Source organism: Hippocampus zosterae, chromosome 10 (genome assembly GCF_025434085.1).
Source record: "Hippocampus zosterae strain Florida chromosome 10, ASM2543408v3, whole genome shotgun sequence".
Classification (NCBI taxonomy): domain Eukaryota; kingdom Metazoa; phylum Chordata; class Actinopteri; order Syngnathiformes; family Syngnathidae; genus Hippocampus; species Hippocampus zosterae.
In genome coordinates, this window is record NC_067460.1 from 1270506 (window position 1) to 1558863 (window position 288358).

The following is a 288358-nucleotide window of genomic DNA, read 5'->3' on the forward strand; positions in this document are numbered from 1 at the left end:
TCTTGGACAGGTTGAGAGATAAAAAAATAATAATTCCCGTGCAGTCTCAATGGCGGGGTGCGGGCCGGGGAATAGGCCTCTTGGCCGGGGTGAATAGTGTTGGAACACGGCCCGCGGAAATAGTAGCGGCTGGAGGTACCGGGGGCGATGCCCGCCCCGGCCCGGCGGCCAAGTTAAAAAAATAAATAATCCCGTTCAGTCTCAATGGCAGGGTGCGGGCCGGCCCGGCGGCGATTGCGGCGGGCAGCAGGCCTCTTGGACAGGTTGAGAGATAAAAAAATAATAATTCCCATGCAGTCTCAATGGCGTGGTGCGGGCCGGGGAATAGGCCTCTTGGCCGGGGTGAATAGTGTTGGAACACGGCCCGCGGAAATAGTAGCGGCTGGAGGTACCGGGGGCGATGCCCGCCCCGGGCCGGCGGCCAAGTTAAAAAAATAAATAATCCCCGTTCAGTCTCAATGGCAGGGTGCGGGCCGGCCCGGCGGCGAGTGCGGCGGGCAGCAGGCCTCTTGGACAGGTTGAGAGATAAAAAAATAATAATTCCCGTTCAGTCTCAATGGCAGGGTGCGGGCCGGCCCGGCGGCGATTGCGGCGGGCAGCAGGCCTCTTGGACAGGTTGAGAGATAAAAAAATAATAATTCCCATGCAGTCTCAATGGCGGGGTGCGGGCCGGGGAATAGGCCTCTTGGCCGGGGTGAATATGTTGGAACGCGGCGCGCGTAAATAGAAGCGGCTGGAGGTACCGGGGGCGAAGCCCGCCCCGGCCCGGAGGCCCAGTTAAAAAAAATAATAATCCCCGTTCAGTCTCAATGGCGGGGTGCGGGCCGGCCCGGCGGCGAGTGCGGCGGGCAGCAGGCCTCTTGGACAGGTTGAGAGATAAAAAAATAATAATTCCCGTGCAGTCTCAATGGCGGGGTGCGGGCCGGGGAATAGGCCTCTTGGCCGGGGTGAATAGTGTTGGAACACGGCCCGCGGAAATAGTAGCGGCTGGAGGTACCGGGGGCGATGCCCGCCCCGGCCCGGCGGCCAAGTTAAAAAAATAAATAATCCCGTTCAGTCTCAATGGCAGGGTGCGGGCCGGCCCGGCGGCGATTGCGGCGGGCAGCAGGCCTCTTGGACAGGTTGAGAGATAAAAAAATAATAATTCCCATGCAGTCTCAATGGCGGGGTGCGGGCCGGGGAATAGGCCTCTTGGCCGGGGTGAATATGTTGGAACGCGGCGCGCGTAAATAGAAGCGGCTGGAGGTACCGGGGCCGAAGCCCGCCCCGGCCCGGAGGCCGAGTTAAAAAAAATAATAATCCCCGTTCAGTCTCAATGGCGGGGTGCGGGCCGGCCAGGCGGCGAGTGCGGCGGGCAGCAGGCCTCTTGGACAGGTTTAGAGATAAAAAAATAATAATTCCCATGCAGTCTCAATGGCGGGGTGCGGGCCGGCCCGGCGGCGATTGCGGCGGGCAGCAGGCCTCTTGGACAGGTTGAGAGATAAAAAAATAATAATTCCCATGCAGTCTCAATGGCGGGGTGCGGGCCGGGGAATAGGCCTCTTGGCCGGGGTGAATATGTTGGAACGCGGCACGCGTAAATAGAAGCGGCTGGAGGTACCGGGGGCGAAGCCCGCCCCGGCCCGGAGGCCGAGTTAAAAAAAATAATAATCCCCGTTCAGTCTCAATGGCGGGGTGCGGGCCGGCCCGGCGGCGAGTGCGGCGGGCAGCAGGCCTCTTGGACAGGTTGAGAGATAAAAAAATAATAATTCCCGTGCAGTCTCAATGGCGGGGTGCGGGCCGGGGAATAGGCCTCTTGGCCGGGGTGAATAGTGTTGGAACACGGCCCGCGGGAATAGTAGCGGCTGGAGGTACCGGGGGCGATGCCCGCCCCGGGCCGGCGGCCAAGTTAAAAAAATAAATAATCCCCGTTCAGTCTCAATGGCAGGGTGCGGGCCGGCCCGGCGGCGAGTGCGGCGGGCAGCAGGCCTCTTGGACAGGTTGAGAGATAAAAAAATAATATTTCCCGTTCAGTCTCAATGGCAGGGTGCGGGCCGGCCCGGCGGCGATTGCGGCGGGCAGCAGGCCTCTTGGACAGGTTGAGAGATAAAAAAATAATAATTCCCATGCAGTCTCAATGGCGGGGTGCGGGCCGGGGAATAGGCCTCTTGGCCGGGGTGAATATGTTGGAACGCGGCGCGCGTAAATAGAAGCGGCTGGAGGTACCGGGGGCGAAGCCCGCCCCGGCCCGGAGGCCCAGTTAAAAAAAATAATAATCCCCGTTCAGTCTCAATGGCGGGGTGCGGGCCGGCCCGGCGGCGAGTGCGGCGGGCAGCAGGCCTCTTGGACAGGTTGAGAGATAAAAAAATAATAATTCCCGTGCAGTCTCAATGGCGGGGTGCGGGCCGGCCCGGCGGCGATTGCGGCGGGCAGCAGGCCTCTTGGACAGGTTGAGAGATAAAAAAATAATAATTCCCGTGCAGTCTCAATGGCGGGGTGCGGGCCGGGGAATAGGCCTCTTGGCCGGGGTGAATATGTTGGAACGCGGCGCGCGTAAATAGAAGCGGCTGGAGGTACCGGGGGCGAAGCCCGCCCCGGCCCGGAGGCCGAGTTAAAAAAAATAATAATCCCCGTTCAGTCTCAATGGCGGGGTGCTGGCCGGCCAGGCGGCGAGTGCGGCGGGCAGCAGGCCTCTTGGACAGGTTGAGAGATAAAAAAATAATAATTCCCATGCAGTCTCAATGGCGGGGTGCGGGCCGGGGAATAGGCCTCTTGGCCGGGGTGAATAGTGTTGGAACACGGCCCGCGGAAATAGTAGCGGCTGGAGGTACCGGGGGCGATGCCCGCCCCGGGCCGGCGGCCAAGTTAAAAAAATAAATAATCCCCGTTCAGTCTCAATGGCAGGGTGCGGGCCGGCCCGGCGGCGAGTGCGGCGGGCAGCAGGCCTCTTGGACAGGTTGAGAGATAAAAAAATAATAATTCCCGTTCAGTCTCAATGGCAGGGTGCGGGCCGGCCCGGCGGCGATTGCGGCGGGCAGCAGGCCTCTTGGACAGGTTGAGAGATAAAAAAATAATAATTCCCATGCAGTCTCAATGGCGGGGTGCGGGCCGGGGAATAGGCCTCTTGGCCGGGGTGAATATGTTGGAACGCGGCGCGCGTAAATAGAAGCGGCTGGAGGTACCGGGGGCGAAGCCCGCCCCGGCCCGGAGGCCCAGTTAAAAAAAATAATAATCCCCGTTCAGTCTCAATGGCGGGGTGCGGGCCGGCCCGGCGGCGAGTGCGGCGGGCAGCAGGCCTCTTGGACAGGTTGAGAGATAAAAAAATAATAATTCCCGTGCAGTCTCAATGGCGGGGTGCGGGCCGGCCCGGCGGCGATTGCGGCGGGCAGCAGGCCTCTTGGACAGGTTGAGAGATAAAAAAATAATAATTCCCGTGCAGTCTCAATGGCGGGGTGCGGGCCGGGGAATAGGCCTCTTGGCCGGGGTGAATAGTGTTGGAACACGGCCCGCGGAAATAGTAGCGGCTGGAGGTACCGGGGGCGATGCCCGCCCCGGCCCGGCGGCCAAGTTAAAAAAATAAATAATCCCGTTCAGTCAGGTGCGGGCCGGCCCGGCGGCGATTGCGGCGGGCAGCAGGCCTCTTGGACAGGTTGAGAGATAAAAAAATAATAATTCCCATGCAGTCTCAATGGCGGGGTGCGGGCCGGGGAATAGGCCTCTTGGCCGGGGTGAATATGTTGGAACGCGGCGCGCGTAAATAGAAGCGGCTGGAGGTACCGGGGGCGAAGCCCGCCCCAGCCCGGAGGCCGAGTTAAAAAACATAATAATCCCCGTTCAGTCTCAATGGCGGGGTGCGGGCCGGCCCGGCGGCGAGTGCGGCGGGCAGCAGGCCTCTTGGACAGGTTGAGAGATAAAAAAATAATAATTCCCATGCAGTCTCAATGGCGGGGTGCGGGCCGGGGAATAGGCCTCTTGGCCGGGGTGAATATGTTGGAACGCGGCACGCGTAAATAGAAGCGGCTGGAGGTACCGGGGGCGAAGCCCGCCCCGGCCCGGAGGCCGAGTTAAAAAAAATAATAATCCCCGTTCAGTCTCAATGGCGGGGTGCGGGCCGGCCCGGCGGCGAGTGCGGCGGGCAGCAGGCCTCTTGGACAGGTTGAGAGATAAAAAAATAATAATTCCCGTGCAGTCTCAATGGCGGGGTGCGGGCCGGGGAATAGGCCTCTTGGCCGGGGTGAATAGTGTTGGAACACGGCCCGCGGGAATAGTAGCGGCTGGAGGTATAGGGGGCGATGCCCGCCCCGGCCCGGCGGCCAAGTTAAAAAAATAAATAATCCCCGTTCAGTCTCAATGGCAGGGTGCGGGCCGGCCCGGCGGCGATTGCGGCGGGCAGCAGGCCTCTTGGACAGGTTGAGAGATAAAAAAATAATAATTCCCGTGCAGTCTCAATGGCGGGGTGCGGGCCGGGGAATAGGCCTCTTGGCCGGGGTGAATAGTGTTGGAACACGGCCCGCGGAAATAGTAGCGGCTGGAGGTACCGGGGGCGATGCCCGCCCCGGGCCGGCGGCCAAGTTAAAAAAATAAATAATCCCCGTTCAGTCTCAATGGCAGGGTGCGGGCCGGCCCGGCGGCGAGTGCGGCGGGCAGCAGGCCTCTTGGACAGGTTGAGAGATAAAAAAATAATAATTCCCGTTCAGTCTCAATGGCAGGGTGCGGGCCGGCCCGGCGGCGATTGCGGCGGGCAGCAGGCCTCTTGGACAGGTTGAGAGATAAAAAAATAATAATTCCCATGCAGTCTCAATGGCGGGGTGCGGGCCGGGGAATAGGCCTCTTGGCCGGGGTGAATATGTTGGAACGCGGCGCGCGTAAATAGAAGCGGCTGGAGGTACCGGGGGCGAAGCCCGCCCCGGCCCGGAGGCCGAGTTAAAAAAAATAATAATCCCCGTTCAGTCTCAATGGCGGGGTGCGGGCCGGCCCGGCGGCGAGTGCGGCGGGCAGCAGGCCTCTTGGACAGGTTGAGAGATAAAAAAATAATAATTCCCGTGCAGTCTCAATGGCGGGGTGCGGGCCGGGGAATAGGCCTCTTGGCCGGGGTGAATAGTGTTGGAACACGGCCCGCGGAAATAGTAGCGGCTGGAGGTACCGGGGGCGATGCCCGCCCCGGGCCGGCGGCCAAGTTAAAAAAATAAATAATCCCCGTGCAGTCTCAATGGCAGGGTGCGGGCCGGCCCGGCGGCGATTGCGGCGGGCAGCAGGCCTCTTGGACAGGTTGAGAGATAAAAAAATAATAATTCCCGTGCAGTCTCAACGGCGGGGTGCGGGCCGGCCCGGCGGACGAGTGTGGCCGGGGAAGAGGCCTCTTGGCCGGGGTGAATATGTTGGAACGCGGCGCGCGTAAATAGAAGCGGCTGGAGGTACCGGGGGAGAAGCCCGCCCCGGCCCGGAGGCCGAGTTAAAAAAAATAATAATCCCCGTTCAGTCTCAATGGCGGGGTGCGGGCCGGCCCGGCGGCGAGTGCGGCGGGCAGCAGGCCTCTTGGACAGGTTGAGAGATAAAAAAATAATAATTCCCGTGCAGTCTCAATGGCGGGGTGCGGGCCGGCCCGGCGGACGAGTGTGGCCGGGGAAGAGGCCTCTTGGCCGGGGTGAATATGTTGGAACGCGGCGCGCGTATATAGAAGCGGCTGGAGGTACCGGGGGCGAAGCCCGCCCCGGCCCGGAGGCCGAGTTAAAAAAAATAATAATCCCCGTTCAGTCTCAATGGCGGGGTGCGGGCCGGCCCGGCGGCGAGTGCGGCGGGCAGCAGGCCTCTTGGACAGGTTGAGAGATAAAAAAATAATAATTCCCGTGCAGCCTCAATGGCGGGGTGCGGGCCGGGGAATAGGCCTCTTGGCCGGGGTGAATAGTGTTGGAACACGGCCCGCGGAAATAGTAGCGGCTGGAGGTACCGGGGGCGATGCCCGCCCCGGCCCAGCGGCCAAGTTAAAAAAATAAATAATCCCGTTCAGTCTCAATGGCAGGGTGCGGGCCGGCCCGGCGGCGATTGCGGCGGGCAGCAGGCCTCTTGGACAGGTTGAGAGATAAAAAAATAATAATTCCCATGCAGTCTCAATGGCGGGGTGCGGGCCGGGGAATAGGCCTCTTGGCCGGGGTGAATAGTGTTGGAACACGGCCCGCGGAAATAGTAGCGGCTGGAGGTACCGGGGGCGATGCCCGCCCCGGCCCGGCGGCCAAGTTAAAAAAATAAATAATCCCCGTTCAGTCTCAATGGCAGGGTGCGGGCCGGCCCGGCGGCGAGTGCGGCGGGCAGCAGGCCTCTTGGACAGGGCGTGCCAGTTGCATTCTGGGACTTCCGGGTAGAGTGAACGCTGGCGCGTTTTTGGCTGCCGCTGCTCTCCCACAAACTTTTGTGTTTTACGGTGTTTTTACGCTCGATTGTTTTACTGTTTCGCATGGAATCACGATCATCATCTCACAGTCATTCCACCCAGCCCCCATTCAGGCCTGTCTCGCACTCTCAACTATCTTCGACTGTTTCGTCCCGGCGTCTCAGCGTCCTACCTGTCAACCTGTCGCTCCTCCATCGACCTGTCAAGGGTCTGCTCCAGTACTCGTTGGCCGAGCTCCTTCGGCTCCGCTTCCAATGGCTGGGCCCTCCTCCTGCTCTACACCGGCTCCCGGACATCGTTCGCTTTCCTTCCCGGAAATATATTCATCGTGGGTCTCGTCGGGGCTTCTGCCTCAACCGATCCAACACCATCGTCTCCTTCTGGTCTTCCTCCCGTCGGCCATCCAGAAACGCCGGCCGATCCATCGACCATCGTGCGTTAGCCGGCTTGGCTAGGTCGGCTAACGGCCCCCGCAGCAGCGAGACTGCCGCCGTCAACTTCGGGCTACTTAACATCCGTTCGCTTACTGGGAAGGGTAATCTCATTCAAGATATCCTCACGGACCGTAAGCTTGACATTCTCTGCTTGAATGAAACCTGGCAAACTCCCGGGGACTTCTCACAGTTGAACGATTCCACTCCCCCGGGATTTGTTTACATTTCCAAGCCCCGCGATTCTGGTCGCGGAGGAGGTCTCGCGATAGTATACCGCGAGAAGTGGAAAGTACTTTCGGTTTCTCTCCCGCCACTTTCCTCCTTTGAATGCCTTGCCTGTCAAATATCCGGACCTATCCCCACGATTATTGCCACAGTGTACCGCTCCCCCAAACCCCACCGCGACTTTTTAAATGAAGTGTCTACTGTCCTCACCCATCTCTCCTCTCTGTCACCAAATGTAATAATCCTGGGAGATTTTAATATACATATGGACAACACTGCTCTTCCTCTCACCATTGACTTCACTTCTTCAATTAACAGTCTTGGTTTTGATCAATTTGTAGATTTTCCCACACACATCAAAGGTCACACCCTGGATCTGATCTGCTGCTCTGGTATTTCCCCCTCCAACTGTACTGCTGACGAACTTCCAATAACGGACCACTTCCTTATCTCATTCAACATTACACTCCAGCTCTCAACTGCCAAATCACCCCGGACCATTGTTTACCGTAATATTAAAGACATTAACATTGACTCTCTCACTGCATGGCTGACCACCCTGACTCCGGACATTGACTCCACTCCTGATGATTTGGTTTTCCTATACAACTCTGGTCTCACCAGCATCCTCAATACTCTCGCCCCTGTCAAGTCCCGCTCTGTCCTTTTTACTCGGTCTGCCCCTTGGTTCACCCCTCATCTACGTTCCTTGAAATCCCAAACCCGGCAGCTTGAGAGACTTTATAGGAAAACCGGCCTCACTGCTCACAAGGACATCTATGCAGCTCAGCTATCCCTCTACAAGGACTCCATCTCTCAAGCAAAATCACATTACTACTCCGGACTCATCTGCTCCAATGCTGGAAATACTAAGACTCTCTTTTCCCTTTGGAACAGAATCACTCAACCTCCTGACTCCCTACCACCTCACTTTTATTCTCGTGACACCTGCAATGCACTTCTCCTCTTTTTCAATGAAAAAATCAACAGAATCCACCAGCATCTGGGCTCCTCTGTACCTTTCCCCTCATCTGAACCTCTCACCCCTTGCAAACTGTTCTCTTCTTTTGAACTCCCCCATCTCTCATTAATTTCAGACCTCATCATTAAATCCAAGACTTCCTCCTGTCAGCTCGATCCCCTCCCTACAGTTCTGGTCAAATCCTGCCTACCCTCTCTGCTTCCCTTCATCTCAGCCATTATCCATTCCTCTCTGTCAACTGGAATTGTTCCTGTGCTCTTCAAAACTGCAGCTGTCACACCAATCCTGAAAAAAACTGGTTCAGATCCCAATGACTTCAATAACCTACGCCCCATTTCCCATCTTCCCTTCATCTCGAAAATTCTGGAGAAAACTGTCGCCTCTCAGATCCACTCCCACCTTACCGACAATAGTCTTTATGAACAATTCCAGTCCGGCTTCCGTCCCCGTCACAGTACTGAAACAGCCCTCATAAAAATCACAAACGATCTTCTCATGGCAGCAGACTCTGGCCTTATCTCCATCCTCATCCTCCTTGACCTGAGTGCAGCCTTCGACACAATCTCTCACCCCATCCTCCTCAATCGACTCTCTACCATAGGCATCACCAACACCCCTCTACATTGGTTCCACTCATATCTCACTGGCCGCTCTCAGTTCATTCAAGTTGATTCTTTTACTTCACAATCCCTCCCCGTTTCTTCTGGTGTTCCCCAGGGTTCTGTCCTCGGTCCGCTCCTCTTCATTGTCTACCTCCTTCCACTCGGAAACATTTTCCGCAAATTTGGCTTACACTTTCACTGCTTTGCGGATGACACCCAGCTCTATCTCTCCAGCAAACCCGACGCTTCTCTCCCACCCTCGTCCCTCTCTCACTGTCTCTCAGAAATCAAATCTTGGTTCACCCACAATTTCCTCAAGCTAAACAGCAATAAAACTGAACTCCTACTCGTCGGTACCAAATCCACTCTAAACAAAGCCGACAGTTTCTCCCTCACAATTGATAATGCCACTATATCTCCTTCCCCCCAGGTGAAGAGTCTGGGTGTCATCCTTGACAGTTCACTATCCTTTCACTCCCACATCAATAACATTACCCGGTCCGCTCATTTCCACCTTCGCAATATAAACCGCCTCCGTCCCTCACTCACTCCGCACACCACCGCTATCCTTGTTCACAGTCTCGTCACTTCCCGTATTGACTACTGCAACTCACTCCTCTTCGGTGTCCATCAAAAATTCCTCCATAAACTTCAACTTGTTCAGAATTCAGCAGCCCGGATCATCACGAGAACCCCCTCCTTCCATCATATCACCCCCATCCTCCGACAGCTCCACTGGCTTCCTGTCAAACTTAGAATCAACTTCAAAATACTTCTCTATACATTCAAAGCCATCCATAACCTTGCGCCCCCCTATCTGTCAGATCTTCTTCAAATCTCCATTCCCTCTCGCTCACTCAGGTCCTCATCCTCCCTCCACCTTTTTCTACCCTCTGCCCGTCTCAGTACAATGGGGTGCAGAGCCTTCAGTCGCTCTGCCCCCAAACTCTGGAACTCACTTCCTCCCAACATTCGTAATATTGACTCTCTTTCCTTATTCAAAACCCAGCTCAAAACCCACCTATTCAGACTTGCCTACGCGCCTTAAATCTTTCTTTCTTTATTTATTATTTTATCTGTGTTTTACTATTGGTCTTGGCTGTACAGTGTCCTTGAGTGTTGTGAAAGGCGCTTACAAATGTGATGTATTATTATTATTATTATTATGAGAGATAAAAAAATAATAATTCCCGTTCAGTCTCAATGGCAGGGTGCGGGCCGGCCCGGCGGCAATTGCGGCGGGCAGCAGGCCTCTTGGACAGGTTGAGAGATAAAAAAATAATAATTCCCATGCAGTCTCAATGGCGGGGTGCGGGCCGGGGAATAGGCCTCTTGGCCGGGGTGAATATGTTGGAACGCGGCGCGCGTAAATAGAAGCGGCTGGAGGTACCGGGGGCGCAGCCCGCCCCGGCCCGGAGGCCGAGTTAAAAAAAATAATAATCCCCGTTCAGTCTCAATGGCGGGGTGCGGGCGGGCCCGGCGGCGAGTGCGGCGGGCAGCAGGCCTCTTGGACAGGTTGAGAGATAAAAAAATAATAATTCCCGTGCAGTCTCAATGGCGGGGTGCGGGCCGGGGAATAGGCCTCTTGGCCGGGGTGAATATGTTGGAACGCGGCGCGCGTAAATAGAAGCGGCTGGAGGTACCGGGGGCGAAGCCCGCCCCGGCCCGGAGGCCGAGTTAAAAAAAATAATAATCCCCGTTCAGTCTCAATGGCGGGGTGCGGGCCGGCCCGGCGGCGAGTGCGGCGGGCAGCAGGCCTCTTGGACAGGTTGAGAGATAAAAAAATAATAATTCCCGTGCAGTCTCAATGGCGGGGTGCGGGCCGGGGAATAGGCCTCTTGGCCGGGGTGAATAGTGTTGGAACACGGCCCGCGGAAATAGTAGCGGCTGGAGGTACCGGGGGCGATGCCCGCCCCGGCCCGGCGGCCAAGTTAAAAAAATAAATAATCCCGTTCAGTCTCAATGGCAGGGTGCGGGCCGGCCCGGCGGCGATTGCGGCGGGCAGCAGGCCTCTTGGACAGGTTGAGAGATAAAAAAATAATAATTCCCATGCAGTCTCAATGGCGGGGTGCGGGCCGGGGAATAGGCCTCTTGGCCGGGGTGAATATGTTGGAACGCGGCGCGCATAAATAGAAGCGGCTGGAGGTACCGGGGGCGAAGCCCGCCCCGGCCCGGAGGCCGAGTTAAAAAAAATAATAATCCCCGTGCAGTCTCAACGGCGGGGTGCGGGCCGGCCCGGCGGACGAGTGTGGCCGGGGAAGAGGCCTCTTGGCCGGGGTGAATATGTTGGAACGCGGCGCGCGTAAATAGAAGCGGCTGGAGGTACCGGGGGAGAAGCCCGCCCCGGCCCGGAGGCCGAGTTAAAAAAAATAATAATCCCCGTTCAGTCTCAATGGCGGGGTGCGGGCCGGCCCGGCGGCGAGTGCGGCGGGCAGCAGGCCTCTTGGACAGGTTGAGAGATAAAAAAATAATAATTCCCGTGCAGTCTCAATGGCGGGGTGCGGGCCGGGGAATAGGCCTCTTGGCCGGGGTGAATAGTGTTGGAACACGGCCCGCGGAAATAGTAGCGGCTGGAGGTACCGGGGGCGATGCCCGCCCCGGCCCGGCGGCCAAGTTAAAAAAAAAAAAAAAATCCCCGTTCAGTCTCAATGGCAGGGTGCGGGCCGGCCCGGCGGCGATTGCGGCGGGCAGCAGGCCTCTTGGACAGGTTGAGAGATAAAAAAATAATAATTCCCATGCAGTTTCAATGGCGGGGTGCGGGCCGGGGAATAGGCCTCTTGGCCGGGGTGAATAGTGTTGGAACACGGCCCGCGGAAATAGTAGCGGCTGGAGGTACCGGGGGCGATGCCCGTCCCGGGCCGGCGGCCAAGTTAAAAAAATAAATAATCCCCGTTCAGTCTCAATGGCAGGGTGCGGGCCGGCCCGGCGGCGATTGCGGCGGGCAGCAGGCCTCTTGGACAGGTTGAGAGATAAAAAAATAATAATTCCCATGCAGTCTCAATGGCGGGGTGCGGGCCGGCCCGGCGGCGAGAGCGGCGGGCAGCAGGCCTCTTGGACAGGTTGAGAGATAAAAAAATAATAATTCCCGTGCAGTCTCAATGGCGGGGTGCGGGCCGGCCCGGCGGCGATTGCGGCGGGCAGCAGGCCTCTTGGACAGGTTGAGAGATAAAAAAATAATAATTCCCGTGCAGTCTCAATGGCGGGGTGCGGGCCGGGGAATAGGCCTCTTGGCCGGGGTGAATAGTGTTGGAACACGGCCCGCGGAAATAGTAGCGGCTGGAGGTACCGGGGGCGATGCCCGCCCCGGCCCGGCGGCCAAGTTAAAAAAATAAATAATCCCGTTCAGTCTCAATGGCAGGGTGCGGGCCGACCCGGCGGCGATTGCGGCGGGCAGCAGGCCTCTTGGACAGGTTGAGAGATAAAAAAATAATAATTCCCATGCAGTCTCAATGGCGGGGTGCGGGCCGGGGAATAGGCCTCTTGGCCGGGGTGAATATGTTGGAACGCGGCGCGCGTAAATAGAAGCGGCTGGAGGTACCGGGGGCGAAGCCCGCCCCGGCCCGGAGGCCGAGTTAAAAAAAATAATAATCCCCGTTCAGTCTCAATGGCGGGGTGCTGGCCGGCCAGGCGGCGAGTGCGGCGGGCAGCAGGCCTCTTGGACAGGTTGAGAGATAAAAAAATAATAATTCCCATGCAGTCTCAATGGCGGGGTGCGGGCCGGGGAATAGGCCTCTTGGCCGGGGTGAATAGTGTTAGAACACGGCCCGCGGAAATAGTAGCGGCTGGAGGTACCGGGGGCGATGCCCGCCCCGGGCCGGCGGCCAAGTTAAAAAAATAAATAATCCCCGTTCAGTCTCAATGGCAGGGTGCGGGCCGGCCCGGCGGCGAGTGCGGCGGGCAGCAGGCCTCTTGGACAGGTTGAGAGATAAAAAAATAATAATTCCCGTTCAGTCTCAATGGCAGGGTGCGGGCCGGCCCGGCGGCGATTGCGGCGGGCAGCAGGCCTCTTGGACAGGTTGAGAGATAAAAAAATAATAATTCCCATGCAGTCTCAATGGCGGGGTGCGGGCCGGGGAATAGGCCTCTTGGCCGGGGTGAATATGTTGGAACGCGGCGCGCGTAAATAGAAGCGGCTGGAGGTACCGGGGGCGAAGCCCGCCCCGGCCCGGAGGCCCAGTTAAAAAAAATAATAATCCCCGTTACAGTCTCAATGGCGGGGTGCGGGCCGGCCCGGCGGCGAGTGCGGCGGGCAGCAGGCCTCTTGGACAGGTTGAGAGATAAAAAAATAATAATTCCCGTGCAGTCTCAATGGCGGGGTGCGGGCCGGCCCGGCGGCGATTGCGGCGGGCAGCAGGCCTCTTGGACAGGTTGAGAGATAAAAAAATAATAATTCCCGTGCAGTCTCAATGGCGGGGTGCGGGCCGGGGAATAGGCCTCTTGGCCGGGGTGAATAGTGTTGGAACACGGCCCCGGAAATAGTAGCGGCTGGAGGTACCGGGGGCGATGCCCGCCCCGGCCCGGCGGCCAAGTTAAAAAAATAAATAATCCCGTTCAGTCTCAATGGCAGGGTGCGGGCCGGCCCGGCGGCGATTGCGGCGGGCAGCAGGCCTCTTGGACAGGTTGAGAGATAAAAAAATAATAATTCCCATGCAGTCTCAATGGCGGGGTGCGGGCCGGGGAATAGGCCTCTTGGCCGGGGTGAATATGTTGGAACGCGGCGCGCGTAAATAGAAGCGGCTGGAGGTACCGGGGGCGAAGCCCGCCCCAGCCCGGAGGCCGAGTTAAAAAAAATAATAATCCCCGTTCAGTCTCAATGGCGGGGTGCGGGCCGGCCAGGCGGCGAGTGCGGCGGGCAGCAGGCCTCTTGGACAGGTTGAGAGATAAAAAAATAATAATTCCCATGCAGTCTCAATGGCGGGGTGCGGGCCGGGGAATAGGCCTCTTGGCCGGGGTGAATATGTTGGAACGCGGCGCGCGTAAATAGAAGCGGCTGGAGGTACCGGGGGCGAAGCCCGCCCCGGCCCGGAGGCCGAGTTAAAAAAAATAATAATCCCCGTTCAGTCTCAATGGCGGGGTGCGGGCCGGCCCGGCGGCGAGTGCGGCGGGCAGCAGGCCTCTTGGACAGGTTGAGAGATAAAAAAATAATAATTCCCATGCAGTCTCAATGGCGGGGTGCGGGCCGGCCCGGCGGCGATTGCGGCGGGCAGCAGGCCTCTTGGACAGGTTGACAGATAAAAAAATAATAATTCCCGTGCAGTCTCAATGGCGGGGTGCGGGCCGGGGAATAGGCCTCTTGGCCGGGGTGAATAGTGTTGGAACACGGCCCGCGGAAATAGTAGCGGCTGGAGGTACCGGGGGCGATGCCCGCCCCGGCCCGGCGGCCAAGTTAAAAAAATAAATAATCCCGTTCAGTCTCAATGGCAGGGTGCGGGCCGGCCCGGCGGCGATTGCGGCGGGCAGCAGGCCTCTTGGACAGGTTGAGAGATAAAAAAATAATAATTCCCATGCAGTCTCAATGGCGGGGTGCGGGCCGGGGAATAGGCCTCTTGGCCGGGGTGAATATGTTGGAACGCGGCGCGCGTAAATAGAAGCGGCTGGAGGTACCGGGGGCGAAGCCCGCCCCGGCCCGGAGGCCGAGTTAAAAAAAATAATAATCCCCGTTCAGTCTCAATGGCGGGGTGCGGGCCGGCCCGGCGGCGAGTGCGGCGGGCAGCAGGCCTCTTGGACAGGTTGAGAGATAAAAAAATAATAATTCCCGTGCAGTCTCAATGGCGGGGTGCGGGCCGGGGAATAGGCCTCTTGGCCGGGGTGAATATGTTGGAACGCGGCGCGCGTAAATAGAAGCGGCTGGAGGTACCGGGGGCGAAGCCCGCCCCGGCCCGGAGGCCGAGTTAAAAAAAATAATAATCCCCGTTCAGTCTCAATGGCGGGGTGCGGGCCGGCCCGGCGGCGAGTGCGGCGGGCAGCAGGCCTCTTGGACAGGTTGAGAGATAAAAAAATAATAATTCCCGTGCAGTCTCAATGGCGGGGTGCGGGCCGGGGAATAGGCCTCTTGGCCGGGGTGAATAGTGTTGGAACACGGCCCGCGGAAATAGTAGCGGCTGGAGGTACCGGGGGCGATGCCCGCCCGGGCCCGGCGGCCAAGTTAAAAAAATAAATAATCCCCGTTCAGTCTCAATGGCAGGGTGCGGGCCGGCCCGGCGGCGATTGCGGCGGGCAGCAGGCCTCTTGGACAGGTTGAGAGATAAAAAAATAATAATTCCCATGCAGTCTCAATGGCGGGGTGCGGGCCGGGGAATAGGCCTCTTGGCCGGGGTGAATATGTTGGAACGCGGCGCGCGTAAATAGAAGCGGCTGGAGGTACCGGGGGCGAAGCCCGCCCCGGCCCGGAGGCCGAGTTAAAAAAAATAATAATCCCCGTTCAGTCTCAATGGTGGGGTACGGGCCGGCCCGGCGGCGAGTGCGGCGGGCAGCAGGCCTCTTGGACAGGTTGAGAGATAAAAAAATAATAATTCCCGTGCAGTCTCAATGGCGGGGTGCGGGCCGGGGAATAGGCCTCTTGGCCGGGGTGAATATGTTGGAACGCGGCGCGCGTAAATAGAAGCGGCTGGAGGTACCGGGGGCGAAGCCCGCCCCGGCCCGGAGGCCGAGTTAAAAAAAATAATAATCCCCGTTCAGTCTCAATGGCGGGGTGCGGGCCGGCCCGGCGGCGATTGCGGCGGGCAGCAGGCCTCTTGGACAGGTTGAGAGATAAAAAAATAATAATTCCCGTGCAGTCTCAATGGCGGGGTGCGGGCCGGGGAATAGGCCTCTTGGCCGGGGTGAATAGTGTTGGAACACGGCCCGCGGAAATAGTAGCGGCTGGAGGTACCGGGGGCGATGCCCGCCCCGGCCCGGCGGCCAAGTTAAAAAAATAAATAATCCCGTTCAGTCTCAATGGCAGGGTGCGGGCCGGCCCGGCGGCGATTGCGGCGGGCAGCAGGCCTCTTGGACAGGTTGAGAGATAAAAAAATAATAATTCCCATGCAGTCTCAATGGCGGGGTGCGGGCCGGGGAATAGGCCTCTTGGCCGGGGTGAATATGTTGGAACGCGGCAGCGTAAATAGAAGCGGCTGGAGGTACCGGGGGCGAAGCCCGCCCCGGCCCGGAGGCCGAGTTAAAAAAAAATAATAATCCCCGTTCAGTCTCAATGGCGGGGTGCGGGCCGGCCCGGCGGCGAGTGCGGCGGGCAGCAGGCCTCTTGGACAGGTTGAGAGATAAAAAAATAATAATTCCCGTGCAGTCTCAATGGCGGGGTGCGGGCCGGGGAATAGGCCTCTTGGCCGGGGTGAATATGTTGGAACGCGGCGCGCGTAAATAGAAGCGGCTGGAGGTACCGGGGGCGAAGCCCGCCCCGGCCCGGAGGCCGAGTTAAAAAAAATAATAATCCCCGTTCAGTCTCAATGGCGGGGTGCGGGCCGGCCCGGCGGCGAGTGCGGCGGGCAGCAGGCCTCTTGGACAGGTTGAGAGATAAAAAAATAATAATTCCCGTGCAGTCTCAATGGCGGGGTGCGGGCCGGGGAATAGGCCTCTTGGCCGGGGTGAATAGTGTTGGAACACGGCCCGCGGAAATAGTAGCGGCTGGAGGTACCGGGGGCGATGCCCGCCCCGGCCCGGCGGCCAAGTTAAAAAAATAAATAATCCCCGTTCAGTCTCAATGGCAGGGTGCGGGCCGGCCCGGCGGCGATTGCGGCGGGCAGCAGGCCTCTTGGACAGGTTGAGAGATAAAAAAATAATAATTCCCGTGCAGTCTCAATGGCGGGGTGCGGGCCGGCCCGGCGGCGATTGCGGCGGGCAGCAGGCCTCTTGGACAGGTTGAGAGATAAAAAAATAATAATTCCCATGCAGTCTCAATGGCGGGGTGCGGGCCGGGGAATAGGCCTCTTGGCCGGGGTGAATATGTTGGAACGCGGCAGCGTAAATAGAAGCGGCTGGAGGTACCGGGGGCGAAGCCCGCCCCGGCCCGGAGGCCGAGTTAAAAAAAAATAATAATCCCCGTTCAGTCTCAATGGCGGGGTGCGGGCCGGCCCGGCGGCGAGTGCGGCGGGCAGCAGGCCTCTTGGACAGGTTGAGAGATAAAAAAATAATAATTCCCGTGCAGTCTCAATGGCGGGGTGCGGGCCGGGGAATAGGCCTCTTGGCCGGGGTGAATATGTTGGAACGCGGCGCGCGTAAATAGAAGCGGCTGGAGGTACCGGGGGCGAAGCCCGCCCCGGCCCGGAGGCCGAGTTAAAAAAAATAATAATCCCCGTTCAGTCTCAATGGCGGGGTGCGGGCCGGCCCGGCGGCGAGTGCGGCGGGCAGCAGGCCTCTTGGACAGGTTGAGAGATAAAAAAATAATAATTCCCGTGCAGTCTCAATGGCGGGGTGCGGGCCGGGGAATAGGCCTCTTGGCCGGGGTGAATAGTGTTGGAACACGGCCCGCGGAAATAGTAGCGGCTGGAGGTACCGGGGGCGATGCCCGCCCCGGCCCGGCGGCCAAGTTAAAAAAATAAATAATCCCCGTTCAGTCTCAATGGCAGGGTGCGGGCCGGCCCGGCGGCGATTGCGGCGGGCAGCAGGCCTCTTGGACAGGTTGAGAGATAAAAAAATAATAATTCCCGTGCAGTCTCAATGGCGGGGTGCGGGCCGGCCCGGCGGCGATTGCGGCGGGCAGCAGGCCTCTTGGACAGGTTGAGAGATAAAAAAATAATAATTCCCATGCAGTCTCAATGGCGGGGTGCGGGCCGGGGAATAGGCCTCTTGGCCGGGGTGAATATGTTGGAACGCGGCGCGCGTAAATAGAAGCGGCTGGAGGTACCGGGGGCGAAGCCCGCCCCGGCCCGGAGGCCGAGTTAAAAAAAATAATAATCCCCGTTCAGTCTCAATGGCGGGGTGCGGGCCGGCCCGGCGGCGAGTGCGGCGGGCAGCAGGCCTCTTGGACAGGTTGAGAGATAAAAAAATAATAATTCCCGTGCAGTCTCAATGGCGGGGTGCGGGCCGGGGAATAGGCCTCTTGGCCGGGGTGAATAGTGTTGGAACACGGCCCGCGGGAATAGTAGCGGCTGGAGGTACCGGGGGCGATGCCCGCCCCGGCCCGGCGGCCAAGTTAAAAAAATAAATAATCCCCGTTCAGTCTCAATGGCAGGGTGCGGGCCAGCCCGGCGGCGATTGCGGCGGGCAGCAGGCCTCTTGGACAGGTTGAGAGATAAAAAAATAATAATTCCCGTGCAGTCTCAATGGCGGGGTGCGGGCCGGGGAATAGGCCTCTTGGCCGGGGTGAATAGTGTTGGAACACGGCCCGCGGAAATAGTAGCGGCTGGAGGTACCGGGGGCGATGCCCGCCCCGGGCCGGCGGCCAAGTTAAAAAAATAAATAATCCCCGTTCAGTCTCAATGGCAGGGTGCGGGCCGGCCCGGCGGCGAGTGCGGCGGGCAGCAGGCCTCTTGGACAGGTTGAGAGATAAAAAAATAATAATTCCCGTTCAGTCTCAATGGCAGGGTGCGGGCCGGCCAGGCGGCGATTGCGGCGGGCAGCAGGCCTCTTGGACAGGTTGAGAGATAAAAAAATAATAATTCCCATGCAGTCTCAATGGCGGGGTGCGGGCCGGGGAATAGGCCTCTTGGCCGGGGTGAATATGTTGGAACGCGGCGCGCGTAAATAGAAGCGGCTGGAGGTACCGGGGGCGAAGCCCGCCCCGGCCCGGAGGCCCAGTTAAAAAAAATAATAATCCCCGTTCAGTCTCAATGGCGGGGTGCGGGCCGGCCCGGCGGCGAGTGCGGCGGGCAGCAGGCCTCTTGGACAGGTTGAGAGATAAAAAAATAATAATTCCCGTGCAGTCTCAATGGCGGGGTGCGGGCCGGGGAATAGGCCTCTTGGCCGGGGTGAATAGTGTTGGAACACGGCCCGCGGAAATAGTAGCGGCTGGAGGTACCGGGGGCGATGCCCGCCCCGGCCCGGCGGCCAAGTTAAAAAAATAAATAATCCCGTTCAGTCTCAATGGCAGGGTGCGGGCCGGCCCGGCGGCGATTGCGGCGGGCAGCAGGCCTCTTGCACAGGTTGAGAGATAAAAAAATAATAATTCCCATGCAGTCTCAATGGCGGGGTGCGGGCCGGGGAATAGGCCTCTTGGCCGGGGTGAATATGTTGGAACGCGGCGCGCGTAAATAGAAGCGGCTGGAGGTACCGGGGGCGAAGCCCGCCCCGGCCCGGAGGCCGAGTTAAAAAAAATAATAATCCCCGTTCAGTCTCAATGGCGGGGTGCGGGCCGGCCAGGCGGCGAGTGCGGCGGGCAGCAGGCCTCTTGGACAGGTTGAGAGATAAAAAAATAATAATTCCCATGCAGTCTCAATGGCGGGGTGCGGGCCGGGGAATAGGCCTCTTGGCCGGGGTGAATATGTTGGAACGCTGCGCGCGTAAATAGAAGCGGCTGGAGGTACCGGGGGCGAAGCCCGCCCCGGCCCGGAGGCCGAGTTAAAAAAAATAATAATCCCCGTTTAGTCTTAATGGCGGGGTGCGGGCCGGCCCGGCGGCGAGTGCGGCGGGCAGCAGGCCTCTTGGACAGGTTGAGAGATAAAAAAATAATAATTCCCATGCAGTCTCAATGGCGGGGTGCGGGCCGGGGAATAGGCCTCTTGGCCGGGGTGAATAGTGTTGGAACACGGCCCGCGGAAATAGTAGCGGCTGGAGGTACCGGGGGCGATGCCCGCCCCGGCCCGGCGGCCAAGTTAAAAAAATAAATAATCCCCGTTCAGTCTCAATGGCAGGGTGCGGGCCGGCCCGGCGGCGAGTGCGGCGGGCAGCAGGCCTCTTGGACAGGTTGAGAGATAAAAAAATAATAATCCCCGTTCAGTCTCAATGGCGGGGTGCGGGCCGGCCCGGCGGCGATTGCGGCGGGCAGCAGGCCTCTTGGACAGGTTGAGAGATAAAAAAATAATAATTCCCATGCAGTCTCAATGGCGGGGTGCGGGCCGGGGAATAGGCCTCTTGGCCGGGGTGAATATGTTGGAACGCGGTGCGCGTAAATAGAAGCGGCTGGAGGTACCGGGGGCGAAGCCCGCCCCGGCCCGGAGGCCGAGTTAAAAAAAATAATAATCCCCGTTCAGTCTCAATGGCGGGGTGCGGGCCGGCCCGGCGGCGAGTGCGGCGGGCAGCAGGCCTCTTGGACAGGTTGAGAGATAAAAAAATAATAATTCCCGTGCAGTCTCAATGGCGGGGTGCGGGGGAATAGGCCTCTTGGCCGGGGTGAATAGTGTTGGAACACGGCCCGCGGGAATAGTAGCGGCTGGAGGTACCGGGGGCGATGCCCGCCCCGGCCCGGCGGCCAAGTTAAAAAAATAAATAATCCCCGTTCAGTCTCAATGGCAGGGTGCGGGCCGGCCCGGCAGCGATTGCGGCGGGCAGCAGGCCTCTTGGACAGGTTGAGAGATAAAAAAATAATAATTCCCGTGCAGTCTCAATGGCGGGGTGCGGGCCGGGGAATAGGCCTCTTGGCCGGGGTGAATAGTGTTGGAACACGGCCCGCGGAAATAGTAGCGGCTGGAGGTACCGGGGGCGATGCCCGCCCCGGGCCGGCGGCCAAGTTAAAAAAATAAATAATCCCCGTTCAGTCTCAATGGCAGGGTGCGGGCTGGCCCGGCGGCGAGTGCGGCGGGCAGCAGGCCTCTTGGACAGGTTGAGAGATAAAAAAATAATAATTCCCGTTCAGTCTCAATGGCAGGGTGCGGGCCGGCCCGGCGGCGATTGCGGCGGGCAGCAGGCCTCTTGGACAGGTTGAGAGATAAAAAAATAATAATTCCCATGCAGTCTCAATGGCGGGGTGCGGGCCGGGGAATAGGCCTCTTGGCCGGGGTGAATAGTGTTGGAACACGGCCCGCGGAAATAGTAGCGGCTGGAGGTACCGGGGGCGATGCCCGCCCCGGCCCGGCGGCCAAGTTAAAAAAATAAATAATCCCCGTTCAGTCTCAATGGCAGGGTGCGGGCCGGCCCGGCGGCGAGTGCGGCGGGCAGCAGGCCTCTTGGACAGGTTGAGAGATAAAAAAATAATAATCCCCGTTCAGTCTCAATGGCGGGGTGCGGGCCGGCCCGGCGGCGATTGCGGCGGGCAGCAGGCCTCTTGGACAGGTTGAGAGATAAAAAAATAATAATTCCCATGCAGTCTCAATGGCGGGGTGCGGGCCGGGGAATAGGCCTCTTGGCCGGGGTGAATATGTTGGAACGCGGTGCGCGTAAATAGAAGCGGCTGGAGGTACCGGGGGCGAAGCCCGCCCCGGCCCGGAGGCCGAGTTAAAAAAAATAATAATCCCCGTTCAGTCTCAATGGCGGGGTGCGGGCCGGCCCGGCGGCGAGTGCGGCGGGCAGCAGGCCTCTTGGACAGGTTGAGAGATAAAAAAATAATAATTCCCGTGCAGTCTCAATGGCGGGGTGCGGGGGAATAGGCCTCTTGGCCGGGGTGAATAGTGTTGGAACACGGCCCGCGGGAATAGTAGCGGCTGGAGGTACCGGGGGCGATGCCCGCCCCGGCCCGGCGGCCAAGTTAAAAAAATAAATAATCCCCGTTCAGTCTCAATGGCAGGGTGCGGGCCGGCCCGGCAGCGATTGCGGCGGGCAGCAGGCCTCTTGGACAGGTTGAGAGATAAAAAAATAATAATTCCCGTGCAGTCTCAATGGCGGGGTGCGGGCCGGGGAATAGGCCTCTTGGCCGGGGTGAATAGTGTTGGAACACGGCCCGCGGAAATAGTAGCGGCTGGAGGTACCGGGGGCGATGCCCGCCCCGGGCCGGCGGCCAAGTTAAAAAAATAAATAATCCCCGTTCAGTCTCAATGGCAGGGTGCGGGCTGGCCCGGCGGCGAGTGCGGCGGGCAGCAGGCCTCTTGGACAGGTTGAGAGATAAAAAAATAATAATTCCCGTTCAGTCTCAATGGCAGGGTGCGGGCCGGCCCGGCGGCGATTGCGGCGGGCAGCAGGCCTCTTGGACAGGTTGAGAGATAAAAAAATAATAATTCCCATGCAGTCTCAATGGCGGGGTGCGGGCCGGGGAATAGGCCTCTTGGCCGGGGTGAATATGTTGGAACGCGGCGCGCGTAAATAGAAGCGGCTGGAGGTACCGGGGGCGAAGCCCGCCCCGGCCCGGAGGCCGAGTTAAAAAAAAATAATAATCCCCGTTCAGTCTCAATGGCGGGGTGCGGGCCGGCCCGGCGGCGAGTGCGGCGGGCAGCAGGCCTCTTGGACAGGTTGAGAGATAAAAAAATAATAATTCCCGTGCAGTCTCAATGGCGGGGTGCGGGCCGGGGAATAGGCCTCTTGGCCGGGGTGAATATGTTGGAACGCGGCGCGCGTAAATAGAAGCGGCTGGAGGTACCGGGGGCGAAGCCCGCCCCGGCCCGGAGGCCGAGTTAAAAAAAATAATAATCCCCGTTCAGTCTCAATGGCGGGGTGCGGGCCGGCCCGGCGGCGAGTGCGGCGGGCAGCAGGCCTCTTGGACAGGTTGAGAGATAAAAAAATAATAATTCCCGTGCAGTCTCAATGGCGGGGTGCGGGCCGGGGAATAGGCCTCTTGGCCGGGGTGAATAGTGTTGGAACACGGCCCGCGGAAATAGTAGCGGCTGGAGGTACCGGGGGCGATGCCCGCCCCGGCCCGGCGGCCAAGTTAAAAAAATAAATAATCCCCGTTCAGTCTCAATGGCAGGGTGCGGGCCGGCCCGGCGGCGATTGCGGCGGGCAGCAGGCCTCTTGGACAGGTTGAGAGATAAAAAAATAATAATTCCCGTGCAGTCTCAATGGCGGGGTGCGGGCCGGGGAATAGGCCTCTTGGCCGGGGTGAATAGTGTTGGAACACGGCCCGCGGAAATAGTAGCGGCTGGAGGTACCGGGGAGGATGCCCGCCCCGGGCCGGCGGCCAAGTTAAAAAAATAAATAATCCCCGTTCAGTCTCAATGGCAGGGTGCGGGCCGGCCCGGCGGCGAGTGCGGCGGGCAGCAGGCCTCTTGGACAGGTTGAGAGATAAAAAAATAATAATTCCCGTTCAGTCTCAATGGCAGGGTGCGGGCCGGCCCGGCGGCGATTGCGGCGGGCAGCAGGCCTCTTGGACAGGTTGAGAGATAAAAAAATAATAATTCCCATGCAGTCTCAATGGCGGGGTGCGGGCCGGGGAATAGGCCTCTTGGCCGGGGTGAATATGTTGGAACGCGGCGCACGTAAATAGAAGCGGCTGGAGGTACCGGGGGCGAAGCCCGCCCCGGCCCGGAGGCCGAGTTAAAAAAAATAATAATCCCCGTTCAGTCTCAATGGCGGGGTGCGGGCCGGCCCGGCGGCGAGTGCGGCGGGCAGCAGGCCTCTTGGACAGGTTGAGAGATAAAAAAATAATAATTACCCGTGCAGTCTCAATGGCGGGGTGCGGGCCGGGGAATAGGCCTCTTGGCCGGGGTGAATAGTGTTGGAACACGGCCCGCGGGAATAGTAGCGGCTGGAGGTACCGGGGGCGATGCCCGCCCCGGGCCGGCGGCCAAGTTAAAAAAATAAATAATCCCCGTTCAGTCTCAATGGCAGGGTGCGGGCCGGCCCGGCGGCGAGTGCGGCGGGCAGCAGGCCTCTTGGACAGGTTGAGAGATAAAAAAATAATAATTCCCGTTCAGTCTCAATGGCAGGGTGCGGGCCGGCCCGGCGGCGATTGCGGCGGGCAGCAGGCCTCTTGGACAGGTTGAGAGATAAAAAAATAATAATTCCCATGCAGTCTCAATGGCGGGGTGCGGGCCGGGGAATAGGCCTCTTGGCCGGGGTGAATATGTTGGAACGCGGCGCGCGTAAATAGAAGCGGCTGGAGGTACCGGGGGCGAAGCCCGCCCCGGCCCGGAGGCCCAGTTAAAAAAAATAATAATCCCCGTTCAGTCTCAATGGCGGGGTGCGGGCCGGCCCGGCGGCGAGTGCGGCGGGCAGCAGGCCTCTTGGACAGGTTGAGAGATAAAAAAATAATAATTCCCGTGCAGTCTCAATGGCGGGGTGCGGGCCGGCCCGGCGGCGATTGCGGCGGGCAGCAGGCCTCTTGGACAGGTTGAGAGATAAAAAAATAATAATTCCCGTGCAGTCTCAATGGCGGGGTGCGGGCCGGGGAATAGGCCTCTTGGCCGGGGTGAATAGTGTTGGAACACGGCCCGCGGAAATAGTAGCGGCTGGAGGTACCGGGGGCGATGCCCGCCCCGGCCCGGCGGCCAAGTTAAAAAAATAAATAATCCCGTTCAGTCTCAATGGCAGGGTGCGGGCCGGCCCGGCGGCGATTGCGGCGGGCAGCAGGCCTCTTGGACAGGTTGAGAGATAAAAAAATAATAATTCCCATGCAGTCTCAATGGCGGGGTGCGGGCCGGGGAATAGGCCTCTTGGCCGGGGTGAATAGTGTTGGAACACGGCCCGCGGAAATAGTAGCGGCTGGAGGTACCGGGGGCGAGGCCCGCCCCGGGCCGGCGGCCAAGTTAAAAAAATAAATAATCCCCGTTCAGTCTCAATGGCAGGGTGCGGGCCGGCCCGGCGGCGAGTGCGGCGGGCAGCAGGCCTCTTGGACAGGTTGAGAGATAAAAAAATAATAATTCCCGTTCAGTCTCAATGGCAGGGTGCGGGCCGGCCCGGCGGCGATTGCGGCGGGCAGCAGGCCTCTTGGACAGGTTGAGAGATAAAAAAATAATAATTCCCGTGCAGTCTCAATAGCGGGGTGCGGGCCGGGGAATAGGCCTCTTGGCCGGGGTGAATAGTGTTGGAACACGGCCCGCGGAAATAGTAGCGGCTGGAGGTACCGGGGGCGATGCCCGCCCCGGCCCGGCGGCCAAGTTAAAAAAATAAATAATCCCGTTCAGTCTCAATGGCAGGGTGCGGGCCGGCCCGGCGGCGATTGCGGCGGGCAGCAGGCCTCTTGGACAGGTTGAGAGATAAAAAAATAATAATTCCCATGCAGTCTCAATGGCGGGGTGCGGGCCGGGGAATAGGCCTCTTGGCCGGGGTGAATATGTTGGAACGCGGCGCGCGTAAATAGAAGCGGCTGGAGGTACCGGGGGCGAAGCCCGCCCCGGCCCGGAGGCCGAGTTAAAAAAAATAATAATCCCCGTTCAGTCTCAATGGCGGGGTGCGGGCCGGCCAGGCGGCGAGTGCGGCGGGCAGCAGGCCTCTTGGACAGGTTGAGAGATAAAAAAATAATAATTCCCATGCAGTCTCAATGGCGGGGTGCGGGCCGGGGAATAGGCCTCTTGGCCGGGGTGAATATGTTGGAACGCGGCGCGCGTAAATAGAAGCGGCTGGAGGTACCGGGGGCGAAGCCCGCCCCGGCCCGGAGGCCGAGTTAAAAAAAATAATAATCCCCGTTCAGTCTCAATGGCGGGGTGCGGGCCGGCCCGGCGGCGAGTGCGGCGGGCAGCAGGCCTCTTGGACAGGTTGAGAGATAAAAAAATAATAATTCCCATGCAGTCTCAATGGCGGGGTGCGGGCCGGCCCGGCGGCGATTGCGGCGGGCAGCAGGCCTCTTGGACAGGTTGAGAGATAAAAAAATAATAATTCCCATGCAGTCTCAATGGCGGGGTGCGGGCCGGGGAATAGGCCTCTTGGCCGGGGTGAATATGTTGGAACGCGGCACGCGTAAATAGAAGCGGCTGGAGGTACCGGGGGCGAAGCCCGCCCCGGCCCGGAGGCCGAGTTAAAAAAAATAATAATCCCCGTTCAGTCTCAATGGCGGGGTGCGGGCCGGCCCGGCGGCGATTGCGGCGGGCAGCAGGCCTCTTGGACAGGTTGAGAGATAAAAAAATAATAATTCCCGTGCAGTCTCAATGGCGGGGTGCGGGCCGGGGAATAGGCCTCTTGGCCGGGGTGAATAGTGTTGGAACACGGCCCGCGGGAATAGTAGCGGCTGGAGGTACCGGGGGCGATGCCCGCCCCGGCCCGGCGGCCAAGTTAAAAAAATAAATAATCCCCGTTCAGTCTCAATGGCAGGGTGCGGGCCAGCCCGGCGGCGATTGCGGCGGGCAGCAGGCCTCTTGGACAGGTTGAGAGATAAAAAAATAATAATTCCCGTGCAGTCTCAATGGCGGGGTGCGGGCCGAGGAATAGGCCTCTTGGCCGGGGTGAATAGTGTTGGAACACGGCCCGCGGAAATAGTAGCGGCTGGAGGTACCGGGGGCGATGCCCGCCCCGGGCCGGCGGCCAAGTTAAAAAAATAAATAATCCCCGTTCAGTCTCAATGGCAGGGTGCGGGCCGGCCCGGCGGCGAGTGCGGCGGGCAGCAGGCCTCTTGGACAGGTTGAGAGATAAAAAAATAATAATTCCCGTTCAGTCTCAATGGCAGGGTGCGGGCCGGCCCGGCGGCGATTGCGGCGGGCAGCAGGCCTCTTGGACAGGTTGAGAGATAAAAAAATAATAATTCCCATGCAGTCTCAATGGCGGGGTGCGGGCCGGGGAATAGGCCTCTTGGCCGGGGTGAATATGTTGGAACGCGGCGCGCGTAAATAGAAGCGGCTGGAGGTACCGGGGGCGAAGCCCGCCCCGGCCCGGAGGCCCAGTTAAAAAAAATAATAATCCCCGTTCAGTCTCAATGGCGGGGTGCGGGCCGGCCCGGCGGCGAGTGCGGCGGGCAGCAGGCCTCTTGGACAGGTTGAGAGATAAAAAAATAATAATTCCCGTGCAGTCTCAATGGCGGGGTGCGGGCCGGGGAATAGGCCTCTTGGCCGGGGTGAATATGTTGGAACGCGGCGCGCGTAAATAGAAGCGGCTGGAGGTACCGGGGGCGAAGCCCGCCCCGGCCCGGAGGCCGAGTTAAAAAAAATAATAATCCCCGTTCAGTCTCAATGGCGGGGTGCGGGCCGGCCCGGCGGCGAGTGCGGCGGGCAGCAGGCCTCTTGGACAGGTTGAGAGATAAAAAAATAATAATTCCCATGCAGTCTCAATGGCGGGGTGCGGGCCGGGGAATAGGCCTCTTGGCCGGGGTGAATAGTGTTGGAACACGGCCCGCGGAAATAGTAGCGGCTGGAGGTACCGGGGGCGATGCCCGCCCCGGCCCGGCGGCCAAGTTAAAAAAATAAATAATCCCCGTTCAGTCTCAATGGCAGGGTGCGGGCCGGCCCGGCGGCGATTGCGGCGGGCAGCAGGCCTCTTGGACAGGTTGAGAGATAAAAAAATAATAATTCCCATGCAGTCTCAATGGCGGGGTGCGGGCCGGGGAATAGGCCTCTTGGCCGGGGTGAATATGTTGGAACGCGGCGCGCGTAAATAGAAGCGGCTGGAGGTACCGGGGGCGAAGCCCGCCCCGGCCCGGAGGCCGAGTTAAAAAAAAATAATAATCCCCGTTCAGTCTCAATGGCGGGGTGCGGGCCGGCCCGGCGGCGAGTGCGGCGGGCAGCAGGCCTCTTGGACAGGTTGAGAGATAAAAAAATAATAATTCCCGTGCAGTCTCAATGGCGGGGTGCGGGCCGGGGAATAGGCCTCTTGGCCGGGGTGAATATGTTGGAACGCGGCGCGCGTAAATAGAAGCGGCTGGAGGTACCGGGGGCGAAGCCCGCCCCGGCCCGGAGGCCGAGTTAAAAAAAATAATAATCCCCGTTCAGTCTCAATGGCGGGGTGCGGGCCGGCCCGGCGGCGAGTGCGGCGAGCAGCAGGCCTCTTGGACAGGTTGAGAGATAAAAAAATAATAATTCCCGTGCAGTCTCAATGGCGGGGTGCGGGCCGGGGAATAGGCCTCTTGGCCGGGGTGAATAGTGTTGGAACACGGCCCGCGGAAATAGTAGCGGCTGGAGGTACCGGGGGCGATGCCCGCCCCGGCCCGGCGGCCAAGTTAAAAAAATAAATAATCCCCGTTCAGTCTCAATGGCAGGGTGCGGGCCGGCCCGGCGGCGATTGCGGCGGGCAGCAGGCCTCTTGGACAGGTTGAGAGATAAAAAAATAATAATTCCCGTGCAGTCTCAATGGCGGGGTGCGGGCCGGGGAATAGGCCTCTTGGCCGGGGTGAATAGTGTTGGAACACGGCCCGCGGAAATAGTAGCGGCTGGAGGTACCGGGGAGGATGCCCGCCCCGGGCCGGCGGCCAAGTTAAAAAAATAAATAATCCCCGTTCAGTCTCAATGGCAGGGTGCGGGCCGGCCCGGCGGCGAGTGCGGCGGGCAGCAGGCCTCTTGGACAGGTTGAGAGATAAAAAAATAATAATTCCCGTTCAGTCTCAATGGCAGGGTGCGGGCCGGCCCGGCGGCGATTGCGGCGGGCAGCAGGCCTCTTGGACAGGTTGAGAGATAAAAAAATAATAATTCCCATGCAGTCTCAATGGCGGGGTGCGGGCCGGGGAATAGGCCTCTTGGCCGGGGTGAATATGTTGGAACGCGGCGCACGTAAATAGAAGCGGCTGGAGGTACCGGGGGCGAAGCCCGCCCCGGCCCGGAGGCCGAGTTAAAAAAAATAATAATCCCCGTTCAGTCTCAATGGCGGGGTGCGGGCCGGCCCGGCGGCGAGTGCGGCGGGCAGCAGGCCTCTTGGACAGGTTGAGAGATAAAAAAATAATAATTACCCGTGCAGTCTCAATGGCGGGGTGCGGGCCGGGGAATAGGCCTCTTGGCCGGGGTGAATAGTGTTGGAACACGGCCCGCGGGAATAGTAGCGGCTGGAGGTACCGGGGGCGATGCCCGCCCCGGCCCGGCGGCCAAGTTAAAAAAATAAATAATCCCCGTTCAGTCTCAATGGCAGGGTGCGGGCCGGCCCGGCGGCGATTGCGGCGGGCAGCAGGCCTCTTGGACAGGTTGAGAGATAAAAAAATAATAATTCCCGTGCAGTCTCAATGGCGGGGTGCGGGCCGGGGAATAGGCCTCTTGGCCGGGGTGAATAGTGTTGGAACACGGCCCGCGGAAATAGTAGCGGCTGGAGGTACCGGGGGCGATGCCCGCCCCGGGCCGGCGGCCAAGTTAAAAAAATAAATAATCCCCGTTCAGTCTCAATGGCAGGGTGCGGGCCGGCCCGGCGGCGAGTGCGGCGGACAGCAGGCCTCTTGGACAGGTTGAGAGATAAAAAAATAATAATTCCCGTTCAGTCTCAATGGCAGGGTGCGGGCCGGCCCGGCGGCGATTGCGGCGGGCAGCAGGCCTCTTGGACAGGTTGAGAGATAAAAAAATAATAATTCCCATGCAGTCTCAATGGCGGGGTGCGGGCCGGGGAATAGGCCTCTTGGCCGGGGTGAATATGTTGGAACGCGGCGCGCGTAAATAGAAGCGGCTGGAGGTACCGGGGGCGAAGCCCGCCCCGGCCCGGAGGCCCAGTTAAAAAAAATAATAATCCCCGTTCAGTCTCAATGGCGGGGTGCGGGCCGGCCCGGCGGCGAGTGCGGCGGGCAGCAGGCCTCTTGGACAGGTTGAGAGATAAAAAAATAATAATTCCCGTGCAGTCTCAATGGCGGGGTGCGGGCCGGCCCGGCGGCGATTGCGGCGGGCAGCAGGCCTCTTGGACAGGTTGAGAGATAAAAAAATAATAATTCCCGTGCAGTCTCAATGGCGGGGTGCGGGCCGGGGAATAGGCCTCTTGGCCGGGGTGAATAGTGTTGGAACACGGCCCGCGGAAATAGTAGCGGCTGGAGGTACCGGGGGCGATGCCCGCCCCGGCCCGGCGGCCAAGTTAAAGAAATAAATAATCCCGTTCAGTCTCAATGGCAGGGTGCGGGCCGGCCCGGCGGCGATTGCGGCGGGCAGCAGGCCTCTTGGACAGGTTGAGAGATAAAAAAATAATAATTCCCATGCAGTCTCAATGGCGGGGTGCGGGCCGGGGAATAGGCCTCTTGGCCGGGGTGAATAGTGTTGGAACACGGCCCGCGGAAATAGTAGCGGCTGGAGGTACCGGGGGCGATGCCCGCCCCGGGCCGGCGGCCAAGTTAAAAAAATAAATAATCCCCGTTCAGTCTCAATGGCAGGGTGCGGGCCGGCCCGGCGGCGAGTGCGGCGGGCAGCAGGCCTCTTGGACAGGTTGAGAGATAAAAAAATAATAATTCCCGTTCAGTCTCAATGGCAGGGTGCGGGCCGGCCCGGCGGCGATTGCGGCGGGCAGCAGGCCTCTTGGACAGGTTGAGAGATAAAAAAATAATAATTCCCATGCAGTCTCAATGGCGGGGTGCGGGCCGGGGAATAGGCCTCTTGGCCGGGGTGAATATGTTGGAACGCGGCGCGCGTAAATAGAAGCGGCTGGAGGTACCGGGGGCGAAGCCCGCCCCGGCCCGGAGGCCCAGTTAAAAAAAATAATAATCCCCGTTCAGTCTCAATGGCGGGGTGCGGGCCGGCCCGGCGGCGAGTGCGGCGGGCAGCAGGCCTCTTGGACAGGTTGAGAGATAAAAAAATAATAATTCCCGTGCAGTCTCAATGGCGGGGTGCGGGCCGGGGAATAGGCCTCTTGGCCGGGGTGAATAGTGTTGGAACACGGCCCGCGGAAATAGTAGCGGCTGGAGGTACCGGGGGCGATGCCCGCCCCGGCCCGGCGGCCAAGTTAAAAAAATAAATAATCCCGTTCAGTCTCAATGGCAGGGTGCGGGCCGGCCCGGCGGCGATTGCGGCGGGCAGCAGGCCTCTTGGACAGGTTGAGAGATAAAAAAATAATAATTCCCATGCAGTCTCAATGGCGGGGTGCGGGCCGGGGAATAGGCCTCTTGGCCGGGGTGAATATGTTGGAACGCGGCGCGCGTAAATAGAAGCGGCTGGAGGTACCGGGGGCGAAGCCCGCCCCAGCCCGGAGGCCGAGTTAAAAAAAATAATAATCCCCGTTCAGTCTCAATGGCGGGGTGCGGGCCGGCCAGGCGGCGAGTGCGGCGGGCAGCAGGCCTCTTGGACAGGTTGAGAGATAAAAAAATAATAATTCCCATGCAGTCTCAATGGCGGGGTGCGGGCCGGGGAATAGGCCTCTTGGCCGGGGTGAATATGTTGGAACGCGGCGCGCGTAAATAGAAGCGGCTGGAGGTACCGGGGGCGAAGCCCGCCCCGGCCCGGAGGCCGAGTTAAAAAAAATAATAATCCCCGTTCAGTCTCAATGGCGGGGTGCGGGCCGCCCCGGCGGCGAGTGCGGCGGGCAGCAGGCCTCTTGGACAGGTTGAGAGATAAAAAAATAATAATTCCCATGCAGTCTCAATGGCGGGGTGCGGGCCGGCCCGGCGGCGATTGCGGCGGGCAGCAGGCCTCTTGGACAGGTTGAGAGATAAAAAAATAATAATTCCCATGCAGTCTCAATGGCGGGGTGCGGGCCGGGGAATAGGCCTCTTGGCCGGGGTGAATATGTTGGAACGCGGCACGCGTAAATAGAAGCGGCTGGAGGTACCGGGGGCGAAGCCCGCCCCGGCCCGGAGGCCGAGTTAAAAAAAATAATAATCCCCGTTCAGTCTCAATGGCGGGGTGCGGGCCGGCCCGGCGGCGAGTGCGGCGGGCAGCAGGCCTCTTGGACAGGTTGAGAGATAAAAAAATAATAATTCCCGTGCAGTCTCAATGGCGGGGTGCGGGCCGGGGAATAGGCCTCTTGGCCGGGGTGAATAGTGTTGGAACACGGCCCGCGGGAATAGTAGCGGCTGGAGGTATAGGGGGCGATGCCCGCCCCGGCCCGGCGGCCAAGTTAAAAAAATAAATAATCCCCGTTCAGTCTCAATGGCAGGGTGCGGGCCGGCCCGGCGGCGATTGCGGCGGGCAGCAGGCCTCTTGGACAGGTTGAGAGATAAAAAAATAATAATTCCCGTGCAGTCTCAATGGCGGGGTGCGGGCCGGGGAATAGGCCTCTTGGCCGGGGTGAATAGTGTTGGAACACGGCCCACGGAAATAGTAGCGGCTGGAGGTACCGGGGGCGATGCCCGCCCCGGGCCGGCGGCCAAGTTAAAAAAATAAATAATCCCCGTTCAGTCTCAATGGCAGGGTGCGGGCCGGCCCGGCGGCGAGTGCGGCGGGCAGCAGGCCTCTTTGACAGGTTGAGAGATAAAAAAATAATAATTCCCGTTCAGTCTCAATGGCAGGGTGCGGGCCGGCCCGGCGGCGATTGCGGCGGGCAGCAGGCCTCTTGGACAGGTTGAGAGATAAAAAAATAATAATTCCCATGCAGTCTCAATGGCGGGGTGCGGGCCGGGGAATAGGCCTCTTGGCCGGGGTGAATATGTTGGAACGCGGCGCGCGTAAATAGAAGCGGCTGGAGGTACCGGGGGCGAAGCCCGCCCCGGCCCGGAGGCCGAGTTAAAAAAAATAATAATCCCCGTTCAGTCTCAATGGCGGGGTGCGGGCCGGCCCGGCGGCGAGTGCGGCGGGCAGCAGGCCTCTTGGACAGGTTGAGAGATAAAAAAATAATAATTCCCGTGCAGTCTCAATGGCGGGGTGCGGGCCGGGGAATAGGCCTCTTGGCCGGGGTGAATAGTGTTGGAACACGGCCCGCGGAAATAGTAGCGGCTGGAGGTACCGGGGGCGATGCCCGCCCCGGGCCGGCGGCCAAGTTAAAAAAATAAATAATCCCCGTTCAGTCTCAATGGCAGGGTGCGGGCCGGCCCGGCGGCGATTGCGGCGGGCAGCAGGCCTCTTGGACAGGTTGAGAGATAAAAAAATAATAATTCCCGTGCAGTCTCAACGGCGGGGTGCGGGCCGGCCCGGCGGACGAGTGTGGCCGGGGAAGAGGCCTCTTGGCCGGGGTGAATATGTTGGAACGCGGCGCGCGTAAATAGAAGCGGCTGGAGGTACCGGGGGAGAAGCCCGCCCCGGCCCGGAGGCCGAGTTAAAAAAAATAATAATCCCCGTTCAGTCTCAATGGCGGGGTGCGGGCCGGCCCGGCGGCGAGTGCGGCGGGCAGCAGGCCTCTTGGACAGGTTGAGAGATAAAAAAATAATAATTCCCGTGCAGTCTCAATGGCGGGGTGCGGGCCGGCCCGGCGGACGAGTGTGGCCGGGGAAGAGGCCTCTTGGCCGGGGTGAATATGTTGGAACGCGGCGCGCGTAAATAGAAGCGGCTGGAGGTACCGGGGGCGAAGCCCGCCCCGGCCCGGAGGCCGAGTTAAAAAAAATAATAATCCCCGTTCAGTCTCAATGGCGGGGTGCGGGCCGGCCCGGCGGCGAGTGCGGCGGGCAGCAGGCCTCTTGGACAGGTTGAGAGATAAAAAAATAATAATTCCCGTGCAGCCTCAATGGCGGGGTGCGGGCCGGGGAATAGGCCTCTTGGCCGGGGTGAATAGTGTTGGAACACGGCCCGCGGAAATAGTAGCGGCTGGAGGTACCGGGGGCGATGCCCGCCCCGGCCCAGCGGCCAAGTTAAAAAAATAAATAATCCCGTTCAGTCTCAATGGCAGGGTGCGGGCCGGCCCGGCGGCGATTGCGGCGGGCAGCAGGCCTCTTGGACAGGTTGAGAGATAAAAAAATAATAATTCCCATGCAGTCTCAATGGCGGGGTGCGGGCCGGGGAATAGGCCTCTTGGCCGGGGTGAATAGTGTTGGAACACGGCCCGCGGAAATAGTAGCGGCTGGAGGTACCGGGGGCGATGCCCGCCCCGGCCCGGCGGCCAAGTTAAAAAAATAAATAATCCCCGTTCAGTCTCAATGGCAGGGTGCGGGCCGGCCCGGCGGCGAGTGCGGCGGGCAGCAGGCCTCTTGGACAGGTTGAGAGATAAAAAAATAATAATTCCCGTTCAGTCTCAATGGCAGGGTGCGGGCCGGCCCGGCGGCAATTGCGGCGGGCAGCAGGCCTCTTGGACAGGTTGAGAGATAAAAAAATAATAATTCCCATGCAGTCTCAATGGCGGGGTGCGGGCCGGGGAATAGGCCTCTTGGCCGGGGTGAATATGTTGGAACGCGGCGCGCGTAAATAGAAGCGGCTGGAGGTACCGGGGGCGCAGCCCGCCCCGGCCCGGAGGCCGAGTTAAAAAAAATAATAATCCCCGTTCAGTCTCAATGGCGGGGTGCGGGCGGGCCCGGCGGCGAGTGCGGCGGGCAGCAGGCCTCTTGGACAGGTTGAGAGATAAAAAAATAATAATTCCCGTGCAGTCTCAATGGCGGGGTGCGGGCCGGGGAATAGGCCTCTTGGCCGGGGTGAATATGTTGGAACGCGGCGCGCGTAAATAGAAGCGGCTGGAGGTACCGGGGGCGAAGCCCGCCCCGGCCCGGAGGCCGAGTTAAAAAAAATAATAATCCCCGTTCAGTCTCAATGGCGGGGTGCGGGCCGGCCCGGCGGCGAGTGCGGCGGGCAGCAGGCCTCTTGGACAGGTTGAGAGATAAAAAAATAATAATTCCCGTGCAGTCTCAATGGCGGGGTGCGGGCCGGGGAATAGGCCTCTTGGCCGGGGTGAATAGTGTTGGAACACGGCCCGCGGAAATAGTAGCGGCTGGAGGTACCGGGGGCGATGCCCGCCCCGGCCCGGCGGCCAAGTTAAAAAAATAAATAATCCCGTTCAGTCTCAATGGCAGGGTGCGGGCCGGCCCGGCGGCGATTGCGGCGGGCAGCAGGCCTCTTGGACAGGTTGAGAGATAAAAAAATAATAATTCCCATGCAGTCTCAATGGCGGGGTGCGGGCCGGGGAATAGGCCTCTTGGCCGGGGTGAATATGTTGGAACGCGGCGCGCATAAATAGAAGCGGCTGGAGGTACCGGGGGCGAAGCCCGCCCCGGCCCGGAGGCCGAGTTAAAAAAAATAATAATCCCCGTGCAGTCTCAACGGCGGGGTGCGGGCCGGCCCGGCGGACGAGTGTGGCCGGGGAAGAGGCCTCTTGGCCGGGGTGAATATGTTGGAACGCGGCGCGCGTAAATAGAAGCGGCTGGAGGTACCGGGGGAGAAGCCCGCCCCGGCCCGGAGGCCGAGTTAAAAAAAATAATAATCCCCGTTCAGTCTCAATGGCGGGGTGCGGGCCGGCCCGGCGGCGAGTGCGGCGGGCAGCAGGCCTCTTGGACAGGTTGAGAGATAAAAAAATAATAATTCCCGTGCAGTCTCAATGGCGGGGTGCGGGCCGGGGAATAGGCCTCTTGGCCGGGGTGAATAGTGTTGGAACACGGCCCGCGGAAATAGTAGCGGCTGGAGGTACCGGGGGCGATGCCCGCCCCGGCCCGGCGGCCAAGTTAAAAAAAAAAAAAAAATCCCCGTTCAGTCTCAATGGCAGGGTGCGGGCCGGCCCGGCGGCGATTGCGGCGGGCAGCAGGCCTCTTGGACAGGTTGAGAGATAAAAAAATAATAATTCCCATGCAGTTTCAATGGCGGGGTGCGGGCCGGGGAATAGGCCTCTTGGCCGGGGTGAATAGTGTTGGAACACGGCCCGCGGAAATAGTAGCGGCTGGAGGTACCGGGGGCGATGCCCGTCCCGGGCCGGCGGCCAAGTTAAAAAAATAAATAATCCCCGTTCAGTCTCAATGGCAGGGTGCGGGCCGGCCCGGCGGCGATTGCGGCGGGCAGCAGGCCTCTTGGACAGGTTGAGAGATAAAAAAATAATAATTCCCATGCAGTCTCAATGGCGGGGTGCGGGCCGGCCCGGCGGCGAGAGCGGCGGGCAGCAGGCCTCTTGGACAGGTTGAGAGATAAAAAAATAATAATTCCCGTGCAGTCTCAATGGCGGGGTGCGGGCCGGCCCGGCGGCGATTGCGGCGGGCAGCAGGCCTCTTGGACAGGTTGAGAGATAAAAAAATAATAATTCCCGTGCAGTCTCAATGGCGGGGTGCGGGCCGGGGAATAGGCCTCTTGGCCGGGGTGAATAGTGTTGGAACACGGCCCGCGGAAATAGTAGCGGCTGGAGGTACCGGGGGCGATGCCCGCCCCGGCCCGGCGGCCAAGTTAAAAAAATAAATAATCCCGTTCAGTCTCAATGGCAGGGTGCGGGCCGACCCGGCGGCGATTGCGGCGGGCAGCAGGCCTCTTGGACAGGTTGAGAGATAAAAAAATAATAATTCCCATGCAGTCTCAATGGCGGGGTGCGGGCCGGGGAATAGGCCTCTTGGACGGGGTGAATATGTTGGAACGCGGCGCGCGTAAATAGAAGCGGCTGGAGGTACCGGGGGCGAAGCCCGCCCCGGGCCGGCGGCCAAGTTAAAAAAATAAATAATCCCCGTTCAGTCTCAATGGCAGGGTGCGGGCCGGCCCGGCGGCGAGTGCGGCGGGCAGCAGGCCTCTTGGACAGGTTGAGAGATAAAAAAATAATAATTCCCGTGCAGTCTCAATGGCGGGGTGCGGGCCGGGGAATAGGCCTCTTGGCCGGGGTGAATAGTGTTGGAACACGGCCCGCGGAAATAGTAGCGGCTGGAGGTACCGGGGGCGATGCCCGCCCCGGCCCGGCGGCCAAGTTAAAAAAATAAATAATCCCGTTCAGTCTCAATGGCAGGGTGCGGGCCGGCCCGGCGGCGATTGCGGCGGGCAGCAGGCCTCTTGGACAGGTTGAGAGATAAAAAAATAATAATTCCCATGCAGTCTCAATGGCGGGGTGCGGGCCGGGGAATAGGCCTCTTGGCCGGGGTGAATATGTTGGAACGCGGCGCGCGTAAATAGAAGCGGCTGGAGGTACCGGGGGCGAAGCCCGACCCAGCCCGGAGGCCGAGTTAAAAAAAATAATAATCCCCGTTCAGTCTCAATGGCGGGGTGCGGGCCGGCCAGGCGGCGAGTGCGGCGGGCAGCAGGCCTCTTGGACAGGTTGAGAGATAAAAAAATAATAATTCCCATGCAGTCTCAATGGCGGGGTGCGGGCCGGGGAATAGGCCTCTTGGCCGGGGTGAATATGTTGGAACGCGGCGCGCGTAAATAGAAGCGGCTGGAGGTACCGGGGGCGAAGCCCGCCCCGGCCCGGAGGCCGAGTTAAAAAAAATAATAATCCCCGTTCAGTCTCAATGGCGGGGTGCGGGCCGGCCCGGCGGCGAGTGCGGCGGGCAGCAGGCCTCTTGGACAGGTTGAGAGATAAAAAAATAATAATTCCCATGCAGTCTCAATGGCGGGGTGCGGGCCGGCCCGGCGGCGATTGCGGCGGGCAGCAGGCCTCTTGGACAGGTTGAGAGATAAAAAAATAATAATTCCCATGCAGTCTCAATGGCGGGGTGCGGGCCGGGGAATAGGCCTCTTGGCCGGGGTGAATATGTTGGAACGCGGCGCGCGTAAATAGAAGCGGCTGGAGGTACCGGGGGCGAAGCCCGCCCCGGCCCGGAGGCCCAGTTAAAAAAAATAATAATCCCCGTTCAGTCTCAATGGCGGGGTGCGGGCCGGCCCGGCGGCGAGTGCGGCGGGCAGCAGGCCTCTTGGACAGGTTGAGAGATAAAAAAATAATAATTCCCGTTCAGTCTCAATGGCGGGGTGCGGGCCGGCCCGGCGGCGAGTGCGGCGGGCAGCAGGCCTCTTGGACAGGTTGAGAGATAAAAAAATAATAATTCCCGTGCAGTCTCAATGGTGGGGTGCGGGCCGGGGAATAGGCCTCTTGGCCGGGGTGAATAGTGTTGGAACACGGCCCGCGGAAATAGTAGCGGCTGGAGGTACCGGGGGCGATGCCCGCCCCGGCCCGGCGGCCAAGTTAAAAAAATAAATAATCCCGTTCAGTCTCAATGGCAGGGTGCGGGCCGGCCCGGCGGCGATTGCGGCGGGCAGCAGGCCTCTTGGACAGGTTGAGAGATAAAAAAATAATAATTCCCATGCAGTCTCAATGGCGGGGTGCGGGCCGGGGAATAGGCCTCTTGGCCGGGGTGAATATGTTGGAACGCGGCGCGCATAAATAGAAGCGGCTGGAGGTACCGGGGGCGAAGCCCGCCCCGGCCCGGAGGCCGAGTTAAAAAAAATAATAATCCCCGTGCAGTCTCAACGGCGGGGTGCGGGCCGGCCCGGCGGACGAGTGTGGCCGGGGAAGAGGCCTCTTGGCCGGGGTGAATATGTTGGAACGCGGCGCGCGTAAATAGAAGCGGCTGGAGGTACCGGGGGAGAAGCCCGCCCCGGCCCGGAGGCCGAGTTAAAAAAAATAATAATCCCCGTTCAGTCTCAATGGCGGGGTGCGGGCCGGCCCGGCGGCGAGTGCGGCGGGCAGCAGGCCTCTTGGACAGGTTGAGAGATAAAAAAATAATAATTCCCGTGCAGTCTCAATGGCGGGGTGCGGGCCGGGGAATAGGCCTCTTGGCCGGGGTGAATAGTGTTGGAACACGGCCCGCGGAAATAGTAGCGGCTGGAGGTACCGGGGGCGATGCCCGCCCCGGCCCGGCGGCCAAGTTAAAAAAAAAAAAAAATCCCCGTTCAGTCTCAATGGCAGGGTGCGGGCCGGCCCGGCGGCGATTGCGGCGGGCAGCAGGCCTCTTGGACAGGTTGAGAGATAAAAAAAATAATAATTCCCATGCAGTTTCAATGGCGGGGTGCGGGCCGGGGAATAGGCCTCTTGGCCGGGGTGAATAGTGTTGGAACACGGCCCGCGGAAATAGTAGCGGCTGGAGGTACCGGGGGCGATGCCCGTCCCGGGTGGCGGCCAAGTTAAAAAAATAAATAATCCCCGTTCAGTCTCAATGGCAGGGTGCGGGCCGGCCCGGCGGCGATTGCGGCGGGCAGCAGGCCTCTTGGACAGGTTGAGAGATAAAAAAATAATAATTCCCATGCAGTCTCAATGGCGGGGTGCGGGCCGGCCCGGCGGCGATTGCGGCGGGCAGCAGGCCTCTTGGACAGGTTGAGAGATAAAAAAATAATAATTCCCATGCAGTCTCAATGGCGGGGTGCGGGCCGGGGAATAGGCCTCTTGGCCGGGGTGAATATGTTGGAACGCGGCGCGCGTAAATAGAAGCGGCTGGAGGTACCGGGGGCGAAGCCCGCCCCGGCCCGGAGGCCCAGTTAAAAAAAATAATAATCCCCGTTCAGTCTCAATGGCGGGGTGCGGGCCGGCCCGGCGGCGAGTGCGGCGGGCAGCAGGCCTCTTGGACAGGTTGAGAGATAAAAAAATAATAATTCCCGTTCAGTCTCAATGGCGGGGTGCGGGCCGGCCCGGCGGCGAGTGCGGCGGGCAGCAGGCCTCTTGGACAGGTTGAGAGATAAAAAAATAATAATTCCCGTGCAGTCTCAATGGTGGGGTGCGGGCCGGGGAATAGGCCTCTTGGCCGGGGTGAATAGTGTTGGAACACGGCCCGCGGAAATAGTAGCGGCTGGAGGTACCGGGGGCGATGCCCGCCCCGGCCCGGCGGCCAAGTTAAAAAAATAAATAATCCCGTTCAGTCTCAATGGCAGGGTGCGGGCCGGCCCGGCGGCGATTGCGGCGGGCAGCAGGCCTCTTGGACAGGTTGAGAGATAAAAAAATAATAATTCCCATGCAGTCTCAATGGCGGGGTGCGGGCCGGGGAATAGGCCTCTTGGCCGGGGTGAATATGTTGGAACGCGGCGCGCATAAATAGAAGCGGCTGGAGGTACCGGGGGCGAAGCCCGCCCCGGCCCGGAGGCCGAGTTAAAAAAAATAATAATCCCCGTGCAGTCTCAACGGCGGGGTGCGGGCCGGCCCGGCGGACGAGTGTGGCCGGGGAAGAGGCCTCTTGGCCGGGGTGAATATGTTGGAACGCGGCGCGCGTAAATAGAAGCGGCTGGAGGTACCGGGGGAGAAGCCCGCCCCGGCCCGGAGGCCGAGTTAAAAAAAATAATAATCCCCGTTCAGTCTCAATGGCGGGGTGCGGGCCGGCCCGGCGGCGAGTGCGGCGGGCAGCAGGCCTCTTGGACAGGTTGAGAGATAAAAAAATAATAATTCCCGTGCAGTCTCAATGGCGGGGTGCGGGCCGGGGAATAGGCCTCTTGGCCGGGGTGAATAGTGTTGGAACACGGCCCGCGGAAATAGTAGCGGCTGGAGGTACCGGGGGCGATGCCCGCCCCGGCCCGGCGGCCAAGTTAAAAAAAAAAAAAAATCCCCGTTCAGTCTCAATGGCAGGGTGCGGGCCGGCCCGGCGGCGATTGCGGCGGGCAGCAGGCCTCTTGGACAGGTTGAGAGATAAAAAAAATAATAATTCCCATGCAGTTTCAATGGCGGGGTGCGGGCCGGGGAATAGGCCTCTTGGCCGGGGTGAATAGTGTTGGAACACGGCCCGCGGAAATAGTAGCGGCTGGAGGTACCGGGGGCGATGCCCGTCCCGGGTGGCGGCCAAGTTAAAAAAATAAATAATCCCCGTTCAGTCTCAATGGCAGGGTGCGGGCCGGCCCGGCGGCGATTGCGGCGGGCAGCAGGCCTCTTGGACAGGTTGAGAGATAAAAAAATAATAATTCCGGTGCAGTCTCAATGGCGGGGTGCGGGCCGGCCCGGCGGACGAGTGTGGCCGGGGAAGAGGCCTCTTTGCCGGGGTGAATATGTTGGAACGCGGCGCGCGTAAATAGAAGCGGCTGGAGGTACCGGGGGCGAAGCCCGCCCCGGCCCGGCGGCCGAGTTAAAAAAAATAATAATCCCCGTTCAGTCTCAATGGCGGGGTGCGGGCCGGCCCGGCGGCGAGTGCGGCGGGCAGCAGGCCTCTTGGACAGGTTGAGAGATAAAAAAATAATAATTCCCGTGCAGTCTCAATGGCGGGGTGCGGGCCGGGGAATAGGCCTCTTGGCCGGGGTGAATAGTGTTGGAACACGGCCCGCAGAAATAGTAGCGGCTGGAGGTACCGGGGGCGATGCCCGCCCCGGCCCGGCGGCCAAGTTAAAAAAATAAATAATCCCCGTTCAGTCTCAATGGCAGGGTGCGGGCCGGCCCGGCGGCGATTGCGGCGGGCAGCAGGCCTCTTGGACAGGTTGAGAGATAAAAAAATAATAATTCCCATGCAGTCTCAATGGCGGGGTGCGGGCCGGGGAATAGGCCTCTTGGCCTGGGTGAATAGTGTTGGAACACGGCCCGCGGAAATAGTAGCGGCTGGAGGTACCGGGGGCGATGCCCGCCCCGGGCCGGCGGCCAAGTTAAAAAAATAAATAATCCCCGTTCAGTCTCAATGGCAGGGTGCGGGCCGGCCCGGCGGCGATTGCGGCGGGCAGCAGGCCTCTTGGACAGGTTGAGAGATATAAAAATAATAATTCCCGTGCAGTCTCAACGGCGGGGTGCGGGCCGGCCCGGCGGACGAGTGTGGCCGGGGAATAGGCCTCTTGGCCGGGGTGAATATGTTGGAACGCGGCGCGCGTAAATAGAAGCGGCTGGAGGTACCGGGGGCGAAGCCCGCCCCGGCCCGGCGGCCAAGTTAAAAAAATAAATAATCCCCGTTCAGTCTCAATGGCAGGGTGCGGGCCGGCCCGGCGGCGATTGCGGCGGGCAGCAGGCCTCTTGGACAGGTTGAGAGATAAAAAAATAATAATTCCCGTTCAGTCTCAATGGCAGGGTGCGGGCCGGCCCGGCGGCAATTGCGGCGGGCAGCAGGCCTCTTGGACAGGTTGAGAGATAAAAAAATAATAATTCCCTTGCAGTCTCAATGGCGGGGTGCGGGCCGGGGAATAGGCCTCTTGGCCGGGGTGAATATGTTGGAACGCGGCGCGCGTAAATAGAAGCGGCTGGAGGTACCGGTGGCGAAGCCCGCCCCGGCCCGGAGGCCGAGTTAAAAAAAATAATAATCCCCGTTCAGTCTCAATGGCGGGGTGCGGGCCGGCCCGGCGGCGAGTGCGGCGGGCAGCAGGCCTCTTGGACAGGTTGAGAGATAAAAAAATAATAATTCCCGTGCAGTCTCAATGGCGGGGTGCGGGCCGGGGAATAGGCCTCTTGGCCGGGGTGAATATGTTGGAACGCGGCGCGCGTAAATAGAAGCGGCTGGAGGTACCGGGGGCGAAGCCCGCCCCGGCCCGGAGGTCGAGTTAAAAAAAATAATAATCCCCGTTCAGTCTCAATGGCGGGGTGCGGGCCGGCCCGGCGGCGAGTGCGGCGGGCAGCAGGCCTCTTGGACAGGTTGAGAGATAAAAAAATAATAATTCCCGTGCAGTCTCAATGGCGGGGTGCGGGCCGGGGAATAGGCCTCTTGGCCGGGGTGAATAGTGTTGGAACACGGCCCGCGGAAATAGTAGCGGCTGGAGGTACCGGGGGCGATGCCCGCCCCGGCCCGGCGGCCAAGTTAAAAAAATAAATAATCCCGTTCAGTCTCAATGGCAGGGTGCGGGCCGGCCCGGCGGCGATTGCGGCGGGCAGCAGGCCTCTTGGACAGGTTGAGAGATAAAAAAATAATAATTCCCATGCAGTCTCAATGGCGGGGTGCGGGCCGGGGAATAGGCCTCTTGGCCGGGGTGAATATGTTGGAACGCGGCGCGCGTAAATAGAAGCGGCTGGAGGTACCGGGGGCGAAGCCCGCCCCGGCCCGGAGGCCGAGTTAAAAAAAATAATAATCCCCGTTCAGTCTCAATGGCGGGGTGCGGGCCGGCCCGGCGGCGAGTGCGGCGGGCAGCAGGCCTCTTGGACAGGTTGAGAGATAAAAAAATAATAATTCCCGTGCAGTCTCAATGGCGGGGTGCGGGCCGGGGAATAGGCCTCTTGGCCGGGGTGAATAGTGTTGGAACACGGCCCGCGGAAATAGTAGCGGCTGGAGGTACCGGGGGCGATGCCCGCCCCGGCCCGGCGGCCAAGTTAAAAAAATAAATAATCCCCGTTCAGTCTCAATGGCAGGGTGCGGGCCGGCCCGGCGGCGATTGCGGCGGGCAGCAGGCCTCTTGGACAGGTTGAGAGATAAAAAAATAATAATTCCCGTTCAATCTCAATGGCAGGGTGCGGGCCGGCCCGGCGGCAATTGCGGCGGGCAGCAGGCCTCTTGGACAGGTTGAGAGATAAAAAAATAATAATTCCCATGCAGTCTCAATGGCGGGGTGCGGGCCGGGGAATAGGCCTCTTGGCCGGGGTGAATATGTTGGAACGCGGCGCGCGTAAATAGAAGCGGCTGGAGGTACCGGGGGCGAAGCCCGCCCCGGCCCGGAGGCCGAGTTAAAAAAAATAATAATCCCCGTTCAGTCTCAATGGCGGGGTGCGGGCCGGCCCGGCGGCGAGTGCGGCGGGCAGCAGGCCTCTTGGACAGGTTGAGAGATAAAAAAATAATAATTCCCGTGCAGTCTCAATGGCGGGTTGCGGGCCGGGGAATAGGCCTCTTGGCCGGGGTGAATATGTTGGAACGCGGCGCGCGTAAATAGAAGCGGCTGGAGGTACCGCGGGCGAAGCCCGCCCCGGCCCGGAGGCCGAGTTAAAAAAAATAATAATCCCCGTTTAGTCTCAATGGCGGGGTGCGGGCCGGCCCGGCGGCGAGTGCGGCGGGCAGCAGGCCTCTTGGACAGGTTGAGAGATAAAAAAATAATAATTCCCGTGCAGTCTCAATGGCAGGGTGCGGGCCGGCCCGGCGGCGATTGCGGCGGGCAGCAGGCCTCTTGGACAGGTTGAGAGATAAAAAAATAATAATTCCCGTGCAGTCTCAATGGCGGGGTGCGGGCCGGGGAATAGGCCTCTTGGCCGGGGTGAATAGTGTTGGAACACGGCCCGCGGAAATAGTAGCGGCTGGAGGTACCGGGGGCGATGCCCGCCCCGGGCCGGCGGCCAAGTTAAAAAAATAAATAATCCCCGTTCAGTCTCAATGGCAGGGTGCGGGCCGGCCCGGCGGCGAGTGCGGCGGGCAGCAGGCCTCTTGGACAGGTTGAGAGATAAAAAAATAATAATTCCCGTTCAGTCTCAATGGCAGGGTGCGGGCCGGCCCGGCGGCGATTGCGGCGGGCAGCAGGCCTCTTGGACAGGTTGAGAGATAAAAAAATAATAATTCCCATGCAGTCTCAATGGCGGGGTGCGGGCCGGCCCGGCGGCGATTGCGGCGGGCAGCAGGCCTCTTGGACAGGTTGAGAGATTAAAAAAATAATAATTCCCGTGCAGTCTCAATGGCGGGGTGCGGGCCGGGGAATAGGCCTCTTGGCCGGGGTGAATAGTGTTGGAACACGGCCCGCGGAAATAGTAGCGGCTGGAGGTACCGGGGGCGATGCCCGCCCCGGGCCGGCGGCCAAGTTAAAAAAATAAATAATCCCCGTTCAGTCTCAATGGCAGGGTGCGGGCCGGCCCGGCGGCGATTGCGGCGGGCAGCAGGCCTCTTGGACAGGTTGAGAGATATAAAAATAATAATTCCCGTGCAGTCTCAATGGCGGGGTGCGGGCCGGCCCGGCGGACGAGTGTGGCCGGGGAAGAGGCCTCTTGGCCGGGGTGAATATGTTGGAACGCGGCGCGCGTAAATAGAAGCGGCTGGAGGTACCGGGGGCGAAGCCCGCCCCGGCCCGGAGGCCGAGTTAAAAAAATTATAATCCCCGTTCAGTCTCAATGGCGGGGTGCGGGCCGGCCCGGCGGCGAGTGCGGCGGGCAGCAGGCCTCTTGGACAGGTTGAGAGATAAAAAAATAATAATTCCGTGCAGTCTCAATGGCGGGGTGCGGGCCGGGGAATAGGCCTCTTGGCCGGGGTGAATAGTGTTGGAACACGGCCCGCGGAAATAGTAGCGGCTGGAGGTACCGGGGGCGATGCCCGCCCCGGCCCGGCGGCCAAGTTAAAAAAATAAATAATCCCCGTTCAGTCTCAATGGCAGGGTGCGGGCCGGCCCGGCGGCGATTGCGGCGGGCAGCAGGCCTCTTGGACAGGTTGAGAGATAAAAAAATAATAATTCCCATGCAGTCTCAATGGCGGGGTGCGGGCCGGGGAATAGGCCTCTTGGCCGGGGTGAATAGTGTTGGAACACGGCCCGCGGAAATAGTAGCGGCTGGAGGTACCGGGGGCGATGCCCGCCCCGGCCCGGCGGCCAAGTTAAAAAAATAAATAATCCCCTTCAGTCTCAATGGCAGGGTGCGGGCCGGCCCGGCGGCGAGTGCGGCGGGCAGCAGGCCTCTTGGACAGGTTGAGAGATAAAAAAATAATAATTCCCGTTCAGTCTCAATGGCAGGGTGCGGGCCGGCCCGGCGGCGAGTGCGGCGGGCAGCAGGCCTCTTGGACAGGTTGAGAGATAAAAAAATAATAATTCCCATGCAGTCTCAATGGCGGGGTGCGGGCCGGGGAATAGGCCTCTTGGCCGGGGTGAATATGTTGGAACGCGGCGCGCGTAAATAGAAGCGGCTGGAGGTACCGGGGGCGAAGCCCGCCCCGGCCCGGAGGCCGAGTTAAAAAAAAATAATAATCCCCGTTCAGTCTCAATGGCGGGGTGCGGGCCGGCGCGGCGGCGAGTGCGGCGGGCAGCAGGCCTCTTGGACAGGTTGAGAGATAAAAAAATAATAATTCCCATGCAGTCTCAATGGCGGGGTGCGGGCCGGGGAATAGGCCTCTTGGCCGGGGTGAATATGTTGGAACGCGGCGCGCGTAAATAGAAGCGGCTGGAGGTACCGGGGGCGAAGCCCGCCCCGGCCCGGAGGCCGAGTTAAAAAAAATAATAATCCCCGTTCAGTCTCAATGGCGGGGTGCGGGCCGGCCCGGCGGCGAGTGCGGCGGGCAGCAGGCCTCTTGGACAGGTTGAGAGATAAAAAAATAATAATTCCCGTGCAGTCTCAATGGCGGGGTGCGGGCCGGGGAATAGGCCTCTTGGCCGGGGTGAATATGTTGGAACGCGGCGCGCGTAAATAGAAGCGGCTGGAGGTACCGGGGGCGAAGCCCGCCCCGGCCCGGAGGCCGAGTTAAAAAAAATAATAATCCCCGTTCAGTCTCAATGGCGGGGTGCGGGCCGGCCCGGCGGCGAGTGCGGCGGGCAGCAGGCCTCTTGGACAGGTTGAGAGATAAAAAAATAATAATTCCCGTGCAGTCTCAATGGCGGGGTGCGAGCCGGGGAATAGGCCTCTTGGCCGGGGTGAATAGTGTTGGAACACGGCCCGCGGAAATAGTAGCGGCTGGAGGTACCGGGGGCGATGCCCGCCCCGGCCCGGCGGCCAAGTTAAAAAAATAAATAATCCCGTTCAGTCTCAATGGCAGGGTGCGGGCCGGCCCGGCGGCGATTGCGGCGGGCAGCAGGCCTCTTGGACAGGTTGAGAGATAAAAAAATAATAATTCCCATGCAGTCTCAATGGCGGGTTGCGGGCCGGGGAATAGGCCTCTTGGCCGGGGTGAATAGTGTTGGAACACGGCCCGCGGAAATAGTAACGGCTGGAGGTACCGGGGGCGATGCCCGCCCCGGCCCGGCGGCCAAGTTAAAAAAATAAATAATCCCCGTTCAGTCTCAATGGCAGGGTGCGGGCCGGCCCGGCGGCGATTGCGGCGGGCAGCAGGCCTCTTGGACAGGTTGAGAGATATAAAAATAATAATTCCCGTGCAGTCTCAATGGCGGGGTGCGGGCCGGCCCGGCGGACGAGTGTGGCCGGGGAAGAGGCCTCTTGGCCGGGGTGAATATGTTGGAACGCGGCGCGCGTAAATAGAAGCGGCTGGAGGTACCGGGGGCGAAGCCCGCCCCGGCCCGGAGGCCGAGTTAAAAAAATTATAATCCCCGTTCAGTCTCAATGGCGGGGTGCGGGCCGGCCCGGCGGCGAGTGCGGCGGGCAGCAGGCCTCTTGGACAGGTTGAGAGATAAAAAAATAATAATTCCCGTGCAGTCTCAATGGCGGGGTGCGGGCCGGGGAATAGGCCTCTTGGCCGGGGTGAATAGTGTTGGAACACGGCCCGCGGAAATAGTAGCGGCTGGAGGTACCGGGGGCGATGCCCGCCCCGGCCCGGCGGCCAAGTTAAAAAAATAAATAATCCCCGTTCAGTCTCAATGGCAGGGTGCGGGCCGGCCCGGCGGCGATTGCGGCGGGCAGCAGGCCTCTTGGACAGGTTGAGAGATAAAAAAATAATAATTCCCATGCAGTCTCAATGGCGGGGTGCGGGCCGGGGAATAGGCCTCTTGGCCGGGGTGAATAGTGTTGGAACACGGCCCGCGGAAATAGTAGCGGCTGGAGGTACCGGGGGCGATGCCCGCCCCGGCCCGGCGGCCAAGTTAAAAAAATAAATAATCCCCTTCAGTCTCAATGGCAGGGTGCGGGCCGGCCCGGCGGCGAGTGCGGCGGGCAGCAGGCCTCTTGGACAGGTTGAGAGATAAAAAAATAATAATTCCCGTTCAGTCTCAATGGCAGGGTGCGGGCCGGCCCGGCGGCGAGTGCGGCGGGCAGCAGGCCTCTTGGACAGGTTGAGAGATAAAAAAATAATAATTCCCATGCAGTCTCAATGGCGGGGTGCGGGCCGGGGAATAGGCCTCTTGGCCGGGGTGAATATGTTGGAACGCGGCGCGCGTAAATAGAAGCGGCTGGAGGTACCGGGGGCGAAGCCCGCCCCGGCCCGGAGGCCAAGTTAAAAAAATAAATAATCCCGTTCAGTCTCAATGGCAGGGTGCGGGCCGGCCCGGCGGCGATTGCGGCGGGCAGCAGGCCTCTTGGACAGGTTGAGAGATAAAAAAATAATAATTCCCATGCAGTCTCAATGGCGGGGTGCGGGCCGGGGAATAGGCCTCTTGGCCGGGGTGAATAGTGTTGGAACACGGCCCGCGGAAATAGTAACGGCTGGAGGTACCGGGGGCGATGCCCGCCCCGGCCCGGCGGCCAAGTTAAAAAAATAAATAATCCCTGTTCAGTCTCAAAGGCAGGGTGCGGGCCGGCCCGGCGGCGATTGCGGCGGGCAGCAGGCCTCTTGGACAGGTTGAGAGATATAAAAATAATAATTCCCGTGCAGTCTCAACGGCGGGGTGCGGGCCGGCCCGGCGGACGAGTGTGGCCGGGGAATAGGCCTCTTGGCCGGGGTGAATATGTTGGAACGCGGCGCGCGTAAATAGAAGCGGCTGGAGGTACCGGGGGCGAAGCCCGCCCCGGCCCGGAGGCCGAGTTAAAAAAAATAATAATCCCCGTTCAGTCTCAATGGCGGGGTGCGGGCCGGCCCGCCAGCGAGTGCGGCGGGCAGCAGGCCTCTTGGACAGGTTGAGAGATAAAAAAATAATAATTCCCGTGCAGTCTCAATGGCGGGGTGCGGGCCGGGGAATAGGCCTCTTGGCCGGGGTGAATAGTGTTGGAACACGGCCCGCGGAAATAGTAGCGGCTGGAGGTACCGGGGGCGATGCCCGCCCCGGCCCGGCGGCCAAGTTAAAAAAATAAATAATCCCCGTTCAGTCTCAATGGCAGGGTGCGGGCCGGCCCGGCGGCGATTGCGGCGGGCAGCAGGCCTCTTGGACAGGTTGAGAGATAAAAAAATAATAATTCCCGTTCAGTCTCAATGGCAGGGTGCGGGCCGGCCCGGCGGCAAAACCGGCGGGCAGCAGGCCTCTTGGACAGGTTGAGAGATAAAAAAATAATAATTCCCATGCAGTCTCAATGGCGGGGTGCGGGCCGGGGAATAGGCCTCTTGGCCGGGGTGAATATGTTGGAACGCGGCGCGCGTAAATAGAAGCGGCTGGAGGTACCGGGGGCGAAGCCCGCCCCGGCCCGGAGGCCGAGTTAAAAAAAAATAATAATCCCCGTTCAGTCTCAATGGCGGGGTGCGGGCCGGCGCGGCGGCGAGTGCGGCGGGCAGCAGGCCTCTTGGACAGGTTGAGAGATAAAAAAATAATAATTCCCATGCAGTCTCAATGGCGGGGTGCGGGCCGGGGAATAGGCCTCTTGGCCGGGGTGAATATGTTGGAACGCGGCGCGCGTAAATAGAAGCGGCTGGAGGTACCGGGGGCGAAGCCCGCCCCGGCCCGGAGGCCGAGTTAAAAAAAATAATAATCCCCGTTCAGTCTCAATGGCGGGGTGCGGGCCGGCCCGGCGGCGAGTGCGGCGGGCAGCAGGCCTCTTGGACAGGTTGAGAGATAAAAAAATAATAATTCCCGTGCAGTCTCAATGGCGGGGTGCGGGCCGGGGAATAGGCCTCTTGGCCGGGGTGAATATGTTGGAACGCGGCGCGCGTAAATAGAAGCGGCTGGAGGTACCGGGGGCGAAGCCCGCCCCGGCCCGGAGGCCGAGTTAAAAAAAATAATAATCCCCGTTCAGTCTCAATGGCGGGGTGCGGGCCGGCCCGGCGGCGAGTGCGGCGGGCAGCAGGCCTCTTGGACAGGTTGAGAGATAAAAAAATAATAATTCCCGTGCAGTCTCAATGGCGGGGTGCGAGCCGGGGAATAGGCCTCTTGGCCGGGGTGAATAGTGTTGGAACACGGCCCGCGGAAATAGTAGCGGCTGGAGGTACCGGGGGCGATGCCCGCCCCGGCCCGGCGGCCAAGTTAAAAAAATAAATAATCCCGTTCAGTCTCAATGGCAGGGTGCGGGCCGGCCCGGCGGCGATTGCGGCGGGCAGCAGGCCTCTTGGACAGGTTGAGAGATAAAAAAATAATAATTCCCATGCAGTCTCAATGGCGGGTTGCGGGCCGGGGAATAGGCCTCTTGGCCGGGGTGAATAGTGTTGGAACACGGCCCGCGGAAATAGTAACGGCTGGAGGTACCGGGGGCGATGCCCGCCCCGGCCCGGCGGCCAAGTTAAAAAAATAAATAATCCCCGTTCAGTCTCAATGGCAGGGTGCGGGCCGGCCCGGCGGCGATTGCGGCGGGCAGCAGGCCTCTTGGACAGGTTGAGAGATATAAAAATAATAATTCCCGTGCAGTCTCAATGGCGGGGTGCGGGCCGGCCCGGCGGACGAGTGTGGCCGGGGAAGAGGCCTCTTGGCCGGGGTGAATATGTTGGAACGCGGCGCGCGTAAATAGAAGCGGCTGGAGGTACCGGGGGCGAAGCCCGCCCCGGCCCGGAGGCCGAGTTAAAAAAATTATAATCCCCGTTCAGTCTCAATGGCGGGGTGCGGGCCGGCCCGGCGGCGAGTGCGGCGGGCAGCAGGCCTCTTGGACAGGTTGAGAGATAAAAAAATAATAATTCCCGTGCAGTCTCAATGGCGGGGTGCGGGCCGGGGAATAGGCCTCTTGGCCGGGGTGAATAGTGTTGGAACACGGCCCGCGGAAATAGTAGCGGCTGGAGGTACCGGGGGCGATGCCCGCCCCGGCCCGGCGGCCAAGTTAAAAAAATAAATAATCCCCGTTCAGTCTCAATGGCAGGGTGCGGGCCGGCCCGGCGGCGATTGCGGCGGGCAGCAGGCCTCTTGGACAGGTTGAGAGATAAAAAAATAATAATTCCCATGCAGTCTCAATGGCGGGGTGCGGGCCGGGGAATAGGCCTCTTGGCCGGGGTGAATAGTGTTGGAACACGGCCCGCGGAAATAGTAGCGGCTGGAGGTACCGGGGGCGATGCCCGCCCCGGCCCGGCGGCCAAGTTAAAAAAATAAATAATCCCCTTCAGTCTCAATGGCAGGGTGCGGGCCGGCCCGGCGGCGAGTGCGGCGGGCAGCAGGCCTCTTGGACAGGTTGAGAGATAAAAAAATAATAATTCCCGTTCAGTCTCAATGGCAGGGTGCGGGCCGGCCCGGCGGCGAGTGCGGCGGGCAGCAGGCCTCTTGGACAGGTTGAGAGATAAAAAAATAATAATTCCCATGCAGTCTCAATGGCGGGGTGCGGGCCGGGGAATAGGCCTCTTGGCCGGGGTGAATATGTTGGAACGCGGCGCGCGTAAATAGAAGCGGCTGGAGGTACCGGGGGCGAAGCCCGCCCCGGCCCGGAGGCCAAGTTAAAAAAATAAATAATCCCGTTCAGTCTCAATGGCAGGGTGCGGGCCGGCCCGGCGGCGATTGCGGCGGGCAGCAGGCCTCTTGGACAGGTTGAGAGATAAAAAAATAATAATTCCCATGCAGTCTCAATGGCGGGGTGCGGGCCGGGGAATAGGCCTCTTGGCCGGGGTGAATAGTGTTGGAACACGGCCCGCGGAAATAGTAACGGCTGGAGGTACCGGGGGCGATGCCCGCCCCGGCCCGGCGGCCAAGTTAAAAAAATAAATAATCCCTGTTCAGTCTCAAAGGCAGGGTGCGGGCCGGCCCGGCGGCGATTGCGGCGGGCAGCAGGCCTCTTGGACAGGTTGAGAGATATAAAAATAATAATTCCCGTGCAGTCTCAACGGCGGGGTGCGGGCCGGCCCGGCGGACGAGTGTGGCCGGGGAATAGGCCTCTTGGCCGGGGTGAATATGTTGGAACGCGGCGCGCGTAAATAGAAGCGGCTGGAGGTACCGGGGGCGAAGCCCGCCCCGGCCCGGAGGCCGAGTTAAAAAAAATAATAATCCCCGTTCAGTCTCAATGGCGGGGTGCGGGCCGGCCCGCCAGCGAGTGCGGCGGGCAGCAGGCCTCTTGGACAGGTTGAGAGATAAAAAAATAATAATTCCCGTGCAGTCTCAATGGCGGGGTGCGGGCCGGGGAATAGGCCTCTTGGCCGGGGTGAATAGTGTTGGAACACGGCCCGCGGAAATAGTAGCGGCTGGAGGTACCGGGGGCGATGCCCGCCCCGGCCCGGCGGCCAAGTTAAAAAAATAAATAATCCCCGTTCAGTCTCAATGGCAGGGTGCGGGCCGGCCCGGCGGCGATTGCGGCGGGCAGCAGGCCTCTTGGACAGGTTGAGAGATAAAAAAATAATAATTCCCGTTCAGTCTCAATGGCAGGGTGCGGGCCGGCCCGGCGGCAAAACCGGCGGGCAGCAGGCCTCTTGGACAGGTTGAGAGATAAAAAAATAATAATTCCCATGCAGTCTCAATGGCGGGGTGCGGGCCGGGGAATAGGCCTCTTGGCCGGGGTGAATATGTTGGAACGCGGCGCGCGTAAATAGAAGCGGCTGGAGGTACCGGGGGCGAAGCCCGCCCTGGCCCGGAGGCCGAGTTAAAAAAAATAATAATCCCCGTTCAGTCTCAATGGCGGGGTGCGGGCCGGCCCGCCGGCGAGTGCGGCAGGCAGCAGGCCTCTTGGACAGGTTGAGAGATAAAAAAATAATAATTCCCGTGCAGTCTCAATGGCGGGGTGCGGGCCGGGGAATAGGCCTCTTGGCCGGGGTGAATATGTTGGAACGCGGCGCGCGTAAATAGAAGCGGGTGGAGGTACCGGGGGCGAAGCCCGCCCCGGCCCGGAGGCCGAGTTAAAAAAAATAATAATCCCCGTTCAGTCTCAATGGCGGGGTGCGGGCCGGCCCGGCGGCGAGTGCGGCGGGCAGCAGGCCTCTTGGACAGGTTGAGAGATAAAAAAATAATAATTCCCGTGCAGTCTCAATGGCGGGGTGCGGGCCGGGGAATAGGCCTCTTGGCCGGGGTGAATAGTGTTGGAACACGGCCCGCGGAAATAGTAGCGGCTGGAGGTACCGGGGGCGATGCCCGCCCCGGCCCGGCGGCCAAGTTAAAAAAATAAATAATCCCGTTCAGTCTCAATGGCAGGGTGCGGGCCGGCCCGGCGGCGATTGCGGCGGGCAGCAGGCCTCTTGGACAGGTTGAGAGATAAAAAATAATAATTCCCATGCAGTCTCAATGGCGGGGTGCGGGCCGGGGAATAGGCCTCTTGGCCGGGGTGAATATGTTGGAACGCGGCGCGCGTAAATAGAAGCGGCTGGAGGTACCGGGGGCGAAGCCCGCCCCGGCCCGGAGGCCGAGTTAAAAAAAATAATAATCCCCGTTCAGTCTCAATGGCGGGGTGCGGGCCGGCCCGGCGGCGAGTGCGGCGGGCAGCAGGCCTCTTGGACAGGTTGAGAGATAAAAAAATAATAATTCCCGTGCAGTCTCAATGGCGGGGTGCGGGCCGGGGAATAGGCCTCTTGGCCGGGGTGAATAGTGTTGGAACACGGCCCGCGGAAATAGTAGCGGCTGGAGGTACCGGGGGCGATGCCCGCCCCGGCCCGGCGGCCAAGTTAAAAAAATAAATAATCCCCGTTCAGTCTCAATGGCAGGGTGCGGGCCGGCCCGGCAGCGATTGCGGCGGGCAGCAGGCCTCTTGGACAGGTTGAGAGATAAAAAAATAATAATTCCCGTTCAGTCTCAATGGCAGGGTGCGGGCCGGCCCGGCGGCAATTGCGGCGGGCAGCAGGCCTCTTGGACAGGTTGAGAGATAAAAAAAATAATAATTCCCATGCAGTCTCAATGGCGGGGTGCGGGCCGGGGAATAGGCCTCTTGGCCGGGGTGAATATGTTGGAACGCGGCGCGCGTAAATAGAAGCGGCTGGAGGTACCGGGGGCGAAGCCCGCCCCGGTCCGGAGGCCGAGTTAAAAAAAATAATAATCCCCGTTCAGTCTCAATGGCGGGGTGCGGGCCGGCCCGGCGGCGAGTGCGGCGGGCAGCAGGCCTCTTGGACAGGTTGAGAGATAAAAAAATAATAATTCCCGTGCAGTCTCAATGGCGGGGTGCGGGCCGGGGAATAGGCCTCTTGGCCGGGGTGAATATGTTGGAACGCGGCGCGCGTAAATAGAAGCGGCTGGAGGTACCGGGGGCGAAGCCCGCCCCGGCCCGGAGGCCGAGTTAAAAAAAATAATAATCCCCGTTCAGTCTCAATGGCGGGGTGCGGGCCGGCCCGGCGGCGATTGCGGCGGGCAGCAGGCCTCTTGGACAGGTTGAGAGATAAAAAAATAATAATTCCCGTGCAGTCTCAATGGCGGGGTGCGGGCCGGGGAATAGGCCTCTTGGCCGGGGTGAATAGTGTTGGAACACGGCCCGCGGAAATAGTAGCGGCTGGAGGTACCGGGGGCGATGCCCGCCCCGGCCCGGCGGCCGAGTTAAAAAAAATAATAATCCCCGTTCAGTCTCAATGGCGGGGTGCGGGCCGGCCCGGCGGCGAGTGCGGCGGGCAGCAGGCCCCTTGGACAGGTTGAGAGATAAAAAAATAATAATTCCCGTTCAGTCTCAATGGCAGGGTGCGGGCCGGCCCGGCGGCAATTGCGGCGGGCAGCAGGCCTCTTGGACAGGTTGAGAGATAAAAAAATAATAATTCCCATGCAGTCTCAATGGCGGGGTGCGGGCCGGGGAATAGGCCTCTTGGCCGGGGTGAATATGTTGGAACGCGGCGCGCGTAAATAGAAGCGGCTGGAGGTACCGGGGGCGAAGCCCGCCCCGGCCCGGAGGCCGAGTTAAAAAAAATAATAATCCCCATTCAGGCTCAATGGCGGGGTGCGGGCCGGCCCGGCGGCCAGTGCGGCGGGCAGCAGGCCTCTTGGACAGGTTGAGAGATAAAAAAAAAATAATTCCCGTGCAGTCTCAATGGCGGGGTGCGGGCCGGGGAATAGGCCTCTTGGCCGGGGTGAATAGTGTTGGAACACGGCCCGCGGAAATAGTAGCGGCTGGAGGTACCGGGGGCGATGCCCGCCCCGGCCCGGCGGCCAAGTTAAAAAAAATAAATAATCCCCGTTCAGTCTCAATGGCAGGGTGCGGGCCGGCCCAGCGGCGATTGCGGCGGGCAGCAGGCCTCTTGGACAGGTTGAGAGATAAAAAAATAATAAATCCCGTGCAGTCTCAATGGCGGGGTGCGGGCCGGGGAATAGGCCTCTTGGCCGGGGTGAATAGTGTTGGAACACGGCCCGCGGAAATAGTAGCGGTTGGAGGTACCGGGGGCGATGCCCGCCCCGGCCCGGCGGCCAAGTTAAAAAAATAAATAATCCCGTTCAGTCTCAATGGCAGGGTGCGGGCCGGCCCGGCGGCGATTGCGGCGGGCAGCAGGCCTCTTGGACAGGTTGAGAGATAAAAAAATAATAATTCCCATGCAGTCTCAATGGCGGGGTGCGGGCCGGCCCGGCGGCGAGTGCGGCGGGCAGCAGGCCTCTTGGACAGGTTGAGAGATAAAAAAATAATAATTCCCGTGCAGTCTCAATGGCGGGGTGCGGGCCGGGGAATAGGCCTCTTGGCCGGGGTGAATAGTGTTGGAACACGGCCCGCGGAAATAGTAGCGGCTGGAGGTACCGGGGGCGATGCCCGCCCCGGGCCGGCGGCCAAGTTAAAAAAATAAATAATCCCCGTTCAGTCTCAATGGCAGGGTGCGGGCCGGCCCGGCGGCGAGTGCGGCGGGCAGCAGGCCTCTTGGACAGGTTGAGAGATAAAAAAATAATAATTCCCGTGCAGTCTCAATGGCGGGGTGCGGGCCGGGGAATAGGCCTCTTGGCCGGGGTGAATATGTTGGAACGCGGCGCGCGTAAATAGAAGCGGCTGGAGGTACCGGGGACGAAGCCCGCCCCGGCCCGGAGGCCGAGTTAAAAAAAATAATAATCCCCGTTCAGTCTCAATGGCGGGGTGCGGGCCGGTCCGGCGGCGAGTGCGGCGGGCAGCAGGCCTCTTGGACAGGTTGAGAGATAAAAAAATAATAATTCCCGTGCAGTCTCAATGGCGGGGTGCGGGCCGGGGAATAGGCCTCTTGGCCGGGGTGAATAGTGTTGGAACACGGCCCGCGGAAATAGTAGCGGCTGGAGGTACCGGGGGCGATGCCCGCCCCGGGCCGGCGGCCAAGTTAAAAAAATAAATAATCCCCGTTCAGTCTCAATGGCAGGGTGCGGGCCGGCCCGGCGGCGATTGCGGCGGGCAGCAGGCCTCTTGGACAGGTTGAGAGATATAAAAATAATAATTCCCGTGCAGTCTCAATGGCGGGGTGCGGGCCGGCCCGGCGGACGAGTGTGGCCGGGGAAGAGGCCTCTTGGCCGGGGTGAATATGTTGGAACGCGGCGCGCGTAAATAGAAGCGGCTGGAGGTACCGGGGGCGAAGCCCGCCCCGGCCCGGAGGCCGAGTTAAAAAAAATAATAATCCCGTTCAGTCTCAATGGCGGGGTGCGGGCCGGCCCGGCGGCGAGTGCGGCGGGCAGCAGGCCTCTTGGACAGGTTGAGAGATAAAAAAATAATAATTCCCGTGCAGTCTCAACGGCGGGGTGCGGGCCGGCCCGGCGGACGAGTGTGGCCGGGGAAGAGGCCTCTTGGCCGGGGTGAATATGTTGGAACGCGGCGCGCGTAAACAGAAGCGGCTGGAGGTACCGGGGGAGAAGCCCGCCCCGGCCCGGAGGCCGAGTTAAAAAAAATAATAATCCCCGTTCAGTCTCAATGGCGGGGTGCGGGCCGGCCCGGCGGCGAGTGCGGCGGGCAGCAGGCCTCTTGGACAGGTTGAGAGATAAAAAAATAATAATTCCCGTGCAGTCTCAATGGCGGGGTGCGGGCCGGCCCGGCGGACGAGTGTGGCCGGGGAAGAGGCCTCTTGGCCGGGGTGAATATGTTGGAACGCGGCGCGCGTAAATAGAAGCGGCTGGAGGTACCGGGGGCGAAGCCCGCCCCGGCCCGGAGGCCGAGTTAAAAAAAATAATAATCCCCGTTCAGTCTCAATGGCGGGGTGCGGGCCGGCCCGGCGGCGAGTGCGGCGGGCAGCAGGCCTCTTGGACAGGTTGAGAGATAAAAAAATAATAATTCCCGTGCAGTCTCAATGGCGGGGTGCGGGCCGGGGAATAGGCCTCTTGGCCGGGGTGAATAGTGTTGGAACACGGCCCGCGGAAATAGTAGCGGCTGGAGGTACCGGGGGCGATGCCCGCCACGGCCCGGCGGCCAAGTTAAAAAAATAAATAATCCCGTTCAGTCTCAATGGCAGGGTGCGGGCCGGCCCGGCGGCGATTGCGGCGGGCAGCAGGCCTCTTGGACAGGTTGAGAGATAAAAAAATAATAATTCCCATGCAGTCTCAATGGCGGGGTGCGGGCCGGGGAATAGGCCTCTTGGCCGGGGTGAATATGTTGGAACGCGGCGCGCGTAAATAGAAGCGGCTGGAGGTACCGGGGGCGAAGCCTGCCCCGGCCCGGAGGCCGAGTTAAAAAAAAATAATAATCCCCGTTCAGTCTCAATGGCGGGGTGCGGGCCGGCCCGGCGGCGAGTGCGGCGGGCAGCAGGCCTCTTGGACAGGTTGAGAGATAAAAAAATAATAATTCCCGTGCAGTCTCAATGGCGGGGTGCGGGCCGGGGAATAGGCCTCTTGGCCGGGGTGAATAGTGTTGGAACACGGCCCGCGGAAATAGTAGCGGCTGGAGGTACCGGGGGCGATGCCCGCCCCGGCCCAGCGGCCAAGTTAAAAAAATAAATAATCCCGTTCAGTCTCAATGGCAGGGTGCGGGCCGGCCCGGCGGCGATTGCGGCGGGCAGCAGGCCTCTTGGACAGGTTGAGAGATAAAAAAATAATAATTCCCATGCAGTCTCAATGGCGGGGTGCGGGCCGGGGAATAGGCCTCTTGGCCGGGGTGAATAGTGTTGGAACACGGCCCGCGGAAATAGTAGCGGCTGGAGGTACCGGGGGCGATGCCCGCCCCGACCCGGCGGCCAAGTTAAAAAAATAAATAATCCCCGTTCAGTCTCAATGGCAGGGTGCGGGCCGGCCCGGCGGCGAGTGCGGCGGGCAGCAGGCCTCTTGGACAGGTTGAGAGATAAAAAAATAATAATTCCCGTACAGTCTCAATGGCAGGGTGCGGGCCGGCCCGGCGGCAATTGCGGCGGGCAGCAGGCCTCTTGGACAGGTTGAGAGATAAAAAAATAATAATTCCCATGCAGTCTCAATGGCGGGGTGCGGGCCGGGGAATAGGCCTCTTGGCCGGGGTGAATATGTTGGAACGCGGCGCGCGTAAATAGAAGCGGCTGGAGGTACCGGGGGCGCAGCCCGCCCCGGCCCGGAGGCCGAGTTAAAAAAAAAAATAATCCCCGTTCAGTCTCAATGGCGGGGTGCGGGCCGGCCCGGCGGCGAGTGCGGCGGGCAGCAGGCCTCTTGGACAGGTTGAGAGATAAAAAAATAATAATTCCCGTGCAGTCTCAATGGCGGGGTGCGGGCCGGGGAATAGGCCTCTTGGCCGGGGTGAATATGTTGGAACGCGGCGCGCGTAAATAGAAGCGGCTGGAGGTACCGGGGGCGAAGCCCGCCCCGGCCCGGAGGCCGAGTTAAAAAAAAAAAAATCCCCTTCAGTCTCAATGGCGGGGTGCGGGCCGGCCCGGCGGCGAGTGCGGCGGGCAGCAGGCCTCTTGGACAGGTTGAGAGATAAAAAAATAATAATTCCCGTGCAGTCTCAATGGCGGGGTGCGGGCCGGGGAATAGGCCTCTTGGCCGGGGTGAATAGTGTTGGAACACGGCCCGCGGAAATAGTAGAGGCTGGAGGTACCGGGGGCGATGCCCGCCCCGGCCCGGCGGCCAAGTTAAAAAAATAAATAATCCCGTTCAGTCTCAATGGCAGGGTGCGGGCCGGCCCGGCGGCGATTGCGGCGGGCAGCAGGCCTCTTGGACAGGTTGAGAGATAAAAAAATAATAATTCCCATGCAGTCTCAATGGCGGGGTGCGGGCCGGGGAATAGGCCTCTTGGCCGGGGTGAATATGTTGGAACGCGGCGCGCATAAATAGAAGCGGCTGGAGGTACCGGGGGCGAAGCCCGCCCCGGCCCGGAGGCCGAGTTAAAAAAAATAATAATCCCCGTTCAGTCTCAATGGCGGGGTGCGGGCCGGCCCGGCGGCGAGTGCGGCGGGCAGCAGGCCTCTTGGACAGGTTGAGAGATAAAAAAATAATAATTCCCGTGCAGTCTCAATGGCGGGGTGTGGGCCGGGGAATAGGCCTCTTGGCCGGGGTGAATAGTGTTGGAACACGGCCCGCGGAAATAGTAGCGGCTGGAGGTACCGGGGGCGATGCCCGCCCCGGCCCGGAGGCCGAGTTAAAAAAAATAATAATCCCCGTTCAGTCTCAATGGCGGGGTGCGGGCCGGCCCGGCGGCGAGTGCGGCGGGCAGCAGGCCTCTTGGACAGGTTGAGAGATAAAAAAATAATAATTCCCGTGCAGTCTCAATGGCGGGGTGCGGGCCGGCCCGGCGGACGAGTGTGGCCGGGGAAGAGGCCTCTTTGCCGGGGTGAATATGTTGGAACGCGGCGCGCGTAAATAGAAGCGGCTGGAGGTACCGGGGGCGAAGCCCGCCCCGGCCCGGAGGCCGAGTTAAAAAAAATAATAATCCCCGTTCAGTCTCAATGGCGGGGTGCGGGCCGGCCCGGCGGCGAGTGCGGCGGGCAGCAGGCCTCTTGGACAGGTTGAGAGATAAAAAAATAATAATTCCCGTGCAGTCTCAATGGCGGGGTGCGGGCCGGCCCGGCGGACGAGTGTGGCCGGGGAAGAGGCCTCTTGGCCGGGGTGAATATGTTGGAACGCGGCGCGCGTAAATAGAAGCGGCTGGAGGTACCGGGGGCGAAGCCCGCCCCGGCCCGGCGGCCGAGTTAAAAAAAATAATAATCCCCGTACAGTCTCAATGGCGGGGTGCGGGCCGGCCCGGCGGCGAGTGCGGCGGGCAGCAGGCCTCTTGGACAGGTTGAGAGATAAAAAAATAATAATTCCCGTGCAGTCTCAATGGCGGGGTGCGGGCCGGGGAATAGGCCTCTTGGCCGGGGTGAATAGTGTTGGAACACGGCCCGCGGAAATAGTAGCGGCTGGAGGTACCGGGGGCGATGCCCGCCCCGGCCCGGCGGCCAAGTTAAAAAAATAATTAATCCCCGTTCAGTCTCAATGGCAGGGTGCGGGCCGGCCCGGCGGCGATTGCGGCGGGCAGCAGGCCTCTTGGACAGGTTGAGAGATAAAAAAATAATAATTCCCATGCAGTCTCAATGGCGGGGTGCGGGCCGGGGAATAGGCCTCTTGGCCGGGGTGAATAGTGTTGGAACACGGCCCGCGGAAATAGTAGCGGCTGGAGGTACCGGGGGCGATGCCCGCCCCGGGCCGGCGGCCAAGTTAAAAAAATAAATAATCCCCGTTCAGTCTCAATGGCAGGGTGCGGGCCGGCCCGGCGGCGATTGCGGCGGGCAGCAGGCCTCTTGGACAGGTTGAGAGATATAAAAATAATAATTCCCGTGCAGTCTCAACGGCGGGGTGCGGGCCGGCCCGGCGGACGAGTGTGGACGGGGAATAGGCCTCTTGGCCGGGGTGAATATGTTGGAACGCGGCGCGCGTAAATAGAAGCGGCTGGAGGTACCGGGGGCGAAGCCCGCCCCGGCCCGGCGGCCAAGTTAAAAAAATAAATAATCCCCGTTCAGTCTCAATGGCAGGGTGCGGGCCGGCCCGGCGGCGATTGCGGCGGGCAGCAGGCCTCTTGGACAGGTTGAGAGATAAAAAAATAATAATTCCCTTGCAGTCTCAATGGCGGGGTGCGGGCCGGGGAATAGGCCTCTTGGCCGGGGTGAATATGTTGGAACGCGGCGCGCGTAAATAGAAGCGGCTGGAGGTACCGGTGGCGAAGCCCGCCCCGGCCCGGAGGCCGAGTTAAAAAAAATAATAATCCCTGTTCAGTCTCAATGGCGTGGTGCGGGCCGGCCCGGCGGTGAGTGCGGCGGGCAGCAGGCCTCTTGGACAGGTTGAGAGATAAAAAAATAATAATTCCCGTGCAGTCTCAATGGCGGGGTGCGGGCCGGGGAATAGGCCTCTTGGCCGGGGTGAATATGTTGGAACGCGGCGCGCGTAAATAGAAGCGGCTGGAGGTACCGGGGGCGAAGCCCGCCCCGGCCCGGAGGCCGAGTTAAAAAAAATAATAATCCCCGTTCAGTCTCAATGGCGGGGTGCGGGCCGGCCCGGCGGCGAGTGCGGCGGGCAGCAGGCCTCTTGGACAGGTTGAGAGATAAAAAAATAATAATTCCCGTGCAGTCTCAATGGCGGGGTGCGGGCCGGGGAATAGGCCTCTTGGCCGGGGTGAATAGTGTTGGAACACGGCCCGCGGAAATAGTAGCGGCTGGAGGTACCGGGGGCGATGCCCGCCCCGGCCCGGCGGCCAAGTTAAAAAAATAAATAATCCCCGTTCAGTCTCAATGGCAGGGTGCGGGCCGGCCCGGCGGCGATTGCGGCGGGCAGCAGGCCTCTTGGACAGGTTGAGAGATAAAAAAATAATAATTCCCGTGCAGTCTCAATGGCGGGGTGCGGGCCGGGGAATAGGCCTCTTGGCCGGGGTGAATAGTGTTGGAACACGGCCCGCGGAAATAGTAGCGGCTGGAGGTACCGGGGGCGATGCCCGCCCCGGCCCGGCGGCCGAGTTAAAAAAAATAATAATCCCCGTTCAGTCTCAATGGCGGGGTGCGGGCCGGCCCGGCGGCGAGTGCGGCGGGCAGCAGGCCCCTTGGACAGGTTGAGAGATAAAAAAATAATAATTCCCGTTCAGTCTCAATGGCAGGGTGCGGGCCGGCCCGGCGGCAATTGCGGCGGGCAGCAGGCCTCTTGGACAGGTTGAGAGATAAAAAAATAATAATTCCCATGCAGTCTCAATGGCGGGGTGCGGGCCGGGGAATAGGCCTCTTGGCCGGGGTGAATATGTTGGAACGCGGCGCGCGTAAATAGAAGCGGCTGGAGGTACCGGGGGCGAAGCCCGCCCCGGCCCGGAGGCCGAGTTAAAAAAAATAATAATTCCCGTTCAGTCTCAATGGCGGGGTGCGGGCCGGCCCGGCGGCGAGTGCGGCGGGCAGCAGGCCTCTTGGACAGGTTGAGAGATAAAAAAATAATAATTCCCGTGCAGTCTCAATGGCGGGGTGCGGGCCGGGGAATAGGCCTCTTGGCCGGGGTGAATATGTTGGAACGCGGCGCGCGTAAATAGAAGCGGCTGGAGGTACCGGGGGCGAAGCCCGCCCCGGCCCGGAGGCCGAGTTAAAAAAAATAATAATCCCCGTTCAGTCTCAATGGCGGGGTGCGGGCCGGCCCGGCGGCGATTGCGGCGGGCAGCAGGCCTCTTGGACAGGTTGAGAGATAAAAAAAATAATAATTCCCGTGCAGTCTCAATGGCGGGGTGCGGGCCGGGGAATAGGCCTCTTGGCCGGGGTGAATAGTGTTGGAACACGGCCCGCGGAAATAGTAGCGGCTGGAGGTACCGGGGGCGATGCCCGCCCCGGCCCGGCGGCCAAGTTAAAAAAATAAATAATCCCGTTCAGTCTCAATGGCAGGGTGCGGGCCGGCCCGGCGGCGATTGCGGCGGGCAGCAGGCCTCTTGGACAGGTTGAGAGATAAAAAAATAATAATTCCCATGCAGTCTCAATGGCGGGGTGCGGGCCGGCCCGGCGGCGAGTGCGGCGGGCAGCAGGCCTCTTGGACAGGTTGAGAGATAAAAAAATAATAATTCCCGTGCAGTCTCAATGGCGGGGTGCGGGCCGGGGAATAGGCCTCTTGGCCGGGGTGAATATGTTGGAACGCGGCGCGCGTAAATAGAAGCGGCTGGAGGTACCGGGGGCGAAGCCCGCCCCGGCCCGGAGGCCGAGTTAAAAAAAATAATAATCCCCGTTCAGTCTCAATGGCGGGGTGCGGGCCGGCCCGGCGGCGAGTGCGGCGGGCAGCAGGCCTCTTGGACAGGTTGAGAGATAAAAAAATAATAATTCCCGTGCAGTCTCAATGGCGGGGTGCGGGCCGGGGAATAGGCCTCTTGGCCGGGGTGAATAGTGTTGGAACACGGCCCGCGGAAATAGTAGCGGCTGGAGGTACCGGGGGCGATGCCCGCCCCGGCCCGGCGGCCAAGTTAAAAAAATAAATAATCCCGTTCAGTCTCAATGGCAGGGTGCGGGCCGGCCCGGCGGCGATTGCGGCGGGCAGCAGGCCTCTTGGACAGGTTGAGAGATAAAAAAATAATAATTCCCGTGCAGTCTCAATGGCGGGGTGCGGGCCGGGGAATAGGCCTCTTGGCCGGGGTGAATAGTGTTGGAACACGGCCCGCGGAAATAGTAGCGGCTGGAGGTACCGGGGAGGATGCCCGCCCCGGGCCGGCGGCCAAGTTAAAAAAATAAATAATCCCCGTTCAGTCTCAATGGCAGGGTGCGGGCCGGCCCGGCGGCGAGTGCGGCGGGCAGCAGGCCTCTTGGACAGGTTGAGAGATAAAAAAATAATAATTCCCGTTCAGTCTCAATGGCAGGGTGCGGGCCGGCCCGGCGGCGATTGCGGCGGGCAGCAGGCCTCTTGGACAGGTTGAGAGATAAAAAAATAATAATTCCCATGCAGTCTCAATGGCGGGGTGCGGGCCGGGGAATAGGCCTCTTGGCCGGGGTGAATATGTTGGAACGCGGCGCGCGTAAATAGAAGCGGCTGGAGGTACCGGGGGCGAAGCCCGCCCCGGCCCGGAGGCCGAGTTAAAAAAAATAATAATCCCCGTTCAGTCTCAATGGCGGGGTGCGGGCCGGCCCGGCGGCGAGTGCGGCGGGCAGCAGGCCTCTTGGACAGGTTGAGAGATAAAAAAATAATAATTCCCGTGCAGTCTCAATGGCGGGGTGCGGGCCGGGGAATAGGCCTCTTGGCCGGGGTGAATAGTGTTGGAACACGGCCCGCGGAAATAGTAGCGGCTGGAGGTACCGGGGGCGATGCCCGCCCCGGCCCGGCGGCCAAGTTAAAAAAATAAATAATCCCCGTTCAGTCTGAATGGCAGGGTGCGGGCCGGCCCGGCGGCGATTGCGGCGGGCAGCAGGCCTCTTGGACAGGTTGAGAGATAAAAAAATAATAATTCCCGTGCAGTCTCAATGGCGGGGTGCGGGCCGGGGAATAGGCCTCTTGGCCGGGGTGAATAGTGTTGGAACACGGCCCGCGGAAATAGTAGCGGCTGGAGGTACCGGGGGCGATGCCCGCCCCGGGCCGGCGGCCAAGTTAAAAAAATAAATAATCCCCGTTCAGTCTCAATGGCAGGGTGCGGGCCGGCCCGGCGGCGAGTGCGGCGGGCAGCAGGCCTCTTGGACAGGTTGAGAGATAAAAAAATAATAATTCCCGTTCAGTCTCAATGGCAGGGTGCGGGCCGGCCCGGCGGCGATTGCGGCGGGCAGCAGGCCTCTTGGACAGGTTGAGAGATAAAAAAATAATAATTCCCATGCAGTCTCAATGGCGGGGTGCGGGCCGGGGAATAGGCCTCTTGGCCGGGGTGAATATGTTGGAACGCGGCGCGCGTAAATAGAAGCGGCTGGAGGTACCGGGGGCGAAGCCCGCCCCGGCCCGGAGGCCCAGTTAAAAAAAATAATAATCCCCGTTCAGTCTCAATGGCGGGGTGCGGGCCGGCCCGGCGGCGAGTGCGGCGGGCAGCAGGCCTCTTGGACAGGTTGAGAGATAAAAAAATAATAATTCCCGTGCAGTCTCAATGGCGGGGTGCGGACCGGGGAATAGGCCTCTTGGCCGGGGTGAATATGTTGGAACGCGGCGCGCGTAAATAGAAGCGGCTGGAGGTACCGGGGGCGAAGCCCGCCCCGGCCCGGAGGCCGAGTTAAAAAAAATAATAATCCCCGTTCAGTCTCAATGGCGGGGTGCAGGCCGGCCCGGCGGCGAGTGCGGCGGGCAGCAGGCCTCTTGGACAGGTTGAGAGATAAAAAAATAATAATTCCCGTGCAGTCTCAATGGCGGGGTGCGGGCCGGGGAATAGGCCTCTTGGCCGGGGTGAATAGTGTTGGAACACGGCCCGCGGAAATAGTAGCGGCTGGAGGTACCGGGGGCGATGCCCGCCCCGGGCCGGCGGCCAAGTTAAAAAAATAAATAATCCCCGTTCAGTCTCAATGGCAGGGTGCGGGCCGGCCCGGCGGCGATTGCGGCGGGCAGCAGGCCTCTTGGACAGGTTGAGAGATATAAAAATAATAATTCCCGTGCAGTCTCAATGGCGGGGTGCGGGCCGGCCCGGCGGACGAGTGTGGCCGGGGAAGAGGCCTCTTGGCCGGGGTGAATATGTTGGAACGCGGCGCGCGTAAATAGAAGCGGCTGGAGGTACCGGGGGCGAAGCCCGCCCCGGCCCGGAGGCCGAGTTAAAAAAAATAATAATCCCGTTCAGTCTCAATGGCGGGGTGCGGGCCGGCCCGGCGGCGAGTGCGGCGGGCAGCAGGCCTCTTGGACAGGTTGAGAGATAAAAAAATAATAATTCCCGTGCAGTCTCAACGGCGGGGTGCGGGCCGGCCCGGCGGACGAGTGTGGACGGGGAAGAGGCCTCTTGGCCGGGGTGAATATGTTGGAACGCGGCGCGCGTAAATAGAAGCGGCTGGAGGTACCGGGGGCGAAGCCCGCCCCGTCCCGGAGGCCGAGTTAAAAAAAATAATAATCCCCGTTCAGTCTCAATGGCGGGGTGCGGGCCGGCCCGGCGGCGAGTGCGGCGGGCAGCAGGCCTCTTGGACAGGTTGAGAGATAAAAAAATAATAATTCCCGTGCAGTCTCAATGGCGGGGTGCGGGCCGGCCCGGCGGACGAGTGTGGCCGGGGAAGAGGCCTCTTGGCCGGGGTGAATATGTTGGAACGCGGCGCGCGTAAATAGAAGCGGCTGGAGGTACCGGGGGCGAAGCCCGCCCCGTCCCGGAGGCCGAGTTAAAAAAAATAATAATCCCCGTTCAGTCTCAATGGCGGGGTGCGGGCCGGCCCGGCGGCGAGTGCGGCGGGCAGCAGGCCTCTTGGACAGGTTGAGAGATAAAAAAATAATAATTCCCGTGCAGTCTCAATGGTGGGGTGCGGGCCGGGGAATAGGCCTCTTGGCCGGGGTGAATATGTTGGAACGCGGCGCGCGTAAATAGAAGCGGCTGGAGGTACCGGGGGCGAAGCCCGCCCCGGCCCGGAGGCCGAGTTAAAAAAAATAATAATCCCCGTTCAGTCTCAATGGCGGGGTGCGGGCCGGCCCGGCGGCGATTGCGGTGGGCAGCAGGCCTCTTGGACAGGTTGGGAGATAAAAAAATAATAATTCCCGTGCAATCTCAATGGCGGGGTGCGGGCCGGCCCGGCGGACGAGTGTGGCCGGGGAAGAGGCCTCTTGGCCGGGGTGAATATGTTGGAACGCGCGCGTAAATAGAAGCGGCTGGAGGTACCGGGGGCGAAGCCCGCCCCGGCCCGGCGGCCAAGTTAAAAAAATAAATAATCCCCGTTCAGTCTCAATGGCAGGGTGCGGGCCGGCCCGGCGGCGAGTGCGGCGGGCAGCAGGCCTCTTGGACAGGTTGAGAGATAAAAAAATAATAATTCCCGTTCAGTCTCAATGGCAGGGTGCGGGCGGCCCGGCGGCAATTGCGGCGGGCAGCAGGCCTCTTGGACAGGTTGAGAGATAAAAAAATAATAATTCCCATGCAGTCTCAATGGCGGGGTGCGGGCCGGGGAATAGGCCTCTTGGCCGGGGTGAATATGTTGGAACGCGGCGCGCGTAAATAGAAGCGGCTGGAGGTACCGGGGGCGAAGCCCGCCCCGGCCCGGAGGCCGAGTTAAAAAAAATAATAATCCCCGTTCAGTCTCAATGGCGGGGTGCGGGCCGGCCCGGCGGCGAGTGCGGCGGGCAGCAGGCCTCTTGGACAGGTTGAGAGATAAAAAAATAATAATTCCCGTGCAGTCTCAATGGCGGGGTGCGGGCCGGGGAATAGGCCTCTTGGCCGGGGTGAATAGTGTTGGAACACGGCCCGCGGAAATAGTAGCGGCTGGAGGTACCGGGGGCGATGCCCGCCCCGGCCCAGCGGCCAAGTTAAAAAAATAAATAATCCCGTTCAGTCTCAATGGCAGGGTGCGGGCCGGCCCGGCGGCGATTGCGGCGGGCAGCAGGCCTCTTGGACAGGTTGAGAGATAAAAAAATAATAATTCCCATGCAGTCTCAATGGCGGGGTGCGGGCCGGGGAATAGGCCTCTTGGCCGGGGTGAATATGTTGGAACGCGGCGCGCATAAATAGAAGCGGCTGGAGGTACCGGGGGCGAAGCCCGCCCCGGCCCGGAGGCCGAGTTAAAAAAAATAATAATCCCCGTTCAGTCTCAATGGCGGGGTGCGGGCCGGCCCGGCGGCGAGTGCGGCGGGCAGCAGGCCTCTTGGACAGGTTGAGAGATAAAAAAATAATAATTCCCGTGCAGTCTCAATGCCTGGGTGCGGGCCGGGGAATACGCCTCTTGGCCGGGGTGAATAGTGTTGGAACACGGCCCGCGGAAATTGTAGCGGCTGGAGGTACCGGGGGCGATGCCCGCCCCGGCCCGGCGGCCAAGTTAAAAAAATAAATAATCCCCGTTCAGTCTCAATGGCAGGGTGCGGGCCGGCCCGGCGGCGATTGCGGCGGGCAGCAGGCCTCTTGGACAGGTTGAGAGATAAAAAAATAATAATTCCCATGCAGTCTCAATGGCGGGGTGCGGGCCGGGGAATAGGCCTCTTGGCCGGGGTGAATAGTGTTGGAACACGGCCCGCGGAAATAGTAGCGGCTGGAGGTACCGGGGGCGATGCCCGCCCCGGGCCGGCGGCCAAGTTAAAAAAATAAATAATCCCCGTTCAGTCTCAATGGCAGGGTGCGGGCCGGCCCGGCGGCGATTGCGGCGGGCAGCAGGTCTCTTGGACAGGTTGAGAGATATAAAAATAATAATTCCCGTGCAGTCTCAATGGCGGGGTGCGGGCCGGCCCGGCGGACGAGTGTGGCCGGGGAAGAGGCCTCTTGGCCGGGGTGAATATGTTGGAACGCGGCGCGCGTAAATAGAAGCGGCTGGAGGTACCGGGGGCGAAGCCCGCCCCGGCCCGAAGGCCGAGTTAAGAAAAATAATAATCCCCGTTCAGTCTCAATGGCGGGGTGCGGGCCGGCGCGGCGGCGAGTGCGGCGGGCAGCAGGCCTCTTGGACAGGTTGAGAGATAAAAAAATAATAATTCCCGTGCAGTCTCAATGGCGGGGTGCGGGCCGGCCCGGCGGACGAGTGTGGCCGGGGAAGAGGCCTCTTGGCCGGGGTGAATATGTTGGAACGCGGCGCGCGTAAATAGAAGCGGCTGGAGGTACCGGGGGCGAAGCCCGCCCCGGCCCGGAGGCCGAGTTAAAAAAAATAATAATCCCCGTTCAGTCTCAATGGCGGGGTGCGGGCCGGCCCGGCGGCGAGTGCGGCGGGCAGCAGGCCTCTTGGACAGGTTGAGAGATAAAAAAATAATAATTCCCGTTCAGTCTCAATGGCAGGGTGCGGGCCGGCCCGGCGGCGATTGCGGCGGGCAGCAGGCCTCTTGGACAGGTTGAGAGATAAAAAAATAATAATTCCCATGCAGTCTCAATGGCGGGGTGCGGGCCGGGGAATAGGCCTCTTGGCCGGGGTGAATAGTGTTGGAACACGGCCCGCGGAAATAGTAACGGCTGGAGGTACCGGGGGCGATGCCCGCCCCGGGCCGGCGGCCAAGTTAAAAAAATAAATAATCCCCGTTCAGTCTCAATGGCAGGGTGCGGGCCGGCCCGGCGGCGATTGCGGCGGGCAGCAGGCCTCTTGGACAGGTTGAGAGATAAAAAAATAATAATTCCCATGCAGTCTCAATGGCGGGGTGCGGGCCGGGGAATAGGCCTCTTGGCCGGGGTGAATAGTGTTGGAACACGGCCCGCGGAAATAGTAGCGGCTGGAGGTACCGGGGGCGATGCCCGCCCCGGGCAGGCGGCCAAGTTAAAAAAATAAATAATCCCCGTTCAGTCTCAATGGCAGGGTGCGGGCCGGCCCGGCGGCGATTGCGGCGGGCAGCAGGTCTCTTGGACAGGTTGAGAGATATAAAAATAATAATTCCCGTGCAGTCTCAATGGCGGGGTGCGGGCCGGCCCGGCGGACGAGTGTGGCCGGGGAAGAGGCCTCTTGGCCGGGGTGAATATGTTGGAACGCGGCGCGCGTAAATAGAAGCGGCTGGAGGTACCGGGGGCGAAGCCCGCCCCGGCCCGAAGGCCGAGTTAAAAAAAATAATAATCCCCGTTCAGTCTCAATGGCAGGGTGCGGGCCGGCCCGGCGGCGAGTGCGGCGGGCAGCAGGCCTCTTGGACAGGTTGAGAGATAAAAAAATAATAATTCCCGTGCAGTCTCAATGGCGGGGTGCGGGCCGGCCCGGCGGACGAGTGTGGCCGGGGAAGAGGCCTCTTGGCCGGGGTGAATATGTTGGAACGCGGCGCGCGTAAATAGAAGCGGCTGGAGGTACCGGGGGCGAAGCCCGCCCCGGCCCGGAGGCCGAGTTAAAAAAAATAATAATCCCCGTTCAGTCTCAATGGCGGGGTGCGGGCCGGCCCGGCGGCGAGTGCGGCGGGCAGCAGGCCTCTTGGACAGGTTGAGAGATAAAAAAATAATAATTCCCGTTCAGTCTCAATGGCAGGGTGCGGGCCGGCCCGGCGGCGATTGCGGCGGGCAGCAGGCCTCTTGGACAGGTTGAGAGATAAAAAAATAATAATTCCCATGCAGTCTCAATGGCGGGGTGCGGGCCGGGGAATAGGCCTCTTGGCCGGGGTGAATAGTGTTGGAACACGGCCCGCGGAAATAGTAGCGGCTGGAGGTACCGGGGGCGATGCCCGCCCCGGGCCGGCGGCCAAGTTAAAAAAATAAATAATCCCCGTTCAGTCTCAATGGCAGGGTGCGGGCCGGCCCGGCGGCGAGTGCGGCGGGCAGCAGGCCTCTTGGACAGGTTGAGAGATAAAAAAATAATAATTCCCGTGCAGTCTCAATGGCGGGGTGCGGGCCGGGGAATAGGCCTCTTGGCCGGGGTGAATATGTTGGAACGCGGCGCGCGTAAATAGAAGCGGCTGGAGGTACCGGGGGCGAAGCCCCCCCCGGCCCGGAGGCCGAGTTAAAAAAATAAATAATCCCCGTTCAGTCTCAATGGCAGGGTGCGGGCCGGCCCGGCGGCGACTGCGGCGGGCAGCAGGCCTCTTGGACAGGTTGAGAGATAAAAAAATAATAATTCCCGTGCAGTCTCAATGGCGGGGTGCGGGCCGGGGAATAGGCCTCTTGGCCGGGGTGAATAGTGTTGGAACACGGCCCGCGGAAATAGTAGCGGCTGGAGGTACCGGGGACGATGCCCGCCCCGGCCCGGCGGCCAAGTTAAAAAAATAAATAATCCCGTTCAGTCTCAATGGCAGGGTGCGGGCCGGCCCGGCGGCGATTGCGGCGGGCAGCAGGCCTCTTGGACAGGTTGAGAGATAAAAAAATAATAATTCCCATGCAGTCTCAATGGCGGGGTGCGGGCCGGGGAAGAGGCCTCTTGGCCGGGGTGAATAGTGTTGGAACACGGCCCGCGGAAATAGTAGCGGCTGGAGGTACCGGGGGCGATGCCCGCCCCGGGCCGGCGGCCAAGTTAAAAAAATAAATAATCCCCGTTCAGTCTCAATGGCAGGGTGCGGGCCGGCCCGGCGGCGATTGCGGCGGGCAGCAGGCCTCTTGGACAGGTTGGGAGATAAAAAAATAATAATTCCCGTGCAATCTCAATGGCGGGGTGCGGGCCGGCCCGGCGGACGAGTGTGGCCGGGGAAGAGGCCTCTTGGCCGGGGTGAATATGTTGGAACGCGCGCGTAAATAGAATCGGCTGGAGGTACCGGGGGCGAAGCCCGCCCCGGCCCGGAGGCCGAGTTAAAAAAAATAATAATCCCCGTTCAGTCTCAATGGCGGGGTGCGGGCCGGCCCGGCGGCGAGTGCGGCGGGCAGCAGGCCTCTTGGACAGGTTGAGAGAGAAAAAAATAATAATTCCCGTGCAGTCTCAATGGCGGGGTGCGGGCCGGCCCGGCGGAGGAGTGTGGCCGGGGAATAGGCCTCTTGGCCGGGGTGAATATGTTGGAACGCGGCGCGCGTAAATAGAAGCGGCTGGAGGTACCGGGGGCGAAGCCCGCCCCGGCCCGGAGGCCGAGTTAAAAAAAATAATAATCCCCGTTCAGTCTCAATGGCGGGGTGCGGGCCGGCCCGGCGGCGAGTGCGGCGGGCAGCAGGCCTCTTGGACAGGTTGAGAGATAAAAAAAATAATAATTCCCGTGCAGTCTCAATGGCGGGGTGCGGGCCTGCCCGGCGGCGAGTGCGGCGGGCAGCAGGCCTCTTGGACAGGTTGAGAGATAAAAAAATAATAATTCCCGTGCAGTCTCAATGGCGGGGTGCGGGCCGGGGAATAGGCCTCTTGGCCGGGGTTAATAGTGTTGGAACGCGGCCCGCGGAAATAGTAGCGGCTGGAGGTACCGGGGGCGAAGCCCGCCCCGGCCCGGCGGCCGAGTTAAAAAAAATAATAATCCCCGTTCAGTCTCAATGGCGGGGTGCGGGCCGGCCCGGCGGCGATTGCGGCGGGCAGCAGGCCTCTTGGACAGGTTGAGAGATAAAAAAATAATAATCCCCGTTCAGTCGGGCCGGCCCGGCGGCGATTGCGGCGGGCAGCAGGCCTCTTGGACAGGTTGAGAGATAAAAAAATAATAATTCCCATGCAGTCTCAATGGCGGGGTGCGGGCCGGGGAATAGGCCTCTTGGCCGGGGTGAATATGTTGGAACGCGGCGCGCGTAAATAGAAGCGGCTGGAGGTACCGGGGGCGAAGCCCGCCCCGGCCCGGAGGCCGAGTTAAAAAAAAAAAAAAATCCCCGTTCAGTCTCAATGGCGGGGTGCGGGCCGGCCCGGCGGCGAGTGCGGCGGGCAGCAGGCCTCTTGGACAGGTTGAGAGATAAAAAAAATAATAATCCCCGTTCAGTCTCAATGGCGGGGTGCGGGCCGGCCCGGCGGCGATTGCGGCGGGCAGCAGGCCTCTTGGACAGGTTGAGAGAAAAAAAAATAATAATTCCCGTGCAGTCTCAATGGCGGGGTGCGGGCCTGCCCGGCGGCGAGTGCGGCGGGCAGCAGGCCTCTTGGACAGGTTGAGAGATAAAAAAATAATAATTCCCGTGCAGTCTCAATGGCGATGTGCGGGCCGGGGAATAGGCCTCTTGGCCGGGGTTAATAGTGTTGGAACGCGGCCCGCGGAAATAGTAGCGGCTGGAGGTACCGGGGGCGAAGCCCGCCCCGGCCCGGCGGCCGAGTTAAAAAAAATAATAATCCCCGTTCAGTCTCAATGGCGGGGTGCGGGCCGGCCCGGCGGCGATTGCGGCGGGCAGCAGGCCTCTTGGACAGGTTGAGAGATAAAAAAATAATAATCCCCGTTCAGTCGGGCCGGCCCGGCGGCGAGTGCGGTGGGCAGCAGGCCTCTTGGACAGGTTGAGAGATAAAAAAATAATAATTCCCGTGCAGTCTCAATGGCCTGGTGCGGGCCTGCCCGGCGGCGAGTGCGGCGGGCAGCAGGCCTCTTGGACAGGTTGAGAGATAAAAAAATAATAATTCCCGTGCAGTCTCAATGGCGGGGTGCGGGCCGGGGAATAGGCCTCTTGGCCGGGGTGAATAGTGTTGGAACGCGGCCCGCGGAAATAGTAGCGGCTGGAGGTACCGGGGGCGATGCCCGCCCCGGCCCGGCGGCCAAGTTAAAAAAATAAATAATCCCCGTTCAGTCTCAATGGCAGGGTGCGGGCCGGCCCCTGCGGCGAGTGCGGCGGGCAGCAGGCCTCTTGGACAGTTTGAGAGATAAAAAAAAAAATAATTCCCGTGTAGTCTCAATGGCGGGGTGCGGGCCGGCCCGGAGGACGAGTGTGGCCGGGGAAGAGGCCTCTTGGCCGGGGTTAATAGTGTTGGAACGCGGCCCGCGGAAATAGTAGCGGCTGGAGGTACCGGGGGCGAAGCCCGCCCCGGCCCGGCGGCCGAGTTAAAAAAAATAATAATCCCGTTCAGTCTCAATGGCGGGGTGCGGGCCGGCCCGGCGGACGAGTGTGGCCGGGGAAGAGGCCTCTTGGCCGGGGTGAATAGTGTTGGAACGCGGCCCGCGGAAATAGTAGCGGCTGGAGGTACCGGGGGCGATGCCCGCCCCGGCCCGGCGGCCAAGTTAAAAAAATAAATAATCCCTGTTCAGTCTCAATGGCAGGGTGCGGGCCGGCCCGGCGGCGATTGCGGCGGGTAGCAGGCCTCTTGGACAGGTTGAGAGATAAAAAAATAATAATTCCAATGCAGTCTCAATGGCGGGGTGCGGGCCGGCCCAGCGGCGAGTGCGGCGGGCAGCAGGCCTCTTGGACAGGTTGAGAGATAAAAAAATAATAATCCCCGTTCAGTCGGGCCGGCCCGGCGGCGATTGCGGCGGGCAGCAGGCCTCTTGGACAGTTTGAGAGATAAAAAAAATAATAATTCCCGTGCAGTCTCAATGGCGGGGTGCGGGCCGGCCCGGCGGCTAGTGCGGCGGGCAGCAGGCCTCGTGGACAGGTTGAGAGATAAAAAAAAAAATAATTCCCGTGCAGTCTCAATGGCGGGGTGCGGGCCGGCCCGGCGGACGAGTGTGGCCGGGGAAGAGGCCTCTTGGACAGGTTGAGAGATAAAAAAATAATAATTCCCGTGCAGTCTCAATGGCGGGGTGCGGGCCGGCCCGGCGGCTAGTGCGGCGGGCAGCAGGCCTCTTGGACAGGTTGAGAGATAAAAAAAAAAATAATTCCCGTGCAGTCTCAATGGCGGGGTGCGGGCCGGCCCGGCGGACGAGTGTGGCCGGGGAAGAGGCCTCTTGGACAGGTTGAGAGATAAAAAAATAATAATTCCCGTGCAGTCTCAATGGCGGGGTGCGGGCCGGCCCGGCGGACGAGTGTGGCCGGGGAAGAGGCCTCTTGGCCGGTGTGAATAGTGTTGGAACGCGGCCCGCGGAAATAGTAGCGGCTGGAGGTACCGGGGGCGAAGCCCGCCCCGGCCCGGCGGCCAAGTTAAAAAAATAAATAATCCCCGTTCAGTCTCAATGGCAGGGTGCGGGCCGGCCCGGCGGCGATTGCGGCGGGCAGCAGGCCTCTTGGACAGGTTGAGGGATAAAAAAATAATAATTCCCATGCAGTCTCAATGGCGGGGTGCGGGCCGGCCCGGCGGACGAGTGTGGCCGGGGAAGAGGCCTCTTGGCCGGGGTGAATAGTGTTGGAACGCGGCCCGCGGAAATAGTAGCGGCTGGAGGTACCGGGGGCGAAGCCCGCCTCGGCCCGGCGGCCAAGTTAAAAAAATAAATAATCCCTTCAGTCTCAATGGCAGGGTGCGGGCCGGCCCGGTGGCCGAGTGTGGCCGGGGAAGAGGCCTCTTGAACGGGGTTAATAGTGTTGGAACGCGGCCCGCGGAAATAGTAGCGTCTGGAGGTACCGGGGGCGAAGCCCGCCCCGGCCCGGCGGCCGAGTTAAAAAAAATAATAATTCCGTTCAGTCTCAATGGCGGGGTGCGGGCCGGCCCGGCGGCGATTGCGGCGGGCAGCAGTTCTCTTGGACAGGTTGAGAGATAAAAAAATAATAATTCCCATGCAGTCTCAATGGCGGGGTGCGGGCCGGCCCGGCGGCGAGTGCGGCGGGCAGCAGGCCTCTTGGACAGGTTGAGAGATAAAAAAATAATAATTCCCGTGCAGTCTCAATGGCGGGGTGCGGGCCGGCCCGGCGGACGAGTGTGGCCGGGGAAGAGGCCTCTTGGCCGGGGCTAATATGTTGGAACTCGGCGCGCGTAAATAGAAGCGGCTGGAGGTACCGGGGGCGAAGCCCGCCCCGGCCCGGCGGCCAAGTTAAAAAAATAATAATTCCCGTGCAGTCTCAATGGCAGGGTGCGGGCCGGCCCGGCGGCGATTGCGGCGGGCAGCAGGTCTCTTGGACAGGTTGAGAGATATAAAAATAATAATTCCCGTGCAGTCTCAATGGCGGGGTGCGGGCCGGCCCGGCGGACGAGTGTGGCCGGGGAAGAGGCCTCTTGGCCGGGGTGAATATGTTGGAACGCGGCGCGCGTAAATAGAAGCGGCTGGAGGTACCGGGGGCGAAGCCCGCCCCGGCCCGAAGGCCGAGTTAAAAAAAATAATAATCCCCGTTCAGTCTCAATGGCGGGGTGCGGGCCGGCCCGGCGGCGAGTGCGGCGGGCAGCAGGCCTCTTGGACAGGTTGAGAGATAAAAAAATAATAATTCCCGTGCAGTCTCAATGGCGGGGTGCGGGCCGGCCCGGCGGACGAGTGTGGCCGGGGAAGAGGCCTCTTGGCCGGGGTGAATATGTTGGAACGCGGCGCGCGTAAATAGAAGCGGCTGGAGGTACCGGGGGCGAAGCCCGCCCCGGCCCGGAGGCCGAGTTAAAAAAAATAATAATCCCCGTTCAGTCTCAATGGCGGGGTGCGGGCCGGCCCGGCGGCGAGTGCGGCGGGCAGCAGGCCTCTTGGACAGGTTGAGAGATAAAAAAATAATAATTCCCGTTCAGTCTCAATGGCAGGGTGCGGGCCGGCCCGGCGGCGATTGCGGCGGGCAGCAGGCCTCTTGGACAGGTTGAGAGATAAAAAAATAATAATTCCCATGCAGTCTCAATGGCGGGGTGCGGGCCGGGGAATAGGCCTCTTGGCCGGGGTGAATAGTGTTGGAACACGGCCCGCGGAAATAGTAGCGGCTGGAGGTACCGGGGGCGATGCCCGCCCCGGGCCGGCGGCCAAGTTAAAAAAATAAATAATCCCCGTTCAGTCTCAATGGCAGGGTGCGGGCCGGCCCGGCGGCGAGTGCGGCGGGCAGCAGGCCTCTTGGACAGGTTGAGAGATAAAAAAATAATAATTCCCGTGCAGTCTCAATGGCGGGGTGCGGGCCGGGGAATAGGCCTCTTGGCCGGGGTGAATATGTTGGAACGCGGCGCGCGTAAATAGAAGCGGCTGGAGGTACCGGGGGCGAAGCCCGCCCCGGCCCGGAGGCCGAGTTAAAAAAATAAATAATCCCCGTTCAGTCTCAATGGCAGGGTGCGGGCCGGCCCGGCGGCGACTGCGGCGGGCAGCAGGCCTCTTGGACAGGTTGAGAGATAAAAAAATAATAATTCCCGTGCAGTCTCAATGGCGGGGTGCGGGCCGGGGAATAGGCCTCTTGGCCGGGGTGAATAGTGTTGGAACACGGCCCGCGGAAATAGTAGCGGCTGGAGGTACCGGGGGCGATGCCCGCCCCGGCCCGGCGGCCAAGTTAAAAAAATAAATAATCCCGTTCAGTCTCAATGGCAGGGTGCGGGCCGGCCCGGCGGCGATTGCGGCGGGCAGCAGGCCTCTTGGACAGGTTGAGAGATAAAAAAATAATAATTCCCATGCAGTCTCAATGGCGGGGTGCGGGCCGGGGAAGAGGCCTCTTGGCCGGGGTGAATAGTGTTGGAACACGGCCCGCGGAAATAGTAGCGGCTGGAGGTACCGGCGGCGATGCCCGCCCCGGGCCGGCGGCCAAGTTAAAAAAATAAATAATCCCCGTTGAGTCTCAATGGCAGGGTGCGGGCCGGCCCGGCGGCGATTGCGGCGGGCAGCAGGCTTCTTGGACAGGTTGGGAGATAAAAAAATAATAATTCCCGTGCAATCTCAATGGCGGGGTGCGGGCCGGCCCGGCGGACGAGTGTGGCCGGGGAAGAGGCCTCTTGGCCGGGGTGAATATGTTGGAACGCGCGCGTAAATAGAAGCGGCTGGAGGTACCGGGGGCGAAGCCCGCCCCGGCCCGGAGGCCGAGTTAAAAAAAATAATAATCCCCGTTCAGTCTCAATGGCGGGGTGCGGGCCGGCCCGGCGGCGAGTGCGGCGGGCAGCAGGCCTCTTGGACAGGTTGAGAGATAAAAAAATAATAATTCCCGTGCAGTCTCAATGGCGGGGTGCGGGCCGGCCCGGCGGAGGAGTGTGGCCGGGGAATAGGCCTCTTGGCCGGGGTGAATATGTTGGAACGCGGCGCGCGTAAATAGAAGCGGCTGGAGGTACCGGGGGCGAAGCCCGCCCCGGCCCGAAGGCCGAGTTAAAAAAAATAATAATCCCCGTTCAGTCTCAATGGCGGGGTGCGGGCCGGCCCGGCGGCGAGTGCGGCGGGCAGCAGGCCTCTTGGACAGGTTGAGAGATAAAAAAATAATAATTCCCATGCAGTCTCAATGGCGGGGTGCGGGCCGGGGAATAGGCCTCTTGGCCGGGGTGAATATGTTGGAACGCGGCGCGCGTAAATAGAAGCGGCTGGAGGTACCGGGGGCGAAGCCCGCCCCGGCCCGGAGGCCGAGTTAAAAAAAATAATAATCCCCGTTCAGTCTCAATGGCGGGGTGCGGGCCGGCCCGGCGGCGAGTGCGGCGGGCAGCAGGCCTCTTGGACAGGTTGAGAGATAAAAAAAATAATAATCCCCGTTCAGTCTCAATGGCGGGGTGCGGGCCGGCCCGGCGGCGATTGCGGCGGGCAGCAGGCCTCTTGGACAGGTTGAGAGAAAAAAAAATAATAATTCCCGTGCAGTCTCAATGGCGGGGTGCGGGCCTGCCCGGCGGCGAGTGCGGCGGGCAGCAGGCCTCTTGGACAGGTTGAGAGATAAAAAAATAATAATTCCCGTGCAGTCTCAATGGCGATGTGCGGGCCGGGGAATAGGCCTCTTGGCCGGGGTTAATAGTGTTGGAACGCGGACCGCGGAAATAGTAGCGGCTGGAGGTACCGGGGGCGAAGCCCGCCCCGGCCCGGCGGCCGAGTTAAAAAAAATAATAATTCCGTTCAGTCTCAATGGCGGGGTGCGGGCCGGCCCGGCGGCGATTGCGGCGGGCAGCAGTTCTCTTGGACAGGTTGAGAGATAAAAAAATAATAATTCCCATGCAGTCTCAATGGCGGGGTGCGGGCCGGCCCGGCGGCGAGTGCGGCGGGCAGCAGGCCTCTTGGACAGGTTGAGAGATAAAAAAATAATAATTCCCGTGCAGTCTCAATGGCGGGGTGCGGGCCGGCCCGGCGGACGAGTGTGGCCGGGGAAGAGGCCTCTTGGCCGGGGCTAATATGTTGGAACTCGGCGCGCGTAAATAGAAGCGGCTGGAGGTACCGGGGGCGAAGCCCGCCCCGGCCCGGCGGCCAAGTTAAAAAAATAATAATTCCCGTGCAGTCTCAATGGCAGGGTGCGGGCCGGCCCGGCGGCGATTGCGGCGGGCAGCAGGTCTCTTGGACAGGTTGAGAGATATAAAAATAATAATTCCCGTGCAGTCTCAATGGCGGGGTGCGGGCCGGCCCGGCGGACGAGTGTGGCCGGGGAAGAGGCCTCTTGGCCGGGGTGAATATGTTGGAACGCGGCGCGCGTAAATAGAAGCGGCTGGAGGTACCGGGGGCGAAGCCCGCCCCGGCCCGAAGGCCGAGTTAAAAAAAATAATAATCCCCGTTCAGTCTCAATGGCGGGGTGCGGGCCGGCCCGGCGGCGAGTGCGGCGGGCAGCAGGCCTCTTGGACAGGTTGAGAGATAAAAAAATAATAATTCCCGTGCAGTCTCAATGGCGGGGTGCGGGCCGGCCCGGCGGACGAGTGTGGCCGGGGAAGAGGCCTCTTGGCCGGGGTGAATATGTTGGAACGCGGCGCGCGTAAATAGAAGCGGCTGGAGGTACCGGGGGCGAAGCCCGCCCCGGCCCGGAGGCCGAGTTAAAAAAAATAATAATCCCCGTTCAGTCTCAATGGCGGGGTGCGGGCCGGCCCGGCGGCGAGTGCGGCGGGCAGCAGGCCTCTTGGACAGGTTGAGAGATAAAAAAATAATAATTCCCGTTCAGTCTCAATGGCAGGGTGCGGGCCGGCCCGGCGGCGATTGCGGCGGGCAGCAGGCCTCTTGGACAGGTTGAGAGATAAAAAAATAATAATTCCCATGCAGTCTCAATGGCGGGGTGCGGGCCGGGGAATAGGCCTCTTGGCCGGGGTGAATAGTGTTGGAACACGGCCCGCGGAAATAGTAGCGGCTGGAGGTACCGGGGGCGATGCCCGCCCCGGGCCGGCGGCCAAGTTAAAAAAATAAATAATCCCCGTTCAGTCTCAATGGCAGGGTGCGGGCCGGCCCGGCGGCGAGTGCGGCGGGCAGCAGGCCTCTTGGACAGGTTGAGAGATAAAAAAATAATAATTCCCGTGCAGTCTCAATGGCGGGGTGCGGGCCGGGGAATAGGCCTCTTGGCCGGGGTGAATATGTTGGAACGCGGCGCGCGTAAATAGAAGCGGCTGGAGGTACCGGGGGCGAAGCCCGCCCCGGCCCGGAGGCCGAGTTAAAAAAATAAATAATCCCCGTTCAGTCTCAATGGCAGGGTGCGGGCCGGCCCGGCGGCGACTGCGGCGGGCAGCAGGCCTCTTGGACAGGTTGAGAGATAAAAAAATAATAATTCCCGTGCAGTCTCAATGGCGGGGTGCGGGCCGGGGAATAGGCCTCTTGGCCGGGGTGAATAGTGTTGGAACACGGCCCGCGGAAATAGTAGCGGCTGGAGGTACCGGGGGCGATGCCCGCCCCGGCCCGGCGGCCAAGTTAAAAAAATAAATAATCCCGTTCAGTCTCAATGGCAGGGTGCGGGCCGGCCCGGCGGCGATTGCGGCGGGCAGCAGGCCTCTTGGACAGGTTGAGAGATAAAAAAATAATAATTCCCATGCAGTCTCAATGGCGGGGTGCGGGCCGGGGAAGAGGCCTCTTGGCCGGGGTGAATAGTGTTGGAACACGGCCCGCGGAAATAGTAGCGGCTGGAGGTACCGGCGGCGATGCCCGCCCCGGGCCGGCGGCCAAGTTAAAAAAATAAATAATCCCCGTTGAGTCTCAATGGCAGGGTGCGGGCCGGCCCGGCGGCGATTGCGGCGGGCAGCAGGCTTCTTGGACAGGTTGGGAGATAAAAAAATAATAATTCCCGTGCAATCTCAATGGCGGGGTGCGGGCCGGCCCGGCGGACGAGTGTGGCCGGGGAAGAGGCCTCTTGGCCGGGGTGAATATGTTGGAACGCGCGCGCAAATAGAAGCGGCTGGAGGTACCGGGGGCGAAGCCCGCCCCGGCCCGGAGGCCGAGTTAAAAAAAATAATAATCCCCGTTCAGTCTCAATGGCGGGGTGCGGGCCGGCCCGGCGGCGAGTGCGGCGGGCAGCAGGCCTCTTGGACAGGTTGAGAGATAAAAAAATAATAATTCCCGTGCAGTCTCAATGGCGGGGTGCGGGCCGGCCCGGCGGAGGAGTGTGGCCGGGGAATAGGCCTCTTGGCCGGGGTGAATATGTTGGAACGCGGCGCGCGTAAATAGAAGCGGCTGGAGGTACCGGGGGCGAAGCCCGCCCCGGCCCGAAGGCCGAGTTAAAAAAAATAATAATCCCCGTTCAGTCTCAATGGCGGGGTGCGGGCCGGCCCGGCGGCGAGTGCGGCGGGCAGCAGGCCTCTTGGACAGGTTGAGAGATAAAAAAATAATAATTCCCATGCAGTCTCAATGGCGGGGTGCGGGCCGGGGAATAGGCCTCTTGGCCGGGGTGAATATGTTGGAACGCGGCGCGCGTAAATAGAAGCGGCTGGAGGTACCGGGGGCGAAGCCCGCCCCGGCCCGGAGGCCGAGTTAAAAAAAATAATAATCCCCGTTCAGTCTCAATGGCGGGGTGCGGGCCGGCCCGGCGGCGAGTGCGGCGGGCAGCAGGCCTCTTGGACAGGTTGAGAGATAAAAAAAATAATAATCCCCGTTCAGTCTCAATGGCGGGGTGCGGGCCGGCCCGGCGGCGATTGCGGCGGGCAGCAGGCCTCTTGGACAGGTTGAGAGAAAAAAAAATAATAATTCCCGTGCAGTCTCAATGGCGGGGTGCGGGCCTGCCCGGCGGCGAGTGCGGCGGGCAGCAGGCCTCTTGGACAGGTTGAGAGATAAAAAAATAATAATTCCCGTGCAGTCTCAATGGCGATGTGCGGGCCGGGGAATAGGCCTCTTGGCCGGGGTTAATAGTGTTGGAACGCGGCCCGCGGAAATAGTAGCGGCTGGAGGTACCGGGGGCGAAGCCCGCCCCGGCCCGGCGGCCGAGTTAAAAAAAATAATAATCCCCGTTCAGTCTCAATGGCGGGGTGCGGGCCGGCCCGGCGGCGATTGCGGCGGGCAGCAGGCCTCTTGGACAGGTTGAGAGATAAAAAAATAATAATCCCCGTTCAGTCGGGCCGGCCCGGCGGCGATTGCGGCGGGCAGCAGGCCTCTTGGACAGGTTGAGAGATAAAAAAATAATAATTCCCATGCAGTCTCAATGGCGGGGTGCGGGCCGGGGAATAGGCCTCTTGGCCGGGGTGAATATGTTGGAACGCGGCGCGCGTAAATAGAAGCGGCTGGAGGTACCGGGGGCGAAGCCCGCCCCGGCCCGGAGGCCGAGTTAAAAAAAATAATAATCCCCGTTCAGTCTCAATGGCGGGGTGCGGGCCGGCCCGGCGGCGAGTGCGGCGGGCAGCAGGCCTCTTGGACAGGTTGAGAGATAAAAAAAATAATAATCCCCGTTCAGTCTTAATGGCGGGGTGCGGGCCGGCCCGGCGGCGATTGCGGCGGGCAGCAGGCCTCTTGGACAGGTTGAGAGAAAAAAAAATAATAATTCCCGTGCAGTCTCAATGGCGGGGTGCGGGCCTGCCCGGCGGCGAGTGCGGCGGGCAGCAGGCCTCTTGGACAGGTTGAGAGATAAAAAAATAATAATTCCCGTGCAGTCTCAATGGCGATGTGCGGGCCGGGGAATAGGCCTCTTGGCCGGGGTTAATAGTGTTGGAACGCGGCCCGCGGAAATAGTAGCGGCTGGAGGTACCGGGGGCGAAGCCCGCCCCGGCCCGGCGGCCGAGTTAAAAAAAATAATAATCCCCGTTCAGTCTCAATGGCGGGGTGCGGGCCGGCCCGGCGGCGATTGCGGCGGGCAGCAGGCCTCTTGGACAGGTTGAGAGATAAAAAAATAATAATCCCCGTTCAGTCGGGCCGGCCCGGCGGCGATTGCGGCGGGCAGCAGGCCTCTTGGACAGGTTGAGAGATAAAAAAATAATAATCCCCGTTCAGTCTCAATGGCGGGGTGCGGGCCGGCCCGGCGGCGAGTGCGGTGGGCAGCAGGCCTCTTGGACAGGTTGAGAGATAAAAAAATAATAATTCCCGTGCAGTCTCAATGGCCTGGTGCGGGCCTGCCCGGCGGCGAGTGCGGCGGGCAGCAGGCCTCTTGGACAGGTTGAGAGATAAAAAAATAATAATTCCCGTGCAGTCTCAATGGCGGGGTGCGGGCCGGGGAATAGGCCTCTTGGCCGGGGTGAATAGTGTTGGAACGCGGCCCGCGGAAATAGTAGCGGCTGGAGGTACCGGGGGCGATGCCCGCCCCGGCCCGGCGGCCAAGTTAAAAAAATAAATAATCCCCGTTCAGTCTCAATGGCAGGGTGCGGGCCGGCCCCTGCGGCGAGTGCGGCGGGCAGCAGGCCTCTTGGACAGTTTGAGAGATAAAAAAAAAATAATTCCCGTGTAGTCTCAATGGCGGGGTGCGGGCCGGCCCGGAGGACGAGTGTGGCCGGGGAAGAGGCCTCTTGGCCGGGGTTAATAGTGTTGGAACGCGGCCCGCGGAAATAGTAGCGGCTGGAGGTACCGGGGGCGAAGCCCGCCCCGGCCCGGCGGCCGAGTTAAAAAAAATAATAATCCCGTTCAGTCTCAATGGCGGGGTGCGGGCCGGCCCGGCGGACGAGTGTGGCCGGGGAAGAGGCCTCTTGGCCGGGGTGAATAGTGTTGGAACGCGGCCCGCGGAAATAGTAGCGGCTGGAGGTACCGGGGGCGATGCCCGCCCCGGCCCGGCGGCCAAGTTAAAAAAATAAATAATCCCTGTTCAGTCTCAATGGCAGGGTGCGGGCCGGCCCGGCGGCGATTGCGGCGGGTAGCAGGCCTCTTGGACAGGTTGAGAGATAAAAAAATAATAATCCCCGTTCAGTCGGGCCGGCCCGGCGGCGATTGCGGCGGGCAGCAGGCCTCTTGGACAGTTTGAGAGATAAAAAAAATAATAATTCCCGTGCAGTCTCAATGGCGGGGTGCGGGCCGGCCCGGCGGCTAGTGCGGCGGGCAGCAGGCCTCTTGGACAGGTTGAGAGATAAAAAAAAAAATAATTCCCGTGCAGTCTCATTGGCGGGGTGCGGGCCGGCCCGGCGGACGAGTGTGGCCGGGGAAGAGGCCTCTTGGACAGGTTGAGAGATAAAAAAATAATAATTCCCGTGCAGTCTCAATGGCGGGGTGCGGGCCTGCCCGGCGGCGAGTGCGGCGGGCAGCCGGCCTCTTGGACAGGTTGAGAGATAAAAAAATAATAATTCCCGTGCAGTCTCAATGGCGGGGTGCGGGCCGGCCCGGCGGACGAGTGTGGCCGGGGAAGAGGCCTCTTGGCCGGTGTGAATAGTGTTGGAACGCGGCCCGCGGAAATAGTAGCGGCTGGAGGTACCGGGGGCGAAGCCCGCCCCGGCCCGGCGGCCAAGTTAAAAAAATAAATAATCCCCGTTCAGTCTCAATGGCAGGGTGCGGGCCGGCCCGGCGGCGATTGCGGCGGGCAGCAGGCCTCTTGGACAGGTTGAGGGATAAAAAAATAATAATTCCCATGCAGTCTCAATGGCGGGGTGCGGGCCGGCCCGGCGGACGAGTGTGGCCGGGGAAGAGGCCTCTTGGCCGGGGTGAATAGTGTTGGAACGCGGCCCGCGGAAATAGTAGCGGCTGGAGGTACCGGGGGCGAAGCCCGCCCCGGCCCGGCGGCCAAGTTAAAAAAATAAATAATCCCTTCAGTCTCAATGGCAGGGTGCGGGCCGGCCCGGTGGCCGAGTGTGGCCGGGGAAGAGGCCTCTTGAACGGGGTTAATAGTGTTGGAACGCGGCCCGCGGAAATAGTAGCGTCTGGAGGTACCGGGGGTGAAGCCCGCCCCGGCCCGGCGGCCGAGTTAAAAAAAATAATAATTCCGTTCAGTCTCAATAGCGGGGTGCGGGCCGGCCCGGCGGCGATTGCGGCGGGCAGCAGTTCTCTTGGACAGGTTGAGAGATAAAAAAATAATAATTCCCATGCAGTCTCAATGGCGGGGTGCGGGCCGGCCCGGCGGCGAGTGCGGCGGGCAGCAGGCCTCTTGGACAGGTTGAGAGATAAAAAAATAATAATTCCCGTGCAGTCTCAATGGCGGGGTGCGGGCCGGCCCGGTGGCCGAGTGTGGCCGGGGAAGAGGCCTCTTGGCCGGGGTGAATAGTGTTGGAACACGGCCCGCGGAAATAGTAGCGGCTGGAGGTACCGGGGGCGATGCCCGCCCCGGCCCGGCGGCCAAGTTAAAAAAATAAATAATACACGTTCAGTCTCAATGGCAGGGTGCGGGGCGGGCAGCAGGCCTCTTGGACAGGTTGAGAGATAAAAAAATAATAATTCCCATGCAGTCTCAATGGCGGGGTGCGGGCCGGGGAATAGGCCTCTTGGCCGGGGTGAATAGTGTTGGAACACGGCCCGCGGAAATAGTAGCGGCTGGAGGTACCGGGGGCGATGCCCGCCCCGGGCCGGCGGCCAAGTTAAAAAAATAAATAATCCCCGTTCAGTCTCAATGGCAGGGTGCGGGCCGGCCCGGCGGCGGTTGCGGCGGGCAGCAGGCCTCTTGGACAGGTTGAGAGATAAAAAAATAATAATTCCCGTGCAGTCTCAATGGCGGGGTGCGGGCCGGCCCGGCGGACGAGTGTGGCCGGGGAAGAGGCCTCTTGGCCGGGGTGAATATGTTGGAACGCGGCGCGCGTAAATAGAAGCGGCTGGAGGTACCGGGGGCGAAGCCCGCCCCGGCCCGGAGGCCGAGTTAAAAAAAATAATAATCCCCGTTGAGTCTCAATGGCGGGGTGCGGGCCGGCCCGGCGGCGAGTGCGGCGGGCAGCAGGCCTCTTGGACAGGTTGAGAGATAAAAAAATAATAATTCCCGTGCAGTCTCAATGGCGGGGTGCGGGCCGGGGAATAGGCCTCTTGGCCGGGGTGAATAGTGTTGGAACACGGCCCGCGGAAATAGTAGCGGCTGGAGGTACCAGGGGCGATGCCCGCCCCGGCCCGGCGGCCAAGTTAAAAAAAATAAATAATCCCCGTTCAGTCTCAATGGCAGGGTGCGGGCCGGCCCGGCGGCGATTGCGGCGGGCAGCAGTTCTCTTGGACAGGTTGAGAGATAAAAAAATAATAATTCCCATGCAGTCTCAATGGCGGGGTGCGGGCCGGGGAATAGGCCTCTTGGCCGGGGTGAATAGTGTTGGAACACGGTCCGCGGAAATAGTAGCGGCTGGAGGTACCGGGGGCGAAGCCCGCCCCGGGCCGGCGGCCAAGTTAAAAAAATAAATAATCCCCGTTCAGTCTCAATGGCAGGGTGCGGGCCGGCCCGGCGGCGATTGCGGCGGGCAGCAGGCCTCTTGGACAGGTTGAGAGATAAAAAAATAATAATTCCCGTGCAGTCTCAATGGCGGGGTGCGGGCCGGCCCGGCGGACGAGTGTGGCCGGGGAAGAGGCCTCTTGGCCGGGGTGAATATGTTGGAACGCGGCGCGCGTAAATAGAAGCGGCTGGAGGTACCGGGGGCGAAGCCCGCCCCGGCCCGGAGGCCGAGTTAAAAAAAATAATAATCCCCGTTCAGTCTCAATGGCGGGGTGCGGGCCGGCCCGGCGGCGATTGCGGCGGGCAGCAGGCCTCTTGGACAGGTTGAGAGATAAAAAATTAATAATTCCCATGCAGTCTCAATGGCGGGGTGCGGGCCGGGGAATAGGCCTCTTGGCCGGGGTGAATAGTGTTGGAACACGGCCCGCGGAAATAGTAGCGGCTGGAGGTACCGGGGGCGATGCCCGTCCCGGGCCGGCGGCCAAGTTAAAAAAATAAATAATCCCCGTTCAGTCTCAATGGCAGGGTGCGGGCCGGCCCGGCGGCGATTGCGGCGGGCAGCAGGCCTCTTGGACAGGTTGAGAGATAAAAAAATAATAATTCCCGTGCAGTCTCAATGGCGAGGTGCGGGCCGGCCCGGCGGACGAGTGTGGCCGGGGTGAATAGTGTTGGAACACGGCCCGCGGAAATAGTAGCGGCTGGAGGTACCGGGGGCGATGCCCGCCCCGGGCCGGCAGCCAAGTTAAAAAAATAAATAATCCCCGTTCAGTCTCAATGGCAGGGTGCGGGCCGGCCCGGCGGCGATTGCGGCGGGCAGCAGGCCTCTTGGACAGGTTGGGAGATAAAAAAATAATAATTCCCGTGCAATCTCAATGGCGGGGTGCGGGCCGGCCCGGCGGACGAGTGTGGCCGGGGAAGAGGCCTCTTGGCCGGGGTGAATATGTTGGAACGCGCGCGTAAATAGAAGCGGCTGGAGGTACCGGGGGCGAAGCCCGCCCCGGCCCGGAGGCCGAGTTAAAAAAAATAATAATCCCCGTTCAGTCTCAATGGCGGGGTGCGGGCCGGCCCGGCGGCGAGTGCGGCGGGCAGCAGACCTCTTGGACAGGTTGAGAGATAAAAAAATAATAATTCCCGTGCAGTCTCAATGGCGGGGTGCGGGCCGGCCCGGCGGAGGAGTGTGGCCGGGGAATAGGCCTCTTGGCCGGGGTGAATGGTGTTGGAACACGGCCCGCGGAAATAGTAGCGGCTGGAGGTACCGGGGGCGATGCCCGCCCCGGCCCGGCGGCCAAGTTAAGAAAATAAATAATCCCCGTTCAGTCTCAATGGCAGGGTGCGTGCCGGCCCGGCGGCGATTGCGGCGGGCAGCAGGCCTCTTGGACAGGTTGAGAGATAAAAAAATAATAATTCCCATGCAGTCTCAATGGCGGGGTGCGGGCCGGGGAATAGGCCTCTTGACCGGGGTGAATATGTTGGAACGCGGCGCGCGTAAATAGAAGCGGCTGGAGGTACCGGGGGCGAAGCCCGCCCCGGCCCGGAGGCCGAGTTAAAAAAAATAATAATCCCCGTTCAGTCTCAATGGCGGGGTGCGGGCCGGCCCGGCGGCGAGTGCGGCGGGCAGCAGGCCTCTTGGACAGGTTGAGAGATAAAAAAAAATAATAATCCCCGTTCAGTCTCAATGGCGGGGTGCGGGCCGGCCCGGCGGCGATTGCGGCGGGCAGCAGGCCTCTTGGACAGGTTGAGAGATAAAAAAATAATAATTCCCGTGCAGTCTCAATGGCGGGGTGCGGGCCTGCCCGGCGGCGAGTGCGGCGGGCAGCAGGCCTCTTGGACAGGTTGAGAGATAAAAAAATAATAATTCCCGTGCAATCTCAATGGCGGGGTGCGGGCCGGCCCGGCGGACGAGTGTGGCCGGGGAAGAGGCCTCTTGGCCGGGGTGAATATGTTGGAACGCGCGCGTAAATAGAAGCGGTTGGAGGTACCGGGGGCGAAGCCCGCCCCGGCCCGGAGGCCGAGTTAAAAAAAATAATAATCCCCGTTCAGTCTCAATGGCGGGGTGCGGGCCGGCCCGGCGGCGAGTGCGGCGGGCAGCAGACCTCTTGGACAGGTTGAGAGATAAAAAAATAATAATTCCCGTGCAGTCTCAATGGCGGGGTGCGGGCCGGCCCGGCGGAGGAGTGTGGCCGGGGAATAGGCCTCTTGGCCGGGGTGAATGGTGTTGGAACACGGCCCGCGGAAATAGTAGCGGCTGGAGGTACCGGGGGCGAAGCCCGCCCCGGCCCGGAGGCCGAGTTAAAAAAAATAATAATCCCCGTTCAGTCTCAATGGCGGGGTGCGGGCCGGCCCGGCGGCGAGTGCGGCGGGCAGCAGGCCTCTTGGACAGGTTGAGAGATAAAAAAAATAATAATCCCCGTTCAGTCTCAATGGCGGGGTGCGGGCCGGCCCGGCGGCGAGTGCGGCGGGCAGCAGGCCTCTTGGACAGGTTGAGAGATAAAAAAATAATAATTCCCGTGCAGTCTCAATGGCGGGGTGCGGGCCTGCCCGGCGGCGAGTGCGGCGGGCAGCAGGCCTCTTGGACAGGTTGAGAGATAAAAAAATAATAATTCCCATGCAGTCTCAATGGCGGGGTGCGGGCCGGGGAATAGGCCTCTTGACCGGGGTGAATATGTTGGAACGCGGCGCGCGTAAATAGAAGCGGCTGGAGGTACCGGGGGCGAAGCCCGCCCCGGCCCGGAGGCCGAGTTAAAAAAAATAATAATCCCCGTTCAGTCTCAATGGCGGGGTGCGGGCCGGCCCGGCGGCGAGTGCGGCGGGCAGCAGGCCTCTTGGACAGGTTGAGAGATAAAAAAAATAATAATCCCCGTTCAGTCTCAATGGCGGGGTGCGGGCCGGCCCGGCGGCGATTGCGGCGGGCAGCAGGCCTCTTGGACAGGTTGAGAGATAAAAAAATAATAATTCCCGTGCAGTCTCAATGGCGGGGTGCGGGCCTGCCCGGCGGCGAGTGCGGCGGGCAGCAGGCCTCTTGGACAGGTTGAGAGATAAAAAAATAATAATTCCCGTGCAGTCTCAATGGCGATGTGCGGGCCGGGGAATAGGCCTCTTGGCCGGGGTTAATAGTGTTGGAACGCGGCCCGCGGAAATAGTAGCGGCTGGAGGTACCGGGGGCGAAGCCCGCCCCGGCCCGGCGGCCGAGTTAAAAAAAATAATAATCCCCGTTCAGTCTCAATGGCGGGGTGCGGGCCGGCCCGGCGGCGATTGCGGCGGGCAGCAGGCCTCTTGGACAGGTTGAGAGATAAAAAAATAATAATCCCCGTTCAGTCGGGCCGGCCCGGCGGCGATTGCGGCGGGCAGCAGGCCTCTTGGACAGGTTGAGAGATAAAAAAATAATAATCCCCGTTCAGTCTCAATGGCGGGGTGCGGGCCGGCCCGGCGGCGAGTGCGGTGGGCAGCAGGCCTCTTGGACAGGTTGAGAGATAAAAAAATAATAATTCCCGTGCAGTCTCAATGGCCTGGTGCGGGCCTGCCCGGCGGCGAGTGCGGCGGGCAGCAGGCCTCTTGGACAGGTTGAGAGATAAAAAAATAATAATTCCCGTGCAGTCTCAATGGCGGGGTGCGGGCCGGGGAATAGGCCTCTTGGCCGGGGTGAATAGTGTTGGAACGCGGCCCGCGGAAATAGTAGCGGCTGGAGGTACCGGGGGCGATGCCCGCCCCGGCCCGGCGGCCAAGCTAAAAAAATAAATAATCCCCGTTCAGTCTCAATGGCAGGGTGCGGGCCGGCCCCTGCGGCGAGTGCGGCGGGCAGCAGGCCTCTTGGACAGTTTGAGAGATAAAAAAAAAAATAATTCCCGTGTAGTCTCAATGGCGGGGTGCGGGCCGGCCCGGAGGACGAGTGTGGCCGGGGAAGAGGCCTCTTGGCCGGGGTTAATAGTGTTGGAACGCGGCCCGCGGAAATAGTAGCGGCTGGAGGTACCGGGGGCGAAGCCCGCCCCGGCCCGGCGGCCGAGTTAAAAAAAATAATAATCCCGTTCAGTCTCAATGGCGGGGTGCGGGCCGGCCCGGCGGACGAGTGTGGCCGGGGAAGAGGCCTCTTGGGTGAATAGTGTTGGAACGCGGCCCGCGGAAATAGTAGCGGCTGGAGGTACCGGGGGCGATGCCCGCCCCGGCCCGGCGGCCAAGTTAAAAAAATAAATAATCCCTGTTCAGTCTCAATGGCAGGGTGCGGGCCGGCCCGGCGGCGATTGCGGCGGGTAGCAGGCCTCTTGGACAGGTTGAGAGATAAAAAAATAATAATTCCAATGCAGTCTCAATGGCGGGGTGCGGGCCGGCCCAGCGGCGAGTGCGGCGGGCAGCAGGCCTCTTGGACAGGTTGAGAGATAAAAAAATAATAATCCCCGTTCAGTCGGGCCGGCCCGGCGGCGATTGCGGCGGGCAGCAGGCCTCTTGGACAGTTTGAGAGATAAAAAAAATAATAATTCCCGTGCAGTCTCAATGGCGGGGTGCGGGCCGGCCCGGCGGCTAGTGCGGCGGGCAGCAGGCCTCTTGGACAGGTTGAGAGATAAAAAAAAAAATAATTCCCGTGCAGTCTCAATGGCGGGGTGCGGGCCGGCCCGGCGGACGAGTGTGGCCGGGGAAGAGGCCTCCTGGACAGGTTGAGAGATAAAAAAATAATAATTCCCGTGCAGTCTCAATGGCGGGGTGCGGGCCTGCCCGGCGGCGAGTGCGGCGGGCAGCCGGCCTCTTGGACAGGTTGAGAGATAAAAAAATAATAATTCCCGTGCAGTCTCAATGGCGGGGTGCGGGCCGGCCCGGCGGACGAGTGTGGCCGGGGAAGAGGCCTCTTGGCCGGTGTGAATAGTGTTGGAACGCGGCCCGCGGAAATAGTAGCGGCTGGAGGTACCGGGGGCGAAGCCCGCCCCGGCCCGGCGGCCAAGTTAAAAAAATAAATAATCCCTTCAGTCTCAATGGCAGGGTGCGGGCCGGCCCGGTGGCCGAGTGTGGCCGGGGAAGAGGCCTCTTGAACGGGGTTAATAGTGTTGGAACGCGGCCCGCGGAAATAGTAGCGTCTGGAGGTACCGGGGGCGAAGCCCGCCCCGGCCCGGCGGCCGAGTTAAAAAAAATAATAATTCCGTTCAGTCTCAATGGCGGGGTGCGGGCCGGCCCGGCGGCGATTGCGGCGGGCAGCAGTTCTCTTGGACAGGTTGAGAGATAAAAAAATAATAATTCCCATGCAGTCTCAATGGCGGGGTGCGGGCCGGCCCGGCGGCGAGTGCGGCGGGCAGCAGGCCTCTTGGACAGGTTGAGAGATAAAAAAATAATAATTCCCGTGCAGTCTCAATGGCGGGGTGCGGGCCGGCCCGGCGGACGAGTGTGGCCGGGGAAGAGGCCTCTTGGCCGGGGCTAATATGTTGGAACTCGGCGCGCGTAAATAGAAGCGGCTGGAGGTACCGGGGGCGAAGCCCGCCCCGGCACGAAGGCCGAGTTAAAAAAAATAATAATCCCCGTTCAGTCTCAATGGCGGGGTGCGGGCCGGCCCGGCGGCGAGTGCGGCGGGCAGCAGGCCTCTTGGACAGGTTGAGAGATAAAAAAATAATAATTCCCGTGCAGTCTCAATGGCGGGGTGCGGGCCGGCCCGGCGGACGAGTGTGGCCGGGGAAGAGGCCTCTTGGCCGGGGTGAATATGTTGGAACGCGGCGCGCGTAAATAGAAGCGGCTGGAGGTACCGGGGGCGAAGCCCGCCCCGGCCCGGAGGCCGAGTTAAAAAAAATAAATAATCCCCGTTCAGTCTCAATGGCGGGGTGCGGGCCGGCCCGGCGGCGACTGCGGCGGGCAGCAGGCCTCTTGGACAGGTTGAGAGATAAAAAAATAATAATTCCCGTGCAGTCTCAATGGCGGGGTGCGGGCCGGGGAATAGGCCTCTTGGCCGGGGTGAATAGTGTTGGAACACGGCCCGCGGAAATAGTAGCTGCTGGAGGTACCGGGGGCGATGCCCGCCCCGGGCCGGCGGCCAAGTTAAAAAAATAAATAATCCCCGTTCAGTCTCAATGGCAGGGTGCGGGCCGGCCCGGCGGCGGTTGCGGCGGTCAGCAGGCCTCTTGGACAGGTTGAGAGATAAAAAAATAATAATTCCCGTGCAGTCTCAATGGCGGGGTGCGGGCCGGCCCGGCGGACGAGTGTGGCCGGGGAAGAGGCCTCTTGGCCGGGGTGAATATGTTGGAACGCGGCGCGCGTAAATAGAAGCGGCTGGAGGTACCGGGGGCGAAGCCCGCCCCGGCCCGGAGGCCGAGTTAAAAAAAATAATAATCCCCGTTGAGTCTCAATGGCGGGGTGCGGGCCGGCCCGGCGGCGAGTGCGGCGGGCAGCAGGCCTCTTGGACAGGTTGAGAGATAAAAAAATAATAATTCCCGTGCAGTCTCAATGGCGGGGTGCGGGCCGGCCCGGCGGACGAGTGTGGCCGGGGAAGAGGCCTCTTGGCCGGGGTGAATATGTTGGAACGCGGCGCGCGTAAATAGAAGCGGCTGGAGGTACCGGGGGCGAAGCCCGCCCCGGCCCGGAGGCCGAGTTAAAAAAAATAATAATCCCCGTTCAGTCTCAATGGCGGGGTGCGGGCCGGCCCGGCGGCGATTGCGGCGGGCAGCAGGCCTCTTGGACAGGTTGAGAGATAAAAAATTAATAATTCCCATGCAGTCTCAATGGCGGGGTGCGGGCCGGGGAATAGGCCTCTTGGCCGGGGTGAATAGTGTTGGAACACGGCCCGCGGAAATAGTAGCGGCTGGAGGTACCGGGGGCGATGCCCGTCCCGGGCCGGCGGCCAAGTTAAAAAAATAAATAATCCCCGTTCAGTCTCAATGGCAGGGTGCGGGCCGGCCCGGCGGCGATTGCGGCGGGCAGCAGGCCTCTTGGACAGGTTGAGAGATAAAAAAATAATAATTCCCGTGCAGTCTCAATGGCGGGGTGCGGGCCGGCCCGGCGGACGAGTGTGGCCGGGGTGAATAGTGTTGGAACACGGCCCGCGGAAATAGTAGCGGCTGGAGGTACCGGGGGCGATGCCCGCCCCGGGCCGGCGGCCAAGTTAAAAAAATAAATAATCCCCGTTCAGTCTCAATGGCAGGGTGCGGGCCGGCCCGGCGGCGATTGCGGCGGGCAGCAGGTCTCTTGGACAGGTTGAGAGATAAAAAAATAATAATTCCCATGCAGTCTCAATGGCGGGGTGCGGGCCGGGGAAAAGGCCTCTTGGCCGGGGTGAATAGTGTTGGAACACGGCCCGCGGAAATAGTAGCGGCTGGAGGTACCGGGGGCGATGCCCGCCCCGGGCCGGCGGCCAAGTTAAAAAAATAAATAATCCCCGTTCAGTCTCAATGGCAGGGTGCGGGCCGGCCCGGCGGCGAGTGCGGCGGGCAGCAGGCCTCTTGGACAGGTTGAGAGATAAAAAAATAATAATTCCCGTGCAGTCTCAATGGCGGGGTGCGGGCCGGCCCGGCGGACGAGTGTGGCCGGGGAAGAGGCCTCTTGGCCGGGGTGAATATGTTGGAACGCGGCGCGCGTAAATAGAAGCGGCTGGAGGTACCGGGGGCGAAGCCCGCCCCGGCCCGAAGGCCGAGTTAAAAAAAATAATAATCCCCGTTCAGTCTCAATGGCGGGGTGCGGGCCGGCCCGGCGGCGAGTGCGGCGGGCAGCAGGCCTCTTGGACAGGTTGAGAGATAAAAAATTAATAATTCCCATGCAGTCTCAATGGCGGGGTGCGGGCCGGGGAATAGGCCTCTTGGCCGGGGTGAATAGTGTTGGAACACGGCCCGCGGAAATAGTAGCGGCTGGAGGTACCGGGGGCGATGCCCGTCCCGGGCCGGCGGCCAAGTTAAAAAAATAAATAATCCCCGTTCAGTCTCAATGGCAGGGTGCGGGCCGGCCCGGCGGCGATTGCGGCGGGCAGCAGGCCTCTTGGACAGGTTGAGAGATAAAAAAATAATAATTCCCGTGCAGTCTCAATGGCGGGGTGCGGGCCGGCCCGGCGGACGAGTGTGGCCGGGGTGAATAGTGTTGGAACACGGCCCGCGGAAATAGTAGCGGCTGGAGGTACCGGGGGCGATGCCCGCCCCGGGCCGGCGGCCAAGTTAAAAAAATAAATAATCCCCGTTCAGTCTCAATGGCAGGGTGCGGGCCGGCCCGGCGGCGAGTGCGGCGGGCAGCAGGCCTCTTGGACAGGTTGAGAGATAAAAAAATAATAATTCCCGTGCAGTCTCAATGGCGGGGTGCGGGCCGGCCCGGCGGACGAGTGTGGCCGGGGAAGAGGCCTCTTGGCCGGGGTGAATATGTTGGAACGCGGCGCGCGTAAATAGAAGCGGCTGGAGGTACCGGGGGCGAAGCCCGCCCCGGCCCGAAGGCCGAATTAAAAAAAATAATAATCCCCGTTCAGTCTCAATGGCGGGGTGCGGGCCGGCCCGGCGGCGAGTGCGGCGGGCAGCAGGCCTCTTGGACAGGTTGAGAGATAAAAAAATAATAATTCCCGTGCAGTCTCAATGGCGGGGTGCGGGCCGGCCCGGCGGACGAGTGTGGCCGGGGAAGAGGCCTCTTGGCCGGGGTGAATATGTTGGAACGCGGCGCGCGTAAATAGAAGCGGCTGGAGGTACCGGGGGCGAAGCCCGCCCCGGCCCGAAGGCCGAGTTAAAAAAAATAATAATCCCCGTTCAGTCTCAATGGCAGGGTGCGGGCCGGCCCGGCGGCGAGTGCGGCGGGCAGCAGGCCTCTTGGACAGGTTGAGAGATAAAAAAATAATAATTCCCGTGCAGTCTCAATGGCAGGGTGCGGGCCGGGGAATAGGCCTCTTGGCCGGGGTGAATAGTGTTGGAACACGGCCCGCGGAAATAGTAGCGGCTGGAGGTACCGCGGGCGATGCCCGCCCCGGGCCGGCAGCCAAGTTAAAAAAATAAATAATCCCCGTTCAGTCTCAATGGCAGGGTGCGGGCCGGCCCGGCGGCGATTGCGGCGGGCAGCAGGCCTCTTGGACAGGTTGGGAGATAAAAAAAATAATAATTCCCGTGCAATCTCAATGGCGGGGTGCGGGCCGGCCCGGCGGACGAGTGTGGCCGGGGAAGAGGCCTCTTGGCCGGGGTGAATATGTTGGAACGCGCGCGTAAATAGAAGCGGCTGGAGGTACCGGGGGCGAAGCCCGCCCCGGCCCGGAGGCCGAGTTAAAAAAAATAATAATCCCCGTTCAGTCTCAATGGCGGGGTGCGGGCCGGCCCGGCGGCGAGTGCGGCGGGCAGCAGACCTCTTGGACAGGTTGAGAGATAAAAAAATAATAATTCCCGTGCAGTCTCAATGGCGGGGTGCGGGCCGGCCCGGCGGAGGAGTGTGGCCGGGGAATAGGCCTCTTGGCCGGGGTGAATGGTGTTGGAACACGGCCCGCGGAAATAGTAGCGGCTGGAGGTACCGGGGGCGATGCCCGCCCCGGCCCGGCGGCCAAGTTAAGAAAATAAATAATCCCCGTTCAGTCTCAATGGCAGGGTGCGGGCCGGCCCGGCGGCGATTGCGGCGGGCAGCAGGCCTCTTGGACAGGTTGAGAGATAAAAAAATAATAATTCCCATGCAGTCTCAATGGCGGGGTGCGGGCCGGGGAATAGGCCTCTTGACCGGGGTGAATATGTTGGAACGCGGCGCGCGTAAATAGAAGCGGCTGGAGGTACCGGGGGCGAAGCCCGCCCCGGCCCGGAGGCCGAGTTAAAAAAAATAATAATCCCCGTTCAGTCTCAATGGCGGGGTGCGGGCCGGCCCGGCGGCGAGTGCGGCGGGCAGCAGGCCTCTTGGACAGGTTGAGAGATAAAAAAAAATAATAATCCCCGTTCAGTCTCAATGGCGGGGTGCGGGCCGGCCCGGCGGCGATTGCGGCGGGCAGCAGGCCTCTTGGACAGGTTGAGAGATAAAAAAATAATAATTCCCGTGCAGTCTCAATGGCGGGGTGCGGGCCTGCCCGGCGGCGAGTGCGGCGGGCAGCAGGCCTCTTGGACAGGTTGAGAGATAAAAAAATAATAATTCCCGTGCAATCTCAATGGCGGGGTGCGGGCCGGCCCGGCGGACGAGTGTGGCCGGGGAAGAGGCCTCTTGGCCGGGGTGAATATGTTGGAACGCGCGCGTAAATAGAAGCGGCTGGAGGTACCGGGGGCGAAGCCCGCCCCGGCCCGGAGGCCGAGTTAAAAAAAATAATAATCCCCGTTCAGTCTCAATGGCGGGGTGCGGGCCGGCCCGGCGGCGAGTGCGGCGGGCAGCAGACCTCTTGGACAGGTTGAGAGATAAAAAAATAATAATTCCCGTGCAGTCTCAATGGCGGGGTGCGGGCCGGCCCGGCGGAGGAGTGTGGCCGGGGAATAGGCCTCTTGGCCGGGGTGAATGGTGTTGGAACACGGCCCGCGGAAATAGTAGCGGCTGGAGGTACCGGGGGCGAAGCCCGCCCCGGCCCGGAGGCCGAGTTAAAAAAAATAATAATCCCCGTTCAGTCTCAATGGCGGGGTGCGGGCCGGCCCGGCGGCGAGTGCGGCGGGCAGCAGGCCTCTTGGACAGGTTGAGAGATAAAAAAAATAATAATCCCCGTTCAGTCTCAATGGCGGGGTGCGGGCCGGCCCGGCGGCGAGTGCGGCGGGCAGCAGGCCTCTTGGACAGGTTGAGAGATAAAAAAATAATAATTCCCGTGCAGTCTCAATGGCGGGGTGCGGGCCTGCCCGGCGGCGAGTGCGGCGGGCAGCAGGCCTCTTGGACAGGTTGAGAGATAAAAAAATAATAATTCCCATGCAGTCTCAATGGCGGGGTGCGGGCCGGGGAATAGGCCTCTTGGCCGGGGTTAATAGTGTTGGAACGCGGCCCGCGGAAATAGTAGCGGCTGGAGGTACCGGGGGCGAAGCCCGCCCCGGCCCGGCGGCCGAGTTAAAAAAAATAATAATCCCCGTTCAGTCTCAATGGCGGGGTGCGGGCCGGCCCGGCGGCGATTGCGGCGGGCAGCAGGCCTCTTGGACAGGTTGAGAGATAAAAAAATAATAATCCCCGTTCAGTCGGGCCGGCCCGGCGGCGATTGCGGCGGGCAGCAGGCCTCTTGGACAGGTTGAGAGATAAAAAAATAATAATCCCCGTTCAGTCTCAATGGCGGGGTGCGGGCCGGCCCGGCGGCGAGTGCGGTGGGCAGCAGGCCTCTTGGACAGGTTGAGAGATAAAAAAATAATAATTCCCGTGCAGTCTCAATGGCCTGGTGCGGGCCTGCCCGGCGGCGAGTGCGGCGGGCAGCAGGCCTCTTGGACAGGTTGAGAGATAAAAAAATAATAATTCCCGTGCAGTCTCAATGGCGGGGTGCGGGCCGGGGAATAGGCCTCTTGGCCGGGGTGAATAGTGTTGGAACGCGGCCCGCGGAAATAGTAGCGGCTGGAGGTACCGGGGGCGATGCCCGCCCCGGCCCGGCGGCCAAGCTAAAAAAATAAATAATCCCCGTTCAGTCTCAATGGCAGGGTGCGGGCCGGCCCCTGCGGCGAGTGCGGCGGGCAGCAGGCCTCTTGGACAGTTTGAGAGATAAAAAAAAAAATAATTCCCGTGTAGTCTCAATGGCGGGGTGCGGGCCGGCCCGGAGGACGAGTGTGGCCGGGGAAGAGGCCTCTTGGCCGGGGTTAATAGTGTTGGAACGCGGCCCGCGGAAATAGTAGCGGCTGGAGGTACCGGGGGCGAAGCCCGCCCCGGCCCGGCGGCCGAGTTAAAAAAAATAATAATCCCGTTCAGTCTCAATGGCGGGGTGCGGGCCGGCCCGGCGGACGAGTGTGGCCGGGGAAGAGGCCTCTTGGGTGAATAGTGTTGGAACGCGGCCCGCGGAAATAGTAGCGGCTGGAGGTACCGGGGGCGATGCCCGCCCCGGCCCGGCGGCAAAGTTAAAAAAATAAATAATCCCTGTTCAGTCTCAATGGCAGGGTGCGGGCCGGCCCGGCGGCGATTGCGGCGGGTAGCAGGCCTCTTGGACAGGTTGAGAGATAAAAAAATAATAATTCCAATGCAGTCTCAATGGCGGGGTGCGGGCCGGCCCAGCGGCGAGTGCGGCGGGCAGCAGGCCTCTTGGACAGGTTGAGAGATAAAAAAATAATAATCCCCGTTCAGTCGGGCCGGCCCGGCGGCGATTGCGGCGGGCAGCAGGCCTCTTGGACAGTTTGAGAGATAAAAAAAATAATAATTCCCGTGCAGTCTCAATGGCGGGGTGCGGGCCGGCCCGGCGGCGAGTGCGGCGGGCAGCAGGCCTCTTGGACAGGTTGAGAGATAAAAAAAAAAATAATTCCCGTGCAGTCTCAATGGCGGGGTGCGGGCCGGCCCGGCGGACGAGTGTGGCCGGGGAAGAGGCCTCTTGGACAGGTTGAGAGATAAAAAAATAATAATTCCCGTGCAGTCTCAATGGCGGGGTGCGGGCCTGCCCGGCGGCGAGTGCGGCGGGCAGCCGGCCTCTTGGACAGGTTGAGAGATAAAAAAATAATAATTCCCGTGCAGTCTCAATGGCGGGGTGCGGGCCGGCCCGGCGGACGAGTGTGGCCGGGGAAGAGGCCTCTTGGCCGGTGTGAATAGTGTTGGAACGCGGCCCGCGGAAATAGTAGCGGCTGGAGGTACCAGGGGCGAAGCCCGCCCCGGCCCGGCGGCCAAGTTAAAAAAATAAATAATCCCCGTTCAGTCTCAATGGCAGGGTGCGGGCCGGCCCGGCGGCGATTGCGGCGGGCAGCAGGCCTCTTGGACAGGTTGAGGGATAAAAAAATAATAATTCCCATGCAGTCTCAATGGCAGGGTGCGGGCCGGCCCGGCGGACGAGTGTGGCCGGGGAAGAGGCCTCTTGGCCGGGGTGAATAGTGTTGGAACGCGGCCCGCGGAAATAGTAGCGGCTGGAGGTACCGGGGGCGATGCCCGCCCCGGCCCGGCGGCCAAGTTAAAAAAATAAATAATCCCTGTTCAGTCTCAATGGCAGGGTGCGGGCCGGCCCGGTGGCCGAGTGTGGCCGGGGAAGAGGCCTCTTGAACGGGGTTAATAGTGTTGGAACGCGGCCCGCGGAAATAGTAGCGTCTGGAGGTACCGGGGGCGAAGCCCGCCCCGGCCCGGCGGCCGAGTTAAAAAAAATAATAATTCCGTTCAGTCTCAATGGCGGGGTGCGGGCCGGCCCGGCGGCGATTGCGGCGGGCAGCAGTTCTCTTGGACAGGTTGAGAGATAAAAAAATAATAATTCCCATGCAGTCTCAATGGCGGGGTGCGGGCCGGCCCGGCGGCGAGTGCGGCGGGCAGCAGGCCTCTTGGACAGGTTGAGAGATAAAAAAATAATAATTCCCGTGCAGTCTCAATGGCGGGGTGCGGGCCGGCCCGGCGGACGAGTGTGGCCGGGGAAGAGGCCTCTTGGCCGGGGCTAATATGTTGGAACTCGGCGCGCGTAAATAGAAGCGGCTGGAGGTACCGGGGGCGAAGCCCGCCCCGGCCCGGCGGCCAAGTTAAAAAAATAATAATTCCCGTGCAGTCTCAATGGCAGGGTGCGGGCCGGCCCGGCGGCGATTGCGGCGGGCAGCAGGTCTCTTGGACAGGTTGAGAGATATAAAAATAATAATTCCCGTGCAGTCTCAATGGCGGGGTGCGGGCCGGCCCGGCGGACGAGTGTGGCCGGGGAAGAGGCCTCTTGGCCGGGGTGAATATGTTGGAACGCGGCGCGCGTAAATAGAAGCGGCTGGAGGTACCGGGGGCGAAGCCCGCCCCGGCACGAAGGCCGAGTTAAAAAAAATAATAATCCCCGTTCAGTCTCAATGGCGGGGTGCGGGCCGGCCCGGCGGCGAGTGCGGCGGGCAGCAGGCCTCTTGGACAGGTTGAGAGATAAAAAAATAATAATTCCCGTGCAGTCTCAATGGCGGGGTGCGGGCCGGCCCGGCGGACGAGTGTGGCCGGGGAAGAGGCCTCTTGGCCGGGGTGAATATGTTGGAACGCGGCGCGCGTAAATAGAAGCGGCTGGAGGTACCGGGGGCGAAGCCCGCCCCGGCCCGGAGGCCGAGTTAAAAAAAATAATAATCCCCGTTCAGTCTCAATGGCGGGGTGCGGGCCGGCCCGGCGGCGAGTGCGGCGGGCAGCAGGCCTCTTGGACAGGTTGAGAGATAAAAAAATAATAATTCCCGTTCAGTCTCAATGGCAGGGTGCGGGCCGGCCCGGCGGCGATTGCGGCGGGCAGCAGGCCTCTTGGACAGGTTGAGAGATAAAAAAATAATAATTCCCATGCAGTCTCAATGGCGGGGTGCGGGCCGGGGAATAGGCCTCTTGGCCGGGGTGAATAGTGTTGGAACACGGCCCGCGGAAATAGTAGCGGCTGGAGGTACCGGGGGCGATGCCCGCCCCGGGCCGGCGGCCAAGTTAAAAAAATAAATAATCCCCGTTCAGTCTCAATGGCAGGGTGCGGGCCGGCCCGGCGGCGAGTGCGGCGGGCAGCAGGCCTCTTGGACAGGTTGAGAGATAAAAAAATAATAATTCCCGTGCAGTCTCAATGGCGGGGTGCGGGCCGGGGAATAGGCCTCTTGGCCGGGGTGAATATGTTGGAACGCGGCGCGCGTAAATAGAAGCGGCTGGAGGTACCGGGGGCGAAGCCCGCCCCGGCCCGGAGGCCGAGTTAAAAAAATAAATAATCCCCGTTCAGTCTCAATGGCAGGGTGCGGGCCGGCCCGGCGGCGATTGCGGCGGGCAGCAGGCCTCTTGGACAGGTTGAGAGATAAAAAAATAATAATTCCCATGCAGTCTCAATGGCGGGGTGCGGGCCGGGGAAGAGGCCTCTTGGCCGGGGTGAATAGTGTTGGAACACGGCCCGCGGAAATAGTAGCGGCTGGAGGTACCGGGGGCGATGCCCGCCCCGGGCCGGCGGCCAAGTTAAAAAAATAAATAATCCCCGTTCAGTCTCAATGGCAGGGTGCGGGCCGGCCCGGCGGCGATTGCGGCGGGCAGCAGGCCTCTTGGACAGGTTGGGAGATAAAAAAATAGTAATTCCCGTGCAATCTCAATGGCGGGGTGCGGGCCGGCCCGGCGGACGAGTGTGGCCGGGGAAGAGGCCTCTTGGCCGGGGTGAATATGTTGGAACGCGCGCGTAAATAGAAGCGGCTGGAGGTACCGGGGGCGAAGCCCGCCCCGGCCCGGAGGCCGAGTTAAAAAAAATAATAATCCCCGTTCAGTCTCAATGGCGGGGTGCGGGCCGGCCCGGCGGCGAGTGCGGCGGGCAGCAGGCCTCTTGGACAGGTTGAGAGATAAAAAAATAATAATTCCCGTGCAGTCTCAATGGCGGGGTGCGGGCCGGCCCGGCGGAGGAGTGTGGCCGGGGAATAGGCCTCTTGGCCGGGGTGAATATGTTGGAACGCGGCGCGCGTAAATAGAAGCGGCTGGAGGTACCGGGGGCGAAGCCCGCCCCGGCCCGAAGGCCGAGTTAAAAAAAATAATAATCCCCGTTCAGTCTCAATGGCGGGGTGCGGGCCGGCCCGGCGGCGAGTGCGGCGGGCAGCAGGCCTCTTGGACAGGTTGAGAGATAAAAAAATAATAATTCCCATGCAGTCTCAATGGCGGGGTGCGGGCCGGGGAATAGGCCTCTTGGCCGGGGTGAATATGTTGGAACGCGGCGCGCGTAAATAGAAGCGGCTGGAGGTACCGGGGGCGAAGCCCGCCCCGGCCCGGAGGCCGAGTTAAAAAAAATAATAATCCCCGTTCAGTCTCAATGGCGGGGTGCGGGCCGGCCCGGCGGCGAGTGCGGCGGGCAGCAGGCCTCTTGGACAGGTTGAGAGATAAAAAAAATAATAATCCCCGTTCAGTCTCAATGGCGGGGTGCGGGCCGGCCCGGCGGCGATTGCGGCGGGCAGCAGGCCTCTTGGACAGGTTGAGAGAAAAAAAAAAAAAAATTCCCGTGCAGTCTCAATGGCGGGGTGCGGGCCTGCCCGGCGGCGAGTGCGGCGGGCAGCAGGCCTCTTGGACAGGTTGAGAGATAAAAAAATAATAATTCCCGTGCAGTCTCAATGGCGATGTGCGGGCCGGGGAATAGGCCTCTTGGCCGGGGTTAATAGTGTTGGAACGCGGCCCGCGGAAATAGTAGCGGCTGGAGGTACCGGGGGCGAAGCCCGCCCCGGCCCGGCGGCCGAGTTAAAAAAAATAATAATCCCCGTTCAGTCTCAATGGCGGGGTGCGGGCCGGCCCGGCGGCGATTGCGGCGGGCAGCAGGCCTCTTGGACAGGTTGAGAGATAAAAAAATAATAATCCCCGTTCAGTCGGGCCGGCCCGGCGGCGATTGCGGCGGGCAGCAGGCCTCTTGGACAGGTTGAGAGATAAAAAAATAATAATTCCCATGCAGTCTCAATGGCGGGGTGCGGGCCGGGGAATAGGCCTCTTGGCCGGGGTGAATATGTTGGAACTGTCACGTCGCGTGTCCGCCAGCAGGTGGCGGGATTTCTCACCCGCCATCTGCGCACCTGTCCGTAATTTCGGGCTGATTACCCTCCTATATTAATGAGACTCCGGCAGTTCTCCCACTGCCGGAGAATTCCTCACCGTGCCATTGATCTCTCGTGCTAACTCCTCTATTTGTAGATTACTCGTTGCCTTCTTGCCTTGCGGCCTTTACTCTTGCCATTCGCGTTAGTCACTAAATTGAATACTTAGATATTGCCTAATCAGTAGCTCCTCGCACTTTGTTTTTCAGCGAGCGTTTTCAGTTGTTTCCTTATTTCTTCCCTGGTCCTTATTTGACCAGCGTTTTGTGTTTCCGTTTTTTCCCTGTCGGGCTCTTTCTGTTTTTGTCATTAAAGACACTCTTTGCTTTGAGAAAATTCTTTCGTTGTCTGTTTTCCGGGGATCCAATCCTCTATTTTTTCGTTCTGCACGGAGCGATCATTATCGCTTCGGGCAGATCGTGACAGAATTCTCCGGCCACCATGGATCCCGCAGACATCGAAAAAATTTTTTCCGCTCTTTCCCGACAAGAGCAACAGATGAGTCAGCAGGGCCAAGCCATTAGGGAACTCCGTGGCGCGGTCTCCATGCTGGCTCATCGGTCCGATGATTTAGAACCTCGGTTGGTCCGGGTGGAAGAGCGGAGACCATCTCCCCCCGGGGTTCATTCTATTATTCCCGAAGCGCCCTCCTCATATCCCGTTATGACGAGGGAGCCATCGCTTCCACACCCCCCTCGCTACGGGGGCGAGCACGGGCAGTGTGGACACTTCCTCCACCTGTGCTCTCTCATATTCGACCTACAGCCTTCTGCCTATGCTAATGACGCCGCCAAGGTGGCTTATGTCATGAGTCTGTTAACAGGTCCGGCGGCATCGTGGGCGATTGCGACCAGTGACGCCAAGCCGAATCTCCGTACCTCGTTCCCCGACTTCGTGGCTGCGTTCCGCCGGGTGTTCCATCATCCCGTGCGAGGCAGAGAGGCAGAGGGCCGGCTACTCGCCCTCCGCCAGGGAGAGCGATCGGTAGCGGATTACTCCATCGAGTTCCGGATCCTGGCCGCCCAGAGTGGATACGATGATCGGGCGCTGTGTGGCCTGTTTCGCCGCGGGCTAAACCCTCAACTCAAGGACGAGCTGGCGACCCGCGACCACAGCACCAACCTGGAGGAATTAATCGACCTCTCCCTCCTCATGGACAATCGCCTGAGGGAGCGAAGCCGGGAGCGTGGAGGTGATCGGTCCCAGTTCCGACGAACACCCACGGAGGAACAGGTGCAGCTGGGAGGCAGGGACGCTGGTGCGGAGGAAAGAAAGCGTCGTTTCAGCGACCGAGCGACGACTGACGGCGTTCCACCATCTCCTCACGCCGCAACCAGCCATCCGGGGTCGTCACCCCCTGCCCACCAGGAGTACTGTGAGTCACGACCGCACGCGCCCCCCTTCGAGTCTAGGCGAGTCGACTCGCGGCCTGGACACCCCAACAGACTCGAACTCGAGGGGGAGATATTAACGGGGTCCCGGTCGTGGCGGGTTCGGGCTCTGGTTGACTCGGGGGCTGATGACTGTATAATGGACACCGATCTCGCATCCGAGCTGGGTTGTTCCGTGGAGAGGTTGATAGATAGGAAGCGGGTTTGTGATCTTGATGGGCGCCTCCTGGCGGTAGTTACGCATAGGACGGAGCCGTTGAAACTTCTACTGTCCGGCAACCATGTCGAACATCGCCGTTTTTACCTAATGCCGTCTCGCAATGCCCCGATCGTTCTCGGGTTACCCTGGCTGAAGACACACAATCCCGTGATTTCCTGGGCGCGCCCAGCGATAGACAGCTGGAGCCCATATTGTTACCAGCACTGTCTTCAATCGGCCGTCGGGAAGCATGAACGTGTCACGCCCCCCGAGGAGATCTGCCTTGACGGAGTGCCGGATTGCTATCGGGATCTAAAGGAGGTGTTCAGCGAGGATCGTGCCCACTCTTTGCCCCCACACCGCCCCTACGATTGCGCTATAGACCTGCAGGCGGGCGCTCCGTTGCCGACCTCGCGGCTGTATCAGGTGTCCCAACCCGAGCGCGAGGCATTGACGGAGTACATCAACAGCTCGCTCGCCGCAGGTCTTATTAGACCATCGCGTTCACCGTTAGGGGCGGGTTTTTTCTTCGTAGGGAAGAAAGACAAGACCCTGCGACCCTGCGTAGACTATCGGGGATTAAACGAAATAACAATTAAGAATAGATACCCGCTACCCTTGCTGGACTCCGCCTTCGCCCCATTGCAGTCAGCCACCATTTTCTCCAAATTAGACTTGCGCAGCGCTTACCACTTGATTCGCATCCGGGAGGGTGACGAGTGGAAGACGGCTTTTAAGACCCCTCTGGGTCATTTTGAATACCTGGTTATGCCTTTTGGGCTCACCAACGCCCCTGCCGTTTTTCAAAATCTAATTAATGATGTGCTAAGGGACATGATAAACATCTTTTGTTTCGTTTACCTTGACGATATTTTAATTTTTTCCCAGTCACTACACGAGCACCAGCAACACGTTAGGCTGGTGCTACAACGTCTACTGGAGAACCGGCTCTTCGTCAAGGCAGAAAAGTGTGAATTCCATGTCCCCGTCATCTCCTTCCTAGGGTTCATTATTGAACAGGGCAGGTTAAGGGCGGACCCCATTAAGACGCGTGCAGTCACTAACTGGCCGGTTCCGTCCAATCGCAAGGAACTGCAGCGCTTTCTGGGGTTCGCCAACTTCTACCGACGCTTTATCCGCGGTTATAGTCAGAAGGCGCTCCCCTTAACCCGCCTTACGTCCATCAAAACCCCATTTAAGTGGGATTCGACCGCGGATGCGGCGTTCGCAAACCTGAAGGCGGCGTTCACCAGTCCCCCCGTACTACAGCACCCTGATCCTGATCTCCCCTTTATCGTGGAGGTGGACGCCTCGGATTCGGGGGTGGGGGCTGTGCTGTCCCAGCGCTCCCCGGTCGACCAGAAGTTGCACCCCTGCGCCTTCTTCTCCCGTCGACTCAGTGCCGCTGAGTCCAATTACGACGTGGGCAACCGTGAACTGTTGGCAGTTGTGACCGCCTTGCAGGAGTGGCGGCACTGGCTCGAGGGGGCAAAGGAACCCTTTACGGTCTACACGGATCATAAGAACCTCGCCTACCTCCGCTCCGCCAAAAGACTGAACGCCCGTCAGGCCCGGTGGGCCCTCTTCCTTACCAGGTTCGACTTCATCCTCACCTACTCTCCCGGGTCTAAGAACACCAAGCCCGACGCCCTCTCCCGTCTCCACGAGCCTGCGGGGAGGGATCGATCCCCGGAGACCATCCTCCCGGCCCGGTGCGTCGTGGGGGCCGTTCAGTGGGAGGTTGAGCAGCGGATCCAGGCAGCCCTGGAGGGGGTTCAGGTGCCGACGGAGTGCCCAGCAGGGAGGCTATTCGTACCTCCTCCCTTACGATCTGAAGTTCTGCAGTGGGGACATGGGTCCAAGGTGGCGTGTCATCCCGGGGTGAACCGGACTGTGCAACTCGTCGCCCAGCGTTTCTGGTGGCCGGAGCTCCGCAACGACGTGACGGAGTTCGTCAAGGCCTGCACCTCCTGCGCCTGCGGCAAGTCGTCCCATCAGCCGCCGGCGGGACTGCTCCAGCCGTTGCCCATTCCTCCTCGCCCGTGGTCCCACATCGCCCTGGACTTCGTCACGGGTCTCCCGCCTTCCCGGGGTCGAACTGTCGTACTCACGATCGTGGACCGCTTCTCCAAGGCGGCTCATTTTGTTCCTTTGTCCAGGTTGCCGTCGGCGCTGGAGACCGCCGACCTCCTTGTCGAACACGTCTTCCGTCTCCACGGCATTCCACTGGACATTGTCTCGGACCGGGGGCCCCAGTTCGTATCCCGCGTCTGGAAGCAGTTCTGCCGGTCCCTCGGGGCCACGGCCAGTCTGACCTCGGGGTACCACCCCCAGTCCAATGGACAAGCCGAGCGTGCCAACCAGGATCTGGGGGCGGCCCTCCGCTGTGTGTGCCTTCACCGTCCCTCATCCTGGGTCGACCACTTACCCTGGGTGGAGTACGCGCACAACACCCTCGTCTCTTCTGCCACTGGTAGGTCCCCCTTCATGGCCGCCTACGGGTACCAGCCGCCGCTGTTCCCGTCCCAGGAGGGGCAGGTGGAGGTCCCCTCTGTGCAGCACCACCTCAAGCGGGCCCATCGCGTGTGGAGGGAGGCCCGGGCTGCGTTGTCCCGCACGGCGGCCAGGAACCAGCGGATCGCGGATCGTCGCCGGCGCCCGGCTCCTTCATACGTGGTAGGACAGAAGGTGTGGCTGGCGACTAGGGATCTTCGGCTGGCCGGCACGTCTGCGAAACTGGGACCCCGATTTACTGGACCGTTCGAGGTCGAGGCCGTCATCAGTCCGTCTGCAGTCAGGCTCCGGCTGCCGCCCACCATGAAGGTTCACCCCGTCTTCCACGTCTCCCTACTCAAACCCGTGTCTTCCAGTGACTTGGCTCCTCCTCCCACGCCGCCGCCCCCTCCGCGGGTCGTCGACGGTGACCCGGTGTACACGGTTCGTGCCATCCTGGACTCTCGGCGCAGGGGAAAGGGGTTCCAGTATCTGGTCGACTGGGAGGGCTACGGGCCTGAGGAGCGGCAGTGGGTGCCTCGCTCCTGGATCCTTGATCCATCCCTTTTGCGCGACTTCCACGCTACACATCCATCCAAGCCGGGTAGTCCGCCGGGAGGCGTCCATTGAGGGGGGGGTACTGTCACGTCGCGTGTCCGCCAGCAGGTGGCGGGTTTTCTCACCCGCCATCTGCGCACCTGTCCGTAATTTCGGGCTGATTACCCTCCTATATTAATGAGACTCCGGCAGTTCTCCCACTGCCGGAGAATTCCTCACCGTGCCATTGATCTCTCGTGCTAACTCCTCTATTTGTAGATTACTCGTTGCCTTCTTGCCTTGCGGCCTTTACTCTTGCCATTCGCGTTAGTCACTAAATTGAATACTTAGATATTGCCTAATCAGTAGCTCCTCGCACTTTGTTTTTCAGCGAGCGTTTTCAGTTGTTTCCTTATTTCTTCCCTGGTCCTTATTTGACCAGCGTTTTGTGTTTCCGTTTTTTCCCTGTCGGGCTCTTTCTGTTTTTGTCATTAAAGACACTCTTTGCTTTGAGAAAATTCTTTCGTTGTCTGTTTTCCGGGGATCCAATCCTCTATTTTTTCGTTCTGCACGGAGCGATCATTATCGCTTCGGGCAGATCGTGACAGGAACGCGGCGCGCGTAAATAGAAGCGGCTGGAGGTACCGGGGGCGAAGCCCGCCCCGGCCCGGAGGCCGAGTTAAAAAAAATAATAATCCCCGTTCAGTCTCAATGGCGGGGTGCGGGCCGGCCCGGCGGCGAGTGCGGCGGGCAGCAGGCCTCTTGGACAGGTTGAGAGATAAAAAAATAATAATTCCCGTGCAGTCTCAATGGCGGGGTGCGGGCCGGCCCGGCGGAGGAGTGTGGCCGGGGAATAGGCCTCTTGGCCGGGGTGAATATGTTGGAACGCGGCGCGCGTAAATAGAAGCGGCTGGAGGTACCGGGGGCGAAGCCCGCCCCGGCCCGAAGGCCGAGTTAAAAAAAATAATAATCCCCGTTCAGTCTCAATGGCGGGGTGCGGGCCGGCCCGGCGGCGAGTGCGGCGGGCAGCAGGCCTCTTGGACAGGTTGAGAGATAAAAAAATAATAATTCCCATGCAGTCTCAATGGCGGGGTGCGGGCCGGGGAATAGGCCTCTTGGCCGGGGTGAATATGTTGGAACGCGGCGCGCGTAAATAGAAGCGGCTGGAGGTACCGGGGGCGAAGCCCGCCCCGGCCCGGAGGCCGAGTTAAAAAAAATAATAATCCCCGTTCAGTCTCAATGGCGGGGTGCGGGCCGGCCCGGCGGCGAGTGCGGCGGGCAGCAGGCCTCTTGGACAGGTTGAGAGATAAAAAAAATAATAATCCCCGTTCAGTCTCAATGGCGGGGTGCGGGCCGGCCCGGCGGCGATTGCGGCGGGCAGCAGGCCTCTTGGACAGGTTGAGAGAAAAAAAAAAAATAATTCCCGTGCAGTCTCAATGGCGGGGTGCGGGCCTGCCCGGCGGCGAGTGCGGCGGGCAGCAGGCCTCTTGGACAGGTTGAGAGATAAAAAAATAATAATTCCCGTGCAGTCTCAATGGCGATGTGCGGGCCGGGGAATAGGCCTCTTGGCCGGGGTTAATAGTGTTGGAACGCGGCCCGCGGAAATAGTAGCGGCTGGAGGTACCGGGGGCGAAGCCCGCCCCGGCCCGGCGGCCGAGTTAAAAAAAATAATAATCCCCGTTCAGTCTCAATGGCGGGGTGCGAGCCGGCCCGGCGGCGATTGCGGCGGGCAGCAGGCCTCTTGGACAGGTTGAGAGATAAAAAAATAATAATCCCCGTTCAGTCGGGCCGGCCCGGCGGCGATTGCGGCGGGCAGCAGGCCTCTTGGACAGGTTGAGAGATAAAAAAATAATAATTCCCATGCAGTCTCAATGGCGGGGTGCGGGCCGGGGAATAGGCCTCTTGGCCGGGGTGAATATGTTGGAACGCGGCGCGCGTAAATAGAAGCGGCTGGAGGTACCGGGGGCGAAGCCCGCCCCGGCCCGGAGGCCGAGTTAAAAAAAATAATAATCCCCGTTCAGTCTCAATGGCGGGGTGCGGGCCGGCCCGGCGGCGAGTGTGGCGGGCAGCAGGCCTCTTGGACAGGTTGAGAGATAAAAAAAATAATAATCCCCGTTCAGTCTCAATGGCGGGGTGCGGGCCGGCCCGGCGGCGATTGCGGCGGGCAGCAGGCCTCTTGGACAGGTTGAGAGAAAAAAAAATAATAATTCCCGTGCAGTCTCAATGGCGGGGTGCGGGCCTGCCCGGCGGCGAGTGCGGCGGGCAGCAGGCCTCTTGGACAGGTTGAGAGATAAAAAAATAATAATTCCCGTGCAGTCTCAATGGCGATGTGCGGGCCGGGGAATAGGCCTCTTGGCCGGGGTTAATAGTGTTGGAACGCGGCCCGCGGAAATAGTAGCGGCTGGAGGTACCGGGGGCGAAGCCCGCCCCGGCCCGGCGGCCGAGTTAAAAAAAATAATAATCCCCGTTCAGTCTCAATGGCGGGGTGCGGGCCTGCCCGGCGGCGAGTGCGGCGGGCAGCAGGCCTCTTGGACAGGTTGAGAGATAAAAAAATAATAATTCCCGTGCAGTCTCAATGGCGATGTGCGGGCCGGGGAATAGGCCTCTTGGCCGGGGTTAATAGTGTTGGAACGCGGCCCGCGGAAATAGTAGCGGCTGGAGGTACCGGGGGCGAAGCCCGCCCCGGCCCGGCGGCCGAGTTAAAAAAAATAATAATCCCCGTTCAGTCTAAATGGCGGGGTGCGGGCCGGCCCGGCGGCGATTGCGGCGGGCAGCAGGCCTCTTGGACAGGTTGAGAGATAAAAAAATAATAATCCCCGTTCAGTCGGGCCGGCCCGGCGGCGATTGCGGCGGGCAGCAGGCCTCTTGGACAGGTTGAGAGATAAAAAAATAATAATCCCCGTTCAGTCTCAATGGCGGGGTGCGGGCCGGCCCGGCGGCGAGTGCGGTGGGCAGCAGGCCTCTTGGACAGGTTGAGAGAAAAAAAAATAATAATTCCCGTGCAGTCTCAATGGCGGGGTGCGGGCCTGCCCGGCGGCGAGTGCGGCGGGCAGCAGGCCTCTTGGACAGGTTGAGAGATAAAAAAATAATAATTCCCGTGCAGTCTCAATGGCGATGTGCGGGCCGGGGAATAGGCCTCTTGGCCGGGGTTAATAGTGTTGGAACGCGGCCCGCGGAAATAGTAGCGGCTGGAGGTACCGGGGGCGATGCCCGCCCCGGCCCGGCGGCCAAGTTAAAAAAATAAATAATCCCCGTTCAGTCTCAATGGCAGGGTGCGGGCCGGCCCCTGCGGCGAGTGCGGCGGGCAGCAGGCCTCTTGGACAGTTTGAGAGATAAAAAAAAAAATAATTCCCGTGTAGTCTCAATGGCGGGGTGCGGGCCGGCCCGGAGGACGAGTGTGGCCGGGGAAGAGGCCTCTTGGCCGGGGTTAATAGTGTTGGAACGCGGCCCGCGGAAATAGTAGCGGCTGGAGGTACCGGGGGCGAAGCCCGCCCCGGCCCGGCGGCCGAGTTAAAAAAAATAATAATCCCGTTCAGTCTCAATGGCGGGGTGCGGGCCGGCCCGGCGGACGAGTGTGGCCGGGGAAGAGGCCTCTTGGCCGGGGTGAATAGTGTTGGAACGCGGCCCGCGGAAATAGTAGCGGCTGGAGGTACCGGGGGCGATGCCCGCCCCGGCCCGGCGGCCAAGTTAAAAAAATAAATAATCCCTGTTCAGTCTCAATGGCAGGGTGCGGGCCGGCCCGGCGGCGATTGCGGCGGGTAGCAGGCCTCTTGGACAGGTTGAGAGATAAAAAAATAATAATTCCAATGCAGTCTCAATGGCGGGGTGCGGGCCGGCCCAGCGGCGAGTGCGGCGGGCAGAGGGCCTCTTGGACAGGTTGAGAGATAAAAAAATAATAATCCCCGTTCAGTCGGGCCGGCCCGGCGGCGATTGCGGCGGGCAGCAGGCCTCTTGGACAGTTTGAGAGATAAAAAAAATAATAATTCCCGTGCAGTCTCCTTGGCGGGGTGCGGGCCGGCCCGGCGGCTAGTGCGGCGGGCAGCAGGCCTCTTGGACAGGTTGAGAGATAAAAAAAAAAATAATTCCCGTGCAGTCTCAATGGCGGGGTGCGGGCCGGCCCGGCGGACGAGTGTGGCCGGGTAAGAGGCCTCTTGGACAGGTTGAGAGATAAAAAAATAATAATTCCCGTGCAGTCTCAATGGCGGGGTGCGGGCCTGCCCGGCGGCGAGTGCGGCGGGCAGCCGGCCTCTTGGACAGGTTGAGAGATAAAAAAATAATAATTCCCGTGCAGTCTCAATGGCGGGGTGCGGGCCGGCCCGGCGGACGAGTGTGGCCGGGGAAGAGGCCTCTTGGCCGGTGTGAATAGTGTTGGAACGCGGCCCGCGGAAATAGTAGCGGCTGGAGGTACCGGGGGCGAAGCCCGCCCCGGCCCGGCGGCCAAGTTAAAAAAATAAATAATCCCCGTTCAGTCTCAATGGCAGGGTGCGGGCCGGCCCGGCGGCGATTGCGGCGGGCAGCAGGCCTCTTGGACAGGTTGAGGGATAAAAAAATAATAATTCCCATGCAGTCTCAATGGCGGGGTGCGGGCCGGCCCGGCGGACGAGTGTGGCCGGGGAAGAGGCCTCTTGGCCGGGGTGAATAGTGTTGGAACGCGGCCCGCGGAAATAGTAGCGGCTGGAGGTACCGGGGGCGAAGCCCGCCCCGGCCCGGCGGCCAAGTTAAAAAAATAAATAATCCCTTCAGTCTCAATGGCAGGGTGCGGGCCGGCCCGGTGGCCGAGTGTGGCCGGGGAAGAGGCCTCTTGAACGGGGTTAATAGTGTTGGAACGCGGCCCGCGGAAATAGTAGCGTCTGGAGGTACCGGGGTGCGAAGCCCGCCCCGGCCCGGCGGCCGAGTTAAAAAAAATAATAATTCCGTTCAGCCTCAATGGCGGGGTGCGGGCCGGCCCGGCGGCGATTGCGGCGGGCAGCAGTTCTCTTGGACAGGTTGAGAGATAAAAAAATAATAATTCCCATGCAGTCTCAATGGCGGGGTGCGGGCCGGCCCGGCGGCGAGTGCGGCGGGCAGCAGGCCTCTTGGACAGGTTGAGAGATAAAAAAATAATAATTCCCGTGCAGTCTCAATGGCGGGGTGCGGGCCGGCCCGGCGGACGAGTGTGGCCGGGGAAGAGGCCTCTTGGCCGGGGTTAATATGTTGGAACTCGGCGCGCGTAAATAGAAGCGGCTGGAGGTACCGGGGGCGAAGCCCGCCCCGGCCCGGCGGCCAAGTTAAAAAAATAATAATTCCCGTGCAGTCTCAATGGCGGGGTGCGGGCCGGGGAATAGGCCTCTTGGCCGGGGTGAATAGTGTTGGAACACGGCCCGCGGAAATAGTAGCGGCTGGAGGTACCGGGGGCGATGCCCGCCCCGGCCCGGCGGCCAAGTTAAAAAAATAAATAATACACGTTCAGTCTCAATGGCAGGGTGCGGGGCGGGCAGCAGGCCTCTTGGACAGGTTGAGAGATAAAAAAATAATAATTCCCATGCAGTCTCAATGGCGGGGTGCGGGCCGGGGAATAGGCCTCTTGGCCGGGGTGAATAGTGTTGGAACACGGCCCGTGGAAATAGTAGCGGCTGGAGGTACCGGGGGCGATGCCCGCCCCGGGCCGGCGGCCAAGTTAAAAAAATAAATAATCCCCGTTCAGTCTCAATGGCAGGGTGCGGGCCGGCCCGGCGGCGGTTGCGGCGGGCAGCAGGCCTCTTGGACAGGTTGAGAGATAAAAAAATAATAATTCCCGTGCAGTCTCAATGGCGGGGTGCGGGCCGGCCCGGCGGACGAGTGTGGCCGGGGAAGAGGCCTCTTGGCCGGGGTGAATATGTTGGAACGCGGCGCGCGTAAATAGAAGCGGCTGGAGGTACCGGGGGCGAAGCCCGCCCCGGCCCGGAGGCCGAGTTAAAAAAAATAATAATCCCCGTTGAGTCTCAATGGCGGGGTGCGGGCCGGCCCGGCGGCGAGTGCGGCGGGCAGCAGGCCTCTTGGACAGGTTGAGAGATAAAAAAATAATAATTCCCGTGCAGTCTCAATGGCGGGGTGCGGGCCGGGGAATAGGCCTCTTAGCCGGGGTGAATAGTGTTGGAACACGGCCCGCGGAAATAGTAGCGGCTGGAGGTACCAGGGGCGATGCCCGCCCCGGCCCGGCGGCCAAGTTAAAAAAAATAAATAATCCCCGTTCAGTCTCAATGGCAGGGTGCGGGCCGGCCCGGCGGCGATTGCGGCGGGCAGCAGTTCTCTTGGACAGGTTGAGAGATAAAAAAATAATAATTCCCATGCAGTCTCAATGGCGGGGTGCGGGCCGGGGAATAGGCCTCTTGGCCGGGGTGAATAGTGTTGGAACACGGTCCGCGGAAATAGTAGCGGCTGGAGGTACCGGGGGCGATGCCCGCCCCGGGCCGGCGGCCAAGTTAAAAAAATAAATAATCCCCGTTCAGTCTCAATGGCAGGGTGCGGGCCGGCCCGGCGGCGATTGCGGCGGGCAGCAGGCCTCTTGGACAGGTTGAGAGATAAAAAAATAATAATTCCCGTGCAGTCTCAATGGCGGGGTGCGGGCCGGCCCGGCGGACGAGTGTGGCCGGGGAAGAGGCCTCTTGGCCGGGGTGAATATGTTGGAACGCGGCGCGCGTAAATAGAAGCGGCTGGAGGTACCGGGGGCGAAGCCCGCCCCGGCCCGGAGGCCGAGTTAAAAAAAATAATAATCCCCGTTCAGTCTCAATGGCGGGGTGCGGGCCGGCCCGGCGGCGATTGCGGCGGGCAGCAGGCCTCTTGGACAGGTTGAGAGATAAAAAATTAATAATTCCCATGCAGTCTCAATGGCGGGGTGCGGGCCGGGGAATAGGCCTCTTGGCCGGGGTGAATAGTGTTGGAACACGGCCCGCGGAAATAGTAGCGGCTGGAGGTACCGGGGGCGATGCCCGTCCCGGGCCGGCGGCCAAGTTAAAAAAATAAATAATCCCCGTTCAGTCTCAATGGCAGGGTGCGGGCCGGCCCGGCGGCGATTGCGGCGGGCAGCAGGCCTCTTGGACAGGTTGAGAGATAAAAAAATAATAATTCCCGTGCAGTCTCAATGGCGGGGTGCGGGCCGGCCCGGCGGACGAGTGTGGCCGGGGTGAATAGTGTTGGAACACGGCCCGCGGAAATAGTAGCGGCTGGAGGTACCGGGGGCGATGCCCGCCCCGGGCCGGCGGCCAAGTTAAAAAAATAAATAATCCCCGTTCAGTCTCAATGGCAGGGTGCGGGCCGGCCCGGCGGCGATTGCGGCGGGCAGCAGGTCTCTTGGACAGGTTGAGAGATAAAAAAATAATAATTCCCATGCAGTCTCAATGGCGGGGTGCGGGCCGGGGAATAGGCCTCTTGGCCGGGGTGAATAGTGTTGGAACACGGCCCGCGGAAATAGTAGCGGCTGGAGGTACCGGGGGCGATGCCCGCCCCGGGCCGGCGGCCAAGTTAAAAAAATAAATAATCCCCGTTCAGTCTCAATGGCAGGGTGCGGGCCGGCCCGGCGGCGATTGCGGCGGGCAGCAGGCCTCTTGGACAGGTTGGGAGATAAAAAAATAATAATTCCCGTGCAATCTCAATGGCGGGGTGCGGGCCGGCCCGGCGGACGAGTGTGGCCGGGGAAGAGGCCTCTTGGCCGGGGTGAATATGTTGGAACGCGCGCGTAAATAGAAGCGGCTGGAGGTACCGGGGGCGAAGCCCGCCCCGGCCCGGAGGCCGAGTTAAAAAAAATAATAATCCCCGTTCAGTCTCAATGGCGGGGTGCGGGCCGGCCCGGCGGCGAGTGCGGCGGGCAGCAGGCCTCTTGGACAGGTTGAGAGATAAAAAAATAATAATTCCCGTGCAGTCTCAATGGCGGGGTGCGGGCCGGCCCGGCGGAGGAGTGTGGCCGGGGAATAGGCCTCTTGGCCGGGGTGAATATGTTGGAACGCGGCGCGCGTAAATAGAAGCGGCTGGAGGTACCGGGGGCGAAGCCCGCCCCGGCCCGAAGGCCGAGTTAAAAAAAAAAATAATCCCCGTTCAGTCTCAATGGCGGGGTGCGGGCCGGCCCGGCGGCGAGTGCGGCGGGCAGCAGGCCTCTTGGACAGGTTGAGAGATAAAAAAATAATAATTCCCATGCAGTCTCAATGGCGGGGTGCGGGCCGGGGAATAGGCCTCTTGGCCGGGGTGAATATGTTGGAACGCGGCGCGCGTAAATAGAAGCGGCTGGAGGTACCGGGGGCGAAGCCCGCCCCGGCCCGGAGGCCGAGTTAAAAAAAATACTAATCCCCGTTCAGTCTCAATGGCGGGGTGCGGGCCGGCCCGGCGGCGAGTGCGGCGGGCAGCAGGCCTCTTGGACAGGTTGAGAGATAAAAAAAATAATAATCCCCGTTCAGTCTCAATGGCGGGGTGCGGGCCGGCCCGGCGGCGATTGCGGCGGGCAGCAGGCCTCTTGGACAGGTTGAGAGAAAAAAAAAAAAATAATTCCCGTGCAGTCTCAATGGCGGGGTGCGGGCCTGCCCGGCGGCGAGTGCGGCGGGCAGCAGGCCTCTTGGACAGGTTGAGAGATAAAAAAATAATAATTCCCGTGCAGTCTCAATGGCGATGTGCGGGCCGGGGAATAGGCCTCTTGGCCGGGGTTAATAGTGTTGGAACGCGGCCCGCGGAAATAGTAGCGGCTGGAGGTACCGGGGGCGAAGCCCGCCCCGGCCCGGCGGCAGAGTTAAAAAAAATAATAATCCCCGTTCAGTCTCAATGGCGGGGTGCGGGCCGGCCCGGCGGCGATTGCGGCGGGCAGCAGGCCTCTTGGACAGGTTGAGAGATAAAAAAATAATAATCCCCGTTCAGTCGGGCCGGCCCGGCGGCGATTGCGGCGGGCAGCAGGCCTCTTGGACAGGTTGAGAGATAAAAAAATAATAATTCCCATGCAGTCTCAATGGCGGGGTGCGGGCCGGGGAATAGGCCTCTTGGCCGGGGTGAATATGTTGGAACGCGGCGCGCGTAAATAGAAGCGGCTGGAGGTACCGGGGGCGAAGCCCGCCCCGGCCCGGAGGCCGAGTTAAAAAAAATAATAATCCCCGTTCAGTCTCAATGGCGGGGTGCGGGCCGGCCCGGCGGCGAGTGCGGCGGGCAGCAGTCCTCTTGGACAGGTTGAGAGATAAAAAAAATAATAATCCCCGTTCAGTCTCAATGGCGGGGTGCGGGCCGGCCCGGCGGCGATTGCGGCGGGCAGCAGGCCTCTTGGACAGGTTGAGAGAAAAAAAAATAATAATTCCCGTGCAGTCTCAATGGCGGGGTGCGGGCCTGCCCGGCGGCGAGTGCGGCGGGCAGCAGGCCTCTTGGACAGGTTGAGAGATAAAAAAATAATAATTCCCGTGCAGTCTCAATGGCGATGTGCGGGCCGGGGAATAGGCCTCTTGGCCGGGGTTAATAGTGTTGGAACGCGGCCCGCGGAAATAGTAGCGGCTGGAGGTACCGGGGGCGAAGCCCGCCCCGGCCCGGCGGCCGAGTTAAAAAAAATAATAATCCCCGTTCAGTCTCAATGGCGGGGTGCGGGCCGGCCCGGCGGCGATTGCGGCGGGCAGCAGGCCTCTTGGACAGGTTGAGAGATAAAAAAATAATAATCCCCGTTCAGTCGGGCCGGCCCGGCGGCGATTGCGGCGGGCAGCAGGCCTCTTGGACAGGTTGAGAGATAAAAAAATAATAATCCCCGTTCAGTCTCAATGGCGGGGTGCGGGCCGGCCCGGCGGCGAGTGCGGTGGGCAGCAGGCCTCTTGGACAGGTTGAGAGAAAAAAAAAAAATAATTCCCGTGCAGTCTCAATGGCGGGGTGCGGGCCTGCCCGGCGGCGAGTGCGGCGGGCAGCAGGCCTCTTGGACAGGTTGAGAGATAAAAAAATAATAATTCCCGTGCAGTCTCAATGGCGATGTGCGGGCCGGGGAATAGGCCTCTTGGCCGGGGTTAATAGTGTTGGAACGCGGCCCGCGGAAATAGTAGCGGCTGGAGGTACCGGGGGCGATGCCCGCCCCGGCCCGGCGGCCAAGTTAAAAAAATAAATAATCCCCGTTCAGTCTCAATGGCAGGGTGCGCGCCGGCCCCTGCGGCGAGTGCGGCGGGCAGAAGGCCTCTTGGACAGTTTGAGAGATAAAAAAAAAAATAATTCCCGTGTAGTCTCAATGGCGGGGTGCGGGCCGGCCCGGAGGACGAGTGTGGCCGGGGAAGAGGCCTCTTGGCCGGGGTTAATAGTGTTGGAACGCGGCCCGCGGAAATAGTAGCGGCTGGAGGTACCGGGGGCGAAGCCCGCCCCGGCCCGGCGGCCGAGTTAAAAAAAATAATAATCCCGTTCAGTCTCAATGGCGGGGTGCGGGCCGGCCCGGCGGACGAGTGTGGCCGGGGAAGAGGCCTCTTGGCCGGGGTGAATAGTGTTGGAACGCGGCCCGCGGAAATAGTAGCGGCTGGAGGTACCGGGGGCGATGCCCGCCCCGGCCCGGCGGCCAAGTTAAAAAAATAAATAATCCCTGTTCAGTCTCAATGGCAGGGTGCGGGCCGGCCCGGCGGCGATTGCGGCGGGTAGCAGGCCTCTTGGACAGGTTGAGAGATAAAAAAATAATAATTCCAATGCAGTCTCAATGGCGGGGTGCGGGCCGGCCCAGCGGCGAGTGCGGCGGGCAGCAGGCCTCTTGGACAGGTTGAGAGATAAAAAAATAATAATCCCCGTTCAGTCGGGCCGGCCCGGCGGCGATTGCGGCGGGCAGCAGGCCTCTTGGACAGTTTGAGAGATAAAAAAAATAATAATTCCCGTGCAGTCTCCTTGGCGGGGTGCGGGCCGGCCCGGCGGCTAGTGCGGCGGGCAGCAGGCCTCTTGGACAGGTTGAGAGATAAAAAAAATAATAATTCCCGTGCAGTCTCAATGGCGGGGTGCGGGCCGGCCCGGCGGACGAGTGTGGCCGGGGAAGAGGCCTCTTGGACAGGTTGAGAGATAAAACAATAATAATTCCCGTGCAGTCTCAATGGCGGGGTGCGGGCCTGCCCGGCGGCGAGTGCGGCGGGCAGCCGGCCTCTTGGACAGGTTGAGAGATAAAAAAATAATAATTCCCGTGCAGTCTCAATGGCGGGGTGCGGGCCGGCCCGGCGGACGAGTGTGGCCGGGGAAGAGGCCTCTTGGCCGGTGTGAATAGTGTTGGAACGCGGCCCGCGGAAATAGTAGCGGCTGGAGGTACCGGGGGCGAAGCCCGCCCCGGCCCGGCGGCCAAGTTAAAAAAATAAATAATCCCCGTTCAGTCTCAATGGCAGGGTGCGGGCCGGCCCGGCGGCGATTGCGGCGGGCAGCAGGCCTCTTGGACAGGTTGAGGGATAAAAAAATAATAATTCCCATGCAGTCTCAATGGCGGGGTGCGGGCCGGCCCGGCGGACGAGTGTGGCCGGGGAAGAGGCCTCTTGGCCGGGGTGAATAGTGTTGGAACGCGGCCCGCGGAAATAGTAGCGGCTGGAGGTACCGGGGGCGAAGCCCGCCCCGGCCCGGCGGCCAAGTTAAAAAAATAAATAATCCCTTCAGTCTCAATGGCAGGGTGCGGGCCGGCCCGGTGGCCGAGTGTGGCCGGGGAAGAGGCCTCTTGAACGGGGTTAATAGTGTTGGAACACGGCCCGCGGAAATAGTAGCGTCTGGAGGTACCGGGGGCGAAGCCCGCCCTGGCCTGGCGGCCGAGTTAAAAAAAATAATAATTCCGTTCAGTCTCAATGGCGGGGTGCGGGCCGGCCCGGCGGCGATTGCGGCGGGCAGCAGTTCTCTTGGACAGGTTGAGAGATAAAAAAATAATAATTCCCATGCAGTCTCAATGGCGGGGTGCGGGCCGGCCCGGCGGCGAGTGCGGCGGGCAGCAGGCCTCTTGGACAGGTTGAGAGATAAAAAAATAATAATTCCCGTGCAGTCTCAATGGCGGGGTGCGGGCCGGCCCGGCGGACGAGTGTGGCCGGGGAAGAGGCCTCTTGGCCGGGGCTAATATGTTGGAACTCGGCGCGCGTAAATAGAAGCGGCTGGAGGTACCGGGGGCGAAGCCCGCCCCGGCCCGGCGGCCAAGTGAAAAAAATAATAATTCCCGTGCAGTCTCAATGGCGGGGTGCGGGCCGGGGAATAGGCCTCTTGGCCGGGGTGAATAGTGTTGGAACACGGCCCGCGGAAATAGTAGCGGCTGGAGGTACCGGGGGCGATGCCCGCCCCGGCCCGGCGGCCAAGTTAAAAAAATAAATAATACACGTTCAGTCTCAATGGCAGGGTGCGGGGCGGGCAGCAGGCCTCTTGGACAGGTTGAGAGATAAAAAAATAATAATTCCCATGCAGTCTCAATGGCGGGGTGCGGGCCGGGGAATAGGCCTCTTGGCCGGGGTGAATAGTGTTGGAACACGGCCCGCGGAAATAGTAGCGGCTGGAGGTACCGGGGGCGATGCCTGCCCCGGGCCGGCGGCCAAGTTAAAAAAATAAATAATCCCCGTTCAGTCTCAATGGCAGGGTGCGGGCCGGCCCGGCGGCGGTTGCGGCGGGCAGCAGGCCTCTTGGACAGGTTGAGAGATAAAAAAATAATAATTCCCGTGCAGTCTCAATGGCGGGGTGCGGGCCGGCCCGGCGGACGAGTGTGGCCGGGGAAGAGGCCTCTTGGCCGGGGTGAATATGTTGGAACGCGGCGCGCGTAAATAGAAGCGGCTGGAGGTACCGGGGGCGAAGCCCGCCCCGGCCCGGAGGCCGAGTTAAAAAAAATAATAATCCCCGTTGAGTCTCAATGGCGGGGTGCGGGCCGGCCCGGCGGCGAGTGCGGCGGGCAGCAGGCCTCTTGGACAGGTTGAGAGATAAAAAAATAATAATTCCCGTGCAGTCTCAATGGCGGGGTGCGGGCCGGGGAATAGGCCTCTTGGCCGGGGTGAATAGTGTTGGAACACGGCCCGCGGAAATAGTAGCGGCTGGAGGTACCAGGGGCGATGCCCGCCCCGGCCCGGCGGCCAAGTTAAAAAAAATAAATAATCCCCGTTCAGTCTCAATGGCAGGGTGCGGGCCGGCCCGGCGGCGATTGCGGCGGGCAGCAGTTCTCTTGGACAGGTTGAGAGATAAAAAAATAATAATTCCCATGCAGTCTCAATGGCGGGGTGCGGGCCGGGGAATAGGCCTCTTGGCCGGGGTGAATAGTGTTGGAACACGGTCCGCGGAAATAGTAGCGGCTGGAGGTACCGGGGGCGATGCCCGCCCCGGGCCGGCGGCCAAGTTAAAAAAATAAATAATCCCCGTTCAGTCTCAATGGCAGGGTGCGGGCCGGCCCGGCGGCGATTGCGGCGGGCAGCAGGCCTCTTGGACAGGTTGAGAGATAAAAAAATAATAATTCCCGTGCAGTCTCAATGGCGGGGTGCGGGCCGGCCCGGCGGACGAGTGTGGCCGGGGAAGAGGCCTCTTGGCCGGGGTGAATATGTTGGAACGCGGCGCGCGTAAATAGAAGCGGCTGGAGGTACCGGGGGCGAAGCCCGCCCCGGCCCGGAGGCCGAGTTAAAAAAAATAATAATCCCCGTTCAGTCTCAATGGCGGGGTGCGGGCCGGCCCGGCGGCGATTGCGGCGGGCAGCAGGCCTCTTGGACAGGTTGAGAGATAAAAAATTAATAATTCCCATGCAGTCTCAATGGCGGGGTGCGGGCCGGGGAATAGGCCTCTTGGCCGGGGTGAATAGTGTTGGAACACGGCCCGCGGAAATAGTAGCGGCTGGAGGTACCGGGGGCGATGCCCGTCCCGGGCCGGCGGCCAAGTTAAAAAAATAAATAATCCCCGTTCAGTCTCAATGGCAGGGTGCGGGCCGGCCCGGCGGCGATTGCGGCGGGCAGCAGGCCTCTTGGACAGGTTGAGAGATAAAAAAATAATAATTCCCGTGCAGTCTCAATGGCGGGGTGCGGGCCGGCCCGGCGGACGAGTGTGGCCGGGGTGAATAGTGTTGGAACACGGCCCGCGGAAATAGTAGCGGCTGGAGGTACCGGGGGCGATGCCCGCCCCGGGCCGGCGGCCAAGTTAAAAAAATAAATAATCCCCGTTCAGTCTCAATGGCAGGGTGCGGGCCGGCCCGGCGGCGATTGCGGCGGGCAGCAGGTCTCTTGGACAGGTTGAGAGATAAAAAAATAATAATTCCCATGCAGTCTCAATGGCGGGGTGCGGGCCGGGGAATAGGCCTCTTGGCCGGGGTGAATAGTGTTGGAACACGGCCCGCGGAAATAGTAGCGGCTGGATGTACCGGGGGCGATGCCCGCCCCGGGCCGGCGGCCAAGTTAAAAAAATAAATAATCCCCGTTCAGTCTCAATGGCAGGGTGCGGGCCGGCCCGGCGGCGAGTGCGGCGGGCAGCAGGCCTCTTGGACAGGTTGAGAGATAAAAAAATAATAATTCCCGTGCAGTCTCAATGGCGGGGTGCGGGCCGGCCCGGCGGACGAGTGTGGCCGGGGAAGAGGCCTCTTGGCCGGGGTGAATATGTTGGAACGCGGCGCGCGTAAATAGAAGCGGCTGGAGGTACCGGGGGCGAAGCCCGCCCCGGCCCGAAGGCCGAGTTAAAAAAAATAATAAGCCCCGTTCAGTCTCAATGGCGGGGTGCGGGCCGGCCCGGCGGCGAGTGCGGCGGGCAGCAGGCCTCTTGGACAGGTTGAGAGATAAAAAAATAATAATTCCCGTGCAGTCTCAATGGCGGGGTGCAGGCCGGCCCGGCGGACGAGTGTGGCCGGGGAAGAGGCCTCTTGGCCGGGGTGAATATGTTGGAACGCGGCGCGCGTAAATAGAAGCGGCTGGAGGTACCGGGGGCGAAGCCCGCCCCGGCCCGAAGGCCGAGTTAAAAAAAATAATAATCCCCGTTCAGTCTCAATGGCGGGGTGCGGGCCGGCCCGGCGGCGAGTGCGGCGGGCAGCAGGCCTCTTGGACAGGTTGAGAGATAAAAAAATAATAATTCCCATGCAGTCTCAATGGCGGGGTGCGGGCCGGGGAATAGGCCTCTTGGCCGGGGTGAATAGTGTTGGAACACGGCCCGCGGAAATAGTAGCGGCTGGAGGTACCGGGGGCGATGCCCGCCCCGGGCCGGCGGCCAAGTTAAAAAAATAAATAATCCCCGTTCAGTCTCAATGGCAGGGTGCGGGCCGGCCCGGCGGCGAGTGCGGCGGGCAGCAGGCCTCTTGGACAGGTTGAGAGATAAAAAAATAATAATTCCCGTGCAGTCTCAATGGCGGGGTGCGGGCCGGGGAATAGGCCTCTTGGCCGGGGTGAATATGTTGGAACGCGGCGCGCGTAAATAGAAGCGGCTGGAGGTACCGGGGGCGATGCCCGCCCCGGCCCGGCGGCCAAGTTAAAAAAATAAATAATCCCGTTCAGTCTCAATGGCAGGGTGCGGGCCGGCCCGGCGGCGATTGCGGCGGGCAGCAGGCCTCTTGGACAGGTTGAGAGATAAAAAAATAATAATTCCCATGCAGTCTCAATGGCGGGGTGCGGGCCGGGGAAGAGGCCTCTTGGCCGGGGTGAATAGTGTTGGAACACGGCCCGCGGAAATAGTAGCGGCTGGAGGTACCGGGATCGATGCCCGCCCCGGGCCGGCAGCCAAGTTAAAAAAATAAATAATCCCCGTTCAGTCTCAATGGCAGGGTGCGGGCCGGCCCGGCGGCGATTGCGGCGGGCAGCAGGCCTCTTGGACAGGTTGGGAGATAAAAAAATAATAATTCCCGTGCAATCTCAATGGCGGGGTGCGGGCCGGCCCGGCGGACGAGTGTGGCCGGGGAAGAGGCCTCTTGGCCGGGGTGAATATGTTGGAACGCGCGCGTAAATAGAAGCGGCTGGAGGTACCGGGGGCGAAGCCCGCCCCGGCCCGGAGGCCGAGTTAAAAAAAATAATAATCCCCGTTCAGTCTCAATGGCGGGGTGCGGGCCGGCCCGGCGGCGAGTGCGGCGGGCAGCAGACCTCTTGGACAGGTTGAGAGATAAAAAAATAATAATTCCCGTGCAGTCTCAATGGCGGGGTGCGGGCCGGCCCGGCGGAGGAGTGTGGCCGGGGAATAGGCCTCTTGGCCGGGGTGAATGGTGTTGGAACACGGCCCGCGGAAATAGTAGCGGCTGGAGGTACCGGGGGCGATGCCCGCCCCGGCCCGGCGGCCAAGTTAAGAAAATAAATAATCCCCGTTCAGTCTCAATGGCAGGGTGCGGGCCGGCCCGGCGGCGATTGCGGCGGGCAGCAGGCCTCTTGGACAGGTTGAGAGATAAAAAAATAATAATTCCCATGCAGTCTCAATGGCGGGGTGCGGGCCGGGGAATAGGCCTCTTGACCGGGGTGAATATGTTGGAACGCGGCGCGCGTAAATAGAAGCGGCTGGAGGTACCGGGGGCGAAGCCCGCCCCGGCCCGGAGGCCGAGTTAAAAAAAATAATAATCCCCGTTCAGTCTCAATGGCGGGGTGCGGGCCGGCCCTGAGGCGAGTGCGGCGGGCAGCAGGCCTCTTGGACAGGTTGAGAGATAAAAAAAATAATAATCCCCGTTCAGTCTCAATGGCGGGGTGCGGGCCGGCCCGGCGGCGATTGCGGCGGGCAGCAGGCCTCTTGGACAGGTTGAGAGATAAAAAAATAATAATTCCCGTGCAGTCTCAATGGCGGGGTGCGGGCCTGCCCGGCGGCGAGTGCGGCGGGCAGCAGGCCTCTTGGACAGGTTGAGAGATAAAAAAATAATAATTCCCGTGCAGTCTCAATGGCGATGTGCGGGCCGGGGAATAGGCCTCTTGGCCGGGGTTAATAGTGTTGGAACGCGGCCCGCGGAAATAGTAGCGGCTGGAGGTACCGGGGGCGAAGCCCGCCCCGGCCCGGCGGCCGAGTTAAAAAAAATAATAATCCCCGTTCAGTCTCAATGGCGGGGTGCGGGCCGGCCCGGCGGCGATTGCGGCGGGCAGCAGGCCTCTTGGACAGGTTGAGAGATAAAAAAATAATAATCCCCGTTCAGTCGGGCCGGCCCGGCGGCGATTGCGGCGGGCAGCAGGCCTCTTGGACAGGTTGAGAGATAAAAAAATAATAATCCCCGTTCAGTCTCAATGGCGGGGTGCGGGCCGGCCCGGCGGCGAGTGCGGTGGGCAGCAGGCCTCTTGGACAGGTTGAGAGATAAAAAAATAATAATTCCCGTGCAGTCTCAATGGCCTGGTGCGGGCCTGCCCGGCGGCGAGTGCGGCGGGCAGCAGGCCTCTTGGACAGGTTGAGAGATAAAAAAATAATAATTCCCGTGCAGTCTCAATGGCGGGGTGCGGGCCGGGGAATAGGCCTCTTGGCCGGGGTGAATAGTGTTGGAACGCGGCCCGCGGAAATAGTAGCGGCTGGAGGTACCGGGGGCGATGCCCGCCCCGGCCCGGCGGCCAAGCTAAAAAAATAAATAATCCCCGTTCAGTCTCAATGGCAGGGTGCGGGCCGGCCCCTGCGGCGAGTGCGGCGGGCAGCAGGCCTCTTGGACAGTTTGAGAGATAAAAAAAAAAATAATTCCCGTGTAGTCTCAATGGCGGGGTGCGGGCCGGCCCGGAGGACGAGTGTGGCCGGGGAAGAGGCCTCTTGGCCGGGGTTAATAGTGTTGGAACGCGGCCCGCGGAAATAGTAGCGGCTGGAGGTACCGGGGGCGAAGCCCGCCCCGGCCCGGCGGCCGAGTTAAAAAAAATAATAATCCCGTTCAGTCTCAATGGCGGGGTCCGGGCCGGCCCGGCGGACGAGTGTGGCCGGGGAAGAGGCCTCTTGGCCGGGGTGAATAGTGTTGGAACGCGGCCCGCGGAAATAGTAGCGGCTGGAGGTACCGGGGGCGATGCCCGCCCCGGCCTGGCGGCCAAGTTAAAAAAATAAATAATCCCTGTTCAGTCTCAATGGCAGGGTGCGGGCCGGCCCGGCGGCGATTGCGGCGGGTAGCAGGCCTCTTGGACAGGTTGAGAGATAAAAAAATAATAATTCCAATGCAGTCTCAATGGCGGGGTGCGGGCCGGCCCAGCGGCGAGTGCGGCGGGCAGCAGGCCTCTTGGACAGGTTGAGAGATAAAAAAATAATAATCCCCGTTCAGTCGGGCCGGCCCGGCGGCGATTGCGGCGGGCAGCAGGCCTCTTGGACAGTTTGAGAGATAAAAAAAATAATAATTCCCGTGCAGTCTCAATGGCGGGGTGCGGGCCGGCCCGGCGGCGAGTGCGGCGGGCAGCAGGCCTCTTGGACAGGTTGAGAGATAAAAAAAAAAATAATTCCCGTGCAGTCTCAATGGCGGGGTGCGGGCCGGCCCGGCGGACGAGTGTGGCCGGGGAAGAGGCCTCTTGGACAGGTTGAGAGATAAAAAAATAATAATTCCCGTGCAGTCTCAATGGCGGGGTGCGGGCCTGCCCGGCGGCGAGTGCGGCGGGCAGCCGGCCTCTTGGACAGGTTGAGAGATAAAAAAATAATAATTCCCGTGCAGTCTCAATGGCGGGGTGCGGGCCGGCCCGGCGGACGAGTGTGGCCGGGGAAGAGGCCTCTTGGCCGATGTGAATAGTGTTGGAACGCGGCCCGCGGAAATAGTAGCGGCTGGAGGTACCAGGGGCGAAGCCCGCCCCGGCCCGGCGGCCAAGTTAAAAAAATAAATAATACACGTTCAGTCTCAATGGCAGGGTGCGGGCCGGCCCGGCGGCGATTGCGGCGGGCAGCAGGCCTCTTGGACAGGTTGAGGGATAAAAAAAAAATAATTCCCATGCAGTCTCAATGGCAGGGTGCGGGCCGGCCCGGCGGACGAGTGTGGCCGGGGAAGAGGCCTCTTGGCCGGGGTGAATAGTGTTGGAACGCGGCCCGCGGAAATAGTAGCGGCTGGAGGTACCGGGGGCGAAGCCCGCCCCGGCCCGGCGGCCAAGTTAAAAAAATAAATAATCCCTTCAGTCTCAATGGCAGGGTGCGGGCCGGCCCGGTGGCCGAGTGTGGCCGGGGAAGAGGCCTCTTGAACGGGGTTAATAGTGTTGGAACGCGGCCCGCGGAAATAGTAGCGTCTGGAGGTACCGGGGGCGAAGCCCGCCCCGGCCCGGCGGCCGAGTTAAAAAAAATAATAATTCCGTTCAGTCTCAATGGCGGGGTGCAGGCCGGCCCGGCGGCGATTGCGGCGGGCAGCAGTTCTCTTGGACAGGTTGAGAGATAAAAAAATAATAATTCCCATGCAGTCTCAATGGCGGGGTGCGGGCCGGCCCGGCGGCGAGTGCGACGGGCAGCAGGCCTCTTGGACAGGTTGAGAGATAAAAAAATAATAATTCCCGTGCAGTCTCAATGGCGGGGTGTGGGCCGGCCCGGCGGACGAGTGTGGCCGGGGAAGAGGCCTCTTGGCCGGGGCTAATATGTTGGAACGCGGCCCGCGGAAATAGTAGCGGCTGGAGGTACCAGGGGCGAAGCCCGCCCCGGCCCGGCGGCCAAGTTAAAAAAATAAATAATCCCCGTTCAGTCTCAATGGCAGGGTGCGGGCCGGCCCGGCGGCGATTGCGGCGGGCAGCAGGCCTCTTGGACAGGTTGAGGGATAAAAAAATAATAATTCCCATGCAGTCTCAATGGCAGGGTGCGGGCCGGCCCGGCGGACGAGTGTGGCCGGGGAAGAGGCCTCTTGGCCGGGGTGAATAGTGTTGGAACGAGGCCCGCGGAAATAGTAGCGGCTGGAGGTACCGGGGGCGAAGCCCGCCCCGGCCCGGCGGCCAAGTTAAAAAAATAAATAATCCCTTCAGTCTCAATGGCAGGGTGCGGGCCGGCCCGGTGGCCGAGTGTGGCCGGGGAAGAGGCCTCTTGAACGGGGTTAATAGTGTTGGAACGCGGCCCGCGGAAATAGTAGCGTCTGGAGGTACCGGGGGCGAAGCCCGCCCAGGCCCGGCGGCCGAGTTAAAAAAAATAATAATTCCGTTCAGTCTCAATGGCGGGGTGCAGGCCGGCCCGGCGGCGATTGCGGCGGGCAGCAGTTCTCTTGGACAGGTTGAGAGATAAAAAAATAATAATTCCCATGCAGTCTCAATGGCGGGGTGCGGGCCGGCCCGGCGGCGAGTGCGACGGGCAGCAGGCCTCTTGGACAGGTTGAGAGATAAAAAAATAATAATTCCCGTGCAGTCTCAATGGCGGGGTGCGGGCCGGCCCGGCGGACGAGTGTGGCCGGGGAAGAGGCCTCTTGGCCGGGGCTAATATGTTGGAACTCGGCGCGCGTAAATAGAAGCGGCTGGAGGTACCGGGGGCGAAGCCCGCCCCGGCCCGGCGGCCAAGTTAAAAAAATAATAATTCCCGTGCAGTCTCAATGGCGGGGTGCGGGCCGGGGAATAGGCCTCTTGGCCGGGGTGAATAGTGTTGGAACACGGCCCGCGGAAATAGTAGCGGCTGGAGGTACCGGGGGCGATGCCCGCCCCGGCCCGGCGGCCAAGTTAAAAAAATAAATAATACACGTTCAGTCTCAATGGCAGGGTGCGGGCCGGCCCGGCGGCGATTGCGGCGGGCAGCAAGCCTCTTGGACAGGTTGAGAGATAAAAAAATAATAATTCCCATGCAGTCTCAATGGCGGGGTGCGGGCCGGGGAATAGGCCTCTTGGCCGGGGTGAATAGTGTTGGAACACGGCCGGCGGAAATAGTAGCGGCTGGAGGTACCGGGGGCGATGCCCGCCCCGGGCCGGCGGCCAAGTTAAAAAAATAAATAATCCCCGTTCAGTCTCAATGGCAGGGTGCGGGCCGGCCCGGCGGCGATTGCGGCGGGCAGCAGGCCTCTTGGACAGGTTGAGAGATAAAAAAATAAGAATTCCCATGCAGTCTCAATGGCAGGGTGCGGGCCGGCCCGGTGGCCGAGTGTGGCCGGGGAAGAGGCCTCTTGGCCGGGGTTAATAGTGTTGGAACGCGGCCCGCGGAAATAGTAGCGTCTGGAGGTACCTGGGGCGAAGCCCGCCCCGGCCCGGCGGCCGAGTTAAAAAAAATAATAATTCCGTTCAGTCTCAATGGCGGGGTGCGGGCCGGCCCGGCGGCGATTGCGGCGGGCAGCAGTTCTCTTGGATAGGTTGAGAGATAAAAAAATAATAATTCCCATGCAGTCTCAATGGCGGGGTGCGGGCCGGCCCGGCGGCGAGTGCGGCGGGCAGCAGGCCTCTTGGACAGGTTGAGAGATAAAAAAATAATAATTCCCATGCAGTCTCAATGGCGGGGTGCGGGCCGGCCCGGCGGACGAGTGTGGCCGTGGAAGAGGCCTCTTGGCCGGGGTGAATAGTGTTGGAACGCGGCCCGCGGAAATAGTAGCGGCTGGAGGTACCGGGGGCGAAGCCCGCCCCGGCGGCCAAGTTAAAAAAATTAATAATTCCGTTCAGTCTCAATGGCGGGGTGCGGCCGGCCCGGCGGCGATTGCGGCGGGCAGCAGTTCTCTTGGACAGGTTGAGAGATAAAAAAATAATAATTCCCATGCAGTCTCAATGGCGGGGTACGGGCCGGCCCGGCGGCGAGTGCGGCGGGCAGCAGGCCTCTTGGACAGGTTGAGAGATAAAAAAATAATAATTCCCGTGCAGTCTCAACGGCGGGGTGCGGGCCGGCCCGGCGGACGAGTGTGGCCGGGGAAGAGGCCTCTTGGCCGGGGTGAATATGTTGGAACGCGGCGCGCGTAAATAGTAGCGGCTGGAGGTACCGGGGGCGAAGCCCGCCCCGGCCCGGCGGCCAAGTTAAAAAAATAAATAATCCCGTTCAGTCTCAATGGCAGGGTGCGGGCCGGCCCGGTGGCCGAGTGTGGCCGGGGAAGAGGCCTCTTGGCCGGGGTTAATAGTGTTGGAACGCGGCCCGCGGAAATAGTAGCGTCTGGAGGTACCGGGGGCGAAGCCCGCCCCGGCCCGGCGGCCGAGTTAAAAAAAATAATAATTCCGTTCAGTCTCAATGGCGGGGTGCGGGCCGGCCCGGCGGCGACTGCGGCGGGCAGCAGTTCTCTTGGACAGGTTGAGAGATAAAAAAATAATAATTCCCATGCAGTCTCAATGGCGGGGTGCGGGCCGGCCCGGCGGCGAGTGCGGCGGGCAGCAGGCCTCTTGGACAGGTTGAGAGATAAAAAAATAATAATTCCCGTGCAGTCTCAATGGCGGGGTGCGGGCCGGGGAATAGGCCTCTTGGCCGGGGTGAATAGTGTTGGAACACGGCCCGCGGAAATAGTAGCGGCTGGAGGTACCGGGGGCGATGCCCGCCCCGGCCCGGCGGCCCAGTTAAAAAAAATAATAATCCCCGTTCAGTCTCAATGGCGGGGTGCGGGCCGGCCCGGCGGCGAGTGCGGCGGGCAGCAGGCCTCTTGGACAGGTTGAGAGATAAAAAAATAATAATTCCCATGCAGTCTAAATGGCGGGGTGTGGGCCGGGGAATAGGCCTCTTGGCCGGGGTGAATATGTTGGAACGCGGCGCGCGTAAATAGAAGCGGCTGGAGGTACCGGGGGCGAAGCCCGCCCCGGCCCGGAGGCCGAGTTAAAAAAATAAATAATCCCCGTTCAGTCTCAATGGCAGGGTGCGGGCCGGCCCGGCGGCGATTGCGGCGGGCAGCAGGTCTCTTGGACAGGTTGAGAGATAAAAAAATAATAATTCCCATGCAGTCTCAATGGCGGGGTACGGGCCGGGGAATAGGCCTCTTGGCCGGGGTGAATAGTGTTGGAACACGGCCCGCGGAAATAGTAGCGGCTGGAGGTACCGGGGGCGATGCCCGCCCCGGGCCGGCGGCCAAGTTAAAAAAATAAATAATCCCCGTTCAGTCTCAATGGCAGGGTGCGGGCCGGCCCGGCGGCGAGTGCGGCGGGCAGCAGGCCTCTTGGACAGGTTGAGAGATAAAAAAATAATAATTCCCGTGCAGTCTCAATGGCGGGGTGCGGGCCGGCCCGGCGGACGAGTGTGGCCGGGGAAGAGGCCTCTTGGCCGGGGTGAATATGTTGGAACGCGGCGCGCGTAAATAGAAGCGGCTGGAGGTACCGGGGGCGAAGCCCGCCCCGGCCCGAAGGCCGAGTTAAAAAAAATAATAATCCCCGTTCAGTCTCAATGGCGGGGTGCGGGCCGGCCCGGCGGCGAGTGCGGCGGGCAGCAGGCCTCTTGGACAGGTTGAGAGATAAAAAAATAATAATTCCCGTGCAGTCTCAATGGCGGGGTGCGGGCCGGCCCGGCGGACGAGTGTGGCCGGGGAAGAGGCCTCTTGGCCGGGGTGAATATGTTGGAACGCGGCGCGCGTAAATAGAAGCGGCTGGAGGTACCGGGGGCGAAGCCCGCCCCGGCCCGGAGGCCGAGTTAAAAAAAATAATAATCCCCGTTCAGTCTCAATGGCGGGGTGCGGGCCGGCCCGGCGGCGAGTGCGGCGGGCAGCAGGCCTCTTGGACAGGTTGAGAGATAAAAAAATAATAATTCCCGTTCAGTCTCAATGGCAGGGTGCGGGCCGGCCCGGCGGCGATTGCGGCGGGCAGCAGGCCTCTTGGACAGGTTGAGAGATAAAAAAATAATAATTCCCATGCAGTCTCAATGGCGGGGTGCGGGCCGGGGAATAGGCCTCTTGGCCGGGGTGAATAGTGTTGGAACACGGCCCGCGGAAATAGTAGCGGCTGGAGGTACCGGGGGCGATGCCCGCCCCGGCCGGCGGCCAAGTTAAAAAAATAAATAATCCCCGTTCAGTCTCAATGGCAGGGTGCGGGCCGGCCCGGCGGCGAGTGCGGCGGGCAGCAGGCCTCTTGGACAGGTTGAGAGATAAAAAAATAATAATTCCCGTGCAGTCTCAATGGCGGGGTGCGGGCCGGGGAATAGGCCTCTTGGCCGGGGTGAATATGTTGGAACGCGGCGCGCGTAAATAGAAGCGGCTGGAGGTACCGGGGGCGAAGCCCGCCCCGGCCCGGAGGCCGAGTTAAAAAAATAAATAATCCCCGTTCAGTCTCAATGGCAGGGTGCGGGCCGGCCCGGCGGCGAGTGCGGCGGGCAGCAGGCCTCTTGGACAGGTTGAGAGATAAAAAAATAATAATTCCCGTGCAGTCTCAATGGCGGGGTGCGGGCCGGGGAATAGGCCTCTTGGCCGGGGTGAATAGTGTTGGAACACGGCCCGCGGAAATAGTAGCGGCTGGAGGTACCGGGGGCCATGCCCGCCCCGGCCCGGCGGCCAAGTTAAAAAAATAAATAATCCCGTTCAGTCTCAATGGCAGGGTGCGGGCCGGCCCGGCGGCGATTGCGGCGGGCAGCAGGCCTCTTGGACAGGTTGAGAGATAAAAAAATAATAATTCCCATGCAGTCTCAATGGCGGGGTGCGGGCCGGGGAAGAGGCCTCTTGGCCGGGGTGAATAGTGTTGGAACACGGCCCGCGGAAATAGTAGCGGCTGGAGGTCCCGGGGCGATGCCCGCCCCGGGCCGGCGGCCAAGTTAAAAAAATAAATAATCCCCGTTCAGTCTCAATGGCAGGGTGCGGGCCGGCCCGGCGGCGATTGCGGCGGGTAGCAGGCCTCTTGGACAGGTTGAGAGATAAAAAAATAATAATTCCAATGCAGTCTCAATGGCGGGGTGCGGGCCGGGGAATAGGCCTCTTGGCCGGGGTGAATATGTTGGAACGCGGCGCGCGTAAATAGAAGCGGCTGGAGGTACCGGGGGCGAAGCCCGCCCCGGCCCGGAGGCCGAGTTAAAAAAAATAATAATCCCCGTTCAGTCTCAATGGCGGGGTGCGGGCCGGCCCGGCGGCGATTGCGGCGGGCAGCAGGCCTCTTGGACAGGTTGAGAGATAAAAAAATAATAATCCCCGTTCAGTCGGGCCGGCCCGGCGGCGATTGCGGCGGGCAGCAGGCCTCTTGGACAGGTTGAGAGATAAAAAAATAATAATCCCCGTTCAGTCTCAATGGCGGGGTGCGGGCCGGCCCGGCGGCGAGTGCGGTGGGCAGCAGGCCTCTTGGACAGGTTGAGAGATAAAAAAATAATAATTCCCGTGCAGTCTCAATGGCCTGGTGCGGGCCTGCCCGGCGGCGAGTGCGGCGGGCAGCAGGCCTCTTGGACAGGTTGAGAGATAAAAAAATAATAATTCCCGTGCAGTCTCAATGGCGGGGTGCGGGCCGGGGAATAGGCCTCTTGGCCGGGGTGAATAGTGTTGGAACGCGGCCCGCGGAAATAGTAGCGGCTGGAGGTACCGGGGGCGATGCCCGCCCCGGCCCGGCGGCCAAGCTAAAAAAATAAATAATCCCCGTTCAGTCTCAATGGCAGGGTGCGGGCCGGCCCCTGCGGCGAGTGCGGCGGGCAGCAGGCCTCTTGGACAGTTTGAGAGATAAAAAAAAAAATAATTCCCGTGTAGTCTCAATGGCGGGGTGCGGGCCGGCCCGGAGGACGAGTGTGGCCGGGGAAGAGGCCTCCTGGCCGGGGTTAATAGTGTTGGAACGCGGCCCGCGGAAATAGTAGCGGCTGGAGGTACCGGGGGCGAAGCCCGCCCCGGCCCGGCGGCCGAGTTAAAAAAAATAATAATCCCGTTCAGTCTCAATGGCGGGGTGCGGGCCGGCCCGGCGGACGAGTGTGGCCGGGGAAGAGGCCTCTTGGCCGGGGTGAATAGTGTTGGAACGCGGCCCGCGGAAATAGTAGCGGCTGGAGGTACCGGGGGCGATGCCCGCCCCGGCCCGGCGGCCAAGTTAAAAAAATAAATAATCCCTGTTCAGTCTCAATGGCAGGGTGCGGGCCGGCCCGGCGGCGATTGCGGCGGGTAGCAGGCCTCTTGGACAGGTTGAGAGATAAAAAAATAATAATTCCAATGCAGTCTCAATGGCGGGGTGCGGGCCGGCCCAGCGGCGAGTGCGGCGGGCAGCAGGCCTCTTGGACAGGTTGAGAGATAAAAAAATAATAATCCCCGTTCAGTCGGGCCGGCCCGGCGGCGATTGCGGCGGGCAGCAGGCCTCTTGGACAGTTTGAGAGATAAAAAAAATAATAATTCCCGTGCAGTCTCAATGGCGGGGTGCGGGCCGGCCCGGCGGCGAGTGCGGCGGGCAGCAGGCCTCTTGGACAGGTTGAGAGATAAAAAAAATAATAATTCCCGTGCAGTTCAATGGCGGGGTGCGGGCCGGCCCGGCGGACGAGTGTGGCCGGGGAAGAGGCCTCTTGGACAGGTTGAGAGATAAAAAAATAATAATTCCCGTGCAGTCTCAATGGCGGGGTGCGGGCCTGCCCGGCGGCGAGTGCGGCGGGCAGCCGGCCTCTTGGACAGGTTGAGAGATAAAAAAATAATAATTCCCGTGCAGTCTCAATGGCGGGGTGCGGGCCGGCCCGGCGGACGAGTGTGGCCGGGGAAGAGGCCTCTTGGCCGGTGTGAATAGTGTTGGAACGCGGCCCGCGGAAATAGTAGCGGCTGGAGGTACCAGGGGCGAAGCCCGCCCCGGCCCGGCGGCCAAGTTAAAAAAATAAATAATCCCCGTTCAGTCTCAATGGCAGGGTGCGGGCCGGCCCGGCGGCGATTGCGGCGGGCAGCAGGCCTCTTGGACAGGTTGAGGGATAAAAAAATAATAATTCCCATGCAGTCTCAATGGCAGGGTGCGGGCCGGCCCGGCGGACGAGTGTGGCCGGGGAAGAGGCCTCTTGGCCGGGGTGAATAGTGTTGGAACGCGGCCCGCGGAAATAGTAGCGGCTGGAGGTACCGGGGGCGAAGCCCGCCCCGGCCCGGCGGCCAAGTTAAAAAAATAAATAATCCCTTCAGTCTCAATGGCAGGGTGCGGGCCGGCCCGGTGGCCGAGTGTGGCCGGGGAAGAGGCCTCTTGAACGGGGTTAATAGTGTTGGAACGCGGCCCGCGGAAATAGTAGCGTCTGGAGGTACCGGGGGCGAAGCCCGCCCCGGCCCGGCGGCCGAGTTAAAAAAATTAATAATTCCGTTCAGTCTCAATGGCGGGGTGCGGGCTGGCCCGGCGGCGATTGCGGCGGGCAGCAGTTCTCTTGGACAGGTTGAGAGATAAAAAAATAATAATTCCCGTGCAGTCTCAATGGCGGGGTGCGGGCCGGCCCGGCGGACGAGTGTGGCCGGGGAAGAGGCCTCTTGGCCGGGGCTAATATGTTGGAACTCGGCGCGCGTAAATAGAAGCGGCTGGAGGTACCGGGGGCGAAGCCCGCCCCGGCCCGGCGGCCAAGTTAAAAAAATAATAATTCCCGTGCAGTCTCAATGGCGGGGTGCGGGCCGGGGAATAGGCCTCTTGGCCGGGGTGAATAGTGTTGGAACACGGCCCGCGGAAATAGTAGCGGCTGGAGGTACCGGGGGCGATGCCCGCCCCGGCCCGGCGGCCAAGTTAAAAAAATAAATAATACACGTTCAGTCTCAATGGCGGGGTGCGGGCCGGCCCGGCGGCGATTGCGGCGGGCAGCAGGCCTCTTGGACAGGTTGAGAGATAAAAAAATAATAATTCCCATGCAGTCTCAATGGCGGGGTGCGGGCCGGGGAATAGGCCTCTTGGCCGGGGTGAATAGTGTTGGAACACGGCCGGCGGAAATAGTAGCGGCTGGAGGTACCGGGGGCGATGCCCGCCCCGGGCCGGCGGCCAAGTTAAAAAAATAAATAATCCCCGTTCAGTCTCAATGGCAGGGTGCGGGCCGGCCCGGCGGCGATTGCGGCGGGCAGCAGGCCTCTTGGACAGGTTGAGAGATAAAAAAATAAGAATTCCCATGCAGTCTCAATGGCGGGGTGCGGGCCGGCCCGGCGGACGAGTGTGGCCGGGGAAGAGGCCTCTTGGCCGGGGTGAATAGTGTTGGAACGCGGCCCGCGGAAATAGTAGCGGCTGGAGGTACCGGGGGCGAAGCCCGCCCCGGCCCGGCGGCCAAGTTAAAAAAATAAATAATCCCTTCAGTCTCAATGGCAGGGTGCGGGCCGGCCCGGTGGCCGAGTGTGGCCGGGGAAGAGGCCTCTTGGCCGGGGTTAATAGTGTTGGAACGCGGCCCGCGGAAATAGTAGCGTCTGGAGGTACCTGGGGCGAAGCCCGCCCCGGGCCGGCGGCCGAGTTAAAAAAAAAAATAATTCCGTTCAGTCTCAATGGCGGGGTGCGGGCCGGCCCGGCGGCGATTGCGGCGGGCAGCAGTTCTCTTGGATAGGTTGAGAGATAAAAAAATAATAATTCCCATGCAGTCTCAATGGCGGGGTGCGGGCCGGCCCGGCGGCGAGTGCGGCGGGCAGCAGGCCTCTTGGACAGGTTGAGAGATAAAAAAATAATAATTCCCATGCAGTCTCAATGGCGGGGTGCGGGCCGGCCCGGCGGACGAGTGTGGCCGTGGAAGAGGCCTCTTGGCCGGGGTGAATAGTGTTGGAACGCGGCCCGCGGAAATAGTAGCGGCTGGAGGTACCGGGGGCGAAGCCCGCCCCGGCGGCCAAGTTAAAAAAATAAATAATTCCGTTCAGTCTCAATGGCGGGGTGCGGCCGGCCCGGCGGCGATTGCGGCGGGCAGCAGTTCTCTTGGACAGGTTGAGAGATAAAAAAATAATAATTCCCATGCAGTCTCAATGGCGGGGTACGGGCCGGCCCGGCGGCGAGTGCGGCGGGCAGCAGGCCTCTTGGACAGGTTGAGAGATAAAAAAATAATAATTCCCGTGCAGTCTCAACGGCGGGGTGCGGGCCGGCCCGGCGGACGAGTGTGGCCGGGGAAGAGGCCTCTTGGCCGGGGTGAATATGTTGGAACGCGGCGCGCGTAAATAGTAGCGGCTGGAGGTACCGGGGGCGAAGCCCGCCCCGGGACGGCGGCCAAGTTAAAAAAATAAATAATCCCGTTCAGTCTCAATGGCAGGGTGCGGGCCGGCCCGGTGGCCGAGTGTGGCCGGGGAAGAGGCCTCTTGGCCGGGGTTAATAGTGTTGGAACGCGGCCCGCGGAAATAGTAGCGTCTGGAGGTACCGGGGGCGAAGCCCGCCCCGGCCCGGCGGCCGAGTTAAAAAAAATAATAATTCCATTCAGTCTCAATGGCGGGGTGCGGGCCGGCCCGGCGGCGACTGCGGCGGGCAGCAGTTCTCTTGGACAGGTTGAGAGATAAAAAAATAATAATTCCCATGCAGTCTCAATGGCGGGGTGCGGGCCGGGCGAGTGCGGCGGGCAGCAGGCCTCTTGGACAGGTTGAGAGATAAAAAAATAATAATTCCCGTGCAGTCTCAATGGCGGGGTGCGGGCCGGGGAATAGGCCTCTTGGCCGGGGTGAATAGTGTTGGAACACGGCCCGCGGAAATAGTAGCGGCTGGAGGTACCGGGGGCGATGCCCGCTCCGGCCCGGCGGCCCAGTTAAAAAAAATAATAATCCCCGTTCAGTCTCAATGGCGGGGTGCGGGCCGGCCCGGCGGCGAGTGCGGCGGGCAGCAGGCCTCTTGGACAGGTTGAGAGATAAAAAAATAATAATTCCCATGCAGTCTCAATGGCGGGGTGCGGGCCGGGGAAGAGGCCTCTTGGCCGGGGTGAATAGTGTTGGAACACGGCCCGCGGAAATAGTAGCGGCTGGAGGTACCGGGGGCGAAGCCCGCCCCGGCCCGGAGGCCGAGTTAAAAAAATAAATAATCCCCGTTCAGTCTCAATGGCAGGGTGCGGGCCGGCCCGGCGGCGAGTGCGGCGGGCAGCAGGCCTCTTGGACAGGTTGAGAGATAAAAAAATAATAATTCCCGTGCAGTCTCAATGGCGGGGTGCGGGCCGGGGAATAGGCCTCTTGGCCGGGGTGAATAGTGTTGGAACACGGCCCGCGGAAATAGTAGCGGCTGGAGGTACCGGGGGCGATGCCCGCCCCGGCCCGGCGGCCAAGTTAAAAAAATAAATAATCCCGTTCAGTCTCAATGGCAGGGTGCGGGCCGGCCCGGCGGCGATTGCGGCGGGCAGCAGGCCTCTTGGACAGGTTGAGAGATAAAAAAATAATAATTCCCATGCAGTCTCAATGGCGGGGTGCGGGCCGGGGAAGAGGCCTCTTGGCCGGGGTGAATAGTGTTGGAACACGGCCCGCGGAAATAGTAGCGGCTGGAGGTACCGGGGGCGATGCCCGCCCCGGGCCGGCGGCCAAGTTAAAAAAATAAATAATCCCCGTTCAGTCTCAATGGCAGGGTGCGGGCCGGCCCGGCGGCGATTGCGGCGGGCAGCAGGCCTCTTGGACAGGTTGGGAGATAAAAAAATAATAATTCCCGTGCAATCTCAATGGCGGGGTGCGGGCCGGCCCGGCGGACGAGTGTGGCCGGGGAAGAGGCCTCTTGGCCGGGGTGAATATGTTGGAACGCGCGCGTAAATAGAAGCGGCTGGAGGTACCGGGGGCGAAGCCCGCCCCGGCCCGGAGGCCGAGTTAAAAAAAATAATAATCCCCGTTCAGTCTCAATGGCGGGGTGCGGGCCGGCCCGGCGGCGAGTGCGGCGGGCAGCAGGCCTCTTGGACAGGTTGAGAGATAAAAAAATAATAATTCCCGTGCAGTCTCAATGGCGGGGTGCGGGCCGGCCCGGCGGAGGAGTGTGGCCGGGGAATAGGCCTCTTGGCCGGGGTGAATGGTGTTGGAACACGGCCCGCGGAAATAGTAGCGGCTGGAGGTACCGGGGGCGATGCCCGCCCCGGCCCGGCGGCCAAGTTAAAAAAATAAATAATCCCCGTTCAGTCTCAATGGCAGGGTGCGGGCCGGCCCGGCGGCGATTGCGGCGGGCAGCAGGCCTCTTGGACAGGTTGAGAGATAAAAAAATAATAATTCCCATGCAGTCTCAATGGCGGGGTGCGGGCCGGGGAATAGGCCTCTTGGCCGGGGTGAATATGTTGGAACGCGGCGCGCGTAAATAGAAGCGGCTGGAGGTACCGGGGGCGAAGCCCGCCCCGGCCCGGAGGCCGAGTTAAAAAAAATAATAATCCCCGTTCAGTCTCAATGGCGGGGTGCGGGCCGGCCCGGCGGCGAGTGCGGCGGGCAGCAGGCCTCTTGGACAGGTTGAGAGATAAAAAAAATAATAATCCCCGTTCAGTCTCAATGGCGGGGTGCGGGCCGGCCCGGCGGCGATTGCGGCGGGCAGCAGGCCTCTTGGACAGGTTGAGAGATAAAAAAATAATAATTCCCGTGCAGTCTCAATGGCGATGTGCGGGCCGGGGAATAGGCCTCTTGGCCGGGGTTAATAGTGTTGGAACGCGGCCCGCGGAAATAGTAGCGGCTGGAGGTACCGGGGGCGAAGCCCGCCCCGGCCCGGCGGCCGAGTTAAAAAAAAAAAAAATCCCCGTTCAGTCTCAATGGCGGGGTGCGGGCCGGCCCGGCGGCGATTGCGGCGGGCAGCAGGCCTCTTGGACAGGTTGAGAGATAAAAAAATAATAATCCCCGTTCAGTCGGGCCGGCCCGGCGGCGATTGCGGCGGGCAGCAGGCCTCTTGGACAGGTTGAGAGATAAAAAAATAATAATCCCCGTTCAGTCTCAATGGCGGGGTGCGGGCCGGCCCGGCGGCGAGTGCGGTGGGCAGCAGGCCTCTTGGACAGGTTGAGAGATAAAAAAATAATAATTCCCGTGCAGTCTCAATGGCCTGGTGCGGGCCTGCCCGGCGGCGAGTGCGGCGGGCAGCAGGCCTCTTGGACAGGTTGAGAGATAAAAAAATAATAATTCCCGTGCAGTCTCAATGGCGGGGTGCGGGCCGGGGAATAGGCCTCTTGGCCGGGGTGAATAGTGTTGGAACGCGGCCCGCGGAAATAGTAGCGGCTGAAGGTACCGGGGGCGATGCCCGCCCCGGCCCGGCGGCCAAGCTAAAAAAATAAATAATCCCCGTTCAGTCTCAATGGCAGGGTGCGGGCCGGCCCCTGCGGCGAGTGCGGCGGGCAGCAGGCCTCTTGGACAGTTTGAGAGATAAAAAAAAAAAAATTCCCGTGTAGTCTCAATGGCGGGGTGCGGGCCGGCCCGGAGGACGAGTGTGGCCGGGGAAGAGGCCTCTTGGCCGGGGTTAATAGTGTTGGAACGCGGCCCGCGGAAATAGTAGCGGCTGGAGGTACCGGGGGCGAAGCCCGCCCCGGCCCGGCGGCCGAGTTAAAAAAAATAATAATCCCGTTCAGTCTCAATGGCGGGGTGCGGGCTGGCCCGGCGGACGAGTGTGGCCGGGGAAGAGGCCTCTTGGCCGGGGTGAATAGTGTTGGAACGCGGCCCGCGGAAATAGTAGCGGCTGGAGGTACCGGGGGCGATGCCCGCCCCGGCCCGGCGGCCAAGTTAAAAAAATAAATAATCCCTGTTCAGTCTCAATGGCAGGGTGCGGGCCGGCCCGGCGGCGATTGCGGCGGGTAGCAGGCCTCTTGGACAGGTTGAGAGATAAAAAAATAATAATTCCAATGCAGTCTCAATGGCGGGGTGCGGGCCGGCCCAGCGGCGAGTGCGGCGGGCAGCAGGCCTCTTGGACAGGTTGAGAGATAAAAAAATAATAATCCCCGTTCAGTCGGGCCGGCCCGGCGGCGATTGCGGCGGGCAGCAGGCCTCTTGGACAGTTTGAGAGATAAAAAAAATAATAATTCCCGTGCAGTCTCAATGGCGGGGTGCGGGCCGGCCCGGCGGCGAGTGCGGCGGGCAGCAGGCCTCTTGGACAGGTTGAGAGATAAAAAAAAAAATAATTCCCGTGCAGTCTCAATGGCGGGGTGCGGGCCGGCCCGGCGGACGAGTGTGGCCGGGGAAGAGGCCTCTTGGACAGGTTGAGAGATAAAAAAATAATAATTCCCGTGCAGTCTCAATGGCGGGGTGCGGGCCTGCCCGGCGGCGAGTGCGGCGGGCAGCCGGCCTCTTGGACAGGTTGAGAGATAAAAAAATAATAATTCCCGTGCAGTCTCAATGGCGGGGTGCGGGCCGGCCCGGCGGACGAGTGTGGCCGGGGAAGAGGCCTCAAGGCCGGTGTGAATAGTGTTGGAACGCGGCCCGCGGAAATAGTAGCGGCTGGAGGTACCAGGGGCGAAGCCCGCCCCGGCCCGGCGGCCAAGTTAAAAAAATAAATAATCCCCGTTCAGTCTCAATGGCAGGGTGCGGGCCGGCCCGGCGGCGATTGCGGCGGGCAGCAGGCCTCTTGGACAGGTTGAGGGATAAAAAAATAATAATTCCCATGCAGTCTCAATGGCGGGGTGCGGGCCGGCCCGGCGGACGAGTGTGGCCGGGGAAGAGGCCTCTTGGCCGGGGTGAATAGTGTTGGAACGCGGCCCGCGGAAATAGTAGCGGCTGGAGGTACCGGGGGCGAAGCCCGCCCCGGCCCGGCGGCCAAGTTAAAAAAATAAATAATCCCTTCAGTCTCAATGGCAGGGTGCGGGCCGGCCCGGTGGCCGAGTGTGGCCGGGGAAGAGGCCTCTTGAACGGGGTTAATAGTGTTGGAACGCGGCCCGCGGAAATAGTAGCGTCTGGAGGTACCGGGGGCGAAGCCCGCCCCGGCCCGGCGGCCGAGTTAAAAAAAATAATAATTCCGTTCAGTCTCAATGGCGGGGTGCGGGCCGGCCCGGCGGCGATTGCGGCGGGCAGCAGTTCTCTTGGACAGGTTGAGAGATAAAAAAATAATAATTCCCATGCAGTCTCAATGGCGGGGTGCGGGCCGGCCCGGCGGCGAGTGCGGCGGGCAGCAGGCCTCTTGGACAGGTTGAGAGATAAAAAAATAATAATTCCCGTGCAGTCTCAATGGCGGGGTGCGGGCCGGCCCGGCGGACGAGTGTGGCCGGGGAAGAGGCCTCTTGGCCGGGGCTAATATGTTGGAACTCGGCGCGCGTAAATAGAAGCGGCTGGAGGTACCGGGGGCGAAGCCCGCCCCGGCCCGGCGGCCAAGTTAAAAAAATAATAATTCCCGTGCAGTCTCAATGGCGGGGTGCGGGCCGGGGAATAGGCCTCTTGGCCGGGGTGAATAGTGTTGGAACACGGCCCGCGGAAATAGTAGCGGCTGGAGGTACCGGGGGCGATGCCCGCCCCGGCCCGGCGGCCAAGTTAAAAAAATAAATAATACACGTTCAGTCTCAATGGCAGGGTGCGGGCCGGCCCGGCGGCGATTGCGGCGGGCAGCAGGCCTCTTGGACAGGTTGAGAGATAAAAAAATAATAATTCCCATGCAGTCTCAATGGCGGGGTGCGGGCCGGGGAATAGGCCTCTTGGCCGGGGTGAATAGTGTTGGAACACGGCCCGCGGAAATAGTAGCGGCTGGAGGTACCGGGGGCGATGCCCGCCCCGGGCCGGCGGCCAAGTTAAAAAAATAAATAATCCCTGTTCAGTCTCAATGGCAGGGTGCGGGCCGGCCCGGCGGCGATTGCGGCGGGCAGCAGGCCTCTTGGACAGGTTGAGAGATAAAAAAATAATAATTCCCATGCAGTCTCAATGGCGGGGTGCGGGCCGGCCCGGCGGACGAGTGTGGCCGGGGAAGAGGCCTCTTGGCCGGGGTGAATAGTGTTGGAACGCGGCCCGCGGAAATAGTAGCGGCTGGAGGTACCGGGGGCGAAGCCCGCCCCGGCCCGGCGGCCAAGTTAAAAAAATAAATAATTCCGTTCAGTCTCAATGGCGGGGTGCGGCCGGCCCGGCGGCGATTGCGGCGGGCAGCAGTTCTCTTGGACAGGTTGAGAGATAAAAAAATAATAATTCCCATGCAGTCTCAATGGCGGGGTGCGGGCCGGCCCGGCGGAGAGTGCGGCGGGCAGCAGGCCTCTTGGACAGGTTGAGAGATAAAAAAATAATAATTCCCGTGCAGTCTCAATGGCGGGGTGCGGGCCGGCCCGGCGGACGAGTGTGGCCGGGGAAGAGGCCTCTTGGCCGGGGTGAATATGTTGGAACGCGGCGCGCGTAAATAGAAGCGGCTGGAGGTACCGGGGGCGATGCCCGCCCCGGCCCGGCGGCCAAGTTAAAAAAATAAATAATCCCCGTTCAGTCTCAATGGCAGGGTGCGGGCCGGCCCGGCGGCGATTGCGGCGGGCAGCAGGCCTCTTGGACAGGTTGAGAGATAAAAAAATAATAATTCCCATGCAGTCTCAATGGCGGGGTGCGGGCCGGGGAATAGGCCTCTTGGCCGGGGTGAATAGTGTTGGAACACGGCCCGCGGAAATAGTAGCGGCTGGAGGTAGCGGGGTCGATGCCCGCCCCGGGCCGGCCGCCAAGTTAAAAAAATAAATAATCCCTTCAGTCTCAATGGCAGGGTGCGGGCCGGCCCGGTGGCCGAGTGTGGCCGGGGAAGAGGCCTCTTGAACGGGGTTAATAGTGTTGGAACGCGGCCCGCGGAAATAGTAGCTTCTGGAGGTACCGGGGGCGAAGTCCGCCCCGGCCCGGCGGCCGAGTTAAAAAAAATAATAATTCCGTTCAGTCTCAATGGCGGGGTGCGGGCCGGCCCGGCGGCGATTGCGGCGGGCAGCAGTTCTCTTGGACAGGTTGAGAGATAAAAAAATAATAATTCCCATGCAGTCTCAATGGCGGGGTGCGGGCCGGCCCGGCGGCGATTGCGGCGGGCAGCAGGCCTCTTGGACAGGTTGAGAGATAAAAAAATAATAATTCCCGTGCAGTCTCAATGGCGGGGTGCGGGCCGGCCCGGCGGACGAGTGTGGCCGGGGAAGAGGCCTCTTGGCCGGGGTGAATATGTTGGAACTCGGCGCGCGTAAATAGAAGCGGCTGGAGGTACCGGGGGCGAAGCCCGCCCCGGCCCGGCGGCCGAGTTAAAAAAAAATAATAATCCCCGTTCAGTCTCAATGGCGGGGTGCGGGCCGGCCCGGCGGCGAGTGCGGCGGGCAGCAGGCCTCTTGGACAGGTTGAGAGATAAAAAAATAATAATTCCCGTGCAGTCTCAATGGCGGGGTGCGGGCCGGCCCGGCGGCGAGTGCGGCGGGCAGCAGGCCTCTTGGACAGGTTGAGAGATAAAAAAAATAATAATTCCCGTGCAGTCTCAATGGCGGGGTGCGGGCCGGGGAATAGGCCTCTTGGCCGGGGTGAATAGTGTTGGAACACGGCCCGCGGAAATAGTAGCGGCTGGAGGTACCGGGGGCGATGCCCGCCCCGGCCCAGCGGCCAAGTTAAAAAAATAAATAATACACGTTCAGTCTCAATGGCAGGGTGCGGGCCGGCCCGGCGGCGATTGCGGCGGGCAGCAGGCCTCTTGGACATGTTGAGAGATAAAAAAATAATAATTCCCATGCAGTCTCAATGGCGGGGTGCGGGCCGGGGAATAGGCCTCTTGGCCGGGGTGAATAGTGTTGGAACACGGCCCGCGGAAATAGTAGCGGCTGGAGGTACCGGGGGCGATGCCCGCCCCGGGCCGGCGGCCAAGTTAAAAAAATAAATAATCCCCGTTCAGTCTCAATGGCAGGGTGCGGGCCGGCCCGGCGGCGATTGCGGCGGGCAGCAGGCCTCTTGGACAGGTTGAGAGATAAAAAAATAATAATTCCCATGCAGTCTCAATGGCGGGGTGCGGGCCGGCCCGGCGGACGAGTGTGGCCGGGGAAGAGGCCTCTTGGCCGGGGTGAATAGTGTTGGAACGCGGCCCGCGGAAATAGTAGCGGCTGGAGGTACCGGGGGCGAAGCCCGCCCCGGCGCGGTGGCCAAGTTAAAAAAATAAATAATTCCGTTCAGTCTCAATGGCGGGGTGCGGCCGGCCCGGCGGCGATTGCGGCGGGCAGCAGTTCTCTTGGACAGGTTGAGAGATAAAAAAATAATAATTCCCATGCAGTCTCAATGGCGGGGTGCGGGCCGGCCCGGCGGCGAGTGCGGCGGGCAGCAGGCCTCTTGGACAGGTTGAGAGATAAAAAAATAATAATTCCCGTGCAGTCTCAATGGCGGGGTGCGGGCCGGCCCGGCGGACGAGTGTGGCCGGGGAAGAGGCCTCTTGGCCGGGGTGAATAGTGTTGGAACGCGGCCCGCGGAAATAGTAGCGGCTGGAGGTACCGGGGGCGAAGCCCGCCCCGGCCCGGCGGCCGAGTTAAAAAAATAAATAATTCCGTTCAGTCTCAATGGCGGGGTGCGGGCCGGCCCGGCGGCGATTGCGGCGGGCAGCAGGCCTCTTGGACAGGTTGAGAGATAAAAAAATAATAATTCCCGTGCAGTCTCAATGGCGGGGTGCGGGCCGGCCCGGCGGCGAGTGCGGCGGGCAGCAGGCCTCTTGGACAGGTTGAGAGATAAAAAAATAATAATTCCCGTGCAGTCTCAATGGCGGGGTGCGGGCCGGCCCGGCGGACGAGTGTGGCCGGGGAAGAGGCCTCTTGGCTGGGGTGAATATGTTGGAACTCGGCGCGCGTAAATAGAAGCGGCTGGAGGTACCGGGGGCGAAGCCCGCCCCGGCCCGGCCCGGCGGCCGAGTTAAAAAAAATAATAATCCCCGTTCAGTCTCAATGGCGGGGTGCGGGCCGGCCCGGCGGCGATTGCGGCGGGCAGCAGTTCTCTTGGACAGGTTGAGAGATAAAAAAATAATAATTCCCATGCAGTCTCAATGGCGGGGTGCGGGCCGGCCCGGCGGCGAGTGCGGCGGGCAGCAGGCCTCTTGGACAGGTTGAGAGATAAAAAAATAATAATTCCCGTGCAGTCTCAATGGCGGGGTGCAGGCCGGCCCGGCGGCGAGTGCGGCGGGCAGCAGGCCTCTTGAACAGGTTGAGAGATAAAAAAAATAATAATTCCCGTGCAGTCTCAATGGCGGGGTGCGGGCCGGGGAATAGGCCTCTTGGCCGGGGTGAATAGTGTTGGAACACGGCCCGCGGAAATAGTATCGGCTGGAGGTACCGGGGGCGATGCCCGCCCCGGCCCGGCGGCCAAGTTAAAAAAATAAATAATACACGTTCAGTCTCAATGGCAGGGTGCGGGCCGGCCCGGCGGCGATTGCGGCGGGCAGCAGGCCTCTTGGACAGGTTGAGAGATAAAAAAATAATAATTCCCATGCAGTCTCAATGGCGGGGTGCGGGCCGGGGAATAGGCCTCTTGGCCGGGGTGAATAGTGTTGGAACACGGCCCGCGGAAATAGTAGCGGCTGGAGGTACCGGGGGCGATGCCCGCCCCGGGCCGGCGGCCAAGTTAAAAAAATAAATAATCCCCGTTCAGTCTCAATGGCAGGGTGCGGGCCGGCCCGGCGGCGATTGCGGCGGGCAGCAGGCCTCTTGGACAGGTTGAGAGATAAAAAAATAATAATTCCCATGCAGTCTCAATGGCGGGGTGCGGGCCGGCCCGGCGGACGAGTGTGGCCGGGGAAGAGGCCTCTTGGCCGGGGTGAATAATGTTGGAACGCGGCCCGCGGAAATAGTAGCGTCTGGAGGTACCGGGGGCGAAGCCCGCCCCGGCGCGGTGGCCAAGTTAAAAAAATAAATAATTCCGTTCAGTCTCAATGGCGGGGTGCGGCCGGCCCGGCGGCGATTGCGGCGGGCAGCAGTTCTCTTGGACAGGTTGAGAGATAAAAAAATAATAATTCCCATGCAGTCTCAATGGCGGGGTGCGGGCCGGCCCGGCGGCGAGTGCGGCGGGCAGCAGGCCTCTTGGACAGGTTGAGAGATAAAAAAATAATAATTCCCGTGCAGTCTCAATGGCGGGGTGCGGGCCGGCCCGGCGGACGAGTGTGGCCGGGGAAGAGGCCTCTTGGCCGGGGTGAATATGTTGGAACGCGGCGCGCGTAAATAGAAGCGGCTGGAGGTACCGGGGGCGAAGCCCGCCCCGGCCCGGCGGCCGAGTTTAAAAAAATAATAATCCCCGTTCAGTCTCAATGGCGGGGTGCGGGCCGGCCCGGCGGCGAGTGCGGCGGGCAGCAGGCCTCTTGGACAGGTTGAGAGATAAAAAAAATAATAATTCCCGTGCAATCTCAATGTTGTGGTGCGGGCCGGGGAATAGGCCTCTTGGCCGGGGTGAATAGTGTTGGAACACGGCCCGCGGAAATAGTAGCGGCTGGAGGTACCGGGGGCGATGCCCGCCCCGGCCCGGCGGCCGAGTTAAAAAAAATAATAATTCCGTTCAGTCTCAATGGCGGGGTGCGGGCCGGCCCGGCGGCGATTGCGGCGGGCAGCAGTTCTCTTGGATAGGTTGAGAGATAAAAAAATAATAATTCCCATGCAGTCTCAATGGCGGGGTGCGGGCCGGCCCGGCGGCGAGTGCGGCGGGCAGCAGGCCTCTTGGACAGGTTGAGAGATAAAAAAATAATAATTCCCATGCAGTCTCAATGGCGGGGTGCGGGCCGGCCCGGTGGCCGAGTGTGGCCGGGGAAGAGGCCTCTTGGCCGGGGTGAATAGTGTTGGAACGCGGCCCGCGGAAATAGTAGCGGCTGGAGGTACCGGGGGCGAAGCCCGCCCCGGCCCGGCGGCCAAGTTAAAAAAATAAATAATTCCGTTCAGTCTCAATGGCGGGGTGCGGGCCGGCCCAGCGGCGATTGCGGCGGGCAGCAGGCCTCTTGGACAGGTTGAGAGATAAAAAAATAATAATTCCCATGCAGTCTCAATGGCGGGGTGCGGGCCGGCCCGGCGGCGAGTGCGGCGGGCAGCAGGCCTCTTGGACAGGTTGAGAGATAAAAAAATAATAATTCCCGTGCAGTCTCAATGGCGGGGTGCGGGCCGGCCCGGCGGACGAGTGTGGCCGGGGAAGAGGCCTCTTGGCTGGGGTGAATATGTTGGAACTCGGCGCGCGTAAATAGAAGCGGCTGGAGGTACCGGGGGCGAAGCCCGCCCCGGCCCGGCGGCCGAGTTAAAAAAAATAATAATCCCCGTTCAGTCTCAATGGCGGGGTGCGGGCCGGCCCGGCGGCGATTGCGGCGGGCAGCAGTTCTCTTGGACAGGTTGAGAGATAAAAAAATAATAATTCCCATGCAGTCTCAATGGCGGGGTGCGGGCCGGCCCGGCGGCGAGTGCGGCGGGCAGCAGGCCTCTTGGACAGGTTGAGAGATAAAAAAATAATAATTCCCGTGCAGTCTCAATGGCGGGGTGCAGGCCGGCCCGGCGGCGAGTGCGGCGGGCAGCAGGCCTCTTGAACAGGTTGAGAGATAAAAAAAATAATAATTCCCGTGCAGTCTCAATGGCGGGGTGCGGGCCGGGGAATAGGCCTCTTGGCCGGGGTGAATAGTGTTGGAACACGGCCCGCGGAAATAGTATCGGCTGGAGGTACCGGGGGCGATGCCCGCCCCGGCCCGGCGGCCAAGTTAAAAAAATAAATAATACACGTTCAGTCTCAATGGCAGGGTGCGGGCCGGCCCGGCGGCGATTGCGGCGGGCAGCAGGCCTCTTGGACAGGTTGAGAGATAAAAAAATAATAATTCCCATGCAGTCTCAATGGCGGGGTGCGGGCCGGGGAATAGGCCTCTTGGCCGGGGTGAATAGTGTTGGAACACGGCCCGCGGAAATAGTAGCGGCTGGAGGTACCGGGGGCGATGCCCGCCCCGGCCCGGCGGCCAAGTTAAAAAAATAAATAATCCCCGTTCAGTCTCAATGGCAGGGTGCGGGCCGGCCCGGCGGCGATTGCGGCGGGCAGCAGGCCTCTTGGACAGGTTGAGAGATAAAAAAATAATAATTCCCATGCAGTCTCAATGGCGGGGTGCGGGCCGGCCCGGCGGACGAGTGTGGCCGGGGAAGAGGCCTCTTGGCCGGGGTGAATAGTGTTGGAACGCGGCCCGCGGAAATAGTAGCGTCTGGAGGTACCGGGGGCGAAGCCCGCCCCGGCGCGGTGGCCAAGTTAAAAAAATAAATAATTCCGTTCAGTCTCAATGGCGGGGTGCGGCCGGCCCGGCGGCGATTGCGGCGGGCAGCAGTTCTCTTGGACAGGTTGAGAGATAAAAAAATAATAATTCCCATTCAGTCTCAATGGCGGGGTGCGGGCCGGCCCGGCGGCGAGTGCAGCGGGCAGCAGGCCTCTTGGACAGGTTGAGAGATAAAAAAATAATAATTCCCGTGCAGTCTCAATGGCGGGGTGCGGGCCGGCCCGGCGGACGAGTGTGGCCGGGGAAGAGGCCTCTTGGCCGGGGTGAATATGTTGGAACGCGGCGCGCGTAAATAGAAGCGGCTGGAGGTACCGGGGGCGAAGCCCGCCCCGGCCCGGCGGCCGAGTTTAAAAAAATAATAATCCCCGTTCAGTCTCAATGGCGGGGTGCGGGCCGGCCCGGCGGCGAGTGCGGCGGGCAGCAGGCCTCTTGGACAGGTTGAGAGATAAAAAAAATAATAATTCCCGTGCAGTCTCAATGTTGGGGTGCGGGCCGGGGAATAGGCCTCTTGGCCGGGGTGAATAGTGTTGGAACACGGCCCGCGGAAATAGTAGCGGCTGGAGGTACCGGGGGCGATGCCCGCCCCGGCCCGGCGGCCAAGTTAAAAAAATAAATAATCCCCGTTCAGTCTCAATGGCAGGGTGCGGGCCGGCCCGGCGGCGATTGCGGCGGGCAGCAGGCCTCTTGGACAGGTTGAGAGATAAAAAAATAATAATTCCCATGCAGTCTCAATGGCGGGGTGCGGGCCGGGGAATAGGCCTCTTGGCCGGGGTGAATAGTGTTGGAACACGGCCCGCGGAAATAGTAGCGGCTGGAGGTACCGGGGTCGATGCCCGCCCCGGGCCGGCGGCCAAGTTAAAAAAATAAATAATCCCCGTTCAGTCTCAATGGCAGGGTGTGGGCCGGCCCGGCGGCGATTGCGGCGGGCAGCAGGCCTCTTGGACAGGTTGAGAGATAAAAAAATAATAATTCCCATGCAGTCTCAATGGCGGGGTGCGGGCCGGCCCGGCGGACGAGTGTGGCCGGGGAAGAGGGCTCTTGGCCGGGGTGAATAGTGTTGGAACGCGGCCCGCGGAAATACTAGCGGCTGGAGGTACCGGGGGCGAAGCCCGCCCCGGCCCGGCGGCCAAGTTAAAAAAATAAATAATCCCTTCAGTCTCAATGGCAGGGTGCGGGCCGGCCCGGTGGCCGAGTGTGGCCGGGGAAGAGGCCTCTTGGCCGGGGTTAATAGTGTTGGAACGCGGCCCGCGGAAATAGTAGCGTCTGGAGGTACCTGGGGCGAAGCCCGCCCCGGCCCGGCGGCCGAGTTAAAAAAAATAATAATTCCGTTCAGTCTCAATGGCGGGGTGCGGGCCGGCCCGGCGGCGATTGCGGCGGGCAGCAGTTCTCTTGGATAGGTTGAGAGATAAAAAAATAATAATTCCCATGCAGTCTCAATGGCGGGGTGCGGGCCGGCCCGGCGGCGAGTGAGGCGGGCAGCAGGCCTCTTGGACAGGTTGAGAGATAAAAAAATAATAATTCCCAAGCAGTCTCAATGGCGGGGTGCGGGCCGGCCCGGCGGACGAGTGTGGCCGGGGAAGAGGCCTCTTGGCCGGGGTGAATAGTGTTGGAACGCGGCCCGCGGAAATAGTAGCGGCTGGAGGTACCGGGGGCGAAGCCCGCCCCGGCCCGGCGGCCAAGTTAAAAAAATAAATAATTCCGTTCAGTCTCAATGGCGGGGTGCGGCCGGCCCGGCGGCGATTGCGGCGGGCAGCAGTTCTCTTGGACAGGTTGAGAGATAAAAAAATAATAATTCCCATGCAGTCTCAATGGCGGGGTGCGGGCCGGCCCGGCGGAGAGTGCGGCGGGCAGCAGGCCTCTTGGACAGGTTGAGAGATAAAAAAATAAGAATTCCCGTGCAGTCTCAACGGCGGGGTGCGGGCCGGCCCGGCGGACGAGTGTGGCCGGGGAAGAGGCCTCTTGGCCGGGGTGAATATGTTGGAACGCGGCGCGCGTAAATAGTAGCGGCTGGAGGTACCGGGGGCGAAGCCCGCCCCGGCCCGGCGGCCAAGTTAAAAAAATAAATAATCCCGTTCAGTCTCAATGGCAGGGTGCGGGCCGGCCCGGTGGCCGAGTGTGGCCGGGGAAGAGGCCTCTTGGCCGGGGTTAATAGTGTTGGAACGCGGCCCGCGGAAATAGTAGCGTCTGGAGGTACCGGGGGCGAAGCCCGCCCCGGCCCGGCGGCCGAGTTAAAAAAAATAATAATTCCGTTCAGTCTCAATGGCGGGGTGCGGGCCGGCCCGGCGGCGACTGCGGCGGGCAGCAGTTCTCTTGGACAGGTTGAGAGATAAAAAAATAATAATTCCCATGCAGTCTCAATGGCGGGGTGCGGGCCGGCCCGGCGGCGAGTGCAGCGGGCAGCAGGCCTCGTGGACAGGTTGAGAGATAAAAAAATAATAATTCCCGTGCAGTCTCAATGGCGGGGTGCGGGCCTGCCCGGCGGCGAGTGCGGCGGGCAGCAGGCCTCTTGGACAGGTTGAGAGATAAAAAAATAATCATTCCCGTGCAGTCTCAATGGCGGGGTGCGGGCCGGCCCGGCGGACGAGTGTGGCCGGGGAAGAGGCCTCTTGGCCGGGGTGAATAGTGTTGGAACGCGGCCCGCGGAAATAGTAGCGGCTGGAGGTACCGGGGTGATGCCCGCCCCGGCCCGGCGGCCAAGTTGAAAAAATAAATAATTCCCGTTCAGTCTCAATGGCAGGGTGCGGGCCGGCCCGGCGGCGATTGCGGCGGGCAGCAGGCCTCTTGGACAGGTTGAGAGATAAAAAAATAATAATTCCCGTGCAGTCTCAATGGCGGGGTGCGGGCCGGCCCGGAGGACGAGTGTGGCCGGGGAAGAGGCCTCTTGGCCGGGGTTAATAGTGTTGGAACGCGGCCCGCGGAAATAGTAGCGGCTGGAGGTACCGGGGGCGAAGCCCGCCCCGGCCCGGCGGCCGAGTTAAAAAAAATAATAATTCCCGTGCAGTCTCAATGGCGGGGTGCGGGCCGGCCCGGCGGCGATTGCGGCGGGCAGCAGGCCTCTTGGACAGGTTGAGAGATAAAAAAATAATAATTCCCATGCAGTCTCAATGGCGGGGTGCGGGCCGGCCCGGCGGCGAGTGTGGCCGGGGAAGAGGCCTCTTGGCCGGGGTGAATAGTGTTGGAACGCGGCCCGCGGAAATAGTAGCGGCTGGAGGTACCGGGGGGTACACAACTCATTCCTATGAAGATACATTCAAACTCAGAAACGTGCTCTACTCGGCCTGAAAATGCATTTAAAGCAATAAAAACTCAAAATGAGTGTCACGCCTAAACCAAAGGACTTATGCACACATTTCAACATGTATTTAGTTCAGGTTGACATTCTGAAGCCTAAATGAGCATTAATTTGACTACACAACTTATTCCTATGAAGATACATTCAAAGTAAAAAAACGGGCTCAACTCGGACTGAAAGTGCATTTAAAGCAATAAAAACTCAAAATGAGTGTCACGCCTAAACCAAAGGACTTATGCACACATTTCAACATGTATTTAGTTCAGGTTGACCTCCTAAAGCCTAAATGAGCATTTATTTGACTCCACAACTCATTCCTATGAAGGTACATTCAAAGTCACAAAACGTGCTCAACTAGGCCTGAAAGTGCATTTAAAGCAATAAAAACTCAAATTGAGTGTCATACCAAAACCAAAGGACTTATGCACACATTTCAACATGTATTTAGTTCAGGTTGACCTCCTGAAGCCTAAATGAGCATTTATTTGACTACACAACTCATTCCTATGAAGGTACATTCAAAGTCACAAAACGTGCTCAACTAGGCCTGAAAGTGCATTTGATGCAATAAAAACTCAAAATGAGTGTCACACCTAAACCAAAGGATTTATGCACACATTTCAACATGTATTTTGTTCAGCTTGACCTCCTGAAGCCTAAATGAGCATTAATTTGACTACACATCCCATTCCTTTGAAGATACATTCAAAGTAAAAAAACGTGCTCTACTCGGCCTGAAAATGCATTTAAAGCAATAAAAACACAAATTGAGTGTCACACCTAAACCAAAGGATTTATGCACACATTTCAACATGTATTTAGTTCAGGTTGACCTCCTGAAGCCTAAATGAGCATTTATTTGACTACACAACTCATTCCTATGAAGGTACATTCAAAGTCACAAAACGTGCTCAACTAGGCCTGAAAGTGCATTTAAAGCAATAAAAACTCAAAATGAGTGTCACGCCTAAACCAAAGGACTTATGCACACATTTCAACATGTATTTAGTTCAGGTTGACCTCCTGAAGCCTAAATCACCATTAATTTGATCACACAACTCATTCCTATGAAGACACATTCAAACTCAGAAACGTGCTCTACTCGGCCTGAAAATGCATTTAAAGCAATAAAAACTCAAAATGAGTGTCACACCTAAACCAAAGGACTTATGCACACATTTCAACATGTATTTAGTTCAGGTTGACCTCCTGAAGCCTAAATGAGCATTTATTTGACTACACAACTCATTCCTATGAAGGTACATTCAAAGTCACAAAACGTGCTCAACTCGGCCTGAAAGTGCATTTAAAGCAATAAAAACTCAAAATGAGTGTCACGCCTAAACCAAAGGACTTATGCACACATTTCAACATGTATTTAGTTCAGGTTGACCTCCTGAAGCCTAAATGAGCATTAATTTGACTACACAACTTATTCCTATGAAGGAACATTCAAAGTAAAAAAACGGGCTCAACTCGGACTGAAAGTGCATTTAAAGCAATAAAAACTGAAAATGAGTGTCACGCCTAAACCAAAGGACTTATGCACACATTTCAACATGTATTTAGTTCAGGTTAACCTCCTGAAGCCTAAATGAGCATTAATTTGACTACACAACTCATTCCTATGAAGGTACATTCAAAGTCACAAAACGTGCTCAACTAGGCGTGAAAGTGCATTTAAAGCAATAAAAACTCAAAATGAGTGTCACGCCTAAACCAAAGGACTTATGCACACATTTCAACATGTATTTAGTTCAGGTTGACCTCCTGAAGCCTAAATCACCAATAATTTGACTACACAACTTAATCCTATGAAGATACATTCAAAGTAAAAAAACGGACTCAACTCGGACTGAAAGTGCATTTAAAGCAATAAAAACTGAAAATGAGTGTCACGCCTAAACCAAAGGACTTATGCACACATTTCAACATGTATTTAGTTCAGGTTGACGTCCTGAAGCCTAAATGAGCATTAATTTGACTACACAACTTATTCCTATGAAGATACATTCAAAGTAAAAAAACGTGCTCTACTCGGCCTGAAAATGCATTTAAAGCAATAAAAACTCAAAATGAGTGTCACGCCTAAACCAAAGGCCTTATGCACACATTTCAACATGTATTTAGTTCAGGTTGACCTCCTGAAGCCTAAATGAGCATTAATTTGACTACACAACTCATTCCTATGAAGGAACATTCAAAGTAAAAAAACGGGCTCAACTCGGACTGAAAGTGCATTTAAAGCAATAAAAACTGAAAATGAGTGTCACGCCTAAACCAAAGGACTTATGCACACATTTCAACATGTATTTAGTTCAGGTTGACCTCCTGAAGCCTAAATGAGTATAATTTGACTACACAACTCATTCCTATGAAGGTACATTAAAAGTCACAAAACGTGCTCAACTAGGCCTGAAAGTGCATTTAAAGCAATAAAAACTCAAAATGAGTGTCACGCCTAAACCAAAGGACTTATGCACACATTTCAACATGTATTTAGTTCAGGTTGACATTCTGAAGCCTAAATGAGCATTAATTTGATCACACAACTCATTCCTATGAAGATACATTCAAACTCAGAAACGTGCTCTACTCGGCCTGAAAATGCATTTAAAGCAATAAAAACTCAAATTGAGTGTCACGCCTAAACCAAAGGACTTATACACACATTTCAACATGTATTTAGTTCAGGTTGACATTCTGAAGCCTAAATGAGCATTATTTGGTCTATACAACTCATTCCTATGAAGGTACATTCAACGTCACAAAACGTGCTCAACTAGGCCTGAAAGTGCATTTAAAGCAATAAAATCTCAAAATGAGTTTCACGCCTAAATCAAAGGACTTATGCACACATTTCAACATGTATTTAGTTTAGGTTGACCTCCTGAAGCCAAAATTAGCATTAATTTGATCACACAACTCATTCCCATGAAGATACATTCAAAGTCAGCAAGTGCCCTGCTCTGTCTGAAAATGCATTTGAATCAATAAAAACTAAAATTGAGTGTCATGCCTAAACCAAAGGACGTCTGCACACATTTCAACGTCTAAAGTGTTGTTTCCGATGCCTGCTAGTGTATGTGTGCGTGCGTGTGTGAGAGTGTGTAAGTGTGTGCGTGTGTTTGTGTGTGTTTGTGTGGGTGCGTGCGTGTGTGTGTTGTGCGCACCCCCCCCCCCCCCAAAAAAGTACTGTATTCGGATAAAAATGACGAATTACTCAGAGGTTTTAACTTTTGCTTGCACTTGATTTGTTCTGACACCGACGACGTCCACCAATGACAGCCCGAGTGGATCTAGCCCACGTGGTGTGAGAGCAGGGGGAGGTGAAAAGATGCAAAGCCTAGGTGATTGGCTGTGCATCTTTCAGTCTTCCACGTGGGTTAGTCTTTGATCTTCAATCAGTGTCCAAATGTTGTTTACATGCGTAGCGTGTGCGGATGTGTGTGCCTCTCATGAGTTTGTGTGTGTGTTTGCGCGCGCGTGATCGTGTGCCCATACATGTGTGAGTGTTTCTTTGATCTAAATCATCGTTGGTGTGTTGTTTACGATACGTGCTCGTCTGTGCGTACGTTTGTGTGAGTGTGTGTGCGTGCGTGCGTTTGTGTGTGTGCTTGCTGCGTGCTGGCGCGCTCGGAAGCGTGTGTGTCACAGAGAAAGAGAGGGAGCGGGATCGCTGGCCTGTATGTACTCTATGTGAAACACACAGGACATTTGTAATTTCGTCCCTTTCACATTTTTTGGCTTTTTTAAAAATAAAACTTATTTCATCAATGGTTCATAATGAGTGTCACGCCTAGACCAAATGACTTATGCACACATTTCAACATTTATTTAGTTCAGGTTGACCTCCTGAAGCCTAAATGAGCATTAATTTGACAACACAACTCATTCCTATGAAGGTACATTCAAAGTCACAAAACGTGCTCAACTAGGCCTGAAAGTGCATTTAAAGCAATAAAAAACTCAAAAATGAGTGTCACGCATAAACCAAAGGACTTATGCACACATTTCAACATGTATTTAGTTCAGGTTGACCTCCTGAAGCCTAAATCACCATTAATTTGACTACACAACTTATTCCTATGAAGATACATTCAAAGTAAAAAAACGGGCTCAACTCGGACTGAAAGTGCATTTAAAGCAATAAAAACTGAAAATGAGTGTCACGCCTAAACCAAAGTACTTATGCACACATTTCAACATGTATTTAGTTCAGGTTGACCTCCTGAAGCCTAAATGAGCATTAATTTGACTACACAACTTATTCCTATGAAGGAACATTCAAAGTAAAAAAACGGGCTCAACTCGGACTGAAAGTGCATTTAAAGCAATAAAAACTGAAAATGAGTGTCACGCCTAAACCAAAGGACTTATGCACACATTTCAACATGTATGTAGTTCAGGTTGACCTCCTGAAGCCTAAATGAGCATTAATTTGACTACACAACTCATTCCTATGAAGGTACATTCAAAGTCACAAAACGTGCTCAACTAGGCGTGAAAGTGCATTTAAAGCAATAAAAACTCAAAATGAGTGTCACGCCTAAACCAAAGGACTTATGCACACATTTCAACATGTATTTAGTTCAGGTTGACCTCCTGAAGCCTAAATCACCATTAATTTGACTACACAACTTAATCCTATGAAGATACATTCAAAGTAAAAAAACGGGCTCAACTCGGACTGAAAGTGCATTTAAAGCAATAAAAACTGAAAATGAGTGTCACGCCTAAACCAAAGGACTTATGCACACATTTCAACATTTATTTAGTTCAGGTTGACCTCCTGAAGCCTAAATCACCATTAATTTGACTACACAACTTATTCCTATGAAGATACATTCAAAGTAAAAAAACGGCCTCAACTCGGACTGAAAGTGCATTTAAAGCAATAAAAACTGGAAATGAGTGTCACGCCTAAACCAAAGGACTTATGCACACATTTCAACATGTATTTAGTTCAGGTTGACGTCCTGAAGCCTAAATGAGCATTAATTTGACTACACAACTTATTCCTATGAAGATACATTCAAAGTAAAAAAACGTGCTCTACTCGGCCTGAAAATGCATTTAAAGCAATAAAAACTCAAAATGAGTGTCGCGCCTAAACCAAAGGCCTTACGCACACATTTCAACATGTATTTAGTTCAGGTTGACCTCCTGAAGCCTAAATGAGCATTAATTTGACTACACAACTCATTCCTATGAAGGAACATTCAAAGTAAAAAAACGGGCTCAACTAGGCCTGAAAGTGCATTTAAAGCAATAAAAACTCAAAATGAGTGTCACGCCTAAACCAAAGGACTTATGCACACATTTCAACATGTATTTAGTTCAGGTTGACCTCCTGAAGCCTAAATGAGCATTAATTTAACTACACAACTCATTCCTATGAAGGTACATTCAAAGTCACAAAACGTGCTCAACTAGGCCTGAAAGTGCATTTAAAGCAATAAAAACTCAAAATGAGTGTCACGCCTAAACCAAAGGACTTATGCACACATTTCAACATGTATTTGGTTCAGGTTGACATTCTGAAGCCTAAATGAGCATTAATTTGACTACACAACTTATTCCTATGAAGATACATTCAAAGTAAAAAAACGGGCTCAACTCGGACTGAAAGTGCATTTAAAGCAATAAAAACTGAAAATGAGTGTCACGCCTAAACCAAAGGACTTATGCACACATTTCAACATGTATTTAGTTCAGGTTGACCTCCTGAACCCTAAATGAGCATTAATTTGACTACACAACTCATTCCTATGAAGGTACATTCAAAGTCACAAAACGTGCTCAACTAGGCCTGAAAGTGCATTTAAAGCAATAAAAACTCAAAATGAGTGTCACGCCTAAACCAAAGGACTTATGCACACATTTCAACATGTATTTAGTTCAGGTTGACCTCCTGAAGCCTAAATCACCATTAATTTGACTACACAACTTATTCCTATGAAGATACATTCAAAGTAAAAAAACGGGCTCAACTCGGACTGAAAGTGCATTTAAAGCAATAAAAACTGAAAATGAGTGTCACGCCTAAACCAAAGGACTTATGCACACATTTCAACATGTATTTAGTTCAGGTTGACGTCCTGAAGCCTAAATGAGCATTAATTTGACTACACAACTTATTCCTATGAAGATACATTCAAAGTAAAAAAACGTGCTCTACTCGGCTTGAAAATGCATTTAAAGCAATAAAAACTCAAAATGAGTGTCACGCCTAAACCAAAGGCCTTATGCACACATTTCAACATGTATTTAGTTCAGGTTGACCTCCTGAACCCTAAATGAGCATTAATTTGACTACACAACTCATTCCTATGAAGGTACATTCAAAGTCACAAAACGTGCTCAACTAGGCCTGAAAGTGCATTTAAAGCAATAAAAACTGAAAATGAGTGTCACGCCTAAACCAAAGGACTTATGCACACATTTCAACATGTATTTAGTTCAGGTTGACCTCCTGAAGCCTAAATCACCATTAATTTGACTACACAACTTAATCCTATGAAGATACATTCAAAGTAAAAAAACGGGCTCAACTCGGACTGAAAGTGCATTTAAAGCAATAAAAACTGAAAATGATTGTCACGCCAAAACCAAAGGACTTATGCACACATTTCAACATGTATTTAGTTCAGGTTGACCTCCTGAAGCCTAAATGAGCATTTATTTGACTACACAACTCATTCCTATGAAGGTACATTCAAAGTCACAAAACGTGCTCAACTAGGCCTGAAAGTGCATTTAAAGCAATAAAAACTCAAAATGAGTGTCACACCTAAACCAAAGGATTTATGCACACATTTCAACATGTATTTTGTTCAGGTTGACCTCCTGAAGCCTAAATGAGCATTTATTTGACTACACAACTCATTCCTATGAAGGTACATTCAAAGTCACAAAACGTGCTCAACTAGGCCTGAAAGTGCATTTAAAGCAATAAAAACTGAAAATGAGTGTCACGCCTAAACCAAAGGACTTATGCACACATTTCAACATGTATTTAGTTCAGGTTGACCTCCTGAAGCCTAAATCACCATTAATTTGACTACACAACTTAATCCTATGAAGATACATTCTAAGTAAAAAAACGGGCTCAACTCGGACTGAAAGTGCATTTAAAGCAATAAAAACTGAAAATGAGTGTCACGCCTAAACCAAAGGACTTATGCACACATTTCAACATGTATTTAGTTCAGGTTGACCTCCTGAAGCCTAAATGAGCATTAATTTGACTACACAACTCATTCCTATGAAGGTACATTCAAAGTCACAAAACGTGCTCAACTAGGCCTGAAAGTGCATTTAAAGCAATAAAAACTCAAAATGAGTGTCACGCCTAAACCAAAGGACTTATGCACACATTTCAACATGTATTTAGTTCAGGTTGACATTCTGAAGCCTAAATGAGCATTAATTTGACTACACAACTTATTCCTATGAAGATACATTCAAAGTAAAAAAACGGCTCAACTCGGACTGAAAGTGCATTTAAAGCAATAAAAACTGAAAATGAGTGTCACGCCTAAACCAAAGGATTTATGCACACATTTCAACATGTATTTAGTTCAGGTTGACGTCCTGAAGCCTAAATCACCATTAATTTGACTACACAACTTATTCCTATGAAGATACATTCAAAGTAAAAAAACGGGCTCAACTCGGCCTGAAAGTGCATTTAAAGCAATAAAAACTGAAAATGAGTGTCACGCCTAAACCAAAGGACTTATGCACACATTTCAACATGTATTTAGTTCAGGTTGACGTCCTGAAGCCTAAATGAGCATTAATTTGACTACACAACTTATTCCTATGAAGATACATTCAATGTAAAAAAACGTGCTCTACTCGGCCTGAAAATGCATTTAAAGCAATAAAAACTCAAAATGAGTGTCACGCCTAAACCAAAGGCCTTATGCACACATTTCAACATGTATTTAGTTCAGGTTGACCTCCTGAAGCCTAAATGAGCATTAATTTGACTACACAACTCATTCCTATGAAGGAACATTCAAAGTAAAAAAACGGGCTCAACTCGGACTGAAAGTGCATTTAAAGCAATAAAAACTGAAAATGAGTGTCACGCCAAAACCAAAGGACTTATGCACACATTTCAACATGTATTTAGTTCAGGTTGACCTCCTGAAGCCTAAATGAGCATTTATTTGACTACACAACTCATTCCTATGAAGGTACATTCAAAGTCACAAAACGTGCTCAACTAGGCCTGAAAGTGCATTTAAAGCAATAAAAACTCAAGATGAGTGTCACACCTAAACCAAAGGATTTATGCACACATTTCAACATGTATTTTGTTCAGGTTGACCTCCTGAAGCCTAAATGAGCATTTATTTGACTACACAACTCATTCCTATGAAGGTACATTCAAAGTCACAAAACGTGCTCAACTAGGCCTGAAAGTGCATTTAAAGCAATAAAAACTCAAAATGAGTGTCACGCCTAAACCAAAGGACTTATGCACACATTTCAACATGTATTTAGTTCAGGTTGACCTCCTGAAGCCTAAATCACCATTAATTTGACTACACAACTTAATCCTATGAAGATACATTCAAAGTAAAAAAACGGGCTCAACTCGGACTGAAAGTGCATTTAAAGCAATAAAAACTGAAAATGAGTGTCACGCCAAAACCAAAGGACTTATGCACACATTTCAACATGTATTTAGTTCAGGTTGACCTCCTGAAGCCTAAATGAGCATTTATTTGACTACACAACTCATTCCTATGAAGGTACATTCAAAGTCACAAAACGTGCTCAACTAGGCCTGAAAGTGCATTTAAAGCAATAAAAACTCAAAATGAGTGTCACACCTAAACCAAAGGATTTATGCACACATTTCAACATGTATTTTGTTCAGGTTGACCTCCTGAAGCCTAAATGAGCATTTATTTGACTACACAACTCATTCCTATGAAGGTACATTCAAAGTCACAAAACGTGCTCAACTAGGCCTGAAAGTGCATTTAAAGCAATAAAAACTGAAAATGAGTGTCACGCCTAAACCAAAGGACTTATGCACACATTTCGACATGTATTTAGTTCAGGTTGACCTCCTGAAGCCTAAATCACCATTAATTTGACTACACAACTTAATCCTATGAAGATACATTCAAAGTAAAAAAACGGGCTCAACTCGGACTGAAAGTGCATTTAAAGCAATAAAAACTGAAAATGAGTGTCACGCCTAAACCAAAGGACTTATGCACACATTTCAACATGTATTTAGTTCAGGTTGACCTCCTGAAGCCTAAATGAGCATTAATTTGACTACACAACTTATTCCTATGAAGGAACATTCAAAGTAAAAAAACGGGCTCAACTCGGACTGAAAGTGAATTTAAAGCAATAAAAACTGAAAATGAGTGTCACGCCTAAACCAAAGGACTTATGCACACATTTCAACATGTATGTAGTTCAGGTTGACCTCTTGAAGCCTAAATGAGCATTAATTTGACTACACAACTCATTCCTATGAAGGTACATTCAAAGTCACAAAACGTGCTCAACTAGGCCTGAAAGTGCATTTAAAGCAATAAAAACTCAAAATGAGTGTCACGCCTAAACCAAAGGACTTATGCACACATTTCAACATGTATTTAGTTCAGGTTGACCTCCTGAAGCCTAAATGAGCATTAATTTGACTACACAACTCATTCCTATGAAGGTACATTCAAAGTCACAAAACGTGCTCAACTAGGCCTGAAAGTGCATTTAAAGCAATAAAAACTCAAAATGAGTGTCACGCCTAAACCAAAGGACTTATGCACACATTTCAACATGTATTTAGTTCAGGTTGACATTCTGAAGCCTAAATGAGCATTAATTTGACTACACAACTTATTCCTATGAAGATACATTCAAAGTAAAAAAACGGGCTCAACTCGGACTGAAAGTGCATTTAAAGCAATAAAAACTGAAAATGAGTGTCACGCCAAAACCAAAGGACTTATGCACACATTTCAACATGTATTTAGTTCAGGTTGACCTCCTGAAGCCTAAATGAGCATTTATTTGACTACACAACTCATTCCTATGAAGGTACATTCAAAGTCACAAAACGTGCTCAACTAGGCCTGAAAGTGCATTTAAAGCAATAAAAACTCAAGATGAGTGTCACACCTAAACCAAAGGATTTATGCACACATTTCAACATGTATTTTGTTCAGGTTGACCTCCTGAAGCCTAAATGAGCATTTATTTGACTACACAACTCATTCCTATGAAGGTACATTCAAAGTCACAAAACGTGCTCAACTAGGCCTGAAAGTGCATTTAAAGCAATAAAAACTCAAAATGAGTGTCACGCCTAAACCAAAGGACTTATGCACACATTTCAACATGTATTTAGTTCAGGTTGACCTCCTGAAGCCTAAATGAGCATTAATTTGACTACACAACTCATTCCTATGAAGGTACATTCAAAGTCACAAAACGTGCTCAACTAGGCCTGAAAGTGCATTTAAAGCAATAAAAACTCAAAATGAGTGTCACGCCTAAACCAAAGGACTTATGCACACATTTCAACATGTATTTAGTTCAGGTTGACCTCCTGAAGCCTAAATCACCATTAATTTGACTACACAACTTATTCCTATGAAGATACATTCAAAGTAAAAAAACGGGCTCAACTCGGACTGAAAGTGCATTTAAAGCAATAAAAACTGAAAATGAGTGTCACGCCTAAACCAAACGACTTATGCACACATTTCAACATGTATTTAGTTCAGGTTGACCTCCTGAAGCCTAAATGAGCATTAATTTGACTACACAACTTATTCCTATGAAGGAACATTCAAAGTAAAAAAACGGGCTCAACTCGGACTGAAAGTGATTTTAAAGCAATAAAAACTGAAAATGAGTGTCACGCCTAAACCAAAGGACTTATGCACACATTTCAACATGTATGTAGTTCAGGTTGACCTCTTGAAGCCTAAATGAGCATTAATTTGACTACACAACTCATTCCTATGAAGATACATTCAAAGTAAAAAAACGTGCTCTACTCGGCCTGAAAATGCATTTAAAGCAATAAAAACTCAAAATGAGTGTCGCGCCTAAACCAAAGGCCTTACGCACACATTTCAACATGTATTTAGTTCAGGTTGACCTCCTGAAGCCTAAATGAGCATTAATTTGACTACACAACTCATTCCTATGAAGGAACATTCAAAGTAAAAAAACGGGCTCAACTCGGACTGAAAGTGCATTTAAAGCAATAAAAACTGAAAATGAGTGTCACGCCTAAACCAAAGGACTTATGCACACATTTCAACATGTATTTAGTTCAGGTTGACCTCCTGAAGCCTAAATGAGCATTAATTTGACTACACAACTCATTCCTATGAAGGTACATTCAAAGTCACAAAACGTGCTCAACTAGGCCTGAAAGTGCATTTAAAGCAATAAAAACTCAAAATGAGTGTCACGCCTAAACCAAAGGACTTATGCACACATTTCAACATGTATTTAGTTCAGGTTGACATTCTGAAGCCTAAATGAGCATTAATTTGACTACACAACTTATTCCTATGAAGATACATTCAAAGTAAAAAAACGGGCTCAACTCGGACTGAAAGTGCATTTAAAGCAATAAAAATTGAAAATGAGTGTCACGCCTAAACCAAAGGACTTATGCACACATTTCAACATGTATTTAGTTCAGGTTGACCTCCTGAAGCCTAAATGAGCATTAATTTGACTACACAACTCATTCCTATGAAGGTACATTCAAAGTCACAAAACGTGCTCAACTAGGCCTGAAAGTGCATTTAAAGCAATAAAAACTCAAAATGAGTGTCACGCCTAAACCAAAGGACTTATGCACACATTTCAACATGTATTTAGTTCAGGTTGACCTCCTGAAGCCTAAATCACCATTAATTTGACTACACAACTTAATCCTATGAAGATACATTCAAAGTAAAAAAACGGGCTCAACTCGGACTGAAAGTGCATTTAAAGCAATAAAAACTGAAAATGAGTGTCACGCCAAAACCAAAGGACTTATGCACACATTTCAACATGTATTTAGTTCAGGTTGACCTCCTGAAGCCTAAATGAGCATTTATTTGACTACACAACTCATTCCTATGAAGGTACATTCAAAGTCACAAAACGTGCTCAACTAGGCCTGAAAGTGCATTTAAAGCAATAAAAACTCAAAATGAGTGTCACACCTAAACCAAAGGATTTATGCACACATTTCAACATGTATTTTGTTCAGGTTGACCTCCTGAAGCCTAAATCACCATTAATTTGACTACACAACTTAATCCTATGAAGATACATTCAAAGTAAAAAAACGGGCTCAACTCGGACTGAAAGTGCATTTAAAGCAATAAAAACTGAAAATGAGTGTCACGCCTAAACCAAAGGACTTATGCACACATTTCAACATGTATTTAGTTCAGGTTGACCTCCTGAAGCCTAAATGAGCATTAATTTGACTACACAACTTATTCCTATGAAGGAACATTCAAAGTAAAAAAACGGGCTCAACTCGGACTGAAAGTGAATTTAAAGCAATAAAAACTGAAAATGAGTGTCACGCCTAAACCAAAGGACTTATGCACACATTTCAACATGTATTTAGTTCAGGTTGACGTCCTGAAGCCTAAATGAGCATTAATTTGACTACACAACTTATTCCTATGAAGATACATTCAAAGTAAAAAAACGTGCTCTACTCGGCCTGAAAATGCATTTAAAGCAATAAAAACTCAAAATGAGTGTCGCGCCTAAACCAAAGGCCTTACGCACACATTTCAACATGTATTTAGTTCAGGTTGACCTCCTGAAGCCTAAATGAGCATTAATTTGACTACACAACTCATTCCTATGAAGGAACATTCAAAGTAAAAAAACGGGCTCAACTCGGACTGAAAGTGCATTTAAAGCAATAAAAACTGAAAATGAGTGTCACGGCTAAACCAAAGGACTTATGCACACATTTCAACATGTATTTAGTTCAGGTTGACCTCCTGAAGCCTAAATGAGCATTAATTTGACTACACAACTCATTCCTATGAAGGTACATTCAAAGTCACAAAACGTGCTCAACTAGGCCTGAAAGTGCATTTAAAGCAATAAAAACTCAAAATGAGTGTCACGCCTAAACCAAAGGACTTATGCACACATTTCAACATGTATTTAGTTCAGGTTGACATTCTGAAGCCTAAATGATCATTAATTTGACTACACAACTTATTCCTATGAAGATACATTCAAAGTAAAAAAACGGGCTCAACTCGGACTGAAAGTGCATTTAAAGCAATAAAAACTGAAAATGAGTGTCACGCCTAAACCAAAGGACTTATGCACACATTTCAACATGTATTTAGTTCAGGTTGACCTCCTGAAGCCTAAATGAGCATTAATTTGACTACACAACTCATTCCTATGAAGGTACATTCAAAGTCACAAAACGTGCTCAACTAGGCCTGAAAGTGCATTTAAAGCAATAAAAACTCAAAATGAGTGTCACGCCTAAACCAAAGGACTTATGCACACATTTCAACATGTATTTAGTTCAGGTTGACCTCCTGAAGCCTAAATCACCATTAATTTGACTACACAACTTAATCCTATGAAGATACATTCAAAGTAAAAAAACGGGCTCAACTCGGACTGAAAGTGCATTTAAAGCAATAAAAACTGAAAATGAGTGTCACGCCAAAACCAAAGGACTTATGCACACATTTCAACATGTATTTAGTTCAGGTTGACCTCCTGAAGCCTAAATGAGCATTTATTTGACTACACAACTCATTCCTATGAAGGTACATTCAAAGTCACAAAACGTGCTCAACTAGGCCTGAAAGTGCATTTAAAGCAATAAAAACTCAAAATGAGTGTCACACCTAAACCAAAGGATTTATGCACACATTTCAACATGTATTTTGTTCAGGTTGACCTCCTGAAGCCTAAATGAGCATTTATTTGACTACACAACTCATTCCTATGAAGGTACATTCAAAGTCACAAAACGTGCTCAACTAGGCCTGAAAGTGCATTTAAAGCAATAAAAACTGAAAATGAGTGTCACGCCTAAACCAAAGGACTTATGCACACATTTCGACATGTATTTAGTTCAGGTTGACCTCCTGAAGCCTAAATCACCATTAATTTGACTACACAACTTAATCCTATGAAGATACATTCAAAGTAAAAAAACGGGCTCAACTCGGACTGAAAGTGCATTTAAAGCAACAAAAACTGAAAATGAGTGTCACGCCTAAACCAAAGGACTTATGCACACATTTCAACATGTATTTAGTTCAGGTTGACCTCCTGAAGCCTAAATGAGCATTAATTTGACTACACAACTTATTCCTATGAAGGAACATTCAAAGTAAAAAAACGGGCTCAACTCGGACTGAAAGTGAATTTAAAGCAATAAAAACTGAAAATGAGTGTCACGCCTAAACCAAAGGACTTATGCACACATTTCAACATGTATGTAGTTCAGGTTGACCTCTTGAAGCCTAAATGAGCATTAATTTGACTACACAACTCATTCCTATGAAGGTACATTCAAAGTCACAAAACGTGCTCAACTAGGCCTGAAAGTGCATTTAAAGCAATAAAAACTCAAAATGAGTGTCACGCCTAAACCAAAGGACTTATGCACACATTTCAACATGTATTTAGTTCAGGTTGACCTCCTGAAGCCTAAATGAGCATTAATTTGACTACACAACTCATTCCTATGAAGGTACATTCAAAGTCACAAAACGTGCTCAACTAGGCCTGAAAGTGCATTTAAAGCAATAAAAACTGAAAATGAGTGTCACGCCAAAACCAAAGGACTTATGCACACATTTCAACATGTATTTAGTTCAGGTTGACCTCCTGAAGCCTAAATGAGCATTTATTTGACTACACAACTCATTCCTATGAAGGTACATTCAAAGTCACAAAACGTGCTCAACTAGGCCTGAAAGTGCATTTAAAGCAATAAAAACTCAAGATGAGTGTCACACCTAAACCAAAGGATTTATGCACACATTTCAACATGTATTTTGTTCAGGTTGACCTCCTGAAGCCTAAATGAGCATTTATTTGACTACACAACTCATTCCTATGAAGGTACATTCAAAGTCACAAAACGTGCTCAACTAGGCCTGAAAGTGCATTTAAAGCAATAAAAACTCAAAATGAGTGTCACGCCTAAACCAAAGGACTTATGCACACATTTCAACATGTATTTAGTTCAGGTTGACCTCCTGAAGCCTAAATGAGCATTAATTTGACTACACAACTCATTCCTATGAAGGTACATTCAAAGTCACAAAACGTGCTCAACTAGGCCTGAAAGTGCATTTAAAGCAATAAAAACTCAAAATGAGTGTCACGCCTAAACCAAAGGACTTATGCACACATTTCGACATGTATTTAGTTCAGGTTGACCTCCTGAAGCCTAAATCACCATTAATTTGACTACACAACTTAATCCTATGAAGATACATTCAAAGTAAAAAAACGGGCTCAACTCGGACTGAAAGTGCATTTAAAGCAATAAAAACTGAAAATGAGTGTCACGCCTAAACCAAACGACTTATGCACACATTTCAACATGTATTTAGTTCAGGTTGACCTCCTGAAGCCTAAATGAGCATTAATTTGACTACACAACTTATTCCTATGAAGGAACATTCAAAGTAAAAAAACGGGCTCAACTCGGACTGAAAGTGAATTTAAAGCAATAAAAACTGAAAATGAGTGTCACGCCTAAACCAAAGGACTTATGCACACATTTCAACATGTATGTAGTTCAGGTTGACCTCTTGAAGCCTAAATGAGCATTAATTTGACTACACAACTCATTCCTATGAAGATACATTCAAAGTAAAAAAACGTGCTCTACTCGGCCTGAAAATGCATTTAAAGCAATAAAAACTCAAAATGAGTGTCGCGCCTAAACCAAAGGCCTTACGCACACATTTCAACATGTATTTAGTTCAGGTTGACCTCCTGAAGCCTAAATGAGCATTAATTTGACTACACAACTCATTCCTATGAAGGAACATTCAAAGTAAAAAAACGGGCTCAACTCGGACTGAAAGTGCATTTAAAGCAATAAAAACTGAAAATGAGTGTCACGCCTAAACCAAAGGACTTATGCACACATTTCAACATGTATTTAGTTCAGGTTGACCTCCTGAAGCCTAAATGAGCATTAATTTGACTACACAACTCATTCCTATGAAGGTACATTCAAAGTCACAAAACGTGCTCAACTAGGCCTGAAAGTGCATTTAAAGCAATAAAAACTCAAAATGAGTGTCACGCCTAAACCAAAGGACTTATGCACACATTTCAACATGTATTTAGTTCAGGTTGACATTCTGAAGCCTAAATGAGCATTAATTTGACTACACAACTTATTCCTATGAAGATACATTCAAAGTAAAAAAACGGGCTCAACTCGGACTGAAAGTGCATTTAAAGCAATAAAAACTGAAAATGAGTGTCACGCCTAAACCAAAGGACTTATGCACACATTTCAACATGTATTTAGTTCAGGTTGACCTCCTGAAGCCTAAATGAGCATTAATTTGACTACACAACTCATTCCTATGAAGGTACATTCAAAGTCACAAAACGTGCTAAACTAGGCCTGAAAGTGCATTTAAAGCAATAAAAACTCAAAATGAGTGTCACGCCTAAACCAAAGGACTTATGCACACATTTCAACATGTATTTAGTTCAGGTTGACCTCCTGAAGCCTAAATCACCATTAATTTGACTACACAACTTAATCCTATGAAGATACATTCAAAGTAAAAAAACGGGCTCAACTCGGACTGAAAGTGCATTTAAAGCAATAAAAACTGAAAATGAGTGTCACGCCAAAACCAAAGGACTTATGCACACATTTCAACATGTATTTAGTTCAGGTTGACCTCCTGAAGCCTAAATGAGCATTTATTTGACTACACAACTCATTCCTATGAAGGTACATTCAAAGTCACAAAACGTGCTCAACTAGGCCTGAAAGTGCATTTAAAGCAATAAAAACTCAAAATGAGTGTCACACCTAAACCAAAGGATTTATGCACACATTTCAACATGTATTTTGTTCAGGTTGACCTCCTGAAGCCTAAATCACCATTAATTTGACTACACAACTTAATCCTATGAAGATACATTCAAAGTAAAAAAACGGGCTCAACTCGGACTGAAAGTGCATTTAAAGCAATAAAAACTGAAAATGAGTGTCACGCCTAAACCAAAGGACTTATGCACACATTTCAACATGTATTTAGTTCAGGTTGACCTCCTGAAGCCTAAATGAGCATTAATTTGACTACACAACTTATTCCTATGAAGGAACATTCAAAGTAAAAAAACGGGCTCAACTCGGACTGAAAGTGAATTTAAAGCAATAAAAACTGAAAATGAGTGTCACGCCTAAACCAAAGGACTTATGCACACATTTCAACATGTATGTAGTTCAGGTTGACCTCTTGAAGCCTAAATGAGCATTAATTTGACTACACAACTCATTCCTATGAAGGTACATTCAAAGTCACAAAACGGGCTCAACTCGGACTGAAAGTGCATTTAAAGCAATAAAAACTGAAAATGAGTGTCACGCCAAAACCAAAGGACTTATGCACACATTTCAACATGTATTTAGTTCAGGTTGACCTCCTGAAGCCTAAATGAGCATTTATTTGACTACACAACTCATTCCTATGAAGGTACATTCAAAGTCACAAAACGTGCTCAACTAGGCCTGAAAGTGCATTTAAAGCAATAAAAACTCAAAATGAGTGTCACACCTAAACCAAAGGATTTATGCACACATTTCAACATGTATTTAGTTCAGGTTGACCTCCTGAAGCCTAAATCACCATTAATTTGACTACACAACTTAATCCTATGAAGATACATTCAAAGTAAAAAAACGGGCTCAACTCGGACTGAAAGTGCATTTAAAGCAATAAAAACTGAAAATGAGTGTCACGCCTAAACCAAAGGACTTATGCACACATTTCAACATGTATTTAGTTCAGGTTGACCTCCTGAAGCCTAAATGAGCATTAATTTGACTACACAACTTATTCCTATGAAGGAACATTCAAAGTAAAAAAACGGGCTCAACTCGGACTGAAAGTGAATTTAAAGCAATAAAAACTGAAAATGAGTGTCACGCCTAAACCAAAGGACTTATGCACACATTTCAACATGTATGTAGTTCAGGTTGACCTCTTGAAGCCTAAATGAGCATTAATTTGACTACACAACTCATTCCTATGAAGGTACATTCAAAGTCACAAAACGTGCTCAACTAGGCCTGAAAGTGCATTTAAAGCAATAAAAACTCAAAATGAGTGTCACGCCTAAACCAAAGGACTTATGCACACATTTCAACATGTATTTAGTTCAGGTTGACCTCCTGAAGCCTAAATCACCATTAATTTGACTACACAACTTAATCCTATGAAGATACATTCAAAGTAAAAAAACGGGCTCAACTCGGACTGAAAGTGCATTTAAAGCAATAAAAACTGAAAATGAGTGTCACGCCTAAACCAAAGGACTTATGCACACATTTCAACATTTATTTAGTTCAGGTTGACCTCCTGAAGCCTAAATCACCATTAATTTGACTACACAACTTATTCCTATGAAGATACATTCAAAGTAAAAAAACGGGCTCAACTCGGACTGAAAGTGCATTTAAAGCAATAAAAACTGAAAATGAGTGTCACGCCTAAACCAAAGGACTTATGCACACATTTCAACATGTATTTAGTTCAGGTTGACGTCCTGAAGCCTAAATGAGCATTAATTTGACTACACAACTTATTCCTATGAAGATACATTCAAAGTAAAAAAACGTGCTCCTCTCGGCCTGAAAATGCATTTAAAGCAATAAAAACTCAAAATGAGTGTCGCGCCTAAACCAAAGGCCTTACGCACACATTTCAACATGTATTTAGTTCAGGTTGACCTCCTGAAGCCTAAATGAGCATTAATTTGACTACACAACTCATTCCTATGAAGGAACATTCAAAGTAAAAAAACGGGCTCAACTCGGACTGAAAGTGCATTTAAAGCAATAAAAACTGAAAATGAGTGTCACGCCTAAACCAAAGGACTTATGCACACATTTCAACATGTATTTAGTTCAGGTTGACCTCCTGAAGCCTAAATGAGCATTAATTTGACTACACAACTCATTCCTATGAAGGTACATTCAAAGTCACAAAACGTGCTCAACTAGGCCTGAAAGTGCATTTAAAGCAATAAAAACTCAAAATGAGTGTCACGCCTAAACCAAAGGACTTATGCACACATTTCAACATGTATTTAGTTCAGGTTGACATTCTGAAGCCTAAATGAGCATTAATTTGACTACACAACTTATTCCTATGAAGATACATTCAAAGTAAAAAAACGGGCTCAACTCGGACTGAAAGTGCATTTAAAGCAATAAAAACTGAAAATGAGTGTCACGCCTAAACCAAAGGACTTATGCACACATTTCAACATGTATTTAGTTCAGGTTGACCTCCTGAAGCCTAAATGAGCATTAATTTGACTACACAACTCATTCCTATGAAGGTACATTCAAAGTCACAAAACGTGCTCAACTAGGCCTGAAAGTGCATTTAAAGCAATAAAAACTCAAAATGAGTGTCACGCCTAAACCAAAGGACTTATGCACACATTTCAACATGTATTTAGTTCAGGTTGACCTCCTGAAGCCTAAATCACCATTAATTTGACTACACAACTTAATCCTATGAAGATACATTCAAAGTAAAAAAACGGGCTCAACTCGGACTGAAAGTGCATTTAAAGCAATAAAAACTGAAAATGAGTGTCACGCCAAAACCAAAGGACTTATGCACACATTTCAACATGTATTTAGTTCAGGTTGACCTCCTGAAGCCTAAATGAGCATTTATTTGACTACACAACTCATTCCTATGAAGGTACATTCAAAGTCACAAAACGTGCTCAACTAGGCCTGAAAGTGCATTTAAAGCAATAAAAACTCAAAATGAGTGTCACACCTAAACCAAAGGATTTATGCACACATTTCAACATGTATTTTGTTCAGGTTGACCTCCTGAAGCCTAAATGAGCATTTATTTGACTACACAACTCATTCCTATGAAGGTACATTCAAAGTCACAAAACGTGCTCAACTAGGCCTGAAAGTGCATTTAAAGCAATAAAAACTGAAAATGAGTGTCACGCCTAAACCAAAGGACTTATGCACACATTTCAACATGTATTTAGTTCAGGTTGACCTCCTGAAGCCTAAATCACCATTAATTTGACTACACAACTTAATCCTATGAAGATACATTCAAAGTAAAAAAACGGGCTCAACTCGGACTGAAAGTGCATTTAAAGCAATAAAAACTGAAAATGAGTGTCACGCCTAAACCAAAGGACTTATGCACACATTTCAACATGTATTTAGTTCAGGTTGACCTCCTGAAGCCTAAATGAGCATTAATTTGACTACACAACTCATTCCTATGAAGGTACATTCAAAGTCACAAAACGTGCTCAACTAGGCCTGAAAGTGCATTTAAAGCAATAAAAACTCAAAATGAGTGTCACGCCTAAACCAAAGGACTTATGCACACATTTCAACATGTATTTAGTTCAGGTTGACATTCTGAAGCCTAAATGAGCATTAATTTGACTACACAACTTATTCCTATGAAGATACATTCAAAGTAAAAAAACGGCTCAACTCGGACTGAAAGTGCATTTAAAGTAATAAAAACTGAAAATGAGTGTCACGCCTAAACCAAAGGATTTATGCACACATTTCAACATGTATTTAGTTCAGGTTGACGTCCTGAAGCCTAAATCACCATTAATTTGACTACACAACTTATTCCTATGAAGATACATTCAAAGTAAAAAAACGGGCTCAACTCGGACTGAAAGTGCATTTAAAGCAATAAAAACTGAAAATGAGTGTCACGCCTAAACCAAAGGACTTATGCACACATTTCAACATGTATTTAGTTCAGGTTGACGTCCTGAAGCCTAAATGAGCATTAATTTGACTACACAACTTATTCCTATGAAGATACATTCAATGTAAAAAAACGTGCTCTACTCGGCCTGAAAATGCATTTAAAGCAATAAAAACTCAAAATGAGTGTCACGCCTAAACCAAAGGCCTTATGCACACATTTCAACATGTATTTAGTTCAGGTTGACCTCCTGAAGCCTAAATCACCATTAATTTGACTACACAACTTAATCCTATGAAGATACATTCAAAGTAAAAAAACGGGCTCAACTCGGACTGAAAGTGCATTTAAAGCAATAAAAACTGAAAATGAGTGTCACGCCTAAACCAAAGGACTTATGCACACATTTCAACATGTATTTAGTTCAGGTTGACCTCCTGAAGCCTAAATGAGCATTAATTTGACTACACAACTTATTCCTATGAAGGAACATTCAAAGTAAAAAAACGGGCTCAACTCGGACTGAAAGTGAATTTAAAGCAATAAAAACTGAAAATGAGTGTCACGCCTAAACCAAAGGACTTATGCACACATTTCAACATGTATGTAGTTCAGGTTGACCTCTTGAAGCCTAAATGAGCATTAATTTGACTACACAACTCATTCCTATGAAGGTACATTCAAAGTCACAAAACGTGCTCAACTAGGCCTGAAAGTGCATTTAAAGCAATAAAAACTCAAAATGAGTGTCACGCCTAAACCAAAGGACTTATGCACACATTTCAACATGTATTTAGTTCAGGTTGACCTCCTGAAGCCTAAATCACCATTAATTTGACTACACAACTTAATCCTATGAAGATACATTCAAAGTAAAAAAACGGGCTCAACTCGGACTGAAAGTGCATTTAAAGCAATAAAAACTGAAAATGAGTGTCACGCCTAAACCAAAGGACTTATGCACACATTTCAACATTTATTTAGTTCAGGTTGACCTCCTGAAGCCTAAATCACCATTAATTTGACTACACAACTTATTCCTATGAAGATACATTCAAAGTAAAAAAACGGGCTCAACTCGGACTGAAAGTGCATTTAAAGCAATAAAAACTGAAATTGAGTGTCACGCCTAAACCAAAGGACTTATGCACACATTTCAACATGTATTTAGTTCAGGTTGACGTCCTGAAGCCTAAATGAGCATTAATTTGACTACACAACTTATTCCTATGAAGATACATTCAAAGTAAAAAAACGTGCTCTACTCGGCCTGAAAATGCATTTAAAGCAATAAAAACTCAAAATGAGTGTCGCGCCTAAACCAAAGGCCTTACGCACACATTTCAACATGTATTTAGTTCAGGTTGACCTCCTGAAGCCTAAATGAGCATTTATTTGACTACACAACTCATTCCTATGAAGGTACATTCAAAGTCACAAAACGTGCTCAACTAGGCCTGAAAGTGCATTTAAAGCAATAAAAACTGAAAATGAGTGTCACGCCTAAACCAAAGGACTTATGCACACATTTCAACATGTATTTAGTTCAGGTTGACCTCCTGAAGCCTAAATCACCATTAATTTGACTACACAACTTAATCCTATGAAGATACATTCAAAGTAAAAAAACGGGCTCAACTCGGACTGAAAGTGCATTTAAAGCAATAAAAACTGAAAATGAGTGTCACGCCTAAACCAAAGGACTTATGCACACATTTCAACATGTATTTAGTTCAGGTTGACCTCCTGAAGCCTAAATGAGCATTAATTTGACTACACAACTCATTCCTATGAAGGTACATTCAAAGTCACAAAACGTGCTCAACTAGGCCTGAAAGTGCATTTAAAGCAATAAAAACTCAAAATGAGTGTCACGCCTAAACCAAAGGACTTATGCACACATTTCAACATGTATTTAGTTCAGGTTGACATTCTGAAGCCTAAATGAGCATTAATTTGACTACACAACTTATTCCTATGAAGATACATTCAAAGTAAAAAAACGGCTCAACTCGGACTGAAAGTGCATTTAAAGTAATAAAAACTGAAAATGAGTGTCACGCCTAAACCAAAGGATTTATGCACACATTTCAACATGTATTTAGTTCAGGTTGACGTCCTGAAGCCTAAATCACCATTAATTTGACTACACAACTTATTCCTATGAAGATACATTCAAAGTAAAAAAACGGGCTCAACTCGGACTGAAAGTGCATTTAAAGCAATAAAAACTGAAAATGAGTGTCACGCCTAAACCAAAGGACTTATGCACACATTTCAACATGTATTTAGTTCAGGTTGACGTCCTGAAGCCTAAATGAGCATTAATTTGACTACACAACTTATTCCTATGAAGATACATTCAATGTAAAAAAACGTGCTCTACTCGGCCTGAAAATGCATTTAAAGCAATAAAAACTCAAAATGAGTGTCACGCCTAAACCAAAGGCCTTATGCACACATTTCAACATGTATTTAGTTCAGGTTGACCTCCTGAAGCCTAAATCACCATTAATTTGACTACACAACTTAATCCTATGAAGATACATTCAAAGTAAAAAAACGGGCTCAACTCGGACTGAAAGTGCATTTAAAGCAATAAAAACTGAAAATGAGTGTCACGCCTAAACCAAAGGACTTATGCACACATTTCAACATGTATTTAGTTCAGGTTGACCTCCTGAAGCCTAAATGAGCATTAATTTGACTACACAACTTATTCCTATGAAGGAACATTCAAAGTAAAAAAACGGGCTCAACTCGGACTGAAAGTGAATTTAAAGCAATAAAAACTGAAAATGAGTGTCACGCCTAAACCAAAGGACTTATGCACACATTTCAACATGTATGTAGTTCAGGTTGACCTCTTGAAGCCTAAATGAGCATTAATTTGACTACACAACTCATTCCTATGAAGGTACATTCAAAGTCACAAAACGTGCTCAACTAGGCCTGAAAGTGCATTTAAAGCAATAAAAACTCAAAATGAGTGTCACGCCTAAACCAAAGGACTTATGCACACATTTCAACATGTATTTAGTTCAGGTTGACCTCCTGAAGCCTAAATCACCATTAATTTGACTACACAACTTAATCCTATGAAGATACATTCAAAGTAAAAAAACGGGCTCAACTCGGACTGAAAGTGCATTTAAAGCAATAAAAACTGAAAATGAGTGTCACGCCTAAACCAAAGGACTTATGCACACATTTCAACATTTATTTAGTTCAGGTTGACCTCCTGAAGCCTAAATCACCATTAATTTGACTACACAACTTATTCCTATGAAGATACATTCAAAGTAAAAAAACGGGCTCAACTCGGACTGAAAGTGCATTTAAAGCAATAAAAACTGAAATTGAGTGTCACGCCTAAACCAAAGGACTTATGCACACATTTCAACATGTATTTAGTTCAGGTTGACGTCCTGAAGCCTAAATGAGCATTAATTTGACTACACAACTTATTCCTATGAAGATACATTCAAAGTAAAAAAACGTGCTCTACTCGGCCTGAAAATGCATTTAAAGCAATAAAAACTCAAAATGAGTGTCGCGCCTAAACCAAAGGCCTTACGCACACATTTCAACATGTATTTAGTTCAGGTTGACCTCCTGAAGCCTAAATGAGCATTAATTTGACTACACAACTCATTCCTATGAAGGAACATTCAAAGTAAAAAAACGGGCTCAACTCGGACTGAAAGTGCATTTAAAGCAATAAAAACTGAAAATGAGTGTCACGCCTAAACCAAAGGACTTATGCACACATTTCAACATGTATTTAGTTCAGGTTGACCTCCTGAAGCCTAAATGAGCATTAATTTGACTACACAACTCATTCCTATGAAGGTACATTCAAAGTCACAAAACGTGCTCAACTAGGCCTGAAAGTGCATTTAAAGCAATAAAAACTCAAAATGAGTGTCACGCCTAAACCAAAGGACTTATGCACACATTTCAACATGTATTTAGTTCAGGTTGACATTCTGAAGCCTAAATGAGCATTAATTTGACTACACAACTCATTCCTATGAAGGTACATTCAAAGTCACAAAACGTGCTCAACTAGGCCTGAAAGTGCATTTAAAGCAATAAAAACTCAAAATGAGTGTCACGCCTAAACCAAAGGATTTATGCACACATTTCAACATGTATTTAGTTCAGGTTGACCTCCTGAAGCCTAAATCACCATTAATTTGACTACACAACTTAATCCTATGAAGATACATTCAAAGTAAAAAAACGGGCTCAACTCGGACTGAAAGTGCATTTAAAGCAATAAAAACTGAAAATGAGTGTCACGCCTAAACCAAAGGACTTATGCACACATTTCAACATGTATTTAGTTCAGGTTGACCTCCTGAAGCCTAAATGAGCATTTATTTGACTACACAACTCATTCCTATGAAGGTACATTCAAAGTCACAAAACGTGCTCAACTAGGCCTGAAAGTGCATTTAAAGCAATAAAAACTCAAGATGAGTGTCACACCTAAACCAAAGGATTTATGCACACATTTCAACATGTATTTTGTTCAGGTTGACCTCCTGAAGCCTAAATGAGCATTTATTTGACTACACAACTCATTCCTATGAAGGTACATTCAAAGTCACAAAACGTGCTCAACTAGGCCTGAAAGTGCATTTAAAGCAATAAAAACTCAAAATGAGTGTCACGCCTAAACCAAAGGACTTATGCACACATTTCAACATGTATTTAGTTCAGGTTGACCTCCTGAAGCCTAAATGAGCATTAATTTGACTACACAACTCATTCCTATGAAGGTACATTCAAAGTCACAAAACGTGCTCAACTAGGCCTGAAAGTGCATTTAAAGCAATAAAAACTCAAAATGAGTGTCACGCCTAAACCAAAGGACTTATGCACACATTTCGACATGTATTTAGTTCAGGTTGACCTCCTGAAGCCTAAATCACCATTAATTTGACTACACAACTTAATCCTATGAAGATACATTCAAAGTAAAAAAACGGGCTCAACTCGGACTGAAAGTGCATTTAAAGCAATAAAAACTGAAAATGAGTGTCACGCCTAAACCAAACGACTTATGCACACATTTCAACATGTATTTAGTTCAGGTTGACCTCCTGAAGCCTAAATGAGCATTAATTTGACTACACAACTTATTCCTATGAAGGAACATTCAAAGTAAAAAAACGGGCTCAACTCGGACTGAAAGTGAATTTAAAGCAATAAAAACTGAAAATGAGTGTCACGCCTAAACCAAAGGACTTATGCACACATTTCAACATGTATGTAGTTCAGGTTGACCTCTTGAAGCCTAAATGAGCATTAATTTGACTACACAACTCATTCCTATGAAGATACATTCAAAGTAAAAAAACGTGCTCTACTCGGCCTGAAAATGCATTTAAAGCAATAAAAACTCAAAATGAGTGTCGCGCCTAAACCAAAGGCCTTACGCACACATTTCAACATGTATTTAGTTCAGGTTGACCTCCTGAAGCCTAAATGAGCATTAATTTGACTACACAACTCATTCCTATGAAGGAACATTCAAAGTAAAAAAACGGGCTCAACTCGGACTGAAAGTGCATTTAAAGCAATAAAAACTGAAAATGAGTGTCACGCCTAAACCAAAGGACTTATGCACACATTTCAACATGTATTTAGTTCAGGTTGACCTCCTGAAGCCTAAATGAGCATTAATTTGACTACACAACTCATTCCTATGAAGGTACATTCAAAGTCACAAAACGTGCTCAACTAGGCCTGAAAGTGCATTTAAAGCAATAAAAACTCAAAATGAGTGTCACGCCTAAACCAAAGGACTTATGCACACATTTCAACATGTATTTAGTTCAGGTTGACATTCTGAAGCCTAAATGAGCATTAATTTGACTACACAACTTATTCCTATGAAGATACATTCAAAGTAAAAAAACGGGCTCAACTCGGACTGAAAGTGCATTTAAAGCAATAAAAACTGAAAATGAGTGTCACGCCTAAACCAAAGGACTTATGCACACATTTCAACATGTATTTAGTTCAGGTTGACCTCCTGAAGCCTAAATGAGCATTAATTTGACTACACAACTCATTCCTATGAAGGTACATTCAAAGTCACAAAACGTGCTAAACTAGGCCTGAAAGTGCATTTAAAGCAATAAAAACTCAAAATGAGTGTCACGCCTAAACCAAAGGACTTATGCACACATTTCAACATGTATTTAGTTCAGGTTGACCTCCTGAAGCCTAAATCACCATTAATTTGACTACACAACTTAATCCTATGAAGATACATTCAAAGTAAAAAAACGGGCTCAACTCGGACTGAAAGTGCATTTAAAGCAATAAAAACTGAAAATGAGTGTCACGCCAAAACCAAAGGACTTATGCACACATTTCAACATGTATTTAGTTCAGGTTGACCTCCTGAAGCCTAAATGAGCATTTATTTGACTACACAACTCATTCCTATGAAGGTACATTCAAAGTCACAAAACGTGCTCAACTAGGCCTGAAAGTGCATTTAAAGCAATAAAAACTCAAAATGAGTGTCACACCTAAACCAAAGGATTTATGCACACATTTCAACATGTATTTTGTTCAGGTTGACCTCCTGAAGCCTAAATCACCATTAATTTGACTACACAACTTAATCCTATGAAGATACATTCAAAGTAAAAAAACGGGCTCAACTCGGACTGAAAGTGCATTTAAAGCAATAAAAACTGAAAATGAGTGTCACGCCTAAACCAAAGGACTTATGCACACATTTCAACATGTATTTAGTTCAGGTTGACCTCCTGAAGCCTAAATGAGCATTAATTTGACTACACAACTTATTCCTATGAAGGAACATTCAAAGTAAAAAAACGGGCTCAACTCGGACTGAAAGTGAATTTAAAGCAATAAAAACTGAAAATGAGTGTCACGCCTAAACCAAAGGACTTATGCACACATTTCAACATGTATGTAGTTCAGGTTGACCTCTTGAAGCCTAAATGAGCATTAATTTGACTACACAACTCATTCCTATGAAGGTACATTCAAAGTCACAAAACGTGCTCAACTAGGCCTGAAAGTGCATTTAAAGCAATACAAACTCAAAATGAGTGTCACGCCTAAACCAAAGGACTTATGCACACATTTCAACATGTATTTAGTTCAGGTTGACCTCCTGAAGCCTAAATCACCATTAATTTGACTACACAACTTATTCCTATGAAGATACATTCAAAGTAAAAAAACGGGCTCAACTCGGACTGAAAGTGCATTTAAAGCAATAAAAACTGAAAATGAGTGTCACGCCAAAACCAAAGGACTTATGCACACATTTCAACATGTATTTAGTTCAGGTTGACCTCCTGAAGCCTAAATGAGCATTTATTTGACTACACAACTCATTCCTATGAAGGTACATTCAAAGTCACAAAACGTGCTCAACTAGGCCTGAAAGTGCATTTAAAGCAATAAAAACTCAAAATGAGTGTCACACCTAAACCAAAGGATTTATGCACACATTTCAACATGTATTTAGTTCAGGTTGACCTCCTGAAGCCTAAATCACCATTAATTTGACTACACAACTTAATCCTATGAAGATACATTCAAAGTAAAAAAACGGGCTCAACTCGGACTGAAAGTGCATTTAAAGCAATAAAAACTGAAAATGAGTGTCACGGCTAAACCAAAGGACTTATGCACACATTTCAACATGTATTTAGTTCAGGTTGACCTCCTGAAGCCTAAATGAGCATTAATTTGACTACACAACTTATTCCTATGAAGGAACATTCAAAGTAAAAAAACGGGCTCAACTCGGACTGAAAGTGAATTTAAAGCAATAAAAACTGAAAATGAGTGTCACGCCTAAACCAAAGGACTTATGCACACATTTCAACATGTATGTAGTTCAGGTTGACCTCTTGAAGCCTAAATGAGCATTAATTTGACTACACAACTCATTCCTATGAAGGTACATTCAAAGTCACAAAACGTGCTCAACTAGGCCTGAAAGTGCATTTAAAGCAATAAAAACTCAAAATGAGTGTCACGCCTAAACCAAAGGACTTATGCACACATTTCAACATGTATTTAGTTCAGGTTGACCTCCTGAAGCCTAAATCACCATTAATTTGACTACACAACTTAATCCTATGAAGATACATTCAAAGTAAAAAAACGGGCTCAACTCGGACTGAAAGTGCATTTAAAGCAATAAAAACTGAAAATGAGTGTCACGCCTAAACCAAAGGACTTATGCACACATTTCAACATTTATTTAGTTCAGGTTGACCTCCTGAAGCCTAAATCACCATTAATTTGACTACACAACTTATTCCTATGAAGATACATTCAAAGTAAAAAAACGGGCTCAACTCGGACTGAAAGTGCATTTAAAGCAATAAAAACTGAAAATGAGTGTCACGCCTAAACCAAAGGACTTATGCACACATTTCAACATGTATTTAGTTCAGGTTGACGTCCTGAAGCCTAAATGAGCATTAATTTGACTACACAACTTATTCCTATGAAGATACATTCAAAGTAAAAAAACGTGCTCCTCTCGCCCTGAAAATGCATTTAAAGCAATAAAAACTCAAAATGAGTGTCGCGCCTAAACCAAAGGCCTTACGCACACATTTCAACATGTATTTAGTTCAGGTTGACCTCCTGAAGCCTAAATGAGCATTAATTTGACTACACAACTCATTCCTATGAAGGAACATTCAAAGTAAAAAAACGGGCTCAACTCGGACTGAAAGTGCATTTAAAGCAATAAAAACTGAAAATGAGTGTCACGCCTAAACCAAAGGACTTATGCACACATTTCAACATGTATTTAGTTCAGGTTGACCTCCTGAAGCCTAAATGAGCATTAATTTGACTACACAACTCATTCCTATGAAGGTACATTCAAAGTCACAAAACGTGCTCAACTAGGCCTGAAAGTGCATTTAAAGCAATAAAAACTCAAAATGAGTGTCACGCCTAAACCAAAGGACTTATGCACACATTTCAACATGTATTTAGTTCAGGTTGACATTCTGAAGCCTAAATGAGCATTAATTTGACTACACAACTTATTCCTATGAAGATACATTCAAAGTAAAAAAACGGGCTCAACTCGGACTGAAAGTGCATTTAAAGCAATAAAAACTGAAAATGAGTGTCACGCCTAAACCAAAGGACTTATGCACACATTTCAACATGTATTTAGTTCAGGTTGACCTCCTGAAGCCTAAATGAGCATTAATTTGACTACACAACTCATTCCTATGAAGGTACATTCAAAGTCACAAAACGTGCTCAACTAGGCCTGAAAGTGCATTTAAAGCAATAAAAACTCAAAATGAGTGTCACGCCTAAACCAAAGGACTTATGCACACATTTCAACATGTATTTAGTTCAGGTTGACATTCTGAAGCCTAAATGAGCATTAATTTGACTACACAACTTATTCCTATGAAGATACATTCAAAGTAAAAAAACGGGCTCAACTCGGACTGAAAGTGCATTTAAAGCAATAAAAACTGAAAATGAGTGTCACGCCTAAACCAAAGGACTTATGCACACATTTCAACATGTATTTAGTTCAGGTTGACCTCCTGAAGCCTAAATGAGCATTAATTTGACTACACAACTCATTCCTATGAAGGTACATTCAAAGTCACAAAACGTGCTAAACTAGGCCTGAAAGTGCATTTAAAGCAATAAAAACTCAAAATGAGTGTCACGCCTAAACCAAAGGACTTATGCACACATTTCAACATGTATTTAGTTCAGGTTGACCTCCTGAAGCCTAAATCACCATTAATTTGACTACACAACTTAATCCTATGAAGATACATTCAAAGTAAAAAAACGGGCTCAACTCGGACTGAAAGTGCATTTAAAGCAATAAAAACTGAAAATGAGTGTCACGCCAAAACCAAAGGACTTATGCACACATTTCAACATGTATTTAGTTCAGGTTGACCTCCTGAAGCCTAAATGAGCATTTATTTGACTACACAACTCATTCCTATGAAGGTACATTCAAAGTCACAAAACGTGCTCAACTAGGCCTGAAAGTGCATTTAAATCAATAAAAACTCAAAATGAGTGTCACACCTAAACCAAAGGATTTATGCACACATTTCAACATGTATTTTGTTCAAGTTGACCTCCTGAAGCCTAAATCACCATTAATTTGACTACACAACTTAATCCTATGAAGATACATTCAAAGTAAAAAAACGGGCTCAACTCGGACTGAAAGTGCATTTAAAGCAATAAAAACTGAAAATGAGTGTCACGCCTAAACCAAAGGACTTATGCACACATTTCAACATGTATTTAGTTCAGGTTGACCTCCTGAAGCCTAAATGAGCATTAATTTGACTACACAACTTATTCCTATGAAGGAACATTCAAAGTAAAAAAACGGGCTCAACTCGGACTGAAAGTGAATTTAAAGCAATAAAAACTGAAAATGAGTGTCACGCCTAAACCAAAGGACTTATGCACACATTTCAACATGTATGTAGTTCAGGTTGACCTCTTGAAGCCTAAATGAGCATTAATTTGACTACACAACTCATTCCTATGAAGGTACATTCAAAGTCACAAAACGTGCTCAACTAGGCCTGAAAGTGCATTTAAAGCAATAAAAACTCAAAATGAGTGTCACGCCTAAACCAAAGGACTTATGCACACATTTCAACATGTATTTAGTTCAGGTTGACCTCCTGAAGCCTAAATCACCATTAATTTGACTACACAACTTATTCCTATGAAGATACATTCAAAGTAAAAAAACGGGCTCAACTCGGACTGAAAGTGCATTTAAAGCAATAAAAACTGAAAATGAGTGTCACGCCAAAACCAAAGGACTTATGCACACATTTCAACATGTATTTAGTTCAGGTTGACCTCCTGAAGCCTAAATCACCATTAATTTGACTACACAACTTAATCCTATGAAGATACATTCAAAGTCACAAAACGTGCTCAACTAGGCCTGAAAGTGCATTTAAAGCAATAAAAACTCAAAATGAGTGTCACACCTAAACCAAAGGATTTATGCACACATTTCAACATGTATTTTGTTCAGGTTGACCTCCTGAAGCCTAAATGAGCATTTATTTGACTACACAACTCATTCCTATGAAGGTACATTCAAAGTCACAAAACGTGCTCAACTAGGCCTGAAAGTGCATTTAAAGCAATAAAAACTCAAAATGAGTGTCACGCCTAAACCAAAGGACTTATGCACACATTTCAACATGTATTTAGTTCAGGTTGACCTCCTGAAGCCTAAATCACCATTAATTTGACTACACAACTTAATCCTATGAAGATACATTCAAAGTAAAAAAACGGGCTCAACTCGGACTGAAAGTGCATTTAAAGCAATAAAAACTGAAAATGAGTGTCACGCCAAAACCAAAGGACTTATGCACACATTTCAACATGTATTTAGTTCAGGTTGACCTCCTGAAGCCTAAATGAGCATTTATTTGACTACACAACTCATTCCTATGAAGGTACATTCAAAGTCACAAAACGTGCTCAACTAGGCCTGAAAGTGCATTTAAAGCAATAAAAACTCAAAATGAGTGTCACACCTAAACCAAAGGATTTATGCACACATTTCAACATGTATTTTGTTCAGGTTGACCTCCTGAAGCCTAAATGAGCATTTATTTGACTACACAACTCATTCCTATGAAGGTACATTCAAAGTCACAAAACGTGCTCAACTAGGCCTGAAAGTGCATTTAAAGCAATAAAAACTGAAAATGAGTGTCACGCCTAAACCAAAGGACTTATGCACACATTTCAACATGTATTTAGTTCAGGTTGACCTCCTGAAGCCTAAATCACCATTAATTTGACTACACAACTTAATCCTATGAAGATACATTCAAAGTAAAAAAACGGGCTCAACTCGGACTGAAAGTGCATTTAAAGCAATAAAAACTAAAAATGAGTGTCACGCCTAAACCAAAGGACTTATGCACACATTTCAACATGTATTTAGTTCAGGTTGACCTCCTGAAGCCTAAATGAGCATTAATTTGACTACACAACTCATTCCTATGAAGGTACATTCAAAGTCACAAAACGTGCTCAACTAGGCCTGAAAGTGCATTTAAAGCAATAAAAACTCAAAATGAGTGTCACGCCTAAACCAAAGGACTTATGCACACATTTCAACATGTATTTAGTTCAGGTTGACATTCTGAAGCCTAAATGAGCATTAATTTGACTACACAACTTATTCCTATGAAGATACATTCAAAGTAAAAAAACGGCTCAACTCGGACTGAAAGTGCATTTAAAGTAATAAAAACTGAAAATGAGTGTCACGCCTAAACCAAAGGATTTATGCACACATTTCAACATGTATTTAGTTCAGGTTGACGTCCTGAAGCCTAAATCACCATTAATTTGACTACACAACTTATTCCTATGAAGATACATTCAAAGTAAAAAAACGGGCTCAACTCGGACTGAAAGTGCATTTAAAGCAATAAAAACTGAAAATGAGTGTCACGCCTAAACCAAAGGACTTATGCACACATTTCAACATGTATTTAGTTCAGGTTGACGTCCTGAAGCCTAAATGAGCATTAATTTGACTACACAACTTATTCCTATGAAGATACATTCAATGTAAAAAAACGTGCTCTACTCGGCCTGAAAATGCATTTAAAGCAATAAAAACTCAAAATGAGTGTCACGCCTAAACCAAAGGCCTTATGCACACATTTCAACATGTATTTAGTTCAGGTTGACCTCCTGAAGCCTAAATCACCATTAATTTGACTACACAACTTAATCCTATGAAGATACATTCAAAGTAAAAAAACGGGCTCAACTCGGACTGAAAGTGCATTTAAAGCAATAAAAACTGAAAATGAGTGTCACGCCTAAACCAAAGGACTTATGCACACATTTCAACATGTATTTAGTTCAGGTTGACCTCCTGAAGCCTAAATGAGCATTAATTTGACTACACAACTTATTCCTATGAAGGAACATTCAAAGTAAAAAAACGGGCTCAACTCGGACTGAAAGTGAATTTAAAGCAATAAAAACTGAAAATGAGTGTCACGCCTAAACCAAAGGACTTATGCACACATTTCAACATGTATGTAGTTCAGGTTGACCTCTTGAAGCCTAAATGAGCATTAATTTGACTACACAACTCATTCCTATGAAGGTACATTCAAAGTCACAAAACGTGCTCAACTAGGCCTGAAAGTGCATTTAAAGCAATAAAAACTCAAAATGAGTGTCACGCCTAAACCAAAGGACTTATGCACACATTTCAACATGTATTTAGTTCAGGTTGACCTCCTGAAGCCTAAATCACCATTAATTTGACTACACAACTTAATCCTATGAAGATACATTCAAAGTAAAAAAACGGGCTCAACTCGGACTGAAAGTGCATTTAAAGCAATAAAAACTGAAAATGAGTGTCACGCCTAAACCAAAGGACTTATGCACACATTTCAACATTTATTTAGTTCAGGTTGACCTCCTGAAGCCTAAATCACCATTAATTTGACTACACAACTTATTCCTATGAAGATACATTCAAAGTAAAAAAACGGGCTCAACTCGGACTGAAAGTGCATTTAAAGCAATAAAAACTGAAATTGAGTGTCACGCCTAAACCAAAGGACTTATGCACACATTTCAACATGTATTTAGTTCAGGTTGACGTCCTGAAGCCTAAATGAGCATTAATTTGACTACACAACTTATTCCTATGAAGATACATTCAAAGTAAAAAAACGTGCTCTACTCGGCCTGAAAATGCATTTAAAGCAATAAAAACTCAAAATGAGTGTCGCGCCTAAACCAAAGGCCTTACGCACACATTTCAACATGTATTTAGTTCAGGTTGACCTCCTGAAGCCTAAATGAGCATTAATTTGACTACACAACTCATTCCTATGAAGGAACATTCAAAGTAAAAAAACGGGCTCAACTCGGACTGAAAGTGCATTTAAAGCAATAAAAACTGAAAATGAGTGTCACGCCTAAACCAAAGGACTTATGCACACATTTCAACATGTATTTAGTTCAGGTTGACCTCCTGAAGCCTAAATGAGCATTAATTTGACTACACAACTCATTCCTATGAAGGTACATTCAAAGTCACAAAACGTGCTCAACTAGGCCTGAAAGTGCATTTAAAGCAATAAAAACTCAAAATGAGTGTCACGCCTAAACCAAAGGACTTATGCACACATTTCAACATGTATTTAGTTCAGGTTGACATTCTGAAGCCTAAATGAGCATTAATTTGACTACACAACTCATTCCTATGAAGGTACATTCAAAGTCACAAAACGTGCTCAACTAGGCCTGAAAGTGCATTTAAAGCAATAAAAACTCAAAATGAGTGTCACGCCTAAACCAAAGGACTTATGCACACATTTCAACATGTATTTAGTTCAGGTTGACCTCCTGAAGCCTAAATCACCATTAATTTGACTACACAACTTATTCCTATGAAGATACATTCAAAGTAAAAAAACGGGCTCAACTCGGACTGAAAGTGCATTTAAAGCAATAAAAACTGAAAATGAGTGTCACGCCTAAACCAAACGACTTATGCACACATTTCAACATGTATTTAGTTCAGGTTGACCTCCTGAAGCCTAAATGAGCATTAATTTGACTACACAACTTATTCCTATGAAGGAACATTCAAAGTAAAAAAACGGGCTCAACTCGGACTGAAAGTGAATTTAAAGCAATAAAAACTGAAAATGAGTGTCACGCCTAAACCAAAGGACTTATGCACACATTTCAACATGTATGTAGTTCAGGTTGACCTCTTGAAGCCTAAATGAGCATTAATTTGACTACACAACTCATTCCTATGAAGGTACATTCAAAGTCACAAAACGTGCTCAACTAGGCCTGAAAGTGCATTTAAAGCAATAAAAACTCAAAATGAGTGTCACGCCTAAACCAAAGGACTTATGCACACATTTCAACATGTATTTAGTTCAGGTTGACCTCCTGAAGCCTAAATCACCATTAATTTGACTACACAACTTAATCCTATGAAGATACATTCAAAGTAAAAAAACGGGCTCAACTCGGACTGAAAGTGCATTTAAAGCAATAAAAACTGAAAATGAGTGTCACGCCTAAACCAAAGGACTTATGCACACATTTCAACATTTATTTAGTTCAGGTTGACCTCCTGAAGCCTAAATCACCATTAATTTGACTACACAACTTATTCCTATGAAGATACATTCAAAGTAAAAAAACGGTCTCAACTCGGACTGAAAGTGCATTTAAAGCAATAAAAACTGAAAATGAGTGTCACGCCTAAACCAAAGGACTTATGCACACATTTCAACATGTATTTAGTTCAGGTTGACGTCCTGAAGCCTAAATGAGCATTAATTTGACTACACAACTTATTCCTATGAAGATACATTCAAAGTAAAAAAACGTGCTCTACTCGGCCTGAAAATGCATTTAAAGCAATCAAAACTCAAAATGAGTGTCGCGCCTAAACCAAAGGCCTTACGCACACATTTCAACATGTATTTAGTTCAGGTTGACCTCCTGAAGCCTAAATGAGCATTAATTTGACTACACAACTTATTCCTATGAAGATACATTCAAAGTAAAAAAACGTGCTCTACTCGGCTTGAAAATGCATTTAAAGCAATAAAAACTCAAAATGAGTGTCACGCCTAAACCAAAGGCCTTATGCACACATTTCAACATGTATTTAGTTCAGGTTGACCTCCTGAAGCCTAAATGAGCATTAATTTGACTACACAACTCATTCCTATGAAGGTACATTCAAAGTCACAAAACGTGCTCAACTAGGCCTGAAAGTGCATTTAAAGCAATAAAAACTCAAAATGAGTGTCACGCCTAAACCAAAGGACTTATGCACACATTTCAACATGTATTTAGTTCAGGTTGACATTCTGAAGCCTAAATGAGCATTAATTTGACTACACAACTTATTCCTATGAAGATACATTCAAAGTAAAAAAACGGGCTCAACTCGGACTGAAAGTGCATTTAAAGCAATAAAAACTGAAAATGAGTGTCACGCCTAAACTAAAGGACTTATGCACACATTTCAACATGTATTTAGTTCAGGTTGACCTCCTGAAGCCTAAATGAGCATTAATTTGACTACACAACTCATTCCTATGAAGGTACATTTAAAGTCACAAAACGTGCTCAACTAGGCCTGAAAGTGCATTTAAAGCAATAAAAACTCAAAATGAGTGTCACGCCTAAACCAAAGGACTTATGCACACATTTCAACATGTATTTAGTTCAGGTTGACCTCCTGAAGCCTAAATCACCATTAATTTGACTACACAACTTAATCCTATGAAGATACATTCAAAGTAAAAAAACGGGCTCAACTCGGACTGAAAGTGCATTTAAAGTAATAAAAACTGAAAATGAGTGTCACGCCAAAACCAAAGGACTTATGCACACATTTCAACATGTATTTAGTTCAGGTTGACCTCCTGAAGCCTAAATGAGCATTTATTTGACTACACAACTCATTCCTATGAAGGTACATTCAAAGTCACAAAACGTGCTCAACTAGGCCTGAAAGTGCATTTAAAGCAATAAAAACTCAAAATGAGTGTCACACCTAAACCAAAGGATTTATGCACACATTTCAACATGTATTTTGTTCAGGTTGACCTCCTGAAGCCTAAATGAGCATTTATTTGACTACACAACTCATTCCTATGAAGGTACATTCAAAGTCACAAAACGTGCTCAACTAGGCCTGAAAGTGCATTTAAAGCAATAAAAACTGAAAATGAGTGTCACGCCTAAACCAAAGGACTTATGCACACATTTCGACATGTATTTAGTTCAGGTTGACCTCCTGAAGCCTAAATCACCATTAATTTGACTACACAACTTAATCCTATGAAGATACATTCAAAGTAAAAAAACGGGCTCAACTCGGACTGAAAGTGCATTTAAAGCAATAAAAACTGAAAATGAGTGTCACGCCTAAACCAAAGGACTTATGCACACATTTCAACATGTATTTAGTTCAGGTTGACCTCCTGAAGCCTAAATGAGCATTAATTTGACTACACAACTTATTCCTATGAAGGAACATTCAAAGTAAAAAAACGGGCTCAACTCGGACTGAAAGTGAATTTAAAGCAATAAAAACTGAAAATGAGTGTCACGCCTAAACCAAAGGACTTATGCACACATTTCAACATGTATGTAGTTCAGGTTGACCTCTTGAAGCCTAAATGAGCATTAATTTGACTACACAACTCATTCCTATGAAGGTACATTCAAAGTCACAAAACGTGCTCAACTAGGCCTGAAAGTGCATTTAAAGCAATAAAAACTCAAAATGAGTGTCACGCCTAAACCAAAGGACTTATGCACACATTTCAACATGTATTTAGTTCAGGTTGACCTCCTGAAGCCTAAATGAGCATTAATTTGACTACACAACTCATTCCTATGAAGGTACATTCAAAGTCACAAAACGTGCTCAACTAGGCCTGAAAGTGCATTTAAAGCAATAAAAACTGAAAATGAGTGTCACGCCAAAACCAAAGGACTTATGCACACATTTCAACATGTATTTAGTTCAGGTTGACCTCCTGAAGCCTAAATGAGCATTTATTTGACTACACAACTCATTCCTATGAAGGTACATTCAAAGTCACAAAACGTGCTCAACTAGGCCTGAAAGTGCATTTAAAGCAATAAAAACTCAAGATGAGTGTCACACCTAAACCAAAGGATTTATGCACACATTTCAACATGTATTTTGTTCAGGTTGACCTCCTGAAGCCTAAATGTGCATTTATTTGACTACACAACTCATTCCTATGAAGGTACATTCAAAGTCACAAAACGTGCTCAACTAGGCCTGAAAGTGCATTTAAAGCAATAAAAACTCAAAATGAGTGTCACGCCTAAACCAAAGGACTTATGCACACATTTCAACATGTATTTAGTTCAGGTTGACCTCCTGAAGCCTAAATGAGCATTAATTTGACTACACAACTCATTCCTATGAAGGTACATTCAAAGTCACAAAACGTGCTCAACTAGGCCTGAAAGTGCATTTAAAGCAATAAAAACTCAAAATGAGTGTCACGCCTAAACCAAAGGACTTATGCACACATTTCAACATGTATTTAGTTCAGGTTGACCTCCTGAAGCCTAAATCACCATTAATTTGACTACACAACTTATTCCTATGAAGATACATTCAAAGTAAAAAAACGGGCTCAACTCGGACTGAAAGTGCATTTAAAGCAATAAAAACTGAAAATGAGTGTCACGCCTAAACCAAACGACTTATGCACACATTTCAACATGTATTTAGTTCAGGTTGACCTCCTGAAGCCTAAATGAGCATTAATTTGACTACACAACTTATTCCTATGAAGGAACATTCAAAGTAAAAAAACGGGCTCAACTCGGACTGAAAGTGAATTTAAAGCAATAAAAACTGAAAATGAGTGTCACGCCTAAACCAAAGGACTTATGCACACATTTCAACATGTATGTAGTTCAGGTTGACCTCTTGAAGCCTAAATGAGCATTAATTTGACTACACAACTCATTCCTATGAAGATACATTCAAAGTAAAAAAACGTGCTCTACTCGGCCTGAAAATGCATTTAAAGCAATAAAAACTCAAAATGAGTGTCGCGCCTAAACCAAAGGCCTTACGCACACATTTCAACATGTATTTAGTTCAGGTTGACCTCCTGAAGCCTAAATGAGCATTAATTTGACTACACAACTCATTCCTATGAAGGAACATTCAAAGTAAAAAAACGGGCTCAACTCGGACTGAAAGTGCATTTAAAGCAATAAAAACTGAAAATGAGTGTCACGCCTAAACCAAAGGACTTATGCACACATTTCAACATGTATTTAGTTCAGGTTGACCTCCTGAAGCCTAAATGAGCATTAATTTGACTACACAACTCATTCCTATGAAGGTACATTCAAAGTCACAAAACGTGCTCAACTAGGCCTGAAAGTGCATTTAAAGCAATAAAAACTCAAAATGAGTGTCACGCCTAAACCAAAGGACTTATGCACACATTTCAACATGTATTTAGTTCAGGTTGACATTCTGAAGCCTAAATGAGCATTAATTTGACTACACAACTTATTCCTATGAAGATACATTCAAAGTAAAAAAACGGGCTCAACTCGGACTGAAAGTGCATTTAAAGCAATAAAAACTGAAAATGAGTGTCACGCCTAAACCAAAGGACTTATGCACACATTTCAACATGTATTTAGTTCAGGTTGACCTCCTGAAGCCTAAATGAGCATTAATTTGACTACACAACTCATTCCTATGAAGGTACATTCAAAGTCACAAAACGTGCTCAACTAGGCCTGAAAGTGCATTTAAAGCAATAAAAACTCAAAATGAGTGTCACGCCTAAACCAAAGGACTTATGCACACATTTCAACATGTATTTAGTTCAGGTTGACCTCCTGAAGCCTAAATCACCATTAATTTGACTACACAACTTAATCCTATGAAGATACATTCAAAGTAAAAAAACGGGCTCAACTCGGACTGAAAGTGCATTTAAAGCAATAAAAACTGAAAATGAGTGTCACGCCAAAACCAAAGGACTTATGCACACATTTCAACATGTATTTAGTTCAGGTTGACCTCCTGAAGCCTAAATGAGCATTTATTTGACTACACAACTCATTCCTATGAAGGTACATTCAAAGTCACAAAACGTGCTCAACTAGGCCTGAAAGTGCATTTAAAGCAATAAAAACTCAAAATGAGTGTCACACCTAAACCAAAGGATTTATGCACACATTTCAACATGTATTTTGTTCAGGTTGACCTCCTGAAGCCTAAATCACCATTAATTTGACTACACAACTTAATCCTATGAAGATACATTCAAAGTAAAAAAACGGGCTCAACTCGGACTGAAAGTGCATTTAAAGCAATAAAAACTGAAAATGAGTGTCACGCCTAAACCAAAGGACTTATGCACACATTTCAACATGTATTTAGTTCAGGTTGACCTCCTGAAGCCTAAATGAGCATTTATTTGACTACACAACTTATTCCTATGAAGGAACATTCAAAGTAAAAAAACGGGCTCAACTCGGACTGAAAGTGAATTTAAAGCAATAAAAACTGAAAATGAGTGTCACGCCTAAACCAAAGGACTTATGCACACATTTCAACATGTATTTAGTTCAGGTTGACGTCCTGAAGCCTAAATGAGCATTAATTTGACTACACAACTTATTCCTATGAAGATACATTCAAAGTAAAAAAACGTGCTCTACTCGGCCTGAAAATGCATTTAAAGCAATAAAAACTCAAAATGAGTGTCGCGCCTAAACCAAAGGCCTTACGCACACATTTCAACATGTATTTAGTTCAGGTTGACCTCCTGAAGCCTAAATGAGCATTAATTTGACTACACAACTCATTCCTATGAAGGAACATTCAAAGTAAAAAAACGGGCTCAACTCGGACTGAAAGTGCATTTAAAGCAATAAAAACTGAAAATGAGTGTCACGCCTAAACCAAAGGACTTATGCACACATTTCAACATGTATTTAGTTCAGGTTGACCTCCTGAAGCCTAAATGAGCATTAATTTGACTACACAACTCATTCCTATGAAGGTACATTCAAAGTCACAAAACGTGCTCAACTAGGCCTGAAAGTGCATTTAAAGCAATAAAAACTCAAAATGAGTGTCACGCCTAAACCAAAGGACTTATGCACACATTTCAACATGTATTTAGTTCAGGTTGACATTCTGAAGCCTAAATGAGCATTAATTTGACTACACAACTTATTCCTATGAAGATACATTCAAAGTAAAAAAACGGGCTCAACTCGGACTGAAAGTGCATTTAAAGCAATAAAAACTGAAAATGAGTGTCACGCCTAAACCAAAGGACTTATGCACACATTTCAACATGTATTTAGTTCAGGTTGACCTCCTGAAGCCTAAATGAGCATTAATTTGACTACACAACTCATTCCTATGAAGGTACATTCAAAGTCACAAAACGTGCTCAACTAGGCCTGAAAGTGCATTTAAAGCAATAAAAACTCAAAATGAGTGTCACGCCTAAACCAAAGGACTTATGCACACATTTCAACATGTATTTAGTTCAGGTTGACCTCCTGAAGCCTAAATCACCATTAATTTGACTACACAACTTAATCCTATGAAGATACATTCAAAGTAAAAAAACGGGCTCAACTCGGACTGAAAGTGCATTTAAAGCAATAAAAACTGAAAATGAGTGTCACGCCAAAACCAAAGGACTTATGCACACATTTCAACATGTATTTAGTTCAGGTTGACCTCCTGAAGCCTAAATGAGCATTTATTTGACTACACAACTCATTCCTATGAAGGTACATTCAAAGTCACAAAACGTGCTCAACTAGGCCTGAAAGTGCATTTAAAGCAATAAAAACTCAAAATGAGTGTCACACCTAAACCAAAGGATTTATGCACACATTTCAACATGTATTTTGTTCAGGTTGACCTCCTGAAGCCTAAATGAGCATTTATTTGACTACACAACTCATTCCTATGAAGGTACATTCAAAGTCACAAAACGTGCTCAACTAGGCCTGAAAGTGCATTTAAAGCAATAAAAACTGAAAATGAGTGTCACGCCTAAACCAAAGGACTTATGCACACATTTCGACATGTATTTAGTTCAGGTTGACCTCCTGAAGCCTAAATCACCATTAATTTGACTACACAACTTAATCCTATGAAGATACATTCAAAGTAAAAAAACGGGCTCAACTCGGACTGAAAGTGCATTTAAAGCAATAAAAACTGAAAATGAGTGTCACGCCTAAACCAAAGGACTTATGCACACATTTCAACATGTATTTAGTTCAGGTTGACCTCCTGAAGCCTAAATGAGCATTAATTTGACTACACAACTTATTCCTATGAAGGAACATTCAAAGTAAAAAAACGGGCTCAACTCGGACTGAAAGTGAATTTAAAGCAATAAAAACTGAAAATGAGTGTCACGCCTAAACCAAAGGACTTATGCACACATTTCAACATGTATGTAGTTCAGGTTGACCTCTTGAAGCCTAAATGAGCATTAATTTGACTACACAACTCATTCCTATGAAGGTACATTCAAAGTCACAAAACGTGCTCAACTAGGCCTGAAAGTGCATTTAAAGCAATAAAAACTCAAAATGAGTGTCACGCCTAAACCAAAGGACTTATGCACACATTTCAACATGTATTTAGTTCAGGTTGACCTCCTGAAGCCTAAATGAGCATTAATTTGACTACACAACTCATTCCTATGAAGGTACATTCAAAGTCACAAAACGTGCTCAACTAGGCCTGAAAGTGCATTTAAAGCAATAAAAACTGAAAATGAGTGTCACGCCAAAACCAAAGGACTTATGCACACATTTCAACATGTATTTAGTTCAGGTTGACCTCCTGAAGCCTAAATGAGCATTTATTTGACTACACAACTCATTCCTATGAAGGTACATTCAAAGTCACAAAACGTGCTCAACTAGGCCTGAAAGTGCATTTAAAGCAATAAAAACTCAAGATGAGTGTCACACCTAAACCAAAGGATTTATGCACACATTTCAACATGTATTTTGTTCAGGTTGACCTCCTGAAGCCTAAATGAGCATTTATTTGACTACACAACTCATTCCTATGAAGGTACATTCAAAGTCACAAAACGTGCTCAACTAGGCCTGAAAGTGCATTTAAAGCAATAAAAACTCAAAATGAGTGTCACGCCTAAACCAAAGGACTTATGCACACATTTCAACATGTATTTAGTTCAGGTTGACCTCCTGAAGCCTAAATGAGCATTAATTTGACTACACAACTCATTCCTATGAAGGTACATTCAAAGTCACAAAACGTGCTCAACTAGGCCTGAAAGTGCATTTAAAGCAATAAAAACTCAAAATGAGTGTCACGCCTAAACCAAAGGACTTATGCACACATTTCGACATGTATTTAGTTCAGGTTGACCTCCTGAAGCCTAAATCACCATTAATTTGACTACACAACTTAATCCTATGAAGATACATTCAAAGTAAAAAAACGGGCTCAACTCGGACTGAAAGTGCATTTAAAGCAATAAAAACTGAAAATGAGTGTCACGCCTAAACCAAACGACTTATGCACACATTTCAACATGTATTTAGTTCAGGTTGACCTCCTGAAGCCTAAATGAGCATTAATTTGACTACACAACTTATTCCTATGAAGGAACATTCAAAGTAAAAAAACGGGCTCAACTCGGACTGAAAGTGAATTTAAAGCAATAAAAACTGAAAATGAGTGTCACGCCTAAACCAAAGGACTTATGCACACATTTCAACATGTATGTAGTTCAGGTTGACCTCTTGAAGCCTAAATGAGCATTAATTTGACTACACAACTCATTCCTATGAAGATACATTCAAAGTAAAAAAACGTGCTCTACTCGGCCTGAAAATGCATTTAAAGCAATAAAAACTCAAAATGAGTGTCGCGCCTAAACCAAAGGCCTTACGCACACATTTCAACATGTATTTAGTTCAGGTTGACCTCCTGAAGCCTAAATGAGCATTAATTTGACTACACAACTCATTCCTATGAAGGAACATTCAAAGTAAAAAAACGGGCTCAACTCGGACTGAAAGTGCATTTAAAGCAATAAAAACTGAAAATGAGTGTCACGCCTAAACCAAAGGACTTATGCACACATTTCAACATGTATTTAGTTCAGGTTGACCTCCTGAAGCCTAAATGAGCATTAATTTGACTACACAACTCATTCCTATGAAGGTACATTCAAAGTCACAAAACGTGCTCAACTAGGCCTGAAAGTGCATTTAAAGCAATAAAAACTCAAAATGAGTGTCACGCCTAAACCAAAGGACTTATGCACACATTTCAACATGTATTTAGTTCAGGTTGACATTCTGAAGCCTAAATGAGCATTAATTTGACTACACAACTTATTCCTATGAAGATACATTCAAAGTAAAAAAACGGGCTCAACTCGGACTGAAAGTGCATTTAAAGCAATAAAAACTGAAAATGAGTGTCACGCCTAAACCAAAGGACTTATGCACACATTTCAACATGTATTTAGTTCAGGTTGACCTCCTGAAGCCTAAATGAGCATTAATTTGACTACACAACTCATTCCTATGAAGGTACATTCAAAGTCACAAAACGTGCTCAACTAGGCCTGAAAGTGCATTTAAAGCAATAAAAACTCAAAATGAGTGTCACGCCTAAACCAAAGGACTTATGCACACATTTCAACATGTATTTAGTTCAGGTTGACATTCTGAAGCCTAAATGAGCATTAATTTGACTACACAACTTATTCCTATGAAGATACATTCAAAGTAAAAAAACGGGCTCAACTCGGACTGAAAGTGCATTTAAAGCAATAAAAACTGAAAATGAGTGTCACGCCTAAACCAAAGGACTTATGCACACATTTCAACATGTATTTAGTTCAGGTTGACCTCCTGAAGCCTAAATGAGCATTAATTTGACTACACAACTCATTCCTATGAAGGTACATTCAAAGTCACAAAACGTGCTCAACTAGGCCTGAAAGTGCATTTAAAGCAATAAAAACTCAAAATGAGTGTCACGCCTAAACCAAAGGACTTATGCACACATTTCAACATGTATTTAGTTCAGGTTGACCTCCTGAAGCCTAAATCACCATTAATTTGACTACACAACTTAATCCTATGAAGATACATTCAAAGTAAAAAAACGGGCTCAACTCGGACTGAAAGTGCATTTAAAGCAATAAAAACTGAAAATGAGTGTCACGCCAAAACCAAAGGACTTATGCACACATTTCAACATGTATTTAGTTCAGGTTGACCTCCTGAAGCCTAAATGAGCATTTATTTGACTACACAACTCATTCCTATGAAGGTACATTCAAAGTCACAAAACGTGCTCAACTAGGCCTGAAAGTGCATTTAAAGCAATAAAAACTCAAAATGAGTGTCACACCTAAACCAAAGGATTTATGCACACATTTCAACATGTATTTTGTTCAGGTTGACCTCCTGAAGCCTAAATCACCATTAATTTGACTACACAACTTAATCCTATGAAGATACATTCAAAGTAAAAAAACGGGCTCAACTCGGACTGAAAGTGCATTTAAAGCAATAAAAACTGAAAATGAGTGTCACGCCTAAACCAAAGGACTTATGCACACATTTCAACATGTATTTAGTTCAGGTTGACCTCCTGAAGCCTAAATGAGCATTAATTTGACTACACAACTTATTCCTATGAAGGAACATTCAAAGTAAAAAAACGGGCTCAACTCGGACTGAAAGTGAATTTAAAGCAATAAAAACTGAAAATGAGTGTCACGCCTAAACCAAAGGACTTATGCACACATTTCAACATGTATGTAGTTCAGGTTGACCTCTTGAAGCCTAAATGAGCATTAATTTGACTACACAACTCATTCCTATGAAGGTACATTCAAAGTCACAAAACGTGCTCAACTAGGCCTGAAAGTGCATTTAAAGCAATAAAAACTGAAAATGAGTGTCACGCCTAAACCAAAGGACTTATGCACACATTTCAACATGTATTTAGTTCAGGTTGACCTCCTGAAGCCTAAATCACCATTAATTTGACTACACAACTTATTCCTATGAAGATACATTCAAAGTAAAAAAACGGGCTCAACTCGGACTGAAAGTGCATTTAAAGCAATAAAAACTGAAAATGAGTGTCACGCCAAAACCAAAGGACTTATGCACACATTTCAACATGTATTTAGTTCAGGTTGACCTCCTGAAGCCTAAATGAGCATTTATTTGACTACACAACTCATTCCTATGAAGGTACATTCAAAGTCACAAAACGTGCTCAACTAGGCCTGAAAGTGCATTTAAAGCAATAAAAACTCAAAATGAGTGTCACACCTAAACCAAAGGATTTATGCACACATTTCAACATGTATTTAGTTCAGGTTGACCTCCTGAAGCCTAAATGAGCATTAATTTGACTACACAACTCATTCCTATGAAGGAACATTCAAAGTAAAAAAACGGGCTCAACTCGGACTGAAAGTGCATTTAAAGCAATAAAAACTGAAAATGAGTGTCACGCCTAAACCAAAGGACTTATGCACACATTTCAACATGTATGTAGTTCAGGTTGACCTCTTGAAGCCTAAATGAGCATTAATTTGACTACACAACTCATTCCTATGAAGGTACATTCAAAGTCACAAAACGTGCTCAACTAGGCCTGAAAGTGCATTTAAAGCAATAAAAACTCAAAATGAGTGTCACGCCTAAACCAAAGGACTTATGCACACATTTCAACATGTATTTAGTTCAGGTTGACCTCCTGAAGCCTAAATCACCATTAATTTGACTACACAACTTAATCCTATGAAGATACATTCAAAGTAAAAAAACGGGCTCAACTCGGACTGAAAGTGCATTTAAAGCAATAAAAACTGAAAATGAGTGTCACGCCTAAACCAAAGGACTTATGCACACATTTCAACATTTATTTAGTTCAGGTTGACCTCCTGAAGCCTAAATCACCATTAATTTGACTACACAACTTATTCCTATGAAGATACATTCAAAGTAAAAAAACGGGCTCAACTCGGACTGAAAGTGCATTTAAAGCAATAAAAACTGAAAATGAGTGTCACGCCTAAACCAAAGGACTTATGCACACATTTCAACATGTATTTAGTTCAGGTTGACGTCCTGAAGCCTAAATGAGCATTAATTTGACTACACAACTTATTCCTATGAAGATACATTCAAAGTAAAAAAACGTGCTCCTCTCGGCCTGAAAATGCATTTAAAGCAATAAAAACTCAAAATGAGTGTCGCGCCTAAACCAAAGGCCTTACGCACACATTTCAACATGTATTTAGTTCAGGTTGACCTCCTGAAGCCTAAATGAGCATTAATTTGACTACACAACTCATTCCTATGAAGGAACATTCAAAGTAAAAAAACGGGCTCAACTCGGACTGAAAGTGCATTTAAAGCAATAAAAACTGAAAATGAGTGTCACGCCTAAACCAAAGGACTTATGCACACATTTCAACATGTATTTAGTTCAGGTTGACCTCCTGAAGCCTAAATGAGCATTAATTTGACTACACAACTCATTCCTATGAAGGTACATTCAAAGTCACAAAACGTGCTCAACTAGGCCTGAAAGTGCATTTAAAGCAATAAAAACTCAAAATGAGTGTCACGCCTAAACCAAAGGACTTATGCACACATTTCAACATGTATTTAGTTCAGGTTGACATTCTGAAGCCTAAATGAGCATTAATTTGACTACACAACTTATTCCTATGAAGATACATTCAAAGTAAAAAAACGGGCTCAACTCGGACTGAAAGTGCATTTAAAGCAATAAAAACTGAAAATGAGTGTCACGCCTAAACCAAAGGACTTATGCACACATTTCAACATGTATTTAGTTCAGGTTGACCTCCTGAAGCCTAAATGAGCATTAATTTGACTACACAACTCATTCCTATGAAGGTACATTCAAAGTCACAAAACGTGCTCAACTAGGCCTGAAAGTGCATTTAAAGCAATAAAAACTCAAAATGAGTGTCACGCCTAAACCAAAGGACTTATGCACACATTTCAACATGTATTTAGTTCAGGTTGACCTCCTGAAGCCTAAATCACCATTAATTTGACTACACAACTTAATCCTATGAAGATACATTCAAAGTAAAAAAACGGGCTCAACTCGGACTGAAAGTGCATTTAAAGCAATAAAAACTGAAAATGAGTGTCACGCCAAAACCAAAGGACTTATGCACACATTTCAACATGTATTTAGTTCAGGTTGTCCTCCTGAAGCCTAAATGAGCATTTATTTGACTACACAACTCATTCCTATGAAGGTACATTCAAAGTCACAAAACGTGCTCAACTAGGCCTGAAAGTGCATTTAAAGCAATAAAAACTCAAAATGAGTGTCACACCTAAACCAAAGGATTTATGCACACATTTCAACATGTATTTTGTTCAGGTTGACCTCCTGAAGCCTAAATGAGCATTTATTTGACTACACAACTCATTCCTATGAAGGTACATTCAAAGTCACAAAACGTGCTCAACTAGGCCTGAAAGTGCATTTAAAGCAATAAAAACTGAAAATGAGTGTCACGCCTAAACCAAAGGACTTATGCACACATTTCAACATGTATTTAGTTCAGGTTGACCTCCTGAAGCCTAAATCACCATTAATTTGACTACACAACTTAATCCTATGAAGATACATTCAAAGTAAAAAAACGGGCTCAACTCGGACTGAAAGTGCATTTAAAGCAATAAAAACTGAAAATGAGTGTCACGCCTAAACCAAAGGACTTATGCACACATTTCAACATGTATTTAGTTCAGGTTGACCTCCTGAAGCCTAAATGAGCATTAATTTGACTACACAACTCATTCCTATGAAGGTACATTCAAAGTCACAAAACGTGCTCAACTAGGCCTGAAAGTGCATTTAAAGCAATAAAAACTCAAAATGAGTGTCACGCCTAAACCAAAGGACTTATGCACACATTTCAACATGTATTTAGTTCAGGTTGACATTCTGAAGCCTAAATGAGCATTAATTTGACTACACAACTTATTCCTATGAAGATACATTCAAAGTAAAAAAACGGCTCAACTCGGACTGAAAGTGCATTTAAAGTAATAAAAACTGAAAATGAGTGTCACGCCTAAACCAAAGGATTTATGCACACATTTCAACATGTATTTAGTTCAGGTTGACGTCCTGAAGCCTAAATCACCATTAATTTGACTACACAACTTATTCCTATGAAGATACATTCAAAGTAAAAAAACGGGCTCAACTCGGACTGAAAGTGCATTTAAAGCAATAAAAACTGAAAATGAGTGTCACGCCTAAACCAAAGGACTTATGCACACATTTCAACATGTATTTAGTTCAGGTTGACGTCCTGAAGCCTAAATGAGCATTAATTTGACTACACAACTTATTCCTATGAAGATACATTCAATGTAAAAAAACGTGCTCTACTCGGCCTGAAAATGCATTTAAAGCAATAAAAACTCAAAATGAGTGTCACGCCTAAACCAAAGGCCTTATGCACACATTTCAACATGTATTTAGTTCAGGTTGACCTCCTGAAGCCTAAATCACCATTAATTTGACTACACAACTTAATCCTATGAAGATACATTCAAAGTAAAAAAACGGGCTCAACTCGGACTGAAAGTGCATTTAAAGCAATAAAAACTGAAAATGAGTGTCACGCCTAAACCAAAGGACTTATGCACACATTTCAACATGTATTTAGTTCAGGTTGACCTCCTGAAGCCTAAATGAGCATTAATTTGACTACACAACTTATTCCTATGAAGGAACATTCAAAGTAAAAAAACGGGCTCAACTCGGACTGAAAGTGAATTTAAAGCAATAAAAACTGAAAATGAGTGTCACGCCTAAACCAAAGGACTTATGCACACATTTCAACATGTATGTAGTTCAGGTTGACCTCTTGAAGCCTAAATGAGCATTAATTTGACTACACAACTCATTCCTATGAAGGTACATTCAAAGTCACAAAACGTGCTCAACTAGGCCTGAAAGTGCATTTAAAGCAATAAAAACTCAAAATGAGTGTCACGCCTAAACCAAAGGACTTATGCACACATTTCAACATGTATTTAGTTCAGGTTGACCTCCTGAAGCCTAAATCACCATTAATTTGACTACACAACTTAATCCTATGAAGATACATTCAAAGTAAAAAAACGGGCTCAACTCGGACTGAAAGTGCATTTAAAGCAATAAAAACTGAAAATGAGTGTCACGCCTAAACCAAAGGACTTATGCACACATTTCAACATTTATTTAGTTCAGGTTGACCTCCTGAAGCCTAAATCACCATTAATTTGACTACACAACTTATTCCTATGAAGATACATTCAAAGTAAAAAAACGGGCTCAACTCGGACTGAAAGTGCATTTAAAGCAATAAAAACTGAAAATGAGTGTCACGCCTAAACCAAAGGACTTATGCACACATTTCAACATTTATTTAGTTCAGGTTGACCTCCTGAAGCCTAAATCACCATTAATTTGACTACACAACTTATTCCTATGAAGATACATTCAAAGTAAAAAAACGTGCTCTACTCGGCCTGAAAATGCATTTAAAGCAATAAAAACTCAAAATGAGTGTCGCGCCTAAACCAAAGGCCTTACGCACACATTTCAACATGTATTTAGTTCAGGTTGACCTCCTGAAGCCTAAATGAGCATTAATTTGACTACACAACTCATTCCTATGAAGGAACATTCAAAGTAAAAAAACGGGCTCAACTCGGACTGAAAGTGCATTTAAAGCAATAAAAACTGAAAATGAGTGTCACGCCTAAACCAAAGGACTTATGCACACATTTCAACATGTATTTAGTTCAGGTTGACCTCCTGAAGCCTAAATGAGCATTAATTTGACTACACAACTCATTCCTATGAAGGTACATTCAAAGTCACAAAACGTGCTCAACTAGGCCTGAAAGTGCATTTAAAGCAATAAAAACTCAAAATGAGTGTCACGCCTAAACCAAAGGACTTATGCACACATTTCAACATGTATTTAGTTCAGGTTGACATTCTGAAGCCTAAATGAGCATTAATTTGACTACACAACTTATTCCTATGAAGATACATTCAAAGTAAAAAAACGGGCTCAACTCGGACTGAAAGTGCATTTAAAGCAATAAAAACTGAAATTGAGTGTCACGCCTAAACCAAAGGACTTATGCACACATTTCAACATGTATTTAGTTCAGGTTGACGTCCTGAAGCCTAAATGAGCATTAATTTGACTACACAACTTATTCCTATGAAGATACATTCAATGTAAAAAAACGTGCTCTACTCGGCCTGAAAATGCATTTAAAGCAATAAAAACTCAAAATGAGTGTCACGCCTAAACCAAAGGCCTTATGCACACATTTCAACATGTATTTAGTTCAGGTTGACCTCCTGAAGCCTAAATGAGCATTAATTTGACTACACAACTCATTCCTATGAAGGAACATTCAAAGTAAAAAAACGGGCTCAACTCGGACTGAAAGTGCATTTAAAGCAATAAAAACTGAAAATGAGTGTCACGCCAAAACCAAAGGACTTATGCACACATTTCAACATGTATTTAGTTCAGGTTGACCTCCTGAAGCCTAAATGAGCATTTATTTGACTACACAACTCATTCCTATGAAGGTACATTCAAAGTCACAAAACGTGCTCAACTAGGCCTGAAAGTGCATTTAAAGCAATAAAAACTCAAAATGAGTGTCACGCCTAAACCAAAGGACTTATGCACACATTTCAACATGTATTTAGTTCAGGTTGACCTCCTGAAGCCTAAATCACCATTAATTTGACTACACAACTTATTCCTATGAAGATACATTCAAAGTAAAAAAACGGGCTCAACTCGGACTGAAAGTGCATTTAAAGCAATAAAAACTGAAAATGAGTGTCACGCCTAAACCAAACGACTTATGCACACATTTCAACATGTATTTAGTTCAGGTTGACCTCCTGAAGCCTAAATGAGCATTAATTTGACTACACAACTTATTCCTATGAAGGAACATTCAAAGTAAAAAAACGGGCTCAACTCGGACTGAAAGTGAATTTAAAGCAATAAAAACTGAAAATGAGTGTCACGCCTAAACCAAAGGACTTATGCACACATTTCAACATGTATGTAGTTCAGGTTGACCTCTTGAAGCCTAAATGAGCATTAATTTGACTACACAACTCATTCCTATGAAGGTACATTCAAAGTCACAAAACGTGCTCAACTAGGCCTGAAAGTGCATTTAAAGCAATAAAAACTCAAAATGAGTGTCACGCCTAAACCAAAGGATTTATGCACACATTTCAACATGTATTTAGTTCAGGTTGACCTCCTGAAGCCTAAATCACCATTAATTTGACTACACAACTTAATCCTATGAAGATACATTCAAAGTAAAAAAACGGGCTCAACTCGGACTGAAAGTGCATTTAAAGCAATAAAAACTGAAAATGAGTGTCACGCCTAAACCAAAGGACTTATGCACACATTTCAACATGTATTTAGTTCAGGTTGACCTCCTGAAGCCTAAATCACCATTAATTTGACTACACAACTTAATCCTATGAAGATACATTCAAAGTAAAAAAACGGGCTCAACTCGGACTGAAAGTGCATTTAAAGCAATAAAAACTGAAAATGAGTGTCACGCCTAAACCAAAGGACTTATGCACACATTTCAACATGTATTTAGTTCAGGTTGACCTCCTGAAGCCTAAATGAGCATTAATTTGACTACACAACTCATTCCTATGAAGGTACATTCAAAGTCACAAAACGTGCTCAACTAGGCCTGAAAGTGCATTTAAAGCAATAAAAACTCAAAATGAGTGTCACGCCTAAACCAAAGGACTTATGCACACATTTCAACATGTATTTAGTTCAGGTTGACATTCTGAAGCCTAAATGAGCATTAATTTGACTACACAACTTATTCCTATGAAGATACATTCAAAGTAAAAAAACGGCTCAACTCGGACTGAAAGTGCATTTAAAGTAATAAAAACTGAAAATGAGTGTCACGCCTAAACCAAAGGATTTATGCACACATTTCAACATGTATTTAGTTCAGGTTGACGTCCTGAAGCCTAAATCACCATTAATTTGACTACACAACTTATTCCTATGAAGATACATTCAAAGTAAAAAAACGGGCTCAACTCGGACTGAAAGTGCATTTAAAGCAATAAAAACTGAAAATGAGTGTCACGCCTAAACCAAAGGACTTATGCACACATTTCAACATGTATTTAGTTCAGGTTGACGTCCTGAAGCCTAAATGAGCATTAATTTGACTACACAACTTATTCCTATGAAGATACATTCAATGTAAAAAAACGTGCTCTACTCGGCCTGAAAATGCATTTAAAGCAATAAAAACTCAAAATGAGTGTCACGCCTAAACCAAAGGCCTTATGCACACATTTCAACATGTATTTAGTTCAGGTTGACCTCCTGAAGCCTAAATCACCATTAATTTGACTACACAACTTAATCCTATGAAGATACATTCAAAGTAAAAAAACGGGCTCAACTCGGACTGAAAGTGCATTTAAAGCAATAAAAACTGAAAATGAGTGTCACGCCTAAACCAAAGGACTTATGCACACATTTCAACATGTATTTAGTTCAGGTTGACCTCCTGAAGCCTAAATGAGCATTAATTTGACTACACAACTTATTCCTATGAAGGAACATTCAAAGTAAAAAAACGGGCTCAACTCGGACTGAAAGTGAATTTAAAGCAATAAAAACTGAAAATGAGTGTCACGCCTAAACCAAAGGACTTATGCACACATTTCAACATGTATGTAGTTCAGGTTGACCTCTTGAAGCCTAAATGAGCATTAATTTGACTACACAACTCATTCCTATGAAGGTACATTCAAAGTCACAAAACGTGCTCAACTAGGCCTGAAAGTGCATTTAAAGCAATAAAAACTCAAAATGAGTGTCACGCCTAAACCAAAGGACTTATGCACACATTTCAACATGTATTTAGTTCAGGTTGACCTCCTGAAGCCTAAATCACCATTAATTTGACTACACAACTTAATCCTATGAAGATACATTCAAAGTAAAAAAACGGGCTCAACTCGGACTGAAAGTGCATTTAAAGCAATAAAAACTGAAAATGAGTGTCACGCCTAAACCAAAGGACTTATGCACACATTTCAACATTTATTTAGTTCAGGTTGACCTCCTGAAGCCTAAATCACCATTAATTTGACTACACAACTTATTCCTATGAAGATACATTCAAAGTAAAAAAACGGGCTCAACTCGGACTGAAAGTGCATTTAAAGCAATAAAAACTGAAAATGAGTGTCACGCCTAAACCAAAGGACTTATGCACACATTTCAACATGTATTTAGTTCAGGTTGACGTCCTGAAGCCTAAATGAGCATTAATTTGACTACACAACTTATTCCTATGAAGATACATTCAAAGTAAAAAAACGTGCTCTACTCGGCCTGAAAATGCATTTAAAGCAATAAAAACTCAAAATGAGTGTCGCGCCTAAACCAAAGGCCTTACGCACACATTTCAACATGTATTTAGTTCAGGTTGACCTCCTGAAGCCTAAATGAGCATTAATTTGACTACACAACTCATTCCTATGAAGGAACATTCAAAGTAAAAAAACAGGCTCAACTCGGACTGAAAGTGCATTTAAAGCAATAAAAACTGAAAATGAGTGTCACGCCTAAACCAAAGGACTTATGCACACATTTCAACATGTATTTAGTTCAGGTTGACCTCCTGAAGCCTAAATGAGCATTAATTTGACTACACAACTCATTCCTATGAAGGTACATTCAAAGTCACAAAACGTGCTCAACTAGGCCTGAAAGTGCATTTAAAGCAATAAAAACTCAAAATGAGTGTCACGCCTAAACCAAAGGACTTATGCACACATTTCAACATGTATTTAGTTCAGGTTGACATTCTGAAGCCTAAATGAGCATTAATTTGACTACACAACTTATTCCTATGAAGATACATTCAAAGTAAAAAAACGGGCTCAACTCGGACTGAAAGTGCATTTAAAGCAATAAAAACTGAAATTGAGTGTCACGCCTAAACCAAAGGACTTATGCACACATTTCAACATGTATTTAGTTCAGGTTGACGTCCTGAAGCCTAAATGAGCATTAATTTGACTACACAACTTATTCCTATGAAGATACATTCAATGTAAAAAAACGTGCTCTACTCGGCCTGAAAATGCATTTAAAGCAATAAAAACTCAAAATGAGTGTCACGCCTAAACCAAAGGCCTTATGCACACATTTCAACATGTATTTAGTTCAGGTTGACCTCCTGAAGCCTAAATGAGCATTAATTTGACTACACAACTCATTCCTATGAAGGAACATTCAAAGTAAAAAAACGGGCTCAACTCGGACTGAAAGTGCATTTAAAGCAATAAAAACTGAAAATGAGTGTCACGCCAAAACCAAAGGACTTATGCACACATTTCAACATGTATTTAGTTCAGGTTGACCTCCTGAAGCCTAAATGAGCATTTATTTGACTACACAACTCATTCCTATGAAGGTACATTCAAAGTCACAAAACGTGCTCAACTAGGCCTGAAAGTGCATTTAAAGCAATAAAAACTCAAAATGAGTGTCACGCCTAAACCAAAGGACTTATGCACACATTTCAACATGTATTTAGTTCAGGTTGACCTCCTGAAGCCTAAATCACCATTAATTTGACTACACAACTTATTCCTATGAAGATACATTCAAAGTAAAAAAACGGGCTCAACTCGGACTGAAAGTGCATTTAAAGCAATAAAAACTGAAAATGAGTGTCACGCCTAAACCAAACGACTTATGCACACATTTCAACATGTATTTAGTTCAGGTTGACCTCCTGAAGCCTAAATGAGCATTAATTTGACTACACAACTTATTCCTATGAAGGAACATTCAAAGTAAAAAAACGGGCTCAACTCGGACTGAAAGTGAATTTAAAGCAATAAAAACTGAAAATGAGTGTCACGCCTAAACCAAAGGACTTATCCACACATTTCAACATGTATGTAGTTCAGGTTGACCTCTTGAAGCCTAAATGAGCATTAATTTGACTACACAACTCATTCCTATGAAGGTACATTCAAAGTCACAAAACGTGCTCAACTAGGCCTGAAAGTGCATTTAAAGCAATAAAAACTCAAAATGAGTGTCACGCCTAAACCAAAGGATTTATGCACACATTTCAACATGTATTTAGTTCAGGTTGACCTCCTGAAGCCTAAATCACCATTAATTTGACTACACAACTTAATCCTATGAAGATACATTCAAAGTAAAAAAACGGGCTCAACTCGGACTGAAAGTGCATTTAAAGCAATAAAAACTGAAAATGAGTGTCACGCCTAAACCAAAGGACTTATGCACACATTTCAACATTTATTTAGTTCAGGTTGACCTCCTGAAGCCTAAATCACCATTAATTTGACTACACAACTTATTCCTATGAAGATACATTCAAAGTAAAAAAACGGGCTCAACTCGGACTGAAAGTGCATTTAAAGCAATAAAAACTGAAAATGAGTGTCACGCCTAAACCAAAGGACTTATGCACACATTTCAACATGTATTTAGTTCAGGTTGACGTCCTGAAGCCTAAATGAGCATTAATTTGACTACACAACTTATTCCTATGAAGATACATTCAAAGTAAAAAAACGTGCTCTACTCGGCCTGAAAATGCATTTAAAGCAATAAAAACTCAAAATGAGTGTCGCGCCTAAACCAAAGGCCTTACGCACACATTTCAACATGTATTTAGTTCAGGTTGACCTCCTGAAGCCTAAATGAGCATTAATTTGACTACACAACTCATTCCTATGAAGGAACATTCAAAGTAAAAAAACGGGCTCAACTCGGACTGAAAGTGCATTTAAAGCAATAAAAACTGAAAATGAGTGTCACGCCTAAACCAAAGGACTTATGCACACATTTCAACATGTATTTAGTTCAGGTTGACCTCCTGAAGCCTAAATGAGCATTAATTTGACTACACAACTCATTCCTATGAAGGTACATTCAAAGTCACAAAACGTGCTCAACTAGGCCTGAAAGTGCATTTAAAGCAATAAAAACTCAAAATGAGTATCACGCCTAAACCAAAGGACTTATGCACACATTTCAACATGTATTTAGTTTAGGTTGACATTCTGAAGCCTAAATGAGCATTAATTTGACTACACAACTTATTCCTATGAAGATACATTCAAAGTAAAAAAACGGGCTCAACTCGGACTGAAAGTGCATTTAAAGCAATAAAAACTGAAAATGAGTGTCACGCCTAAACCAAAGGACTTATGCACACATTTCAACATGTATTTAGTTCAGGTTGACCTCCTGAAGCCTAAATGAGCATTAATTTGACTACACAACTCATTCCTATGAAGGTACATTCAAAGTCACAAAACGTGCTCAACTAGGCCTGAAAGTGCATTTAAAGCAATAAAAACTCAAAATGAGTGTCACGCCTAAACCAAAGGACTTATGCACACATTTCAACATGTATTTAGTTCAGGTTGACCTCCTGAAGCCTAAATCACCATTAATTTGACTACACAACTTAATCCTATGAAGATACATTCAAAGTAAAAAAACGGGCTCAACTCGGACTGAAAGTGCATTTAAAGCAATAAAAACTGAAAATGAGTGTCACGCCTAAACCAAAGGACTTATGCACACATTTCAACATTTATTTAGTTCAGGTTGACCTCCTGAAGCCTAAATCACCATTAATTTGACTACACAACTTATTCCTATGAAGATACATTCAAAGTAAAAAAACGGGCTCCTCTCGGCCTGAAAATGCATTTAAAGCAATAAAAACTCAAAATGAGTGTCGCGCCTAAACCAAAGGCCTTACGCACACATTTCAACATGTATTTAGTTCAGGTTGACGTCCTGAAGCCTAAATGAGCATTAATTTGACTACACAACTTATTCCTATGAAGATACATTCAAAGTAAAAAAACGTGCTCTACTCGGCCTGAAAATGCATTTAAAGCAATAAAAACTCAAAATGAGTGTCGCGCCTAAACCAAAGGCCTTACGCACACATTTCAACATGTATTTAGTTCAGGTTGACCTCCTGAAGCCTAAATGAGCATTAATTTGACTACACAACTCATTCCTATGAAGGAACATTCAAAGTAAAAAAACGGGCTCAACTCGGACTGAAAGTGCATTTAAAGCAATAAAAACTGAAAATGAGTGTCACGCCTAAACCAAAGGACTTATGCACACATTTCAACATGTATTTAGTTCAGGTTGACCTCCTGAAGCCTAAATGAGCATTAATTTGACTACACAACTCATTCCTATGAAGGTACATTCAAAGTCACAAAACGTGCTCAACTAGGCCTGAAAGTGCATTTAAAGCAATAAAAACTCAAAATGAGTGTCACACCTAAACCAAAGGACTTATGCACACATTTCAACATGTATTTAGTTCAGGTTGACATTCTGAAGCCTAAATGAGCATTAATTTGACTACACAACTTATTCCTATGAAGATACATTCAAAGTAAAAAAACGGGCTCAACTCGGACTGAAAGTGCATTTAAAGCAATAAAAACTGAAAATGAGTGTCACGCCTAAACCAAAGGACTTATGCACACATTTCAACATGTATTTAGTTCAGGTTGACCTCCTGAAGCCTAAATGAGCATTAATTTGACTACACAACTCATTCCTATGAAGGTACATTCAAAGTCACAAAACGTGCTCAACTAGGCCTGAAAGTGCATTTAAAGCAATAAAAACTCAAAATGAGTGTCACGCCTAAACCAAAGGACTTATGCACACATTTCAACATGTATTTAGTTCAGGTTGACCTCCTGAAGCCTAAATGAGCATTTATTTGACTACACAACTCATTCCTATGAAGGTACATTCAAAGTCACAAAACGTGCTCAACTAGGCCTGAAAGTGCATTTAAAGCAATAAAAACTCAAGATGAGTGTCACACCTAAACCAAAGGATTTATGCACACATTTCAACATGTATTTTGTTCAGGTTGACCTCCTGAAGCCTAAATGAGCATTTATTTGACTACACAACTCATTCCTATGAAGGTACATTCAAAGTCACAAAACGTGCTCAACTAGGCCTGAAAGTGCATTTAAAGCAATAAAAACTCAAAATGAGTGTCACGCCTAAACCAAAGGACTTATGCACACATTTCAACATGTATTTAGTTCAGGTTGACCTCCTGAAGCCTAAATCACCATTAATTTGACTACACAACTTATTCCTATGAAGATACATTCAAAGTAAAAAAACGGGCTCAACTCGGACTGAAAGTGCATTTAAAGCAATAAAAACTGAAAATGAGTGTCACGCCTAAACCAAACGACTTATGCACACATTTCAACATGTATTTAGTTCAGGTTGACCTCCTGAAGCCTAAATGAGCATTAATTTGACTACACAACTTATTCCTATGAAGGAACATTCAAAGTAAAAAAACGGGCTCAACTCGGACTGAAAGTGAATTTAAAGCAATAAAAACTGAAAATGAGTGTCACGCCTAAACCAAAGGACTTATGCACACATTTCAACATGTATGTAGTTCAGGTTGACCTCTTGAAGCCTAAATGAGCATTAATTTGACTACACAACTCATTCCTATGAAGGTACATTCAAAGTCACAAAACGTGCTCAACTAGGCCTGAAAGTGCATTTAAAGCAATAAAAACTCAAAATGAGTGTCACGCCTAAACCAAAGGATTTATGCACACATTTCAACATGTATTTAGTTCAGGTTGACCTCCTGAAGCCTAAATCACCATTAATTTGACTACACAACTTAATCCTATGAAGATACATTCAAAGTAAAAAAACGGGCTCAACTCGGACTGAAAGTGCATTTAAAGCAATAAAAACTGAAAATGAGTGTCACGCCTAAACCAATAGACTTATGCACAAATTTCAACATGTATTTAGTTCAGGTTGACCTCCTGAAGCCTAAATGAGTATAATTTGACTACACAACTCATTCCTATGAAGGTACATTAAAAGTCACAAAACGTGCTCAACTAGGCCTGAAAGTGCATTTAAAGCAATAAAAACTCAAAATGAGTGTCACGCCTAAACCAAAGGACTTATGCACACATTTCAACATGTATTTAGTTCAGGTTGACATTCTGAAGCCTAAATGAGCATTAATTTGATCACAGAACTCAAACCAAAGGACGTCTGCACACATTTCAACGTCTAAAGTGTTGTTTCCGATGCCTGCTAGTGTATGTGTGCGTGCGTGTGTGAGAGTGTGTAAGTGTGTGCGTGTGTTTGTGTGTGTTTGTGTGGGTGCGTGCGTGTGTGTGTGTGTTGTGCGCACCCCCCCCCCCCCAAATAAAAGTACTGTATTCGCATAAAAATGACGAATTACTCAGAGGTTTTAACTTTTGCTTGCACTTGATTTGTTCTGACACCGACGACGTCCACCAATGACAGCCCGAGTGGATCTAGCCCACGTGGTGTGAGAGCAGGGGGAGGTGAAAAGATGCAAAGCCTAGGTGATTGGCTGTGCATCTTTCAGTCTTCCACGTGGGTTAGTCTTTGATCTTCAATCAGTGTCCAAATGTTGTTTACATGCGTAGCGTGTGCGGATGTGTGTGCCTCTCATGAGTTTGTGTGTGTGTTTGCGCGCGCGTGATCGTGTGCCCATACATGTGTGAGTGTTTCTTTGATCTAAATCATCGTTGGTGTGTTGTTTACGATACGTGCTCGTCTGTGCGTACGTTTGTGTGAGTGTGTGTGCGTGCGTTTGTGTGTGTGCTTGCTGCGTGCTGGCGCGCTCGGAAGCGTGTGTGTCACAGAGAAAGAGAGGGAGCGGGATCGCTGGCCTCTATGTACTCTATGTGAAACACACAGGACATTTGTAATTTCGTCCCTTTCACATTTTTTGGCTTTTTTAAAAATAAAACTTATTTCATCAATGGTTCATAATGAGTGTCACGCCTAGACCAAATGACTTATGCACACATTTCAACATTTATTTAGTTCAGGTTGACCTCCTGAAGCCTAAATGAGCATTTATTTGACTACACAACTCATTCCTATGAAGGTACATTCAAAGTCACAAAACGTGCTCAACTAGGCCTGAAAGTGCATTTAAAGCAATAAAAACTCAAAATGAGTGTCACGCCTAAACCAAAGGACTTATGCACACATTTCAACATGTATTTAGTTCAGGTTGACCTCCTGAAGCCTAAATCACCATTAATTTGATCACACAACTCATTCCTATGAAGATACATTCAAACTCAGAAACGTGCTCTACTCGGCCTGAAAATGCATTTAAAGCAATAAAAACTCAAAATGAGTGTCACACCTAAACCAAAGGACTTATGCACACATTTCAACATGTATTTAGTTCAGGTTGACCTCCTGAAGCCTAAATGAGCATTAATTTGACTACACAACTCATTCCTATGAAGGTACATTCAAAGTCACAAAACGTGCTCAACTAGGCCTGAAAGTGCATTTAAAGCAATAAAAACTCAAAATGAGTGTCACGCCTAAACCAAAGGACTTATGCACACATTTCAACATGTATTTAGTTCAGGTTGACCTCCTGAAGCCTAAATCACCATTAATTTGACTACACAACTTAATCCTATGAAGATACATTCAAAGTAAAAAAACGGGCTCAACTCGGACTGAAAGTGCATTTAAAGCAATAAAAACTGAAAATGAGTGTCACGCCAAAACCAAAGGACTTATGCACACATTTCAACATGTATTTAGTTCAGGTTGACCTCCTGAAGCCTAAATGAGCATTTATTTGACTACACAACTCATTCCTATGAAGGTACATTCAAAGTCACAAAACGTGCTCAACTAGGCCTGAAAGTGCATTTAAAGCAATAAAAACTCAAAATGAGTGTCACACCTAAACCAAAGGATTTATGCACACATTTCAACATGTATTTTGTTCAGGTTGACCTCCTGAAGCCTAAATGAGCATTTATTTGACTACACAACTCATTCCTATGAAGGTACATTCAAAGTCACAAAACGTGCTCAACTAGGCCTGAAAGTGCATTTAAAGCAATAAAAACTGAAAATGAGTGTCACACCTAAACCAAAGGACTTATGCACACATTTCAACATGTATTTAGTTCAGGTTGACCTCCTGAAGCCTAAATCACCATTAATTTGACTACACAACTTAATCCTATGAAGATACATTCAAAGTAAAAAAACGGGCTCAACTCGGACTGAAAGTGCATTTAAAGCAATAAAAACTGAAAATGAGTGTCACGCCTAAACCAAAGGACTTATGCACACATTTCAACATGTATTTAGTTCAGGTTGACCTCCTGAAGCCTAAATGAGCATTAATTTGACTACACAACTCATTCCTATGAAGGTACATTCAAAGTCACAAAACGTGCTCAACTAGGCCTGAAAGTGCATTTAAAGCAATAAAAACTCAAAATGAGTGTCACGCCTAAACCAAAGGACTTATGCACACATTTCAACATGTATTTAGTTCAGGTTGACATTCTGAAGCCTAAATGAGCATTAATTTGACTACACAACTTATTCCTATGAAGATACATTCAAAGTAAAAAAACGGCTCAACTCGGACTGAAAGTGCATTTAAAGTAATAAAAACTGAAAATGAGTGTCACGCCTAAACCAAAGGATTTATGCACACATTTCAACATGTATTTAGTTCAGGTTGACGTCCTGAAGCCTAAATCACCATTAATTTGACTACACAACTTATTCCTATGAAGATACATTCAAAGTCACAAAACGTGCTCAACTAGGCCTGAAAGTGCATTTAAAGCAATAAAAACTCAAAATGAGTGTCACGCCTAAACCAAAGGACTTATGCACACATTTCAACATGTATTTAGTTCAGGTTGACCTCCTGAAGCCTAAATCACCATTAATTTGACTATACAACTCATTCCTATGAAGGAACATTCAAAGTAAAAAAACGGGCTCAACTCGGACTGAAAGTGCATTTAAAGCAATAAAAACTGAAAATGAGTGTCACGCCTAAACCAATAGACTTATGCACAAATTTCAACATGTATTTAGTTCAGGTTGACCTCCTGAAGCCTAAATGAGTATAATTTGACTACACAACTCATTCCTATGAAGGTACATTAAAAGTCACAAAACGTGCTCAACTAGGCCTGAAAGTGCATTTAAAGCAATAAAAACTCAAAATGAGTGTCACGCCTAAACCAAAGGACTTATGCACACATTTCAACATGTATTTAGTTCAGGTTGACATTCTGAAGCCTAAATGAGCATTAATTTGATCACAGAACTCAAACCAAAGGACGTCTGCACACATTTCAACGTCTAAAGTGTTGTTTCCGATGCCTGCTAGTGTATGTGTGCGTGCGTGTGTGAGAGTGTGTAAGTGTGTGCGTGTGTTTGTGTGTGTTTGTGTGGGTGCGTGCGTGTGTGTGTGTGTTGTGCGCACCCCCCCCCCCCAAATAAAAGTACTGTATTCGCATAAAAATGACGAATTACTCAGAGGTTTTAACTTTTGCTTGCACTTGATTTGTTCTGACACCGACGACGTCCACCAATGACAGCCCGAGTGGATCTAGCCCACGTGGTGTGAGAGCAGGGGGAGGTGAAAAGATGCAAAGCCTAGGTGATTGGCTGTGCATCTTACAGTCTTCCACGTGGGTTAGTCTTTGATCTTCAATCAGTGTCCAAATGTTGTTTACATGCGTAGCGTGTGCGGATGTGTGTGCCTCTCATGAGTTTGTGTGTGTGTTTGCGCGCGCGTGATCGTGTGCCCATACATGTGTGAGTGTTTCTTTGATCTAAATCATCGTTGGTGTGTTGTTTACGATACGTGCTCGTCTGTGCGTACGTTTGTGTGAGTGTGTGTGCGTGCGTTTGTGTGTGTGCTTGCTGCGTGCTGGCGCGCTCGGAAGCGTGTGTGTCACAGAGAAAGAGAGGGAGCGGGATCGCTGGCCTCTATGTACTCTATGTGAAACACACAGGACATTTGTAATTTCGTCCCTTTCACATTTTTTGGCTTTTTTAAAAATAAAACTTATTTCATCAATGGTTCATAATGAGTGTCACGCCTAGACCAAATGACTTATGCACACATTTCAACATTTATTTAGTTCAGGTTGACCTCCTGAAGCCTAAATGAGCATTTATTTGACTACACAACTCATTCCTATGAAGGTACATTCAAAGTCACAAAACGTGCTCAACTAGGCCTGAAAGTGCATTTAAAGCAATAAAAACTCAAAATGAGTGTCACGCCTAAACCAAAGGACTTATGCACACATTTCAACATGTATTTAGTTCAGGTTGACCTCCTGAAGCCTAAATCACCATTAATTTGACTACACAACTTAATCCTATGAAGATACATTCAAAGTAAAAAAACGGGCTCAACTCGGACTGAAAGTGCATTTAAAGCAATAAAAACTGAAAATGAGTGTCACGCCTAAACCAAAGGACTTATGCACACATTTCAACATTTATTTAGTTCAGGTTGACCTCCTGAAGCCTAAATCACCATTAATTTGACTACACAACTTATTCCTATGAAGATACATTCAAAGTAAAAAAACGGGCTCAACTCGGACTGAAAGTGCATTTAAAGCAATAAAAACTGAAAATGAGTGTCACGCCTAAACCAAAGGACTTATGCACACATTTCAACATGTATTTAGTTCAGGTTGACGTCCTGAAGCCTAAATGAGCATTAATTTGACTACACAACTTATTCCTATGAAGATACATTCAAAGTAAAAAAACGTGCTCTACTCGGCCTGAAAATGCATTTAAAGCAATAAAAACTCAAAATGAGTGTCGCGCCTAAACCAAAGGCCTTACGCACACATTTCAACATGTATTTAGTTCAGGTTGACCTCCTGAAGCCTAAATGAGCATTAATTTGACTACACAACTCATTCCTATGAAGGAACATTCAAAGTAAAAAAACGGGCTCAACTCGGACTGAAAGTGCATTTAAAGCAATAAAAACTGAAAATGAGTGTCACGCCTAAACCAAAGGACTTATGCACACATTTCAACATGTATTTAGTTCAGGTTGACCTCCTGAAGCCTAAATGAGCATTAATTTGACTACACAACTCATTCCTATGAAGGTACATTCAAAGTCACAAAACGTGCTCAACTAGGCCTGAAAGTGCATTTAAAGCAATAAAAACTCAAAATGAGTATCACGCCTAAACCAAAGGACTTATGCACACATTTCAACATGTATTTAGTTTAGGTTGACATTCTGAAGCCTAAATGAGCATTAATTTGACTACACAACTTATTCCTATGAAGATACATTCAAAGTAAAAAAACGGGCTCAACTCGGACTGAAAGTGCATTTAAAGCAATAAAAACTGAAAATGAGTGTCACGCCTAAACCAAAGGACTTATGCACACATTTCAACATGTATTTAGTTCAGGTTGACCTCCTGAAGCCTAAATGAGCATTAATTTGACTACACAACTCATTCCTATGAAGGTACATTCAAAGTCACAAAACGTGCTCAACTAGGCCTGAAAGTGCATTTAAAGCAATAAAAACTCAAAATGAGTGTCACGCCTAAACCAAAGGACTTATGCACACATTTCAACATGTACTGTATTTAGTTCAGGTTGACCTCCTGAAGCCTAAATCACCATTAATTTGACTACACAACTTAATCCTATGAAGATACATTCAAAGTAAAAAAACGGGCTCAACTCGGACTGAAAGTGCATTTAAAGCAATAAAAACTGAAAATGAGTGTCACGCCTAAACCAAAGGACTTATGCACACATTTCAACATTTATTTAGTTCAGGTTGACCTCCTGAAGCCTAAATCACCATTAATTTGACTACACAACTTATTCCTATGAAGATACATTCAAAGTAAAAAAACGGGCTCCTCTCGGCCTGAAAATGCATTTAAAGCAATAAAAACTCAAAATGAGTGTCGCGCCTAAACCAAAGGCCTTACGCACACATTTCAACATGTATTTAGTTCAGGTTGACGTCCTGAAGCCTAAATGAGCATTAATTTGACTACACAACTTATTCCTATGAAGATACATTCAAAGTAAAAAAACGTGCTCTACTCGGCCTGAAAATGCATTTAAAGCAATAAAAACTCAAAATGAGTGTCGCGCCTAAACCAAAGGCCTTACGCACACATTTCAACATGTATTTAGTTCAGGTTGACCTCCTGAAGCCTAAATGAGCATTAATTTGACTACACAACTCATTCCTATGAAGGAACATTCAAAGTAAAAAAACGGGCTCAACTCGGACTGAAAGTGCATTTAAAGCAATAAAAACTGAAAATGAGTGTCACGCCTAAACCAAAGGACTTATGCACACATTTCAACATGTATTTAGTTCAGGTTGACCTCCTGAAGCCTAAATGAGCATTAATTTGACTACACAACTCATTCCTATGAAGGTACATTCAAAGTCACAAAACGTGCTCAACTAGGCCTGAAAGTGCATTTAAAGCAATAAAAACTCAAAATGAGTGTCACACCTAAACCAAAGGACTTATGCACACATTTCAACATGTATTTAGTTCAGGTTGACATTCTGAAGCCTAAATGAGCATTAATTTGACTACACAACTTATTCCTATGAAGATACATTCAAAGTAAAAAAACGGGCTCAACTCGGACTGAAAGTGCATTTAAAGCAATAAAAACTGAAAATGAGTGTCACGCCTAAACCAAAGGACTTATGCACACATTTCAACATGTATTTAGTTCAGGTTGACCTCCTGAAGCCTAAATGAGCATTAATTTGACTACACAACTCATTCCTATGAAGGTACATTCAAAGTCACAAAACGTGCTCAACTAGGCCTGAAAGTGCATTTAAAGCAATAAAAACTCAAAATGAGTGTCACGCCTAAACCAAAGGACTTATGCACACATTTCAACATGTATTTAGTTCAGGTTGACCTCCTGAAGCCTAAATGAGCATTTATTTGACTACACAACTCATTCCTATGAAGGTACATTCAAAGTCACAAAACGTGCTCAACTAGGCCTGAAAGTGCATTTAAAGCAATAAAAACTCAAGATGAGTGTCACACCTAAACCAAAGGATTTATGCACACATTTCAACATGTATTTTGTTCAGGTTGACCTCCTGAAGCCTAAATGAGCATTTATTTGACTACACAACTCATTCCTATGAAGGTACATTCAAAGTCACAAAACGTGCTCAACTAGGCCTGAAAGTGCATTTAAAGCAATAAAAACTCAAAATGAGTGTCACGCCTAAACCAAAGGACTTATGCACACATTTCAACATGTATTTAGTTCAGGTTGACCTCCTGAAGCCTAAATCACCATTAATTTGACTACACAACTTATTCCTATGAAGATACATTCAAAGTAAAAAAACGGGCTCAACTCGGACTGAAAGTGCATTTAAAGCAATAAAAACTGAAAATGAGTGTCACGCCTAAACCAAACGACTTATGCACACATTTCAACATGTATTTAGTTCAGGTTGACCTCCTGAAGCCTAAATGAGCATTAATTTGACTACACAACTTATTCCTATGAAGGAACATTCAAAGTAAAAAAACGGGCTCAACTCGGACTGAAAGTGAATTTAAAGCAATAAAAACTGAAAATGAGTGTCACGCCTAAACCAAAGGAATTATGCACACATTTCAACATGTATGTAGTTCAGGTTGACCTCTTGAAGCCTAAATGAGCATTAATTTGACTACACAACTCATTCCTATGAAGGTACATTCAAAGTCACAAAACGTGCTCAACTAGGCCTGAAAGTGCATTTAAAGCAATAAAAACTCAAAATGAGTGTCACGCCTAAACCAAAGGATTTATGCACACATTTCAACATGTATTTAGTTCAGGTTGACCTCCTGAAGCCTAAATCACCATTAATTTGACTACACAACTTAATCCTATGAAGATACATTCAAAGTAAAAAAACGGGCTCAACTCGGACTGAAAGTGCATTTAAAGCAATAAAAACTGAAAATGAGTGTCACGCCTAAACCAAAGGACTTATGCACACATTTCAACATGTATTTAGTTCAGGTTGACGTCCTGAAGCCTAAATGAGCATTAATTTGACTACACAACTTATTCCTATGAAGATACATTCAAAGTAAAAAAACGTGCTCTACTCGGCCTGAAAATGCATTTAAAGCAATAAAAACTCAAAATGAGTGTCACGCCTAAACCAAAGGCCTTATGCATACATTTCAACATGGATTTAGTTCAGGTTGACCTCCTGAAGCCTAAATGAGCATTAATTTGACTATACAACTCATTCCTATGAAGGAACATTCAAAGTAAAAAAACGGGCTCAACTCGGACTGAAAGTGCATTTAAAGCAATAAAAACTGAAAATGAGTGTCACGCCTAAACCAATAGACTTATGCACAAATTTCAACATGTATTTAGTTCAGGTTGACCTCCTGAAGCCTAAATGAGTATAATTTGACTACACAACTCATTCCTATGAAGGTACATTAAAAGTCACAAAACGTGCTCAACTAGGCCTGAAAGTGCATTTAAAGCAATAAAAACTCAAAATGAGTGTCACGCCTAAACCAAAGGACTTATGCACACATTTCAACATGTATTTAGTTCAGGTTGACATTCTGAAGCCTAAATGAGCATTAATTTGATCACAGAACTCAAACCAAAGGACGTCTGCACACATTTCAACGTCTAAAGTGTTGTTTCCGATGCCTGCTAGTGTATGTGTGCGTGCGTGTGTGAGAGTGTGTAAGTGTGTGCGTGTGTTTGTGTGTGTTTGTGTGGGTGCGTGCGTGTGTGTGTGTGTTGTGCGCACCCCCCCCCCCAAATAAAAGTACTGTATTCGCATAAAAATGACGAATTACTCAGAGGTTTTAACTTTTGCTTGCACTTGATTTGTTCTGACACCGACGACGTCCACCAATGACAGCCCGAGTGGATCTAGCCCACGTGGTGTGAGAGCAGGGGGAGGTGAAAAGATGCAAAGCCTAGGTGATTGGCTGTGCATCTTTCAGTCTTCCACGTGGGTTAGTCTTTGATCTTCAATCAGTGTCCAAATGTTGTTTACATGCGTAGCGTGTGCGGATGTGTGTGCCTCTCATGAGTTTGTGTGTGTGTTTGCGCGCGCGTGATCGTGTGCCCATACATGTGTGAGTGTTTCTTTGATCTAAATCATCGTTGGTGTGTTGTTTACGATACGTGCTCGTCTGTGCGTACGTTTGTGTGAGTGTGTGTGCGTGCGTTTGTGTGTGTGCTTGCTGCGTGCTGGCGCGCTCGGAAGCGTGTGTGTCACAGAGAAAGAGAGGGAGCGGGATCGCTGGCCTCTATGTACTCTATGTGAAACACACAGGACATTTGTAATTTCGTCCCTTTCACATTTTTTGGCTTTTTTAAAAATAAAACTTATTTCATCAATGGTTCATAATGAGTGTCACGCCTAGACCAAATGACTTATGCACACATTTCAACATTTATTTAGTTCAGGTTGACCTCCTGAAGCCTAAATGAGCATTTATTTGACTACACAACTCATTCCTATGAAGGTACATTCAAAGTCACAAAACGTGCTCAACTAGGCCTGAAAGTGCATTTAAAGCAATAAAAACTCAAAATGAGTGTCACGCCTAAACCAAAGGACTTATGCACACATTTCAACATGTATTTAGTTCAGGTTGACCTCCTGAAGCCTAAATCACCATTAATTTGATCACACACCTCATTCCTATGAAGATACATTCAAACTCAGAAACGTGCTCTACTCGGCCTGAAAATGCATTTAAAGCAATAAAAACTCAAAATGAGTGTCACACCTAAACCAAAGGACTTATGCACACATTTCAACATGTATTTAGTTCAGGTTGACCTCCTGAAGCCTAAATGAGCATTAATTTGACTACACAACTCATTCCTATGAAGGTACATTCAAAGTCACAAAACGTGCTCAACTAGGCCTGAAAGTGCATTTAAAGCAATAAAAACTCAAAATGAGTGTCACGCCTAAACCAAAGGACTTATGCACACATTTCAACATGTATTTAGTTCAGGTTGACCTCCTGAAGCCTAAATCACCATTAATTTGACTACACAACTTAATCCTATGAAGATACATTCAAAGTAAAAAAACGGGCTCAACTCGGACTGAAAGTGCATTTAAAGCAATAAAAACTGAAAATGAGTGTCACGCCAAAACCAAAGGACTTATGCACACATTTCAACATGTATTTAGTTCAGGTTGACCTCCTGAAGCCTAAATGAGCATTTATTTGACTACACAACTCATTCCTATGAAGGTACATTCAAAGTCACAAAACGTGCTCAACTAGGCCTGAAAGTGCATTTAAAGCAATAAAAACTCAAAATGAGTGTCACACCTAAACCAAAGGATTTATGCACACATTTCAACATGTATTTTGTTCAGGTTGACCTCCTGAAGCCTAAATGAGCATTTATTTGACTACACAACTCATTCCTATGAAGGTACATTCAAAGTCACAAAACGTGCTCAACTAGGCCTGAAAGTGCATTTAAAGCAATAAAAACTGAAAATGAGTGTCACACCTAAACCAAAGGACTTATGCACACATTTCAACATGTATTTAGTTCAGGTTGACCTCCTGAAGCCTAAATCACCATTAATTTGACTACACAACTTAATCCTATGAAGATACATTCAAAGTAAAAAAACGGGCTCAACTCGGACTGAAAGTGCATTTAAAGCAATAAAAACTGAAAATGAGTGTCACGCCTAAACCAAAGGACTTATGCACACATTTCAACATGTATTTAGTTCAGGTTGACGTCCTGAAGCCTAAATCACCATTAATTTGACTACACAACTTATTCCTATGAAGATACATTCAAAGTCACAAAACGTGCTCAACTAGGCCTGAAAGTGCATTTAAAGCAATAAAAACTCAAAATGAGTGTCACGCCTAAACCAAAGGACTTATGCACACATTTCAACATGTATTTAGTTCAGGTTGACCTCCTGAAGCCTAAATCACCATTAATTTGACTATACAACTCATTCCTATGAAGGAACATTCAAAGTAAAAAAACGGGCTCAACTCGGACTGAAAGTGCATTTAAAGCAATAAAAACTGAAAATGAGTGTCACGCCTAAACCAATAGACTTATGCACAAATTTCAACATGTATTTAGTTCAGGTTGACCTCCTGAAGCCTAAATGAGTATAATTTGACTACACAACTCATTCCTATGAAGGTACATTAAAAGTCACAAAACGTGCTCAACTAGGCCTGAAAGTGCATTTAAAGCAATAAAAACTCAAAATGAGTGTCACGCCTAAACCAAAGGACTTATGCACACATTTCAACATGTATTTAGTTCAGGTTGACATTCTGAAGCCTAAATGAGCATTAATTTGATCACAGAACTCAAACCAAAGGACGTCTGCACACATTTCAACGTCTAAAGTGTTGTTTCCGATGCCTGCTAGTGTATGTGTGCGTGCGTGTGTGAGAGTGTGTAAGTGTGTGCGTGTGTTTGTGTGTGTTTGTGTGGGTGCGTGCGTGTGTGTGTGTGTTGTGCGCACCCCCCCCCCAAATAAAAGTACTGTATTCGCATAAAAATGACGAATTACTCAGAGGTTTTAACTTTTGCTTGCACTTGATTTGTTCTGACACCGACGACGTCCACCAATGACAGCCCGAGTGGATCTAGCCCACGTGGTGTGAGAGCAGGGGGAGGTGAAAAGATGCAAAGCCTAGGTGATTGGCTGTGCATCTTACAGTCTTCCACGTGGGTTAGTCTTTGATCTTCAATCAGTGTCCAAATGTTGTTTACATGCGTAGCGTGTGCGGATGTGTGTGCCTCTCATGAGTTTGTGTGTGTGTTTGCGCGCGCGTGATCGTGTGCCCATACATGTGTGAGTGTTTCTTTGATCTAAATCATCGTTGGTGTGTTGTTTACGATACGTGCTCGTCTGTGCGTACGTTTGTGTGAGTGTGTGTGCGTGCGTTTGTGTGTGTGCTTGCTGCGTGCTGGCGCGCTCGGAAGCGTGTGTGTCACAGAGAAAGAGAGGGAGCGGGATCGCTGGCCTCTATGTACTCTATGTGAAACACACAGGACATTTGTAATTTCGTCCCTTTCACATTTTTTGGCTTTTTTAAAAATAAAACTTATTTCATCAATGGTTCATAATGAGTGTCACGCCTAGACCAAATGACTTATGCACACATTTCAACATTTATTTAGTTCAGGTTGACCTCCTGAAGCCTAAATGAGCATTTATTTGACTACACAACTCATTCCTATGAAGGTACATTCAAAGTCACAAAACGTGCTCAACTAGGCCTGAAAGTGCATTTAAAGCAATAAAAACTCAAAATGAGTGTCACGCCTAAACCAAAGGACTTATGCACACATTTCAACATGTATTTAGTTCAGGTTGACCTCCTGAAGCCTAAATCACCATTAATTTGATCACACAACTCATTCCTATGAAGATACATTCAAACTCAGAAACGTGCTCTACTCGGCCTGAAAATGCATTTAAAGCAATAAAAACTCAAAATGAGTGTCACACCTAAACCAAAGGACTTATGCACACATTTCAACATGTATTTAGTTCAGGTTGACCTCCTGAAGCCTAAATGAGCATTAATTTGACTACACAACTCATTCCTATGAAGGTACATTCAAAGTCACAAAACGTGCTCAACTAGGCCTGAAAGTGCATTTAAAGCAATAAAAACTCAAAATGAGTGTCACGCCTAAACCAAAGGACTTATGCACACATTTCAACATGTATTTAGTTCAGGTTGACCTCCTGAAGCCTAAATCACCATTAATTTGACTACACAACTTAATCCTATGAAGATACATTCAAAGTAAAAAAACGGGCTCAACTCGGACTGAAAGTGCATTTAAAGCAATAAAAACTGAAAATGAGTGTCACGCCAAAACCAAAGGACTTATGCACACATTTCAACATGTATTTAGTTCAGGTTGACCTCCTGAAGCCTAAATGAGCATTTATTTGACTACACAACTCATTCCTATGAAGGTACATTCAAAGTCACAAAACGTGCTCAACTAGGCCTGAAAGTGCATTTAAAGCAATAAAAACTCAAAATGAGTGTCACACCTAAACCAAAGGATTTATGCACACATTTCAACATGTATTTTGTTCAGGTTGACCTCCTGAAGCTTAAATGAGCATTTATTTGACTACACAACTCATTCCTATGAAGGTACATTCAAAGTCACAAAACGTGCTCAACTAGGCCTGAAAGTGCATTTAAAGCAATAAAAACTGAAAATGAGTGTCACACCTAAACCAAAGGACTTATGCACACATTTCAACATGTATTTAGTTCAGGTTGACCTCCTGAAGCCTAAATCACCATTAATTTGACTACACAACTTAATCCTATGAAGATACATTCAAAGTAAAAAAACGGGCTCAACTCGGACTGAAAGTGCATTTAAAGCAATAAAAACTGAAAATGAGTGTCACGCCTAAACCAAAGGACTTATGCACACATTTCAACATGTATTTAGTTCAGGTTGACCTCCTGAAGCCTAAATGAGCATTAATTTGACTACACAACTCATTCCTATGAAGGTACATTCAAAGTCACAAAACGTGCTCAACTAGGCCTGAAAGTGCATTTAAAGCAATAAAAACTCAAAATGAGTGTCACGCCTAAACCAAAGGACTTATGCACACATTTCAACATGTATTTAGTTCAGGTTGACATTCTGAAGCCTAAATGAGCATTAATTTGACTACACAACTTATTCCTATGAAGATACATTCAAAGTAAAAAAACGGCTCAACTCGGACTGAAAGTGCATTTAAAGTAATAAAAACTGAAAATGAGTGTCACGCCTAAACCAAAGGATTTATGCACACATTTCAACATGTATTTAGTTCAGGTTGACGTCCTGAAGCCTAAATCACCATTAATTTGACTACACAACTTATTCCTATGAAGATACATTCAAAGTCACAAAACGTGCTCAACTAGGCCTGAAAGTGCATTTAAAGCAATAAAAACTCAAAATGAGTGTCACGCCTAAACCAAAGGACTTATGCACACATTTCAACATGTATTTAGTTCAGGTTGACCTCCTGAAGCCTAAATCACCATTAATTTGACTACACAACTTAATCCTATGAAGATACATTCAAAGTAAAAAAACGGGCTCAACTCGGACTGAAAGTGCATTTAAAGCAATAAAAACTGAAAATGAGTGTCACGCCTAAACCAAAGGACTTATGCACACATTTCAACATGTATTTAGTTCAGGTTGACCTCCTGAAGCCTAAATGAGCATTAATTTGACTACACAACTCATTCCTATGAAGGTACATTCAAAGTCACAAAACGTGCTCAACTAGGCCTGAAAGTGCATTTAAAGCAATAAAAACTCAAAATGAGTGTCACGCCTAAACCAAAGGATTTATGCACACATTTCAACATGTATTTAGTTCAGGTTGACCTCCTGAAGCCTAAATCACCATTAATTTGACTACACAATTTAATCCTATGAAGATACATTCAAAGTAAAAAAACGGGCTCAACTCGGACTGAAAGTGCATTTAAAGCAATAAAAACTGAAAATGAGTGTCACGCCTAAACCAAAGGACTTATGCACACATTTCAACATTTATTTAGTTCAGGTTGACCTCCTGAAGCCTAAATCACCATTAATTTGACTACACAACTTATTCCTATGAAGATACATTCAAAGTAAAAAAACGGGCTCAACTCGGACTGAAAGTGCATTTAAAGCAATAAAAACTGAAAATGAGTGTCACGCCTAAACCAAAGGACTTATGCACACATTTCAACATGTATTTAGTTCAGGTTGACGTCCTGAAGCCTAAATGAGCATTAATTTGACTACACAACTTATTCCTATGAAGATACATTCAAAGTAAAAAAACGTGCTCTACTCGGCCTGAAAATGCATTTAAAGCAATAAAAACTCAAAATGAGTGTCGCGCCTAAACCAAAGGCCTTACGCACACATTTCAACATGTATTTAGTTCAGGTTGACCTCCTGAAGCCTAAATGAGCATTAATTTGACTACACAACTCATTCCTATGAAGGAACATTCAAAGTAAAAAAACGGGCTCAACTCGGACTGAAAGTGCATTTAAAGCAATAAAAACTGAAAATGAGTGTCACGCCTAAACCAAAGGACTTATGCACACATTTCAACATGTATTTAGTTCAGGTTGACCTCCTGAAGCCTAAATGAGCATTAATTTGACTACACAACTCATTCCTATGAAGGTACATTCAAAGTCACAAAACGTGCTCAACTAGGCCTGAAAGTGCATTTAAAGCAATAAAAACTCAAAATGAGTATCACGCCTAAACCAAAGGACTTATGCACACATTTCAACATGTATTTAGTTTAGGTTGACATTCTGAAGCCTAAATGAGCATTAATTTGACTACACAACTTATTCCTATGAAGATACATTCAAAGTAAAAAAACGGGCTCAACTCGGACTGAAAGTGCATTTAAAGCAATAAAAACTGAAAATGAGTGTCACGCCTAAACCAAAGGACTTATGCACACATTTCAACATGTATTTAGTTCAGGTTGACCTCCTGAAGCCTCAATGAGCATTAATTTGACTACACAAGTCATTCCTATGAAGGTACATTCAAAGTCACAAAACGTGCTCAACTAGGCCTGAAAGTGCATTTAAAGCAATAAAAACTCAAAATGAGTGTCACGCCTAAACCAAAGGACTTATGCACACATTTCAACATTTATTTAGTTCAGGTTGACCTCCTGAAGCCTAAATCACCATTAATTTGACTACACAACTTATTCCTATGAAGATACATTCAAAGTAAAAAAACGGGCTCAACTCGGACTGAAAGTGCATTTAAAGCAATAAAAACTGAAAATGAGTGTCACGCCTAAACCAAAGGACTTATGCACACATTTCAACATGTATTTAGTTCAGGTTGACGTCCTGAAGCCTAAATGAGCATTAATTTGACTACACAACTTATTCCTATGAAGATACATTCAAAGTAAAAAAACGTGCTCTACTCGGCCTGAAAATGCATTTAAAGCAATAAAAACTCAAAATGAGTGTCGCGCCTAAACCAAAGGCCTTACGCACACATTTCAACATGTATTTAGTTCAGGTTGACCTCCTGAAGCCTAAATGAGCATTAATTTGACTACACAACTCATTCCTATGAAGGAACATTCAAAGTAAAAAAACGGGCTCAACTCGGACTGAAAGTGCATTTAAAGCAATAAAAACTGAAAATGAGTGTCACGCCTAAACCAAAGGACTTATGCACACATTTCAACATGTATTTAGTTCAGGTTGACCTCCTGAAGCCTAAATGAGCATTAATTTGACTACACAACTCATTCCTATGAAGGTACATTCAAAGTCACAAAACGTGCTCAACTAGGCCTGAAAGTGCATTTAAAGCAATAAAAACTCAAAATGAGTGTCACACCTAAACCAAAGGACTTATGCACACATTTCAACATGTATTTAGTTCAGGTTGACATTCTGAAGCCTAAATGAGCATTAATTTGACTACACAACTTATTCCTATGAAGATACATTCAAAGTAAAAAAACGGGCTCAACTCGGACTGAAAGTGCATTTAAAGCAATAAAAACTGAAAATGAGTGTCACGCCTAAACCAAAGGACTTATGCACACATTTCAACATGTATTTAGTTCAGGTTGACCTCCTGAAGCCTAAATGAGCATTAATTTGACTACACAACTCATTCCTATGAAGGTACATTCAAAGTCACAAAACGTGCTCAACTAGGCCTGAAAGTGCATTTAAAGCAATAAAAACTGAAAATGAGTGTCACGCCTAAACCAAAGGACTTATGCACACATTTCAACATGTATTTAGTTCAGGTTGACCTCCTGAAGCCTAAATCACCATTAATTTGACTACACAACTTAATCCTATGAAGATACATTCAAAGTAAAAAAACGGGCTCAACTCGGACTGAAAGTGCATTTAAAGCAATAAAAACTGAAAATGAGTGTCACGCCTAAACCAAAGGACTTATGCACACATTTCAACATGTATTTAGTTCAGGTTGACGTCCTGAAGCCTAAATGAGCATTAATTTGACTACACAACTTATTCCTATGAAGATACATTCAAAGTAAAAAAACGTGCTCTACTCGGCCTGAAAATGCATTTAAAGCAATAAAAACTCAAAATGAGTGTCACGCCTAAACCAAAGGCCTTATGCACACATTTCAACATGTATTTAGTTCAGGTTGACCTCCTGAAGCCTAAATGAGCATTAATTTGACTATACAACTCATTCCTATGAAGGAACATTCAAAGTAAAAAAACGGGCTCAACTCGGACTGAAAGTGCATTTAAAGCAATAAAAACTGAAAATGAGTGTCACGCCTAAACCAATAGACTTATGCACAAATTTCAACATGTATTTAGTTCAGGTTGACCTCCTGAAGCCTAAATGAGTATAATTTGACTACACAACTCATTCCTATGAAGGTACATTAAAAGTCACAAAATGTGCTCAACTAGGCCTGAAAGTGCATTTAAAGCAATAAAAACTCAAAATGAGTGTCACGCCTAAACCAAAGGACTTATGCACACATTTCAACATGTATTTAGTTCAGGTTGACATTCTGAAGCCTAAATGAGCATTAATTTGATCACAGAACTCAAACCAAAGGACGTCTGCACACATTTCAACGTCTAAAGTGGTGTTTCCGATGCCTGCTAGTGTATGTGTGCGTGCGTGTGTGAGAGTGTGTAAGTGTGTGCGTGTGTTTGTGTGTGTTTGTGTGGGTGCGTGCGTGTGTGTGTGTGTTGTGCGCACCCCCCCCCCAAATAAAAGTACTGTATTCGCATAAAAATGACGAATTACTCAGAGGTTTTAACTTTTGCTTGCACTTGATTTGTTCTGACACCGACGACGTCCACCAATGACAGCCCGAGTGGATCTAGCCCACGTGGTGTGAGAGCAGGGGGAGGTGAAAAGATGCAAAGCCTAGGTGATTGGCTGTGCATCTTTCAGTCTTCCACGTGGGTTAGTCTTTGATCTTCAATCAGTGTCCAAATGTTGTTTACATGCGTAGCGTGTGCGGATGTGTGTGCCTCTCATGAGTTTGTGTGTGTGTTTGCGCGCGCGTGATCGTGTGCCCATACACGTGTGAGTGTTTCTTTGATCTAAATCATCGTTGGTGTGTTGTTTACGATACGTGCTCGTCTGTAAGTACGTTTGTGTGAGTGTGTGTGCGTGCGTTTGTGTGTGTGCTTGCTGCGTGCTGGCGCGCTCGGAAGCGTGTGTGTCACAGAGAAAGAGAGGGAGCGGGATCGCTGGCCTCTATGTACTCTATGTGAAACACACAGGACATTTGTAATTTCGTCCCTTTCACATTTTTTGGCTTTTTTAAAAATAAAACTTATTTCATCAATGGTTCATAATGAGTGTCACGCCTAGACCAAATGACTTATGCACACATTTCAACATTTATTTAGTTCAGGTTGACCTCCTGAAGCCTAAATGAGCATTTATTTGACTACACAACTCATTCCTATGAAGGTACATTCAAAGTCACAAAACGTGCTCAACTAGGCCTGAAAGTGCATTTAAAGCAATAAAAACTCAAAATGAGTGTCACGCCTAAACCAAAGGACTTATGCACACATTTCAACATGTATTTAGTTCAGGTTGACCTCCTGAAGCCTAAATCACCATTAATTTGATCACACAACTCATTCCTATGAAGATACATTCAAACTCAGAAACGTGCTCTACTCGGCCTGAAAATGCAATTAAAGCAATAAAAACTCAAAATGAGTGTCACACCTAAACCAAAGGACTTATGCACACATTTCAACATGTATTTAGTTCAGGTTGACCTCCTGAAGCCTAAATGAGCATTAATTTGACTACACAACTCATTCCTATGAAGGTACATTCAAAGTCACAAAACGTGCTCAACTAGGCCTGAAAGTGCATTTAAAGCAATAAAAACTCAAAATGAGTGTCACGCCTAAACCAAAGGACTTATGCACACATTTCAACATGTATTTAGTTCAGGTTGACCTCCTGAAGCCTAAATCACCATTAATTTGACTACACAACTTAATCCTATGAAGATACATTCAAAGTAAAAAAACGGGCTCAACTCGGACTGAAAGTGCATTTAAAGCAATAAAAACTGAAAATGAGTGTCACGCCAAAACCAAAGGACTTATGCACACATTTCAACATGTATTTAGTTCAGGTTGACCTCCTGAAGCCTAAATGAGCATTTATTTGACTACACAACTCATTCCTATGAAGGTACATTCAAAGTCACAAAACGTGCTCAACTAGGCCTGAAAGTGCATTTAAAGCAATAAAAACTCAAAATGAGTGTCACACCTAAACCAAAGGATTTATGCACACATTTCAACATGTATTTTGTTCAGGTTGACCTCCTAAAGCCTAAATGAGCATTTATTTGACTACACAACTCATTCCTATGAAGGTACATTCAAAGTCACAAAACGTGCTCAACTAGGCCTGAAAGTGCATTTAAAGCAATAAAAACTGAAAATGAGTGTCACACCTAAACCAAAGGACTTATGCACACATTTCAACATGTATTTAGTTCAGGTTGACCTCCTGAAGCCTAAATCACCATTAATTTGACTACACAACTTAATCCTATGAAGATACATTCAAAGTAAAAAAACGGGCTCAACTCGGACTGAAAGTGCATTTAAAGCAATAAAAACTGAAAATGAGTGTCACGCCTAAACCAAAGGACTTATGCACACATTTCAACATGTATTTAGTTCAGGTTGAACTCCTGAAGCCTAAATGAGCATTAATTTGACTACACAACTCATTCCTATGAAGGTACATTCAAAGTCACAAAACGTGCTCAACTAGGCCTGAAAGTGCATTTAAAGCAATAAAAACTCAAAATGAGTGTCACGCCTAAACCAAAGGACTTATGCACACATTTCAACATGTATTTAGTTCAGGTTGACATTCTGAAGCCTAAATGAGCATTAATTTGACTAGACAACTTATTCCTATGAAGATACATTCAAAGTAAAAAAACGGCTCAACTCGGACTGAAAGTGCATTTAAAGTAATAAAAACTGAAAATGAGTGTCACGCCTAAACCAAAGGATTTATGCACACATTTCAACATGTATTTAGTTCAGGTTGACGTCCTGAAGCCTAAATCACCATTAATTTGACTACACAACTTATTCCTATGAAGATACATTCAAAGAAAAAAAACGGGCTCAACTCGGACTGAAAGTGCATTTAAAGCAATAAAAACTGAAAATGAGTGTCACGCCTAAACCAAAGGACTTATGCACACATTTCAACATGTATTTAGTTCAGGTTGACGTCCTGAAGCCTAAATGAGCATTAATTTGACTACACAACTTATTCCTATGAAGATACATTCAATGTAAAAAAACGTGCTCTACTCGGCCTGAAAATGCATTTAAAGCAATAAAAACTCAAAATGAGTGTCACGCCTAAACCAAAGGCCTTATGCACACATTTCAACATGTATTTAGTTCAGGTTGACCTCCTGAAGCCTAAATGAGCATTAATTTGACTACACAACTCATTCCTATGAAGGAACATTCAAAGTAAAAAAACGGGCTCAACTAGGACTGAAAGTGCATTTAAAGCAATAAAAACTGAAAATGAGTGTCACGCCAAAACCAAAGGACTTATGCACACATTTCAACATGTATTTAGTTCAGGTTGACCTCCTGAAGCCTAAATGAGCATTTATTTGACTACACATCTCATTCCTATGAAGGTACATTCAAAGTCACAAAACGTGCTCAACTAGGCCTGAAAGTGCATTTAAAGCAATAAAAACTCAAGATGAGTGTCACACCTAAACCAAAGGATTTATGCACACATTCCAACATGTATTTTGTTCAGGTTGACCTCCTGAAGCCTAAATGAGCATTTATTTGACTACACAACTCATTCCTATGAAGGTACATTCATAGTCACAAAACGTGCTCAACTAGGCCTGAAAGTGCATTTAAAGCAATAAAAACTCAAAATGAGTGTCACGCCTAAACCAAAGGACTTATGCACACATTTCAACATGTATTTAGTTCAGGTTGACATTCTGAAGCCTAAATGAGCATTAATTTGACTACACAACTTATTCCTATGAAGATACATTCAAAGTAAAAAAACGGCTCAACTCGGACTGAAAGTGCATTTAAAGTAATAAAAACTGAAAATGAGTGTCACGCCTAAACCAAAGGATTTATGCACACATTTCAACATGTATTTAGTTCAGGTTGACGTCCTGAAGCCTAAATCACCATTAATTTGACTACACAACTTATTCCTATGAAGATACATTCAAAGTAAAAAAACGGGCTCAACTCGGACTGAAAGTGCATTTAAAGCAATGAAAAACTGAAAATGAGTGTCACGCCTAAACCAAAGGACTTATGCACACATTTCAACATGTATTTAGTTCAGGTTGACGTCCTGAAGCCTAAATGAGCATTAATTTGACTACACAACTTATTCCTATGAAGATACATTCAATGTAAAAAAACGTGCTCTACTCGGCCTGAAAATGCATTTAAAGCAATAAAAACTCAAAATGAGTGTCACGCCTAAACCAAAGGCCTTATGCACACATTTCAACATGTATTTAGTTCAGGTTGACCTCCTGAAGCCTAAATGAGCATTAATTTGACTACACAACTCATTCCTATGAAGGAACATTCAAAGTAAAAAAACGGGCTCAACTAGGACTGAAAGTGCATTTAAAGCAATAAAAACTGAAAATGAGTGTCACGCCAAAACCAAAGGACTTATGCACACATTTCAACATGCATTTAGTTCAGGTTGACCTCCTGAAGCCTAAATGAGCATTTATTTGACTACACATCTCATTCCTATGAAGGTACATTCAAAGTCACAAAACGTGCTCAACTAGGCCTGAAAGTGCATTTAAAGCAATAAAAACTCAAGATGAGTGTCACACCTAAACCAAAGGATTTATGCACACATTCCAACATGTATTTTGTTCAGGTTGACCTCCTGAAGCCTAAATGAGCATTTATTTGACTACACAACTCATTCCTATGAAGGTACATTCAAAGTCACAAAACGTGCTCAACTAGGCCTGAAAGTGCATTTAAAGCAATAAAAACTCAAAATGAGTGTCACGCCTAAACCAAAGGACTTATGCACACATTTCAACATGTATTTAGTTCAGGTTGACCTCCTGAAGCCTAAATGAGCATTAATTTGACTACACAACTCATTCCTATGAAGGTACATTCAAAGTCACAAAACGTGCTCAACTAGGCCTGAAAGTGCATTTAAAGCAATAAAAACTCAAAATGAGTGTCACGCCTAAACCAAAGGACTTATGCACACATTTCAACATGTATTTAGTTCAGGTTGACATTCTGAAGCCTAAATGAGCATTAATTTGACTACACAACTTATTCCTATGAAGATACATTCAAAGTAAAAAAATGGCTCAACTCGGACTGAAAGTGCATTTAAAGTAATAAAAACTGAAAATGAGTGTCACGCCTAAACCAAAGGATTTATGCACACATTTCAACATGTATTTAGTTCAGGTTGACGTCCTGAAGCCTAAATCACCATTAATTTGACTACACAACTTATTCCTATGAAGATACATTCAAAGTAAAAAAACGGGCTCAACTCGGACTGAAAGTGCATTTAAAGCAATAAAAACTGAAAATGAGTGTCACGCCTAAACCAAAGGACTTATGCACACATTTCAACATGTATTTAGTTCAGGTTGACGTCCTGAAGCCTAAATGAGCATTAATTTGACTACACAACTTATTCCTATGAAGATACATTCAATGTAAAAAAACGTGCTCTACTCGGCCTGAAAATGCATTTAAAGCAATAAAAACTCAAAATGAGTGTCACGCCTAAACCAAAGGCCTTATGCACACATTTCAACATGTATTTAGTTCAGGTTGACCTCCTGAAGCCTAAATGAGCATTAATTTGACTACACAACTCATTCCTATGAAGGAACATTCAAAGTAAAAAAACGGGCTCAACTCGGACTGAAAGTGCATTTAAAGCAATAAAAACTGAAAATGAGTGTCACGCCAAAACCAAAGGACTTATGCACACATTTCAACATGTATTTAGTTCAGGTTGACCTCCTGAAGCCTAAATGAGCATTTATTTGACTACACATCTCATTCCTATGAAGGTACATTCAAAGTCACAAAACGTGCTCAACTAGGCCTCAAAGTGCATTTAAAGCAATAAAAACTCAAGATGAGTGTCACACCTAAACCAAAGGATTTATGCACACATTTCAACATGTATTTTGTTCAGGTTGACCTCCTGAAGCCTAAATGAGCATTTATTTGACTACACAACTCATTCCTATGAAGGTACATTCAAAGTCACAAAACGTGCTCAACTAGGCCTGAAAGTGCATTTAAAGCAATAAAAACTCAAAATGAGTGTCACGCCTAAACCAAAGGACTTATGCACACATTTCAACATGTATTTAGTTCAGGTTGACCTCCTGAAGCCTAAATCACCATTAATTTGACTACACAACTTATTCCTATGAAGATACATTCAAAGTAAAAAAACGGGCTCAACTCGGACTGAAAGTGCATTTAAAGCAATAAAAACTGAAAATGAGTGTCACGCCTAAACCAAACGACTTATGCACACATTTCAACATGTATTTAGTTCAGGTTGACCTCCTGAAGCCTAAATGAGCATTAATTTGACTACACAACTTATTCCTATGAAGGAACATTCAAAGTAAAAAAACGGGCTCAACTCGGACTGAAAGTGAATTTAAAGCAATAAAAACTGAAAATGAGTGTCACGCCTAAACCAAAGGACTTATGCACACATTTCAACATGTATGTAGTTCAGGTTGACCTCTTGAAGCCTAAATGAGCATTAATTTGACTACACAACTCATTCCTATGAAGGTACATTCAAAGTCACAAAACGTGCTCAACTAGGCCTGAAAGTGCATTTAAAGCAATAAAAACTCAAAATGAGTGTCACGCCTAAACCAAAGGACTTATGCACACATTTCAACATGTATTTAGTTCAGGTTGACCTCCTGAAGCCTAAATCACCATTAATTTGACTACACAACTTAATCCTATGAAGATACATTCAAAGTAAAAAAACGGGCTCAACTCGGACTGAAAGTGCATTTAAAGCAATAAAAACTGAAAATGAGTGTCACGCCTAAACCAAAGGACTTATGCACACATTTCAACATTTATTTAGTTCAGGTTGACGTCCTGAAGCCTAAATCACCATTAATTTGACTACACAACTTATTCCTATGAAGATACATTCAAAGTAAAAAAACGTGCTCTACTCGGCCTGAAAATGCATTTAAAGCAATAAAAACTCAAAATGAGTGTCGCGCCTAAACCAAAGGCCTTACGCACACATTTCAACATGTATTTAGTTCAGGTTGACCTCCTGAAGCCTAAATGAGCATTAATTTGACTACACAACTCATTCCTATGAAGGAACATTCAAAGTAAAAAAACGGGCTCAACTCGGACTGAAAGTGCATTTAAAGCAATAAAAACTGAAAATGAGTGTCACGCCTAAACCAAAGGACTTATGCACACATTTCAACATGTATTTAGTTCAGGTTGACATTCTGAAGCCTAAATGAGCATTAATTTGACTACACAACTTATTCCTATGAAGATACATTCAAAGTAAAAAAACGGGCTCAACTCGGACTGAAAGTGCATTTAAAGCAATAAAAACTGAAAATGAGTGTCACGCCTAAACCAAAGGACTTATGCACACATTTCAACATGTATTTAGTTCAGGTTGACCTCCTGAAGCCTAAATGAGCATTAATTTGACTACACAACTCATTCCTATGAAGGTACATTCAAAGTCACAAAACGTGCTCAACTAGGCCTGAAAGTGCATTTAAAGCAATAAAAACTCAAAATGAGTGTCACGCCTAAACCAAAGGACTTATGCACACATTTCAACATGTATTTAGTTCAGGTTGACCTCCTGAAGCCTAAATCACCATTAATTTGACTACACAACTTAATCCTATGAAGATACATTCAAAGTAAAAAAACGGGCTCAACTCGGACTGAAAGTGCATTTAAAGCAATAAAAACTGAAAATGAGTGTCACGCCTAAACCAAAGGACTTATGCACACATTTCAACATTTATTTAGTTCAGGTTGACCTCCTGAAGCCTAAATGAGCATTAATTTGACTACACAACTTATTCCTATGAAGATACATTCAAAGTAAAAAAACGTGCTCTACTCGGCCTGAAAATGCATTTAAAGCAATAAAAACTCAAAATGAGTGTCACGCCTAAATCAAAGGCCTTATGCACACATTTCAACATGTATTTAGTTCAGGTTGACCTCCTAAAGCCTAAATGAGCATTAATTTGACTATACAACTCATTCCTATGAAGGAACATTCAAAGTAAAAAAACGGGCTCAACTCGGACTGAAAGTGCATTTAAAGCAATAAAAACTGAAAATGAGTGTCACGCCTAAACCAAAGGACTTATGCACACATTTCAACATGTATTTAGTTCAGGTTGACCTCCTGAAGCCTAAATGAGCATTAATTTGACTACACAACTTAATCCTATGAAGATACATTCAAAGTAAAAAAACGGGCTCAACTCGGACTGAAAGTGCATTTAAAGCAATAAAAACTGAAAATGAGTGTCACGCCTAAACCAAAGGACTTATGCACACATTTCAACATTTATTTAGTTCAGGTTGACCTCCTGAAGCCTAAATGAGCATTAATTTGACTACACAACTTATTCCTATGAAGATACATTCAAAGTAAAAAAACGTGCTCTACTCGGCCTGAAAATGCATTTAAAGCAATAAAAACTCAAAATGAGTGTCACGCCTAAACCAAAGGCCTTATGCACACATTTCAACATGTATTTAGTTCAGGTTGACCTCCTGAAGCCTAAATGAGCATTAATTTGACTATACAACTCATTCCTATGAAGGAACATTCAAAGTAAAAAAACGGGCTCAACTCGGACTGAAAGTGCATTTAAAGCAATAAAAACTGAAAATGAGTGTCACGCCTAAACCAATAGACTTATGCACAAATTTCAACATGTATTTAGTTCAGGTTGACCTCCTGAAGCCTAAATGAGTATAATTTGACTACACAACTCATTCCTATGAAGGTACATTAAAAGTCACAAAATGTGCTCAACTAGGCCTGAAAGTGCATTTAAAGCAATAAAAACTCAAAATGAGTGTCACGCCTAAACCAAAGGACTTATGCACACATTTCAACATGTATTTAGTTCAGGTTGACATTCTGAAGCCTAAATGAGCATTAATTTGATCACAGAACTCAAACCAAAGGACGTCTGCACACATTTCAACGTCTAAAGTGTTGTTTCCGATGCCTGCTAGTGTATGTGTGCGTGCGTGTGTGAGAGTGTGTAAGTGTGTGCGTGTGTTTGTGTGTGTTTGTGTGGGTGCGTGCGTGTGTGTGTGTGTTGTGCGCACCCCCCCCCCCCAAATAAAAGTACTGTATTCGCATAAAAATGACGAATTACTCAGAGGTTTTAACTTTTGCTTGCACTTGATTTGTTCTGACACCGACGACGTCTACCAATGACAGCCCGAGTGGATCTAGCCCACGTGGTGTGAGAGCAGGGGGAGGTGAAAAGATGCAAAGCCTAGGTGATTGGCTGTGCATCTTTCAGTCTTCCACGTGGGTTAGCCTTTGATCTTCAATCAGTGTCCAAATGTTGTTTACATGCGTAGCGTGTGCGGATGTGTGTGCCTCTCATGAGTTTGTGTGTGTGTTTGCGCGCGCGTGATCGTGTGCCCATACACGTGTGAGTGTTTCTTTGATCTAAATCATCGTTGGTGTGTTGTTTACGATACGTGCTCGTCTGTGCGTACGTTTGTGTGAGTGTGTGTGCGTGCGTTTGTGTGTGTGCTTGCTGCGTGCTGGCGCGCTCGGAAGCGTGTGTGTCACAGAGAAAGAGAGGGAGCGGGATCGCTGGCCTCTATGTACTCTATGTGAAACACACAGGACATTTGTAATTTCGTCCCTTTCACATTTTTTGGCTTTTTTAAAAATAAAACTTATTTCATCAATGGTTCATAATGAGTGTCACGCCTAGACCAAATGACTTATGCACACATTTCAACATTTATTTAGTTCAGGTTGACCTCCTGAAGCCTAAATGAGCATTTATTTGACTACACAACTCATTCCTATGAAGGTACATTCAAAGTCACAAAACGTGCTCAACTAGGCCTGAAAGTGCATTTAAAGCAATAAAAACTCAAAATGAGTGTCACGCCTAAACCAAAGGACTTATGCACACATTTCAACATGTATTTAGTTCAGGTTGACCTCCTGAAGCCTAAATCACCATTAATTTGATCACACAACTCATTCCTATGAAGATACATTCAAACTCAGAAACGTGCTCTACTCGGCCTGAAAATGCATTTAAAGCAATAAAAACTCAAAATGAGTGTCACACCTAAACCAAAGGACTTATGCACACATTTCAACATGTATTTAGTTCAGGTTGACCTCCTGAAGCCTAAATGAGCATTAATTTGACTACACAACTCATTCCTATGAAGGTACATTCAAAGTCACAAAACGTGCTCAACTAGGCCTGAAAGTGCATTTAAAGCAATAAAAACTCAAAATGAGTGTCACGCCTAAACCAAAGGACTTATGCACACATTTCAACATGTATTTAGTTCAGGTTGACCTCCTGAAGCCTAAATCACCATTAATTTGACTACACAACTTAATCCTATGAAGATACATTCAAAGTAAAAAAACGGGCTCAACTCGGACTGAAAGTGCATTTAAAGCAATAAAAACTGAAAATGAGTGTCACGCCAAAACCAAAGGACTTATGCACACATTTCAACATGTATTTAGTTCAGGTTGACCTCCTGAAGCCTAAATGAGCATTTATTTGACTACACAACTCATTCCTATGAAGGTACATTCAAAGTCACAAAACGTGCTCAACTAGGCCTGAAAGTGCATTTAAAGCAATAAAAACTCAAAATGAGTGTCACACCTAAACCAAAGGATTTATGCACACATTTCAACATGTATTTTGTTCAGGTTGACCTCCTGAAGCCTAAATGAGCATTTATTTGACTACACAACTCATTCCTATGAAGGTACATTCAAAGTCACAAAACGTGCTCAACTAGGCCTGAAAGTGCATTTAAAGCAATAAAAACTGAAAATGAGTGTCACACCTAAACCAAAGGACTTATGCACACATTTCAACATGTATTTAGTTCAGGTTGACCTCCTGAAGCCTAAATCACCATTAATTTGACTACACAACTTAATCCTATGAAGATACATTCAAAGTAAAAAAACGGGCTCAACTCGGACTGAAAGTGCATTTAAAGCAATAAAAACTGAAAATGAGTGTCACGCCTAAACCAAAGGACTTATGCACACATTTCAACATGTATTTAGTTCAGGTTGAACTCCTGAAGCCTAAATGAGCATTAATTTGACTACACAACTCATTCCTATGAAGGTACATTCAAAGTCACAAAACGTGCTCAACTAGGCCTGAAAGTGCATTTAAAGCAATAAAAACTCAAAATGAGTGTCACGCCTAAACCAAAGGACTTATGCACACATTTCAACATGTATTTAGTTCAGGTTGACATTCTGAAGCCTAAATGAGCATTAATTTGACTACACAACTTATTCCTATGAAGATACATTCAAAGTAAAAAAACGGCTCAACTCGGACTGAAAGTGCATTTAAAGTAATAAAAACTGAAAATGAGTGTCACGCCTAAACCAAAGGATTTATGCACACATTTCAACATGTATTTAGTTCAGGTTGACGTCCTGAAGCCTAAATCACCATTAATTTGACTACACAACTTATTCCTATGAAGATACATTCAAAGTAAAAAAACGGGCTCAACTCGGACTGAAAGTGCATTTAAAGCAATAAAAACTGAAAATGAGTGTCACGCCTAAACCAAAGGACTTATGCACACATTTCAACATGTATTTAGTTCAGGTTGACGTCCTGAAGCCTAAATGAGCATTAATTTGACTACACAACTTATTCCTATGAAGATACATTCAATGTAAAAAAACGTGCTCTACTCGGCCTGAAAATGCATTTAAAGCAATAAAAACTCAAAATGAGTGTCACGCCTAAACCAAAGGCCTTATGCACACATTTCAACATGTATTTAGTTCAGGTTGACCTCCTGAAGCCTAAATGAGCATTAATTTGACTACACAACTCATTCCTATGAAGGAACATTCAAAGTAAAAAAACGGGCTCAACTAGGACTGAAAGTGCATTTAAAGCAATAAAAACTGAAAATGAGTGTCACGCCAAAACCAAAGGACTTATGCACACATTTCAACATGTATTTAGTTCAGGTTGACCTCCTGAAGCCTAAATGAGCATTTATTTGACTACACATCTCATTCCTATGAAGGTACATTCAAAGTCACAAAACGTGCTCAACTAGGCCTGAAAGTGCATTTAAAGCAATAAAAACTCAAGATGAGTGTCACACCTAAACCAAAGGATTTATGCACACATTCCAACATGTATTTTGTTCAGGTTGACCTCCTGAAGCCTAAATGAGCATTTATTTGACTACACAACTCATTCCTATGAAGGTACATTCAAAGTCACAAAACGTGCTCAACTAGGCCTGAAAGTGCATTTAAAGCAATAAAAACTCAAAATGAGTGTCACGCCTAAACCAAAGGACTTATGCACACATTTCAACATGTATTTAGTTCAGGTTGACATTCTGAAGCCTAAATGAGCATTAATTTGACTACACAACTTATTCCTATGAAGATACATTCAAAGTAAAAAAACGGCTCAACTCGGACTGAAAGTGCATTTAAAGTAATAAAAACTGAAAATGAGTGTCACGCCTAAACCAAAGGATTTATGCACACATTTCAACATGTATTTAGTTCAGGTTGACGTCCTGAAGCCTAAATCACCATTAATTTGACTACACAACTTATTCCTATGAAGATACATTCAAAGTAAAAAAACGGGCTCAACTCGGACTGAAAGTGCATTTAAAGCAATAAAAACTGAAAATGAGTGTCACGCCTAAACCAAAGGACTTATGCACACATTTCAACATGTATTTAGTTCAGGTTGACGTCCTGAAGCCTAAATGAGCATTAATTTGACTACACAACTTATTCCTATGAAGATACATTCAATGTAAAAAAACGTGCTCTACTCGGCCTGAAAATGCATTTAAAGCAATAAAAACTCAAAATGAGTGTCACGCCTAAACCAAAGGCCTTATGCACACATTTCAACATGTATTTAGTTCAGGTTGACCTCCTGAAGCCTAAATGAGCATTAATTTGACTACACAACTCATTCCTATGAAGGAACATTCAAAGTAAAAAAACGGGCTCAACTAGGACTGAAAGTGCATTTAAAGCAATAAAAACTGAAAATGAGTGTCACGCCAAAACCAAAGGACTTATGCACACATTTCAACATGTATTTAGTTCAGGTTGACCTCCTGAAGCCTAAATGAGCATTTATTTGACTACACATCTCATTCCTATGAAGGTACATTCAAAGTCACAAAACGTGCTCAACTAGGCCTGAAAGTGCATTTAAAGCAATAAAAACTCAAGATGAGTGTCACACCTAAACCAAAGGATTTATGCACACATTCCAACATGTATTTTGTTCAGGTTGACCTCCTGAAGCCTAAATGAGCATTTATTTGACTACACAACTCATTCCTATGAAGGTACATTCAAAGTCACAAAACGTGCTCAACTAGGCCTGAAAGTGCATTTAAAGCAATAAAAACTCAAAATGAGTGTCACGCCTAAACCAAAGGACTTATGCACACATTTCAACATGTATTTAGTTCAGGTTGACCTCCTGAAGCCTAAATGAGCATTAATTTGACTACACAACTCATTCCTATGAAGGTACATTCAAAGTCACAAAACGTGCTCAACTAGGCCTGAAAGTGCATTTAAAGCAATAAAAACTCAAAATGAGTGTCACGCCTAAACCAAAGGACTTATGCACACATTTCAACATGTATTTAGTTCAGGTTGACATTCTGAAGCCTAAATGAGCATTAATTTGACTACACAACTTATTCCTATGAAGATACATTCAAAGTAAAAAAACGGCTCAACTCGGACTGAAAGTGCATTTAAAGTAATAAAAACTGAAAATGAGTGTCACGCCTAAACCAAAGGATTTATGCACACATTTCAACATGTATTTAGTTCAGGTTGACGTCCTGAAGCCTAAATCACCATTAATTTGACTACACAACTTATTCCTATGAAGATACATTCAAAGTAAAAAAACGGGCTCAACTCGGACTGAAAGTGCATTTAAAGCAATAAAAACTGAAAATGAGTGTCACGCCTAAACCAAAGGACTTATGCACACATTTCAACATGTATTTAGTTCAGGTTGACGTCCTGAAGCCTAAATGAGCATTAATTTGACTACACAACTTATTCCTATGAAGATACATTCAATGTAAAAAAACGTGCTCTACTCGGCCTGAAAATGCATTTAAAGCAATAAAAACTCAAAATGAGTGTCACGCCTAAACCAAAGGCCTTATGCACACATTTCAACATGTATTTAGTTCAGGTTGACCTCCTGAAGCCTAAATGAGCATTAATTTGACTACACAACTCATTCCTATGAAGGAACATTCAAAGTAAAAAAACGGGCTCAACTAGGACTGAAAGTGCATTTAAAGCAATAAAAACTGAAAATGAGTGTCACGCCAAAACCAAAGGACTTATGCACACATTTCAACATGTATTTAGTTCAGGTTGACCTCCTGAAGCCTAAATGAGCATTTATTTGACTACACATCTCATTCCTATGAAGGTACATTCAAAGTCACAAAACGTGCTCAACTAGGCCTGAAAGTGCATTTAAAGCAATAAAAACTCAAGATGAGTGTCACACCTAAACCAAAGGATTTATGCACACATTTCAACATGTATTTTGTTCAGGTTGACCTCCTGAAGCCTAAATGAGCATTTATTTGACTACACAACTCATTCCTATGAAGGTACATTCAAAGTCACAAAACGTGCTCAACTAGGCCTGAAAGTGCATTTAAAGCAATAAAAACTCAAAATGAGTGTCACGCCTAAACCAAAGGACTTATGCACACATTTCAACATGTATTTAGTTCAGGTTGACCTCCTGAAGCCTAAATGAGCATTAATTTGACTACACAACTCATTCCTATGAAGGTACATTCAAAGTCACAAAACGTGCTCAACTAGGCCTGAAAGTGCATTTAAAGCAATAAAAACTCAAAATGAGTGTCACGCCTAAACCAAAGGACTTATGCACACATTTCAACATGTATTTAGTTCAGGTTGACATTCTGAAGCCTAAATGAGCATTAATTTGACTACACAACTTATTCCTATGAAGATACATTCAAAGTAAAAAAACGGCTCAACTCGGACTGAAAGTGCATTTAAAGTAATAAAAACTGAAAATGAGTGTCACGCCTAAACCAAAGGATTTATGCACACATTTCAACATGTATTTAGTTCAGGTTGACGTCCTGAAGCCTAAATCACCATTAATTTGACTACACAACTTATTCCTATGAAGATACATTCAAAGTAAAAAAACGGGCTCAACTCGGACTGAAAGTGCATTTAAAGCAATAAAAACTGAAAATGAGTGTCACGCCTAAACCAAAGGACTTATGCACACATTTCAACATGTATTTAGTTCAGGTTGACGTCCTGAAGCCTAAATGAGCATTAATTTGACTACACAACTTATTGCTATGAAGATACATTCAATGTAAAAAAACGTGCTCTACTCGGCCTGAAAATGCATTTAAAGCAATAAAAACTCAAAATGAGTGTCACGCCTAAACCAAAGGCCTTATGCACACATTTCAACATGTATTTAGTTCAGGTTGACCTCCTGAAGCCTAAATGAGCATTAATTTGACTACACAACTCATTCCTATGAAGGAACATTCAAAGTAAAAAAACGGGCTCAACTCGGACTGAAAGTGCATTTAAAGCAATAAAAACTGAAAATGAGTGTCACGCCAAAACCAAAGGACTTATGCACACATTTCAACATGTATTTAGTTCAGATTGACCTCCTGAAGCCTAAATGAGCATTTATTTGACTACACATCTCATTCCTATGAAGGTACATTCAAAGTCACAAAACGTGCTCAACTAGGCCTGAAAGTGCATTTAAAGCAATAAAAACTCAAGATGAGTGTCACACCTAAACCAAAGGATTTATGCACACATTTCAACATGTATTTTGTTCAGGTTGACCTCCTGAAGCCTAAATGAGCATTTATTTGACTACACAACTCATTCCTATGAAGGTACATTCAAAGTCACAAAACGTGCTCAACTAGGCCTGAAAGTGCATTTAAAGCAATAAAAACTCAAAATGAGTGTCACGCCTAAACCAAAGGACTTATGCACACATTTCAACATGTATTTAGTTCAGGTTGACCTCCTGAAGCCTAAATGAGCATTAATTTGACTACACAACTCATTCCTATGAAGGTACATTCAAAGTCACAAAACGTGCTCAACTAGGCCTGAAAGTGCATTTAAAGCAATAAAAACTCAAAATGAGTGTCACGCCTAAACCAAAGGACTTATGCACACATTTCAACATGTATTTAGTTCAGGTTGACCTCCTGAAGCCTAAATCACCATTAATTTGACTACACAACTTATTCCTATGAAGATACATTCAAAGTAAAAAAACGGGCTCAACTCGGACTGAAAGTGCATTTAAAGCAATAAAAACTGAAAAATAGTGTCACGCCTAAACCAAACGACTTATGCACACATTTCAACATGTATTTAGTTCAGGTTGACCTCCTCAAGCCTAAATGAGCATTAATTTGACTACACAACTTATTCCTATGAAGGAACATTCAAAGTAAAAAAACGGGCTCAACTCGGCCTGAAAATGCATTTAAAGCAATAAAAACTCAAAATGAGTGTCACGCCTAAACCAAAGGCCTTATGCACACATTTCAACATGTATTTAGTTCAGGTTGACCTCCTGAAGCCTAAATGAGCATTAATTTGACTACACAACTCATTCCTATGAAGGAACATTCAAAGTAAAAAAACGGGCTCAACTCGGACTGAAAGTGCATTTAAAGCAATAAAAACTGAAAATGAGTGTCACGCCAAAACCAAAGGACTTATGCACACATTTCAACATGTATTTAGTTCAGATTGACCTCCTGAAGCCTAAATGAGCATTTATTTGACTACACATCTCATTCCTATGAAGGTACATTCAAAGTCACAAAACGTGCTCAACTAGGCCTGAAAGTGCATTTAAAGCAATAAAAACTCAAGATGAGTGTCACACCTAAACCAAAGGATTTATGCACACATTTCAACATGTATTTTGTTCAGGTTGACCTCCTGAAGCCTAAATGAGCATTTATTTGACTACACAACTCATTCCTATGAAGGTACATTCAAAGTCACAAAACGTGCTCAACTAGGCCTGAAAGTGCATTTAAAGCAATAAAAACTCAAAATGAGTGTCACGCCTAAACCAAAGGACTTATGCACACATTTCAACATGTATTTAGTTCAGGTTGACCTCCTGAAGCCTAAATCACCATTAATTTGACTACACAACTTAATCCTATGAAGATACATTCAAAGTAAAAAAACGGGCTCAACTCGGACTGAAAGTGCATTTAAAGCAATAAAAACTGAAAATGAGTGTCACGCCTAAACCAAAGGACTTATGCACACATTTCAACATTTATTTAGTTCAGGTTGACCTCCTGAAGCCTAAATCACCATTAATTTGACTACACAACTTATTCCTATGAAGATACATTCAAAGTAAAAAAACGGGCTCAACTCGGACTGAAAGTGCATTTAAAGCAATAAAAACTGAAAATGAGTGTCACGCCTAAACCAAAGGACTTATGCACACATTTCAACATGTATTTAGTTCAGCTTGACGTCCTGAAGCCTAAATGAGCATTAATTTGACTACACAACTTATTCCTATGAAGATACATTCAAAGTAAAAAAACGTGCTCTACTCGGCCTGAAAATGCATTTAAAGCAATAAAAACTCAAAATGAGTGTCGCGCCTAAACCAAAGGCCTTACGCACACATTTCAACATGTATTTAGTTCAGGTTGACCTCCTGAAGCCTAAATGAGCATTAATTTGACTACACAACTCATTCCTATGAAGGAACATTCAAAGTAAAAAAACGGGCTCAACTCGGACTGAAAGTGCATTTAAAGCAATAAAAACTGAAAATGAGTGTCACGCCTAAACCAAAGGACTTATGCACACATTTCAACATGTATTTAGTTCAGGTTGACCTCCTGAAGCCTAAATGAGCATTAATTTGACTACACAACTTATTCCTATGAAGATACATTCAAAGTAAAAAAACGTGCTCTACTCGGCCTGAAAATGCATTTAAAGCAATAAAAACTCAAAATGAGTGTCACGCCTAAACCAAAGGCCTTATGCACACATTTCAACATGTATTTAGTTCAGGTTGACCTCCTGAAGCCTAAATGAGCATTAATTTGACTATACAACTCATTCCTATGAAGGAACATTCAAAGTAAAAAAACGGGCTCAACTCGGACTGAAAGTGCATTTAAAGCAATAAAAACTGAAAATGAGTGTCACGCCTAAACCAATAGACTTATGCACAAATTTCAACATGTATTTAGTTCAGGTTGACCTCCTGAAGCCTAAATGAGTATAATTTGACTACACAACTCATTCCTATGAAGGTACATTAAAAGTCACAAAATGTGCTCAACTAGGCCTGAAAGTGCATTTAAAGCAATAAAAACTCAAAATGAGTGTCACGCCTAAACCAAAGGACTTATGCACACATTTCAACATGTATTTAGTTCAGGTTGACATTCTGAAGCCTAAATGAGCATTAATTTGATCACAGAACTCAAACCAAAGGACGTCTGCACACATTTCAACGTCTAAAGTGTTGTTTCCGATGCCTGCTAGTGTATGTGTGCGTGCGTGTGTGAGAGTGTGTAAGTGTGTGCGTGTGTTTGTGTGTGTTTGTGTGGGTGCGTGCGTGTGTGTGTGTGTTGTGCGCACCCCCCCCCCCAAATAAAAGTACTGTATTCGCATAAAAATGACGAATTACTCAGAGGTTTTAACTTTTGCTTGCACTTGATTTGTTCTGACACCGACGACGTCTACCAATGACAGCCCGAGTGGATCTAGCCCACGTGGTGTGAGAGCAGGGGGAGGTGAAAAGATGCAAAGCCTAGGTGATTGGCTGTGCATCTTTCAGTCTTCCACGTGGGTTAGCCTTTGATCTTCAATCAGTGTCCAAATGTTGTTTACATGCGTAGCGTGTGCGGATGTGTGTGCCTCTCATGAGTTTGTGTGTGTGTTTGCGCGCGCGTGATCGTGTGCCCATACACGTGTGAGTGTTTCTTTGATCTAAATCATCGTTGGTGTGTTGTTTACGATACGTGCTCGTCTGTGCGTACGTTTGTGTGAGTGTGTGTGCGTGCGTTTGTGTGTGTGCTTGCTGCGTGCTGGCGCGCTCGGAAGCGTGTGTGTCACAGAGAAAGAGAGGGAGCGGGATCGCTGGCCTCTATGTACTCTATGTGAAACACACAGGACATTTGTAATTTCGTCCCTTTCACATTTTTTGGCTTTTTTAAAAATAAAACTTATTTCATCAATGGTTCATAATGAGTGTCACGCCTAGACCAAATGACTTATGCACACATTTCAACATTTATTTAGTTCAGGTTGACCTCCTGAAGCCTAAATGAGCATTTATTTGACTACACAACTCATTCCTATGAAGGTACATTCAAAGTCACAAAACGTGCTCAACTAGGCCTGAAAGTGCATTTAAAGCAATAAAAACTCAAAATGAGTGTCACGCCTAAACCAAAGGACTTATGCACACATTTCAACATGTATTTAGTTCAGGTTGACCTCCTGAAGCCTAAATCACCATTAATTTGATCACACAACTCATTCCTATGAAGATACATTCAAACTCAGAAACGTGCTCTACTCGGCCTGAAAATGCATTTAAAGCAATAAAAACTCAAAATGAGTGTCACACCTAAACCAAAGGACTTATGCACACATTTCAACATGTATTTAGTTCAGGTTGACCTCCTGAAGCCTAAATGAGCATTAATTTGACTACACAACTCATTCCTATGAAGGTACATTCAAAGTCACAAAACGTGCTCAACTAGGCCTGAAAGTGCATTTAAAGCAATAAAAACTCAAAATGAGTGTCACGCCTAAACCAAAGGACTTATGCACACATTTCAACATGTATTTAGTTCAGGTTGACCTCCTGAAGCCTAAATCACCATTAATTTGACTACACAACTTAATCCTATGAAGATACATTCAAAGTAAAAAAACGGGCTCAACTCGGACTGAAAGTGCATTTAAAGCAATAAAAACTGAAAATGAGTGTCACGCCAAAACCAAAGGACTTATGCACACATTTCAACATGTATTTAGTTCAGGTTGACCTCCTGAAGCCTAAATGAGCATTTATTTGACTACACAACTCATTCCTATGAAGGTACATTCAAAGTCACAAAACGTGCTCAACTAGGCCTGAAAGTGCATTTAAAGCAATAAAAACTCAAAATGAGTGTCACACCTAAACCAAAGGATTTATGCACACATTTCAACATGTATTTTGTTCAGGTTGACCTCCTGAAGCCTAAATGAGCATTTATTTGACTACACAACTCATTCCTATGAAGGTACATTCAAAGTCACAAAACGTGCTCAACTAGGCCTGAAAGTGCATTTAAAGCAATAAAAACTGAAAATGAGTGTCACACCTAAACCAAAGGACTTATGCACACATTTCAACATGTATTTAGTTCAGGTTGACCTCCTGAAGCCTAAATCACCATTAATTTGACTACACAACTTAATCCTATGAAGATACATTCAAAGTAAAAAAACGGGCTCAACTCGGACTGAAAGTGCATTTAAAGCAATAAAAACTGAAAATGAGTGTCACGCCTAAACCAAAGGACTTATGCACACATTTCAACATGTATTTAGTTCAGGTTGAACTCCTGAAGCCTAAATGAGCATTAATTTGACTACACAACTCATTCCTATGAAGGTACATTCAAAGTCACAAAACGTGCTCAACTAGGCCTGAAAGTGCATTTAAAGCAATAAAAACTCAAAATGAGTGTCACGCCTAAACCAAAGGACTTATGCACACATTTCAACATGTATTTAGTTCAGGTTGACATTCTGAAGCCTAAATGAGCATTAATTTGACTACACAACTTATTCCTATGAAGATACATTCAAAGTAAAAAAACGGCTCAACTCGGACTGAAAGTGCATTTAAAGTAATAAAAACTGAAAATGAGTGTCACGCCTAAACCAAAGGATTTATGCACACATTTCAACATGTATTTAGTTCAGGTTGACGTCCTGAAGCCTAAATCACCATTAATTTGACTACACAACTTATTCCTATGAAGATACATTCAAAGTAAAAAAACGGGCTCAACTCGGACTGAAAGTGCATTTAAAGCAATAAAAACTGAAAATGAGTGTCACGCCTAAACCAAAGGACTTATGCACACATTTCAACATGTATTTAGTTCAGGTTGACGTCCTGAAGCCTAAATGAGCATTAATTTGACTACACAACTTATTCCTATGAAGATACATTCAATGTAAAAAAACGTGCTCTACTCGGCCTGAAAATGCATTTAAAGCAATAAAAACTCAAAATGAGTGTCACGCCTAAACCAAAGGCCTTATGCACACATTTCAACATGTATTTAGTTCAGGTTGACCTCCTGAAGCCTAAATGAGCATTTATTTGACTACACAACTCATTCCTATGAAGGTACATTCAAAGTCACAAAACGTGCTCAACTAGGCCTGAAAGTGCATTTAAAGCAATAAAAACTCAAAATGAGTGTCACACCTAAACCAAAGGATTTATGCACACATTTCAACATGTATTTTGTTCAGGTTGACCTCCTGAAGCCTAAATGAGCATTTATTTGACTACACAACTCATTCCTATGAAGGTACATTCAAAGTCACAAAACGTGCTCAACTAGGCCTGAAAGTGCATTTAAAGCAATAAAAACTGAAAATGAGTGTCACACCTAAACCAAAGGACTTATGCACACATTTCAACATGTATTTAGTTCAGGTTGACCTCCTGAAGCCTAAATCACCATTAATTTGACTACACAACTTAATCCTATGAAGATACATTCAAAGTAAAAAAACGGGCTCAACTCGGACTGAAAGTGCATTTAAAGCAATAAAAACTGAAAATGAGTGTCACGCCTAAACCAAAGGACTTATGCACACATTTCAACATGTATTTAGTTCAGGTTGAACTCCTGAAGCCTAAATGAGCATTAATTTGACTACACAACTCATTCCTATGAAGGTACATTCAAAGTCACAAAACGTGCTCAACTAGGCCTGAAAGTGCATTTAAAGCAATAAAAACTCAAAATGAGTGTCACGCCTAAACCAAAGGACTTATGCACACATTTCAACATGTATTTAGTTCAGGTTGACATTCTGAAGCCTAAATGAGCATTAATTTGACTACACAACTTATTCCTATGAAGATACATTCAAAGTAAAAAAACGGCTCAACTCGGACTGAAAGTGCATTTAAAGTAATAAAAACTGAAAATGAGTGTCACGCCTAAACCAAAGGATTTATGCACACATTTCAACATGTATTTAGTTCAGGTTGACGTCCTGAAGCCTAAATCACCATTAATTTGACTACACAACTTATTCCTATGAAGATACATTCAAAGTAAAAAAACGGGCTCAACTCGGACTGAAAGTGCATTTAAAGCAATAAAAACTGAAAATGAGTGTCACGCCTAAACCAAAGGACTTATGCACACATTTCAACATGTATTTAGTTCAGGTTGACGTCCTGAAGCCTAAATGAGCATTAATTTGACTACACAACTTATTCCTATGAAGATACATTCAATGTAAAAAAACGTGCTCTACTCGGCCTGAAAATGCATTTAAAGCAATAAAAACTCAAAATGAGTGTCACGCCTAAACCAAAGGCCTTATGCACACATTTCAACATGTATTTAGTTCAGGTTGACCTCCTGAAGCCTAAATGAGCATTAATTTGACTACACAACTCATTCCTATGAAGGAACATTCAAAGTAAAAAAACGGGCTCAACTAGGACTGAAAGTGCATTTAAAGCAATAAAAACTGAAAATGAGTGTCACGCCAAAACCAAAGGACTTATGCACACATTTCAACATGTATTTAGTTCAGGTTGACCTCCTGAAGCCTAAATGAGCATTTATTTGACTACACATCTCATTCCTATGAAGGTACATTCAAAGTCACAAAACGTGCTCAACTAGGCCTGAAAGTGCATTTAAAGCAATAAAAACTCAAGATGAGTGTCACACCTAAACCAAAGGATTTATGCACACATTCCAACATGTATTTTGTTCAGGTTGACCTCCTGAAGCCTAAATGAGCATTTATTTGACTACACAACTCATTCCTATGAAGGTACATTCAAAGTCACAAAACGTGCTCAACTAGGCCTGAAAGTGCATTTAAAGCAATAAAAACTCAAAATGAGTGTCACGCCTAAACCAAAGGACTTATGCACACATTTCAACATGTATTTAGTTCAGGTTGACATTCTGAAGCCTAAATGAGCATTAATTTGACTACACAACTTATTCCTATGAAGATACATTCAAAGTAAAAAAACGGCTCAACTCGGACTGAAAGTGCATTTAAAGTAATAAAAACTGAAAATGAGTGTCACGCCTAAACCAAAGGATTTATGCACACATTTCAACATGTATTTAGTTCAGGTTGACGTCCTGAAGCCTAAATCACCATTAATTTGACTACACAACTTAATCCTATGAAGATACATTCAAAGTAAAAAAACGGGCTCAACTCGGACTGAAAGTGCATTTAAAGCAATAAAAACTGAAAATGAGTGTCACGCCAAAACCAAAGGACTTATGCACACATTTCAACATGTATTTAGTTCAGGTTGACCTCCTGAAGCCTAAATGAGCATTTATTTGACTACACAACTCATTCCTATGAAGGTACATTCAAAGTCACAAAACGTGCTCAACTAGGCCTGAAAGTGCATTTAAAGCAATAAAAACTCAAAATGAGTGTCACACCTAAACCAAAGGATTTATGCACACATTTCAACATGTATTTTGTTCAGGTTGACCTCCTAAAGCCTAAATGAGCATTTATTTGACTACACAACTCATTCCTATGAAGGTACATTCAAAGTCACAAAACGTGCTCAACTAGGCCTGAAAGTGCATTTAAAGCAATAAAAACTGAAAATGAGTGTCACACCTAAACCAAAGGACTTATGCACACATTTCAACATGTATTTAGTTCAGGTTGACCTCCTGAAGCCTAAATCACCATTAATTTGACTACACAACTTAATCCTATGAAGATACATTCAAAGTAAAAAAACGGGCTCAACTCGGACTGAAAGTGCATTTAAAGCAATAAAAACTGAAAATGAGTGTCACGCCTAAACCAAAGGACTTATGCACACATTTCAACATGTATTTAGTTCAGGTTGAACTCCTGAAGCCTAAATGAGCATTAATTTGACTACACAACTCATTCCTATGAAGGTACATTCAAAGTCACAAAACGTGCTCAACTAGGCCTGAAAGTGCATTTAAAGCAATAAAAACTCAAAATGAGTGTCACGCCTAAACCAAAGGACTTATGCACACATTTCAACATGTATTTAGTTCAGGTTGACATTCTGAAGCCTAAATGAGCATTAATTTGACTACACAACTTATTCCTATGAAGATACATTCAAAGTAAAAAAACGGCTCAACTCGGACTGAAAGTGCATTTAAAGTAATAAAAACTGAAAATGAGTGTCACGCCTAAACCAAAGGATTTATGCACACATTTCAACATGTATTTAGTTCAGGTTGACGTCCTGAAGCCTAAATCACCATTAATTTGACTACACAACTTATTCCTATGAAGATACATTCAAAGAAAAAAAACGGGCTCAACTCGGACTGAAAGTGCATTTAAAGCAATAAAAACTGAAAATGAGTGTCACGCCTAAACCAAAGGACTTATGCACACATTTCAACATGTATTTAGTTCAGGTTGACGTCCTGAAGCCTAAATGAGCATTAATTTGACTACACAACTTATTCCTATGAAGATACATTCAATGTAAAAAAACGTGCTCTACTCGGCCTGAAAATGCATTTAAAGCAATAAAAACTCAAAATGAGTGTCACGCCTAAACCAAAGGCCTTATGCACACATTTCAACATGTATTTAGTTCAGGTTGACCTCCTGAAGCCTAAATGAGCATTAATTTGACTACACAACTCATTCCTATGAAGGAACATTCAAAGTAAAAAAACGGGCTCAACTAGGACTGAAAGTGCATTTAAAGCAATAAAAACTGAAAATGAGTGTCACGCCAAAACCAAAGGACTTATGCACACATTTCAACATGTATTTAGTTCAGGTTGACCTCCTGAAGCCTAAATGAGCATTTATTTGACTACACATCTCATTCCTATGAAGGTACATTCAAAGTCACAAAACGTGCTCAACTAGGCCTGAAAGTGCATTTAAAGCAATAAAAACTCAAGATGAGTGTCACACCTAAACCAAAGGATTTATGCACACATTCCAACATGTATTTTGTTCAGGTTGACCTCCTGAAGCCTAAATGAGCATTTATTTGACTACACAACTCATTCCTATGAAGGTACATTCATAGTCACAAAACGTGCTCAACTAGGCCTGAAAGTGCATTTAAAGCAATAAAAACTCAAAATGAGTGTCACGCCTAAACCAAAGGACTTATGCACACATTTCAACATGTATTTAGTTCAGGTTGACATTCTGAAGCCTAAATGAGCATTAATTTGACTACACAACTTATTCCTATGAAGATACATTCAAAGTAAAAAAACGGCTCAACTCGGACTGAAAGTGCATTTAAAGTAATAAAAACTGAAAATGAGTGTCACGCCTAAACCAAAGGATTTATGCACACATTTCAACATGTATTTAGTTCAGGTTGACGTCCTGAAGCCTAAATCACCATTAATTTGACTACACAACTTATTCCTATGAAGATACATTCAAAGTAAAAAAACGGGCTCAACTCGGACTGAAAGTGCATTTAAAGCAATGAAAAACTGAAAATGAGTGTCACGCCTAAACCAAAGGACTTATGCACACATTTCAACATGTATTTAGTTCAGGTTGACGTCCTGAAGCCTAAATGAGCATTAATTTGACTACACAACTTATTCCTATGAAGATACATTCAATGTAAAAAAACGTGCTCTACTCGGCCTGAAAATGCATTTAAAGCAATAAAAACTCAAAATGAGTGTCACGCCTAAACCAAAGGCCTTATGCACACATTTCAACATGTATTTAGTTCAGGTTGACCTCCTGAAGCCTAAATGAGCATTAATTTGACTACACAACTCATTCCTATGAAGGAACATTCAAAGTAAAAAAACGGGCTCAACTAGGACTGAAAGTGCATTTAAAGCAATAAAAACTGAAAATGAGTGTCACGCCAAAACCAAAGGACTTATGCACACATTTCAACATGCATTTAGTTCAGGTTGACCTCCTGAAGCCTAAATGAGCATTTATTTGACTACACATCTCATTCCTATGAAGGTACATTCAAAGTCACAAAACGTGCTCAACTAGGCCTGAAAGTGCATTTAAAGCAATAAAAACTCAAGATGAGTGTCACACCTAAACCAAAGGATTTATGCACACATTCCAACATGTATTTTGTTCAGGTTGACCTCCTGAAGCCTAAATGAGCATTTATTTGACTACACAACTCATTCCTATGAAGGTACATTCAAAGTCACAAAACGTGCTCAACTAGGCCTGAAAGTGCATTTAAAGCAATAAAAACTCAAAATGAGTGTCACGCCTAAACCAAAGGACTTATGCACACATTTCAACATGTATTTAGTTCAGGTTGACCTCCTGAAGCCTAAATGAGCATTAATTTGACTACACAACTCATTCCTATGAAGGTACATTCAAAGTCACAAAACGTGCTCAACTAGGCCTGAAAGTGCATTTAAAGCAATAAAAACTCAAAATGAGTGTCACGCCTAAACCAAAGGACTTATGCACACATTTCAACATGTATTTAGTTCAGGTTGACATTCTGAAGCCTAAATGAGCATTAATTTGACTACACAACTTATTCCTATGAAGATACATTCAAAGTAAAAAAACGGCTCAACTCGGACTGAAAGTGCATTTAAAGTAATAAAAACTGAAAATGAGTGTCACGCCTAAACCAAAGGATTTATGCACACATTTCAACATGTATTTAGTTCAGGTTGACGTCCTGAAGCCTAAATCACCATTAATTTGACTACACAACTTATTCCTATGAAGATACATTCAAAGTAAAAAAACGGGCTCAACTCGGACTGAAAGTGCATTTAAAGCAATAAAAACTGAAAATGAGTGTCACGCCTAAACCAAAGGACTTATGCACACATTTCAACATGTATTTAGTTCAGGTTGACGTCCTGAAGCCTAAATGAGCATTAATTTGACTACACAACTTATTCCTATGAAGATACATTCAATGTAAAAAAACGTGCTCTACTCGGCCTGAAAATGCATTTAAAGCAATAAAAACTCAAAATGAGTGTCACGCCTAAACCAAAGGCCTTATGCACACATTTCAACATGTATTTAGTTCAGGTTGACCTCCTGAAGCCTAAATGAGCATTAATTTGACTACACAACTCATTCCTATGAAGGAACATTCAAAGTAAAAAAACGGGCTCAACTCGGACTGAAAGTGCATTTAAAGCAATAAAAACTGAAAATGAGTGTCACGCCAAAACCAAAGGACTTATGCACACATTTCAACATGTATTTAGTTCAGGTTGACCTCCTGAAGCCTAAATGAGCATTTATTTGACTACACATCTCATTCCTATGAAGGTACATTCAAAGTCACAAAACGTGCTCAACTAGGCCTCAAAGTGCATTTAAAGCAATAAAAACTCAAGATGAGTGTCACACCTAAACCAAAGGATTTATGCACACATTTCAACATGTATTTTGTTCAGGTTGACCTCCTGAAGCCTAAATGAGCATTTATTTGACTACACAACTCATTCCTATGAAGGTACATTCAAAGTCACAAAACGTGCTCAACTAGGCCTGAAAGTGCATTTAAAGCAATAAAAACTCAAAATGAGTGTCACGCCTAAACCAAAGGACTTATGCACACATTTCAACATGTATTTAGTTCAGGTTGACCTCCTGAAGCCTAAATCACCATTAATTTGACTACACAACTTATTCCTATGAAGATACATTCAAAGTAAAAAAACGGGCTCAACTCGGACTGAAAGTGCATTTAAAGCAATAAAAACTGAAAATGAGTGTCACGCCTAAACCAAACGACTTATGCACACATTTCAACATGTATTTAGTTCAGGTTGACCTCCTGAAGCCTAAATGAGCATTAATTTGACTACACAACTTATTCCTATGAAGGAACATTCAAAGTAAAAAAACGGGCTCAACTCGGACTGAAAGTGAATTTAAAGCAATAAAAACTGAAAATGAGTGTCACGCCTAAACCAAAGGACTTATGCACACATTTCAACATGTATGTAGTTCAGGTTGACCTCTTGAAGCCTAAATGAGCATTAATTTGACTACACAACTCATTCCTATGAAGGTACATTCAAAGTCACAAAACGTGCTCAACTAGGCCTGAAAGTGCATTTAAAGCAATAAAAACTCAAAATGAGTGTCACGCCTAAACCAAAGGACTTATGCACACATTTCAACATGTATTTAGTTCAGGTTGACCTCCTGAAGCCTAAATCACCATTAATTTGACTACACAACTTAATCCTATGAAGATACATTCAAAGTAAAAAAACGGGCTCAACTCGGACTGAAAGTGCATTTAAAGCAATAAAAACTGAAAATGAGTGTCACGCCTAAACCAAAGGACTTATGCACACATTTCAACATTTATTTAGTTCAGGTTGACCTCCTGAAGCCTAAATGAGCATTAATTTGACTACACAACTCATTCCTATGAAGGAACATTCAAAGTAAAAAAACGGGCTCAACTCGGACTGAAAGTGCATTTAAAGCAATAAAAACTGAAAATGAGTGTCACGCCTAAACCAAAGGACTTATGCACACATTTCAACATGTATTTAGTTCAGGTTGACATTCTGAAGCCTAAATGAGCATTAATTTGACTACACAACTTATTCCTATGAAGATACATTCAAAGTAAAAAAACGGGCTCAACTCGGACTGAAAGTGCATTTAAAGCAATAAAAACTGAAAATGAGTGTCACGCCTAAACCAAAGGACTTATGCACACATTTCAACATGTATTTAGTTCAGGTTGACCTCCTGAAGCCTAAATGAGCATTAATTTGACTACACAACTCATTCCTATGAAGGTACATTCAAAGTCACAAAACGTGCTCAACTAGGCCTGAAAGTGCATTTAAAGCAATAAAAACTCAAAATGAGTGTCACGCCTAAACCAAAGGACTTATGCACACATTTCAACATGTATTTAGTTCAGGTTGACCTCCTGAAGCCTAAATCACCATTAATTTGACTACACAACTTAATCCTATGAAGATACATTCAAAGTAAAAAAACGGGCTCAACTCGGACTGAAAGTGCATTTAAAGCAATAAAAACTGAAAATGAGTGTCACGCCTAAACCAAAGGACTTATGCACACATTTCAACATTTATTTAGTTCAGGTTGACCTCCTGAAGCCTAAATGAGCATTAATTTGACTACACAACTTATTCCTATGAAGATACATTCAAAGTAAAAAAACGTGCTCTACTCGGCCTGAAAATGCATTTAAAGCAATAAAAACTCAAAATGAGTGTCACGCCTAAATCAAAGGCCTTATGCACACATTTCAACATGTATTTAGTTCAGGTTGACCTCCTAAAGCCTAAATGAGCATTAATTTGACTATACAACTCATTCCTATGAAGGAACATTCAAAGTAAAAAAACGGGCTCAACTCGGACTGAAAGTGCATTTAAAGCAATAAAAACTGAAAATGAGTGTCACGCCTAAACCAAAGGACTTATGCACACATTTCAACATGTATTTAGTTCAGGTTGACCTCCTGAAGCCTAAATGAGCATTAATTTGACTACACAACTTAATCCTATGAAGATACATTCAAAGTAAAAAAACGGGCTCAACTCGGACTGAAAGTGCATTTAAAGCAATAAAAACTGAAAATGAGTGTCACGCCTAAACCAAAGGACTTATGCACACATTTCAACATTTATTTAGTTCAGGTTGACCTCCTGAAGCCTAAATGAGCATTAATTTGACTACACAACTTATTCCTATGAAGATACATTCAAAGTAAAAAAACGTGCTCTACTCGGCCTGAAAATGCATTTAAAGCAATAAAAACTCAAAATGAGTGTCACGCCTAAACCAAAGGCCTTATGCACACATTTCAACATGTATTTAGTTCAGGTTGACCTCCTGAAGCCTAAATGAGCATTAATTTGACTATACAACTCATTCCTATGAAGGAACATTCAAAGTAAAAAAACGGGCTCAACTCGGACTGAAAGTGCATTTAAAGCAATAAAAACTGAAAATGAGTGTCACGCCTAAACCAATAGACTTATGCACAAATTTCAACATGTATTTAGTTCAGGTTGACCTCCTGAAGCCTAAATGAGTATAATTTGACTACACAACTCATTCCTATGAAGGTACATTAAAAGTCACAAAATGTGCTCAACTAGGCCTGAAAGTGCATTTAAAGCAATAAAAACTCAAAATGAGTGTCACGCCTAAACCAAAGGACTTATGCACACATTTCAACATGTATTTAGTTCAGGTTGACATTCTGAAGCCTAAATGAGCATTAATTTGATCACAGAACTCAAACCAAAGGACGTCTGCACACATTTCAACGTCTAAAGTGTTGTTTCCGATGCCTGCTAGTGTATGTGTGCGTGCGTGTGTGAGAGTGTGTAAGTGTGTGCGTGTGTTTGTGTGTGTTTGTGTGGGTGCGTGCGTGTGTGTGTGTGTTGTGCGCACCCCCCCCCCCCAAATAAAAGTACTGTATTCGCATAAAAATGACGAATTACTCAGAGGTTTTAACTTTTGCTTGCACTTGATTTGTTCTGACACCGACGACGTCTACCAATGACAGCCCGAGTGGATCTAGCCCACGTGGTGTGAGAGCAGGGGGAGGTGAAAAGATGCAAAGCCTAGGTGATTGGCTGTGCATCTTTCAGTCTTCCACGTGGGTTAGCCTTTGATCTTCAATCAGTGTCCAAATGTTGTTTACATGCGTAGCGTGTGCGGATGTGTGTGCCTCTCATGAGTTTGTGTGTGTGTTTGCGCGCGCGTGATCGTGTGCCCATACACGTGTGAGTGTTTCTTTGATCTAAATCATCGTTGGTGTGTTGTTTACGATACGTGCTCGTCTGTGCGTACGTTTGTGTGAGTGTGTGTGCGTGCGTTTGTGTGTGTGCTTGCTGCGTGCTGGCGCGCTCGGAAGCGTGTGTGTCACAGAGAAAGAGAGGGAGCGGGATCGCTGGCCTCTATGTACTCTATGTGAAACACACAGGACATTTGTAATTTCGTCCCTTTCACATTTTTTGGCTTTTTTAAAAATAAAACTTATTTCATCAATGGTTCATAATGAGTGTCACGCCTAGACCAAATGACTTATGCACACATTTCAACATTTATTTAGTTCAGGTTGACCTCCTGAAGCCTAAATGAGCATTTATTTGACTACACAACTCATTCCTATGAAGGTACATTCAAAGTCACAAAACGTGCTCAACTAGGCCTGAAAGTGCATTTAAAGCAATAAAAACTCAAAATGAGTGTCACGCCTAAACCAAAGGACTTATGCACACATTTCAACATGTATTTAGTTCAGGTTGACCTCCTGAAGCCTAAATCACCATTAATTTGATCACACAACTCATTCCTATGAAGATACATTCAAACTCAGAAACGTGCTCTACTCGGCCTGAAAATGCATTTAAAGCAATAAAAACTCAAAATGAGTGTCACACCTAAACCAAAGGACTTATGCACACATTTCAACATGTATTTAGTTCAGGTTGACCTCCTGAAGCCTAAATGAGCATTAATTTGACTACACAACTCATTCCTATGAAGGTACATTCAAAGTCACAAAACGTGCTCAACTAGGCCTGAAAGTGCATTTAAAGCAATAAAAACTCAAAATGAGTGTCACGCCTAAACCAAAGGACTTATGCACACATTTCAACATGTATTTAGTTCAGGTTGACCTCCTGAAGCCTAAATCACCATTAATTTGACTACACAACTTAATCCTATGAAGATACATTCAAAGTAAAAAAACGGGCTCAACTCGGACTGAAAGTGCATTTAAAGCAATAAAAACTGAAAATGAGTGTCACGCCAAAACCAAAGGACTTATGCACACATTTCAACATGTATTTAGTTCAGGTTGACCTCCTGAAGCCTAAATGAGCATTTATTTGACTACACAACTCATTCCTATGAAGGTACATTCAAAGTCACAAAACGTGCTCAACTAGGCCTGAAAGTGCATTTAAAGCAATAAAAACTCAAAATGAGTGTCACACCTAAACCAAAGGATTTATGCACACATTTCAACATGTATTTTGTTCAGGTTGACCTCCTGAAGCCTAAATGAGCATTTATTTGACTACACAACTCATTCCTATGAAGGTACATTCAAAGTCACAAAACGTGCTCAACTAGGCCTGAAAGTGCATTTAAAGCAATAAAAACTGAAAATGAGTGTCACACCTAAACCAAAGGACTTATGCACACATTTCAACATGTATTTAGTTCAGGTTGACCTCCTGAAGCCTAAATCACCATTAATTTGACTACACAACTTAATCCTATGAAGATACATTCAAAGTAAAAAAACGGGCTCAACTCGGACTGAAAGTGCATTTAAAGCAATAAAAACTGAAAATGAGTGTCACGCCTAAACCAAAGGACTTATGCACACATTTCAACATGTATTTAGTTCAGGTTGAACTCCTGAAGCCTAAATGAGCATTAATTTGACTACACAACTCATTCCTATGAAGGTACATTCAAAGTCACAAAACGTGCTCAACTAGGCCTGAAAGTGCATTTAAAGCAATAAAAACTCAAAATGAGTGTCACGCCTAAACCAAAGGACTTATGCACACATTTCAACATGTATTTAGTTCAGGTTGACATTCTGAAGCCTAAATGAGCATTAATTTGACTACACAACTTATTCCTATGAAGATACATTCAAAGTAAAAAAACGGCTCAACTCGGACTGAAAGTGCATTTAAAGTAATAAAAACTGAAAATGAGTGTCACGCCTAAACCAAAGGATTTATGCACACATTTCAACATGTATTTAGTTCAGGTTGACGTCCTGAAGCCTAAATCACCATTAATTTGACTACACAACTTATTCCTATGAAGATACATTCAAAGTAAAAAAACGGGCTCAACTCGGACTGAAAGTGCATTTAAAGCAATAAAAACTGAAAATGAGTGTCACGCCTAAACCAAAGGACTTATGCACACATTTCAACATGTATTTAGTTCAGGTTGACGTCCTGAAGCCTAAATGAGCATTAATTTGACTACACAACTTATTCCTATGAAGATACATTCAATGTAAAAAAACGTGCTCTACTCGGCCTGAAAATGCATTTAAAGCAATAAAAACTCAAAATGAGTGTCACGCCTAAACCAAAGGCCTTATGCACACATTTCAACATGTATTTAGTTCAGGTTGACCTCCTGAAGCCTAAATGAGCATTAATTTGACTACACAACTCATTCCTATGAAGGAACATTCAAAGTAAAAAAACGGGCTCAACTAGGACTGAAAGTGCATTTAAAGCAATAAAAACTGAAAATGAGTGTCACGCCAAAACCAAAGGACTTATGCACACATTTCAACATGTATTTAGTTCAGGTTGACCTCCTGAAGCCTAAATGAGCATTTATTTGACTACACATCTCATTCCTATGAAGGTACATTCAAAGTCACAAAACGTGCTCAACTAGGCCTGAAAGTGCATTTAAAGCAATAAAAACTCAAGATGAGTGTCACACCTAAACCAAAGGATTTATGCACACATTCCAACATGTATTTTGTTCAGGTTGACCTCCTGAAGCCTAAATGAGCATTTATTTGACTACACAACTCATTCCTATGAAGGTACATTCAAAGTCACAAAACGTGCTCAACTAGGCCTGAAAGTGCATTTAAAGCAATAAAAACTCAAAATGAGTGTCACGCCTAAACCAAAGGACTTATGCACACATTTCAACATGTATTTAGTTCAGGTTGACATTCTGAAGCCTAAATGAGCATTAATTTGACTACACAACTTATTCCTATGAAGATACATTCAAAGTAAAAAAACGGCTCAACTCGGACTGAAAGTGCATTTAAAGTAATAAAAACTGAAAATGAGTGTCACGCCTAAACCAAAGGATTTATGCACACATTTCAACATGTATTTAGTTCAGGTTGACGTCCTGAAGCCTAAATCACCATTAATTTGACTACACAACTTATTCCTATGAAGATACATTCAAAGTAAAAAAACGGGCTCAACTCGGACTGAAAGTGCATTTAAAGCAATAAAAACTGAAAATGAGTGTCACGCCTAAACCAAAGGACTTATGCACACATTTCAACATGTATTTAGTTCAGGTTGACGTCCTGAAGCCTAAATGAGCATTAATTTGACTACACAACTTATTCCTATGAAGATACATTCAATGTAAAAAAACGTGCTCTACTCGGCCTGAAAATGCATTTAAAGCAATAAAAACTCAAAATGAGTGTCACGCCTAAACCAAAGGCCTTATGCACACATTTCAACATGTATTTAGTTCAGGTTGACCTCCTGAAGCCTAAATGAGCATTAATTTGACTACACAACTCATTCCTATGAAGGAACATTCAAAGTAAAAAAACGGGCTCAACTAGGACTGAAAGTGCATTTAAAGCAATAAAAACTGAAAATGAGTGTCACGCCAAAACCAAAGGACTTATGCACACATTTCAACATGTATTTAGTTCAGGTTGACCTCCTGAAGCCTAAATGAGCATTTATTTGACTACACATCTCATTCCTATGAAGGTACATTCAAAGTCACAAAACGTGCTCAACTAGGCCTGAAAGTGCATTTAAAGCAATAAAAACTCAAGATGAGTGTCACACCTAAACCAAAGGATTTATGCACACATTCCAACATGTATTTTGTTCAGGTTGACCTCCTGAAGCCTAAATGAGCATTTATTTGACTACACAACTCATTCCTATGAAGGTACATTCAAAGTCACAAAACGTGCTCAACTAGGCCTGAAAGTGCATTTAAAGCAATAAAAACTCAAAATGAGTGTCACGCCTAAACCAAAGGACTTATGCACACATTTCAACATGTATTTAGTTCAGGTTGACCTCCTGAAGCCTAAATGAGCATTAATTTGACTACACAACTCATTCCTATGAAGGTACATTCAAAGTCACAAAACGTGCTCAACTAGGCCTGAAAGTGCATTTAAAGCAATAAAAACTCAAAATGAGTGTCACGCCTAAACCAAAGGACTTATGCACACATTTCAACATGTATTTAGTTCAGGTTGACATTCTGAAGCCTAAATGAGCATTAATTTGACTACACAACTTATTCCTATGAAGATACATTCAAAGTAAAAAAACGGCTCAACTCGGACTGAAAGTGCATTTAAAGTAATAAAAACTGAAAATGAGTGTCACGCCTAAACCAAAGGATTTATGCACACATTTCAACATGTATTTAGTTCAGGTTGACGTCCTGAAGCCTAAATCACCATTAATTTGACTACACAACTTATTCCTATGAAGATACATTCAAAGTAAAAAAACGGGCTCAACTCGGACTGAAAGTGCATTTAAAGCAATAAAAACTGAAAATGAGTGTCACGCCTAAACCAAAGGACTTATGCACACATTTCAACATGTATTTAGTTCAGGTTGACGTCCTGAAGCCTAAATGAGCATTAATTTGACTACACAACTTATTCCTATGAAGATACATTCAATGTAAAAAAACGTGCTCTACTCGGCCTGAAAATGCATTTAAAGCAATAAAAACTCAAAATGAGTGTCACGCCTAAACCAAAGGCCTTATGCACACATTTCAACATGTATTTAGTTCAGGTTGACCTCCTGAAGCCTAAATGAGCATTAATTTGACTACACAACTCATTCCTATGAAGGAACATTCAAAGTAAAAAAACGGGCTCAACTAGGACTGAAAGTGCATTTAAAGCAATAAAAACTGAAAATGAGTGTCACGCCAAAACCAAAGGACTTATGCACACATTTCAACATGTATTTAGTTCAGGTTGACCTCCTGAAGCCTAAATGAGCATTTATTTGACTACACATCTCATTCCTATGAAGGTACATTCAAAGTCACAAAACGTGCTCAACTAGGCCTGAAAGTGCATTTAAAGCAATAAAAACTCAAGATGAGTGTCACACCTAAACCAAAGGATTTATGCACACATTTCAACATGTATTTTGTTCAGGTTGACCTCCTGAAGCCTAAATGAGCATTTATTTGACTACACAACTCATTCCTATGAAGGTACATTCAAAGTCACAAAACGTGCTCAACTAGGCCTGAAAGTGCATTTAAAGCAATAAAAACTCAAAATGAGTGTCACGCCTAAACCAAAGGACTTATGCACACATTTCAACATGTATTTAGTTCAGGTTGACCTCCTGAAGCCTAAATGAGCATTAATTTGACTACACAACTCATTCCTATGAAGGTACATTCAAAGTCACAAAACGTGCTCAACTAGGCCTGAAAGTGCATTTAAAGCAATAAAAACTCAAAATGAGTGTCACGCCTAAACCAAAGGACTTATGCACACATTTCAACATGTATTTAGTTCAGGTTGACATTCTGAAGCCTAAATGAGCATTAATTTGACTACACAACTTATTCCTATGAAGATACATTCAAAGTAAAAAAACGGCTCAACTCGGACTGAAAGTGCATTTAAAGTAATAAAAACTGAAAATGAGTGTCACGCCTAAACCAAAGGATTTATGCACACATTTCAACATGTATTTAGTTCAGGTTGACGTCCTGAAGCCTAAATCACCATTAATTTGACTACACAACTTATTCCTATGAAGATACATTCAAAGTAAAAAAACGGGCTCAACTCGGACTGAAAGTGCATTTAAAGCAATAAAAACTGAAAATGAGTGTCACGCCTAAACCAAAGGACTTATGCACACATTTCAACATGTATTTAGTTCAGGTTGACGTCCTGAAGCCTAAATGAGCATTAATTTGACTACACAACTTATTGCTATGAAGATACATTCAATGTAAAAAAACGTGCTCTACTCGGCCTGAAAATGCATTTAAAGCAATAAAAACTCAAAATGAGTGTCACGCCTAAACCAAAGGCCTTATGCACACATTTCAACATGTATTTAGTTCAGGTTGACCTCCTGAAGCCTAAATGAGCATTAATTTGACTACACAACTCATTCCTATGAAGGAACATTCAAAGTAAAAAAACGGGCTCAACTCGGACTGAAAGTGCATTTAAAGCAATAAAAACTGAAAATGAGTGTCACGCCAAAACCAAAGGACTTATGCACACATTTCAACATGTATTTAGTTCAGATTGACCTCCTGAAGCCTAAATGAGCATTTATTTGACTACACATCTCATTCCTATGAAGGTACATTCAAAGTCACAAAACGTGCTCAACTAGGCCTGAAAGTGCATTTAAAGCAATAAAAACTCAAGATGAGTGTCACACCTAAACCAAAGGATTTATGCACACATTTCAACATGTATTTTGTTCAGGTTGACCTCCTGAAGCCTAAATGAGCATTTATTTGACTACACAACTCATTCCTATGAAGGTACATTCAAAGTCACAAAACGTGCTCAACTAGGCCTGAAAGTGCATTTAAAGCAATAAAAACTCAAAATGAGTGTCACGCCTAAACCAAAGGACTTATGCACACATTTCAACATGTATTTAGTTCAGGTTGACCTCCTGAAGCCTAAATGAGCATTAATTTGACTACACAACTCATTCCTATGAAGGTACATTCAAAGTCACAAAACGTGCCTAACTAGGCCTGAAAGTGCATTTAAAGCAATAAAAACTCAAAATGAGTGTCACGCCTAAACCAAAGGACTTATGCACACATTTCAACATGTATTTAGTTCAGGTTGACCTCCTGAAGCCTAAATCACCATTAATTTGACTACACAACTTATTCCTATGAAGATACATTCAAAGTAAAAAAACGGGCTCAACTCGGACTGAAAGTGCATTTAAAGCAATAAAAACTGAAAAATAGTGTCACGCCTAAACCAAACGACTTATGCACACATTTCAACATGTATTTAGTTCAGGTTGACCTCCTCAAGCCTAAATGAGCATTAATTTGACTACACAACTTATTCCTATGAAGGAACATTCAAAGTAAAAAAACGGGCTCAACTCGGCCTGAAAATGCATTTAAAGCAATAAAAACTCAAAATGAGTGTCACGCCTAAACCAAAGGCCTTATGCACACATTTCAACATGTATTTAGTTCAGGTTGACCTCCTGAAGCCTAAATGAGCATTAATTTGACTACACAACTCATTCCTATGAAGGAACATTCAAAGTAAAAAAACGGGCTCAACTCGGACTGAAAGTGCATTTAAAGCAATAAAAACTGAAAATGAGTGTCACGCCAAAACCAAAGGACTTATGCACACATTTCAACATGTATTTAGTTCAGATTGACCTCCTGAAGCCTAAATGAGCATTTATTTGACTACACATCTCATTCCTATGAAGGTACATTCAAAGTCACAAAACGTGCTCAACTAGGCCTGAAAGTGCATTTAAAGCAATAAAAACTCAAGATGAGTGTCACACCTAAACCAAAGGATTTATGCACACATTTCAACATGTATTTTGTTCAGGTTGACCTCCTGAAGCCTAAATGAGCATTTATTTGACTACACAACTCATTCCTATGAAGGTACATTCAAAGTCACAAAACGTGCTCAACTAGGCCTGAAAGTGCATTTAAAGCAATAAAAACTCAAAATGAGTGTCACGCCTAAACCAAAGGACTTATGCACACATTTCAACATGTATTTAGTTCAGGTTGACCTCCTGAAGCCTAAATCACCATTAATTTGACTACACAACTTAATCCTATGAAGATACATTCAAAGTAAAAAAACGGGCTCAACTCGGACTGAAAGTGCATTTAAAGCAATAAAAACTGAAAATGAGTGTCACGCCTAAACCAAAGGACTTATGCACACATTTCAACATTTATTTAGTTCAGGTTGACCTCCTGAAGCCTAAATCACCATTAATTTGACTACACAACTTATTCCTATGAAGATACATTCAAAGTAAAAAAACGGGCTCAACTCGGACTGAAAGTGCATTTAAAGCAATAAAAACTGAAAATGAGTGTCACGCCTAAACCAAAGGACTTATGCACACATTTCAACATGTATTTAGTTCAGCTTGACGTCCTGAAGCCTAAATGAGCATTAATTTGACTACACAACTTATTCCTATGAAGATACATTCAAAGTAAAAAAACGTGCTCTACTCGGCCTGAAAATGCATTTAAAGCAATAAAAACTCAAAATGAGTGTCGCGCCTAAACCAAAGGCCTTACGCACACATTTCAACATGTATTTAGTTCAGGTTGACCTCCTGAAGCCTAAATGAGCATTAATTTGACTACACAACTCATTCCTATGAAGGAACATTCAAAGTAAAAAAACGGGCTCAACTCGGACTGAAAGTGCATTTAAAGCAATAAAAACTGAAAATGAGTGTCACGCCTAAACCAAAGGACTTATGCACACATTTCAACATGTATTTAGTTCAGGTTGACCTCCTGAAGCCTAAATGAGCATTAATTTGACTACACAACTTATTCCTATGAAGATACATTCAAAGTAAAAAAACGTGCTCTACTCGGCCTGAAAATGCATTTAAAGCAATAAAAACTCAAAATGAGTGTCACGCCTAAACCAAAGGCCTTATGCACACATTTCAACATGTATTTAGTTCAGGTTGACCTCCTGAAGCCTAAATGAGCATTAATTTGACTATACAACTCATTCCTATGAAGGAACATTCAAAGTAAAAAAACGGGCTCAACTCGGACTGAAAGTGCATTTAAAGCAATAAAAACTGAAAATGAGTGTCACGCCTAAACCAATAGACTTATGCACAAATTTCAACATGTATTTAGTTCAGGTTGACCTCCTGAAGCCTAAATGAGTATAATTTGACTACACAACTCATTCCTATGAAGGTACATTAAAAGTCACAAAATGTGCTCAACTAGGCCTGAAAGTGCATTTAAAGCAATAAAAACTCAAAATGAGTGTCACGCCTAAACCAAAGGACTTATGCACACATTTCAACATGTATTTAGTTCAGGTTGACATTCTGAAGCCTAAATGAGCATTAATTTGATCACAGAACTCAAACCAAAGGACGTCTGCACACATTTCAACGTCTAAAGTGTTGTTTCCGATGCCTGCTAGTGTATGTGTGCGTGCGTGTGTGAGAGTGTGTAAGTGTGTGCGTGTGTTTGTGTGTGTTTGTGTGGGTGCGTGCGTGTGTGTGTGTGTTGTGCGCACCCCCCCCCCAAATAAAAGTACTGTATTCGCATAAAAATGACGAATTACTCAGAGGTTTTAACTTTTGCTTGCACTTGATTTGTTCTGACACCGACGACGTCTACCAATGACAGCCCGAGTGGATCTAGCCCACGTGGTGTGAGAGCAGGGGGAGGTGAAAAGATGCAAAGCCTAGGTGATTGGCTGTGCATCTTTCAGTCTTCCACGTGGGTTAGCCTTTGATCTTCAATCAGTGTCCAAATGTTGTTTACATGCGTAGCGTGTGCGGATGTGTGTGCCTCTCATGAGTTTGTGTGTGTGTTTGCGCGCGCGTGATCGTGTGCCCATACACGTGTGAGTGTTTCTTTGATCTAAATCATCGTTGGTGTGTTGTTTACGATACGTGCTCGTCTGTGCGTACGTTTGTGTGAGTGTGTGTGCGTGCGTTTGTGTGTGTGCTTGCTGCGTGCTGGCGCGCTCGGAAGCGTGTGTGTCACAGAGAAAGAGAGGGAGCGGGATCGCTGGCCTCTATGTACTCTATGTGAAACACACAGGACATTTGTAATTTCGTCCCTTTCACATTTTTTGGCTTTTTTAAAAATAAAACTTATTTCATCAATGGTTCATAATGAGTGTCACGCCTAGACCAAATGACTTATGCACACATTTCAACATTTATTTAGTTCAGGTTGACCTCCTGAAGCCTAAATGAGCATTTATTTGACTACACAACTCATTCCTATGAAGGTACATTCAAAGTCACAAAACGTGCTCAACTAGGCCTGAAAGTGCATTTAAAGCAATAAAAACTCAAAATGAGTGTCACGCCTAAACCAAAGGACTTATGCACACATTTCAACATGTATTTAGTTCAGGTTGACCTCCTGAAGCCTAAATCACCATTAATTTGATCACACAACTCATTCCTATGAAGATACATTCAAACTCAGAAACGTGCTCTACTCGGCCTGAAAATGCATTTAAAGCAATAAAAACTCAAAATGAGTGTCACACCTAAACCAAAGGACTTATGCACACATTTCAACATGTATTTAGTTCAGGTTGACCTCCTGAAGCCTAAATGAGCATTAATTTGACTACACAACTCATTCCTATGAAGGTACATTCAAAGTCACAAAACGTGCTCAACTAGGCCTGAAAGTGCATTTAAAGCAATAAAAACTCAAAATGAGTGTCACGCCTAAACCAAAGGACTTATGCACACATTTCAACATGTATTTAGTTCAGGTTGACCTCCTGAAGCCTAAATCACCATTAATTTGACTACACAACTTAATCCTATGAAGATACATTCAAAGTAAAAAAACGGGCTCAACTCGGACTGAAAGTGCATTTAAAGCAATAAAAACTGAAAATGAGTGTCACGCCAAAACCAAAGGACTTATGCACACATTTCAACATGTATTTAGTTCAGGTTGACCTCCTGAAGCCTAAATGAGCATTTATTTGACTACACAACTCATTCCTATGAAGGTACATTCAAAGTCACAAAACGTGCTCAACTAGGCCTGAAAGTGCATTTAAAGCAATAAAAACTCAAAATGAGTGTCACACCTAAACCAAAGGATTTATGCACACATTTCAACATGTATTTTGTTCAGGTTGACCTCCTGAAGCCTAAATGAGCATTTATTTGACTACACAACTCATTCCTATGAAGGTACATTCAAAGTCACAAAACGTGCTCAACTAGGCCTGAAAGTGCATTTAAAGCAATAAAAACTGAAAATGAGTGTCACACCTAAACCAAAGGACTTATGCACACATTTCAACATGTATTTAGTTCAGGTTGACCTCCTGAAGCCTAAATCACCATTAATTTGACTACACAACTTAATCCTATGAAGATACATTCAAAGTAAAAAAACGGGCTCAACTCGGACTGAAAGTGCATTTAAAGCAATAAAAACTGAAAATGAGTGTCACGCCTAAACCAAAGGACTTATGCACACATTTCAACATGTATTTAGTTCAGGTTGAACTCCTGAAGCCTAAATGAGCATTAATTTGACTACACAACTCATTCCTATGAAGGTACATTCAAAGTCACAAAACGTGCTCAACTAGGCCTGAAAGTGCATTTAAAGCAATAAAAACTCAAAATGAGTGTCACGCCTAAACCAAAGGACTTATGCACACATTTCAACATGTATTTAGTTCAGGTTGACATTCTGAAGCCTAAATGAGCATTAATTTGACTACACAACTTATTCCTATGAAGATACATTCAAAGTAAAAAAACGGCTCAACTCGGACTGAAAGTGCATTTAAAGTAATAAAAACTGAAAATGAGTGTCACGCCTAAACCAAAGGATTTATGCACACATTTCAACATGTATTTAGTTCAGGTTGACGTCCTGAAGCCTAAATCACCATTAATTTGACTACACAACTTATTCCTATGAAGATACATTCAAAGTAAAAAAACGGGCTCAACTCGGACTGAAAGTGCATTTAAAGCAATAAAAACTGAAAATGAGTGTCACGCCTAAACCAAAGGACTTATGCACACATTTCAACATGTATTTAGTTCAGGTTGACGTCCTGAAGCCTAAATGAGCATTAATTTGACTACACAACTTATTCCTATGAAGATACATTCAATGTAAAAAAACGTGCTCTACTCGGCCTGAAAATGCATTTAAAGCAATAAAAACTCAAAATGAGTGTCACGCCTAAACCAAAGGCCTTATGCACACATTTCAACATGTATTTAGTTCAGGTTGACCTCCTGAAGCCTAAATGAGCATTAATTTGACTACACAACTCATTCCTATGAAGGAACATTCAAAGTAAAAAAACGGGCTCAACTAGGACTGAAAGTGCATTTAAAGCAATAAAAACTGAAAATGAGTGTCACGCCAAAACCAAAGGACTTATGCACACATTTCAACATGTATTTAGTTCAGGTTGACCTCCTGAAGCCTAAATGAGCATTTATTTGACTACACATCTCATTCCTATGAAGGTACATTCAAAGTCACAAAACGTGCTCAACTAGGCCTGAAAGTGCATTTAAAGCAATAAAAACTCAAGATGAGTGTCACACCTAAACCAAAGGATTTATGCACACATTCCAACATGTATTTTGTTCAGGTTGACCTCCTGAAGCCTAAATGAGCATTTATTTGACTACACAACTCATTCCTATGAAGGTACATTCAAAGTCACAAAACGTGCTCAACTAGGCCTGAAAGTGCATTTAAAGCAATAAAAACTCAAAATGAGTGTCACGCCTAAACCAAAGGACTTATGCACACATTTCAACATGTATTTAGTTCAGGTTGACATTCTGAAGCCTAAATGAGCATTAATTTGACTACACAACTTATTCCTATGAAGATACATTCAAAGTAAAAAAACGGCTCAACTCGGACTGAAAGTGCATTTAAAGTAATAAAAACTGAAAATGAGTGTCACGCCTAAACCAAAGGATTTATGCACACATTTCAACATGTATTTAGTTCAGGTTGACGTCCTGAAGCCTAAATCACCATTAATTTGACTACACAACTTATTCCTATGAAGATACATTCAAAGTAAAAAAACGGGCTCAACTCGGACTGAAAGTGCATTTAAAGCAATAAAAACTGAAAATGAGTGTCACGCCTAAACCAAAGGACTTATGCACACATTTCAACATGTATTTAGTTCAGGTTGACGTCCTGAAGCCTAAATGAGCATTAATTTGACTACACAACTTATTCCTATGAAGATACATTCAATGTAAAAAAACGTGCTCTACTCGGCCTGAAAATGCATTTAAAGCAATAAAAACTCAAAATGAGTGTCACGCCTAAACCAAAGGCCTTATGCACACATTTCAACATGTATTTAGTTCAGGTTGACCTCCTGAAGCCTAAATGAGCATTAATTTGACTACACAACTCATTCCTATGAAGGAACATTCAAAGTAAAAAAACGGGCTCAACTAGGACTGAAAGTGCATTTAAAGCAATAAAAACTGAAAATGAGTGTCACGCCAAAACCAAAGGACTTATGCACACATTTCAACATGTATTTAGTTCAGGTTGACCTCCTGAAGCCTAAATGAGCATTTATTTGACTACACATCTCATTCCTATGAAGGTACATTCAAAGTCACAAAACGTGCTCAACTAGGCCTGAAAGTGCATTTAAAGCAATAAAAACTCAAGATGAGTGTCACACCTAAACCAAAGGATTTATGCACACATTCCAACATGTATTTTGTTCAGGTTGACCTCCTGAAGCCTAAATGAGCATTTATTTGACTACACAACTCATTCCTATGAAGGTACATTCAAAGTCACAAAACGTGCTCAACTAGGCCTGAAAGTGCATTTAAAGCAATAAAAACTCAAAATGAGTGTCACGCCTAAACCAAAGGACTTATGCACACATTTCAACATGTATTTAGTTCAGGTTGACCTCCTGAAGCCTAAATGAGCATTAATTTGACTACACAACTCATTCCTATGAAGGTACATTCAAAGTCACAAAACGTGCTCAACTAGGCCTGAAAGTGCATTTAAAGCAATAAAAACTCAAAATGAGTGTCACGCCTAAACCAAAGGACTTATGCACACATTTCAACATGTATTTAGTTCAGGTTGACATTCTGAAGCCTAAATGAGCATTAATTTGACTACACAACTTATTCCTATGAAGATACATTCAAAGTAAAAAAACGGCTCAACTCGGACTGAAAGTGCATTTAAAGTAATAAAAACTGAAAATGAGTGTCACGCCTAAACCAAAGGATTTATGCACACATTTCAACATGTATTTAGTTCAGGTTGACGTCCTGAAGCCTAAATCACCATTAATTTGACTACACAACTTATTCCTATGAAGATACATTCAAAGTAAAAAAACGGGCTCAACTCGGACTGAAAGTGCATTTAAAGCAATAAAAACTGAAAATGAGTGTCACGCCTAAACCAAAGGACTTATGCACACATTTCAACATGTATTTAGTTCAGGTTGACGTCCTGAAGCCTAAATGAGCATTAATTTGACTACACAACTTATTCCTATGAAGATACATTCAATGTAAAAAAACGTGCTCTACTCGGCCTGAAAATGCATTTAAAGCAATAAAAACTCAAAATGAGTGTCACGCCTAAACCAAAGGCCTTATGCACACATTTCAACATGTATTTAGTTCAGGTTGACCTCCTGAAGCCTAAATGAGCATTAATTTGACTACACAACTCATTCCTATGAAGGAACATTCAAAGTAAAAAAACGGGCTCAACTAGGACTGAAAGTGCATTTAAAGCAATAAAAACTGAAAATGAGTGTCACGCCAAAACCAAAGGACTTATGCACACATTTCAACATGTATTTAGTTCAGGTTGACCTCCTGAAGCCTAAATGAGCATTTATTTGACTACACATCTCATTCCTATGAAGGTACATTCAAAGTCACAAAACGTGCTCAACTAGGCCTGAAAGTGCATTTAAAGCAATAAAAACTCAAGATGAGTGTCACACCTAAACCAAAGGATTTATGCACACATTTCAACATGTATTTTGTTCAGGTTGACCTCCTGAAGCCTAAATGAGCATTTATTTGACTACACAACTCATTCCTATGAAGGTACATTCAAAGTCACAAAACGTGCTCAACTAGGCCTGAAAGTGCATTTAAAGCAATAAAAACTCAAAATGAGTGTCACGCCTAAACCAAAGGACTTATGCACACATTTCAACATGTATTTAGTTCAGGTTGACGTCCTGAAGCCTAAATGAGCATTAATTTGACTACACAACTTATTCCTATGAAGATACATTCAATGTAAAAAAACGTGCTCTACTCGGCCTGAAAATGCATTTAAAGCAATAAAAACTCAAAATGAGTGTCACGCCTAAACCAAAGGCCTTATGCACACATTTCAACATGTATTTAGTTCAGGTTGACCTCCTGAAGCCTAAATGAGCATTAATTTGACTACACAACTCATTCCTATGAAGGAACATTCAAAGTAAAAAAACGGGCTCAACTAGGACTGAAAGTGCATTTAAAGCAATAAAAACTGAAAATGAGTGTCACGCCAAAACCAAAGGACTTATGCACACATTTCAACATGTATTTAGTTCAGGTTGACCTCCTGAAGCCTAAATGAGCATTTATTTGACTACACATCTCATTCCTATGAAGGTACATTCAAAGTCACAAAACGTGCTCAACTAGGCCTGAAAGTGCATTTAAAGCAATAAAAACTCAAGATGAGTGTCACACCTAAACCAAAGGATTTATGCACACATTCCAACATGTATTTTGTTCAGGTTGACCTCCTGAAGCCTAAATGAGCATTTATTTGACTACACAACTCATTCCTATGAAGGTACATTCAAAGTCACAAAACGTGCTCAACTAGGCCTGAAAGTGCATTTAAAGCAATAAAAACTCAAAATGAGTGTCACGCCTAAACCAAAGGACTTATGCACACATTTCAACATGTATTTAGTTCAGGTTGACCTCCTGAAGCCTAAATGAGCATTAATTTGACTACACAACTCATTCCTATGAAGGTACATTCAAAGTCACAAAACGTGCTCAACTAGGCCTGAAAGTGCATTTAAAGCAATAAAAACTCAAAATGAGTGTCACGCCTAAACCAAAGGACTTATGCACACATTTCAACATGTATTTAGTTCAGGTTGACATTCTGAAGCCTAAATGAGCATTAATTTGACTACACAACTTATTCCTATGAAGATACATTCAAAGTAAAAAAACGGCTCAACTCGGACTGAAAGTGCATTTAAAGTAATAAAAACTGAAAATGAGTGTCACGCCTAAACCAAAGGATTTATGCACACATTTCAACATGTATTTAGTTCAGGTTGACGTCCTGAAGCCTAAATCACCATTAATTTGACTACACAACTTATTCCTATGAAGATACATTCAAAGTAAAAAAACGGGCTCAACTCGGACTGAAAGTGCATTTAAAGCAATAAAAACTGAAAATGAGTGTCACGCCTAAACCAAAGGACTTATGCACACATTTCAACATGTATTTAGTTCAGGTTGACGTCCTGAAGCCTAAATGAGCATTAATTTGACTACACAACTTATTCCTATGAAGATACATTCAATGTAAAAAAACGTGCTCTACTCGGCCTGAAAATGCATTTAAAGCAATAAAAACTCAAAATGAGTGTCACGCCTAAACCAAAGGCCTTATGCACACATTTCAACATGTATTTAGTTCAGGTTGACCTCCTGAAGCCTAAATGAGCATTAATTTGACTACACAACTCATTCCTATGAAGGAACATTCAAAGTAAAAAAACGGGCTCAACTAGGACTGAAAGTGCATTTAAAGCAATAAAAACTGAAAATGAGTGTCACGCCAAAACCAAAGGACTTATGCACACATTTCAACATGTATTTAGTTCAGGTTGACCTCCTGAAGCCTAAATGAGCATTTATTTGACTACACATCTCATTCCTATGAAGGTACATTCAAAGTCACAAAACGTGCTCAACTAGGCCTGAAAGTGCATTTAAAGCAATAAAAACTCAAGATGAGTGTCACACCTAAACCAAAGGATTTATGCACACATTTCAACATGTATTTTGTTCAGGTTGACCTCCTGAAGCCTAAATGAGCATTTATTTGACTACACAACTCATTCCTATGAAGGTACATTCAAAGTCACAAAACGTGCTCAACTAGGCCTGAAAGTGCATTTAAAGCAATAAAAACTCAAAATGAGTGTCACGCCTAAACCAAAGGACTTATGCACACATTTCAACATGTATTTAGTTCAGGTTGACCTCCTGAAGCCTAAATGAGCATTAATTTGACTACACAACTCATTCCTATGAAGGTACATTCAAAGTCACAAAACGTGCTCAACTAGGCCTGAAAGTGCATTTAAAGCAATAAAAACTCAAAATGAGTGTCACGCCTAAACCAAAGGACTTATGCACACATTTCAACATGTATTTAGTTCAGGTTGACATTCTGAAGCCTAAATGAGCATTAATTTGACTACACAACTTATTCCTATGAAGATACATTCAAAGTAAAAAAACGGCTCAACTCGGACTGAAAGTGCATTTAAAGTAATAAAAACTGAAAATGAGTGTCACGCCTAAACCAAAGGATTTATGCACACATTTCAACATGTATTTAGTTCAGGTTGACGTCCTGAAGCCTAAATCACCATTAATTTGACTACACAACTTATTCCTATGAAGATACATTCAAAGTAAAAAAACGGGCTCAACTCGGACTGAAAGTGCATTTAAAGCAATAAAAACTGAAAATGAGTGTCACGCCTAAACCAAAGGACTTATGCACACATTTCAACATGTATTTAGTTCAGGTTGACGTCCTGAAGCCTAAATGAGCATTAATTTGACTACACAACTTATTGCTATGAAGATACATTCAATGTAAAAAAACGTGCTCTACTCGGCCTGAAAATGCATTTAAAGCAATAAAAACTCAAAATGAGTGTCACGCCTAAACCAAAGGCCTTATGCACACATTTCAACATGTATTTAGTTCAGGTTGACCTCCTGAAGCCTAAATGAGCATTAATTTGACTACACAACTCATTCCTATGAAGGAACATTCAAAGTAAAAAAACGGGCTCAACTCGGACTGAAAGTGCATTTAAAGCAATAAAAACTGAAAATGAGTGTCACGCCAAAACCAAAGGACTTATGCACACATTTCAACATGTATTTAGTTCAGATTGACCTCCTGAAGCCTAAATGAGCATTTATTTGACTACACATCTCATTCCTATGAAGGTACATTCAAAGTCACAAAACGTGCTCAACTAGGCCTGAAAGTGCATTTAAAGCAATAAAAACTCAAGATGAGTGTCACACCTAAACCAAAGGATTTATGCACACATTTCAACATGTATTTTGTTCAGGTTGACCTCCTGAAGCCTAAATGAGCATTTATTTGACTACACAACTCATTCCTATGAAGGTACATTCAAAGTCACAAAACGTGCTCAACTAGGCCTGAAAGTGCATTTAAAGCAATAAAAACTCAAAATGAGTGTCACGCCTAAACCAAAGGACTTATGCACACATTTCAACATGTATTTAGTTCAGGTTGACCTCCTGAAGCCTAAATGAGCATTAATTTGACTACACAACTCATTCCTATGAAGGTACATTCAAAGTCACAAAACGTGCTCAACTAGGCCTGAAAGTGCATTTAAAGCAATAAAAACTCAAAATGAGTGTCACGCCTAAACCAAAGGACTTATGCACACATTTCAACATGTATTTAGTTCAGGTTGACCTCCTGAAGCCTAAATCACCATTAATTTGACTACACAACTTATTCCTATGAAGATACATTCAAAGTAAAAAAACGGGCTCAACTCGGACTGAAAGTGCATTTAAAGCAATAAAAACTGAAAAATAGTGTCACGCCTAAACCAAACGACTTATGCACACATTTCAACATGTATTTAGTTCAGGTTGACCTCCTCAAGCCTAAATGAGCATTAATTTGACTACACAACTTATTCCTATGAAGGAACATTCAAAGTAAAAAAACGGGCTCAACTCGGCCTGAAAATGCATTTAAAGCAATAAAAACTCAAAATGAGTGTCACGCCTAAACCAAAGGCCTTATGCACACATTTCAACATGTATTTAGTTCAGGTTGACCTCCTGAAGCCTAAATGAGCATTAATTTGACTACACAACTCATTCCTATGAAGGAACATTCAAAGTAAAAAAACGGGCTCAACTCGGACTGAAAGTGCATTTAAAGCAATAAAAACTGAAAATGAGTGTCACGCCAAAACCAAAGGACTTATGCACACATTTCAACATGTATTTAGTTCAGATTGACCTCCTGAAGCCTAAATGAGCATTTATTTGACTACACATCTCATTCCTATGAAGGTACATTCAAAGTCACAAAACGTGCTCAACTAGGCCTGAAAGTGCATTTAAAGCAATAAAAACTCAAGATGAGTGTCACACCTAAACCAAAGGATTTATGCACACATTTCAACATGTATTTTGTTCAGGTTGACCTCCTGAAGCCTAAATGAGCATTTATTTGACTACACAACTCATTCCTATGAAGGTACATTCAAAGTCACAAAACGTGCTCAACTAGGCCTGAAAGTGCATTTAAAGCAATAAAAACTCAAAATGAGTGTCACGCCTAAACCAAAGGACTTATGCACACATTTCAACATGTATTTAGTTCAGGTTGACCTCCTGAAGCCTAAATCACCATTAATTTGACTACACAACTTAATCCTATGAAGATACATTCAAAGTAAAAAAACGGGCTCAACTCGGACTGAAAGTGCATTTAAAGCAATAAAAACTGAAAATGAGTGTCACGCCTAAACCAAAGGACTTATGCACACATTTCAACATTTATTTAGTTCAGGTTGACCTCCTGAAGCCTAAATCACCATTAATTTGACTACACAACTTATTCCTATGAAGATACATTCAAAGTAAAAAAACGGGCTCAACTCGGACTGAAAGTGCATTTAAAGCAATAAAAACTGAAAATGAGTGTCACGCCTAAACCAAAGGACTTATGCACACATTTCAACATGTATTTAGTTCAGCTTGACGTCCTGAAGCCTAAATGAGCATTAATTTGACTACACAACTTATTCCTATGAAGATACATTCAAAGTAAAAAAACGTGCTCTACTCGGCCTGAAAATGCATTTAAAGCAATAAAAACTCAAAATGAGTGTCGCGCCTAAACCAAAGGCCTTACGCACACATTTCAACATGTATTTAGTTCAGGTTGACCTCCTGAAGCCTAAATGAGCATTAATTTGACTACACAACTCATTCCTATGAAGGAACATTCAAAGTAAAAAAACGGGCTCAACTCGGACTGAAAGTGCATTTAAAGCAATAAAAACTGAAAATGAGTGTCACGCCTAAACCAAAGGACTTATGCACACATTTCAACATGTATTTAGTTCAGGTTGACCTCCTGAAGCCTAAATGAGCATTAATTTGACTACACAACTCATTCCTATGAAGGTACATTCAAAGTCACAAAACGTGCTCAACTAGGCCTGAAAGTGCATTTAAAGCAATAAAAACTCAAAATGAGTGTCACGCCTAAACCAAAGGACTTATGCACACATTTCAACATGTATTTAGTTCAGGTTGACATTCTGAAGCCTAAATGAGCATTAATTTGACTACACAACTTATTCCTATGAAGATACATTCAAAGTAAAAAAACGGCTCAACTCGGACTGAAAGTGCATTTAAAGTAATAAAAACTGAAAATGAGTGTCACGCCTAAACCAAAGGATTTATGCACACATTTCAACATGTATTTAGTTCAGGTTGACGTCCTGAAGCCTAAATCACCATTAATTTGACTACACAACTTATTCCTATGAAGATACATTCAAAGTAAAAAAACGGGCTCAACTCGGACTGAAAGTGCATTTAAAGCAATAAAAACTGAAAATGAGTGTCACGCCTAAACCAAAGGACTTATGCACACATTTCAACATGTATTTAGTTCAGGTTGACGTCCTGAAGCCTAAATCACCATTAATTTGACTACACAACTTATTCCTATGAAGATACATTCAATGTAAAAAAACGTGCTCTACTCGGCCTGAAAATGCATTTAAAGCAATAAAAACTCAAAATGAGTGTCACGCCTAAACCAAAGGCCTTATGCACACATTTCAACATGTATTTAGTTCAGGTTGACCTCCTGAAGCCTAAATGACCATTAATTTGACTATACAACTCATTCCTATGAAGGAACATTCAAAGTAAAAAAACGGGCTCAACTCGGACTGAAAGTGCATTTAAAGCAATAAAAACTGAAAATGAGTGTCACGCCTAAACCAAAGGACTTATGCACACATTTCAACATGTATTTAGTTCAGGTTGACCTCCTGAAGCCTAAATCACCATTAATTTGACTACACAACTTATTCCTATGAAGATACATTCAAAGTCACAAAACGTGCTCAACTAGGCCTGAAAGTGCATTTAAAGCAATAAAAACTGAAAATGAGTGTCACGCCTAAACCAAAGGACTTATGCACACATTTCAACATGTATTTAGTTCAGCTTGACATTCTGAAGCCTAAATGAGCATTAATTTGACTACACAACTTATTCCTATGAAGATACATTCAAAGTAAAAAAACGGCTCAACTCGGACTGAAAGTGCATTTAAAGTAATAAAAACTGAAAATGAGTGTCACGCCTAAACCAAAGGATTTATGAAAACATTTCAACATGTATTTAGTTCAGGTTGACGTCCTGAAGCCTAAATCACCATTAATTTGACTACACAACTTATTCCTATGAAGATACATTCAAAGTAAAAAAACGGGCTCAACTCGGACTGAAAGTGCATTTAAAGCAATAAAAACTGAAAATGAGTGTCACGCCTAAACCAAAGGACTTATGCACACATTTCAACATGTATTTAGTTCAGGTTGACGTCCTGAAGCCTAAATGAGCATTAATTTGACTACACAACTTATTCCTATGAAGATACATTCAATGTAAAAAAACGTGCTCTACTCGGCCTGAAAATGCATTTAAAGCAATAAAAACTCAAAATGAGTGTCACGCCTAAACCAAAGGCCTTATGCACACATTTCAACATGTATTTAGTTCAGGTTGACCTCCTGAAGCCTAAATGAGCATTAATTTGACTACACAACTCATTCCTATGAAGGAACATTCAAAGTAAAAAAACGGGCTCAACTCGGACTGAAAGTGCATTTAAAGCAATAAAAACTGAAAATGAGTGTCACGCCAAAACCAAAGGACTTATGCACACATTTCAACATGTATTTAGTTCAGGTTGACCTCCTGAAGCCTAAATCACCATTAATTTGACTACACAACTTATTCCTATGAAGATACATTCAAAGTAAAAAAACGGGCTCAACTCGGACTGAAAGTGCATTTAAAGCAATAAAAACTGAAAAATAGTGTCACGCCTAAACCAAACGACTTATGCACACATTTCAACATGTATTTAGTTCAGGTTGACCTCCTCAAGCCTAAATGAGCATTAATTTGACTACACAACTTATTCCTATGAAGGAACATTCAAAGTAAAAAAACGGGCTCAACTCGGCCTGAAAATGCATTTAAAGCAATAAAAACTCAAAATGAGTGTCACGCCTAAACCAAAGGCCTTATGCACACATTTCAACATGTATTTAGTTCAGGTTGACCTCCTGAAGCCTAAATGAGCATTAATTTGACTACACAACTCATTCCTATGAAGGAACATTCAAAGTAAAAAAACGGGCTCAACTCGGACTGAAAGTGCATTTAAAGCAATAAAAACTGAAAATGAGTGTCACGCCAAAACCAAAGGACTTATGCACACATTTCAACATGTATTTAGTTCAGATTGACCTCCTGAAGCCTAAATGAGCATTTATTTGACTACACATCTCATTCCTATGAAGGTACATTCAAAGTCACAAAACGTGCTCAACTAGGCCTGAAAGTGCATTTAAAGCAATAAAAACTCAAGATGAGTGTCACACCTAAACCAAAGGATTTATGCACACATTTCAACATGTATTTTGTTCAGGTTGACCTCCTGAAGCCTAAATGAGCATTTATTTGACTACACAACTCATTCCTATGAAGGTACATTCAAAGTCACAAAACGTGCTCAACTAGGCCTGAAAGTGCATTTAAAGCAATAAAAACTCAAAATGAGTGTCACGCCTAAACCAAAGGACTTATGCACACATTTCAACATGTATTTAGTTCAGGTTGACCTCCTGAAGCCTAAATCACCATTAATTTGACTACACAACTTAATCCTATGAAGATACATTCAAAGTAAAAAAACGGGCTCAACTCGGACTGAAAGTGCATTTAAAGCAATAAAAACTGAAAATGAGTGTCACGCCTAAACCAAAGGACTTATGCACACATTTCAACATTTATTTAGTTCAGGTTGACCTCCTGAAGCCTAAATCACCATTAATTTGACTACACAACTTATTCCTATGAAGATACATTCAAAGTAAAAAAACGGGCTCAACTCGGACTGAAAGTGCATTTAAAGCAATAAAAACTGAAAATGAGTGTCACGCCTAAACCAAAGGACTTATGCACACATTTCAACATGTATTTAGTTCAGCTTGACGTCCTGAAGCCTAAATGAGCATTAATTTGACTACACAACTTATTCCTATGAAGATACATTCAAAGTAAAAAAACGTGCTCTACTCGGCCTGAAAATGCATTTAAAGCAATAAAAACTCAAAATGAGTGTCGCGCCTAAACCAAAGGCCTTACGCACACATTTCAACATGTATTTAGTTCAGGTTGACCTCCTGAAGCCTAAATGAGCATTAATTTGACTACACAACTCATTCCTATGAAGGAACATTCAAAGTAAAAAAACGGGCTCAACTCGGACTGAAAGTGCATTTAAAGCAATAAAAACTGAAAATGAGTGTCACGCCTAAACCAAAGGACTTATGCACACATTTCAACATGTATTTAGTTCAGGTTGACCTCCTGAAGCCTAAATGAGCATTAATTTGACTACACAACTCATTCCTATGAAGGTACATTCAAAGTCACAAAACGTGCTCAACTAGGCCTGAAAGTGCATTTAAAGCAATAAAAACTCAAAATGAGTGTCACGCCTAAACCAAAGGACTTATGCACACATTTCAACATGTATTTAGTTCAGGTTGACATTCTGAAGCCTAAATGAGCATTAATTTGACTACACAACTTATTCCTATGAAGATACATTCAAAGTAAAAAAACGGCTCAACTCGGACTGAAAGTGCATTTAAAGTAATAAAAACTGAAAATGAGTGTCACGCCTAAACCAAAGGATTTATGCACACATTTCAACATGTATTTAGTTCAGGTTGACGTCCTGAAGCCTAAATCACCATTAATTTGACTACACAACTTATTCCTATGAAGATACATTCAAAGTAAAAAAACGGGCTCAACTCGGACTGAAAGTGCATTTAAAGCAATAAAAACTGAAAATGAGTGTCACGCCTAAACCAAAGGACTTATGCACACATTTCAACATGTATTTAGTTCAGGTTGACGTCCTGAAGCCTAAATCACCATTAATTTGACTACACAACTTATTCCTATGAAGATACATTCAATGTAAAAAAACGTGCTCTACTCGGCCTGAAAATGCATTTAAAGCAATAAAAACTCAAAATGAGTGTCACGCCTAAACCAAAGGCCTTATGCACACATTTCAACATGTATTTAGTTCAGGTTGACCTCCTGAAGCCTAAATGACCATTAATTTGACTATACAACTCATTCCTATGAAGGAACATTCAAAGTAAAAAAACGGGCTCAACTCGGACTGAAAGTGCATTTAAAGCAATAAAAACTGAAAATGAGTGTCACGCCTAAACCAAAGGACTTATGCACACATTTCAACATGTATTTAGTTCAGGTTGACCTCCTGAAGCCTAAATCACCATTAATTTGACTACACAACTTATTCCTATGAAGATACATTCAAAGTCACAAAACGTGCTCAACTAGGCCTGAAAGTGCATTTAAAGCAATAAAAACTGAAAATGAGTGTCACGCCTAAACCAAAGGACTTATGCACACATTTCAACATGTATTTAGTTCAGCTTGACATTCTGAAGCCTAAATGAGCATTAATTTGACTACACAACTTATTCCTATGAAGATACATTCAAAGTAAAAAAACGGCTCAACTCGGACTGAAAGTGCATTTAAAGTAATAAAAACTGAAAATGAGTGTCACGCCTAAACCAAAGGATTTATGAAAACATTTCAACATGTATTTAGTTCAGGTTGACGTCCTGAAGCCTAAATCACCATTAATTTGACTACACAACTTATTCCTATGAAGATACATTCAAAGTAAAAAAACGGGCTCAACTCGGACTGAAAGTGCATTTAAAGCAATAAAAACTGAAAATGAGTGTCACGCCTAAACCAAAGGACTTATGCACACATTTCAACATGTATTTAGTTCAGGTTGACGTCCTGAAGCCTAAATGAGCATTAATTTGACTACACAACTTATTCCTATGAAGATACATTCAATGTAAAAAAACGTGCTCTACTCGGCCTGAAAATGCATTTAAAGCAATAAAAACTCAAAATGAGTGTCACGCCTAAACCAAAGGCCTTATGCACACATTTCAACATGTATTTAGTTCAGGTTGACCTCCTGAAGCCTAAATGAGCATTAATTTGACTACACAACTCATTCCTATGAAGGAACATTCAAAGTAAAAAAACGGGCTCAACTCGGACTGAAAGTGCATTTAAAGCAATAAAAACTGAAAATGAGTGTCACGCCAAAACCAAAGGACTTATGCACACATTTCAACATGTATTTAGTTCAGGTTGACCTCCTGAAGCCTAAATGAGCATTTATTTGACTACACATCTCATTCCTATGAAGGTACATTCAAAGTCACAAAACGTGCTCAACTCGGCCTCAAAGTGCATTTAAAGCAATAAAAACTCAAGATGAGTGTCACACCTAAACCAAAGGATTTATGCACACATTTCAACATGTATTTTGTTCAGGTTGACCTCCTGAAGCCTAAATGAGCATTTATTTGACTACACAACTCATTCCTATGAAGGTACATTCAAAGTCACAAAACGTGCTCAACTAGGCCTGAAAGTGCATTTAAAGCAATAAAAACTCAAAATGAGTGTCACGCCTAAACCAAAGGACTTATGCACACATTTCAACATGTATTTAGTTCAGGTTGACCTCCTGAAGCCTAAATCACCATTAATTTGACTACACAACTTATTCCTATGAAGATACATTCAAAGTAAAAAAACGGGCTCAACTCGGACTGAAAGTGCATTTAAAGCAATAAAAACTGAAAATGAGTGTCACGCCTAAACCAAACGACTTATGCACACATTTCAACATGTATTTAGTTCAGGTTGACCTCCTGAAGCCTAAATGAGCATTAATTTGACTACACAACTTATTCCTATGAAGGAACATTCAAAGTAAAAAAACGGGCTCAACTCGGACTGAAAGTGAATTTAAAGCAATAAAAACTGAAAATGAGTGTCACGCCTAAACCAAAGGACTTATGCACACATTTCAACATGTATGTAGTTCAGGTTGACCTCTTGAAGCCTAAATGAGCATTAATTTGACTACACAACTCATTCCTATGAAGGTACATTCAAAGTCACAAAACGTGCTCAACTAGGCCTGAAAGTGCATTTAAAGCAATAAAAACTCAAAATGAGTGTCACGCCTAAACCAAAGGACTTATGCACACATTTCAACATGTATTTAGTTCAGGTTGACCTCCTGAAGCCTAAATCACCATTAATTTGACTACACAACTTAATCCTATGAAGATACATTCAAAGTAAAAAAACGGGCTCAACTCGGACTGAAAGTGCATTTAAAGCAATAAAAACTGAAAATGAGTGTCACGCCTAAACCAAAGGACTTATGCACACATTTCAACATTTATTTAGTTCAGGTTGACGTCCTGAAGCCTAAATCACCATTAATTTGACTACACAACTTATTCCTATGAAGATACATTCAAAGTAAAAAAACGTGCTCTACTCGGCCTGAAAATGCATTTAAAGCAATAAAAACTCAAAATGAGTGTCGCGCCTAAACCAAAGGCCTTACGCACACATTTCAACATGTATTTAGTTCAGGTTGACCTCCTGAAGCCTAAATGAGCATTAATTTGACTACACAACTCATTCCTATGAAGGAACATTCAAAGTAAAAAAACGGGCTCAACTCGGACTGAAAGTGCATTTAAAGCAATAAAAACTGAAAATGAGTGTCACGCCTAAACCAAAGGACTTATGCACACATTTCAACATGTATTTAGTTCAGGTTGACCTCCTGAAGCCTAAATGAGCATTAATTTGACTACACAACTCATTCCTATGAAGGTACATTCAAAGTCACAAAACGTGCTCAACTAGGCCTGAAAGTGCATTTAAAGCAATAAAAACTCAAAATGAGTGTCACGCCTAAACCAAAGGACTTATGCACACATTTCAACATGTATTTAGTTCAGGTTGACATTCTGAAGCCTAAATGAGCATTAATTTGACTACACAACTTATTCCTATGAAGATACATTCAAAGTAAAAAAACGGGCTCAACTCGGACTGAAAGTGCATTTAAAGCAATAAAAACTGAAAATGAGTGTCACGCCTAAACCAAAGGACTTATGCACACATTTCAACATGTATTTAGTTCAGGTTGACCTCCTGAAGCCTAAATGAGCATTAATTTGACTACACAACTCATTCCTATGAAGGTACATTCAAAGTCACAAAACGTGCTCAACTAGGCCTGAAAGTGCATTTAAAGCAATAAAAACTCAAAATGAGTGTCACGCCTAAACCAAAGGACTTATGCACACATTTCAACATGTATTTAGTTCAGGTTGACCTCCTGAAGCCTAAATCACCATTAATTTGACTACACAACTTAATCCTATGAAGATACATTCAAAGTAAAAAAACGGGCTCAACTCGGACTGAAAGTGCATTTAAAGCAATAAAAACTGAAAATGAGTGTCACGCCTAAACCAAAGGACTTATGCACACATTTCAACATTTATTTAGTTCAGGTTGACCTCCTGAAGCCTAAATGAGCATTAATTTGACTACACAACTTATTCCTATGAAGATACATTCAAAGTAAAAAAACGTGCTCTACTCGGCCTGAAAATGCATTTAAAGCAATAAAAACTCAAAATGAGTGTCGCGCCTAAACCAAAGGCCTTACGCACACATTTCAACATGTATTTAGTTCAGGTTGACCTCCTGAAGCCTAAATGAGCATTAATTTGACTACACAACTCATTCCTATGAAGGAACATTCAAAGTAAAAAAACGGGCTCAACTCGGACTGAAAGTGCATTTAAAGCAATAAAAACTGAAAATGAGTGTCACGCCTAAACCAAAGGACTTATGCACACATTTCAACATGTATTTAGTTCAGGTTGACCTCCTGAAGCCTAAATAAGCATTAATTTGACTACACAACTCATTCCTATGAAGGTACATTCAAAGTCACAAAACGTGCTCAACTAGGCCTGAAAGTGCATTTAAAGCAATAAAAACTCAAAATGAGTGTCACACCTAAACCAAAGGACTTATGCACACATTTCAACATGTATTTAGTTCAGGTTGACATTCTGAAGCCTAAATGAGCATTAATTTGACTACACAACTTATTCCTATGAAGATACATTCAAAGTAAAAAAACGGGCTCAACTCGGACTGAAAGTGCATTTAAAGCAATAAAAACTGAAAATGAGTGTCACGCCTAAACCAAAGGACTTATGCACACATTTCAACATGTATTTAGTTCAGGTTGACCTCCTGAAGCCTAAATGAGCATTAATTTGACTACACAACTCATTCCTATGAAGGTACATTCAAAGTCACAAAACGTGCTCAACTAGGCCTGAAAGTGCATTTAAAGCAATAAAAACTCAAAATGAGTGTCACGCCTAAACCAAAGGACTTATGCACACATTTCAACATGTATTTAGTTCAGGTTGACCTCCTGAAGCCTAAATCACCATTAATTTGACTACACAACTTAATCCTATGAAGATACATTCAAAGTAAAAAAACGGGCTCAACTCGGACTGAAAGTGCATTTAAAGCAATAAAAACTGAAAATGAGTGTCACGCCTAAACCAAAGGACTTATGCACACATTTCAACATGTATTTAGTTCAGGTTGACGTCCTGAAGCCTAAATGAGCATTAATTTGACTACACAACTTATTCCTATGAAGATACATTCAAAGTAAAAAAACGTGCTCTACTCGGCCTGAAAATGCATTTAAAGCAATAAAAACTCAAAATGAGTGTCACGCCTAAACCAAAGGCCTTATGCACACATTTCAACATGTATTTAGTTCAGGTTGACCTCCTGAAGCCTAAATGAGCATTAATTTGACTATACAACTCATTCCTATGAAGGAACATTCAAAGTAAAAAAACGGGCTCAACTCGGACTGAAAGTGCATTTAAAGCAATAAAAACTGAAAATGAGTGTCACGCCTAAACCAATAGACTTATGCACAAATTTCAACATGTATTTAGTTCAGGTTGACCTCCTGAAGCCTAAATGAGCATTAATTTGACTATACAACTCATTCCTATGAAGGTACATTAAAAGTCACAAAACGTGCTCAACTAGGCCTGAAAGTGCATTTAAAGCAATAAAAACTCAAAATGAGTGTCACGCCTAAACCAAAGGACTTATGCACACATTTCAACATGTATTTAGTTCAGGTTGACATTCTGAAGCCTAAATGAGCATTAATTTGATCACAGAACTCAAACCAAAGGACGTCTGCACACATTTCAACGTCTAAAGTGTTGTTTCCGATGCCTGCTAGTGTATGTGTGCGTGCGTGTGTGAGAGTGTGTAAGTGTGTGCGTGTGTTTGTGTGTGTTTGTGTGGGTGCGTGCGTGTGTGTGTGTGTTGTGCGCACCCCCCCCCCCCAAATAAAAGTACTGTATTCGCATAAAAATGACGAATTACTCAGAGGTTTTAACTTTTGCTTGCACTTGATTTGTTCTGACACCGACGACGTCCACCAATGACAGCCCGAGTGGATCTAGCCCACGTGGTGTGAGAGCAGGGGGAGGTGAAAAGATGCAAAGCCT